The sequence below is a fragment of the Peromyscus eremicus genome, chromosome X, assembly GCF_949786415.1.
Source record: "Peromyscus eremicus chromosome X, PerEre_H2_v1, whole genome shotgun sequence".
In the NCBI taxonomy this organism is placed as follows: Eukaryota; Metazoa; Chordata; class Mammalia; order Rodentia; family Cricetidae; genus Peromyscus; species Peromyscus eremicus.
The window spans coordinates 34,389,209-34,677,566 of NC_081439.1; the positions used below are offsets into that span (position 1 = coordinate 34,389,209).

The following is a 288,358-nucleotide window of genomic DNA, read 5'->3' on the forward strand; positions in this document are numbered from 1 at the left end:
GAGAAAGTTGGGTGGTACGTATTCCAAGCATAGGACTGTCAGTTGGTAGTGCTCATCAGGCTTGTTTGCAAGTGACTACCTGATGTGTAGCTCAGGCCAGACCTAAACTGAGGGTTTTCCTGCTTCAGCTTTCTGAGTGTTTAGATTGACAGGCATGTGCCATCATGTCTAACTATCCAGAAATTCCTTATGTTTGGTAAAGAAAGAATTTTCGTGTGTATGCTGGTGGCTGGCCCCTTTCCTCCCCTCCTTTCCTCCATTTTTCTTTGCGGTGCTAAGATTCAAATCCTAGGCAAACACTCCTGTTTCTTCTTAAAAAAATAACTGAGAAAGGGGGCAGGGTTATGCCTGGGACTACAAGTGTGTACCATGGTGCTGGTTTATGTGATTTCTGGGTATGCAATGGAAGGCTTTTTGCGTGGTAGGCAAACACTACCAACTGAGACACATCCTCAAGTCCCTGTGTGTTTTTTTCTTTTTTACATAGTTCAGAATTGAACCTAAGGCCCATGAGTGTGACATAATTAAAAGCTGACGTGGATCCTGTTAGGGAAAAATCAGTTTGGACGCTAGTGTAAATAGAAATAAAGGAATATGGTTGCCTTTACCCATGAGTCTAGTTATCTTTAGTAGATAACTCTGTACCATGCTGATACATGTCACACATGGAGAGATTTGTTTTCCTTGAAAAGTTCTTCTTGAGAGTCAGTCACATTCTTTTTTTTTCTTTTTCTTTTTTCTTTTTGGCATCTTCAACATAAAAAAAAGTTTAGTTTTTTAAAAATGTAGCCTGGAATATATGTTTCTTGTGCTTTTTCTTTGGCTCCTTTTCTTCTGTTTGTTTTGGTTTGGTTTGGTTTTTGGTTTTTCGAGATAGGGTTTCTCTGCGTAGCTTTGGAGCCTGTCCTGGAACTCACTTGGTAGACCAGGCTGGCCTCGAACTCACAGAGATCCGCCTGCCTCTGCCTCCCGAGTGCTGGTATTAAAGGCGTGCGCCACCACCATCTGGCTGTTAGTTTTATTTTTACTTTATTTTATTATTATTATTTAGGTGCTACTTTATTTTCTAAAAGAGGGTGGCAGAATATGTGGGATTTTTGGATGGGAGAAGAGGGAGGAAGGCTTTGGGAGGAGTTGGGGGAGGGAAAACTATAATCAGAATTTGTATGAAAAAGTCGATTTTCAGTAATAGGAAAAAAAAGAAAGTTGATAATCTTTTTTTGAATTTTTGAAATTTAAAAATGAAATATATTTATTTATTTATTTGTGTGTGTGTGTGTGTGTGTGTGTGTCTGTTCACACATGTGCACCACTACACACATCTGGAGGTCAGAGGACAACTTACAGGAATTGATTCTCTCTTCCACCTTGGGGCTCTGGATATGGAACTTTAGGTCAGCAGGCTTGATGTCAAGTGCCTTTACCCAGTGAGCCATGTCATCGCACCATCTTTTGTGTATTTATTAAAGAACACATTGATCCCTTTTACAAGGGCTCTGTCTGTCTCCATCCTTTGAGAATGTGGGCAAGAACAGTCCTGGAGTGTTCAGCCATGTTTGACTGTTGTGATTGCCTGCATTAACAGAAGAAAGGTTCACTTTGAGTCCCTGTGGGTCCTTCTTTGCTTTTTTGGAAATATCTCCACATCTGGTCTTAGACTTGTGTAAAACAGGAAGAAGCAGTTAACAGACTGTTTCATAATTTAGATTTGCTGCTTGGCCTCAATTGTACCCTCCCCCCCAGCCAATCTACCTCTTAAACAAAAGGGGTCAAATAGCAAAGTTCCTTGGAGAGATGCTGAGTCATAGAAGTCCCAGAGGAGACCTGGCAGACCTCTGGCCTTCATTTCCTATTTTTTTTCTCTTTGGCTCTAGCTTTTTCCATTTGTAGCTGCTACTGATGGTCCTTTTACCAGATTTCACCTGAGTAAAAGACTGAGCATGTGACATAGCAAAACCATTCACATAACCTGCCTATGATGAGGGGGCAGACACACAGGGTCTGGGAGGGGAGAGTGAAAGGGTGGTTTAAGATGTCTACAGGAATAGGGAAGCACAGTTAGGTGATTTTTGGTTTCTTTTTCTTGGTGGATTGGAGGAGGATGCTGTGATTCAAGTGGATTCTGTCTAACCCTTCGTTTTTGCATTTCTCCACAGTTAATTCTGATCAAATTCTGATTAGGAAGCCAATATTAATTAACCACAGTTCCACACTCTGCTTGTGTATTTATTCATTCCTTTGTTTGTTTATTGCCAGGCTGGCCTTAAACTCACCTAGCCCAGGCTAGTCTCAAACTCTGGATCTTCTCTCTAGCCTTCAACCACAGGAGTGCTGCGATTACAACTATGAACCATCACTCTTGGCTTGGAACTGATATGTTTACTTTGTTTGTTTGTTTTGACATAGGGTCTCTGTGTAGTCCTGGCTGTCCTGGAATTTCCTATGTAGGCCAGACTAGCTTCAGACTCACAGAGATCGTTCTGCCTCTGCAGACTTGCAACACCATATCTGACTTGGAAGTAATTCTGACCAACAAAAATTAAAACAAAAACAAAAACTGTGATTGCACATAGTACACTCATTTTGTGGAGAATCTGTTTTTCTCTACCTTATTAGTGTGTTGTACCATTGATGTAGCAGAAACTCCAAGTGATAGAATTAGTATTATAATGTACTTACTAATAGATTTTCTTAGGAAACATTAAGTTATACAAGTGAAATTTAGCTGAGGAGTGCAGCCTCCAAAATACCCCAAAGGGTAAGTAGTGTGCTAACCAGGCCTGTTAGAGATAAGGGAAGTTTAGGATCTGGGATGTAAATGTTTACTTACCTGGATCGGCCAACCATTAATTAGGCTCTGATTCCCACACAAAACACATACACCTTGAATGCCCAACGTTGGTGCAGTGTAGGGTCACAGTCATTAAATCTAGGTCTGCTATTAAGTTCCCTAAGCTCTTATCAGGAAAGACTTTCTGCTAGATGTCCAAGGTGACCCTGGGTGACAACTATTTAAAAAAATAACAACATTGGTGTACTTAAAATAATTCTGGCAATATGTAATGTGTTTGTTGTGTAACTCTCTTATCTGCCTAAGTGGACAGACTTGTAGTCTCCTGTCTCTGTTAAAATCGTTTGAAGTGTTACCTAGGGCCAGAACTAGAAAGAAAGAAATTAAGGATGGCAATGTTTGTGGAATGTATGGGCCTAAAGTGTATATAAGTTAGTACCCACTGAGCTCTAGGGCAAAGGTGGCTTCTCTGCATTTGTAAGCTTTTGAATGGAGAGGAGAGTCCTTCATTCTCCTTCATTTGGAGTCTTAGACACCCCCCACACACACACAGGATTTCTCTGTGTAGCCCTAGCTGTTCTGGAACATTTCTCCCATGTAGAATGGTGAAACCTGCTGTTCTGTCATCCAAATTACCTCCTACCAACAGCCTTTTTAAGGAAGGGGCAGCAGTCAGGAATATAAATACATAGCTTTCATGGCTAGGTGCTGCTGTGTGTAATTTAATATTTGTTTTAGTCCATGAGAATGAACTGTCCAACTCAAGTCATTTTCTTCCTGTTGTTTTTATCTTTTTCTTTTTTCCCCTCACTATAGGGTTTTTCTATGTATCCCTGGCTGTCCTGGAACTTGCTCTGTAGACCAGGCTAGCCTTGAACTCACATAGATCTGTCTGCCTCTGCCTCCTGAGTGCTGGGACTAAAGGCGTGCACCATCACTGCCGGCTTTTCCTTGTGGGTTCTTCAGTGCTGAAAACTCAAGTCCTGTTTTAAAATTGCACCACTGAAAAAAATGTCAGGTATGACAGACAGCAAACAGGACAGTGCCTCTCAAAACGATGAGAATGTTGAATAGTGTTTCTGCCATGAAGTAACTTCCCAAACTTGATTGTGAAGCCATGATCATGTCCAATAAATGCAGGTCATATCATTAAAAATTGCATCTGGGACTGGGCTGTTGCTCAGCCGTTTGAGTGCTTGCCTCGCATATATAAAACTGTGGCTTCCATCCCTGGCACTGTGTATACCAGGCATGGCGGCTCATACCTGTAATGCCTGCACATGAGAGTTAGAGAGGCAGGAGGATCCAGGAGTTCAGTCATCTTCAGCTACATAACTAGTTGGAGTCCAGCTCAAAGTAAAAAGAACATCTGATAATTAATTGGTGGGTGGATATAAAAAGTGATGGGGCCCATTGTTACAAAATTGACTTGTTTGGGTGGAGTTTTGGTGTGTGTGTATATATGTACATGTGTTTCTGTGTTCACATGCAGCATGAAGATGTAGTGTGCATGTACCTGTGCAAGCCAGAGGTGGAGATCGCTTTCCACAGATCTATTCAGCTAATTGCTTGGCCAGCATGCCTCAGGGTTTTCCTGTCTCTGCCTCCACAGTCCTGGAATTAGAGGTGTAGTCCACTGTGCCCAGCTTTCTATGTGGGTTCTGTGACTTAAATTCAGGTCGACAACAAGCAGTTTGCCAATTGAACTATCTCTCTAGCTTTGTTTTTGGTGTTTTGAGACAGTGCCTTGTCATATAGTTCAGGTTGGCTTTGAGTTCTCATCTCAGTATTTCTGCTTTTGCCCTCTTGAGAGCTGGCTTGAGCCACCAATTCTAGCTCTCCTTTTCTTTTCATTTTTTATTTGTACCTGTGTGCACACACATACGCATGTGAGTGTCAAAGGAAGCAGTGAATCCTTTGGTGCTAGAGTTACCTGGTTGTGAGCCGTGAGCTGCCCGAAGTGTGTCAAGTGACCTGTGTTGACACAGTGTGGTCACTGAAGTCCACAGTTCACGTGATCGTTCTGTGTGTTTGTTGTCTGGGTTTGGATGAATGTATAATGAAGTGTGTCTACCTGTGTCTACCAAATCGTACTTTCATTGCTCTAGAAACCCTCATGTCCTTCCTGCCTTGAATCTGCACATTCCCTTTGGGAATACTACCTTTGGGGCTGAGGATGTGACTCCGTTTGCAGAGTGCTTTCCTCGCATGCATGAAGCCCTGGGTTGCATTCCCAGGACCTACTAAAACTGGACATAGGGCACACATGACATGCCTGTAATTCCAGACTTGAGATGTGGAAGATGAAGGATCAGAATAATGACATTCATCATTGGCTACATAGTGAGTTAGAGACAAACCTGGCCTACTGAGACTTCCTCTCACAAAATGGAATGCTGCCTGTATTTTGTTAATGGAAAAGAAAGAACCTTCACAGGTCATGGGGTTCATCAGATCTGATATCCCAAGGAAGTGAATTGTGTCCTCAGCAAGTAAGAATGAGGCCTGAGTCTATAAAGCCTGGCCTCTTTGGAGACAACTGAACTATAACCCCTCTCCCACACTATGATGCAGTTTTGAATTTTGCTTAAAATGATTTTTTTTTTTTTTTGGTTTTTTGTTTTTCAGGACAGCGTTTCTCTGTGTAGCTTTGGAGCCTGTCCTGGAACTCGCTCTGTAGACCAGGCTGGCCTCGAACTCACAGAGATCCACCTGCCTGTCTCCTGAGTGCTGGGATTAAAGGCGTGTGCTGCCGCCGCTGCCGCCGCCACCACCACCACCACCACCACCACCTGGCTGATTTTTTTTAACATATTTTTTTATTGGTTCTTTGGAAATTTCACATCATGTACCCCCAATTCCACTTGTTCCCCAGTCCATCCATGTCTGTCTTTCATCCTTGTAACCTCCTCCAAAGAGGAAATAAAAAAAATAAAAAAATAAAAAGCAAACCCCAAACAAAGTATCTTGCCAACCCCTCTGGACAACGACCTGCTCCTCCATTAACCTCAGCATTCTCTCACATCTGTCACAGCTGTCTCTTCAGTTGCATCGTGCGTATGACACACTCCTTCCCTCCTCTCTATCACATAGTTGTTTATCACAGTGGTGTTGGGAGCTGCGGTGCATCACACAGTATATACTCTTTTGCCCAAACAGCTTGCTTGCAGATGTTCATTGCAACGAGTCGTTGGTCTGGTTTAAGACCTCTGGGTTCTGCTACACCATCAATACTGGACCCTCACTGAGACTCCTCTCTGCTATTCTGCTGTTGCCCTGAGTCATGGAGATCCTGCAGTGACAGTTCTGCCAGCTCTCCTGCGCCCACACCACCGGGGTCAGCTCTTCTCAATCCATGCCATTGGGGCCAGCTCTCCTGCGCCCACACCATCAGGGCCAGCTCCCCGGTGCCCATGTCATATTGGCACCGCCATGTGGCAGCTGGTGTAGAGTGGGGCCACTTACAATGGCTTTGTTATTCACACAAGAATTTGTTTTATTTTCTGTGTATCATTTCAACAACACAAGCACCTACAGTTAATTTTCTGTAGGGATCGTGAGCATGTAACAAATGCTAATTGTGAGAACAAAGGGGTTTACTTTCAAGAGGACTTATGAGGATTGGGGGTGTGGCTCTGTTGTAGAATGCTTGCCTAGCTTGCACAAAACTCTGGGGTGTCTGTAATCTCTGCCCAGTATATGGGTAAAGTACACAGACTATTCAGGCTCACAGGAGTCTAAACCCACACTTTCCCCATACCAGTTGTGTATCAAGGAACAGTTTGTGAACTTTCCAAGTATCCAGTGGGCATTGTTGTGCATGTCCTGAATGGATTGTGAATTTTTCAGCATGGTGCGTGCAGGAGATGATATTGTTGGCACAAGAAGACTCTGTCAGACTTATGTCAGAAGACAGAAGACTCTGGCTTCTCTTGTTCAGGTAGCAAAGAGAATCCTTTTGACAATGGCAGTGGGACTGTAAGGTGAGGGACACACTAGCATATTCTTCCTTCTCCCTGGGCTGGACTGACCTTTGAGGAGCCTGAGGCTGATTTCTGTGTTGTTTCAGGGAGCTGTTAGTGCCTAGGTTTTAGCTGTTAAGATGGGAGGATGATACCGGCCTTCACTGTCCTGATGGTTTGCTGGGGACAGGTATCGGTATTGCTGCAATTTTAATGCTGTCTTTAGATTTCCATGCGGGTAGAGGGAAAGCCTGTATATCAAATGACTCACAGAGTGCTGGGCCAGTGTTTACAGATGAACAGGCTCTAGCCCACCTCTTGCTTGATTGGAAAGGCTTGTTTCTGTATAGGGTTCCTCCCCCTGCTCCTTCTACTGTAGGCTGCAACCTCTGGTGGGAACTTCTTGAATAATTTTGGTACTTGTAATCTTTCAAGGTCCAGTATGATTGATAGTCATGATCCTCACTGATTCTAGAACTCATGACGCAGGGCCTGAAAGGCCACAAGAAAGTATAAAATGCACCACTGATTGAAAGAACCAGAGCAAACTGGCCAAATACGTGATGTAATGGGCATGGAAATGATGACTTGGGTCATGAACCTTAGCTTCCATTTGATATAGGGTGGTCCTTGCCTCATGAGATTCAAAAGCTAAAACAATAATAGTCTTTATAAAAATTATTTTGGTTGCTTTGCTTTCTTTCTTTTTGGTTTTTCGAGACAGGGTTTCTCTGTGTAGTCCTGGCTGTCCTGGAGCTCACTCTGTAGATCAGGCTGGCCTCGAACTCAGAGACTTTCCCTCTGCCTCAGCCTCCCTAGTGCTGGAATTAAAATCATGCACCACCACACGACTTGGTTTGTTTTCTTTTTGAGACAGTGCCTTGTTACTATGTAGTTCAGGCTAGCCTAAAACTGGAGACTCTCCTGCCTCAGCCTCCCAAGTGCTGGCATCAGAGATGTGCTTTGTTAGGTTGTAAAGTCCTTTCCTAATAGATGTGCATGCCCCACCCAGCCATATGCAACATGGCAAGATGAGGTTGCCTTTGCACTTTTGGTGCAGGACACATTCCTTGAACAGTGGTACTCTGTGTGGGGACAGAGGTGACAGTACTTAATTTCAGCAACCACCTCAACAATTGATGCACCATAGCATTGGGCATCCCTCACCCAGAATGTCAGGTGTGTGCTGGCAGAGAGTTGAATAACAGACACAAGCCACTAAAGGCGGGCTCATTTACTGGCTCGTGCAAGTGAGACACAGGATAGGAGTGGGAAGTTGGGGAATGTCAAATGCGCATCTGAGGCAGCTTTGGGCTTAAATAAGCAAGAGTTTGTTCTGTATGTGGAGACAAAGAGTGGATTAATAGTGGGCTAGGTCTGGGGGAGGTCTGGAGATAAGGTTAACACATTCTTCCGTTGGGTGAGATGAGAGAGGAACAGACAGACTGGCCTCAAGCTGGCCATGTTGCCAAGCATGACCTTGATCTCTTTTGGACAGCTATTAGATGAGAATTTAGCAGGAGCAGTTTCCTGCAAAATGATACCGAGGCAGCTAGCTATCTTTTGCTGTTTAAGTCCCACGTGCTGCACTGATCAGAAGGTGGCTTTGTTATAGATTATAAGGAGTAACCAATTACAAGGGACAGAAGAAGCTTGCTAAAGGAGTATTAAGTGTCTAGATATAAAAATTAAAAGAAGTACAGTTTGCTGTGTGTATTCTTGGGGGGGATAATGATGAGGCAGGCTGGTGAGGTAGGATAGGAGCCAAGAGACCCAGGAAAGTGGAACCTTGAAGAGGAACAGCTGGTAGAGCCAGCCCCCACTTTTCATCATGGACGGCCTGGCCTGCCAGGGGAGGGCAGCAGTGTGGCCTCCTGGCAGGAGAGTGAAACTGCACCTCAGGATGACAGAAAAAGGAGAAAAATAATTAGACTTGTAGCTGGGACATTTCTTGGGCCTCTGTTGTCAGTATGAAAATGCCTTAGGTGTGGCATTGGAGCTGATCTGACAGGAGTGTATCACAGGAGGGATGCTTTCTGTTTTAAAGTTGGGGAAACTGAGGTGAGGGTAATGACGACATCAGCTCTCACACCTAACCTACGGGGATACCCGGAGTGCGATGGCCACAGGTGGGCCAGGATGATTTCCGAAGCCCCGTGGTTTGGGGATGGTGTAGTGCTTTTCCAACTGCTAGGTTTTCATGCCATAACTGATGATGTGAAGCAGTGTATGAATTCCACAGTGTCTTGGAGAGCCCAAAGGCCATCAGTGTGTGGTGGGTTGATACCCTGTCATGTGTGTAAGGGACACCTGTAGAAATGACAGTGTGTGTGCTGGGGAGATGGCCCACCGGACTGCGCAAGTGTGAGGACCTAGGTTCAGAATCCAAGCATCTACATAAAAAGTCAGATGTGACCATACATGCTTCTAACCCATTCCTGGGGATGGCTGACACAGGAGGATTTCTGGCTTGCCTGGTTGGGGTGGGGGGTTCAGGGAGAGAAGGGGAGAGAAGACCATGTCTCAAGGGGGAGTGTGGAGGAGAACACCTAGTATTCTCCTCTGGCTGCAGTTACATGTCGGTGCATACAGGCACAAGGTATGTTGTAGTTGGAGACAGGCTTCTTTTAAGGCAGAGGCCAAACTGTCACCTATTTTTGTACAGGTAGTGAACCAGGAAGGATGTTATACCTTTAAAAGATGAGGTCAGTGAGTGGAGGTGAGCTGGAAACTGTGTGACAGGTGAAAGTCATGTGGAATTCCAAAGTCAGCATTCATGGTTTCACAGGAACATGGCTGTGCTGTATATTCACGTCCTGTGCATGGCTGTCGTCTTGTTACAAAGGATTGTGTTGTGAGGATTGTGACAAATCAGCTTGCCTGCCTGGGGGAAACCTATGCTGTTTGTTGTCTGGGCTGGGGGAGATAGCTCAGTTCATAAAGTGCTTGCTGTGCTGAAGAATGAGGACTCGGGTCCCACCCTCAGGAACTTCGTAAAAAGCCAGAGCATTTCTGGGCCCTGCCTATCCTGCCTAGTGAGCTCAAATCCTAGAGAGAGAACCTGTCTTTACTTTTTTGTTTTGTTTTGTTTGTTGTTTTTTTTGGGGGGGGGTCTTTCGAGGCAGGGTTTTTCTCTGTAACAGTCCTGGCTGTCCTGGAACTCACTCTGCAGACCAGGCTGACCTTGAACTCACAGAGATCTGCCTACCTCTGCTTCCTGAGTGCTGGGATTAGAGGCAGGCGTGCGCCGCCGCCGCCGCCGCCGCCGCCGCCGCCGCCGCCGCCGCCGCCGCCGCCACCACCACCACCTGGTGTTTTTTTAGTTTTCTGAGAAGGGGTTTCTCTCCATAACCACCCTGGCTGTCCTGGAACTTGCTCTGTAGACCAGGCTGGCCTCGAACTCACAGAGATCCACTTGCCTCTGCCTCCAGAGTGCTGGGATTAAAAGCGTGCGCCACCACCGCCTGACTAGAAAGAGAGTGATCCTGTCTTACAAAGATGAAGTGGATGGTACCCTAGGAGAAATGACACCCAAGACTGTTCTTTGACCTTTGCATGCATGAGTGCACATGTACACATGTACCTATGGACTGGGAGAACACACACACACACACACACACACACACACACAGCATTCTATTCTGCATGTTGTCAGGCATGTTGCAGGTGTCCATGGAGTGTCTTAGATTGATGCTCTCCTTCTACCATGTGGGTTCTGGGAGTCAAACTCAGGTCATCAAGGCTTGGCAGTAAGTTCTGAGACATCTTACTGCTACTGCTTGGGCTCTATTTTTATAATGTGGAAATTGGTCATGTTTTTCTTTTTTGGGGAAAATCATTTGTGAGGAGAGCATGTAAAGCTAAAGTTAGGCTGTTTGGCGATGGTTCTTGTTTTAGTTTCTTTTCTCAACTCATATTCTGGCATATGTAGTAGGAAGGCAGAGTGTTTTCATCCATTAGCTGTGAATTTGGTATACAGCTTGCTTCTTTGGGTGTTATTATTATTGTTTTCTTTTCTTTTTTGGTTTTTGAGATAGGTTTTTCTCTCTATAACAGCTCTGGTTGTCCTGGAACTCTCCCGGTAGACCAGGTTGGCCTTCCCGCCTCTGCCTTCTGAGTGCTAGGATTAAAGGCGTGCACCACCACTGCCTGGCTTGTTCTTTTTTCGAAGGCGGGAGGTGGGAGGTGGGTGCAGAACTTCATGTAGTTAAGGATGACCTTGATTGAATTCACATCCTCTTTCTTTTACTTCCCAATGGCTGTGTTCTTCAAAGCATTCAAGATGGAGGGACATACATACAGACACACACCTTTTTTTGGTCTGGTGAGCAGTGGAAAAGGGGTTGGAAGATAGACAGTTATGTAGAATACAAAGTTAACAATGACTTCTAAGTAATTTTTCTTGCATTTTGCCTGGACAAATGGAGAGTAAGAAATCTTTTTGATTTTCCTGTTCTACTCTGACAAGATCTAAAAATATCTTGTTCGGAAGATGGGCTCATGGCCCTTTGGTCATCTTAACCTGGGATAGTTCTTTCTTTTTAAAATAAAAAGCAAACCAAACCTATTTATTTTGTGTGTATGCACGTGCAGGGGTCGGCACATGTGCGAAGGTCCGAGAACAACCTGTAGCAGTTGGTTCTCTCCTTGTGCTCTTTCTCCCAGGGATGGAAGTAGGGTCCTGAGTCATGCTGGCAATTGTCCTTATCCACTGAGAGATCTCGAGGGCGCTGGGTTAGTTCTTGGTTAGAGTGGAGTTTAAAGGAACTTGGCATTCTTTACTGAATCTCCTGGAGCCTGGGGCTGCGGGGGTGGGGCCCATGCCTGCAGTCCAGTCTGTCTTCACTGCAGAACTATTTGGTCTGCCTCTGGTTTCCATTACCAACTTCCCTAAATAGTCCTGGCCCCACACCTTCCTTTTATGTAGCCAGAAACCGGGACACGTGTGTAAGACCTATTTGCTGAGGGACCCCAGCTTCCAAATCGGTAGAACTAATCTTCACGTGCTCCAGGCTCTAGTCTTGCTGAACTAAGCAGAGGTGATTTCACAAATCTTAGGAGGTGATGTGCTAGGAAGCTCTGCAGACAGGAATTTGAAACCATTTTCTCACTAGAGCCCACAAGATGGCTTGGGCGAGGGGTGAAGCTGGGAGCAAGCTCTAAAAGGCAGGTGGGCTTTAGAGGCCTTGAACAGTGACCAGAGAGGAGTTGACAGAGTCCAAAGGTATCACCTGTATAGATGAGGATTGGCAAATGGGAGATACGGATAGCTTTTGAAATACCATAACTTTTTTGAGGTAATAACGTGTTGTTAGCTGAGTGGTGGTGGTGCACACCTTTTATCCCAGCACTTGGTAGGCAGAGGCAGGCAGATCTCTGCAAGTTCAAGGCCAGTCTGGTCTACAGAGTGACTTCCCGGACAGCCAAGGCTACACAGAGAAATCCTGTCTCAAAACAAAACCAAAAAAGAGTATATTGTGTCTGCATCAGGATGAAGGTGGAAGACATGGAATAGTGGATGAATGGGGAGGTGGTGGGTGCATACCTCCTTGGAGACAGGTCTGACCTTGAAGGTAGGGAGAGAAAGAGAATCCTTGGTAGGAAGAATGATGATGATGATTACTGGTGTGTGTGTGTACACGTGCTCGCCTGTGCGCGTGCACGCATATGTTTGAAAAACTTTGCCTTTGGTGTCTCTCATTTATTTACCTCCCCCCTTTTTTTGAGATATCCTTTCTCATTGGGTTGCAGCTTGCTACTCAGGCTTGATTGGCTGGCCATGAAGCCCCAGGGATCCTCCCTTTTTAGCCTCCCCAGTGCTGGGATTACATACCAGACCTCTCATACTCACATTTAAAACAAAAACCAGAAACACATTTTGAGGATAGAATACAGGTCTTCATGCTTGCAAGGCTAGCACTTTGAACTCACTGAAGTTTCTCCCAAGCCCTGTTTTAGAGCTTACCAGGTAGGTTATGCTGTCTGGCTGTCTGATTGGTTGGCCAGAGAGCTCTGGGGATCTTCTTATATCTTTCTCTCCAGCCATAGAATTATAAGAGCATGCCACCATACCTGGGTGTCTGCTTTTTTGTTTTGTTTGGTTTGGTTTGGTTTTTTTGAGACAGGGTTTCTCTGTGTAGTCCTGGCTGTCCTGGAACTCACTCTGTGTACCAGGTTGGCCTTGAACTCAGGGAGATCCATGTGCCTCAGCCTCTTGAGTGCTAGGGTTAAAGGCGTACACTGCCACCGCCTGGCTATGGGCATTAGTTTTTTTAAAAATATGAGTTTGGGAGACCAAATTCAGATCCTCTACTGAGCCACCTTCCCAGATCCTACAGGATGTTTTTAGCATGAGTAGCTGTGTGGTTGAATTGGGATGTGAAGGCATAACTGAGCTCTGGCATCCATCCCAGTCTTGGAAGAACTTCTGTGCAGATCTCCCCTGAACTTAATAGTCCTGGCCTTTTCAGTTTCTCCACCTCCCTACATCTATTTCTTGTTCACCTGTGGCAGGGATGAGGCTGGGGGTTGCCACTCTTTTTCCCTTGGGCTCTGTCCTCACACCCAGCAGCCCTCATCGTGCTGTTGTCAAAAGAATGTTTCCAAAACAGGCATGGCTGGCTCTGCAGAAGCTGCCTTGGGGACAGGAGCTTCAGCAAGTCCCTGCGCCAAGGCCATATGTGCCAGCTGCCTGCCTTGTAGGCAGGAGTCTGTGCTGCAGATTCTTAGGTTGCCTTTCCTCTCATACCAAGTTCCCTTGAACCTTTTGTTTTGAGTTCTCTTTACAGCAAAGCTCCCTTGGTCTCAGTCATTTCTAAGTACATTTAAAATAACAACTGCAAGGAAGAGCTGAGACACGATGATATTATTAAGAAATGATTTACTGAGTAGTTGCATGCTCTTTCCTTCTTCCTTTCCATTGGTACACAGGTATATCATAAGTAATTTGTCTTGCCAATCACTTTTGAAGTATATTACTTCTTCCTGGTGAAGGGCATTCACTTGTATTGTGCAGAGATTCTGCAGAATTCCTTTAATCTTTGAGATCTGAAACATTGTTCTGCTAACTATATCCCACCCACCCCCAAGCTCCCAGTAACCACCATCCTGTTTTTCTGCCTCTGGATTTGGCTTCTCTATTGACCTCATACATAAGTGAAGTTGTGCAGCTATATAGTATTGGGTAGGCATAGGGGGGCTAATTTTATTTTCCTTAGCAGAATGTCAAGCTTCATCCACATTGTGGCATGTGTCTGAGTGTCTTTCCTTTTGAGGCTGAATAGTTTTCCACTGTGTGTATATACTACATAGTGTTTAGCCATCCATCTGTTGATTTGGTTTGTTTCCAGCCTTTGGCTTCTGTGAACATGCTGTGGTGAAGCTGACTACACAGGTTACCTCTGAGATTCTGTTTTTTCAGCATGTACTTTTTATTTTTTGTTCTCTTTCTGTCTCCTCCCCACACTCCTGTGTGTATATGTATGTGTGCATGCCATTGTTGTGGAATAATCTTTTCATATTATGCCTATATGTCATGCTATGTATCAGTCAGAGGGCAGCTTTGGGTGTCAAGCCTCTCCTTCCACTCTCTTAGCTGGGAGCCATGAGCTTCTGGAAATTCTCTTATTTGCCTCCCATCTTCCCCTGTAGAAATGCTGGGATCAAAGACAGACACTACTGCACCTGGCTTTTTAGGTGGGTTCTGGGGATTTGAATTTGGGTCCTCCTGCTTACATGGCAAGCTCTATACCTACTGAGCCATCTCCTCAGATTCTGAAACAGTTCAGACAACATGATCTGGCAGGCCACATTAGCTGCTACTATTTCAAAGTGGTGTTGAGTGTTGAGGAATGCCTGTGCGTGCCATCTGTTGATGAATCTTGAGAGTTGCTAATCCCAGCAGGGTTTATCACCTGTATCATGAAATCTGCTGAAGGCTTAGTCAGTGAAAGTAAAGCAGCTTCCACCTCCCACCCCGCTGTCCATATTCCAACTAAGTCCTAAGATGGATATTTCTAGAACATCCCGGAGCTTTTTCTTTCTTTGTTATCTATAGCTTGAATTTTATCACTGAACATGGCTTGTTCTCACCCCCATTGCTCATTCATTCACTCACTCGCTTGATTAGCACTATGTGCTGAACTCATTTAATTAGCATTGTCTGATACACCGTACCACAGGTACAAGAGAAATAAAGAAGATGTAGGAGGTATAAGTGCATTGCTCTCCCATGCAAGAGAGGGAAGGGGAAGCAGACATGTAGCCAGAAACATCATTGAGTTACAAAGCCATGAAAAGCTATTGTCAATTTCAGGCAGCTATGAGGGTCTATGGGGGTACTGGATGTCTTTAGTGCCTATGGGGAAAGAATGTTTAAGATAGGATCTCAAGGGTGGGTGGAGGGACATGTGCATGCGTGCGTGCGTGCGTGCGTGTGTGTGTGTGTGTGTGTGTGTAGTGGAGGAGCAGAGCAGGAAGGAGATTGCTAGGTATCATCTTTTCAATACTCTGTGGGCTGCCTAAAGTTAACTCTGAACCCAGGAGTGCTGGGCAGTACCCATGCAAGGGGGTGCTATCCTAATGTGCTTCTATGGAGGGCTGTGATTGCTTGGAGCAGAATGTCTTGGAGATAGACAGCAGGGAAAAGGAGTTAGCTGTTGGAGACTGTTGGGATATTCTAGAAGGAAGGTTACTTGGACTAGAATGGAGAGAATATGTTACTTTTGCTCAGCATAAGCTGCAGGCTCAAGTTAAAAGTCCCTTTGTCCTGAATCTTGCCTCCTGCACTTTAGGTCAGAGAGGAACTTACCTTGATTTGAATGTTGGAAACATTTTATTTCATGTCTGAATTGAATGCATACCCCTTGCTTCTGGAATCTAGCATGTCTGGGGATTTGGGACAAATTTATCTGGAAGAGGATGGAAAGGTGAAATCTCCCTTACGGTGGCAAATGCCATGAGGAGAGCTGGGTAGTCTTGGCTCCTGTGAGAGGGAGTTATTAGCCTTCCTTGGAATGCTCACATGGTCCCAAGATGGGTTTTTGAGATGAAATTGTAGAGGTGTGCTTTCTAGAAAGGAATTATGTAGGTCTAAATGGAAGAAACTGTGCAGTCTCTTGGGACGTGCTTTGGTTCTGTGCTGTGCAAGATCAGTCTGTGAACAGAGGGAAACAGCCTCCTTTAGCTGTCATACAAATGTGCTGTGCTAGTTAAGTATAGGTGGCACATAAAACACCAGCAGCCTGGCCAGCATTTAAATTGTTTTCTAAGTGTACAGTGTGATGAACACATTGTGCCCTGTGTGTTTCCTTATGTGTTTATACAGATAAAATTATTTTTCCCAAGGAGACTTTTGTGCTGTAATTCCTGATACTGTGGGAACTGCGAGGTTTTAGTTTTCTGCGTTTTGCCTTGGAGAGAGGATGCTGTGATATGCGAGTGTTCTGGTATACTCCTGCCTTGATTGCTTCTAGTAGTTATTCCTGTTTCAGAAATAAGACTAATACATGCAGTTGTATCTGTGGTTCAAAATGAAGGATAGAGAGAGAAGATGAAGGGAGGAGAGGAGAGGGAAGACAGAGGAACGAGGGAGTGGAGGGATGGAGGGAGAAAATGAAAGTGTATATATGAGAGTTGGAGAGAGAATAGTAGACTGTGTCTCTGTATGTATGAGAGAAACAGAATGCATGTATTTATGAGAATGTGAGATCAACATCAGATAGCGTGAGAGTGTGTGTATTTATACATATGAGGAAGAGATGGACAGAGGGTGATAGAATCCGTGCTTTCTACTGTGTGGTGTTGTGTGATATTTTGTTTGTGTTCTGACAAATGAAGCCTGCCTGGAGATCAGAGGGCGGAGCTAGAGGCCAGGTGGTGGTGGCTCATACCTTTACCCCAGCACTTGGGAGGCTGAGAGAGGAAGTGATAAGGCAGGCGGAGACAGGATCTCAGCTCTTTCGGTCGGAGGATCCAGAGAGGTAAGAAGTCACTAGTGGCTGCTGTTCTGCTTCTCTGGTCTTTCAGGTTATTACCCCAATATCTGACTCTTGGTTTTTATTGATAAGGCTAATTAGGTTTACGCTTCAGTATGCTCTGTTGTGAGGGTGTGGGGAGGGTAGCAGAGAGAGAGAGCACAGCTTTGACCTCATGTTAACTCATTTAGGGGCTGGAGGTTGAGATGAGAGCAATACCAACAGGATCTTACTTGGTTGCCCTCACTGGCTTGGACTCTGTAGACCAAGCAGGTCTTGAACTTGCTATCCTCCTGACTTGGCCTTCTAAGGAGCTTGGATAACAGATGTTCATCACCAGGAAGGCCCAGAATTGCCTGTTTTCTTCAGTAAGTACTTGTTGATGGCCTAGTTCATCCAAGCACCCCTCTCCACCCATGCATGGGCCTTGTAATATAGGTTGAGTATAACTCACTCGAAATTCATGATGTTTCAAAATCTCAAAACTTTCTCTTTTTTGACTATGTAGGGGAGACAAGCAACAAGGTGTCACATTGCTAGTTGAGGGTAACCTTGAACTCAAGATCCTTCTGTTTTCACCTCCCAAGTGCTGGGATTCTGGTATGTTCTACACCAAATTTTTCTTTAAAATTTTTTTTTTTATGTGTGTATGTGTGCACACGCATGCCATAGTGCATGTGGAGGTCAGAGGACAAGTTGTAGAAGTCTGTTCTCTCCTCCCACCATGTGGGTCTCAGGGATTGAACTCTGGCTTGGTGACAGTACCTTTCCTTGCTGAGCCGTATTGCCAGCCATCACCCAATTTCATGATTTTGGAGGTTGAACCCAGGGCTTTGTATATGCTACATAAGCAAGTAAGCACTCTATCAAATGACCTACATCCTTAACCCCCAAATCTGGAGTTTTCCAAATGCTGACATGGTGTTCTAAGTAGAAACTTCCACAGCTGAGCTCATATGATTGAGAGCTGTCAAAACACATAGACACTACAAATGTATAAAATTATGTTCAGGTTGTGTATGAAACAAATGAATTTTGTGTTTAGACTTGTGTCCTTTCCTTAAGATTTCTCATTGTAAATGTACAGATACTGCAAGATTTGTAATACCATTGGTGTTGTGCATTTTGGATAAGGGAAAATCACTCTGCATGATGCAAAGTTTGCTCCCTAGAGTTGATACATGAGTAGAATTGGGAAGGTAGATACAAGAAAAGCAGTTACAAACATTACTTGGTATACCCAAAGAGAAGTCACATGTTAGGGTTTGTGATGGGAACCATTCTCTTCTCAAGGTTTAGGAAGACCCCACTGGTGGATACAGTTGGGCTAGGAGTGAGTAAACAGATGGAGGCATCGCTCTAGGAGGCAACGATAGAGGAGAAAACAGATCTAGCCATTCATCAACCTACATCTGTCTATCTTTACTCAGATTACACAAGGTATTTAATTTATTGAGGTGCTGGGGATGGAATTCAGGGCTTTGAGCTCACTAGCAGGCAAACACGCTGCTACTGAGATACACTCCAAGCTTAGACATTCATTTTGATTGTTGGAGAGGGATTATATGTGCAAAGGACAAGAGCCACATTTGTTGAACAGATTTCCTTAGACAAAAGTCACTGTTCACATTTCATCATTTTTGACTTAGTTGTAGAGTGACTTTTCACAGCATTCACTGGTCTCTAGGCCATATTTAACTACTGACCTTAAGTATGCATTTTACAAGAGTTTTAGGGCAATCTGATTTATTTTTGTCAGGGGTCAGCAAACTTCTGTGTCAAAGAGCAGATGGTAGTATTTTAGGTTTTTCAGGCCATGTGTTCTCTGGAGTGTGTGTGACAAAAGCAGCCACTAACAGGGCTTTGGCAAACAGATGCAACTGTGCTCCAAGAAAACTTTACTTATGGGTACCATGATGCTCAGATGTCATTTTGCAACCTTGTCCACCTTTCATAGTTCCAGAAGATTCTCATTATTACATATGTATTAGTAACTTTTCTTTCTTATGATAAAATACTCTGACCAATGTAACAAAGGAGGAGTTTATTTTGGCTTAAGGTTCCAGAGGGCTAGATCACTCTGGGAAGGCATCACACCTGGAAGCTGCCTGATCAGATTTCACCCAGCCATGAGAAGTAGAGTGAACAGAGTCTGCCTTCAGTGATGCAGTTCTCAAGTCTCCATGTCCTAAAGGTTCCATGCCTCCTGTCCCCCACGCACATGACAGCAACACCTCCAACTGAGGATCAAGTGTTCAAATACCTGAGGTTCTTGTGGGACGGTTCTCATTTAGACCACAACATCATGCTAAAGCTCAGGGACCATTAAACTCTTATCTACTTCCCTCTACCTCTTGTCCTTGGCAAACATCATCTCACTTTGTCTCTATGAAAAATTTTGCATGTGTTATGTGTGGAATGTGTGCCTGTTTGTGAGTGTACGTATGTGAACATGTATGCACATATGGAGGCTTGAAGTTGACTTCAGGTGTTTTCCTTGATGATCTACCTTCCACTTTCTCATGGAGGTAGGTTATCTCACTGGAGCCCACTAATTGGACCTGTCTAGCTAGCTAAGTAGCTAGCTTGCTCCAGGGATCCTGTCTCTACCTCCTTAGTGCTAGGATGACTGTAGGGTCATCACACCATCCCAGCCTTTTATGTGGATGCTGGGGATCCAAACTCTGGCTCTCACACTTGGTGTGGCAATACTTTATTGATTGAACCATCTCCCTAGCCAGTCTGCGAAATTGACTACTTTAGGGAGCACATACAAGTGATCATAGAACCCACTGTGTTAGTGAGCATCTACAATCCCAGCACTTGGGAGACTTGACACGATTGCAAATTTGAGGTCATCTAGCAAGATTCTTTCTCAAAAAACAGAACAGTAACCAAAGTCATTGTGTTGGTTCCTCCTTAGGTCCCACCATATAGGGATTTCAAAAACAATACTCTCTTAGATTTTATGCAGTGTTATTTATTTATTTGTTTGTTTGTTTATTTATTTATTTATTTATTTATTTTTAGCTTTCTGTGGCTTCCCTGGAATTGTGTTTTTTTTTTTAAAATTTTGTTTTGTTTTTTGTTTTTTCAGAGGTGGCTCTGAAATGAACATTAGGTAAAGATGGAAACTCAAGAGTTAGTGTCTCCCCATTTTCGAGGTTCCAAGTCTTGAGTCTTTGTGATAGTGACCACAAAGCTTCAGCTTGAACAGACTTGGGGATGTTGATCACTGTATAGGAGGCTCTTCGAGGAAGCTACCAGGATGAGAAAAAGGGGGAGACAGGGGTAAATAGCATTGGGAATTGGGAGATGCTAGTCTGTGATGAAATTATAGGACCCCTAGGGAGATCCATCTTTATCTAAAGCTGAGTTTTACCTGCTAATATGTTTTGACTCATCAAGAGGCCAGCTCAACTTCATAACATTGACTTTACAAACCTGAGCCCCATACTACAGTACACTATATTAACCTGGGCTGCAAGCCACAGCAACAACAGTAATGTAAGCCAGCCCCATAGTATAGCATCTACCATTCTTTTGTCAGCCTCACACTAGAGTATCTACTTTATCATCTTCAGTTGCATGTTATATATAGCATTCACTATTAACTGATTTCATATAGCCCATACTCACCTAAAACTTGCTCTGTAGCTAAGGAGTGACCTTGGAGTTCTCATCCTCCTACCTCTACCTCCCAAATGCAGAAATGAGCCAGTATGCTTGTTTTATGCCTCATTGGGAATTAAATCTAGGCCTCTGCATGCTAGGTAAGTACTCTTACCTACTGAGCTTCATCCCCAGCCCCCCTCCCCCATCCATCCTTGACTTAATTACTATGGCAGTTTCTGGGTTTCCTTGACCTTGGAGAGGGCAGAGTCCAGGAAACATTGCTTCAGTTTGACAATGTAATTCTTGGTCTTTGGCATTACAGCTCACCTGCATGCCATAAATCATCAAAAAGTGAAGAACATCCTCAAATTTTGCCTCAAAATTTGTTAAAAAGCAATTAAAGCAAACTCAGTCATTGGAATTGAAGTTATTGTCTGGGTAAATGATGGCTTAAGATTCAGTGTATCTCAATACTTATCTTTTAATTAATAGGCCACATTGTGGTCTTAAATGATCAGTGGCTTTTTTTAGAACTGTATTCTTTAAAAAAAAATTCTACATGGTTCCCTCTATCCTTTTCCTCAGAAATACTGACTTTCCTTTCAAAATTAGGTCAGAAAATCCCTTCAGCCTTTCAGTTTAAAGGTATTCTTGCTTTTCCATCAATTGTGTATATGTGTGTGTGTGTGTGTGTGTGTGTGTGTGTGTGTGTGTGTGTGTGTGTTGTCTGCACGTAGAGGTCAGAGGTCTGCGTATGGTATCACCTTCTATTGTTTCCCACTTTATATTTTCCTACAAAGAACATCTTTTACTAAACCTGGAGCTCTCCATTTTGACCAGACTGACAGGCTCCACTTCTCTGTGCTGGCATTAAAGGCTTGTAGTGATGGGGCTGGTTTTTAATGTGGGTGCAGGTATTGGAACTCAGGTCCACATGCTGTGTGACTTTACACATTGAACTATTTCTCCAGTTCCAGCCCTTGAAATCAAGACATTCAGGATACTTCTTCAAATTTTGTTCAAATTTAAATTTTATTTTTTATTAACTTTTTTTTCTAATTTCTGGTGAGCAAAGCCAGCTCCTGGCTTGCCCTATAAGAACAGCAATAGTAAGGATTCCATTTACTTAAGAGGATGATCACAGATCTGTGTAGGTGTAAAGTGGCAGAATCTCCAGAGAAGATTTGGAGGGGTTCTCTGGGGACAGTCTCTGGATCTGTGGACCTGTGGACACACTGGTAATGGGAACCAACCTGAAGAGGTAATGAGAAACTCTAAGGAATTTTGGTTTTGTGTGAATAACTGCGCCCTCTCTTAGATGAGAGAACTTGGCTTTGATTTTCTGTTGAAATGAATAGTAAAAGTGGCAGCCCTTCTATTTGCCTTCCTTGGCAGTCTTGAAAGTTCATCTTAGTCTTTAAAGTTAGACAGTAGGATTCTTTCTCTTATAACTGTGAAGAGAATGGAAATAAACAGGCGTTTATTTTTTTTTTTAAACAAAACATTTTAAAGCTAATTGTTTTTCTAGTTCTAATTGTGTCATGGATGTTTTTGTTTTTGGTGGTGGATAAGTGCATAAAATATATTTGATACTGAAAATGTAAACTTTAATGTGAAGTTTCACAGCTTCTGTTCTGAATGGTTGTTCTAACTGTTTAGTTGTATAGACTTTGGGTCTGCTTAATTTCGGTGTGGTATTTTTATTTATTTGTAAGTTTTTTTTTTATAATGAAGTTTATAAATTAAAATTTAAAGTGAGTGAGTGAATGTGTATGTGTGTGTCCATGGATTGAACAGAGATCCTTGTCTGTTTTTGTTTTATGTCAATTTGACACAAGTGAGGGTTATCAGAGAGGAGGGAACCTCAATTGAGAGAGTGCCTCTATAAGATCAGGGTGTAGGCAAGCTTATAGGACATTTTCTTAATTAGTAGTTGATATGGGTGGGCCCAGCCAATTTTGGGTAGTGCCATCTCTACCAGGGCTGGTGATCCTGGGTTGGGTTCTACAAGAAAGCAGGCTGAGCAGGCCATGAGGAGCAAGCTAGTAAGCAGCTCCCCTCCATGGCTTCTGCATCAACTCTTGCCTCCAGGTTCCTGCCCTGTTTTGAGTTCCTATCCTGACTCCTTTCAGTGATGAACAGAGATATGTAAGTATAGTATAAGTCAAACAAACGCTTTCCTTTCCAATTTACTTTTGGTCATGGTGCTTATCACAGCAGCAGAAACCAGACTACGACACTTGTGCATGCTGGACAAAACATTTATTGCCACTAAGCTACATACCTAGTACTTAGAAAAGGATACACATTTTTTCTTTGGGGTGATCTTTGTGCACGACAGTGATGAGCAAACACCCTACCCCACCGTGTGTGTGTGTGTGTGTGTGTGTGTGTGTGTGTGTGTGTGTGTGTCTGTCTGTCTGTCTGTGGCTGTTCACTAGGCTGTTTGGCCAGCTTGTTTCAGGGGTCTTTCTGTCTCTGACTGCCTGGCCCTGGGATTACAAACTGGAGCCACCATATTTTGCTTTTTAAACAAGACCCATCACCACCCATGGGTTCTGGGGATTGAGCTTTGATCCTTATATTTGCATGACAAGCATTTTGACTGAGCTATTTCCCTATTACTCAGAGTAATGCATTTCCAGTCATGTTTAAGGCATGAGTGATAGAGTATGGGTGAAAAGCATCCAGGAAGTGGAATGAGTTTGTAAGTGTTCAAAGTCATGCAATGTATTCAGAATGATTTTTTTTTTAACAGTAGAGTGATTTCAAATCCATCAGCCGGAATTAACCAACTTAGGCTTGAGCACGTGGATTCTATTTCTAAAGACACACAATTGCATTGTCTTTAATATACTGTGACTGCCTATAGTGAGCTATCACAGGCAGTCTTTACCCTGTGATAACCTGAAGCTATCGCCTTCATGCTTTTTCAAACACTTTATGAGCCACTGTATTAGTCATTACAGGTTATTACATATAGCCACTGGATGTATGTTGAGTGTTGGGTAATTCTTGTTTGGCTAAGCATCGACACAGAGCACTTTGTGTGGTATTGTTGTTTTGTTGGTGGTGCACCATGCAGTTAAATAAATTCTGTGTATTGTCATTGCGCGGGTAATGACTGCTGTGTATTCAGAATTGGCCTCTAAGCTTATCTATGAGGTCACAGCAGAGCTAATTGTGATTGGAATAGGGTCCATGCTATTATTCATAGATGCTCCTTTCTGACCACAAGAAAGGTGCCAGGCAGGGAGGAAAATGGCTGCAGCCGTGGCTTTCCTTTTCCTTTCAGTGACAGGACAAGACATTCAAGGGTTAATGTCTATTTCCCAAAGTCTATGAACCCAAATTTTGAGTAATCCTAGAAAGGTTTTGAGGTAATGTGTTACCGATCTTTTTTTTTCTCCCCAGTCTTGAAGCAATTTACTAGACGGTCACTCCACTAATTCCTTGCAGAGTTATATGAGACACCTTTTACTGAACCATTTGGAACTTTCCTCTGGGTAGCTCATGTTTGTTGAGCTCATTGTGGAATGCAGTGGGGCATGGTGGGTAGTTGAAAAAGATCTCTGTCCTTCAGCACATTATTGTCTTGAGTTGTATGTTAGTGAGGGCATCGTTTTTTGGTTTTTTTTTTGAGACAGGGTTTCTCTGTGTAGCTTTGGAGCCTATCCTGGATAGATCAGGCTGGCCTTGAACTCACAGAGATCTGCCTGCCTCTGCCTCCCAAGTGCTGGGATTAAAGGTGTGCACCACCATCACCCAGCTCTTGGGTTTCTTAATATAGAAGAATTTGCTATTATTGTTAGCCTTCAAGAACTGTGGCAAAATATACTGTAGTGTGGATGAGATGGCTCAGTGGGTAAATGTGCCTGCTCACAAGACTGATGACCTGAGTTCAATCCCAGGACCCACATGGTAGAAAGAGAGAACAGATTTTTGCAAGTTGTCACCAGGCATCTATATGCACACGACTACAAATTTTCATTCACTCTTACACAAAGAAGTGAGTAAATAAATAGAATGAATGTAATTTTAAAAAATTTAAAAAAAAGGTCAGGCCATGGTGTTGTACACCTTTAATGCCAGAGGCAGAGGCAGGCGGATCTCTGAGTTCAAGGCCAGCCTCTTCCACAGAGCTAGTTCCAGGACAGGCAGGGCTACACAGAGAAACCCTGTCCTGAAAAACAAATCAATCAATGAGGAAAAAATTTACACATAATATAGCATTTATCATCTTAGTCCTTACCACTGTCTCCTACTCTACCTCCTCTTCTCCTTTAATTCCTCCATCTCCCTCATCTACTCCTTCTCTTTCTCTACATCTTCTCTTTCCCTCCTCCCTTCCCTCCCTTCTGCCCCCTTTTCTCCTTCTCTCCCTTTCCTCCTTTTGCTTCTCCCTTCCCCTACTTTCCTTTCCCCTTCTCTCCACTTTTCTTCCCTACATCCGTCCTCCTTATCTCTTCCTTCTTGCCCCTTCCTGTGCTGATTATTGACTCAGAGCCAAAGTAAGCCCTTTCTCCCTTAAGCTTGCTTCCTGTCAGGTATTTTATCACAGCAACAAGACAGGTAGCTACTGTACCAAGGGTCATCCCCTCTGTAATATGTAACAGGATTTTCTTGCTTTGGTAAGCTGGACCATTTTCCATTCCTGAGATAGACCAGTTTTTGTTTCTCTGGTTATCCATTTGTGGGCATCTGGTTTTGTTCTACCTCTTGGCAGTTGTTAATGATACTGCTGTGAGCCTTGGTGTCTATTGATTTGAAGTTGTGTTTCTGTTGACATCTGTGCTGACTCAACTTGACACACACAGTCATCTGAGAGGAAGGAACTCCAATGGAGAAAATGCCTCCATAAAATTGGGTTATAGGCAGGCCTGTAGGGCTTTTTCTTAGTGATTGATGTGGGAGGGCCCAGCTAACTCGAGTGGTTCTACCCTTGGGCTTTTGGTCTTGGGTTCTATAAGAAAGGAGGCTGAGCAAGCCACGGAGAGCAAGCCAGGAAGCAGCAACCCTCCATGGCCTCTGCATCAGCTCCTGCCTCCAGGTTCCTGTCCTACTTGACTTCCTCCCTTGACTTCCTTCAGTGATGGACTGTGTTATGGAAGTGTAAGTGAAATAAACCCTTTCTTGGCGTTAGTTGCTTTTGGTCATGGTGTTTCACCACACTAATAGAACCCTCACAAAGACAGCATCCATGTAGCTATCTCTGGGCACTGGTTTGGATCCATCAACACTAAGAGGCCTAGATCTGTGCCTGTTTTGGGCTGTGGTTCCATAGAAGCCATATATGGTCTGTGTAGGCTCAAGGGAGATAATGGGTGTCATGGGAAGTTGGGGTTCAGAGCAATAATCTCAAGAGGTGATGGCTTTGGAAGACTGTTTTCTGTGACTGATCATACTCAAGGTGTGCCTTTGTGGGTTGTCCAGCCCTGCCTGAGGTCAGGGTCGTGATTTGGAGGCCCGGATGGGAATGGATGCAGATTCAAGGAATGTGTGAAATGTTAAGTAGGGTGGGTCTTTGTTAGCTGTCTGGAGGTCTAGTAAATAATTTGAAGGAGAGGTTATGGGGACTGAAGATTTGAACCCATTTGTCTTATGTTTTTGTCTTTTCTTTCCCTTCAGATGTCTGGGTCTTGGTAGTAAATGCACAACATTTTATTTTCATAATTCCAGCCTAGTTGTGTTCTAAATGCCCAGAGGATGCAGGTCACATTTGCTGTGGGTACAGGGGCTTGTGCAAGTATGTGTGGAGGCCAGAGGTTGATGTTGGGTGTCTACCCCTATCATTTTTCATCTTGTTCCTTAACCATTCTGACTTTGCCTCCTGCTGCTGGGCGTGCAGTGCTGTGCCTAGCTTTTACATGGATGCTAGGGCCTGGCTTTTACATGGATGCTGGGCCTAGCTTCTACATGGTTGCTAGACTTAGCTTTTACATGGATGCTAGGGCCTGAACTGAGGTCCCTGTGCTTATGTGCTAAGCTCTTCAACCACTGAGCCACTGCTCTGGTGTGATTGTTTTGATGGTGGTGCTGGTGATTGTGCTGGGGCTGTACTTTAGTGCCTTGTGCATTCTAGGCAAGTGCTTTGTCATTGAACCACACCCTCCAACCCTCCCCCCCCCTCCCTCTTGTAAAGAAGGGTGTGTGGGATGTTCCTTTGTATGGGTTTCCTGGGAGATGTTTGCTGTTTATTTTGTTTGGAAGATGCCATGTGTTTAGAGCCCCAGAGTGTCTTTCTTACTTGCTGGCAAGCCTAAAGTCTGCATGCCTGGCCTTTGGCAGGTACTGGTGGCTGGGAAAAGGTTGTGTGGCCCAGTGCCAAAGTGGATGTGCACTTGCTGTGAAGAAACTGGCCCGAGGCCCTTTCCCGGTGCTCAAGATAAGAATGGGCAGTAGAGCAGATGGATGACTTAGCTGCTTAGAACATGCTACTCAGTGAGTAGGAAGGAGAGAGAAGTGGCAGGTTAAGGTGGAGGAGACAGAAGATGCCAATCTTGGTTTCTGTCCTTTTTGTGGACCACGTGGTGGCCTGAATGAGGATAAGGGTAGATTGTGTGTGGGTGTATGTGACAAGGAATTCTCAGAGCACTGTGTATGTGTTAAAATATATAGATACCTTGTGACCTTCACTGCAGTATTATGGTTCCATGAAGGTCATAGGGCTAAATGAAACTTGGTAGATGGAATGACAGGGATCAGGGTGCATAGGTGGGGCTCCTAGGTGGATTAACCTCTTTTTACCTGTGCTTGAGTCAGAAGAATGCTTGATGAAGTAGGTTGTTAGGAGGTTTCAGTGCAGTTGCATAGGTAAGCAACTTGGTGCATGAGCAGTTGGTAAGGGTTATTTTTTTCCTTTATAAACTTGGGGTGTTCTGTGATGGCCCCTCTTTTTACAGTTGAGTTCTATTTGTTCTTGACTTTCTTAAAAAAATCCCCATCTCCCAGTGGCTTTCTGCTCATCAGAGTTATATAATATGTCAAAGGCTGTAGCACTTCTGAATTGACTTCTGTGGTTTTTAACCTTTTGTTGCTGTGACAGAATACCTGAGGTAACTACGTCAAAGGAAGACAGGTTTGTTTTAGCTCATGCTTTCTAGGTTTGGGGCCAATGGTCCCCTGACTCTGCTGCTCCTTAGGCTCATGGGTGGTAAGGCAGGAAATAATTGGGGGATATGTGGCTGGGAAACAAGGCCTACCTGGTAGATATGAGGAAGAGAGAGACAGAGACAGAGAGGACCAAGCTGAGACTTCGTGATCCAGTCACTTCCAAAATCCCCATCAACTGGCATCTACGCCTTTAGGCACAAAAATCTTCAGGGACAGTTCCTGTTCAAGAATATACTCAAATATCTTCTGATAATCTTTTGACAGTTCTGTCTCCCCACCAAACTCCTCTGAGATGTGACCAAAGCTGTGATATTTTCATTTGTGTTCTTTAGATCTGGCTACAGAGCCTTGCTCAATGTGCTTGTTGGGGCAAGGCTTTTCATCTAAAACTTGTGTCTAGTGATACACTTCATTCATCAAGGCCATACTACCTAAACCTTCCCCAAAGTGCTACCAAATGGGGACAAAGTGTTCAAGTACCTGAGATCATGGAAGACATTTCTCATTCAAACCAATACATGTGGCTCTTGATGGGGCCTTAGAAGAGATCCATATTTGCATATGGAGAATATCCATGCATATGCAGACTCTGTCCATTATAACCCAAGTATACACAGCAGCTGGTCATTGCAATACAGGAAGAATTGGGGGATGGTTTAAGATGAGGTCAGTGGGCCCATGTTCACTCTGGGCAAGCTGTTGCCTCTTTTTCCTCATCCTTGCCGTTCCATTGGTGACATGAAGACATCATAACTGTGTGGCAACCAGGATTGGAGAGGAAGTAGTGTACTAGAAAGGTCACCAAGACAAAGAAACAATGTCACAGAAACTAGGTGGCAGTTCACTCATAGGAAGGAAGATGCTACAGGAGGCTGGGTATTGGAATCTGAGAACAGGATCACAGCCAGATGGGTCAGCCCAGGAGGAGCCAAGTCAGCTTTCAGTGAGCTAGAGAGAAGCCAGAACCAGAAAGGCCAGAACATGGCCATGGTCTTTCATTGTAGATAGTCCTCCTGCTGTGTTTCTGTCCTCATAAAGCTGACCATCTTATAAGGGAAGATAAATTAAAAACAGGGAAGTGACAGACAAGGCTGGGGCAGCCAAGGGAAGCGACGCCAAAGACAATCACTCTTCCCTTCAAAAATTTAGTGGATTAGGGCTGGACAAATGGTTTGTGTTCACAGTTCATGAAAGACTTAGGCCTTTCATCACCCACAAGTCTAAATGCTGAGGTTTTGTCCTGATGCTGTTTTCCCATTAAAAAAAAATACAATACTTATGTATTCACTAACGACTTGGGTATTCTTTGGAAAGGCCTCCAAATTTGTGACAAGCCCCAGGGAATATTATTGTGAATTGTTTAGCATCTTCTATTGTTTGTGACTCCCTCTAGTATTGTCTTTTAAAGGGTGTGAAAATGCATCTTTCTGTCAGCTTAGTTAGGCAAGAATGCAGTCCCATTCTGCTGTCTAACTTTGCCTGGGCAAAAATGTAGAATCTTCTTTTTGTGAAAAGTGTGTTAAGTAATTAACAATTAGAGGGAGAATTTCTGTTTACTAGGGTAAAGAGGGAGCCTGAGAATCAAACATTATAAAAATATAGCCAAAGAAAATAAAGCAAAATGCCTGTTTAGTGGAATTTAGCTCTGATTAACTCTACTAATTCAAGATCGTGGGAACAAATGGTCCTGAGGGGATAATGGGGCAATGCTATTTGTTCCTGGGTTTTGTTTTTAATTCATTGCATGTTCAGTATCTGAGGCAGGATGCTTAGTATGTGGGACCTAAGCTGTCAGAGCTAGATTGGGCCCATTTGGTTCTGTTTCTCCAAGGACAAGAAAGGGATTTTGCCTGTTGCATATGAATTGACTGGATAGATGGATTGAATTTAAGCTGAAGATGGACATGGGCAGGGCAGGGCGTATTGTAAGAGCAGTTTAGCCGGGCGGTGGTGGCGCACGCCTTTAATCCCAGCACTCGGGAGGCAGAGCCAGGCGGATCTCTGTGAGTTCAAGGCCAGCCTGGGCTACCAAGTGAGTTCCAGGAAAGGCGCAAAGCTACACAGAGAAACCCTGTCTCGAAAAACCAAAAAAAGAAAAAAAAAAAAAAAAAAGAAGAGCAGTTTACCAGAGGAATAAGGAACTGATGGTCCAAAAGCAGACAGTGTTTCAGGGTGAATGCATTCTCTGGTTTCCTCCTTTTCAGATTTTTGTATGCATTTATGTTTCTTACAGCACATGCTGTTTATTTAGTTTAATATAAAAAAAACAAGATAGTAACAAACAGTTTAAAAACTAAAAGCTTTCTCCATCTGAATCTCACTTTCCATGGTAAGTTGTGATAATAATTTCTTGTGTATTTTCTAGGATGTTTTATGTGGAAATTTTGTGTGTGTGTGTGTGTGTGTGTGTGTGTGTGTGTGTGTGTATGTGTTCCTAGTGTATCTTGAACATATTAGCATACCAGTGGGCTCCACATCCCCAGGCCAATCATGGAAAATATCTCTCAGGGTTATTGCAGCTGAGATAACAGAAGCAGTTTGTAGCTAAGCTGACAAGGTTTTTTAACAGTGAAGGAACCATGCAAATTGATTGAGGGCAGGGATCTTTGAGGGTGGGGTGGGAGTGGGTGTGTGGGAGTCTGGGTAGTTTTGCTGGACTGAGAAACAAGAAGCAGGGAATGTAAGGTGTGACAGGAACAGCATGGCCTAGATACTATCACATTGATAAGAGAGGCTGTTCCTCTCCTGGGACTGGTACCTCAGAATTCAGTATGTGCATGAGCATACATGTGTAGTTGCTACTTGATTGAGCTGGGATTTATGTGTTCATTCACAGTCAAGACCAAGGGCAAGGGCAGGCAGAGCAAGGACTTGGCTTTCACTCTTCACTTGACACTTTACTAGGTTTTGATGGGCCATAAGCAGAGATACACAACTCTGAAAGGTTGACAGCTGATGTAGACATTGTAGTCTAGGAAAATGATGTTTATGAATTAATTGCCTGATAGATGTCTGTCCACTCTATTCCATACCCCTCTGATTTATCTTTTATCATTTTTTTGGGGGGGGGCGATGATGACGACTAAGGACCAAATCCAGGGCGTTGTACTTGCCTAGCTAAATCCCCAGCCCTGTCCTTTTTGAATGAAAAACATGAGCCCCACGATGGTTTACACCTGCAGTCCCAGCCACTCAGGAAGCTGATAGAAGAGGATCACATGAGGACCAGTTTGAATAGAGGAAATAGTCTCTGTAGGGTGATTTTGTCATTGGCGATGGTATGGTTGTAGTTCATGACTTGTCAGGAGTAAATGTCTGTGAATGTCTGACTTCTTAATTGCTTTGGGAAATTGACTGCAATTTTATTTGCTAGGGGTGTAAGGTGGTAAATACATTGTTAAGTGATCAGAATTCCCTGGAAGGTTTTTCCGTAGACCGAGTGCCTGGATTTCAGTTGCCTCCTCCTACCCTCAGGCTGTTCCCGGCAAGATTCACTGTCTGACACTACCCACTCCTAGCCTGACACTGGATGATTTGTATCCTCTAAGCCTTGTTGGAAGCCACTGTTGCACTGGGCTGCTTAGTGGTAACTTCGGGACCAGAAAGAGCATCCTACTAAGCCTGAATGGTATGGGTTTTTTTTTTTTTTTTTTTTTTTAGTCACAGTGGGAGAGACTTGGGGACCAGATAGAGGCATCCCACTAAATCCTCCTTGTACATTTTCTGTCACAGTGGGAGAGAAGGGATCTTAAACTGATGAATGGAGTTACTCTGTCTTTATCTGGTACACTGCCATCATGAATTTGGGAAGACCTTGCTTTGAGCCTTCCTAAAAATCTAGGGGGAGAACAGACTGAGGGAAGCTACAACTCCATAAATTCTGTCTTTAGCATTCTTTGTCAGGCAGGGGCAGAGTCTCATGTATCCTAGGCTGGCTGCAAACTTGCCATGTAGCTAAGGATGATCTTAAACTCCTGATCTCCCTGCTGTGTACTGGGATTACAGGCCCGCTGCACCTGTCACTCCCTGTTTATGTGGTGCTAGGAATGAAACCCAAGGCATTGTGCTTGGAGGCAAGCATTCTACCAACTGAGACACATCCCCAGCCCAACTGCTATTGGTAAGGCAGAAAGGGAAAGAAACCCCACAGAAAGAAAATGGGATGTTCTTAGACAGAAGATGGGTGTGTAGCAGTAAAAACTAAAGGAACCGGTCACTGTGTTAATTCTGTCTGACTGCCAGGGCTAGGAAAGGTTTCTTCGCCCCTTTCTCTCTCTCTTTCTCTTTCTTTCTTTCTCTCTCTCTCTCTCTCTCTCTCTCTCTCTCTCTCTCTCTCTCTCTCTCTTCCCACTCCCTCCCTCCTCTCCCTCTCCCTTCCTCCCTCTCCCTCCTCTCCCTCTCCCTCCCTCGCTCTCCCTCTCCCCCTCCCTCTCCTTCCCTCCCTCCCCCTCCCTCCCTCTCCCTTCCTATCTCCCTCTCCCTTCCTCCCTCCCTCTCCCCTCCTCTCCCCTCTCACCTCTCCCCTCTCCCCCCTCTCCCCTCTCCCCTCCCCTCTCTCCTCTCTCCTCTCCCCTCTCCCCTCCTCTCCCCTCCTCTCCCCTCCTCTCCCCTCCTCTCCCCTCCTCTTCCCTCTCCCTTCTCCCCTCCTCTCTCCTCTCCCCTCCTCTCCCCTCTCCCCTCTCCCTTTCTCTCTCTCAGGATAGCTGCAGATTGCAAGAACGTAATCAGTGGGCACTCTCAAAATCTGTGGTATATTGAGAGATAACTACTGGCCCAGAACAATGGAAGCTCAGTTACTGTGTACTTGGATGCTGCAGCTTTGGATAGGGAGGAAGAAGGCAGTGGGAGCCCCTAGCCCACATCCCCTAGACCTTTGCTTTAGGTACTGTTAGGTAGCAAGGATATCCTGGATAGGACAAAAGCAGTGGGAGTCCCTGGCTCGTGTCCCCAAGCCTCTGCTCAGGCACATCTCAGTCTTCATCTCACTTCCTTGTTCCTTATCACCATACCAACTTCTGTAGGTGCTTTTCAGTTTTCATAATTCCCTAGAGTGTCGCTGTGACATAAACAGAGCAGGTGTGACTGTCATGGTGTGTGCATCTCAGAGACATCCTGTTGTTTGTTCCATAGTTATGAACTTGCTGAATGACAGTGTGGGGAAAAAACCTGTGTCTTGGGGTTTTGGTTGACTATGTGTCCTGGTTGCCTTCAGTGCATCCATGGAATTGATTTTGTTGGTCTTTTTGGTGTGTGTCTACTTATGAGGTTAGGGAAAGGAAATCAACTAGTCAGGAGTCCGGGTACCATGCCTACCCAAGTATGAGTCGTGTTTCAGCTTTTTGTGGTTCTCATTTTTCAAGGAAGCAGGGATTCTGGGTATCATTATTTTTATGGCTCTAGGAGATATGGCTCAATTTTCATCCTCACACTCATCTTCCTTATTTTTTTCTATTAGCTTACATACTCTATGTGGGGCATCCTAGGGCACCTAGTTAATTGCAAAGTGGCATGTTGCTTATGTGCAACATAAACAATTATATAAGTATACATTACAGGGAGTAATGAATGCCTATTTCCTCATCTACTTTTGATTGTGTAGGTGGGTGGCAGTGTATGTACACATGTGTATGTGAGTGTGCACATACAGGCTAGAGGAGGGTGTGGGCTAGCTTGCTGCCCTTAAGACAGATTCTTTCACTGAACTGAGAACTAGGTTCACTGACAGCAAGCTCCTGCAATGTTTCCTCCTTTCACAGCTCTGGGATTATAGATCATAGAGCCATGCCAGACTTTTTGCATGGCAGCTGGATATTTTGAACCCTTGTTTACACAGCAAGTGATCTTTCCATTGATCATTTCCCGACCCCTTGATTTGTTTTTATTTATGTATGTGTGTGTGTGTGTGTGTGTGTGTGTGTGTGTGTGTGTTGTGTGTGATTCTATGCATATGCCTTTAGAGGGCAAAAGAGGCTATAAGATTCCCTGAGTTAGAGGTGATGATGACCTGACTTGGACACTGGGAATTGAAATCTGGTCCTCTAGAAGGGCACTAAGAGCTCTTAACTACTGAGACATTTTTTCACTATCTCCTTGATTTTTTTTTAAAGAAAAATTATTGAGTGTGTGTGTGTGTGTGTGTGTGTGTGTGTGTGTGTGTACACTTGTAGAGGTCAGAGGACAATTTGCAGGAATCAATTCTCTCCTTTCACCATGTAGGTCCTGGGGATCGAACTTAGGTTGTCAGTCAGGCTCAGGGGCAAGTGCCTTTACTCACTAAGCTATCTTGCAGGCTATCCTGAAGAAATTGCTGCCACAGAATTCCTTCAAGCAAACATAGGCAACTTACTATCACAGCGACCTTGATTTTGTTTTATTTAATCTACAATAATACTTTTCTTCAGTCATTTGCTATCTGAGTTGTCCTCATTGTGTTTTGTTTTCTGTCTCTTTAGTCTTCTCTGTGTGGGAGAATCTCCCCTACTTCCTCCCAAGGCATGGGAGTTCTGATTATCTCTCTGTTTTCTTATGGTTAGAGTGAGATTAAGAGCTGCATAGCTGACCGTTCCCTCTAGAGTCGTGGATGAAGGTACACCCACCAAGTGGCTCCCTTTGGAAGGTGGTGGCCTCTGTAGTAGGTGGGCAGTCTGAGATGTCATTACTGATTCTTTGTCACGCCTTTCTCATTCAGTAGTTAAGTGCATTTACTGTTCTTCCAGAGGACCATCAATGTATTATTATACACGGAGAGAAGGGCACATTTGGGGAACTATGGTTCTCTGTTAACAGGATTCCACCAGTCGTATTCACTTGCATGTTGACAGTGGCTAGCTTCATGATAAACACAGGCAAAGGAGAATGATTGGGAGAGAGACCTGCAGACCTACAGAGTGAAAAGCATTCTGTTTGGGCAACTCCCCAACCCATATACTGTCAGTTAAAAACAACAACAACAACAAAATTATGTGTTTCTAATTCTCCTATCCATTTTGCATCTATTAAAAGACATTCTTTTTATTTTCTTTTAGATCTGTTTTTATTGTATGTGTATGAATGTTTTGCCTGCATGTATCTGTACCACGTGCATGCCTATGGAGGCCAGAAGACAATGTCAGATCCCCTGGAAGTGTGTAGTTAAAGACAGTTATAAGCCACCATGTAGGTGCTGGGAATTAAATCCTGGTCCTTTGCAAGAGCAACAAGTAACTTAACTACAGAGCCATCTCTCCACCCCCCTAGTTAATAGTCTTTGAAAAGGACCTTTAGCTATACTTTTTTGTAAAAGAATCCCTGTGGGATTTTGATTGTCAACTTGACAGGATCAAGGTTCCCCAAACCTTTGAGGTATGTGAGTGAGGAATTTCTAGATTATGTTAACTGAGTTAGTATCCTAACTGTGGGCAGCACCACCCCATGAGCAGGGCTCCTGGACTGAATGAAAAGTAGAATGTGAGCTGAGAACCAGCATTCACCCCTCTGCTCTTCGATGTCTATGCAGTGTGTTTAGCTGTCTTGAAAGGTTGTGCTCCCATGCTTTCTCTGCCATGATAGATGGCTCAAAGTGTGAGCCAAAACAATCCCTTCTATCTTTAAATTGCCTTTGCAGGTATTTTGTTACAACAACAATAGAAGTAACCAATTCAGTCATTTATCCGTTAAAAATCTGTTATAAGCTGGGTGTGGTGGCACACACCTTTAATCCCAGCAGAGTCTGAGGGATGTCTTTGAGTTTGAGGCCAGCCTGGTCTACAAAGAGAGTTCCAGGGCTGTTACACAGAGAAACCCTGTCCCGAAAAACCAAAATAAATAAGTAAGTAAATAAATAAATAAAAAGAAAGATGTGTTATGATCCATCATTGTCATACTTGTGTTAGATGCACAGCTGCTTTCAATGTGACTAGTGGGAGTCTTTTCAAAATGAGTCCTGGGTCTTTTGGTCTTGTTCCTCTATGACCTTTTAAGCATATTCTTCCTTTCGGGAAGCAAAGCTATTCCCATTCCTAGAGCAAATTCCCAGGCCCTGGCCTAGATCATGTCTCTTTGCCATGGCAGTTAGAAGCTTAGAGCTGTTGGTTTGCTCATTGCTGTTGGTGTTGTTTCTTGGCTCTTTCAGTGATGAGGCCCTGGAGGTGGATATTGTTTACCTCTGTGGCTTCCTGCTGATGTTCACTGCCAAATGCAGCTCTGAAGAGTTTTCTTTTCTCTGTAGTGGTTTCTTTATCCATTGTTGCACAGCCCCCATCCTGTGTATTTAGGTCCCAGAGTTAGGGTATTGGTCTGTGCCAGTCTTTAGTCTACACCTGCTGGGCCCAACTCTGCAAACTTTTTTTTTTAAAGAGGCCTTCAAGCTTTGAACATTTTGGCACTTTTAAGTAGTTGACGGTAGAGGGTGGAATTAAAAGAGGTGAATTGGATTGGTAGATAGGTGACAAAATGTTTGTTCTTATAAATATGAGGAACTATGTTCAAATCCTCAGCACCTATGTGAAAACCTGGGTATGGTAGCATGTGTTACAATGCCAGAGCTCAGGGGTGGGGGCAGAGACAGGATCCCTGGAAATTGCTATCCGGCTAGTTTAGCCTATTGATGAGCTCTAGGTTCAGTTGGAAACTCTCTCAAATACCTATGGTGGAGAGCAACTGAGGAAATTATTTGATGTTAGCTATAGGCTCGCACATGTGCTTGCATGACACAAAACATGAACTTTATTTCATGACATACAGGACTGCTTTCATGATAGTCAGTCTTTAGCCCCAGAGGGAAGACTGCAGAGGGTGTGGGGGGATGGTGGCCACAGATCAAACTGTTCTGAGGATTCAGGGCCAAACGCGCACTTGTATGACAGTTCACTCACTCTGAGCCCACCCTGGAGAATTGGCTTGATTTCTAAGAGCCCCTTCACTTGTGAGCTTAGTTGTGTTAAAAGGAGCTACAGGCCTGGGATCCCAGAAATAGCCTGTGATTCTCCAGTCTGGTTCTGCTCTGTATGTGGGGGTAGGGCATGGGGATAGGAGTTGGATGAAAGTCCCCATTGAAAGCATGGTTAAAAGGATAAAAGAGCTTTGATGTAGACTGTTTCCAGCCATCTATTTAATTCTCAGTCCACAAGTGGAAAGAAAATAAACAACCATTCAAAAGTAATATTTATGTAACCTGCAGAAATCTCGGCCAGCCATGGGAAAGATGATGCGCTTTGACGTGCATGATGGTCTCCCGAGTTCCCCCTGGCTGTAGGCTTCTGAGCAAAGCTAATGAGGGGGGGCAGGGGCGCGAGGGCGTGAGCGAGAGAGCAATCTCTGTTTCTGTTGGAGTCCTCTGAATCTTCTTCATAACATAGGAACTTTTTTAAAATGGAAAAATGAGTTGTGCAGATTTTACATTTAGGTCATTTTCATGGAATGTAGGTCACTCACACAGATGCAATGGGAGAGTATATTGTTTTCACTGTTTTGGTATATATACATGTTGTATTGTGTATGTATGTATGTATGTACATGTTTGCATGTGGGCTCAGAGGCCAGATGTTGGGTGTCTTTCCTCTATTGATCTTTACCTTTATTGTATTTATTTTTATAAAAAATGGGCTTTTAAAAAAGATTTATTACATGCCTGTGAGTGTATATTGTATGTGTACATGTCTATGGAGGCCAAAAGAGGGTGTTGGTTCTCCAACAGCTAGTTAGAGATGGTTGTGAGCTGTCCATTGTGGGTGCTGGGAAGCCAGCTAGGAACCTCCAGGGGAGTAGTATAGGCTATTAACTACCAAGCAGTCTCTCCAGCCCCTATGCCTTGAATTTTCAGGATTGAAACTCATTGGCTGCTGAGCTTCAGGAGTCTACCTATTTCTGCCTTTACACATTGCTTGGGTTAAAATCCCATGCTACCGAATCTGGTGTTTTATATGGATTTGAGGCATCTGAACTGAGGTCCTCACACTCAATGCTTGCACAGTGGGCACTTTATCCACTAAGTCATTTCCCCAGCCACGTATTGTATGTTTTAGATCCCCTCAAAAGGGAATTACGGTGTGATTTAAAAGAATCTGGGAAGATAGATTGAGCTAGTATTGAGGATGGAGTGTCCTTCAGGTAAGTTCAGGCTGGTTGGGTGTGGTGGCTCACTTCTGTAATCCCAGCACCCAGGAGCCAAGGTAGAAGAATTGCTTCAGTTTGAGGCTAGACTGGGCTGCACAACAAGTTCTAGGTCAGTCAGGGCTGCATAGCAAGACTCAGCCTCAAAAAACAAAATTAGAAACAAAACAATTTGGGTTGTTTTTACACTGCAAAGTTTTGACCGGTTAGGATGCTGTTTCGTGTGTGTGTGTGTGTGTGTGTGTGTGTGTGTGTGTGTGTGTGTGTGTGTGTATGTATGTTCGTGTACATGCTCGCATACCTGGGTATATACACTGACTATCAGTGAAGCCTGGGTATGTGCCCAATGCAGCTAGAGATTGATAGTCAGGTGTCTTCCTCAGTTGTTTCTCAGTTGCAGGGTCCCTTACTGAACCTGGAGCACCCCAATTTGGCTAGCCTTGCTAATCAGGGATCCATATGTTTCTGCCTCCCCAGCACCAGAATAACTAGAACATACCATTCACTACACTCATTTTCTACAGGTATTGGGGGTCTGAACTCAGGTCTTCATGACTTGTATGGCGAGCCATTTACACAATGAGCTATCTACCTCAGGCCCAGGGCAGTTGTTTTTAACATCCTTCAAGGGCCTTTGTCGGTCCTTTTTTTCAGTTGTCACAAGTGTTGGGGGAGAGATACTTCTGGTCTCTGCTAGATGGAAGCCTAAGATGCTGTTGCAAGTCTGTAGTACCCTGTTCTAGTTTCCTGCCTGCCCCAGAATGATGTACCTCATATAATATCGCCACCAGACTGAAGTTTGCAATTCCTAAAAGATGTTCCTCTAATCTCATTCCTTAGCCTACGTGGCAAGGTTTCCCCAGCTGCTTCCTCATATGGAAATAGAGATACATAAAGATAGAGGGGCTCCCTTGCAGACACAGTGTTCCCTGGAAGCACGGAGGTAGAATTTTGTTGGCCCAGAGCCATTGTTAGACATGTTTTTCACTCCCAAGTGTTTACAAGGAGGTTTTCCCCATGTTTTTCTTCAGAAATGAAGTTTCAGAGGTGGGGAATATATGCAAGGTACGAACCTCTTCTGTGTACTTGTAACAGCAGGGGCTCGGCCATTTCCGAGATGCAGAGAGCAGAGTGTACCTTTCTTCCCCTGAAGAACCTCCAAGCAGGCTGGAGAGGCAGCTGAGGATTCTGGTGACTCCCACTACAGTTCAGGGGACAGGTGGTGCATGTTCCAGGGACACTGAGCTGAGCTCAGACAGGGCCTGTGTAGAGCAGGTACAAAGGAGGGAAACAGGTGAGGCAGGTACTGTCCAAAAACAGGGCAGGACCATGCTAGGCAGTGCTTGGGTGCTTTGAAGGAAGAGAAGATTGGGCCCCACCTGAGGTCAAGCAGGTGTTTTATGCCATTCTGATGGAAGCTGTGTGGCCTGCAGGTTTGTGTCTGATGTTGTGTGCCTGTGCAGTTGAGGCATTCCATTCTGCCTATATTATATGTGATTTGGGAGATCATAATGTGTGTGAAGAATGAGGGAGACAGGCTGAGAATCTAGAGAGCTTTTTATTACCTTCTGAGTTCAGGGTCAGATGAGCATTGCTTGAGCTTGCATCCATGTCTGTCTTTTTTGTTGTTCTTTTGTTGCTTTAACGGTAACTATTCATTTTCATACCATTTCCCACGAATTCTGAAATGGAGAACATGGACTGTCAATACAAATCCAGAAGCAAGTGGAGATGTGTGGATTTGCTGAAAGCAAAGACAACTAGTCAGAAAATGTGACAGGAGGCATGGCCCTGGCTCAGTGGGTAAAATGCTTGCTGTGCAAACACGCGGACCTGAATTGGAATCCCTAGCACCTGTGTAAAAAGTGTCCCCAGAAAGGCATGATGGTGCACACCTGTAATACTATAAATGATAACACTGAAGCTTTGACGGGAAGATCTGGGCCTCATTGGACATCCACTCGAGCCAACCACTGGGCTCCTGGTTTATTGAGGGGGGGGAGGGAGGGAGAGAGAGAGAGACAGCCAGACAGATAGACAGACAGACAGACAGTCTCAAAAAATAAGGTCAATATATGGCTTCCCCATGTATGTGTGCACACACATACATACACAGAGCAATGTTCTTCTCTACTGTTGCTATTTCTGCAGCTGTAATCTCAACTCGCATGACTTGGTAGGTAGAATCATGACCCCGAAGGGGTGTCCCTTTCCCACGCCCACAAGCAGTGAGTTTGTGCTTTTTAACATGGCTCTCAAGGGCCTTTGCAGGTAGAATTTAAGAATCTTTTTTGTTTTGTTTTGTTTGTTTTTCAAGACAGGGTTTCTCTGTGTAGCTTTGGAGTCTGTCCTCCCCACTTTGTAGCCCAGGCTGGCCTCGAACTCACAGAGATCCGCCTGCCTCTGCCTCCCAAGTGCTAGGATTCAAGGCGTGTGCACCACCATTGCCTGGCTCGAATTTAAGGATCTTAAGATGTATAGATGATCCATTTGCATGCAGAGTAATGGCAAAGGTGATTTGAGGAGAGAGGAACTCAGGAGGCTCAGAATCCAAGCCCAGAAAATTGGTTTTCTTAATATATGTGGGGTGGAAAATGTACCTCATAAATGAGGGTTTGGGGTCTTCCAGTTCTTAGCATCCAGTAAGCAGACATTGTATGGTTTCATCAGCTGGGTTGTGTTGTTAATAACAAGACACATTGTATGTATTTCAGTTTTCATCACAGCTGAAAACCAGAGTTATGTACAAATAGGACCATATTCAATAACATTTATTGTTAGGATACAGTTTGAATTAGAAAGCGAGGCAGAGGCGGATCTCTGTGAGTTCGAGGCCAGCCTGGGCTACAGAGCGAGATCCAGGAAGGGCGCAAAGCTACACAGAGAAACCCTGTCTCGAAAAACCAAAAAAAGAAAAAAAAAAAAAAGAAAGCTGTTTTCTGTGTTTCTTACTAAATTCAGTTATGCTTTTATGTATTTGACAGGAGAGGGAATGTATGTATGTTAAATCGACTTACATCCCAGAGCAAATAGAGAATTTTCATGTTTTGAGAAATTGGTAATTGTGAGGTTTTTAACTGTCCAATAACAATGTACCATGTATGTGATGTTTGACATTTGTGCATTCTGGCTTCATTCTCTCCAGCCCCCAGCAAAATTTGCCATTTATAATTCTGTGATTCAGTGACCTTTGTGTGTGTGTGTGTGTGTGTGTGTGTGTGTGTGTGTGTGTGTGTGTGTAACTGGGCAGACATTGATATCTTGGTGAAACCATTAGAAAACACATTGTGACCCACTCCTCCTTGGCAGCTACTAATCTAATTGTGTCCACAGATTTGTATATTCTCACTTCAAAAAATTTTTTATACATGTGTTTAATTAGCTTTATTTGCAGAGCGGGGATTTTTTCCCCCCAGTCTCCAATGGTGCCTAGATAACATCATTAGGCAATAATATCAGTTTAAAGAAATTTATGCAGAATCCTAAATTACACGTGTTGGTGCCCCTCACAAAGCGGTGAGCATGGCTGGCAACAGCTCCTGTATCATTCGCTCAGGAGCACTTCAGTTGCTGTTTCTGTATCCCATGATTTGGAAGACAAGGCCACTATTACTGTATTTCTATCAAAGTATATAGTACCCACGTTTTATTTTTTCTTTCTTTTTAAGTTTTATTATTTTGGGGAGGTGTATTTTGAACTAGAAACTGGTGCTCCAGCATATACATGTGCCTTCAGTTGGGCTGTCTGCTTGAACATTTCAGGATTCTGCACATTCATCTTTCAGGATATACAGAAAAGTACCCTCCTCCCCCCAATGATAGAGCCAATATTAGGATGCCATATTTTAGTGATAAACTAGACCTTAGGAGGATTAAGTGGATATATTTCTGGTATTTTTTATCTCTAGTTCATCTCTTCCTCCTTCATATGGTGTGTCTGGAGGGTCCTGCTATTTCTCCTCTTAATTCTGCAAAAGTCTCACCTACAAGATCTACTTTAATTTAGTTTTTGCTTGTCTGTCCTTATTTCTGCCCACATGTCCCCAAATTATAATTCAGAGGGAAAATGGATCTTTTTTCATGTTAGAAAAAGATCACTATTCCTGTATGATGATTTACTAAATCAGCTCAAGAAAATATCATCGCCACGATCTCCATTATATAGAAGCATTCTACATGGTCTAGAATGTTGTCTTTATCTGCAGATAAGACTGAGAGCAGGCATGACGCTGGAGCAGTAGCTGAGAGTTTATACCCAATCACTAGCTCAAGGCAGAGAGAGCTAGAGCTATTCTCATGTTTTAAATGAGTGGGTTATAGAATTCATATGTTCTTTTATATTTGGCCTCCTTTATTTGTGGTATTGTTTTTCACCCTACTGTATCCATTCTTGTTGCTCTCCCCTCCCTCCCTCCCTCCCTCCCTCCCTCCCTCCCTCTCTCCCCCTCTTCCCTCTCTTCCCTCTCTCTCCCTCTAGTACTGAGGATTGAACCCAGAACCTTGCTCATGCTACGCAAGCACTCTACCATTGAATTATATCCCCAGCATTCTTTATGTCTTACTTTGAAACAGGGTCTTGCTGAGTTGCCCAAGGTGGCCAGAAACTTACTGTAGTCCAGACATACCTGTCTCAGCTTCCTAAGTATCTGGGATGACAGGCCTGCACCACTAGGCCCAGCTGCTGTAATAGATGAAGGTTCATTCATATTATGACATGGATGAATGGTAGATGACTCACTGTACTGTGATACCTCATTATTATACTGTATTTTGTTTATTCATTGACAAAAAACCATACTGTGTTTTGTTTATCCATTCTTCAGCTGATGGTCATAGACTCTTTCTGCCTTTTGCTGTTGTGAATATAGCTGCTATGGTATGTCTTCGATTATATTCTTAGGAGCAGAACTGTTGGGTCAGAGTATGTTATGGTTTCAATGAGAACTGTCTCCCCTAGGCCAGTGAGCTTTGAATACTGATGCTGTTTGGGAAGGTTGTGGAGCCTTTAGTGGGGTAGCTCACAGAATGAACTGGGGTTAGGTCTTGATGCCCTACTTTCCTGCTTTGGTTTCTTGTCTAGGTAAGCAATGTGACCATTTGCTGCCACCTGCACCTTCCCTGCCATGATAGACTGTATCTTTTAAAACTTTGAGTGAGCCTAAATAAACTCTTCTCTGAACTAAGATGTTTGCTCATAGCAACAAGAAAGCAAATGTAAATCTTCAACTTTAAAAAAATTTTAAAATATGTTTATGTGTATTTTGCCTACACATATGTCTATGTATCATGTACATGCCTAGTGCTGATGGAGGCCAGAAGACGACATCAGATCTGCTGAAACTGGAGTTAGAGAAGGTTGTAAGCCAACCTTGTAGGTGCTAGGAATTGAACCTGGGTTCTCTGGAAGAGCAGCCAATGTTCTTAACAACTGAGCCATCTCTCCAACCTCATGTTTAACTTTTTTTTCCCGAAGATATTTTTTCTTCTCTTTTTTATGTGTGTAGTGTGGAGGCCAGAGGTCAGTGTCAGATGTCTTCTTCTATTGCCCTCTACCTTTTTTAAGACCAGGGACTCTCAACGACTCTGGAACTTGCTGATTTTGCTGGAGTGGCTGCTTACAAAGCCACAGCATTTAACTCTCCACTGTGCCTGGCTTTTTACATGGGTGTCAGGATCTGAACTCAGGCCTTGTGCTTATGTGACAAACATTTTACCAACTGAGCCCTCTCCCCAGCCCCAACCCTTTATTCTACACTTCTAAAGCACAGAGTGCAGGAGTTCCTTGATTTCAAAGGTACAGACCAAGCATGAGGCCAGCTGAGTGACACAGTTTTTCAGAATGGAAACTTTAATGCAGGAACAAGATGGCACGGCGTGAAAGTCAAAATAAGATACCATGCGTGCCCCTGATGGAGTGTGAACAGAGTTTTCAGGAAAGTAAGAACAAAATGTAAGAAGAGTAAAGTGAGTAGGGACAGCAGGGTGCTGGACTGCAGGAGGTGCTCACTCACTCTCATGTGGCCTCAGTGACAGATGCCGTTCTTTCACTTAAGCCATAGGCATGAGTTTTAGGGCTGCTTGTTTGAGGGGCAACAAAGGACTGCAGCTGCTATAATTTGCCTGAGGCGTAGAACTGGAGCTTTAGAGTCATTGTGAAGTACAGAGCCTTCTAACACAAAATGCTAAGTACTGTAAAATGGTGCGAATGTTCTATAGTGGGCACTCAGCAGCAGGAGGGAAGAGGTGCATTAGTTTTCACTGGCTGCTGTAACAGTCTTCCTTCCATAAACTTAGGTGAGTAAAATAGCACAGGTTTACTGTCTTACAGTTTGCAGGTCACAAATCTGAAGTCAGCTCATGGGGCTAAAAGCAGCATCATGTTATTTTCAGGAGACTCAAGGGAACCCTCCGTCCATATTTCCTTAGCCCACAGCTACCACATCCCTTAGGCCACAGCCCCTTCCTCTCTGAAAACCAGTAGAGATGGCTTTATTTTTCTCATGAAGCATCTCAGGCATTGGCTCTTCAGCCCCCTCCTTGTTTAAAGGACTGTTTTGAGAACACTGCTTAGGATAGAATTGATTTGTGTGATGTGACCTGCTACTAGAATAAATAGTAGTGGGAGGGAAGCTCAAGTGTTGCTATTTAGCAAATACCCCCTCATATAACTCAGGGTGATTTCTTTCTCTCTAAATGCTGTCAGCTCTTTAGCAATCTAATTTCTCTCTTCAACTTACATTCCTTCTTGTCAGTAACCAGACATAATTCCATCTTGAGGGGATTGAAGTGTGGGAAATGCTGATGGGGAGAAGGACATTATTTCACTTACTACAAATGGAATCTGAAGTATTGTATATAATTCTCGAGAATGTTACTGGTGGTTCCCATCTCCACCTCTCCTGGTAGCATAGGAAGCACACGTCCAGGCAGCTGATGGAAGGAACATGTTTTGTTTGTTTGTTTGTTTTTTTTTCAGATAGCAATGTAATTGATGACATGTTTTTGAATAATGAGCTACAGTCAGACTTCTGCTTTAGGAAGAATTGTATGTTATGTTTTTGCTGAAGAATTGATCAGGTTGACACCAATTCTTGTCACTATGCAGAGACTACAGAGTACTACCAATGGAAATGACAGTGCATGTGGATGAAATGTTAAGGGTGCTATGTGGGTACAGTGATAGGACTTAAGATTTGATGGAGAGAATAATGGGGAAGGAGAAAGGAAGAGAGTTCAAGATGGCAATGACAGTGTTTGGGGCCTGGTGAAAAAGGGCACCAGTTGGTAAGTCAGAATACTGAAGAGAACTTAAGGTTAGGGCAAGTCTACCCTTGACATAATGACTTCTGGGTACCATACAGGGACCCAAGTGGAGATATGAATGAAACCTGCCTTAGTCACTATTCTGTTGCTGTGAAGAGACACCATGACCATGGCGACTCTTATAAAAATAAAACATTAAATTGGGGCTTGCTTACAGTTTCAGAAGTTTAGTCCATTGTCATCACAGCAGGAAGCTTGGTGGCATGCAGGCAGACATGGTGCTGGAGAAGTCTTCAAGTTCTACATCCAGATATGGAGGCAGCAGGAAGAGAAGCCACTGGGCCTGGCTTGGGCTTTTGAAACTTTCAAGCCCACCTCCCAGTGACACTTTCTCAAAGAAGGCCACACCTACTCCCAAAAGGCCACACCTCCTAATCCTTCTCAAGTAGTGCTGTTTCCTGATGATTAAGCCTTCAAATATATAAACCTATAGGGGCCGTTCTTACTCATATGTCCCCATCCAGACCTGTTTCATACATGTTGACTGGGCCAAACCCCAGTGCATCCCTGGTCGGCTTGGAATGGGGAGTCCACGTGCAAGGCTCCAGGGCTCCGCCTTTGAATGTGGTGGCTATTACATAAGGCAGTGATGGAGGCGGTTCTGAAACAGCAATGCCAGATGGTTCTGGGAAGTGGGCAGGTCGAGGCTCAGTGTTGCATCTGTAGAGTTTATTGAGGTTATTGTTTTAACACAGCAGATGCAGATGGCTCCTTTGGTGATTCACACGGTTCTAATCTGGGGCCTATTTTTCTCATTTATGTTGTCATATTTAAGAAGTTCTAGTGTCTGCGTAGAGACATATGCCCAGGACTTGACTTTTCCTAGTTGGTTCAGCTATAACCTCCACCATCTTGGTTATTGACCAAGTAAAACATATGGTGGCCCTGTGATCCATCATCCAAATATAGAGAGTTTTGAAATAGAATCACTATTAATAATGATCATTTTACCATTAGTGCCAGCTTTTGAAATGGCAAGACTTTGTGACATCTTTCTAGTTCCTTCCATCTGTAATATTTTCATCAGTCTACAAGATGATAAAATATTGTTTCTCTAGTAAACTGGCTTATATTTGTGCCTCAGAGGCTAAGCTCTCAAGAATGTAAAGAAAAGGTGGTGTTCTGTTCTCAGTCACTACCCTTCCAACTTGCAGAATACTGAGTAAATGTGTTTTTAAACTAAACTTGCTTGCTAAAATTTGAAATGAATCCATACACACCAAATGACTACTCTATGTGCAAGACTTGAGATTCTAGAGGAGATATAACAGACCCTACTGGGGCTAGAGAGATATAGCTTAGTGATTGCGAACACTTCTTGCTCTTCCAGAGGACTCAGGTTCACACCATCCATAACTCCAGTTTCAAGGCATCTGGCACTCTTCTCTGACCTCTGTGGGCACCAGGCATACATGTGGTATACATATACATACATATACATATGCAGGCTCATACATGCAAAATAAAGCCTAAAAACAAAAACCCACCAAGACAGAGAAAGACAGAAGGTAGACGCTTGCTTTATTCTAGCCAGGAGAACAGTAGAGAGGACATTTGCTATTAAGATAGAAGTGGCATCGCCTTTGCTGTATTTGCTTGGTCAAAGGCACATAAGTCACTAGGTTCTTATCACAGAGGAGAGGATTCATTTAGTCATTGTCTTCACATAGATGAGGGAGGAGCAGGCACAGGGAAGAGAGCCTGTTTAGCAGTTGACTCTTGGGTAACCAGAGATACTGCAGTTCAAGTTTGATGCCTCTGATGCATCTTGCAATGATCATGTTGCTAGACTGAAATGTTGGTCATAATTTGCTCATTATAGTTTTTTTCCCTCCAAAATTCCCAACTCAAATTTATGTAAATGTTTTAACGGTAGATGTTTCAAAATTATTTCTCAAGAAATCTGGAAATTTTTTATGTACCCACCAGCTATTGTTAACAATCTTAAGTCCATTGTCTCATAAGTGTGACCATTTTATAAATAATCCTCAGACATTTGTGAAATAAATGGGAATATAGATTATTTAAACATCATCCTGGAATATATTATTATTATGTAGTGTAATCTCGTCATTAGGTATGCTTTTCTGAAGCATTATTATATTGTGAAAGCCAAGCTTTGGGTTTTACTGTATAGATGATCCACACATTTTTTTTTTTTTGGATGCTGAAAAAAACTTTATTCTTGGAGGCCAGATATGGTGGCTCATGCCTGGAACTTCAGCATTTAGAGGTAGAAACAACAAGAATGCTGGAAGTGGTAGGTCAGTGCTGGTCCACATAGCAAGTTCTAGGTCAATCAGAGCTACATAAGGAGGAGAACCTATCTCAAAGGAAAGTAGAGGAAAGGAAACAAATCTGCAGTGGGTGTATGGCTCAGTTGGTGGAATACTTGCCTAGCATGCAGCTAACTCTGGGTTTGTTCCCCAGCACTGCATAAAGACACGATAGTGCATGCATATAATGCTGGAACTCAGTCGTTGAAGGCAGGAGATAAGGAATTCCAGAGTCCCTCTGGCTGTTTAGAGAGTTCCAGGATGCCCAGAGGTATAGTTAAGTGGTAGAACATCTTCCTAGCACTTGCAGAGCCTCAGGTTCAATCTTTAGTACTGTAATAAACAATTTATTTTTATTTTTTATTTTTGGTTTTTCGAGACAGGGTTTCTCTGTGTAGCTTTGCGCCTTTCCTGGATCTCCCTCTGTAGACCAGGCTGGCCTCGAACTCACAAAGATCCACCTGCCTCTGCCTCCCAAGTGCTGGGATTAAAGGCGTGTGCCACCATCGCCGGCATAATAAACAAATTTTAAAAGTAGATAAATAAAATTTTTTAAATGGTTCTTGCTTTCATATATTATTACTTACAGCAAGTTGAAGGCTTGAAGGCAATGGTGAAAGACCCTGATCTAGCCACATGATGGGTTACTAAACAACTGTTAAAAATATTATGTATACTTACCTGGCAGGGAGGGGAGATACCATGATCATGAAGGTGGTTTTCTTAGGGCGAGGCTTATCCATTGCACCCTGGATGTGCTAACCCCTGTGATTTCCCCAAATGTGGGAAACTCATAGTGGTGGACTGTATTCTCGCTCTCCCCTTAAAAAATATGGAACTGGTACAGTTATTGGCACCAAAATGCAACTGCAAAATGCAACAAGGTGTTTCTGCAACCCCTAGGGACAGGCAGGCAGCTCATATGGGCCTGTGGGTGCTTCTGCAGTATATTCTCGAGTAAGCTAGGCTGCAGGGATCTGTGTTGTAGCCATTCAGATTTTATTTGCTTAGCTCGTTTTTGGTGTTGTCCAGTTAGCCAGGATTGAGGATTATTAAAAGAACTGTCCCCTTTGTTTACTGAGCTTAGCCTGTTCCTACTTCAGAATGTTTTCTTTCTGGGACCTGTGGAAGAAATTTTATACATGCATAAAAAATCTAGTGGGGGTTTTCTGATAGTCTGTCTTTATTGTTGAATAAGGACCTCATTGTCTTCACTTGGTAGATTCCTGAGAAACCAAGAATCGGATCTGTGGTTCCCGTCCTCCTGGTAGGAAGTTGTATTCACTGGCAACCTTTGTACAGTGCCTTCATGTTGGCTTCAGCTCCATTTCCCTGCTGTGGTTACCTTCTGTTTGCTCTGGTCCATCTTCTTATTTCATTTTTGCTATTTTGTATGGGATTGTGAGAGCCATGATCATTTCTTTTTTTCCTCTTTTCCTGGGTGGAGAAAGATAAGGATTTCACTGAGTGAGACTGTTGTGGTTTCTTAGAGGTTGTTAGCTGGCAGTAGCTTTTAAATTCTGGTGTGTTAGCGGCATGCATCCTATTTTAATCTCGCTTCCTGTGGAAGTGCCTCAGGGACACAGTGTATTTCTAAATTTAGTGTGATGAATACTGGATCACACACAGTTTCTGCCAGACCCTAGGCAAAGCTTTGGAGGTCGTTCAGGTCTGCACATGAAGGATAAAGTTCTTCAAAAATAGTTTATACAAAAAAGATTCCTAGTGACTAACAAAGCACCCAAATCATTCAATTTCACTGCAATTAAAAGGGTCTTGGGGGCTGGAGAGATGGCTCAGTGGTTAAGAGTACTTGCTGCTCTTGCAGAGGACCTGAGTTCCGTTCCCAGCACCATGTCAGATGGCTCACAAATGCCTGTAACTCTTAACTCTAGGGGATCTGATGCTCTTTTTCTGGCATCTGTGGTATATCCACACATGTATATATACAAAAATAAAAAGATAACTTAAAAAAATCTTTGGTGTTAGATTACACACACTTAAAGTTATTTTAAGTTATTTTCTATCTCCTTACCTGTTACAAGGTGATCTTTCTCTAAATTCCGTTGAAATCTGGGCCCTTAAGTAGGCTTCATGATGTTTACAGAAAAAGCGGAAAATGAAAGTGAGGTATTAGAACTAAAAAAGTTCACAGAAACTGGATGGCTTGGTGGGTCAAGTGCTTGCCACACAAACATGAGGACCATAGTTCAGATCCCCAGCACCCATGTGAAAGCTGGGTGTGTTGGTGTGCATCTGTAACTTCATAGCTGGGGGTCAGAGACACATAGATACTGATAGTCTTGCTCAATTGCTGAGCTGCAGGCTCACTGAGAGACTATCTCAAACAAAACAAAACATGGAGAGCAATAGACAAAGACACTTGATGTTCTCTCTCTCTCTCTCTCTCTCTCTCTCTCTCTCTCTCTGTCTCTCTCTCTCTCACATACACACACACACACACACCACAAAAGCAAAGAAAAAGCTACAAATTCTTTAGTGTCTCCCATGAGACAAATACAAGGAATTAGTGCAGAAAGAACTTTTTTCTTGATATAAAAAGGGAAAGTTTGGAATAATACACTTTTCATCAATTCTTCAGTATCTTTGATATTTCTTTAAAAAAACTTTTTTAATGATAGCTAGTAATGATGCCTTTCAGTTATTTGTTTATTTATTTATTTTCACACATGGCCTATTTGTTTGTTTTGGCACACGATCATGCTCTGCATTCCAGGCTGCCCTCAAACTAGCGATCCCTGTGCTACCACTTTGGCCAGTGATAATATTGATGAGCTAGGAGCAGCAGCACCATGCATTTTCCATATATCTTTATCTTTCCCAGAATATGGGTAAGATAGGTGCCCCTCATTCTGTTTTAAGGGGAAGGTAGATGATGAGAGCTCACCCCACACACACCAGCTTTTTGTCTGAGTAACCCAGTGCTGATTGGCAAGGCTGTAAATTCTTTGTACACATAATAGAGTTCAATCCCAAAAGCAATTTTAGATATATGGCATTTTCTGCATGCCACAAAGGATTCTGTAGGCTCTTTAGTGCATGTGGTAGAAGCTGTCCCCTAACATTTTGTCATCCTTCAGGAAGTCATTTACTCTGTATAGGTTGGGAACAGAAGGCCTTGAGCATGCTAGACCCTGGGATGTTAAGCCAGCTAGTTCTGTCTCGGCTTCTCTGGCCAGGGATCTGTGCTCTTAATTCCTAGAGAGAATAGAATCATGGAAACTGTCTGCTTCATATCCAGAGATGACAACTCAGAGACCATAGTGCTGCTCGAGGGTTCTTACTTTTCAGTTTTTAATAAAGGAACCAAAAGAGTATATTCTTCAGGGACTAATGCTGGCAAGACAGGCCTGGTCTCTGCATAAGAAGCAGAGGTTTTGGTCATGGGTGTGAAGGACAGAGGTGATGATTGTGCTGCAGGTCTGATCAGGGTAAGTAAGTTCTCTCCAAGGGTGTGAGACTAGACAATGGGAAACCAGTTAGAGACATGCTTAGTACCCTGGACAAAGAATGAAAGGTCGGTCTAGAAGTCTGGCATTCACAAAACTATTGAGCATAGATTGCAAAGCCAATTTGCCAGTTTACTGATCATGAGAAATTATTGCCTGTGTTTATTATCTCCCTACCTTCCTCTGATAAGAGCTGCATGTTTGTGTCTCAGCCCCTCACACTGTCCACAGTGGAATGCACCACTCCAATAGAACTAAAAATAGTTGCCCCTCACCCGTGATGGGGCACCGTAGCTTAAGGTCTCCAGTTGATTCCTGATAAAGCTTGTTTTATGTGTTCTTTTTCCTATGCCTACATATGTGTAATAAAACTGAATATATGATACCACAGTAAAAGATTAACAATAATAGTAAAATAGTTGTAAGAGATATATAAATATGAATTTCCATCACGGTATCATTATGTGGTACCCACTGTTCTTGTGATACCACTGTGATGAAATGAAATAAGGTGGATAAGTAAGTTTAGCATGAAGGTTACTATTAAGTAAAATAAGAAATATTTGAGTACATAAGCATCGACAAGCCATATAATAAACAGATGTCCTCTAATTGACCAATGTGGGAAGAGCATATATAGTGTAGATGTGCTGAATTTGTTCACAGAGCTATTTGTCACTGGAAACTAGGGACATCACATGTTCTGACCTTCCTCCTCTCTTGCCTGTACCCAGTGAGAGCCATCTCTTCCCCCTTATGCTTTCCCTACCATACACTCTTAGACCAGAAATTCTAAACAGGGATGTTTATGTCCTTTATGGATGCTTTCTGTGTCTGGGAAATAGTTGTTTCATTTGTCACAGTCAGGGCAACTATATAGACTACTATGTAGCCCAGGCTAGTCTCGAACTTAAGATCCTTCTGTTTTTGTTTCCTGAGTTCTAGGATTACAGTTGTGTACCACTGCAGTCTGCCCATTTAAAATTATCTTGTGTCTTACCTTGACTTAAAAGAAAGATCTTCACTTCACTTGGTGTTCTTTTGGATGACAGAGGAGGTTGTGTTAGCATTTAGAAGGTTGCTAGGGGGATTTCTGTAACTGAGAAATGTCATTTATGGGCTGCTCCTGAGCAGTCTGAGATCATGATAAACTCTGAGTAGGTTTATGTGAACTGTCTCTCTGTGTACTTTATGCAGAGGTACAGGCATTAAGTTCATTAGTGACGGCTGCCTGCCACCTTATGTGGTTCTTAGTAGTAAAGCTACAGAATGCTGTTATGGTATAGTTGAGGAGCTCTTCAGAGGGATATGTTCTAAGGAATATGTCCTTAGATTTTGCTGGGTGGGCATCCATAGAGTACATGCACTGTAAGTAACCTAGCTGTGATACCACAGGTGATGAAAGTGTATGGGTATGCTGTCTTATATGTGGTCTGTTGTTGGCTAAAGCATCTACATGCAGGACTGACTGACTAGACTTATAAATCACCCTCTGCCCAGTAATAAGATGTTGACAATATGTACTTCGTGTATTGGTTGACATTTTAACCTTATTTTGGCTATTATTCATTAACAGGTAATTGAAGATAGAAGAGACGTCTGGAAAAAAAGGATTTGCCTGCATTTGCTTCTGAGTAAGTAAAATGGTAAAACGGATTTCTCACTATGTAGTGAATTAACACGTCAGCCTCCCAGTGTTTCCTGAGCTTAAAAAAAATGTGACATTGTTGGCTTTCTGCACTGGAAATGGTGATTTACCAACATTTGTTGCAATTGGCTGATTTTACTAGCAAAAGGCTGAGAAAGAGAAGGAAAGAAGGATGAGAAATAGCAGTAGTAGTTCATGACAAACTCCTTTTTACATTTTTTTCCTTAGATGTGCTGGACCTGGAACCCTGGACCTTGTGCATGCTAGCAAGGTACCAAACTGCACTCCTAAACCCATAAAACCTTCTTTACTTTATCTTTAGGAAGTTGGAGATTTATCCCTTTTTTTTAAAGATTTTGCAATACTGGGGGATTGATGGTCTTGTGCATGCTGCAGGTGCTTTGTCCCCAAGCTACACCCTCAGTCTGGTATCAATTTTAGAAAACAAACATGAAGAGTGACCACAGTGTGTGTGCTTTTCAGTGGAGCATAGCTGCTGATCTCTTCTGCCACGTACTTACGAAGTTCTTATTTTACCAGCCAACCTTGCCTTCTGAAAACAAATTGAAAGCATTTGGCTTTTTTCTATATCCTGGGCTTCCTCTGTCTTATCTGCCCCTCCTGAAATTAGTGTAAAAGTAAACTAAGCCTTGAAAGTCTGTGTATGTCAGCCACATTTTTCCATAAACATCTTTTTTTTTGGCCCCATTCTGAGGTAGCATGACTGGTGAATGGTGGCTGGGGAAGTATTTTTTATCAGTGCTGATATGGGTGGTTTATCAGAATAGAAGGAGGCAGCGTCTGATAGAATGGGACCTTTGGAGCCTGATATGCTAGTTGCCCTTTGTCACTCAGTTTTGATTGAAAGCATCCATTATAGGCACTTTTTAGGAACAGTCTCATTGCTGACTGTCCTTGTGACCTGTTACTTTTATCCTGTTGTAGAGAATACAGAGATATGTGAGGTATAGTTGAGTTCATTTGTAGTAGGAGTCACAGAGGTAAGTACAGGGTGTAGTGCAGGCTGTGGTATGTCTGGGTGTGTGCCCTTTGCTAAGCACTTTCCACCCTACATTTGTTGGTTCTTGGTAGCAGCTTTACTGAGATAGACAGTTCACCTATTTAATGCACACAGTTAAGTGATTTTTACTATATTCATAGCATCATATCCCCACCATCAAGTTTATAATATTTTATCATTCCCTAAAGAAACTCTGTTAGTCACTCTCCATTCCCACCTTCCCCAGCTCATGGGTACCATTGACCTACTTTCTGTTCGTGCATTTGCCTAGCTATGGCCTTTTGTGTGTGGTGGTTTCCACTCTGAAGACTGTTTTCAACGACTACAGTGTGGGTTAGTATCGATGCTTCATTTCTTAGTAGACACAAGTACTAGTCTGTCATCTGCTCATTCATGCACCACACAGTCATTTTTGAAACCTTCCCTTCTCTTCCTGTGCTGATAGATACTACACTCAGGCCACTGCACATGCTTGTCCAGCAATCTACCAATGAACTATGTTCTCCAAGCCTCTTTATTTTTCTTATAAATAAGACACAAGGCTGTGTTGCTCCTCCTGACCTCCAGCTCACATTCCTCCTTTACTCTCTGGAGTGCAGGTATGTACCGCCAGACCTGCTCAAACCCATTTACTTTGAAACCATAGTAGACTCACAGGGAATTACAAACTATTACTGTCATTTCCTGTCCTTAACCTTTTCTAGTGATCACATTGTCCTATTGTCCTACAGGACAGTCTGTCAGTATATGCGCCTTTGAGTATGCATGTACGAGAGAGAGACAGAGACAGACAGACAAATGCGTGCACACACACACACGTAGAGGCCAGCTTCTTAGAAGTCTGACAAAAGATTGCATGTGCAGACTAAGACTTGAATGGCTGCAGTATTGGATATACAGTACTTCAGGAAGGAATGACATGCCCTTAGCTCCCCTTATGTGCATGCTCTCAGTGTAACACTACATTGGGAAAATAATCACCATACTAGGTTAGTTCACTCAAGTTTAACTAAAATCCTCCCCCCAAATCCAAACCCTTTTTCCTCTCATTAGATTACATATGGGCATCTCAAAATAATAATAAAATAAGCTAATAATAAACTGGAGTAGTACAAAACAGACTAGGAGAAGAAAAAGAGCCAAAGCAAAAGTACAAGAAACACCTAGAGACACAGACACACACACATTGGCTTGAAATCCCATAAAAATACAACACAGGAAACCATAATATATACTCAAAAGACTTGTAAGGAGGAAAAAAGATAATGCCCAGTCAAAGCATTATGATATAAGCAAGGAACCTCCAAAAATACCATTGAGTTTGTTTTGTGTTGGCCGACTACTGCTGGGCATGGGACTTGCCTTTCACTGTGGTTTATATACTCAGTGAGATGCAGTTGGACAAAACTAAGTTTCCTTTGCAAGTAGTTATCAATTGGAGATAGCTTCTATGTTAGGGATTGAGGATTTGTGTCCACTTCTCTCAGCTGTAAGAACCCTATCTGGTGCAGACCCCTGTATGCCCAGTGCATGCTCAATCTCTGTGAGTTTGTATATCTGTCTGTCCTGTTGAGTGTTTGGAAGACACTGGTTTTTTTGTTGTTGCTTTTTGTTTTGTTTGTTTGTTTGCTTGTTTGTTTGGTGTCTTTATCCCCACTGGTTCTTACAGTCTTTTTGCTTCCTCTTCCACACTATTCCCTGACCTCTGAGGGGAGAGATTTGATGGAGACATCTTATTTAGGGCTGAGTATTCAATGGTCTCTCATTCTCTGTGTTATGTTTGGCTGTGGTCTCTGTATTTGTTCCCATCTGCTGCAGGAGGAAGCTTCTCTGATAATGACTGAGCAAGACATTGATCTGTGTGTATAGCAGAATGCCATTAGGAGTCATTTTATTGTTATGTTTCTTTAGCAGAACAGTAACATTTGGTTTCCCCCTAGGTCCCTAGTCTTAGGTTCTTGGCTACCCAAGCAGTGTTGGATGTGGGTTCTATCTCATGATGTGGGCCTTAAATCCAATTAGTTATTGGTTGTTACTCCCACAAGCTTTGCATTACTAATACACCAGAATATCTTGCAAGCAGGTCACTACTGTAGATCAAAGGGTCTGTAGCTGAGTTAGTGTTTACCTTTCTCCTCTGGTAGTATGCAGAGTACCTTCCAGTAACATGGACACTAGTCAGTAGAGGTGAAGGCTCTAGGTATGCACCAGCTTGACTTTTCCATGTTCAATGAGTTATATAGGTGTTGTCTTGATCAGTAGGGCTTTTGCATCAGTCTGTAGAGAACAACCAGTAGCCTTGGGAATTGCCTGCATAGTGTGGGGTGTCCATGGAGCCCCATTGGCCAACAACTCTATTAGATGTTACCTGTTCCTGGCACTGGAGGTTTCATTTGGTGTCTAGAAATGTCTAGTTGGGACTTTGTCTCTCCCATTTGTTGATTCTATTTAGATTTCTTTCATGTACATATATATTTTAAGAAGCTTCTACTGTTTTTGGTTTCCATATGACTCCTCAAATGGCCATTAGTTTTAGCTGTCTCTCCTCATATTCCCTCCCTTGCACTCTCTTCCCTTCCCTCCCCATCTGCCACTCCCCTTCTATACCCTGCCCCCATCCATTCATAACTGTCTATTCTATTTCCCTTTCCTAGGGAACTCCAGTCCCTTACTCTTAGACCTGACTTCTGTGGGTCTATGGATTATAGCCTGCTTATTGAAGACTTAAGAGCTAGCATCCACATATAAGTGATACAGAGCATTTTTGTCTTTTGGAGTCTGTGTTACCTCACTTAGGATGACATTTTTTTTCCTAGTTCCATCCATTTACGTGTGAATTGTATGATTTCATTTTTAATGGCTGTTACTGCTTTTTTTCTTTTCTTTTCTTTTTTTTTTAACTGTTTTTATTCTTTGGGGGGCCCTGCCACACAACTCCCAAATAAATCAACACAGAGGCTTATTCTTAATTATAAATACAGGCCTTAGCTTGGCTTGTTTCTTGCCAGCTTTTCTTAATTTTAAATTATCCCATCTACCTTTTGCCTCTGGGCTTTTTCTTTTTTTTTTTTTACTCTTACTCCTTGGCTGGCCAGGTGGCTGAGTAACTAGGTGGCTGGCCCCTAACATTCTTCTCTCCTTGTTCTCTTGCTTTTTCTTCTTCGCCCAGATTTCTCCTATTTATTTTCTTTGCCTGCCAGCCCTGCCTATCCTTTCTCCTGCCTTGCTATTGGCCATTCAGCTCTTTTTTAGATAGACACAGCTTCACAGAGTTAAACAAATGCAACTTAAAAGAATGCAACACATCTTTGCATCATTAAACAAATGTACCACATGTTAAAATAATATTCTACAACTGCTGAGTAATACTACACCATGTAAATATACCACATTTTCTTTATCCATTCTTCTGTTGAGGGACATGTAGGTTGTTTCTAATTTCTGAATATTATGAATGAAACAGCAACAAGCATAGTCGAGCATGCGTCTCTGTGGTAGGGTGAAGGATTCTTTGGCTATATGCCTAAGAATGTATAGCTGGATCTTGAGGTGGATGGATTTCCATCTTCCTTGGTAACCACCACATTGACTTCCATAGTGGCTGAGTTTACACTCCCACCAGCAATGGAGGAGTGTTTCTCTTACCCCACATCCTCACTAGCATGAGCTCCTACTTCTTTTATTGATCTTAGCCATTTTAACAGGTGTAAAATGGAATTTCAAAATTGTTTTGATTTGCATTTCCCTAATGACTAAGGATGTTGAACATTTTTTAAGTGTTTCTCAGCCATTTGAGTTTCCTCTATTGAGAATTCTGTGTTTATCCATGTTCCCCATTTTTTAATTGGGTTGTTTTCTTGATACACAGTTTTTTTTAAGTTCCTTGTATATTTTGTATATTAATCCTCTATTGGATGTGTAGTTGGTAAAAACCTTTTGCCATTCTGTAGGCTGCCATTTTGTCTAAATGTTGGTGTCCTTTGTTGTGTAGAAGCTTCTCAGTTTCATGAGGTCCCATTTATTAATTGTTGATCTTGGTGCCTGTGCTAACAGTGTTCTGTCTGAAAGTATTTTCCTGTGTATGCCCATTTTTCTATCTTCTTTTGAGAATGTCTACTAAAATCTGTTGCCCATTTTAAATCAGGTTATTTGTGTAAAGACTTACTTCAAAGGTTATGGCTGTTATGACTGCACATGGTGACAGGAATTTGAGGTGTGGTACGTGTACTCTCGTGGAAAATTCTAGACTGCTTTTCTCAAAGGCTTCTTTCATAATTCACTTTTCAAAATTCTCTGCTACTGTTACGGGACAAGTGCTCTCTAGCTTCCAAAGGAAAGAACAACAGACAAACGAAAGCAGCAGAAGCATCTCTAATGGTTCTTTTTGTTATTATATTGCAAGCATGATCTCATCTGCTGCCCTCCCAGCACAAGATGTTTGCCAGGACCCTCTGTTCCACATTGAGTAGCAGTCCCCTGCCTGTCTTCCTTCACTCTGACCCTAAGCAGACTTTCCTCTTTCCACCCCATGTAAGGCTACTTCCATGCAGAGCTGTAAACTTTGGCTCTGTGTGGATAAGTTGCATGACTCCTGCAATCAGGGTGATGAGGTTTCACCTTGATGTGAAAGGGTTCTTGATTAGTCACAAATATGGTATCTACTTCTTAGTAGGTTGCATCTGACTGGAACCCCAGCTCTATGTTTTCATTTGACTGAATTCCAGTCTGTTATCAATATCTGTAATCCCAGAGGGAATATGTTTATTGGCCAAGGGTGTCACTTTATGTACATGGAATAAGTGAGACAGACTTCTTTGCTATTTTGGTATGGAGCTGTAAGGCTTCTCCTGATCTTCATTCACTGTTCCTTTGCCTAGCACAGGATGCCTCCTCTTCTGGGCCGGGGAGATGGTGCAGCCAGGAAAGTGCTTGCTGTGCAAGATTGATCCCTAGCACCCGTATTTGGAAAGCTGCATGACGCAGAGTGGAGCCTGTAATACCAATGCTGGGGAGGGGGAATCAGGATGCCTAGGGCTCATGGGCCAGCCTCTCTAGCCAGTGGTGAGATCCAGGTTCGATGAGAGATCCTGTGTTGAAAAAGTGGAGTGTGGTTGAGGAAGATACCCAACATCTGTCTACCTTTGGCCTTCATAGGCATGTTCACATGTGTACACACACACACACACACACACACACACACACACACACACACAGGAGTACGTACACAAAATACCTGCCTTGTAGACACAGGCAGGGATCTTAGCATATTAGTTTGTGGTAATCCAGGTTTCATCTGACTCTTGGTTGAGGATGGAGAATACATAGGAAGCAAGTGTGCAGCTCATTGAAATGATGAAAGTAAGCTGCAGGGGTTGAGGAGATGGCTCAGAGGATAAAGCACTTGTTGTGCAAACATGAGGTCTAGAGTTTGGATATTCATCACCCTCACGTAAAATAGCTAGTGTGTGACAGCCCACCTGTAACCCTGGGGTTTGGGAGACAGAGATGGGATTCCCAGGACAAGGTAGCTCGCTAGCATAGCCAAATTGGCAAGCTGCGGTTTCAGTGAGAGACTTTGTCTAAGTAAATAAATCAGGGAGTGATCCGGGAAGACACCTGACACCCATCCATTGCACATACACACAGAGACACTCACATACACGAACACGCACATTGGCACACGCATGGAAGTGTGCATGTATACCACATATACACTCTAAAAAAATGAGATGATCTGTAATATATTGTGGAGCTAATGCACTTTGTTATCTCCGAGTGCTCTGCTGGCATTTGAAAGCACACTCCTTCTGTTATTGTTATTAACTATAGTTAGTTATTGTGAAATAACTAAAATACAGCTCTACTGTCCTTTTCCTCCTTTGAAAAACTAAAGAGAAGCCTTTATTTGTAAGGCATATACCCTCACAGCCAGATTTTCTGGGTTATTTAGTGGGATACATAGATTTTTATTTTATTTTATATTACTAATTAACTTTAATATGGCTAAGAATTTTAATTTATATATTTTTTAAAACATCATGGGCTGCTTTCATGGTTTTGTTTAAGAGCCTCTGAATTAAAGGCAACATATTTGACAGAAGTGGAGGGCTGCTGTTTACTGATGTTTAAGCTTCTTTACATCAACTTTAAAGACATTTTCTCCGTACAAACAGTGCTTATTTTACAGTATATATGTGTCCAAAGTGCAGGTTTTAGCTGCACGTGTCACTTTTCGACTGGGTCTTTCTGCAGGTTTATTTACATGGATATTTGTTACTTTGTACTCTGTGGATATTTGTCTTTGTCAATGAGTGGGGGGAGTGTATTAATCTTGTGTGACATTCAGATAAGCAGAGAACAGATGGATTTATGGCTTTGCAGTTGAGGCTAGGTGGTGAATTATAAATAAAGAAATTCTGGAAGGGCTGGGCATATGGCTCAGTCAGTAAGGTGCTTGGTGTATGGACATGTGGACCTGAGTTCCAGCTACAGCACCCACATTAAAAAGGAAAAATAAATCCCCAAAACCCTCAGGCATTGTAGTGTGAGCTGGTCCCAGCAGTAGAGAGGTAGAAACTGGTGGACCTGTGTCTTGCTGGGCAGCCAGCCTGACCTACTTGGGTGATCTCTCCTGTCTTAATAAACAAGGTGGATAGCCATCCTTAGGAATGACACCTGAGCTTATCCTTTGGCACATACCTTTCCTTTCCCATATATAACACTCGTAGCTGTCTCTGGTGAGCCCTGGACTCAGCTAATTGGCCAGAGACTGCATCACCACATGCAGTGTATTCCTTCTCTGATATGTCTTCTCCTTTTGGTACTATGGAGTTGAATTGGTTTCTTTTTTAGTAAAGAAGGAATGGTGAGATGCCTTCATTTTGTGTAAGAATCAGAAATCTGTGTGTAAGCAGTCCCAGGTATTCTGTATCCTAAAGATGACTGTGGAATCCTCATTACCAAAAGCAATTTTTCAGTTGTGTTTACTCTAGATGTTGAAGAAAGCCTCTTTCCAATCCCCTCTCCTGTAGCTTCCAGATGAAGGTCAAGGAGGCCCAGAAGAGAAAAGAGATTGTGTTCCCCTCTGGTGCATTTTATTAAATGAAGTCTATACCGTTCTGTATAGGCCTTACAACTTCCTGGAAAGCACAGTATTGCAGGCAACAGGTAGTGGGATGCACTGCACTATGGAGTTATTTCTGTTGTGACAGCCTAGTTCATGCATTTAGGAGGGTGAGTTCAGCTAGGAAGGTTTCATGTAAGTAATAGATTCATGGAGAGAGGAACTTGGCTTGGAAAGGTTTGATATCGGAAAGGTAAAGCATGCTGTGTGTGGCATTCTTGTGACCCCCAGGAACAAACAGGAAGAGGGGACTCTTCTGGACGGAGCATGTAGAATCAGCCTTGGAAATGTTCTGTCTTCCACCTCTTGCATCATGAATCCTGGACAAACAACTGAACACTATCCTCTACTAACTAGCTAGTCTGGCTAAATTGGTGAGCTCCAGGTTTAGTGAGATACCCTGTCAAAAGACAAGATAGTGATAGAGTTTTGTTTTTGTTTGTTTGTTTTTGTTTTTTGTTTTTCCTCCCCAAAGCAGAACATTATAGATGAAGTATGCAAAGATTTTGAGATAATTACAGCTTTAAACCTATTGCAGGTCTTGCCCCCTCCCCGTTTTGTTCCTGAAGAGTAGCATATGGGAACTGTTTTCATCTCTGGAAGGTAACGGCTTGGGTTTAGAAGGTGCTTACCAAGTTAGAGGCAATAAGATGGCCTGGGTGACAGATAACTGTACAAGAGTATGGCCTGTGTCACTGATAAATCTCTGTCTGTCTATGTGCCTGGTGTTTTGGCTCAGGGCTTTTTTAAGTGCTAGGCACCCCAGGAGAGCAAACTGGGATGGCATCCTTTAGAGAAGAACAAGTTGCATGATGAGATGAAGGGATTCATTGCTGCAGGCCAAGACAGTATGCCTGAAGGAGTGGAGGCTCCAGCCCTCTTCCTTTCCCCTAAAGCCATCATTTCAGACCCAGATCAGTATTTACCAGGCTCATACTTTTAATTAATTGCATATAAATTATGTAAAGTTAGAGTGGCAAATACATTTTCTTTCGACTTCCTGCTTATTTTTAAAACTGCTTCTTAAAATCGTAAGCTTGCCCAATACTGAGTGGTTAGTTTGTAGAAAATTAGTCCATAACATTTTTGAAAAACTACATATTTATTATTGTGTAAGTATGTGATTATTGGTGCATATATTCTATGACCTTCATGTAGAAACCTCTGGAGGATAACCTTTGGAGTTGGTTTTCTCCCTCCACTGTGGGCGCTAGGGATCAAACTTGCCTCATCAGGCTTGAGTAGCAAAGATAACTCAGGATGGCCACGATGGCTAGGAAGCACAATGGGAGAAGAGGGGCCAGGGTCTCTTTATCTCTTTCATGGGCACACCCCTCAGTGACCTCAGTTCCTCCTGTACAGGTCTGTGGTTTAAAGGTTCCACTACCTCCTGGTAGTGCCACCCTAGGGAGCAAGACTTGATTAAACATGGACATTGGAGGATATTCCCAATGCTGTTGGTAATACAGTGCACATGGAAGGTGGGGATATACCATTTTACATTTCCACTTGGAGAAACTGCTTCATGCTAATCAGGCTGGGCAGGATCCCTACGATAAGATATGGATAAGCAGCCAACTCCTGCTTTATTATAAGCGAGGAGTCAGGGACTCTGAAAGAGGTCATAACTCTGGCAGCATGCACAGATAGACTGGTAATGCTAGGACTCAGACGGGAAGCTAGGCATCTGACTGCCTTGTGGCTTCCCAGGCTGTTTCCTTTGCTGTTCTGATTTATGGTAAGCGCAAACTACAGATTTGATGCTGTATAATTAATTGCCTGTTAAGGAGAGAGACAGAGACAGAGAGACAGAGAGAGACAGAGAGAGAGAGAGAGAGAGAGAGAGAGAGAGAGAGAGAGAGAGTGTGTGTGTGTGTGTGTGTGTTGTGTGTGTGTGTGTGTGTGTGGTGGGGTTTAGTTGGTAGAATGCTTGCTTAGCATTCACAAAACCCTGAGTTCAGTCCTCAGTCCCACACTAGGTGTGGTGATGCAGACTTAGAATCCTAACATGTGTTCCCATCACTTGGGAGGTGGACGCAGGAGGTCATCCTTGGCCACATGGTAAGTTATGAGACAGCATAAGCTACATGAACACCTGCCCCCAAACAAAACAAAGAAGATTGGGGACATGGCTCAGTGGATGAAGCACTTGTACAAATGTGAGGACTAGTAGTTGAGTCCACATAACCATAATAGTTATAAATACTGGGAGAGCATAAAAGCAGCCCACCTCTGATTTTAGCTCTCAGAAGGACGAAATGGCATCCTCAAAGCAAACTGGGTAGCCTATATTTTAGAGCTCTGGGTTCCACTAAGAGACACTGCTTTAATGAATGAGGAGTGCCATTGAGAAAGACACCCAGTGCCAACCTCTGGCCTCCACATTTATCAGCATACACGTGCACATTTACCCCCAACAGGTGGGCATGCATACACACATGTATGTACACCACACACACATAAAGGTTTTAAATACTACCAGTAAGCATTAGAGGCAAGGATAGAACAAGTCATTAGGCCCTGCCTCTGCAATTTGCTTTTGAATTTAGAGAGCCCAGGCCAGTGTTACAGCATCACCATAGCCAAGCTGCACCTGTGTGTCCTTGTTAATTTCTTTAACAAACTTCACCTGGAGAGCAACTAGAAAGTTAATTTGGTATACCAGTCTGGGTAACATCTGACTAGACAATTGATTGGGTCATGACAAAGAGACTTTGACTTACTTGTTAAATGCTAAAAGAGAATTTTTTAAATTCTTATTGATAATCCCCACCCCCTGTCGGTCACATACCCTGGAGGAGGCTTTGACCTCTGGAGAGACACAAGTAGTAGGTGCAGTCATTAGTAATGCATGCAGGCCTAGGTGTTGGGATTGACATTCCCAATTGTGCCAAACTGGCACAGACAGAAGGGCACATAGATCCACAGAGGGCTAAAACAGTGCTTTGTTGATGCCATGTAGAACTAGGCACTGTAGTAAAACAAGTGACTCCCTGTGCATGAGTACAACTGGGACTCCTGTGGCAGAAGACAGGGTTGGCCTTGGCAGGGAGAACGCTGCTGGCATTGTCAGACTGATTCTTCCGTTTCTTTGAGATACTGCACATTATTGTAGTGTTTCTCCCCCTGACGAAGCAAGACAGCTTGCCAAACAGACAACACTGATAATAATTATCATACTAGAAGAAACCACAGTGCTTAGAAATGAAGCCCATTCGTGTACTGTTTGGCAGAAACTGCAAAGTAGCATTTGAAAAATATGTCAGCCAGGTAGTAAGATGGTTATATGTGAGAGTTTAAATTGAAATCATTCAGAAAATAAGCTTTCTGGAAAACCACAAGTTCCCAGGAGATGTGGACATTATTGAATGTGCAGTTCCTTGAAGCAAAAGCCAGTGGCGTTATGTGTTGCTTACAGGTGTAGATACTTTCTTTCAAAATCAAGAATTCATCTTTTTTTGGTTTTTCGAGACAGGGTTTCTCTGTGTAGTCCTGGCTGTCCTGGAACTCACTCTGTAGACCAGACTGGCCTCGAACTCAGAGATCCACCTACCTCTACCTCCTAATTGCTGGGATTAAAGGAGTGCACCACCGTAACCTAGCAAATTTGACTTTTTTATTTTTTTTATTTTTTATTTATTTTTATTTATTTATTTTTTTGAGACAGGGTTTCTCTGTGTAGCTTTGCGCCTTTCCTGGGACTCACTTGGTAGCCCAGGCTGGCCTCGAACTCACAGAGATCCGCCTGGCTCTGCCTCCCGAGTGCTGGGATTAAAGGCGTGCGCCACCACCGCCCGGCCTTTGACTTTTTTAAAATAAAAAAAAATTGACTGGAAAAAAAAGTTGATTGGAATAGCAAGCCACAACATTTTAATCAAATGTCATTCTCTGAATGCTGAATGTCTTGTATCAGGGCAGAGTCCATTTGTTGGTACCACAGATTGTTTCTGCATGCAAGGAAGGATTCCAAAGCCTGCTCTGTTTTCTCCTTAAGAGTCCTAGGGAGGAAATGATTAGGAAGCAATGACTGAGATGCAGGTGACTTTTTCCTTTACAATGCACAAGGCCAGTGTGTGTGTCAGGGAGTCTCAGGTCTGCATGTTCTGTGTCAGGAGTCTTCGTGTGTTGATGCTGAGGAAACTGTTTCACTGGGTATGCTGTACAGCAGCAGCAAGCAATATTGCATGGTATGAGCTGCCTACTGTTTAATAGGTAGGTGTTTCCCCAGCACACTAGCCTGCTCATTTGAGCATGTCACAGGCACAGAAGTACCTCTTTCATACTGGATTTGGAATGTTCTTCAACCACTTCGATGGAGAAAAGGACTAGAGAGGTAACACTTGAAGGAGATAGTTACCATTAGGGAATGCTTTAAGAAGGTTCATGAGCCATATGTTCCTGTTTTGCTTCCTTTTTTAAAAAATTTGGGGTGAGTGTACATGAATGTGTGTGTGTTCATGTATGTGCAGGCACACATGTGCATGTACATTTTGAAGCCAGAGGATAAACTTGCTCAGAAATAACAGGGTCTCACTGGCCTGGGACTTTCCAAGTGGATGCTGGGGATGGGACTCAGGTCCTTATGTTTACAAGGCAAGAAGTTTACCAACTGAGCTAGAATCTCCTCAGCCATGTTTGTAGTTTTGATGTGTGCTAAGAGCCCTTAGAGTCTGTCTAGGGTCCAGAGAGATAGCTCGCTGGGTAATGGCGTCTGTTGCCAAACCTGAAGACCTGAGTTCTGGGACCCACATGGTGGAAGGAGAGAACCTACTCCTGAAAGTTGTTCTTTCATCCACACATGCATACTCCCTCCTCCCCCACAAAATAAATGAGGAAAATTAATTAATTTAATTTAAAACTGTAAAAACTCTCTTAGGATCTGGGGAGATGGGTAATTATATACACAGAGCTCCACACGTGCATTCACCACCCATGTAAAAAGATAGGTATGGCTATACATGCCTATACTCTGGAGCTGTGGAAGTTAGAGACAGGAGGATCATGGGTCTTGCTGGCTGACATCCTAGTTCTAGGTTCACTGAGATATGCTGTCTCAAGTGAATAAAGTGGAGAATGATAGAACAGGTCACCTGGTATCTTCTTCTGGTCTTCATGTACACATAGTTCCACTTGTGTGTACATTCACCACACTCACGTCCTTCTGTTCTCTCTAACCCTATCCTTAAAAACAAGTAAATGTTATATATGTTTGTTGTCTGTGTGTTTATATGTGGGTATGTGCATGTGTGTGCTGCTGCCTGTGGAGGTCAGAAGAGGGCATTGAATCCTCTGGCGCTGGAGTTACAGGTGGTTGTGAGCCACTTCATGTAGGTTCTGGGAATTGAACATTGGTCCTGTGTGGTAGTGTGCTGTAGTTAACCACTGAGCTATCTTTCCAGATCCTTACCCTATCTGCTTTAAGTCCCTGTGAGTATCCATGTTATTATATCTGTTCCCACTATTGAGAAATTAAGAACCATGAAGAACAGTTGCAACATTGAGGTGTCTAGAAATTGCCCATAGCTGAGCTAAATCTTTAAAAACCCCTTTCGTATGCTGTATTTGTTCATAAGTAATTTCATTTTACCTTCTCCAAAGTTCATCTGAGTGAATCCAATTTCCTTGTCTATCTGTACATTCTCTTCTTATGGTCTGTATGTAGATGATTTATTGTGTTTCTTGAATAAAAAGGGAACAGAAGCCTGGGCTTGGTGCCATATGTCTTAGTTCCAGCTCTTGAGGAGGTGGTGGCAGAAGAACAGTAATTCAAAGCCAGCCTCAGATATATAGCGAGCAAGGCCAGTCAGGGTTATTGGAGACACTGTTTTAAAAATGAGTGTGTGACAGAGCTCAGGGAATCCTGCAGAGATTGTAAGAACCAGAGGGGATGGAGGACACCAGGAGAACAAGGCCCTCTGAATCAACTAAGCAGGGTGCATGTGAATTCTCTAATAGAGACTGAAGCAGCAAGCAAAGACCTGCATGGGTCTGCATCAGGTTCTCTGCGTATATGTTACAGCTTACAGCTTTCAGCTTAGTATTTTTATGGGACTCCTGACTAAGAGAACGAGTGGGGCTCAGACTCTTGTGCCAGCTCTTGGTAGTCTTTTCCTCCTGTTGGGTTGTGGTGTCCAACTCCAAAAATGATAGTTTTTGCTTCATCGTATTATATTTTAGTTTTGCTTTATTATGTCTTAGAAGCCTGTTCTTTTCTAATGAGAGACAGAAAGTGAATGGATCTGGAGGGGAGGGGATGTGGAGAGGAACTGGGAGGAGCAGAGGGAGGGGAAAATATAATCAGGATATATTGTGTAAGAAAGAATCTATTTTCAATAAAAGAAGAAAAGAAATAGCTTGTCAGAGAGACATGGGATAAGAAATACTAAGTTTTGAAAAAATGAATGTTCTTTTAGTTACACAATTTATGGCCCTTCTTTCAAGTAAAAATTTACTATTCAAAAATAAGTAAGTGAATGAATGAATGGATGGATGGATAAATAAAAATAAATGGGAAGTTAGTTTGCACTTGATTTGAGATGGGGCAGAATATTAGGACTTTGGCCTGTACACTATGAGGCTTCTTAGGATTGTGACACTCGTGAAGGACATTGTGTCCTTCAATGGAATGTTGGCAAGGCCTACAAATACTTGTGGTTGTCACATCTTAGAGGTGCTACAGGCATCTGATGGGCAGAGTCTCTGGATGCTTCTAAACACCCTCCTGTACATAAGACAGACTTTAAGAACAGTAGATGCTCTGCCAAATGCCAGGAGTGCTCGTGTAAGCACCAATGTCCTGTAGTATTCTTTACTGGCTCCATGTTTCTGTAAGGTTTATCTGTTGGAATTTCATCTTGGGGAGGGCCAGGAGCAGAAGGGATGTAAACCACACAGATATGAAGAGAAATTATGTTAATTGATAAATGTAATTCACTTGAATTTTACAGTCCATCCACTTAACATCCAGCATATATTTAAAATGTGTACAGTCATACATTAGGTTATAGCAAAGGTTCATTCTCTGAAAAGAGTCCCCCCAATCAGTAGCAGTCATGCCCCACCCCATTGCCAACCTCTACTCTTCTTCTGTCCTTGTGTTTTTCTACTCGAGGGACTGTAGATAAGAATCCTACAGTTCTGCCCCTTTATATCAGACTTCTTTCACTGATGTGTTTTTTTGGGGGGGTTCATCCATGTTGCAATCCATGTTTAAACCTCATTTCTTTTTATTACACACTACTCTTCTTCTGTTATGTGTATAGGCCACATTTTGTCTATTCATGTTTGCCTGACATTTCCATCTGCTTTTTGACGTGTGTGTGTGTGTGTGTGTGTGTGTGTGTGTGTGTGTGTGTGTGTGTGTGTTTGTGTGTGTTTGTGTGTATAGGGGAATTATGGGGAGAAAAGTAATAGATAAGATTATGGCCTGGCATCTACCTGCTAGGGTGGACCCAGAACAGATTCCCTAACCAGAACTGATCGCAATTTTGACGTCAGGAATCTGTTTTGTTCACAGGGATCTTACTTTATCTTCTGTGAGGCTCCGTGCCCCAGAGCCAGCTACAATTTAAGGAAGATAGGGGACTACTGACAAGGTGAATGGTTGTTTTAAATCGTTTTTATTCTTCCTTCATCTAGATGTCAAATGTATTTCTCTTTAAATCAATTTGCAGCACTGCCCTAGTGTGTTTTCTCTCCTCCCTTCTCCTTTTACCCCTCCTCCTTTCTCTTTCCCTTTTGGTCACCCCAACCCCACTAACCCTCGGGTTTGTTACCTGTTTAGAACAGGCTTTTTCCTCTCCCCTCCCCATTCCCCCCCTTTCTTTTCTTGTTGCTGTGGATAAAACCCAGCACTTCTTACTTGATAGCCACACACCTAGACCCCATTTTATTTTTCTGTCTTGAATTATTTGTACGCTGGTTTACCCCTCCACAAACTCAGCCTTCCAAATTTAACAGTTGACATTTATCTGCTCCTGTGGTGCCTGCTGGCTGGCTTTAGGACCCACCCCATGGATACCACAGCTACAGGTATGTGAGATGCACATCAGCCTGTATGATTTAATTCCTCTCTAGATGCCTTAACGTTAAATTTCTAATACTGTCTGTACTGAAAGGTGCTATGCAGAGAGTTGTTAATGGTAGTGTTTATGGGAATATTTGAGAGTGTACATGTCTGGCAGAGACTTTTTTCCTGTAATGTTTTCTAACTGTAGTTGACTATATCAGCATGCAGGGACCCCATAGATAGAAAGGTAAGAAAGTCCTTTAAGGAGTTCTTTACTTAAAGGACCTTTAAGGAGTCCTTTAAGTCCTTTTAGGAGTTCTAAGTTGAAACTCTTTGAGGCTTGAAAACTTCCATTTCATCCTTGCGTTCTGCCATTTCCCAGTAAGGGGGCCAAGAGTCAGAAAGCTTTCTAAACGTTAGAGTCAAATAAAGACGTTGGAGGCCCAAGTCTCAGGCTTTTTGAGCCACGTCAAAGAAAGCAGGCAGATTCCTTCCTGCAGCTGACCCTGTCCCTAAGACAGTCTCCTTTCTCCTTTGTGCTCCCATACTATTCTTTCCTTTTGTAGAAAAGATGATTTAGAACTTGTCTGGCAGAGCAAGCACTACTAGCAAAATGGGGACTGAACTTCTGATCTGCCTAAGGAGGACAGGACTACAGCTGGTAGAGCCATCTCACAGTCTGTAAGGTGGTCTGTGCCAGCTGGGCCTTGGAATTCTTAGTCCTGTGTGACTGATGATGAAGGCAATGCTAAACAGGAATATGTTTCGGCTCTCCCAAAGCCACCATAGGAAGCATGGAAGAGTTTAGAAACTCAACTAGGAAAGATTTTCCCCTTGTAATCTGGTTAAATCAATGTGCTGTGTGCTGTGTTTGGAGACAGCCTACTGAATAGGAGGAGACAAATGATTGTGTTCCCTATGTGAATACATTTTTGTCCAAATGCTAATCTTCCTTAGGTTTTTCAGTATGGAGCCTTCACATGGCAAGCAGTGCTTTCCAGAGTGCCTGTTCAAAGACTAGAGATGAAAAGGAATCTTGACTTGGCCCTTAGGAGCATAGCTTTAAATCTAACTCATGTTTCTCTTTTAAGTGGACCAATATCCTGAGTTGGTTTGTTAGGAGCTACAACACTGAGAAACATAGCAGATTGGCTATTCCGGCACCCACAGCTGACATTTTGGCGACAATATTGAACAAATACAAATGGGTGGAATAAAACTGAGTTTCATACTATGATTCATTTAAAGTAATACCCCACCACGAATTAAGGTTAAGGAAGGCATTCTGGTTGTGGGTTCTTACCTTCTATCTCGTTTGAAACAGGGTCTCTTTTACTGGTCACTGTGCTGCAAGCTGCCAAAACTCAGAAAATATTGAACTAAAGATGGCTCATCTATACCTCCTTCCTTCCAGTTATTCAAGTCTACTAGGCAAAATAAGGAGTTATAATTGACATCTAGTTCAGCCCTAATTCCCTACAAAATGAGGGGTCAACTGGATTGACTATTCCACAAAGCCTGTAAGCTGGTCTGGTCTCCTCTAGGGGATGTTTGGTTCCCTGAAGGACTTTTGGTAGTATCTAGAGACATGTTGGGGGGAGGGTCATGATTCAGGGAAGGGTACTTAATGGAAAAGGACCAGGAGTGTTGTAAAATGTCCTACAACACACTGGACAGTTCCTCATGCAAAATAATACCCACCCAGAACAATTTCATAAGCACTGTGGCACTGTGCTTCCTTTCATATGACAAAAATCTTTCCAGACATTACATAATGCTCCCTCAGGGAGGGGGAGGATAATTACCTCCAGTTTGGAACCACCTCTCTGAACTCCAAGACTGTAAAATCAGCTGTTCCCTTCTCCTGAGTTCAGGGAAGTTAAACTACATTGCCAGTTGCCCTGGCTTTTTGTAGGGACAGAAGTCAAATTCCAGAGCTTTCTGCTTACTCTCTTTAAATGTTGTTCTCCTCCACTGTGGCAAAATAACCTAACACAGACAAATCTTTTACAAGGGAGAAGACTCAATGGGGGTAGGAAGATAACTCAGTCAAGTGCTTGCTGCTTAAGGGTGAGGACCCACGTTTGATCCCCAACACCCATGTAAAAGCCAGACAAGATGGTGTATACTTGCATTCCAAGTGCTATAGGAGTGCAGGCTGGAGAACTTGTGGGGCTTGCTGTCTAGGCTAGTCAAATTGGCAATATCCAGGTTCAATGAGCAATCCTGCCTCAAATAATAGGATAGAGAGTGAGGAAGACACTGATTGTCAACCTATGGCCTCCATATGCCCCTGGGCATGCACGCAGGCAAGCATACACGCACATACCCCCAAAAGGGGGGTGGGCATGGAGATTTATTTGGGCACATGGTTTCAGAGGTTTTAGTTTGTGGTTGTCTGGTCACATGTTTTGGGCTGAGGCAGGCAGAGCATTGGTGGTGGAAGGGTGTGGAGGAGCAGAGCTACTCACCTCATGGTGGCCAGGAGAGACTAGGATCCTAAGTCCTCAGGGACAAGGTATATCCTTCAGTGACAGTCTCCTAGTGACCTCCTTCCTCTAGCTAAACCATACCTCTTAAAATTTCCACCACCTCCTAACAGTACCATTAATTTAGGAATCTATGAACTGATTACCTCATTGTTGAAAGGTTAACTCATGATGTAGCTATTCCACCAAGCCTATATCTGCACACTGTTGCATATCCAAGTCTTCAACACCATCCAAACCATGACAGCCATCCACAGAGTCAATTCTTGGTGCAGTTTGTTGATCTCTGGCGATGCTCCAGTGAAGACCCAGGGTAGCCTTTCTGAGTAATGTTACATTATTCTGAGTGTGAATTTAAAGCTCTTAATAGCAACTGGTGACTGATATGAGTTCAAGGATAAGGCATTCAGAAGGAAGATAGGTTATATCGTCTTCAGGGTGCAACAATGTGTTGTATGGCAATTTCCTCAGAGATAAAACCTTCCTTCTTGGTGAGAAGCTCCTCAAGATATAAGATAGTCTTAGGGGAAGGGGAACACTCCTTCCTGCTGGGAAGCTCTTTAAGCTCATAAAGTAAACAACTCACAGGCTTTAGGAACTCCCTAAATCTGATCAGATTCAGTAGGTGTCTCCCTCCCCAAGCCTATGTAAGCAGTAAGGACTGCTGAAAGTCCCTTGCAGACAAGCTAAGCTGCCTAGAAGAGGCTCAGGTGAACTACCTGGAACAGATAGAGACCAGCCAAGCTGCCTTGAAGAGACACAGACCCACTGAGCTGCCTGCAGGTTCTGTGTGCTGTGTGCTCCAGGTTTCCAGCTTTCATGAACTGTCACCTATCCTGGGGTGGCCTTTAGTGGTGCAGCTGTGTTTAGTCATTTCTGCTCCTGTAAGTAGGCCTTCAGCCATACTCTTACAAGTAACCCCAATAAAACTCATTGGTTCACCAGGACAGAATTTGCTAATATCCTAACTTTGGTCTGTTGTTGGTTCCCTGTCTGGATTGCGTAGATGTTGTTCATGTCTCCCCAGGACTAGTGTCCCACAGCACCACAAAAGCAGGCTCAGTAATGATCAGAGTAGCTCAGATTATCTTGTGATCATACAAAACAGAATGCATATTAGAGACTGTCCCTCAGTAGTAGAGTAACTGTGTTGCATGTAAAAGGCCTTGACTGGGTTTCAGGTGGGGATGCACTATGGGGAGCAGGTCCCAATTTTGTTTGTTTAGCTTTGTTGTATTTGACATAGGCTGGCCTTAGACTGGTTCTGTGGCTAAGGCCAATCTTGAAGACCTGAAGAATTAGGGCCCCTAATTCTCTGTGATGGTAACAGGGTCTGGAGTATCTAGTTAGAAGTAATTGGGCTAAAATGATAAATTTTTGACATTGGTTCTCAAATATTCATAAAGGAATAAACATAAATGAGTATAATGAGGAAGGAAAAGAACAGAGACCTAAGTGGATAGAAGACTTGAGGTCAGATGTGTTAGAAATAAGAGTTATCAGTGGTAATAAAATGGGTGTGATGGTGCACACTGTAATCCCACACAGAAGGTTGAAGCAAGAGGACAGAGAAATCTAAGCTAGCCTGGGCTATGTAGTAAAACCCATCTTAAACAGACAAACAAACAAAATATACACATACTACTTAAAGTATATAAAGTATATACTTAAATATTCACATATAGTTTTTTAAAATATGGGAATCAGGGTTGGGCAGTTACAGGAATGAGGACCTGAATTCTGTCCTTAGAACCAGGTACAAAAGCCTGGTAAAAATCCCAGCTCTGGGGAGGTAGAGACAGGCAGATCCCTGAGGATCATTGGCCATCAATCCAGCTTAGCCTACCTGTAGAGTGTCAGGTTGGTGAAAGACTCTGTCTCAGACAAAAAAAAGTGGGTGATGCCTGAGAAAGGACACTCAAAAGTTGGTCTCTGGTCTTTGCATGCACAGGGATGGACAGGAACACACATAGACACACATGGAAGATGAGCTATGCAGAAAAGATTTTATGAGCAACTGTGGGGCTTTGGAGCACTTACTACTTAAGAGTAGGATGCTTTTGCCTGCTGTATTTTATTTTCTTTTTTGCAATGCTGAGGGTGAAGCCCAGGCATCCATGCATGTTAGGCAAGAACTCAACCGCTGGGTACTCTACCTCTACCCCTTTGGTATTTTAGAGTGTGAGGTTAGTGATGTGTTTACAAGGCTGGAATTGTGGCCCTGTGAATCTCCTGTTGCCTTCCCCTGTGCAATTCTGCAAACATTTTTCCTCCCAAAGATATTAATTTAGAGCAGTCTTGAATGCCCGTTTGAAATCCTTCAGCACCCACTACCACCACCACCACCACCCCACCACACACACATGCACACTTCCCACAAGGCAGAATGTATTCTAAATGCTGAAAGATACAGACATGGGCAGAATAGCTTCTCGGAGAAAATAGAATCTCTGAAATGTGTGGAAAGGTTGACACCCAGCAGTCTTCAAGCCAAGGATGGTCTTCAGGAGTGCTTCTATAGCTTAGCTTTTGGATACCTCTATTCCTTGGGGGTGGAGTTTCTGATAGCTTGCTAAAATGCAAGCCCTGTGTTTAATTATTCAGGGCAGGTGCTCTTCAACTTACAGTGGGACTCAGATTCAATAAACCCATTATAAGTTGAAATACTATAAAGGCACAAATGCATTTAGTTCACCAAGGCTACCCAACATTACTACAGAATGTCTTAGTGTATTTGGCCTGTTATAAAATACAGACTGGGTGGCTTACACAGGAGATTATTTCTTTGCAGGTTGCAAGTCCAACATCACAGGATAGCAGATTGTTATCTAGTGATGGCTGCTTCCTGGTTCATTGATGGCTCCTTCTTACTGTGTCTTCACAAGTGAGAGTTCAGGGGCTTTCTGGGATCTCTTTTAAAGCACACTAACCCCACCCATAAGATTCCACACTTGTGACCTTATCTCTTCCCAAAGCCCAATCCTCTTAATAGTGTATCACCTTGGGGATGAGGATTTAACATAGGAATTTGGTCAGGTTTGGAGAGATTGTGATCATGACACATGGCTTTATAGATTGGAATGAGTGCCATAGAGAATAGCATTTTTCCTTTGCAACAGAAACATGCATACCCCTCATCTTAGATCATATCAGTAAGCACCTTTGTGACCCAGCTGGTCTCTTTGGAAATACTTCTTTACAAACTGGTAAAACAAAACAGAGTCGTTACTAAGTGCTGTGTGCCTAGCCCCATGGAAACCCATGGTAATCGTTTCTGCGTTTGTGTCAATGCAGCCAACCCAGGCCGAGTACTATAGGTGCTTTGCTGGATCCAGGAGGGGAAATGATGAATGAAATTTATTTTCTTTATAGCCTGAGTGGGAGGAATCAGCCAAAGCACCAACACATCTCTCAATATAACCCTACTGAATTAATCAGTATACCAACCCAGTGTCTCAGGAGCCAGAGGACTGAGGGAGGCTCTGAAGGAAGGCAGCAGCTTTGTAGTGAAGCCTTCAAGAAAACTTGGAATCTTACCCAGGGGAAAAGACTTAGTATAGAACAAGACAGGCTAGGACATGCACTGTATTCTATTCTGCATGTGCACCATGGAGCACTGTTGTATGGAGAATGATGCATGAAATCTAAGCCTCTGGCTGAACAAATAAATTCATACAGGCAGAATTCAGGGGTTGAGGGGAAAGGGGAATGACACCAAGTCTGCCACCACCATTGTCCTTCAGAGCTAATCCTGTCCTCACAGTATGAGCCAATATGAGCATGTGGATCTCCAAAAAGGGGTTCTTGTGGCCACATGGGTACCCATAGAGGTCTTCAGAAGGTGCAGTGGGCTGAGAGCTGGAGTCGAGTTGGACTTGTCTATGTGTGTGCGCACATGTTTTTTCATGTGTGTGGGTACATAGGTATGCACTTAATATGGGAAGGCTAGAGGTCAACCTTGGGTAACATTCCTCAGGTTCTACCCAAGAGTAGACAAGAGTTCACACTGACCTGCAATTGAACTGATAAGCCATGCTGGCCTGCCAGTGAACCCAAGGGATCCACCTGTCTCTCTTTACCTAGCTCTTGGATTGTAATTCTGTGGAAACATGCCTAGCTTTTTAACTTGGTTTCTGGGGATAGAACTCTGGCTCTAATGCTTTCTCTACAAATACTCTACCAGTTGAGCTGTTTACTATCTCCCCAGTCCTAGGCTTGGGATTTTATTTCATTTCATGATTGCAAAAGGATGCTGAAGCTGTTCAGCTCTGGGCAACTTCCACATTTATTTACTGCTTAACCTTAAATGACATGGGTTAGAACAGTGTAGGGGCTGCATATACATGGAATTTTATTTTTGAGAAAACTTAACAAACTGTACAAGCTAGAAGTATCAGAAAAATTAAGTTTAAGTGTGTCATGAATATATGAAATGTATGTAGAGAATAGTCTATTTTATCATTTACAGTTGTAAAATATACAGAAATCTATAAAGTTAGAACTGGCCTGGCAGTGGTGGCTCATGCCTTTAATCCCAGCACTCAGTAGGCAGAGACAGGTGGATCTCTGTGAGTTCGAGGCCAGCCTGGTCTACGGAGTGAGATCCAAAACAGGCACCAAAACTACACAGAGAAAACCTGTCTCAAAAAAAAAAAAAAAAGATGAGGTCAGATCATGGGTATCTGCAGATTAGAACATGTCATTTTGGGGGACCAGTCCAGCTCATAACAGTTGTCACACATCACCCCTTCCAACCCCACCTTTCTTGTAGATTTTCATGCTGCCCATGAGACACTTACAGAGCAGCCAAAGGAATCCAGGCAGGTCACATTCTTTGTCTTTGTCGTGAGCATGTATAGAGCAAGTTCTTCCTCCCAAGTACAATGCCCCTAAAAAGCTATTTCTACACCCAAGAGTAGGACCCAAGCAGCAAGGTGCAAAGCCAAACACAGAAGCTGCAATTGAAGTTTGTGACCTCCTTAACCACCCCACTAGTGTTCTGGGTGGCCAATATTCTGGGTGGTATCTTACTGAATGAAGGACAGGTTTTGAGTCAGTAAGGCATGAGTTGACCTGTGTTGTTGTTTAGTTGTTACCCTTTGGGGCTTTTTCGGAAATCTTCCATGGTTGTATGCACTAGGCAGATTTTGGTCCAGGTAACTTAACAGGAGGAATGCAGTGAGCTTTGCTATAGGCATGGGCTGGGTGTCCGCTCACCTGTACCCCTGCATTAGTACTAGGGTCACATCCAGAGTTTTGTCAGGCCTTCAGCTATTTGTGTGTGTGTGTGGGGGGGGGGGTTGCTCTCTGAGGCTGATGACTCGGAACAAAGCCGTCATCCCCTTCTAGTGATAGGTACAGAGGAAAAGAAGCACTTTAGTCCTTCCACAGAGTACTATGCAGTTTTCTCCAAGAGAACTGGTCCTTTGAGTCTTGGGTGCTAAGCTCAACATCTTTCAACACTCTTAACTCTTTTCAGGGAAATGTATTATACAAACAAATGGCCTGCTGAGAAATACTCTGTGTTTGGAAGTCTCAGGCACAGCAGGGGAGGCCTTGACCTCTGAGTTTCCTCTTAGTGGTGTTGACTTCAAATGTAAACAAGAGGTTGTTACCTTGATAGTGTATCACCAGCCATCAAGCTCAACATCAAGCTCAACTGGCAAGCCCTAGAGACTCAGCTTTCAGTAGCAGTGTTATGGGTGGGGGAATGCATCTTGCATCTTGCTTTATGATTAGAAGCCCCAAGGAAGATCCTGCTTCATAGGGGGAGTCCAAGGAAGTGGACATGTGTGCAGTCATTGGTTCCATGATGCTGGAGACCATGACCAAACAGCTCAGAAGTTTGCTTTGTAGGGAAGTCTCAATTCTGCTTCATGATACAGCATGAGTCTGAGTCTTTACACCCACAAAGGCAGGTTTTCTTTCTGGGGAGCCTGTTCTTCTGTAATGTAGGGCACGGGAATAGCTTTCGTAAGTCTTCGTGTCAAGAGTTTGCTAAGAAGAAGCTGGGCGTGGTGGTGTGACCTTGTGATAAGAGGTTGAGACTGGAAGATCTGGAGTTTAAGGCTACATACATAAGGCTGTCTCAAACACTAACTACAATAATTTACTAAATGAACTAGATGATGTTAAGGTTGACTTTATAGTAAGTCAAGAGCTCTGAGCAGGGCTTTTGTTACGAACTTAACAAGGCATGCCTTTTATAACATTTGCAAGTAGAAATGCTTCCTGATTTCTAAGGCTCTGCATCTGAAAAGTAAGTAAATAGCCCAGTATACTTGGATGGCTCCATAAGCAAGTAACTAATGACCCTTCACACCGGCTTGATTTTTGTAGTTGTTGCTGTTGTTCCTTGTTTACATACTTATTTGAAGGTAAACACACAGAATGATGTAATACTGATTGGCAGAGACAGGATGTCACAAATTGGTTTTTATGTCTGGTTTCCTTGTCTACAAATGTGCACCAATTTCAACCACTGTATGAGTTATCTTTTGATGGCTGTGTAACAGATGACCTCAAACCTCAGTAGGTAACTGATGCTCTCATGTATGTCCTGAGACCCAGGAGTCCAGGTGCAGCCCACACAGGCAGATTGGACTGGCTATACTATATATACTATACTCACTCCACACATTTGGGAGGTCTCATCATCACCCTCCTAATTGTCTGGGACCGTAATATTCATTCTATTTACAAAACTCTCAGCCATAGTTTACTGTGCTTTTTGTTAGAGGTTTATTTATTTTTAAAGATTTGATTATTATTTTTATTTTATGCATGTGGGTGTTTTTCTTGCGTGAAAGAGCACCACATGCATGCAAAGCCCATGCATGGAGCTGCTCTTGGTTGTGAGCTTCCATGTAGGTTCTGGGAACTGAACCCCAGGTGGCCTGCAAGAGCAGCAAGTACTGTAAACACCTGGGCCATCTTTCTAGCCCTTATTTTGTTGTTGTCGTTGTCATTATTTTGTTACTCACACGTGCTAGACAGTTTGTCATTAACCTACATCTCAGCCTTCTTGGCCATGATTTAAGAGTTGTCATTGTGGCTGGGGAGATGGCTTTGTGGATTAAAGGCCTTGAACGCAAGTGTAGGGGTATTGGTGAAATTATTAAGGCCACTCCATGTAGTTAAAAGGGAGGTTTATTTTGTGGGGTAACTTACAAGTGAAGGAATAGGTAGCGTCCAGGGTCCAGGAACCAAGAGAGCCGGCCCATCCGGATCTAGGGTCTTCAGGGTCCTCTCTCGGCCCCGCCTTGTAGGTGTGACAGTTACCGAAGCCTCAAAGGGGGTTGGAACTTCCAGATCAAAGCTGGAATGGCTACTCACTACATAGGGGCCTGAGTTTGGATTCTCAGAACCCATATTAAAAAAAAAGCTGCATGCTATAGAGAGAGTCTGTAATCTCAGCATTTCTAGCAAGATGTCATATGCCCAGAGGTATACGGGCAGCTAGCCTGCTGTATGCAGTTTCTGTGAACATAAGAATCAGAGACTCTGTTTCAAATAGGGCGGAAGGTGAGGACTGACACCCAAGCTTGTCCTCTCACCTCTACAACTGCATTCATACTCACACACCAGAACACTGTGATGGCTAATCTTGGCTGTCAGCTTGACTGCATCTTGAATCAACTAAATGACCACCTGCTGGATCAGATTATTTGAAACAGCACAGATAAAAGGCCATAGAAGAAAGAAACATTCTTCTTTTGCCTGCTTGCCCTCTTTCTTGCTGGCAAGTCCATCTGTCTTGTTGCTGCAGCATTCCTTCACCAGTTTAGAATCAGCTTCTTTGGCTTTCCAGTGTAGACTGGAGACCAGCAACTCTTTAGGAATCCTCTAGGTCTTTAGCACCAGATCAGAACTCCTGAGACATCCAGCCCTGTGGACTGAACAACTATCAATAGATTTTCAGCCTCTCCAGTGTGAGACATTGTTAGATTATGCAGACCTCACTCACCCTGAAAGGTAATCTAATAAATCCCATATATATTCATTCTATCCGTTGTGTTCTTTTGGAGAACCCTTACTAATAAAAACATGTTCACATACATAGCACACACGCAAACATTAAGAAAATAGGAAGTGACAATGTCTTTATTACATTTGGGCCTTTCAGCACTAGAATCACTTTGTTAAAATCATTTTGTTAATTCATTAATTCATGCAGGAGAACTCACTAGATAACTTTTTATCCCAGTCATCTGGTGAGGTACTAGGAATGGGACTCTGTGGGCAGAGAAAAATGATAAGGACAGACAGACAGTGTTTTAACGCCTATTCACAACACACCAAATTCTAACAAATGATCCACATTTGTGCTAATTCCATTTTATAAATTTTGGAAAATTGCAATGATTTAATGAACATTTTGGGGTGGGACCTGTTCTAGCTTCTCTTCTGTTGCCATGATAAAAACACTCTTAACAAAAAGCCACTTGAGGAGAAAGACTTTATTTTAGTGTGCAATACAGGGTATAGTCAGTCCATTATAGGTAAGAAGCATTAGTAACAAGAACTTAAACAGTTAATTGTATCGCACCCACAATCAAGAGCAGAGATAGATGAATGTACACATTCTTTCTTGCTTGTGGTCAGCTAGCTTTCTTCCCCCCTATACAGTTCAGGATGTCTGGCCTAGGGACTGGTGCCACCCAGAGTACACCCTATCACATAACTTAAGACAGTCACCCACAGACATAATCACAGACAAACCCAATGTGGACAGTCCACCACTGAAACTGTCTTCCCTTCTAGGTTTGTGCCAAGTTGACAAAGGTAATTAGTCAACAGACCTCAGGATCTATTGTCTTTTGTCTTTTTGAGACAGAACAGGGCCTCATCTTGAGCTCAAAACCTCTATATACCTCATTCTATTCTGCAGCTAGGTTACAGATATGTATGCCACTATGCAAGGCTGAATATTTTGTAGGATCCTAAGATCTTAAAGTTGGAGGGAAGCTTTGAGATGCTTTTGTTAGCCCCCTGTATTTCATAGACATGCCATTGTGGTCCACAAAAGGAAGTGGCTCCTATCAGGGAGAGCTAGGGCTGGGATGGTGGAGTGTAGTATGCTGTGGGTCAGCTCCTTACATCCCTTATAGAAGGCATACATCACATCAGTCCAGGTCTGTGGGCGAGAAGCTACCATGTGGTTCACTTCCAAGTTCTGCTGCTGTACCTAGTAGCCCTGACATTATATTCAGTATTGTGAATTGCTTTGTTCTGTAGCTTGGTGATGTCATTGTTTTTATCTGAAGGCCAACCTTTCTTTGAGATTCATGGCTTTAATGCTATCCTCCTCCTTCTAACTTTTCCATGAAGAATTTTCAAATTCCCCAGTTTAAAATATTGGAGATGGTAGCCAAAATTTTCTGATGTGGGAAGTCATCTGGGAACAACAATATCCAAAATTATACATAGAAGAGAAGGGCATCTGAAATGATCAGGATGGGGATGTTTGTAAAGGTGGGCTGATAGCAGGGGAGAATTGTTTTGTTAGCTCCAGGGTTGCAAAGAGTGATAACATGTTGAAAGCCTCAAGCTATGAAACAAAATATTAGGTACTCGTTTGTGCCCCTGTGGCAGCTGTTAACACACTGTCTTAGTTAGAATTTTTGTTCCTGTCAAGAGACACCATGACCATGGCAACTTTTATAAAGGAAAACATTTAATTGCGGCTGGCTTATAGTTCAGAAGTTTAGTCTATTATCATCATGGCAGAAAGCATGGTGGAGTGCAGGCAGACAGATGTTAGAGAAGGAGCTGAGAGTTCTACATCCATAGGCAGCAGAAGGAGACTATGTGCCACGGTGGGTGTAGCTTGAGCATATGAGATCTGAAAGCTCACCTCCACAGTGATACACTTCCTCCAACAAGGCCACAAATACTCCAACAGGGCCACACCTATTCCAACAAGGCCACACCTCCTAATAGTGCCACTCCCTATGGGCCAAGCATTCAAACATATGAGTCTGTGGGGACCCTTTCTATTCAAAGCACCACACACACACACACACACATTGGGCTGGTTGGTTCTGTATGATGTTCTGGGGGATGAGTTACCCCATGAATCACAGGTGGTAGTGCTTCTACAGTGTCTTCTTAAGAGCTTACCTGGAGAACTGATACACAGAGATGCTCAGTTCATCAAAAGCATGAGCAAAACTGGTAGTTGCAACAGATGCTACACATAGATGTTCCCTTTATCCTTTAAATTATTAACTACACTTCAGACTTTCGCAAGTCTGTCCATTTTTCCACAAATGTTCTTTGTTAACTTAAGAATCCTATCTGGGAATCCTTGTTTCCTGAATCCTCCTGTCCTCTTGTCTGTGCGTCTGTGGCAGTTTTTCAGACTTTGCTTTGTATATGTTGACCTTGACAGTTTTGAGGGGACCTGGTCTCGTGTTTTATGTTTTCTTCAGATGGCATTGGCCTGATATTATTCAGGTGATTAGAATGGGATAGTGTATTTTGGGGGTATCCTGGAGATGAAGTACCGCACTGTTCTTTCTATCAAGGGGGTATATAGTCAACACAATATGCTGATGATGTTCACTTTTTTCTGAAGTTGTGGGAGCTAAATGTCTGCATTACGAAGTTAATGCTTTCCCCTTTCTATACATTGTTCATTCAAAGCCTACACTAGGTTTAATGTGATAAATTTCACTTTCTGGAGGTGTTTTGCTTATGTTATACATGAAAATATATCCATTCACTAATCTCTCCATGGAAAGCATTGGGCTTTCTTTGAAAGTGTTATCTTAGTGGTGTGTGTGTGTGTGTGTGTGTGTGTGTGTGTGTGTGTGTACACGTGTACATACGTGTGCTTTACAGTTGCACATGAACATGTGAGCTTGTGTCCCTAGAGGCTAGGAATCAAACTCTTGTGTATTGTTCCTTAGGCACTCACCTTGTTTTATGTGACAGGGTCTCTCCCACCAAACACACTGACCTCGAACTCTACCACAAATACCACAGATAGGCTAGACTGGTTGGCCAGTGAGCCCCAGAGATCCACCTGTCTCTGCATTTGAACTTGGACATCTGCTTTAGTTAAGTCCATAAGAAAGCATTCAGATGGGTTTCACTGAAAAAAATGTGTGTGTTCTGGTAGCTCATGAATTTATGTAATATTTCATTACTTTTCATAGATGCACCAGTAAAGTAATTCCACTTGGCAGGAACAAGTTTGGAGACAGTCCACAGTTGGGTGTTTCTATTTAGTCCCATTGAACCAATTCCGGTGGAATTCTAGGGGTTCTGTGGATGTTGTGAAGGAAGAGCCCAGTCTGGATGCTGTGGGAAGTTGGCAGACCCTCTGCAAAAGAATACCGCCATTAATTCAGCAAAAAGTTTAAGGAGAGGCCTCATTAAGTCCATATCCTTCTCCACTGAGTATTTTTAGAAGCAGCAAATATCAACCATAAATATTTAATGCTGTGTTTATAGACTTTAGAATCACAAAAGTAAAAAAAAAAAAGGTGACTGTGAGGGAGCTACTTGCACAGATATTGGAGAGAAAGTATTTGAGAACCTTCCCTTGTATAAAGAAATTATCTCCAACATCCATAGGAAAGGAAGCAAATAGTTCATTTTAAAGAAGTCACAGAGAAAATATCAGTAATGAATTTACTCTTTGGGTACTAGGCTCTTTAAGAGGCTTTGCTGGCCATAAAAATGAATGAATGAACAAACGAATGAATGGATGAATCAATCAATCAATCAGTCCTTTGTCAGCAATTTGGAAAATAAAATTAAACATGCAAAGACATGTATACACACATCCATAGAAATTCCTCCAACCTTTTTGTGTGTGTGTTTATGGGTATGCACCTGGCTGTGTGTTTAGCTTTGAAGTGTATGTCCTAGTTACTTTTTTATTGCTATAAGGAGACACTATAACAAAGGCAGCTTATAAAAGAAAGTATTAAATTTGGGTACTCATGGTTCCAGAGGGTTAGTGGTCATGACCATCACTGCAGGGAGCCTGGTGGCAGGCAGGCAAGGCACTGGAGCAGTAGCTAAGGCCTCACATCTGATCCACAAGTAGGAGTTCAAGAAAGAGCTAACTGGGAATGATGTGGGATTTTGGAACCTCAAAAGTCCACCCCTAGTGACACACCTCCAATTAGGTCACACCTCCTAATCCTTCCCAGTTATTTCCACCAACTGTGATCCGAGCATTCAAATGTATGAGTGGATGAGGGTGGGGCATTCTCATTTAGCTGACCACAATATTGTCCCATTAAACTTGGAGAAAATGCACATGGACTGAAAAATATGTGCCTACATCCTGCCTGTCAAGCACACAGTCTATGATTTATTTAGCACATGTGCTTGCATTTTAGACTGCTTCCAGTTTTTGCTTTAGGGGAGATTGCTGGAAATAGAAGTGTAGGGCTCTTGAGACAGATTATCAGATTGCTCTCTTGAAAGGTCAAGGAACTGGAACCATGGGGGTTCAGAGGGGTTGGAAGAATGGAGTGGAAAGAGGTTGCACTCAGATGAGACCGCTCACAGTTAACTAAGCCAGGCATGCCTGGTATCCTGTGTTTGCATTTCTCCCTTGCATTTCTTTGATTCTTAAAGGGGTAGAATGTTGGTCTTCCATTTGCATTTATTTCCCTCTACTTGAAAACTCAGGGGTTCTCTTGAGCTGTACAATATATGGGTTTTCTGTCAGCTGTTTTCAAGGACTGCAGTGTCAGAGTTTCACCTGAAGGCACCCTACGTGACATTTGCTGGTACATTAGTCTCTGGACTTGAGCCAAATGCTGACTCGAAGTATTAGAGCTGCATATTAAACAAAGGCTAAAGAGAACACGCTAACAACTCAGTGTCCTAAGATTGGACACGGCATCTGTGTAGTTAATTATGACACTTCTTTCCTGAAAAGTCAGAGCTATATACCACAATTTCAATTGGTTGTTCGTGGTTATTGATAGACTTGGAGCCCCCATCTCTTAGCTCTAGTATCTAGTCCTAGATTGGTAGAGTATTTTTAAGGGTGGGGGCGTGGCTTGGATGCTAAATTGCCTTCCATACAAGGACATGAGTTCAGATCCCCAAGGCCCATGTAAAAGGCAAGCACTACAGTGTGCTGCTGTAACTCTTAGCAGTGGTGCAGTAGGGAGACCAGTGGGTCTCTGGAGCTTGCTGGACAGGTAGTCTTGCCAATCATTGAGCTTCTGGTTTAGTGAGAGACCTTATCTTAAAAATAAGGTGGAGAAAGCCAGGTGTGGTGGTGCAGGCCTTTAATCCCAGCATTTGGGAGGCAGAAGCAGAGGCAGGCTTTGTGAGTTCAAGGCTAGCCTGATCTACAGAGGGAGTTCCAGGACAGCCAGGGCTACACAGGGAAGCCCTGTCTCGAAAGTCAAGAGAAAACAAAACAAAGTGGGGAGCTATGGAGGAACACGCTTAACACTGATAGTTGGCCTTCTTGCATACATGTGTGTACACAGCTACAAACAACACTTAACTATACACACATACACACACACACACACACACACACACACAATAAAGATACTGTTCACTTATAGATTGACAGTTGTGGAAATTGTGTAGACTCGTAGGATATTAGGCAATAAAATACTGTTTTAAAATTTAGATATGATTTAACAAGCTTGTGGTTTGTTTCTGCTGCTCATTAGCCACAGTTCAGTGTTTCTGAGAATGTGTATGTGTTGACATGTCTTGAGTTACATACAATTTACCCGAGTATTTGATGTGGCAAGCTGCACACTGTCTTAAAAGCACTGAGTTGGCTTGTACTCACGACATGGAGAGAACTTGTCTTCTGTATTTCTCTGAAGTCATCATTCAAACCTCTGTGTGTGTGTGTGTGTGTGTGTGTGTGTGTGTGTGTGTGTGTGTAATTGTGCACATGACAACCATTTGGAGGCCAGAGGACAACTTTGGGTATTGGTTCTCTCTACCTTATTTGAGAGAGGGTTTCTCTTATTTGCAGTTTCATACTCTAGCAGCATCCCTTGATTCTCTTGTATCTATCTACCTCCTGTCTCCTGGTAGCGGCATTCTGGCATCACAGAGGCTTGTGTTCCCTGAGTTCTAGGGATCTGAATTCAGGTCCTCATAATTGTGTGTCAGCACTCCACCGCCAGGCCATCTCACCTGCACCGATATTTAGGCTTCAGCTAACAGATCTCCTTTTATGGCTTTGTGATGTCACACTATTCAAAAGTATACCTAGTATCTATTCCAGCCTTTCCCTGAGCAGAGTTTACTTTAAGCTTGTGTTTCTTTATTTCTTCCTAAGAAAGCATGCCAAACCCTGAAATAAACAGAAGAAAGGCAAGGAAAACGATGGTTGAGGAACTACTGCTGGATTGCTCTGATAATTTTGGAGTAGATGGTCTGTGTTTTGCAGATTTAGCTTCTTGATGATGCTTGCATATTTTTGCTCAAAAGTATGCTGACTGGGTAAGCCAGGCTTTGAGTGAATCATTTCCTGCCAGGTTCAATATAGTTTGAGCTAATCCATAGAGATGTGGCTTGTGATTCCATTTTTTTATCAATAGGAATTTGCATGGTGCTACCTCATGCAGTCAACATAGACTTTGGTCAGGGAGAGGCATGCTACACTTAAACCTTTCTTTCAGAATGTGGCTCTTGGTGGGTGATGGTGACTCTGAACTTAGCTGCATAGGGTTTGTGTGACCATTGCCGGTTTCATCCAGGAACAAATAACTCAGGATCAAATGAACCCAAAAGCAAATCTCTTCTTGTGTTTTGTAATTTCCATCTCATGAAGAGAACTATGTACTTGTGACATAGATCCATTGTGTGATAGGTTAGTTCAGTTTTAAATTTCCCTTGTTGGCACAAGGGCCCCTGAGTAGTTTGACTTGTCACTATGGATTAAATGAAGCTGTTCAACACAACATACCCCAGCATTTGAAGACATTTGTTCCTTTGTGCTTTTTTTCATTGAAAATAGAATTTTTTATATAATATATTCTGATTTTGGTTTCCCCTCCCCCTCCCAGGTCCTCCCCACTTTCCCACCCACCCAAATCTACACCTTTTCTTTCTCTCTTTCATTAGAAAACAAATTAATAATAGTAATTAATAATAATAAATGATAAAATAATAAGAAACAAACCAGAATAAGACAAAGCAAACAAAAAAAAGAGTCAAATAAAAAGCACAAGAAACACATAGGTGCAGACACACATACACATATAAAAACCCATAAAAACAAAATCAGAAACCATAATATATAAGCAAAAAACCTGTAAGTTCTTTTTTAAAGAAAAATGCCCAAAGCATTATGAGCCAAAAATACCAGTCTATTTCCTTTGCTCATGCTCGCTCGATCTCTCTCTCTCTCTGTATGTATGTATGTATGTATGTATGTATGTATGTATATATACATGCTCCCCCACAAGTGCATGTGTGTCTGCGGGGAGGCCAGCAGTTAACGTCTGGAGCCTTCCTGGGTTGCTCTCCACATTATTTGTTGAGGTAGTCTCAGTTGAACCATGACTTGCCAGTATGGCTATTCTTCATCACCCTCTCTCTGCCCTTGGAACTCCAGAATTAGAAACAGGTCAGCCCACCTACCCAGTATTTATATGAGTGCTGGAAATCTGAACGCCTGTCCCCAAGCTTGCGTGACTGAGCCATCTCTCCAGGCCCTCTTGTGTTTTTAAAGAGTGAGGCTTACTAAGTTTTGAAAGAACAGCTGAGAATTGTCAGCAACAGGATGTCCTGTCTGAAAGAGGATTTAATAAGACAAGAATAACTACAGTAACCAAGAGTGATCCAAAGTGGGACGTTTTAGTGGGAGTCGCCCAACAAGATTTGAGATTTGATTAGTGCAGCTGAAGGGTAAACCTCACTAATGTCACCATTGCCTTCTCTGGCACCTGTTAGGAAGGTTGTAAATGAGTATTGTTGTCAATATTTTTATGTACAGACAAGGGAACCTCACTGTGTGTTCATAGCTCACCTTGCTGCCTGTTAGAGCAGTAGCTAAGGTATGTAAGGGTCAAAGAGCTCAAAAGTAGAAGGTGCTGTCAGCTCAGTGCAGGAACCACTTGCCCATGACGTTTTTATTCTGACGCCCACAGCTTCTACCTGCAGCTTGATCGAGTGTCTAAGAGAACTTACAATAATTTAGTATATTAAAAATAACTTCAGAGAAAACTGCCTTTTTTATTTTTCCTTAGGGATGACTTATCTTTTGCCAGAACACTGTGAGATTATTAATATGTTTCAAACTGTTCAAGGAGAGAGAAGGATGCTGAGAGCATAGAACTAAAATAGTGATTATATAGCCTTGAAAACATTCACCTCTGGAGGCTGGGGAGATGGCTCAGTGGGTAAATGCCTGTAACACCAGAACTGTGGGGGCAGAGAAGAGGATCACAGGGGATTGCTGGCTGCCAGCCTAGCTCCAGCTTCAGTGGGAGACTGCCACACGGGAATAAGGCCAAAAGTGATAGAGTAGCACACTCAGTGTCCTTCTTTGGCCTTCATGTACATTTGGGGACATGCATACACAGTTACACATAGACTGGACACACAAATTTCAAGTGCCTCTTCATCATTTCCAGCTACCATTAACATGTTTAAAGCCTGAGGTCTCCATGAACTCACCATTTTCTTTACCCAGTAGGAATTGGAAATCAGCTGCAAGTGAAAAAGTATAAAGAAACTAGTAAATTTATTTTCTACTATCTGGCCCTGTGTTAATACTGAAGCTTCTTTTCATGTACAACACCATGACTCTGAACTTTGCCTAGACGCTGGAGAGATGTCTGCAGTCAAGATCATGTGCTGTCTTTGCAGAAGACCCGAGTTTGGTTTCTAGCACCCACCATGGTGGTACACACACTGTGACTCCAGTCCATGGGATCTGACACCCTCTTTTGGCCTTAGGAGTCACTGCACAGATGGGCATGTACATGCAGGCGAGGCACCATATACAGGAAATAAAAATAAATCTTAAAAAGAATTATTTCGTGGGGCTGGAGTTAGCAGTTTAAGATCACTGGCTGCTCTTGCACAGGATCTGGGTTCTAGTTCTAAAATTTACTGACAGCTTACATACTGTAACTCCATTTTCAGGCAATCTGACAGCCTCTTCTGGCCTCTGCAGGCACTGCACATACATGGTGCACATACATACATACAAGTAAAAATACACTTATACCTAAAAATCAAATTTACCTGGTGTATATGCTCCTTGTGTTTCATATTACTCATGTGAACAGTGTGTGGATTTTGCATGTCATTTTGATTGCATGCCTACAATTATAGTGATGATCTGGTCAGGGTTTGAAGCTCTCAGGCTCCTTTTTGAAACTAGGCAAACCAGCTCATAAAATGGAAAATACTTTTTCAAGTGGAAAGTTGCTCTATTTTTAGGTAGGGGTTAGTGTTAAACTAGGACAAGTTTGTGGTTATTAATGGATTTGGAAGCGGTTCAGGAAGAAAAATGCTGTAGACATGTAATTTAAAAATTTGTGTGTGAACCAATTAGAAAAGAATTTCATGACCGAAAAGTTCCCTTTTTCAACTGTGCTTTTTATGAGCTTCTAGTCACGTATTTTCAGTGAAAATTTTACATCCAAGTTGAGATTTGGTGAATGTAAAAAATGAAGACACTTTTATTGGTCTTGGAGTTTGAGTAGTAGGAAAAAGAAATGTAAAAGGCCTTGATAATATTGTGGCTACTTTTGATGTTGAGATGAGGTCTCACAATGTAGCCCAGGCAGCCCTCAAACTCAAGAGCCTCCTGCCTCAGCCTTCTGGATTCTGGGATTACTTCTGTGCATCACCATGCCTGCCTCCTAAAAGTAAATTTGTATAGGAGGTAGAGGGAGAAAAGTTTCATTTGGGCCCTAGATCTAGTGAAACTACATCATGGTGGGGAAGGCATGGCTGTAGGAACAGGGGCATGAGGCAGCTGGCTACCTTGCATCCAAACTCAGGAAACAGAGAGATGAAGGCCAAGGCGCAGCTCCTTTTCTCCTTTTTATTCAGTCCAGTACCCCAGTCCATATAATGGTGCCACTCAGATTCAGGGTGAATCTTCCACCTGTGTTAACCTAATCTGGATAATCCTTCGCAGACATGCCCAGAGGCTAGCCTTATCTAGATAATCCCTCTCACTTAGGTCCTGAGGCTTGTCTCTAGGAGATTCTAGATCTTGTCAAGTTGATAATCACTATTAACCATCACACATACTATGGTCCTACACCTCTGTGGCTCCCCCTTTCCTTGATAGCTATGCATTTTGACTTCCTGACGGACATTATGTTCTTTGATATGTCTTCACTTCATCTCTCAGTTTAACAGATTGAACAACCCAGTGACTATTCATTGGACAGTTACTGGGTGAAGTGCAGGGAAGGTAGCAATGAACAAACCAGACAAACAGCTTGAATCCTACTAGGTAAAGCACATGCCCCGCATAGCACTTGGCATGCCATGATGCTAAGAACAGAAACCTGATACAATCAGTGCGATATTTGCATTTTATTGTGATAGTGTTCACCAAAGAAGCATACAGCTTATTAAAATACTGTTTGAACAAGGATGGAACCCAGAATGTGAGCACTGTACCATTGAGCTGTACTCCAAGTCATCACTGAACATAATTTATAGTATTATTTTGGTATGCTTGGATTGTTACAGTTTTGACCTGTGTAATTTAAGAAATGTGTAGAATGTCATTTGTCTTTGCTCGGTCGGAAAAAGGAACATTCTTCAGGGTCTGTCACTTAAAAAGACTACAAAGAGAAAATGGTTTTTTTCCTATAGCTGCTATAGTGATTAGCAATGCCATGCTTCTGTCCACATGTTACCTCATCCAAAAATATAACCTGCTCAGTCCATATATTATTACTTGTATGTATGCTTTCAGGGCTGACTATTTGGCACTGGACCAAAAAAAAAAAGAATTATGTGTTTGTGTGTATACACAACATACACACACACACACACACACACACACACACACACACACACACGTAACAGAAAAAGAGGCTATCAGGCTATCATATTGATAGTGGGGGTGTTCAAGGGACAGTAACTGGTCGAGACTAGGGGGAGGAAAGTGGGGAATTGATATAATTCTATTTCAATCAAAAACATTAAAAATAATTAAACCCTTTAATTCTTTTTTATTAATTTAAATTTATTCATTTATTTTACATCCCGACCATGACCTAGGCCCTCTACATATATGTGACAGTTGTGTAGCTTGATCTACTTGTAAGAGTCATAGTAGTGGAAGTAAGGCCTGTCCCTAAGGCATTGGCTGGTTTCCAGGAACCTATTCCTCATACTGGGTTGCCTTGCCCAGCCTTAACCCTTTAATTCTTGCTAAATCTTTCAGCATAAATTTGCCTTTAAGAGAGCTTTGTAAGTAATTTTAACTATTCCGACCCAGAATGTCTATTCTTTTTTTATGTTTCAATGTTTTATGTTGTGGTGTTCATTGCAGCATTTGAAGGAGAGGTTTTAATTCCACACAAAATGGAAGACTCTAAAATGTACCCATTAAACTGCCAAAAATGGTGAGACTATAACAGAAGTCAAATTTGGATCCCTATTGTTGTCTGTCTGTGATTACAGATCATGTAGACTCTGCCTTGCTTGGAACTATAGATCCCGGAAGCTAGTTCATAACTCTGGTGAAAAGACAAGTGGGGGCAGGGAGAAATCTGAAAAGAAAGGAAAAACCCCAACACTAGAGTAATTAAGTCCTGAATGATTAGCTTCATCATATACCCACCCTCACCACCCCAAAATGACACAAAAGACTACTTTCACTGTAAAACGGGTACTGATGGGCTAGGGCAGGAACAGGTTGTGGAGCTCTGTCTAAAAAGCACTTTGAGGGATTGGGGATTTAGTTCAGTGAGACACTGGGTTCAGTCCTCAGCTCTGGGGAAAAACAATTTTGAAATGTGTGTATACATACTACCGAACCATGAGCTTCTCAGCGGTTAGGGTTAAGATGCCAAGGTTTAATGCAAAGAGTCACAATTTCATTCATGGACTCAATACAGATTTACAAAGAGCCTACACATTACCAGCTTCACATACAACCATTCCTAGATTAAAAAGAGAAACGTGACATCTCCAGAGGCCCGTCCACAAATATCTACAGCTGAAAGAACCTTATTTGGAACTGGGCTTCTATACCTCTGAAATGGTAACACCTCGAAAGTTGCATCATCTTTAATCTAGAAGCCTAACACGATATTGACCAATTCTCATGTCCCTGACATACACATTAAAAGTGTACACTAAATTCTGAAAGTAGTACTGCTGCATAATAGTTTAAAATTAATGATTCTACAGCATTAATTCCCTTTCTTATCTCCACCCCATATGTGACAACACATGCAATATTGGTCTGAGTCTGGCTTATTTCTTAACAGAATGATCTCTTGTCCCATCTATTTTCTAGTAAACGATAGAATTCATTCTTTATCCTTGAATAGAATGCCCCCCGTCTCTCTCTCTCTCCCTCCCTCCCTCCCTTGCCATCCTATCTGTCTATCCATTCATCCCCCTCTCTCTCTCTCTCTCTCTCTCTCTCTCACACACACACACACACACACACACACACACACACACACACACACACATTTTCTTTGCCCATCCATCTGTTGATAGATACTGTCCTGATTGATTTTTGTCAACTTAGCACAAACCTAGACATATCTGGGAAGGGGGAATCCTAATTGAGAAAATTTCTCCATAAGATTGGCTTTGTAGGCAAGTCTGTAGGGGCATTTTCTTGATTAATGATTTGATATGCATTGGTCCAGTCCACTGTGGGTAGTGCAACTGCAGGGCAGGTCCTGGGTTATCTAAGAAAACACTGGGCAAACCAGCAAGCAGCACTCCACCATAGCTTCTGTTTCAGTTTGTGCCTTCAGGTTCCTGCTTTGAATTCCTGACCACTTGCCTCAGTGACAGATTGAACCTGGGAGTTGTAAGTTGAAATAAACCCTTTCATCCCCAAGTTGCTGTGGTCATGGTGCTTTATCACAGCAATACAAACTCTAAGACATATACCTGATCAATTTCATATCTTGGCTGCTATTAACACTATAGAGGTAAATATGGATGTTTTAGTGTTTCTGTTACTTGGGCTGACTTAGATTAAAGGTTCATTTTTAAATAGCACTCTAATGTAACCGTATGTCATGTTATCTAATACAGACTAACCCCACTATGACCTATATATCAGAATACATACAGTTTCTCTGAAACTCAGAGTTTTTTGTTCATGGTTGAAGTCTTACTGGAACTTGGCCCTACACATTGATTTTTATATTGAATGTGACTATTTGATTCAACAACAGAATAAAGAGGTGATAGCAGAGGCAACATAGCCTCAGGCTGTTTTTGCTCTATCCTCTAAGAATAAATTTGAACCAGATGCCTATAATCTCAGCACTCAGGAGGACAAGGCAGGCAAATCCATAGTTCCAGGATATTTCAGACTACATAACCAGTTTGAGGCCTTGTCTTAGAATAGAAATGAAAGATGTGTGGGGCAGAGAGAGTTAACTGGCTAACCCAAGTTAAAACACTCACATACATATCTGTTGACTGATGCATCCATCTGCAAGAAGTAATTGTAGTTGTTTAAGACCCCAAGAGGATAGGTATTTTTATAAAAGTAAGTAAGCCAGTCTTCAGTTTTGCTCATTTCAGATATATCCCCTTTTTTGTGCTTGGGATTCCACAACTTTGCTTCTTCACATTTCTGTTAAGCAGCTATGTATTCCTACTGAATTAGAGGTATGTCTCAAAATCATGAAGGTGCCCAACTTGGGAAGAGTCTTCAAAAGTCTGTCCCTTTGTTCATGCTCAATTTAGGAACAAGATTTGTATCCAACTAAGAGGTACTGTCTTTTTCTTTTTTAAATTAACCCATAATAATCCTATAACATGGTATAAATGTCCTTCTGAGAGCTCTAAGGTGGTTTTCACACTGGAATATTGGAAAGAGCACATATTCCCTCTGTTAATGATATCCTCAAAATACCATTTTTATTAGTTTTCCATTTTATGTGTGTAATGTCTATTATGTATGTATATTTGTGTGCAGGTATATGCCTGCCATGGTATGCATCTTGAGGTCAGAAGACAGCCTGAGTCGGTCATTTCCTTCCACGTTTGTTTGAGACAATCTCTTGTTGGCTGCTCCATAGTCCAGGCTAGTTGGCCTATGATCTGCTGTCTTCTCTTCCCATGTCTCTGTAAGTGTGCTGGGATTATAGACATACGCTGCAGCTAGCTTGCCATGGGTCTTGTGGATCCAAATTCAGATCTTTGTTACCAGGACTTTAGCCACTAGCCATCTCCCCAGCTCTCCAAATGCCACTTTAGGACCACATTTTGTGTTTGATTTCTTGTTAGAAACAACAACTCCAACCATCATACCTGTATCTATATAGCTTACATTTAGCATATTGTTTTATTTAAATCACCATCTTAGGACCTGAGATGAATTTTGACAGGCTCAAAGGAAAATAAAGTTGCAAAAATAGCCAGCACATTTGGAATTTAGTTTTTATAGGAAATGGGGCACGTGTGCTTTTTCTTTACTGACACTGCATTTGGAAATTTTATTTGTATGAAAAACTCTTTTGCTTGGGAAAGAGGAGTGGAGTAAAAAAGAGAAAGGTGGGCAGATAAAATCATCTGGGAAACCAGCCTGGAGAACTGTTCAGAGTGCCATTTATGTAGTCAGATTGGCAAGACACACAAATTCAATTTGAGAGTTAGTAAAGATTTTAATATTCTCTTCCAGAAGCAAAATCTGCTAGCATTTTTTTAATGTGGTTCTTTCTGCCTTGCTAAAACCCACTTGCTCCTTTAAAAAAACTGGTATAATTATGTTACACAGAGGACAAATTCATCCCCTTATGTGGTCAGTTTATGTACACCTTAAAAGTTGTGGTGTTGCAGCCTCTCAGTAGTTCTGTTGCTGGACCGGGGGAGGGGGGGCACACACAGGGGTTCTCAGGAGCAAGGTAGCTGGATAAACTTAACTGAATGGGGGTGGGGTCTGGGTTCAATAGAGACACCCTGGGGAGATTATCTGGGAAGGTTCTTGATGTCAGCCTCTGACCGCCACATGCATGTGTGCCTACATTCATGGTGAACATGCAAACAAATATATACCACACAGATTCACATGAAAGGAAATAACGCAACATCGTGGTGATTTATGTGCAGTTCTTCTCATTGTGTCCTTACTGCATGTGTGGCTTTACCTGCATTGCAGCATAGGACTTCATGTCGTAAAAGTTGAGAGCCCTGTGCCTATTCACCAGCACCGACTACCTCCTGTAAGATACCCAGCCTTCATGAGGAATTCTGCAGCTCATCTAATGACAGCTTCCCCTGGGAATAAACTCCTCTTGAGAGAATTTGCTAGTTTACATGGCTAGGGAGACAGTGTCCTCCTAGGGATATAGGGTGTAACTTCCAAGAAATAAGGCCACACTGGAATTCAGAGATGGAAAAAACAGACAGCTCATGCTGTGCATGAGGAGAGCATGATTTAGATGAGCAAGAGATGTAGCCAATAGTTTGATCTTAGAGTAAAGCACCAAGAAAATGAGAAGTCAGAATATTCTTTGTTTTGTCTATTTATGTGTGCATGATGGCACACGTATGTGGGTGAGAGGATAGTCTTTGGCAGCCTTCATCTTGTTTGAGGCAGAGTCTCTCTCTTTACTGTTTCTGCCATGCTTGGTATTCTGGGCTGTCTGACCTTTGAGCCAATGACTGATTTCTCCTCTTTTCTCTTTGCCTCTTGCCAGGAGCAGCTCCACATGGGTTCTGGGGATGGAACTTGGGTGGCCAGGCTCTGCAGGACTAGTACTTTGACCTACTAAACCATCTCCTTGGTCTTCCTTATCTCTTTTGAGTTATTTAAAGCATTTGACACAGGCCATGTGGTATAATGGAATGTTGATGGAATGCCATGTCAGTGACCTATGGTCAGGTTTCTCTGGATATGATTCTGGAGGGTCAGATTTTCCTGAAAGTCTTAACATGAGATGTGTCTCTCTTTCTGAGTATCTTGTAGCACATGGTACTTGGCATGTTATTGATCCTTTTCCAATGAAGTTTTTTGTATTTGTGTTGGCTTTAGTACCCCATACCCAAATTAGTAATCCTAAAAGGACCAGCAGTGATGATAGGATATGGGAACTCTGCTCCTCTCCTGAGAAGGATGTTAAATGGACAGGCATTTAAAAAATATTTTTACCCCTGTTTTGAGCTTCTTTGGGTCTTTCAAATGAAAGCAAAACTTATCTTCTAAAAGATGTTGTACTTGGCCCTGCTTCTCTTCTAGAGTTTTCTTTCTTTGTAATTAAAGCTTTTTATTATTATTGTTGGGAGAGAGGGGGGAGGGAGGGAGAGAGAGGGGGGGTGAGGGAGAGGACAGGAGAAGTGGGAGAGACAGTAAACACAAGTGCTTTATGTATGAATGTGGGCATGGATGTGCCACAGTATGGAAATGGAGGTCAGAAAACAACTCAGTTCTCTTCTTCCAAAGTAGCTCCTGGAGATTGACCTCAGGTTGTCGGGCTTGTGTGACAAATACCTTTAGCTTGGATCATTATCTCACATGATCTATATCATTAGTGTACAGTACTTACAATATAGCATCTGTAATACCTGGCACCTCATGAGATATATGTCAGTTGCTTCATGAAACATGATGAACATGGCTTTTACTTAAGTGACAGGTTTCTTGCTTTGTGTGAAGTGTTTGTTGTCCCAGTGGTCTCACACTGTAAACCGTCTCCTTTGTATCTGCCCCCTCTGAGAATAAGCTGGTACGCCTGTTCTTCATTCACAACAAAGGCAGTATGCAAAGAGACGAGCAATCATGTCACTGATATATCTGGGAGAGCCGTACTGCGTGTGTTTGTGGGGGTGGAGGAGAGGCTGCTTCTTACTGCTTTAGTGGTTTCCACACACTGAGTCCACTCCAGTTAGCAACACTACACAGTAAGATAAGGGCACTGAGGGATCAGTTCTTGCAGAAGGTCTGATTGTTTATGTTAGGAATTGAAAAGTATTTGTCTTCAGAGTAGCTTGGAAGTTTTTGCAAGGCTGGTTGTGTCCATGTCCTCGGAGCCTCATCAAAACATAGTTTGATATTCCTAAGGTGCAGATCCCAAGGGACCAGAATCCTGGACCATGGCCCCTCTCATGTTCCTCCCCTCTTCACTGATATATTCCTCAGTGACAGAAAGCAGATCTGTGTTAACCTGGAGTGATGTCCACAACCTTTTAGACACAGTGTGCAATGTCTGTGTTCACCCTGATAACAGCTGTAGATTATCTATTTTGACTTTTCCTTGTTTTTGCAGTTCAGGGATTAACCAGGCCATGGCGATACTGCTTCATGGTAGCGGTCAGCAAACTATTGGCTGTAGGATCACTTAGCCACAGTTTGTCTTTGTGGGTAAAGATGTCTTCGTATATGTCCTCATCTGTCCATTTGCTTCTTACTGGCTCTGTTCCCACTTAGAGTACAATACTTGCCCTGATAGTATAGTCATAACATCCATAATAGCCTAATGAGATGTACATTTTATCTACATTGATTATGTTACAGACTTCCTGTGTGCTTCTTTGTTCTTAGATGTCCATAATGTGAACCAATGACTATTAAAATGCCTGGCTGAGGAGCATAACTTAAAAGATATAGACCATCATTATTTTCTTTGATTAAGAGAAATGAGAACAGCACTCACAATAGAGGTACATGGTGGCAGTTATGTGATTTCTGCTACCCAGCCCTCTCATCTCCTGCCAGTATCATCACCAGCCCTGTCGATGGATACCTGAATTACCCCCTTGAAAATGAGGAAAGTGAATCTCTCAAATGCCCCAGTGTGTGAAACACTCCTTAAGGAGCCTGGTGGCCAGATCATTTTTTAGTCTTCTTACAGTAGAGTGCTGACCTTATATGATGGAGTATTCACTTAGCAACCGTACTAGATAATAGGCAGAACTCTGTAGCATCCTTAAATGGTTTGTGACAAGGTCTTACTATGTAGTCTTTGCTGTCCTGGAACTTGCTATGTAGATCAGGCTGCTCATGAACTCAGAGATGCATCTTCTGTGGCCTCCAAAGTGCTTGGATTTTAGGTGAGCCACCAAGCCAGGCCCTCGTTTTTTAAAAAAAGAGATAATCTTGCCATATAGCCAAGACTGGTCCCAAGCTCTTGATCCTTCCATCTCACCTCATAGGTCTTGGGATAACAGGCAGGCACCACCATATCCAGTTTACATTTCCTCTTTTATGTTATCTTTGGTGTGTAAGTGTGCGTGTGTGTGCGTGTGCGCGTGCACCAGGATGCATATATAGTAGCCAGAGGATAACCATAGGTGTGCATCTTCATCTTCCACCTTTTTTGAGGTAGTCTCTTGTTTTGCTTCATCCTCTAGGCTAGCTGGTCTGTAAGATTCCAGGGTTCCTCCTGTCTCACTCTAAGAGTGCTGAGATTACAAATACACACTGTTTTATCTGGCTGTACATGGGTTCTGGGGATCTGAGCTCCAGTTCTCATGCTTGTAAGGCAAGCTCTATATCTACTGAATCATCTTCCTAGTCCTTATTGTCATTATTTTTAAAGTACTTTCTCTGGACTCTGGAAGGAAATAAAAAAAGTCACAAAACACAGGATGATAAATTGAGTGTAATATGTGTATTCAGAGCTAGTATTACCATTAATCTCTTTTGCTGTTGCTGTGGTAATATACTCTGACAAAAAACAACCTGAAGGAAGTGCCAGAGAGATGGCTCTGCAGTTAAGAGCACTGCTTCTCTTCCAGAGGACCCAGGTTCAAGTCCCAGCACCCACATGATGACTCATGTCTGTAGCTCCATATTTAGGGAATCTGATGCCCTCTTCTCACCTCTGAGGGAACCAGACATGCCTGTGATACACAGACATACATGCAAGAGGCAAAACATTCACACACATATAATAAACAGTTTTTAAAAGCAACTTGAAGGTGTAAAGGCTTTTTCTCGCTCATAGTTCAAAGCTACAGTCCATCGTGATAAGGAAATCAAAGGCACAGAAACATGGGTCAGTTGATTACTTGGCACCTACAACCAGGAAGCTGAGAGATCAGTTCGCGTTCTCCTTTTTTATACAGTCCATGACCACTTTCATAACAGATCTTCCCTACTTCAGTTAACCTAGTCAACATTACTGGCATGCCCAGAGGCCAAATAATCCCTCACAAGTATGCCTGAAGGCTTGTCTCCCAGGTGACTCCAAAATCTGTCAAGCTAAGAATAAACTTTAACTACCACATAGATTAATAAGAATGTGTGTGAATTTATTGATAAAAATATATGTGAATGTGGGTAATTAACATATAAAGATTCTCAGTGATATGGTCATCACAGTAAGCATGACATATATCATTACCATATACATTTACTAGTAGAATACACATGCACGCATAGTGTGTTTGTTATAAACGACATAAGTGGGATCTGGCTTATTATCACCCAGTTGTATTATTTTAGCACACCACTTAATTCTGGCCATTCACTTTGTATTTCTACTACTTTTCTGCATTTGTTTCTCCCTATCCCTTATCATTTCGGTATACTTTTATGACTTAGAGACTTTTACAATTCTGCCCTTTGATTAGCTGTATTCTCTCTCTTTTTTTTTTTCCTGTGTGGTTCTATTGTTTATAGCCATCATCTTTGTCATCCTCTGTATATCTGTTGACATTACTGTATCATGTTAGAACTTCACAATATCTATCTCTAGTCCTGAACTGTTGTCATATATTTCATTTGTATACATGTTATAAACAGACTGTTGACTTCTGTAGTTAACTAGTTTCTTTTTCTTTGTTTATGAATACTAACTTAAATTGGGAAGATAATGGTGGGAAATATGCTTATAACTTGGTCTTGACTTCCTGCACCATGCAGACTTAGGTTACCAAGAAAGCACTTGCCTGCTTGTGGGTATCATGTATAACATTGAACACTCATGGAAAGTGGTAGTAGCAGCAGTTGTCAGTACCTGCCAACTTACTATACAAACTCAGTAAATAATCTTAAAATTTTTCAAAAATCTTTATTTTATTTTTATTTATTGCCTCTCCTTTGCGTATACTTTTGAGCACCACAGGCATGCCAGGAACTGAAGTTACTCGTGGTTCTGAGCCACCTTGTGGGTGCTGTTAATCGAACCCAGGATCTGTGGAAGAACAGCCAGTCCTCTTAACTGCTGAGCCATCCCTCCAGTCCCCATTTTCTCTATCTTAAATATATGTCAAACATTGCTCGGACACTGTCACATTCTGTAGAGTGTTCCTTCCACATGTTAAGGGAAAATTGATGTCATAAGCCAAGAATGCCACCTGCAGATTAACATCACTGAAATATTACTCCTGCCCCCTAGAGAACTCTGACTCCAATTCAGCCTATAGACATGGAACAGTAATTTTTTTTATTATTTTTCCTATACTATTTTTAAATTAAATTTTTCTCCAATGATCCTTGCTTTAAATTTATAGCTGTCTATTGTGTTTATGCTATATAGGCTCAGTTTTTAAAGGATATTAAGTTTAGGCCCTCAGAATTTGTATATGAAATTAGTTATTGTTAAGAAAGGCAGTATCATACATAGACACTATAAATCTAATTTTGAAAAGGAAGGGATTCCTTGTATATTGCATCTTCAGGAATGCATATAAACATAGGGCATTTATGTACAACAATGACAAAATTCTGTGCTGAAATCAAGGCTGCTTTTGTTTGATTTCTCCTCATGAAACTTTTGCCTAAGTATTTGTACACAATTCTGCATATATAGGAAATGTAAAACATTACTGATGATAAATCATAAAAAAATTATTCCAGAAAAGTTCTTTGGTACTTTATCATTAACATGAATGCAGATTTGCATACTAGTGAGATGGATGTGCTTATTTTTACATAAAGAATTAAGTGATGATGTGGTAGGATGTAGAGCATCCTCATTGGTTTTCAAAGTTGATCAATATTTTGAACTTACAATCTTCATTGCCAAGAATGCCACTTTGTATGAATACATAGCACAAAATATTTAAGGCCATTTCAAAAATTTTGGACATTCTGTCCTAACCCTAAGCCAAAGTCACATTATTATTTTTGTCACTATTATTTTTTTGGTTTTGGTTTTGGTTTTGGTTTTTCAAGACAGGGTTTCTCTGTGTAGCTTTGCGCCTTTCCTGGATCTCACTCTCTAGACCAGGCTGGCCTCGAACTCACAACGATCCGCCTGCCTCTGCCTCCCGAGTGCTGGGATTAAAGGCGTGCGCCACCACCGCCCGGCCATTATTATTATTTTAATGAAACTGATGTCAGATTTTGGGAGATGGCTCAGTGTTCAAAGCACTTGCCTGGCCAAGTGTGAGGACTTGAGTTTGGATCCCCACCTGTAATGATTCCACCCTGGAAAGATAAGAGACCTGGGATTTCCCAGAGCAAGCTGGTTAGCAAGACTAGCCGAATCAGTGACTTGATTGAGACCCTACCTCAATCAGTAAGGTGGAGGAGAAATCAAGGATGATTCCTAGCATCCACCTTGAGGTTACACACACACACACACACACACACACACACACACACACACACACACACACGTCAGATATGCATATACACATGTACAGCACATTAAAACGAGGAAGAGGGGAGAAACTCAATTCAGCAACTCAGGCAAATTTTAAGATCAGACATCCAAAAATATACTAACTTGATACTAGCATGTTGAGCAATGATGTAGTAAAATACATTTGCATTTTATAATTAAGCCATGCAGTTTCTATAAGAGCAGAAGTCTGTGTACCTGAGGAAAGCGCTGTAGATCATAACATATAACCAGTCTCAGTTCTCAGAGTGTGATGAGGACTTGGACATGTGAGGACAACACATGACTTGGACGGTACATGTGTTGTGTGTTCAGAACCAAGGCTGAAGTGAGGTTACACATGCAGCATGGGTAAGCCCTATTGGGAGCCCCTTGTATTCTTTAAATTGATTCTTGGTTGTGCTTTCAGAAACCTTGAACTATTGCCAATTGTTTTTTGCTAAGCCCTCCATTTGGTTACATGACATCATACCTACAGTTTAAGAAGCTGTGGTCTAAAGGCAGGGTATTCCACGGCAATTTAAAATAAAGAAATAAGCACATGCCTTTAATCCCAGCACTGGGGAGACAGAGGCAGGCGGATCTCTGTGAGTTCGAGGCCAGCCTGGTCTACAGAGAGAGTTCTAGGAGAGGCTCCAAAGCTGCACGGAGAAACCCTGTCTCTAAAAACAAAACAAACAAATAAATACATTTTAAAAAATAAAACAAAGAAATAAATTAAATGAAGGTAATCTGAGGAAACAATTCAGATATTGTCAATTTTCACCTTCCTATGCCCATTGTCATAGTTTCATGGGTAAAAAGAAAATTGAGGGTGGTGGCCTGATTTTAATTCCCAGTGGATAAAGGTTCATGGAGACCTGGCCTACTTCTTGGCACTATTATTATACTTATTTTTTAAGTCATTAGCATCTTGGCATACTTTTGTTTCAGTCAAATACTGTCATAGATTTCAGGTTTCCAGAGCCTATTGGGAATTACACATTGATTTTTATATTCTTTTGGAGACCACATGGACCATATGTGTGTGCACATGTGTGCTTTTGTTTCTGTCTGTCACTGCCCTGGAGCTCACCTCCACTTGGTTTCTCCTAACATTGCCTGATCGCCCCTGGAAGGAAAATCACTTAACACTAACAACATGGTGCATGGCTATAAAAAGGAATAAAGTTAGATCCTTGCTGTGGAAGAAAGAGCTCTGGAAATATGGTCAGTGAGAGAAGTCAGGCAAAAATGGTCACTATGTGATGTGTATTTATGTAAAATATTCAGAGTAGGCAAATCCAGCTAGCAGTTCTGATATTCCAAGCGGAGGGGTGTCATACTCTGATACGGGTATGGACATCCAACCAGCAGTTCTGATATTCCGAGAGGAGGGGTAGAATGATTGTGTAGGGGTGGAAGGTTTTCCTTTAGTGTGATAGAAGTTTTTTGTGGGTGGTGGTTTCTTAAGACGTCATTGTACTAAATGCCACCAAAGTGCACATTTTCAAATGGTTAATTTTATGTTAAGTGATTTCATTTTACTTCAACTAAAAACAACAATCTTGAGGATGCTGGAGTATATTTAATGATAGGGAACTCAAGTCAGAATGTTCTTGTCGTATTGGGGTAAATGAGTCTTGAAGACAGGATTTCCTTTTGTGAGGAAAATATTTTTAAATTTGACATCATTTTTAAAGAGGACTTTAAATTGCTAATGCTCTTCTCATAGGCTAAGAATGTAATCCCCAAAGTGACTGCCTTTGAGGAACACTCTTTTAGATATCATTTCAATACCGTTTCTTATATGCAATTTAAAAGTTCCATGTGATTAGACATGGCCAAGTGGAATAACCACTTGCTATACAAGGATGAGGACCAGGCTTTGGATCCCCAGAACCTACAGGAAAACTAAGTAAAGCCCACTGTGCAAGAGACGGAGGCATCCTTGGAGCAAGCTGTCTAGTTAGATTAACTCAACAAGTGAGCTCTCGGTTCAGTGAGGGACAGCCTCAGTAAATAAGGTGTAGAGCAATCAAATCACTGATGTCAACCTCTGGCTTACACACACATGCATGCGTAAGTGCTAAAATGTTTGCGTTGCTGGTAGGCTATGTATTCGCATGCATGCCTTTAATCTCAGAGCTCGCTGTGCATCTAGTACCTTCACCTGAAATCCTTGTGGTCCCGAAGCTAACTTGTAATCCAAGCACTGATTTGTAATCCTGAGTACTCTTTGTAGCACTCATTTGTGGTCCCAGCACTGGCCCACAATCGCTGCATTCATGTCTAGGCCCAGCACATCCACTGTCTATAACTCCAGGATTCAACATCTTCACACAGACATACATGCAGGCAAAACACCAAACAACTAGAAATGTCTTAGAGTATTTTTCAAAAGTGCAGAGCTTTTCTGAAGCACTATAAAGTTTAGAACAAAGTGGGAATGAAGAAACCTACCTGTTTAACTTCAGAATGGGCCTTAACAGAGGGCATTCCTGAGTTTGGACTAAATTTAGCTATGTCTTTGTGACTTCTCAACCCTGTGGAACAGTAACTGTATGAAGAGTTAGAGGGTAGGAAAGTAGGTGAATGATGGCTCAGGAACACTCAAATAGGACATTAGTGTGCTGAGATGTCACATCAGGGGTGTAGAAGGAGTACCTACTTAAATTCCTGTAGCCCCAGCATTGAGGAGGCTGAGGCAGAAGGATCTCATTTTCAAGGCTACTCTGCATCATTAATTCAATGAGATGTTGTCCCAAAAGAAAAATAGAACAGGGAGCCGGGCGGTGGTGGCGCACGCCTTTAATCCCAGCTCTCGGGAGGCAGAGGCAGGTGGATCTTTGTGAGTTCGAGGCCAGCCTGGTCTACAGAGCGAGATCCAGGAAAGGCGCAAAGCTACACAGAGAAACCCTGTCTCGAAAAACCAAAAAAAAAAAAAAAAAAGAAAAATAGAACACGGCAGGGATGCTGCTCTGTGGTAGAGAACTTGCTTAGCCATGTGCAAGTCCCTGAACTCCAACCTACACAGGAAGAATTCCAAAGAACTCTAATATCCTTGTGAAAATAGTGTACTTCCTTCTGGCATTTTGCAATAAAGACAGAAAGGAAGAAAACAAATGTGGCAGAGAGATTGTGTAATTACTGTGTTAATGTGTGTTATCAGCTACTGCAATGTTCTGTGACCATATATGGTCCATCCACCCTCACTCTTTCTCCCTCCCTCTCCCTCCTACTGTACATACTGTGTGTCCAACCTAGAGTACAGAAATCAACATGGGATGGCATTCTTCCTATTAGCAGGAGATATAAAAATGATGTTTTGGATAACATAACAGAAGGAAATACAGGATACAGTGGAGAGAAAAAGGAAGGTTGGGGGTACCGTATGCCCGAGGAATTCTGAGTCCAACTTAGGGAATTAGCGGAACAGTAAAAATATAGTGAGTTTCTTAGTTATTTTTCTATTGCTCTGATAAAACACAATGACCAAGGCAAACTTGTACTGAACCTGGAGCTCACTGATTGCTTAGACTGTCTGGCCAGTGACCTGCTTGTCCCTATCCAACAGCATTGAGGTTACAGATGTTCAGGGCCATGCCCAGATTTTGTATGGGTGCTAGGGATCGAACTCAGGGCCTCATGCTTGCAAAGCAAACACTTTACCCACTGAGCCATCTCCCCAGCCCTGAGAACACCAACTATTGATGATGCTTTTGTTTATGGTACTAATCACGGGGAAATCAGTCTAAACTAGCTCTTAGAAGGATTTTAATTTACTGTTTTCAGCAATCAACTAATTATTTTTGACAGGTTGTATAACCAGAAGAATGCCATTAACCAAAGTCATAATTCCCCTTTGTGTGTGTGTGTGTGTGTGTGTGTGTGTGTGTTGGTGTGTGTTGATCACACACAGATGATAAAATCAATTAGGCTTACAGAGTTTCACAACATATATAAAAGATAGTCTTCAGTTTTGAAACTCTGATGTGTGAGTTACCATCTGTTTTGGACCAAGGAAAATAGGAATTCAATTCTAAAGTTTTTTCTGAACAGCTTGTAATAAGAACTGTTAGTATATTAATTGCTTATTGAATTATGATAGGGTTTAATCTTTTAATTTACAGGCAATTTGGAGCTTTTTGTGGTGACAGCTGCTTATATTTTGATACTTTGTAGCATTTAGCTATTTCATCATAAGGCTTATCCCCCACCCCATAATTTACAGCTTACCCTGAGTAGTCATTGCTTCCCCCTCAGCTTCCTTCAAAGAGTTTTGTCCTTTTTCCACCACATTTTTCCTCTTTAAAAGGATATCCTTGTCTTTATGTGATGTATATGAGCGTTTGCCTGCATGTGTGTATAGGTATCACATGCATATGCAGTCCAGAGGAAGCCAATATTGTCAGGAAATAGAGGCACAGATAATTGAATCTGCCATGTGGGTGCTGGGAACTGACCTCAGTCTTCTGCAAGTGAGCAGAGGACTCTTTAACTGCAGGGCCATCTCTCCAGCCCCTCTTTCCCACTGCATTTTCTTCATAGCAAAATTTGTTTTTATTTTACAAGCATATTCCTTTGTGCCTGGCTCATTCTGGTTTGGTGTCTTTTAATTTCTATTCAGAGATTTTTGTAGGTGAAAGTTTTATGAGTCTTATTTTTATTTCTAAAATCCTTATGATTTCTTTCTTTTTTAATATTGGAATGAAATTTGGAAGCCTGTGAACTTGCCTGTCAAATCTCTTTCATTTCCTTCCTTTAAACAGTAGAACTATAAACATAACTCTGTAGGGCTGATTTGCTTGAATTTCCTGAAAACAGTTTATAATGGGTAATAAGCAGCACCCTCCCTCACAGCTTCACTGGTGGCTTGGAGTTACAGCAAATCTGCACCTTTTAGCTGTTGCTCAAGATGATCAAATAAGAATTTGAGGGGCCGGAATTGAATTTCCTTGGTTCTTGCGGTTTTCCGATGGTTTTGGATAGTTTGAACTCCAGGAGCAGGATTCATTCATAACTAAAGAAAGTTTACAAGGGTAAGGGTAGATCTTGTTAGGCAACTGCTGGTTAGCTGATTTGTGTTCTTAGTTGTTGAAAAATAAAAAAATAAAAAGTTTTTTAATTTTATATGTATGTGTGAATTTCTGCATGTATGTATGTGCACCACATTCACGCTTCATGCCTATAGAGGCAGCTCACCATATGGGATTTGGGAACTGAGTCGGGGTTCTCTGCAGGAGCAGCCAGTGCTCTTAACCACAAAGCCATCTTTCCAGCCCCTTAAAGAAATTTTTGGTGTGATGTAAAGGATGATGTTTTCATGAGCTCGGAGCCTAGATTCTTCAAAATCATTTCAGGGTCCTGCAAGATGGCTCAGAGGGTAAAGGTACCCAGCAGCAAGTTTGTTGACTCGACTCAGTGTGATCCCAGAGACACAAGTGGTGGAAGGAGGGAGCTGACTTTGAAAAGTTGTCTTCTGGGTGCCTCAGGTGCACACACAGATAGACACTAAATGAATCAGTAAACAAATAGGTAAAAACACAGAAATAAATTCAGGCACAACCCTTTGAAATGGCAGTTCATAAAAACACCACTAGAGGGGTTGAAATGGAGCTAGGGTATGATTGAACTCTTGCCTGGCTCCTTCAAGGCTCTAGGTTTTATACCCCTAGCACCGAGAGAAACGAAAGACATATTAGTTGGTGATGCCTTTGCTTTTAGAGGAGCCAAAGATACGATATGAGCAGATGTGCCAACACACTAATAAGCATGCTAGATTTACTCTAAATGTTATGCATGTCTTTACCTGAGGGTATGCACAGGTTATTGGTTGCATAAAACACTGTCCTAAAGACTAAGGTGCCTCCTGGGACATTATTTTTAAGTGATAGTACCAGCAGAATCTATGTTAGTAGTGATTTTATCATGTCAGAATTGCTACATGTATAATAACGCCGGGCCAGCTATTTTAATCCCTATTCCATTTTGTATTCTTTGTATCTAGAACCTCTATCTTCATACAAAAGGTGAAGACAAAAATGATGAACGAATAAAATGTGTAAAATATGACTTAGGATGAGATTCCGTCTCATCCTAAGTAGGGATGAAAAGGGATGGATTCATGGATTTTCATGACATTTGTTTGCAAGTCTCTCTGTTTCTCTGCAGGGTAGTCCTGGTCTTTGTGGGCACCTCTCAAGGTCTGTGATCGGATGCTGGGTGGCCCACTGCTCCAGAGATCTACACATGCACTCACTGTGACGGTAAGCCACCTCCTTCCATGGGGTCCCTCCATTTTGTGCCTGCCATCCATTTGAGAAGTGGGCCTTCATTCAACAAAGCTCTGCACTTGATTTCAAATATATTTTAGGAAGAAGTTGCAGATCTTTCTGCTAAAATTGAAGGAGGGAGGGAGGGAAGGATGGAAGGAAGGAACATCAGGGACTTACTGTGGCTTCCATGGTTACTTTTTACCTTTTATGACCCTCTTAAGAGTTTTGGATCTTGGTTGAACTAAAATAAGCTTCTCCAAGTGTCACTGTGAGGAAACAACACCTTCAAAAATCAGTCTTTCTTGTCAATATCATGAGCTACACGTAAGCTGTGACTTTTATTAGAATGGGGCACAGGAGTATAGCTTTTATTTGGATCCCACATGTGAATTCTCTGCTTCATTAGTTTGTGAATATGATTTATATCTGTCTGCAGATTGACTTGCTGGCTGCCTTGGAAATTTTGTAGGAAGTCATACAGATTACTCTGCATAAATCTAGTCACAGACCAGAATTTCTCAGACAGCACCCAGTGGTGTGTGCGCCAACTGATCACTTTAAATGAACATCCAAAATAAAATTGATGCTGTACAGTGAAGTTCTTACCTTGGAGTTCGGGGAGCACCTACGCTGTTGAGCATTTGCTTGTCATGCCTGAAGCCCCAGGTTTCATCCCTAGCACTGTAGCAAAATAAGCAAATAAGTAAATAGATGTTGTTTTGATATTAGTTTTATTTACATTTTTATGTGTTCAGCTTCACTTTTAATATCTTTTTAAGTAACTCTGATTCACGTCTAAAACCCCGCAAAGCTTTCCTAATTTTAAATGCAAACTGGGACGCTTAGGGGCCAACAAAATGGCCCACTTGATAAAGTACTTGCCTTGCAAGCATAAGGATCTGAATTCAGAACCCATGTAAAAGCCATGTGTGAGGCAGCTGTGTTTGTAACACCATATGATGTTGACCTCTGACCTCCATGTGCTCATGCTCAGATCCACATGTGCACCCCACACACCCATGCACTAAACAGACCTTTGAAAATTCTTGCTATGTTATTTTCAGAAGATAAAACAGAACTAGTGAGAATGGGTTTAACTTTTACTAAAATGAGATCCATATATTTCGGGCATTTTTGGATTTACTTTCCTGTTTATCAGTTGATGGGCATCTTTTGTCTCCTCTGGAAAATGAGGTCCTAAACACTTGAATGAAAGTGTTTGTGTGGACATGCTTTGTTTCTTTGGTGTATTTATTTCAGGGTAGAGTTTCTGGACCATATGGTAGTTTCCAGATCTGGAATAGTGGAGAATTATTCATCTTTTTTAAAGCAAGCGGCTACTGTGTCCATCAATATTGGGAGCTTTAAAAAAGTTGTATTTTATTATGTGTGGTAATGTTTTGCTTGCATGTATGTCTGTATAACACGTGTGTGCCTGGAGCTTACCAGAAGAGGACATCAGGTCCCCTGGAACTAGAGTTACAGATTGTGAGCTGCCATGTGGGTGCTGGGAATTGAACCTGAGTCCTGAAAGAGCAGCCAGTGCTCTTAACTGCTGAGCTATCTCTCCAGCCCCCTATTTTGGGTACATTCGAACTGTATTTTGAATAGTCAAAGAAAACATGGGAAAGGGGAACCATTCTGCCTCAGCGTTTTGATTGGGTATTGCACTGAGTATGTAGTGATCAGCATCCCTTGTTCATAGTGCTTTCTTGGACCTCTTGTTAAAATAGTTGGGTGTGTTTGTGAAGTATGTTTACTTACAGATATCACTGTAAACATCATCAGGCAGGATGGGCCGAAGCAGTTGTTTTCTATAGTAGAAATGGAAAACCCCGCCTTAGACTAGGAAAGACTAAGAGAGATTAGGGGGGTCATTGTTTTAGTCTGTATTTTAGTCTATATTAAAAGGAGATGTGTGAGGCTGGCTGCTTACTAAAATATAAAGGTTTGTTTAGCTCACAGTTTTGGAACCTGAAAGTCCAAACATCATAGGTCTGGCTCATGCAAGGGCCCCTGTAGCTGTATTAACCTCATGGTCATCACATCACACTAGTAAGAATGCCTGCAAGAGTGATTACATCACAAGACCGGGAGACAGAGGAGGGAAGGGGCCGGTCTATGACCTCAAGAGGGCTTGCCTCTTAAATGTCCACTACCACACTGCTCCCAGCATCTGAATCCTTGGGGGCATACTCAAACCATTGTATTCAGTCCATAGTGGTCAGCAAACATCTAATGGTTTATGTTTTCTGGGCCAGGGAATCTATGTTGAAGCCATTTGAACTTGCTGAATGCCAACCCGCTTGTGTATATAGACTGTGGCAATGGGCTACAGGTTGTTAACTTCAGGCTAGAAGAACACAGTGGTTTCTCACCTGTTTTAGCTGTAGCCCTTTGAGTTGGAGCTAAAATCTCCACTCTCAGGGACAGGCTCCATATGGCCCTTGATAGGAATGAATCACAACAAAGAAGACTCTGCCTTCTGGTATCAGGACTGAGATTGAGGAACCCTGCTCACTGCTGCTGTTGCCTTTTTATTTTATTTTGCATTTCAGATATATTCAGTCTTGGGGCTGGGGAGATGGCTCAGATGGTAAAGTGCCTGTCAGGTAAGCATAAGGACCTAATACCCAAGTAAAAATTGGGTGCAGTGAATACTGACTACAGCGGTTTGAGTGTGCCCCCAAGGATTCAGATGCTGGCAGCAGTGTGGTAGTGGACATTTAAGAGGTCACAGGCTGGCCCCTCCCATCCCCTCCTCTGTCTCCTGGTCTTGTGATGGTCTTGTGTGCTCACTTGTAAACCTGAGGCAGAGGAGGGACTGGTAGATCCCAGAGGCCCACTGGCCAGCCAGTCTACCCCAAATGGCAGCCTCCAGGTTCAGTGAGATACCCTGTGCCAAAAATTAAGGCAGAGAACAATAGAGGCTGACATCCATTCTCTACGTCTGGCTTCTGAATGTGCACATGTGCATGTGCACCCCTACACTCTCATATGTGCCTATATACATACAGCACACAAATACCACTCAAAGTATTATCAGTCTTGAACCAGGTATGGTGATGTATTCCTTTAACCGCAGGACTCAGGAAGCTGAGGTAGGAAAATTGTGTATATAACAGCCTGGTGTATGTAGCAAGACCATGTCTCAAAAAAAAAAAAAAACAAGCAATAAAACAAAACCACAAAAATGTTATCAGTCTTTTAACTGTGGAATTGAAACTGCTAAACAATCACAAAATGTAGTGCCTGTGCATACAGGTATAGAGAAGAGGCTCTTCAGATGTTAGGGTGTGAATGCCCCAACAGGTTCATGTGCTTGAACACTTGGTCCCCAGATAGTGTGGTACTGTTTTGAGAGGTTGGGGCCACTTTAGGAAGTGAGGGTTAGCTAGAGGAGGTAGGTCACTGGGGCGAAGCCTCAACAATTATAGCTGAGCCTGGTTCCCAGACAGGCTTATGTCTGTCTGTTGGTATCTTCCAAGCCTCCTGATTTGCCAGTCGTGGGGGACAGAAATCTGTGTTTAGAAGAGAAGATTTTAAGAAAATCTTGCTGCTTGGCTTGTGCACATCCTCCACTAGTGTGAAGTGGACTTCCTTAGCAGATGTCTGCTCTTACCAGGTAAACGTGTCCAAGAATGTTGCTTTCTGGGTCTGCCTCTGCATGCCTTTTGTGTAACATTAGCATCTGTCATGGGTGTGTACATGGGGTCTAGCGGAAAATCTTGGGAGGGCAAATTTTAATTAACCCAATAAGGCAGCCAGGCACAATACAACCCTTTTGGCATGCCTTTTGGTGAGGATAATCTTATGTGAAAAGCAGAGTTCTTTTTCTAACAAAAGACTCCCTTTCTCTCCTTTCTCAACCCTATACTTAGTCTTTGCTGGATTTTAATTATATTTTAATAAATATAAAACAGTTCGTGTTTATAATAGAAAATGGAAAATACAAAAAGCACACACAGAGTTGTAAATTCAGCATAACTATCCCTAGAGCTAGTTATGAATGAAGAGGAGGGTGTAAACAAAACAAAACGTAGTACCATGCACACACCTCCTTTTTTTTGTTGATTGACTGATTTGTGGGGGTGGGGGTGGGGATGGGGTGTATAGGTGTGCACCCATGTCTGGGGGTGTGCCTGCCCATACAAGCAGGCTCACATGGAGGCCAGAGGTTCATGTCAGGTGCTGCTTTCCCCACTGAGCCACCTCCCCAATCGACACCTACTTTTTTTTTCTACACAGCACTAGCACAGACATTTTCTCCTAAATATTGTTTTAATGACTGCATCTTATTGCACTGTTATTGCTTCACAAACTTTCCTCATTTGCATATTTTCCACATTGGGATCAAACTATAAGATGCATATTGGCCACTTTTTTGGTTTTGTTTATCTCCTTCCCTTCTCCCATTGTTAATCTGATGTACAAATAAGCATCTACAGTAGAACAGGAAAGACACATACAGATAGAGGACTCAAGGGTCATTGTATTAATCTGTTTTTGTGGCCATAAGGAAATTCTGAAGGCCAGCTACCTATAATTAAAAGAATTTTGTCTTAAAGTACTACCGATTATGAAATGCACATGAACTTAACTTAGAGACTAATGATGTTATAGAGAAAGAAGCCAGGGAGATAAGAGCTGCTGAGACTAATACAGCAGAGAGAAGTAACCTTATGAAAAGTTATTTAGCATCCATATATGCATGTAATGCATTTGGATTCCCTGCCCTTGATGGAAAGGGTACTTTGAGACCATTTTCCATCCTCTGGTTGGCCGTCTTGGTTCCTCATGGAAGCAGGACCCTAAGTCTGAGTCTCAGTAGATAATAAGTCCTTTGTACTGCAGATTCTTCCAGCATAAAGAACAGTAGGCTAATAGCAGGAACAAGACACTTTCTTACCTCCCTGAGAAATATAGGCAGTTTGTCATGGCCATGAAAGTTCTCTGCATCATGGGACAAACTGAAAGGAGAATTTTTGCCATATAATGACGCATCAGATGTATCACCCACACCATCTTCTCCACTGCAGAACAAGGTTGCCCTCTGGTGGCAAGTAATGAATTTGTTCTCTCTGTCCTTTACAGCAGCACCATCTCTCTGGGCTAGGGAAGTCTCCAAGTCTCCAGTTTCCATTTTTAAAGATACTACGTAGCAATTTAGATCTTGTTGATTTTGAGCAATCCTCTTGTTTCCCCAAGATTAATAGCTATTAAATACTGTTAATCACACCTGAAAACTGATAATAAATAAATCACTTAACGGTCTGTGGATACTGAATCTTGACCTGTTTTGTGAAGGAACAGGAACTTCTGCAACCTTAAAGTCTTGAAAAGAAGACAGACAAACAAAAACAGTAGGTATAACGTTCTCTTAATTTCTTGAAGTCTTTAACCTCAAATTACTATTTCTGTTGATACTTCTCTCTAGTGCAAGAGGTTCAGAGATGCCATCAACCTTAATGCCTTTTTCTTTTTTCTTTTGTTTTGCAGGGCAGGAAAGGGGGGAGAGGGGATTGATAGAGTTGTGGATTCAACTCCAAATGGAATTGTTTTTTATTTCATTTCCGGTACAATCCCAACTCCAAAGACCTCACATCAACTACTTGAAGGTGTCTCTATTGAAAACTAGTTCAGGCGAGAAAATTAACTCAGATGAAACACTCTTGTCTTCCTTGTTCTGTTTGGGGCTGGGAATATCTATGAACGTAGCAAATGTTCTCTTTTATTCATAAGTGGGGGGTGGGTTTCAGAAAGGTTCCTGGAGCCTCTCAGAGCTCCAGGCTGCAGTGGGTGCCATACTACTAACTAGTCAAGCCTTAAATGAGAGCTGGGTTTCCACTTGTAAGTGGCCGGATACCGGATGGCCAGCATGGGTCTCTGAACTGCTGCTTTCTTTGCTGGGCTTTGTCAGCCTCTCCTTTCCTGACAATCACTGGTGTGAACTGTTACTAGGAAACGGGGCCTGAGTCTACGTGATGGCTGTGGTATGTTTTCCTGACTCATTCACGTGACCCCCTTTGAGTAATTTGAGCAACATTTTTAGACTTGACAGATAAGAATACTGGCTAACATAAACGGAATATCTATCACATACCCCCTATCCCCAAGAGTCAGAGAATATTTCAGAAGAAGAGGTGCAAAGACTGTAAGCGCCAGTGGTTGGGAAACTACTGCAAAATAGTATCTTCTAGACACTACCATTGAACTCATAAATTCACAATAGTTGTTGCCTGTGCAAGATCAAGTTAGTCACGATTCCAGCATGAGTGGGAGAGAGACTCACAAGGCCCCACCCTTAGCTAAGGAGCTATTGACAGTTGATGGCTATACTAGGCGAGGAAGAATCAGTTCTCTTTAAGGGCAGCTTGCCCATGCTCCAGTGGATGGCCCCATACCCATGCATAGATGGGCAGCACTAACTGTACGAACGCTGTGGTATAAAAAGAGGATGTGGGGCTGGAGAGATGGCTCAGTGGCTCTAATTCCCAGCACACATGCAGCAGCCCCTAACTGCTTATAACTTGAGTCTCGGAATCAGATGCTCCCTTCTGTCCTCTGTGGACACTGACAAATATGCAGGCAGTATGCCCTATGCATATTTTTAATTGGGAAAAAAAGAGAGAGAGAGAGAGAAAATGTGGGGCCTAGAGAGATAGCCCATGAGTAAAGAGCACTCGTTCTTGCAGAGGACCCAGATTCTGTTCCCAGCATCCAAATGGTTGCTCACAAGTCTATAACTGTAGATCCAGAGGCTATGATACCCCCTTCTGGCCTCTTCAGGTATTGCATACACCTGGTACCCATACCTATATGCAGGGAAAAACACTCATACACCTAAAATAAAAATAAGTATTTTTTTTAAAATAAAAAGGGGGGTTGAGGTTGGGATCCCCTGGAGTTGGAGTCACAGGAAGTTGTGAGCTGCCTGGCATGGGTACTAGCACAAGCAGTGTATCCTCTTAACCACTGAACTGTCTCCCCAGCCCCTGTTTCCTCTTTTTAAGATGAACATTCTTCAGAATGTATTTCAGAGTCTCCCATTTACCACCTTCCACAAATGTATAGCAATCCTGGAGAGTAATACTAAAAAATATATTTCACTTGTTTTGGTAAAACCCATTTTTCAAATTGTTTTCTTTCTGTCATTCTAATAACCCAGTGTGACCTCTGCCCTTCCATTACCTTGTCGTAACAAATTGTTGATAGAAAAATCAGAGTTTTGCAGCTGTGTGGGAGGCAGAGAAACCCTGAGACTGTAAGCCTGTCACTGCAGCTGAGACTGTTATCATGACAATACTCAGCTTCACCGGGGGTCTTCTGGTCTGCTTAGGCCCCAGTGTTTTGCTATACACATTATTGTATTGTCTAATTTCCTTAAGTTATATTTTTTGTTAGGTTGCATTGTGAATTTATAGCTATTTACTAAGAATCTATTTCTTCCCCCTAAGGCATCAAGTAGAAATCTCAGGTCAAATTTTTGTGGCAATGCTTGCACAAATACATTACTATCACCCAAGGAAGATAAGCATTTTTTAAAAATACATTTTCATTAGTTCTTTGACAACTTCATACATGCATACAATGTATTTTCTTTTCATTAATTCATCATTCTTGACAGACTGATGAAGCAGAGTCTGTTTCCATGGGATTCTCTATGTCCCTCATGTTCCCTGCACTGCACCTCTTCACCTGAAGCCCTGACACAAATGATGTCAAAGTGGCATGTGTAAGCTACTCAGTCCAACAGCTGTTCACCATCCTTGGGGCTGCTCATACCCTGTGTGACCTTTAGGTGTACGGTACAGACCCCTTTAAACTTCCTCAGGGGAAGACACTTTGATGAATAATTTCCCCAAGACCACACCATCATTCTCCCAAGGAAGGCTTGATATCACTACCAGTCTGCTCAGGCACCTTCTATATGGGAACGTGCTTAGTGCCTGACACAGCCACATCTACCCATGTCGAGTCAGGGTTCCATATGTGCATGGTTCCATTACCAAGCACATTCTGAATTATAATGCACTGCAGTTTCACCAAATACAAAGTCAGCTGATTGTACACTCTCTTGACCCTGTATCTGGCTTCCTTAGTATGGTTTATATATTAGTCTATCCGGATCCTAAAATTGATGCCAGCTGTTCTCTTTTGGGAAAAACATTTTGCCTGGGGTATGTATAACACACACACACACACACACACACACACACACACACACACACACACACACCACTCCTAGTTGCATTTCTCTTTCTGTGATAAGATACCCATCACCTTAAGAGAGAAAGGGTTTGTTTGACTTACAATTTCATGATACAGTCCACCACTGAGAAGTCAAGACAGGAACTTGAAGCAGCTAGTCCACAGGAAGAGCAAAGAGAATTTGAATGTGAGCATGTGCTCAGCTTGCTTTTTCTTTATTTCTACACTCAGGACCCAGCCCCTCCTGGGTGCCACTCACAGTGGGCTGGGCTTTCTCTTGTCAATTAACACAATAAAGACACTCCTTCACAGACATGGCCATAAGCCAGCCTGATCTAGATGGTCCTTCATTGAGACTCTCCTCCCAAGCCACTCTAGATTGTGTCAAGTTGACAATTAAAATCAACTGTCATACACATATGAATACATCTGTCTTATATAATCCAATGTGATGATAATTGGTCAACCTATAATATGTATATGATATTATAATATGTAATAGTAAATGCAGTGTTTAGTATTGTTATCTATATGTAACATATATAGCCCCCCTCTCTCTCTCTCTCTCTCTCTCTCTCTCTCTCTCTCTCTCTCTCTCTCTCTCTTTCTCTCTCTCTGTCTCTGTGTGGGTGTGTGGGTGTGTGGGTGTGTGTGTGGGTACACGTGTACACGTGTTTTGGTGGCGATCAACCAGGGCCATAGGTAGACTAGCCCCCAAGCTACAATGAAATTTTATATAATCACACAATTAGAAAATACAGTGTGAATCAGTCATGAATTCCCATTATGTGTATGAAAACATGAACGTTATTTAAATATCATAGGGTATAGTTCAGTAGTAGAACACTTGCCTAATGTATACAAGGCCCTGGACCTATCTGTAGCATTCCCCCCAACACACACACACATTCAGAAGGTGAATACAGACAGTGTATTCAAAACAGTATTTTTGGTGTTTTCTAACAGAGGGTGGCTCCCACTTGATAGAGACGAAGACCTCATCGCCGCAAGGTGAGGCTAAGATGAGCATTACCAGCGACGAGGTGAACTTTCTGGTATATCGCTACCTCCAGGAATCAGGTAACCAGCTTGCTTTTCTGAAGGGAGTTCATTTTAAATATGCCTTGGGCAGAACGACAGACCACCAGTGCAAGCCAGGCTATAGGATCATCAAAAAGACCTAAGGAGCCAGGCGGTCCTGGTGCACACCTTTAATCCCAGCACTCGGGAGGTAGAGGCAGGTGGATCTCTGTGAGTTCAAGGCCAGTCTGGTCTACAGAGTGAGATCCAGGACAGGCACCAAAACTACACAGAGAAACCCTGTCCAAAAAAAAAAAAAAAAAAAAAAAAAAGACCTAAGGACCCTCTTTGTAAAAGTATTAGGGATGAAGGACTGGTTGTGTGTGGGGGGGGTACTTTATTCCTGGATTGGAATGTGGGAGAATGATCTTTCTTCTCATGACAGAGGAAATCAGACTAAAATTACTATCAAGAGCAGTTGAGCCAGGCATGGTGACAAGTGTGCCTTTACTTAGCACTTGGGAGACAGAGACAGGTAGATCTCTATGAGTTCAAGGTCAGCATTGTCAGCATAGTGAGTGAGTCTCCTGTTGACAAAATAGGCCATATGGGTGTGCTCATAGAGCCTCATGTGGGACAAAATTCTGTTTTGTCATGGTCAATGTGATTTCTGCAATGAGTGATTTTAGTTTTCAAGTAAAATATTTTTTAATTCTCACAACTTTAAGGTAGTTAAGACCTACAAAGCAATACTAATAAAAACCGGTCCTGGTACCTACCCATGCAGCTCAATCAAGAAGACACTTCAGTCCAATAGGGAACCCTCAATGTTCACTTCCTGTTAGAGAATAGAAGTCTCTGGTGAAGCTTTTGCCAAGTGTCTCCTTCTGAGGGCTAAGTGGGGGAGTCAGTTCCATGTCTCTCCTGACTTTGGTGGCTTATTAGCAACCTTTGACATCCCCTGGCTTGAAGCTGCATCACCTTGATCCTGATGTCTAAATGTGTCCACATTTCCTTTTGCAAAGAAAAAGGTCATATTGGTCTAAATCACTGGTTCTCAGCCTGTGGGTCGTGATCCCCCAGCAGCCCTTTCACCTAAGACCATCAGAAAACACATATATTTGCATTACAATTCATAACAGTAGCAAAGTTACAGTTATGAAGTACCAGTGGAATAGTTTTACGGTTGAGGGTCACCACAACATGAGGACCTGTATGAAAGGGTTGCAGCATTAGGAAGGTTGAGAGCCACTGCTCTAGGGTCTCAGCACACTTGTTTTAATAAATTATACCTACAATGAACCTATTTTCACATGGTCACACTCTTGAGATAGACTGTATCCCCACCTTCCAGAGTTGCCTGTATAGTTCTGTTAGATTTCTTTCATCGTGACCAAATACCTCAAGCAAAGCAAATTAAAGGAGGACATGGTTGCTCTGGCTTTTGGAAGCCTTGGTCTATGGTTGCTTTGGTCTCAGTGCTTTTAGGTCTGTGGTGTGGAAGAACATCGTGGTGGGAGTATGTGGCATGGCAAAGTGGCTCACCTCATGGTAGCTAGGAAGCTAAGCAAGAAAGATGGGAAGGAGTAGAGGAGTCCCCATTGTCCCCTTAAAGGTTACACCTGATGACCTGACTTCTTCCTCTTAGGTCCTACTTGTTAAAGGCTCTGTCACCACCCAATTGTGCCACTGGCTATCACTCAAACCTTTAGCTACATGACAGCTAAACCTATAGTGGAATTCTCAGTGTCAGATATAGTTGACTCCCATTAAACCCATCTTAAGTTGAAAATACCAGTCAAAATGCAGGGGTTGGAGAGATGGTCCAGTGGTTAAAGTACTGCTTGTGCAAGGATGTGGACCTGTGTTCCATTCCCCACCACCCATGTAAAAGCCAAGCTTTTCCATCAAAGCCTATTTCTAAGCACACACCAGCACCATTCCTCCTTTATTCTGTCTTTCCTAGTCTCCCTGCCTACTCTCTCCTAATTCAGAAGCTAAGCTTTCATTCTGCAGCCCCTTGGTGCACACAGTTCCGTGTTCACATCTCCAGCCCACACCTCCCTCCCTGCTTTACTCTAACCTACCTCTGCTTTCCTCTTCCTGCAGGTTTTTCCCACTCCGCCTTCACGTTTGGGATCGAAAGCCACATTAGCCAGTCCAACATCAATGGGACACTAGTGCCACCGGCTGCCCTCATCTCCATTCTTCAGAAGGGACTGCAGTATGTGGAGGCGGAGATCAGTATCAATGAGGTATGTTCATTCCTGAGAATATGGGAGAGTTCCAGCCTCCCCCTAGCAGATCTCTGGAGAATGTGTATGCTTCTTACACATGGGTCTGGTGTGCATTCTAAGGTACCTGGTAAAAAGTGGAAGCTACAGGCAGGCCACTGCACCATCAGCAAGCTTTGGGTGCCCCCTTGTGTGAGTTTGCAGAATCACAAGGTGTTGGCTGATGAAAACAATCAATTCATTCTACTTACAGACTTTCATCTACTCTGGCCCAGTATGGCTTTGCATGAGCAGACAAGCTCTCTTTCTGATTTCCCAGGGCAGATTGGTCAAAGAGGGCCCCTACTGGATGCTCATGGAGAGTCTGTATTTTGTGTGAAACTGTCAGGGGGCATAACCAGAGGGAAATTTGGACAGCAGTTTTTTTGTAACACGCTACCTATTTCTCCTGCTCTTACATTCTTTCTCTGTCCACTTCCTTTGATGTTCTCAGACTGAGCCTTGGAGCAGGTAATATAGAGGTCCAATTTAGAGCTGCATATTCAATGGTCATTTATTTTCAGCACTTTTACCAGTTACAATTCTCTGTAGTGAGTATCACTCACTACAAAGCTAATAGCAGCACTAATCTGTGGGCTTAAACATAAATATTTAGAATTTGATAAGCACATCATGTCCATTTAGCAGAACCGTAACAGTGTCTTCCCCAGCCACAGGGTTTTGGCTAGGTTTGCAGTACCAGATGTGAATTCTGACTTGTGTAGCAGGTCTCAAATCCAATCAGAAAGCAGTTATCAGGCCACTGTTGTATCAGTGGACACATCTTGCTTGGCGATTGGTGGTACAAAGCATGTGGGGTTCATAGCTGAGTAGCAATTCTTTCTCAGCAGCTTTCTTAGTACCTTCTAGCCCTATGAAAGGTATCCTATAGGAAGATACTTCCAGCTCAGTTCCTGCTTGATTTGTGTCTTGCATCTTAAAGACCAGCAACAGAGTCTTAGTAACTAGTTCTGGTGGGAAATGGACAACAGTGGCAATAACCTGGATTATTTTGGTTCTTAGGTCCTTCCAGACTAGCAACCTGTAGAGTTAGCACACCTCTGTCAGTTTTTTTAAAAAACAGTCTTTGGCTTCTGGGAGCAGCTTTAGCTATGCATGCAGGATACTTCTGTTCATACTTTGTTTTTGTTTTTTTTTTTAACTTACAAAAGAGCAAGTTTCCTTATACTTTTTCCATGCATACTTCAATTGGCCTGCTCTGACACATGCCACCTATCTCCTTCCCTGAACCTGATCCTCCCCTTAGAAATATCTTGCCCAGACTTTCTCTCTGTATTCTCTTTTACTTTAAAAATTGTCCTTCAGAACATAAAAGTAATGTCTGATTTCTATTTCTCTCATCTTCCAAGAGGCTTTTGTTTGTCTGCGGGTAGATAGTCTTTGTAATCTTTGTCATGTGTTTCCAGGCATTAAAAACAAAAACAAAAAAAGAACTCCAACACTGTGTTTTAAATGTGGCATTATTGACAGTGATCTTTTGTTTTAAATTCATTAGTTAATTTTTATTTTATGTGTATGTGTGTTTTACCTGTACCCATGTCTGTACCACTGGGTTTGTGGTACCTACAATGACCAGAAGAGGGCATGGTATTGCCTGAAATTGGCATTACAGATGCTTGCGAGCCACCATGTGGGTGCTGGGAACTGAACCCAGGTCATCTAGAAGAGCAGCTTGGGCTCTCAACCACTGAAACATCTCCCCAGCCATATGACCATGTTTTGTGACACAATCACATGTTTATTACTGTAGCTCTTTATGAAAGAAGAAAGTAATATGGAAAGAGCAAGCTGGTCAGCCAGGGCCAGGTGACTGATGGGTGATACTGTACCACGTTGTATTATTTTTCACATTGTATTGTAATTAAAAAAAAAAAAACGACCGGAACGATTTGTTGTTTAGACAGTATTCAACAGAAACTTGTGCCTCTCCGTTTCTGGGATAATTGGAAATTCAGAGCATGTGGAAACATTGTTTTTCATCCAGCAGACAGCCTGGAGGTATTTGAAGATTCATGATTCAAAAATATCTGGAGTGTTTCCTCAGGGAAGAACTTCTGTGTTTTTAAGGATATGTGGATATGTTTGTGTGATAGGTAGAAAGCAGACAAAGGATACTAAAACATATGCATTAGGATCAAGTGAACCCGTTGCCTGGTGCATCATGGTGATATTTCATCTCTACGCTAAAACCAGGGAGTCATTGTCGAGCACATCCCGTGGTGTAGTTATCTTTATATTGGGCTCATTCCTCCTCCATTGTTAATGGTGGCCATTGTAGAGGTGCCCGCTCTGGTGGTAGCATCCAGTCAGGGTTTCTATCCGTCTCATCACTACTACACCTTTGTGGCTCAGAGTTGCCCTCAATCTCAGCACTATACCTTTGTGACTCAGGGTTACTCAGCACTACGTCTCTGTGGCTGTGGTGCTCAGAGGAGGAATTTCCAGTTTACTTGAGGATGGTGAGCAGCAGCATGTCCTGCATCTACCCACTAGATGGCAATATAAACCCATACTTCCAGTGTTGATGACTGAAAATGTCTTCTCTCCTCCCCCCCCCCCCGCCCCCCTCGGATCCCCCCTCTCATATACACACATTGAGATTTATCCTTCAAGGAGGCAAAGCTACCCTACTGGTTGAGTAATCATTGATGGTAACAGGTTTTGTCATAGGATAAAAGGAAAATGTTCAGATGTCCTTAATGCCAAAATATGGTCTGACAGCTATCAAATCTCCTCTAAGGATGATCTTTACTGCTAGCTCTCCATAAACAAGTCCTCCTCATCCACTTCCCCATCCCTCTTTGCCCTCGAACCCTGTCCCACCACAAAATTCCCTTGCACCTTATTCCTAGTCTATGCTAGTTTCTCCATGGTAGCTTATGGGTAACCATTGTCTTGCTTTCCTAGGATGGCACGGTATTTGATGGGCGTCCCATTGAGTCCCTATCGTTGATTGATGCTGTGATGCCCGATGTGGTTCAGACAAGACAGCAAGCCTTTCGGGAGAAGCTCGCTCAGCAGCAAGCCAATGCAGCAGCTGCGGCGGCGGCGGCTGCCGCAGCCACAGCCACAACTACAGCAGCCACAACACCAGCAGCTGCTGCCCAGCAAAACCCACCAAAGAATGGAGAAGCCACCGTGAATGGGGAAGAGAATGGAGCCCATGCAATAAGTAAGTGGAGACTTCTCTGGTCTTCAAGAGACATGGTTGGTTTTGTTTTTGTTTGTTTTGCCTCTTGAATCTGTATATAGCTGAAAGGAACTGTAAAGTGCTGCCCGCTGCCAGTCTGTTAAATTGCTTTCTGGCCTTTGCTTCCGGTCTATCCATAAGATCGCCACCTTCAACTTCATTCACATCCCTTGGTTTTAGGAAGTTTTGCTCATCTGTGAGTGTCCACATTACAAGGGAAGCTTCTACAAATAAGTCACCCAACGTAAAAGTGTGTCATTTGTGGGAGCCTTCAATCCCAGCATTCCACCAGTGTCCCACGCTAAGGGATAAATTGTTCTATAATGAACGAGTTGAGGTGATTTCAAGGGCAGCAGGCTCAGACATGGGACATTATATTGCTTGGTCTTTGCAAGCCCCCAGTAGTTTAGCCCCTATTGGGTAACCGTCCAAGAGTATTTATTTCTAGAGTTAGAATAGGTAAGGTGATGTCCGCATCAGCCCTGCACCTGGACAGAGCAGGGGGGAACACATGTCTTAATGCACACTGGCAGCTCACACACGGAGGTTTGTTTTGTGTGCACCCATAGCTCTGGTGGCTGTTCATGGTGCTTCCTGAAGGCTTACCTCTGATGCCACCTACTGAGGTTTCTAACTTCTTCTACACTGTTCCTTGGGCCTGGTGTACCTGGAGTGATGACCGTGGGATTCACAATCTGCTCTTGTCTTACTACTGCAAGGCAGTTTCTCCTTTCTGCTGCTGCAATGGCAAGCAGGTTCTGGTCAGAGGACAACATTCAGGAGTTGCTTTTCTTTCTTCACCAAGGGTTTGGACATTGAACTCAGGCCGTCAGTCTTCCAGGACTAGTATTCTGTCTGGCTGAGCCAAATCATTGGCCTTCTTGCATGATTCTTTTGAGAGTGGCAATGTGAGTTAGCTTTGTATTCCTATAATGACATATCTGAGGCAACTAGTTTTTATATCAGCTCACAAGTGATGCATACACATGGGCATGACCATGGTGGACATTGGGGTGGAAACACAAGGTAGAAGAGCATCATGGGAGACAAAGAAATCAGAGCAGCCTGGAAATGGCTACCAGAGACTTTCCGCTACACACCACCTGCTATAGTGTCCACATGTGGCAGCACACAAACACTTTGGGAACAAATATACAGCATAGCACTGTCAAAACAGAAACTCAAAATGTGCGCCAAACTGCAGAGATGCCCACTTTTGCAGTCATCAGATGTATCGTGACTTTGATACATAAAAACAAGTATTTTTAAAATAGTAGTGCCTACAGATGCAATTTTTAATGGTTTGGTGAGCCATGTACGTTTTCATGTTTGCTTGACAGATAATCACTCGAAACCAATGGAAATAGATGGGGACGTTGAAATTCCACCAAGCAAAGCGACAGTCCTTCGAGGCCATGAGTCTGAGGTGTTCATTTGTGCCTGGAATCCTGTTAGTGACCTACTTGCTTCTGGGTAAGAACTGGGGACAGATATGTGCCTGGGTTTGGAGGGTGTGAGAGGGCTCACTCTTCCCTGGAATACTGCCTTGAGGGAAGCACACATGTTTGTCGTATCTTCCCAATGCGTGCAGACTGAGGAACAGGCTGTTGTGCATCTTGTGCTGTGGTGAAGCCAGTGGTCCCAGTCATTTCTCTGTGGGGTGGGGAGCAAGGCAGATGCATCTCAAGTCAGTAAGCAAAACAGGGGGACGAGGAAGGAAATGGAGCAGAAGGGGTGGAAAAGACAGAACCCATGCTGACTATGTGAGACCTAGCACACATCAGTCACATTTCCCCATTGAGCCAGAATCAAATACTCCATGTTGGTTCTGCAGATCTGGAGACTCCACTGCGAGGATATGGAACCTTAATGAGAACAGCAACGGGGGCTCCACACAGCTTGTGCTGAGGCACTGTATACGCGAAGGTGGACATGACGTTCCCAGTAATAAGGATGTCACCTCACTGGACTGGAACGTAAGCAGCTTCTGATAAAGCACATGCAAACACAAAGAGACAATTCCGTTTGTCTCAGTTCCTACCTTGGGGTGATGGTACCAGGGGCTCATGATCAGGTCCTAGTGGATAGACAGACCCTGGGGGTGGGAAATTGTCCCCATCATCGTGAGTATGTGTTGCCTGTGAGAGGACTGGCTCTGTCACACAGCTTTATGTGGGAAGGAGGCCCAGGAACGTACCCAGATACTAATGTGTTTTGTCTTTTTTCTGTCCCACAGAGTGATGGGACACTGTTGGCAACAGGTTCCTATGATGGTTTTGCAAGAATATGGACAGAAGATGGTAAGTTCTGTATTCCTCGTGTGTTGAGTAAGATAGACTTTATGTGTGATCCTGAGTGAACAGTTGGTGACTGAAGTCACCATGTCTGTGTTTTCCCATCTCAGGTAACCTGGCCAGTACCTTAGGTCAACATAAAGGCCCCATCTTTGCCTTGAAGTGGAACAAAAAGGGGAATTATATTTTGAGTGCTGGTGTAGATAAGGTGAGTGAGTATCAACTTTTAATACATCCCTTTTATCTATGGATGTGGATTTATCTTAGCCTGTTGGCTTCTTTGGCAAAATAACTCATTTAGTTTCAGATTGTTTCTCTTGTTTGATCTTACTGCTGACTTTGAACAAGGCACTGCCTCATAATGCATTTACCTCTGTAGATCTTCGTTCAGAATGTACTCTCAGCCCAGTGATGAAAAGAGGGGGAAAAAATCTCCCAGTGGAGTTTATTACTCCAGGAAGCAGTAGACTATTGTGGATGTTTCTGTGTTGACTTTCATCCACTGAGCAATTCTTAATCATAGACTCTTTTTTTCTTTTCCTTGGCTCCACCTTTCCTGACCTGATAAACCACCGCATCCCATTTTAGATGGCAGAATTCTCTTGAGACCTGATAAGGGGCCAACTTCATAGAAACTCATGGAGCTAGCTGACTTAGAGTTTATGATTTTTCTCAATCCATACTTGGGATTGATTTTTTGGCGGTTGCACCTGTTCTCCTAGTTCATGGAGTGATGGGGGATTGTTGGAAGTGTTCATTCCTGCAGTGCTTCCTTTGGAACAGTGTCTAAAAGACATGAGCATGTGCCTTCTTACCTGTTTTGTAATGGTTTTCTAGGTTTGAGAGCTGAGGAGACAGTCCCATCAATTTTGGTAGATTTCCCACATATTGGTGAAGTTGCTCTCATTAATGTGGCATCACATTATTGGGTGTGAAATACACAGCGTATATCATAGACTTAAGTCAGAAATACAGAAATGACAAATGTTGTATAAATATTTTACACTATTGCATGTATAAATGATAACGTTAAGCTTGGTACTATACAGGGGTAAAATAAAAATAAAATATATTGTTAATTTCTTAGAAGGAAAGGGGGCTAGTTGTCTTTTCTGGTACAAAACATTCTTCTAGGAAAATTTTTGAGAAGAATAATAACTAACTTTCCCCTCTGTTTGTGGAACGCAGACAACAATAATTTGGGACGCCCACACAGGAGAAGCCAAACAACAGTTTCCTTTTCATTCAGGTAGGTTTGTTGTTGGGTTATACAGAGGCAGTCCCAGGAGTTTCTGTTTTATCAATACATGATAGTGCATAAGAGCAGAAATGTGTCAGAAACTTTGGGACTAATGTGAAAGTATTGGCAAAAGGTAACTGCTACCTTCCTTTTACACATAACTGGGCCTGTCCATGTGGGTTTTTCTCTTTCATAGAAAGGTGGGGGTCTCTCTCCAGAGGCATCTTTTTTTGTTTGTTTGTTTGTTTTGTTTTGTTTTCTTTGGTTTTTTCCAAGGCAGGGTTTTTCTGTGTAGCTTTGGAGCCTCACCTGGAACTCACTCTGTAGACCAGGCTGGCCTCGAACTCAGAGATCCGCCTGCCTCTGCCTCCCAAGTGCTGGGATTAAAGGCGTGCTCCACTACTGCTCGGCTCCAGAGGCATCTTAATGCTTGTAAATTGGAAGGAGAGTGTCTTTAAGGTCTTTGAAGGATGGTTTTCATGGTTTTAGTAGAGCTGATTCACACTGGGACCGGTATTCCTGGTCACTAGACAAGACTCCTGGGTGATACTTTTGTCTGCATCGCTGAGCTTTGTATTCAGTTAATAAGACAATTGTCCTCTCTTTCCTCCTGCCTTGCAGCACCTGCCCTGGATGTGGACTGGCAGAACAACACTACCTTTGCTTCGTGCAGCACAGACATGTGCATTCATGTGTGCAGGCTTAGCTGTGACCGCCCGGTCAAAACCTTCCAAGGACATACTGTAAGTAGCAGTTTTGATGCTCAGAGTTGGGAGTTGTAAGAGTGTGATGTGGGAGCCATGTTTTCAGTCAGTGCCTGCTATTAAAAGTTAATTGTACAGGAGAGACCACTTGATCTGTCATGCTTTGCTGCTGTGTCTGCCCTGGTGAGGGTGCTGTGTCTGCCCTGAGTGATGGAATTAACCCAGCTGAGGTGTCAGTGGTCCTGGAAATACCTCAGAGTACAGGCTATCTGATAACGTTCTCTATTCTATCCTGAAGCTGTTTCTCTTCTAACCCCAGTCTGTTTCCCAGCTTTTCATAGGGCCACACATTTTATGTCTGATTTCTGTTGTCTCTGCTTAGACACCCTGCCTCCTGGTTCCATAAATAGTTCACACTGATGCTGAGTGCTCTGAGCAGAGGTCCACATATATGGGTCCTGAACCTGCTGCTTCCCAAGACCCGTGTGCAGGTTCTGGTTTCTTCTCTGAAAGTTTGACTTGAGATGCAAAAGGATGGCAAGAGTTCCTAGGAAGGAGGCATGGGGAATTGCAGATGGGTCAGCTAGAGACAGACGGGTCATGGAGAGGTCTGCTGTGTGTGAGTTCTCTACAGTTCACCTCTGCAGTGATGACGTGTACACTGCCTCATTTACACTTGGGTTCACAGATAGGCACACGCTAACACCAACCCTCTATGCTGCTCTCTAGTCTTCTCTTCTTTGATCTGGTCACAGAGAACCTTGCTCCTTGGATTCCCAGCTTCTTCCAATTTCACACCCTTAAAAACTTGGTGTTCTTACAAAGGGGATCAACCACAACATTTTGAAGTATAAAATTATTTAGAAAATAATCTTGTGTGTGAAGTTGTTTGTTAGGACAAGACAGCTGGCTTGGTAGAGGAGGCAGTTAATGGCAGTAGTGTTCCCAAAAGCCTCTGAAGAGACCCCTAGACAGTAAATTCCACTGTCCTCCTCTCTGCCCCTTGCTCTGCATGGCTGTCCCTGTCAGTATGGTGGAGATCGTCTTGTCTTTGTTTCTTCTAGGCAATTCAGCTGGCCTCTGGTGCTTACAGGCCCCTGTGTTTGTCTGAGAGTGACTCAGCAGTCTTTTCTGCATATACACACTGTTGTGGTGAGAGTTGAGGGGCTAGTGAATCTAGTCAGTTTCAGAGACTTCCTGGAGGTTTTTTTGAGTTGCTCATTTCTTGTCTTAATGAGCTTCCCTGTAGTATTTCACCTCACTTACAACTCTCTGAAAGCATCTTGTCTTAAGAAATTTACATTCAAAGTGGAAGTTTTAAACTGAGAAGAAACTGCTACACAACACAAATCCACAGGAGGATGGAGTTATTTCTCAGTGCCTTTTCCTGACACTAGCCCGTGGGTGTATAGTTTCCTGCACGTACGAACTGCTTGTGTGTGTCTTTGTGCCTTTGGATGATACCTGGCTCTGCCATTGTGCTATATAAACCTTTGTCTACCTTTATCTTACATCCAACAAGTTACAGGTATTTCAACAGGAGCAGTCATATTAAAAGCACATAGGAAAGTGATGATCAAAGTCCACTTTTCAAAATAACTAGTTTTGACCCGGTAGTGGTAGTGCATGCCTTTAATCCCAGCACTCAGGAGGCAGAGGCAGGCAGATCTCTGTGAGTTCAAGGACAGCCAGGCTATACAGAGAAGCCCTGTCTCAAAAAACCAAAAAATGAATGAATGAAACAAACTAGTTTTAGCTCTGTTTGATGGCACATGACAGAATAGTTCCAGCCATCCTGGGATACATAAGGAGCTCCTGTCTAGCCTGTACTGCATAGTGAGATCCTATCTCAAGCAGCAATAAATAACAACTGATTTTAATTAGCTGTGCTTGTTGTATGCAAATCCTTCATTTGGCTTCCTTAATAAGGAAGTTTTCCCTAGAGAAATATGGATGAGAGTGTGGCTGTTCTTTGTAATATATGGCAGTATTTTTTCATGAATAAAAAGCAAACTGAGGAAAGAATAATTGTGGTGGGTGGGTTCTTGTGCTGTGATCTTTGATATCCTGTGAACTCCCAAAAGGCCCTCTGCACTACAGCGCTGGCAGCATGCTACTGCTCCTGGCGGATGCCAGCCTTTCTACACAAAGGCTCTGATTTCTTTCTGAAATGCTGTGCTCTCTTGCAGAATGAGGTCAATGCTATCAAATGGGATCCTTCTGGAATGTTGCTAGCCTCCTGCTCTGATGACATGACATTAAAGGTAATGTTGGTTCCTAAAGGGATTAGGTACTTAATCCTAGACAAACCCTTGTATGGCACACATCCCTTTCCACCCTAATCACCTGGACCATTACTTTGATACTGTCTTTTCTCCTTGATTTTCATGGTTTCTAAACTAAACGTTTTGTTCTTCCATGGAATTTTGACATCTGGTGCATGGTTCCTACTGAGAGACCTAGCCTTCCTATGGCCTGTCCGCCAATGGCCTTGTAGATTTAGCTGAACTCTGTGCTTTAGCACTTCTCACAGCCACCCACCTGCTAATGTGCCTGGTGGAGTCCTTGTTGGCTTGTGAACCTCTCCCAGGAGTGCCACCTAATCTGTGATACCGTAGGTGCACCAGAATGAATAGTGCTGAGCCTTTCTCAATTAGGGGCCCAGTATTAGCTCACACTGTTGCCAATGCCTCTTCTAGATCTGGAGTATGAAGCAGGATGCATGTGTCCATGACCTCCAAGCTCACAGCAAAGAGATATATACCATCAAGTGGAGTCCCACAGGACCAGGCACCAGCAACCCAAACTCCAACATCATGTTAGCAAGGTAAGGCAGGGCAACCTCACAGCTCTGTCTCCTTTCTGGGGGCAGCTTCATTCTCTGTTGCTTAGTAACTCAGCTAGGAAGACTCATTCACACCTAGAAACAGCAGGGTTGAAGTCCTTCCAAACTGAACAAAATGGGAGTTCACTGTGAAGGGACCAAGGAGATGGAAATATAACCTCCCTCATTATCCATGGAGATGGTTCTGGGACCCCTTGTGGGTACCAAAATCTATGGATGCTTAACTCCCTTTACTTGCCTACAACCTCTGAATACATTCATTCCCCTGTACTTCAAATCATCTCTAAATGGTCTGTAATACCCATACAATGAGAATGCTGTAGGAATAGTCTTAGACTGTATTGTTAGGTAACAGTGACAAGCAAAAGGGTCTGCACATGTCCAATACAGTTTGTGTGTGTGGAGGGGAGGGTGGTTGTTGTTTTGTTTGAGATGGGGGGGTCTCATGTAGTCCTGACTACCTGGAACTTGCTATGTATACTAGGCTAGCTTAGAGGTATACCTTCCCACTTCTGAAGTGCTAGGATTACAGGCCTTCCCACGATGTATTTTTTTCCTTCCCCTTCAATGGTTTCTTATCCTCAGCTGGATACAATCATGACTGTACAGGTGTGGAGGGCTAGCTTACTAAAGTGGAAGTTTTTAAGACAAAGAGAGGAAAATAAGAGTTTAGCTTGGAGCTCATTTGTTCTTGAAGCTCCATTCAGGACTGTGATACTGGGATTTTGACTAGAGATAAATGATTCCCTGCCTCAGCCAAAGGTGATCTAGGTCACTTAATATTGGAAGTGCTGATCAGCCGAGCCCCAGAAGCGAGGGGGCAGAGGTATCTCATTCAAACCAAGTTCACTTTGGGCTTTAGCTAGCAGAACTATTGTATCCTGGTGCATGTTAGAGTCCAAGAAACAGAGCAATTCATTCTTGGGATTTTGGTGTAGGGATGAAAGGTCTGGCCTTGTGCATGCTGGGCAAGTGCTCTGCAAGAGTACACCCATCCCTCCTCTTGGTAGTTTAGTGAGAGCATTTAGGCAGATGAGCTAAGGCCATTATGAGCCAGAATCTAGGACTTTCATCTGGAAACCATGATATGGATCTTTTGGGGTTTGTTCATGCACTATAGTCTGGACAAGACCAGACCCCCAAAGTAAAGTATGGCTTCCAAGAAGCAGTGGGAAGCTTGGTCTGTGTTGTTCCAGAGGATTGAGGAGGAAGTGAAAATAGGTAGGTCTCTTACAAGGAAGGAAGCACCTAGTAGTAGGGTAGGCAGCCTTTCCTGGCAGTGAGAACAGCTTTGTTGGAAGCATTCAACCAAAGGCTGTCTCCAAGGAGAGATGATAAGTGGTTCTTAGCTATCCCTCAGTGGTAGATCACTTGGCATGGCATGCACATCACCACTAAAAACCCAACCCGAAACAAACCTAAACCATACACAAAAATAATCCAAACACTGAGTGGTTGAACTAGAAGAAGAACACCAATGTCTTAATTCTTCTATTTCAGTAATTATCCAAAAACACACTTGTGTATCAGTGATGCAGTACTATATGTATTGGTCATTTTTATTTTTTATTTTTTTAAAATTAATTAATTAATTTTTCTATTATCAGCTTGATACAGTATAAATTCTTATCTTAATAGTGAAATGTTTCATTGAGGCTTGCTCAGTAATTGAGTAAAACCAAAACTTACTATAAGGGTCATTTTTAATGACTAGGGAGATGCTTCGTTGTTGTTGTTGTTGTTGGTATTTTACCCTTTTGGGGGCCCACCACCCAGCTCCCAAATAAATCACACATGGAGGCTTAGTCTTAATTATTAATACCCGGCTTTAGCTTGGCTTAGTTTCTTACCAGCTTTTCTTAACTTTAAATCATCCCATCTATCTTTTGCCTCTAGGCTTTTCCTTTTCTATTCCTGTACACCTTTCTTTGTTTCTTACTTCGTGGCTTTCTGTGTAGCTGGGTGCCTGGTCCCTAGAGTCTTCCTCCTTCTCTGGCTACTTCCTCCTTTCACTTCTCCATCTCTTTTCTCCTTTCCTCCCAGATTTCCTCTTCTAATATTCTCTCTGCCTGTCAGCCCCACCTGTCTGTCTCTCCTGCCTTGCTATTGGCCATTCAGTTCTTTATTAGACCATCGGGTGTTTTACACAGGCACAGTAACACCGCTTCACAGAGTTAAACAAATGCAACATAAACAAAAGTAACACACCTTAAAATAATATTCTATAATACTTCCTGGTATCACATAGTATATTATAGGAGCAAACATATTATCCCCTTACAAGAACAGAAGGACACACTGAGCCTTGTGAGACCCTGTGGAGATACAGAAAGCCAGGTGGTGACAGCCCTGTGATATGCGCTATTCTTTTAAATCTGAAAATAATTAAACTCTGTAGCCCTTGTCAATGTGATTTTATATGCACATGTGGTTTTAGAATATCTCATGTGGAAGTACATCTTCACTCAGTTTTGGGTTTTTTTTTTCAGTCATAGCTGGATGAATTTATAGTTGTTCAAGTGGGTGTAATATAAACAATAATGGTGTTTTAGAAAATTAGTTGAATAAAACACAAAGGCTTTTTATGTTCAGAGATGAGGGGACTGGAGAAAGAAATGAACACAGTGGCCAAGTGGGAAAGCACCTACTTGGCTTGTGCAAGGTCCTAGGTTCTGTCTGGTGGCAGCTTTACTTTTCTCTGGAGAGAAAAGGCTCACTAGAATAGTCTCTTGAAGCAAATTCAAATATGTTTCAAATACAGCTAAAAGACAGTTTACATGAGATACATCATAGAGATCTTAAAAAGCCAACCCATTTCTGTGGTGGTTTTCCCTGCTGTCATCCTAGTGCTTCATTTGATTCTACGGTTCGACTGTGGGATGTGGAACGAGGTGTTTGCATTCACACACTGACCAAGCATCAGGAGCCTGTCTACAGTGTGGCGTTCAGCCCTGATGGGAAATATTTGGCCAGCGGGTCCTTTGACAAGTGTGTCCATATCTGGAATACTCAGGTAATGTCTTGACTTCCTGTGGCTGAATCCTTCCTGAAAGGCATGTTTTCAGTTCCTGGGCTGGCAGGAGGGCTGGGGAAATGAGTTATCTCAGGAGTGAGTAGAGCCCCCCCCCCATGGAGATCACAGATTCTATGTGGTCTGCTGTGTATACCCCAATGATGTGGGGTCTTCCCACCTACCTACAAGCCTGGAGTCCTCTGGACTCTTTCAGCTTGTCATCTTGGGAGCATTCTCTCTTGGAGGAACCACAGTCTTCAGCTGTCTTCTCCTGGCAGGGACCTACTTCGTGCTGGAGAAAAAGCATGACCTAGTTTCGTCACCTTAGAAATGCTGCTCTTTGTGGGAAGGTCCTGTGGGTGGCCTTTCATAAAACCTTCCCAGGGAGACACTGCAGGATAACTTGATCTTCCTCCTGTCCACTGTGGAGCAACTCAGAGCATAAAGGAATATAAGGCTTGGAATTTTCACAATTGAAAGTGTTATTTGTTTAATACAGGGTCTATGAATTTTCTACGATTGTCCTTTCAGCAGGAACTGAAAAGGGAAGGGGTTGGAGTCTGTATAGCCAATGGGGATATCTCTGGCCTTACTGAGATGAGAGAATTCGGACTATCAGAAGTAGAAGTGGATGAGCACTAAGGGGGTAGACTGGGAGGAAGTATTGTACTGGGAAGTTCTTTGTTTTCTTTTGGGGGCTGGGAATGCAATGTAGAGCCTTGGAGGCAGCAGGCAGTCATTCTACCCTGAGCTACATCTCAGTCCTTGGTCATCATTCCAATTGAGAAGTAGTTAGGTTAAGTTACTGAAAATAAACAGCAGCCAATTTGTTTGAACTCAGGAGGATTGATTCACTGCCTCACATCCATGTAATTCACCTTTCTCATTCCTTTTTGGTTGGTTGACATTTAGAAGGATTTGAATTCTTAAGTTCATGCCCTCTTATGTCAAGGGAGGCAGTAAATAAGCCATGTTCCAGGATTCCACAGGCATTTCAGGGGCATAACCCAAAGTTAGCAACATGTCTCCAGGTTTGTGAATAGATGCCTGTCAGCCTGGCACTGTAAAGGCAGAGGCAGGAGGATCAGGATTGAAGCCAGCCTGGGTTGTATTATCAAGAAGCAAAACAGAACAAAAGGTAGAAATGTGCAGGAATACTTACTCATATAGAGAGAACAGATTTTGCTAGTGATAGCTCACTTTGAAGGTGCCAACAAGATGAAAATGCAGGTGCTCCTTAATATCTTTGAGGGGATGACTCCAGGCCCCCCTGTGGATACCAGAATCTGTGGAGCCCAATTCACTTCTATAAGATGGCATAGTATGTATGTAGAACTGATGCACATATACATTTACTAGGTGACTCTCAACACCCGGTACAATACAATGTGGATATTACAGGAATAGTTGTTAGGGTTTTTTTGGTTTTCTTATTCTCTTTCTTCCTTTTTTCTTTCTCTTCTCCCTCCCCCCCTCTCTCTCCCTCCCCTTTCTTTCTTCTATCCTTCCTTTTCTTTCTTTTTTAATACTGGCAATTGAATCCAGGGCCCTAGAACTCACTCACTGTACAGCCCAGGTTGTCTTCAAACTTGAAATTCTTCAGCCTCTAGAGTAGCTAGGATTGCAGGCAGGCTTATTATATTGTGGGGTTTGGGTGTGTGTGTGGGGGGTAATACTGGAAAAGTCCAATGGTATTTGGTTCCATATTGAAGGGAGCAGGGAGTTAATTATTTTAAGACATCATAGAGCCTATATTAATCCGCTTATTATAAGCATATATAATACTGTTGGCTTGCTATTGTCCCTAGTCACAATGTATACTACCCTTTATTTTTCTGTGTAAACAGAAAGTATATTTCTCTAAATGCATTTTTCATTATGCTTTGCTAACACTTGCTATAGCTTGATAATGGTAAATATATATGTATGTATGTGTGTGTATGTATATATATATTTATAACAAGTAAATAAATATATGTATGGCAAGGACACTTTATTGCTATGGATAAGAACTAATGAGAAGTTGATGGCCACTGGGGTTAGTGACTGTATAAGTCATGGTTCTCTGTAGGAATATAACTGATAGAATGAAGCTGTATCAAAAGGTGATTTGTTAGAGTGGCTTATACGTCATGATCTGGCTAGTCCAACAATGACTGTCTGATCACAAATAAAGGCCAAGAATCTGGTAGGTGTTCAGTCCATAAGGCTGGATGTCTCAGCAAGTTTTCAGTCTACGTTAGAATTCTGAAGACACAGACTCTACTACCAGCTAAATAATGCCTTAGCAGCAGGATAGATGAACTTGCCAGTGAGGGCAAGCAAGCCAACAGCAAAGCTTCCATCTTCCATCTTCCATGTTTTTTTTTAAAATATGGGTCTTCCCACTTCAAATGATCCAATCAAGAAATTGCTTCCCAGCCATGTCCCAGATGCTTGTGTTTTAGTTGATTCCAGATATAGTCAAGTTGACAACCCAAGATTTGCAATTACAGTGATCTCTCATACATGTTTTATAAAGACACTTCACTGAACTGAAGGTTTATTCAAATCTTGAGAAACCTCAGCTTCCTACATCTCTTGACACACATCACGCCAATCACTAACAGATACCATAATACAAATGTGTATATTCATTTTTCCAAACTACATATCCAAATTGATGGGAGGTTTAACTTCAGAAGACATGCTAATGCATTTAGTTGTCTAATTGCTAGTGAGCTGGGGGTGTGTTCACTCAAGTGCTCTGGGGAGGAGACAAAATGAGGTGTAGTTTGATAATAATCAGAACAGGAACTAGGTAAGGGCTGGAGCAGGTAGAAAGACCTCAGCCCATTGGGGCTGAACCAAGCCCTATGAAGGAGACAAGAAAGAAAGGGTTAGTAAGACGGTGCTTGGGTAGTCACAGAGGCTAAAGAACATCTTATCAAAGCTACTGGGGGAAAAGCAGGGAAGGTGGCTTAGTGATAGAGCACCCTGATGCCCCAGATTTCATATCCAGCCCTGAAGGGTGGAAAGAAAGAAAAAGGTCAAGAGGAGGTCATGAGTTAAAGCTCCCCCTCTGGCAGGTATGTATCATCTCATGAAAACCCACTGTCTTGTGCTCCCTAGTACCATGAGGCATTGCTGGGCATAGCCATGGCTTTAGCTAAAATGTGGTGGCGGTTCTGTGGGTGACAGTAGATTGATGTTTATGGAAATTCCTTTAACTTTTGTATGCTTGAAAGCTTGATCAGATAAGAGGTTTCTGAAGGAAGAGTAGCCCCTTTTACTGCTGTCATTTTGAGGGGCTCCTCTGAGTTATCATGACAAATGCTTTGCTTTTCAGAGTGGAAGTCTCGTCCACAGCTACCGAGGCACAGGCGGCATATTTGAGGTGTGCTGGAATGCTCGAGGAGACAAAGTGGGTGCCAGTGCGTCTGATGGCTCTGTAAGTGGCGCCTCTGATCTACTGGGAATTAGGGGTGCAGGGCAAGCTGATCCCTGATCCAACCTAAGTACTTCCAAAGGCCTTCTGAGGCTTCCCTGTCCTGCTGAGCCTTGTCAACTAACAGATGCTTACCACATACCATGTGTGAGTGGCAGGCATGCCTGTATGAAGGAGGCTTCTGTTTGGGTTGAAAATAGCCTTTTCTTTGCCCCAGAATGTCCATGAACTTGTTTACTCTTAGCTGTAGTGACTCTGCACACATGTGTGTACTCCAGGATATTAAGGAATATCAGGAGTCATATTAGGTTGTCACTACTTTGGTCCAGGGTGCCATTGACATTTCACTGGTGGAGTCCAGGGATGCTGGGAAGCCTCTTATAATGCTATGGATGCCACAGTATGGCCAAAAAATATCTGGTCACAAATACCATTAGTATATAGCCTGAGAAACTTGCTCCTATTCCATTGCCATGTGAATGTTCTGGCCAAACATCATCAAGACAAGACATAGCTTTCATCAGACAGGCCTCCTTGTTTCTGTGGATCTCATTGTGGTCCAGTAGCATATGTAATGTTTAATTTGCCTCTGAACTTGAGGTTGCAATAACTCTAGGGTGAGGTGCATTCTGGCTAATGGACTGAGTCACTAGTGTGGCCTGAGATCTTTTGTTATCTGCTCCACCATGTAGACATCCAGTCTGTGACCTCTGCTGATGACCTCAGTCACTCTGTGAGTTTCTTCAATGGTCCATGGCTTTTCACTTGCCTGCTCTTTGCTAGAGTTTGGTTGTTCTGATGTTCAGAAACTAGCCTGTTTCTAGAGTTTCTATCTCTTCTTGACTCCCACTAACACTTTACAAGCATGAAGTTGGTGGCTAGGCTGTGTCTTGCCAGCATCTGTTTGAAGGCACTTGATATTATCTCTCAGAGTAACAGACACCTTATCTTTCATTCCAGGTCTGTGTTTTAGATCTCCGAAAGTAAACACAAAATGTAGAAAACAAAACCATTCTAATGGACCAGCAGTGAATGTGTGGGATTGCAGCATCCTTCCTATGATGGGCTCCAAACTGTGTGAACTTGACTTGTTCGAGTCTACTTGGAAATCACCTGTCCCTGGCCACAGGATTCTCCCCCTCCCCCGCCCCCACCCCAATCTGCATCCAGAAGTTTAAAACACAAACAAATACAAAGTCATACACATGGTTGTATCACAGGAATATGGTTTCCACCTAGAATGTTCAGCTGGGGAAGGATGAAGCCATCAGCTACATGGTGCATGGTTTGGTTTCCATCCAGAACAGGCTCTAATGACTGAACAGGGAAGGAAGAACATAAAGCTGTGCCAAAAAAAAAAAAATAAAGAAAAGGTTAAAAAAAAAAGAAAAACAAAAAAAACAAACAAAAACAAAAAAGAAAAACGCTGTGATAAACCAAAAGGGAGGAAAAACCTCCCCCTTATGGTATTTCCCTCCTAACAATTTGGATACTACAGTTGCTCTCCAAAAGACCAGTTTGTACCAATGAAATGTGTGACTTTGTAATCCCAACGCTGTATTTTCTAGAACCTTCTTTGGTGGTTTTTCTATCTGCTAAAATTCTGTGGTCTGGGGGCCTCCCACCTCAGATAGAAACTGTTTTTGGCTTATTTCTGTCCTCCCTTGTTGTCCCCCACTCCTTCCTCTGATGTCCTTGCTCTGGTGTGGTCTCACTTTTAATGAAGTCCTGCATAGATATGGCCACATGCACACAACAAATCTTTGATGGACAGCACTCTCCTTCCCTCTCGTCCCACCCCTACCCATCGCTTACTCTCTGTCCCTTTCTCATAGTTGCTTCACATTAGGTCCCAAAGGCACTTTCAGAGCATAGTAAGTGCTTTATGTAAGAAGGCAGGGAGGGGGACTTTTTACAGAAAAAAAAAAGACTTATAAGAGAAAGAACCTGGAGTATTTTTTGAAAAAAATATTTTTATGTTAAAATGACTTTAAAATCCTAAAATGGCCATCAGACATAGAGAGTTTTGTGAAATTCATATTTAAGAGACTAAGAAGACACTGGCAGAGTCTGAGGTGTCTAATTACCCCTTTCCCTTCAGCTTCACGAAAGGCAGTTAGGAGAACCGTGGATTGGGAAGCGTCCTATGGAAGAACAAGGGGATTATTTTGGCAGCTGGTGGGGAAGAGCCCACTGGTTTGGCACCAAGCAGAATGCCGAACTGTTTGATGCACATTTACTTCAGCAGCGAATAGGAACACAGTGAAGAAGCCACCCTGACCACCAGTGTGGCTCCATGGCACCTGCCAGCTACTTCTTTCTCACAGCAGTGTAGCTACAGATGGGCACTTTATCAAGAGCATGCTTGGTGAATCTTGCAAAACCAACCCAAAGGCCTCAGTGTCACTCAGTCTCGTGAAGACAATGAGTACCAAGGGAGACTTGGAATCCTAAAAATGAATTCTGACCCAGGTAGAATGCCATAAGTCATTTCTGCCCACTTTACAATTTCTCTTACAGAAGATTAGGACAAAGCTTTAAAGAAAATGAGGAAAAGAAAGAAAATTTTTTTCTTTTACAATTTTTTAAAAAACTAAATAAGGTGTTGTGTGCCTGGTAAAGTTTGCCATCATTGAATCAGGTGACCTTTGTTTGCTTCTTGTCATAACTTGACACTGACTTGGTTTTTTTAATTAGTAAAGGGAGACGGACCAGAAGGGGGCTGGGCCAGGTCAGTGGGGCTGCAAGTGGCAGTATGCAGGGTCCAGTCTACAGCTGAGATAAGTGTTACTTAGAGGAAAGTATCCATATATGGAGCCAGAAATCAACCAGCAGGGAGGTGAGGTACTTCCTACACAACAGACAAATGTTAAGACCAAGACCAGGAATTGTGTATCTGCCTCCACTTTGACATGTACATTATGTGAGCCCTCCAAATCCAAGTGTTGTGTTATTGAGTTGAGCTGTGTGTTTGGACTCTGGCATCTAAACATTTAGGAAAGAAAGCCCGAGTTCTGTGGAGAATTTGATTATAGCAGGTGTCTCTGCGTAAGTGGAATGATGTTTCCTGCCCTGAGACTGCTTTAGCTTTAGAATATAATTTTGGAAGTCCAGCTAAATCCCATCTTTGTTCCCCAAATATAATTCTGTTCATCTCTGTAGAAGATCAGCTGTTAAAAGTCAGCCTATTGTAAGGGCATGGCTTTCATTTGACAGTTCCACATTGCTATACGATGGTGATTGGGTAAATGGCACATAAGGGGTTCATCAGACAATCTCTGGGTGTCCAGGACACACACACCCCAGATGAATCTAAGACACATAAGAATTATTATTTTGGAGTCAATGGCTGTGAGACTAGGACAAAAAGGTTCAATCTACACAAGAAGAAACCTAAAGATCATTCACTTCCCTGGCCTTACAGCGAAACATGGACAGGAATTTAGTGCTGGCCACAAGGGGACCAAGCAGAAGAATGCAGCCCACACCCCTGAAGTCCATCCCCATATAGTTCAATCTACAGCTGTTTCTGAAGCGGCCAGCATTTGGATGCCATCATTTGCCCTGCTATCACAGGGCAGGTGCATCATCTTTGTGGTCAAGGGGTGGCCCGTGTGTAATGCTGTTACCTAACATTGTTTATTAACTCCTAAAACATTGTGAGGAATGTTTAAAGTCTTGTGACCAAATTCAATCTTGAAAGCAGTGTAGTGACATAGCAGCCTTTGCAGGTGTTTTCCCTGGAGTTTGAAGTAACCACACACCATTCCCAGCACATCCAGGATGTGGCCTGTAGAGGACCGAAGGGCCAGATGGACATAACAAGGTTCAACTCTCTGACCCCATTCAACACCATAGGACTTGACTTTTTGTTCTAAGAAATAGATCATGGAGCCAAGTGAAGTGCACTTTGTCACATGTAAGGATCTGCTTTGTTCCTTGTTGCTTTTCCCTTTTCAAACCTTTCGTTCTACCTTTCCATTCTGTTTCTTGTCAAATGCATAAATGTCTGTTCCGCAGCTCACTGAAGTTTTGAATTCTGGCTTGTGCAGTTTTTATTGTCTGTGTCAGACGTACAGCCAGACATGGTCCTCTTTCAGCATTTTCCGCATTCTGTTAAGCACCATCAAAACTCCCCCTCCCTTTCTGTCCTCTATCCCCCACTCCCACTCACCCCTCACGCTCTTCAAGAAGAAAAAAAGAATCACCTTGTGTGTTGTAGCTCATTTGTTTCAAGAGAGAATCAACAGATCATATTCAGTGTCTTGAATAAATTGCTCTATTTTGATATTAGAGAACATAGTGACTGTGTTTTTCTTTTCGTTTGTTTCATCTTGCTTGGTATCTCTGATACCTGACAAAAAACTTTAGAGAGGAAAGATTTATTTTGGCACTTGGTTTGAGAAGGCACAGTTCATCGTGGTAGAGAGGTTGTGGTGGTCTTGGCCCATCTGTTGTGGCAAGAGTATGAGATGGCATGCTTATGTATCCATAGATCAGTAAGTGGCACAAGCTTAAAACCACAAGCCCAACATCTCAATCAGCCACCTAGGCCCCACAACCTCCCAATGTAATGCCATCATAGAAGGGGGGAGCTCTAAGCTCCCCCGACCATGGTTAGAGGGATATCTGAAGCTCGCTTGAATAAAGGTAAAGAAAGATCTGAGACACTTGGATCAGATGAGTAGGTATGAAGCCCCCTTGAGCAGAAAGGAAAGGTCTGGTGCCCCAGTGGGAAGTGCCAGACAGTAGGGTAGAGCAGAAAGGTCCCAGATCCTGTTGGGTTAAAGGTGAATATTCCAGGATATCTCGTGCAGTGGAGGAACACTGGATAGTACCTCTTAGCTAGAGACCTCCTCCCATGTTCCAGTTCTTTATCACAGTACAGAATGGCCATATCTTTGGCCAGAATGGTCTGAAGTTGTTTTTGTCATAGATGCTGACTACCTAGGTCATGAGGGGAAGATTTAAGATCCTTTTAGTTCAAGGGTAGGTCTTGGGCACCCATGCATATGAGGGAATGGTCTAAGGCCCATGGAATAATGGGCAAGGTTTGATGCTCCCTGAGTCAGAGGGACACATATATTACCTTGGGGGCATAAGAAAAAGTTCCCCTTGGTCAAAGAAAGCAGTTTTTATACCCCTTGGGAGAGGGAGTGTCTTGAGTTCACCTTGTTAGAGAGGAAGGAATGAAGCCACCTCTGACCCAGGGGTAGTTCTGGTGGCACCTTTATCAGATGGGGAATGTGTATCTCTTGAGAAGCAGTTGGCTTGGACACAACCTTGTCAAAGACAAATTCTGAGAAAGGGAGACATTCTGAATTTCCTTGGCCAGAGGGGCAAAGTCCCCTGCTCAATCGGCAGACTAGGTGACCTTATACAGTAGAGAAAAGGGCCCAGCACTAGCACATTGGCTTCCAGCAATTCCCAGTTCCAGATACCCATAGATTTCATGGAATCTTTAGACCAGGGAGCAACAGAATGAGTGCTTGTCCCAACCTCTGTCGTTTCCAGAAGAATGTTCAGTTGTTCGGGTCTATGAATGAAAGATGGAAACATTTCATTTCTAATAACCACCATGAAGGCAGATGGCCAGGTCTGAGGTCTCAAGAGCATTTGCCTAGCTACCTTTCAAAGACAGGGATGCTCTAAGGCCATCTTTGTTAGAATGGAACGGGTGTGAGTTTTAAAGCCTCCATCATCAGAGGGGTAGGTCTGAGACCCCATTGTTCACAGGGGCCCTTTACCAGAATGACATGTTCCAGACCTCCTTGAGCAAAAATGGACTGTCTGAAGTCCTCTTAGTCAAAGTGGGTAGATCATAGCCCCCACCTCTGTTCTCTTGTGCAGAGGAAATGGTTTAAATTCCCCTTGGTCTGAGGCCCACTTGATAAGGTGTGAGGCCTCTTTACACACACACACAAAAGTTTAAGACACCCCCCCCCAGACAAATAAGTAAGATCTGAGGTGGAATTTGGTCTAGGAGCGAGGTCTGACATTCCCTTCAATTAAGTGGGAAGGAGTAAGGGCCCTTGGGAATAGAGGAAGCACCAAGATCCTCTTGTGAGAGTGGAAAATTCTGCAGCTCAATTGGTCAAAGGTAAAGGTCTGAACCCCCATGGGCAGAAGGGGAGCGTCCCATATAGCCATGGATAGAAGGGAAATGGAATGTACCCTGTACCTGTACAGTGGAAGAAGTTCCCAGCACTGATTCAGCAGGTTCTGTCTCTTCACAGTTTAGAATATCCATCTAGAGGAGACCATTTGCCAGTCTCAGCATTCTTCGAGCAGGTTATATGGCTGTCGCTGGCTAGATTGCCTCCTCTACTTTGTTTATCTGTCCAGACATGGGCAGACCATTCCATTTCTCATAACTGGCTTGAAGGCAGATAACTAGAGTTCCAGACTCTTAATTGTAAATCCCAGGCTTGTTCAGAAAGAGACTCTCACGGCTCCATTGTCTATTAGAACTAGTAGGTGGGAGATCCCCTTCGTCAGTAAGGGGAAGGTCTTAGGCTACATCTTTCAAAAGGGGAAAGTGTTAGGCAGAGTAGGACAGAGCAGGAAGGTCCAAGACCTTTAAAGAGGGTGAATGTCCCAGGGTGAATTGCACAATGTAAAAAAGGCGGGCACTCCCTCACCAGTTTCTAAATCTTGGGTTACTCCATTGAAGGACTAGCGGCAATTTGAACATTCTTATAACAAGTTCAATGGCAGTCCTTTGTTCCGTGTTCCCCTTAAGCTTATAATCAGCTGTATGGGTGTTGTCATGAAGTATGTAGCCTCTCCACTTCCCATGACCAATTTGAATGTAGATGGCATAGGTTCCATGCTAGGCTTTTTACTCTTCTGCCATGGGACCTCAATCTAGAGTTCTCTGAGGTCCCTTTGGGTACAGGTGTATTTTCCTGGCCACCCAGTTCAGAGTGGAAAATTTAAGGCCCTCTTAAATTTAAGTTTTAAATTTAAGGACATGAGATTGTCATGGACAGAAGGCTCTTAAGCCTTCTTGGTCATGTAGGGGATGTTGGAGGCACCCTTGAGCAGAGACTGAAGGTCTGAGGTCCCTTTGGTCACAGGGCCAGGTCAGTAGCCCACATCATCAGAGGGCCATGTCTCAGGCGCCCCTTGTACAGAAAGGGAATCTGAAGTCTACTTGGTTAAAGGAGAGAGTTCATAGGTTTCCCTTAGGCAAAACATGAAGGTGTTAGGTTCTCTTAGTTAGAGGGAGTAGATATAAGGCTGCTTTTGGCAGATGGGAAAGGTCTAAGGTCCCCTTAGTTAAAAGAGTAGGTCTAAAGACCTCTTGTGCATAAGTAGTGCCCCCAACACTTTCAGAGTCCCTTGGAAAGAGGAGCTAGGTCTCAAGTTCTCTTGCGCAGAAGGGTTCTGGAGTCCCCGTGCTGAGAGAAACTCTAAAGTCTTCTTGGAAAGAGTTTTGAGGTCTTACCATTCAGAGAGAGAATGTTTGAGGCTTGCTTGAGGAGAGTAGAATATTCTGAGGCCCACTTGGTTAGAGGGGGCATATTTGAAGCCATCTTGGGCTGAAGGGGAGGTTCTGAGGCCCTCTTGCATACAGGTGGAGTGTATGAGGCTCCTTTGGTTAGTTGTGTCAGGTCTGAGACCCTACTAAGTAGAAGGAGTGGGTCACAGGCTCCCTTGCTCAGACTGGTTAGATCTCTTGGCTCTTGATCCTTGGTGGCATGTTTAATGCCTTGTTGGTAGAAGTCAAAGATCTGAATTCCACCAGTTCTGAAAGGATAGGTATGAGGCCTCCTTGGTTCCTTGAGGAAGGTCTGAGGCCCCCTTGAGTAGGCATAGGTCTCAATTCTCCATTGACCGTAAGTGGAAGATCTAAAGCCCTCCTTGGTCAGATGGAGCATGTTTGAGGTCCCTTTGGTAACAATGGAAAAACATCTGAGGACTTTGGGGTAGAAGGAGAAGATCTGAAGCTCCTTTCATAAGAGAGAATAGGTCACAGACTCCCTCTTTTGAATAGGACCCTTGCAAATCCCCACTGGACAGAGTGGGAAGATCTTAGGCCCTCTTAGGCAGAAGAGGATGGTCTGAGGCCCCCTTGGGCAGAAGTTGAAGGTCTGCTCCAAGCTTCATCAGAGGAGAAATTTCTGAATGTCATCCCTTGGTCACAAAGAGCATGCCTGAGGCCTAGTTTGTTAGAACAGGCAAGTCTAAGGCCTCCTTGTCCAGAGTGGGAAAATCTGAGGCCCCTTTTATTAAGGCCTCAGATTTATTAATTAAAGTACTTATGTCTGATGCCACCTTCGTAAGAGTAGGAAAGCCCAAGGCTCTGTTGACTGGAAGGAGAAGGTCTGAAGGCTCCTTGGGGACAGAAGATAGGTTTCAATGTTCCATTTTCCAGCGGGGACCTTTGAAGGCTGCATTGGAAAATGTAGGAATATTTGTGGCCTCCTATGGGAGAAGGGGCAAGCCTGAGGCTCCCTTGTTTGTTATGGGAGGGATTGGTGCTCTCTAGGTAAGGGAGAGCAGATTTCAGCCCCCCTTTTAAGTCCTCCTTGGTTAGAAGGGGAAGATGCTAGCTTAGCTTGGTGAGGAGCATGCCCTATTGGATGGAAGGTGGATGTTTGTATCTACCTTGGTAGATCTGAGGTCTTCATGAGTATAGGGGGTTGGTGTTTGGTGCTCTAGGCCAGAGTACAATACTCTGAGGCCCTCATTTTTAATAAGAGATTGCTGGCCACTCTCTTGGGCAGAATGGGAAGTCCCAAGACCCTCTTTTGCTAAATGGAATGTTTGAAGCTCCTTGGGCAGAAAGAGAAAGTCTCAAGCCCCATTTGGTAGAAGAGGGATGAGTGACTAAGACCTCTTTGGACAGATGTGGCAGGTGTAAGGCCCCCTTGAGTAGTGGTAGATCTTAGGCCTGATCCCAACCCCCCATTTTGCAGAAGCAAACGGAAGGTTTGAAGCCCTCTTGTACAAAGGAGTCATGTTTCAATCTCCTTTGGATATTAAAATTAGAATGCCTGGGACCCACTTGGGGAGAGGGGAAATGTCTGAAGACATGTGCATGAGAAGAGATATGTCTGAAGCCCTGTTGTGCAGATGTGAATGGTCCTGGAGCCCCTTGAGCAAATGTAGTACGTTTCAGAGTTCCTTAGGCAGATATGGAATGTTTCAGGGACCCTTGGGCAGATGTGAAAAGTATATGGCTTCCTTGGGAAGTAGTGGTAGGATCTTCAGCTCTTTTTTGTAAGAAGGAAAGATATGAGCTCCCCTTTGGCAGAACAGGCAGATTTGAAGCCCTCTTGATCTCATGTGGGAAGTTCTGAAGCTACTTTTGTCATAGGGAGCAGGTTTCATGTTCTTTTTAGTAGAAATAAAATAGTTAACTCCCTCTTGAGTAGAGGGTGAATGTCTTAGCCCCCCTTCATGAGAGGTGATTGATCTGAAGCACGTTTATGCAGAGTTGGAGGATCGCAGGTGACCTATTGTGCAGATAGGGAAGGTTCCAGAGGCATTTGAGCATATGAAAAAAGTCATGGAGCCCTTTGAATATATGTGGGAGTTTCAAGAGCCCTTTAAGCAGATGGGGAAGGTGCTTGAACCCTTCTGTATATGTGGAAGTTCCTAAAGACTTTGGGCAGATGAGAAAAGTACTAAATCCCCTCGTATAGATGTGACCAGTCCCAGAGCTCCTTGGGCTATAGGGTAGGTCACAGTGCCCCCTTGTGCAGATATCCTAGAGCCCCTTTAATAACCCAATCTGCAAAATCACAACTTCTTTGGCACATGACTTTGTCATAACATTAAGCACCTTAGTGTTCTTTTCTTCTCCACACTGTACATTTTTTTGCCCTATTTATTGCTTTTTTGTTGTAGCTCTGCCAAGAATAATCAATAGTAACCATGCCATAGACTACATGTTATGTGAAATTTCCTCTGCCAAATAAGTTCACTACCTTTTAATTTAACCCAAGGCAAGTTCTTCGGATACTGGAAGAATTTGGCCATACTATTTGCCAAAATATCACGTAAATAACTTCTATCCCAGTTGCTAGTACAGTCCTTGCTCCCCTGTGAAACTTCAGAAGCTGGGCCTCCATTATCACATTACTCTCAACACTACTGTCTTTCAGGATCCTACTAGAATAGCTTGTTAAGCTCTGCTTACATTTAACTGTTTTTCAAATCCAAAGTTCTAAAGTCTTTCACATTTCTCCAAAAACAACATGGTTAGGTTCTTCACAGAAACAACCCACCTTTGGTACCATCTTTGTCATTAGTTACTTCTCTGTTGCTGTGATAAAATACCATGACCACAAACAACTTATAGAGGAATTTATTTTGGCTTATGATTCCAAGGGGAGAGTCCATAATGGTAGGGAAGGCAGGGCAGCAAGCAGGGAGAACAGGAAGCTCGCTGATCACATTTTTATACACACACACAAGAAACAGAGGGAGGGAGCAGAAATAGGACAAGGCTGTAAACCCTTGAAGCCTGCCCCCAATGATGTACTTCTTCCAGCAAGGCTCTACCTCCTAGGTGTTTCACAACCTCCCTAAACAAGGCTACATATGTTGACTCTTTGTTCAAATACATGAGCCTATAGAGGATAGTTCTCATTCAAACCACCATAGTCTTTTCTCTGGAGAATGCCAACTAATCTAGGCACAAAATATTGAAAAACTACCGTATTGAGGCACTAATATGATAAAATGAAGACTAGAGATAGAAAAAATAACCATTAAAGACTCTACAATATTGATTGACTTGTTAGAACTTATTTCCATGATTGTGGAGAGTTAGGATGTTAGATGTTTGGAGCCAGATCATTTTGGGCAATGTCCAGCTCCCTTAATAGCTATTCATCACTCACCTCTGTTTGATCTAATATTCGTCTTTGGGATGTACAAAGAGACTACTAGCTTCTACCAACCCAAAGGCAAAAATAATATAGGAGGCCTATAGTAGAGTTTTTTTTTTAACTTTGATTTAAACCAGCTACTTGATATTCTCAGTCATGTTTTGTTTTGTTTCGAAAAAGTGCCATGATCTATTACTTTCTTTTGTTGTGTAGTGATAAGAACTTCGGGATCATAGTATTTGAATCTATATTTTCAGGCTATGGTCACTCATATTTGGTTCCAGAATAAACTATCTCTTACCCCTTTCAAAGTGAGAGCTGTGTTCTTGTGTCAATAATGCACAAATACACTAAGTCGTATTATCTAGATATTATTATATATAAAAGGTTACATCTCAAAGCATTGTGCTCATTTAGGGTCAGATGACGAATACTCAGAGATACCTTAATAGAGTATGTCCGGACAGTAATTAGGCTGTGCTTACTTAGAGCTAAAATGATGTATAACCTTATGTTTATAACACTCCACTGTTATAGACCTAAATGATGTCCCTCATAAATCCACCTTACAACTTTGTTTAGTGGAAAAAAAACTTTATCTTTTGACCTTGCTGCAAATTACACTCTTTGGGCAATGTTAGAAAATGGGGGCAGTTTCTTAGCAGCCTTTAGAGGCGTAAATTGAGAGCCACCCAACTCCCTATATACCAGTGGTTCTCAACCTTCCTAATGCTGTCACACTTTAATACAATTCCTTTTGGTGTGGTGACACCCAGCCATAAAATTATTCCGTTGCTACTTCATAACTGTAATTTTGCTACTGTATGAATCGTAGTGTAAATATTTTTTGGAGGTAGAGGTTTGCCAAAGGGGTCACAACCCAGAAGTTGTGAACCACTGCTATATACTCGTTGTAAAAAAACAGAAAAAAAGTAATTGACACTCCCTTTAGAACCCCACATAATCCTATTGGGTGCACTCTCCCTTCTCTCTCATGGAGCACTTTCTTTCTGCTTTTAATAAATGCAAATTTGCTTCATATTTGATCCATCCTTCACAGGTTTAAGGCCACTCTGTGTGGCGTTGTAAGATCCAGTCTCCAAACAAACAAAATCAAAAGGAGGGTAAGGAAGGAATAAAGGAAAGGAACGATATGATAGATAATGTTGTTGTAGAGGAGGACCTTAACACTTTCAAAATGCGTATTGCAACTTCTTCTGCTACAGGCAGGGCTTGGAGCTGCCCTCTATTCATCCTCCTTGTAACAAGACCCACAAGTTGCCAAGAATGTTGAGCAAGGTAAAGTGTATTTGCAAGCAGAGGTGTTTCACCAAAAAGTTTATGTGGAGAGCATGCTCACAAAGCTATTCGACATACTACTGTGTGAATGATGCACTGTGGAGCTAGTCTAGGTCCCCACCAAGATAAAGAGCTGAGCAGCATCATGGTTACCATGAGGAAAGAAGCCACTACTGACTGAGCCCTGCACTACCTCTGCATAATAAAAGCATTGGAGAACAAAAGTGTCTTGAGTGCATAGATAGACTATACATTGTCAGGAATATGTTACCAAACAATCCAAGGTTGAAGTTTGGGGCTTGATAAGAAAGGATAATGTTAAGCCTTTAAAGACATGATATGCTTAGGCAAGGAATGCCCATTTTTAGAGAATAATACTGTAATATATGGGAATGAAAGGACGTGATACACAGAATTTAAAACACTTTGGAAAAAAGAAAAATGGCTTAAATGGGTTGAAGAAAGGAGGATATCTGTAAACTTTGATAGTTGCTGAGTCTTGTAACATATAGGTGAGATTTGGAAAACGTCACAAAGGTAGTATTATCATGACAGGTGATACTGGCCTGCTTTTGTTTTTCCCTTGGATTCAGAGGGTGATGTGAGGTAATAATGAACTCTAACATTCATTTCTATATATAGTGTGTTTACTTATTATTTACCTTTGCCAACAACAGTCAAAACTCAGATCTCACAAAATCATTGAGTGAAAATTATTTTATTTAGCAAAAGCCCATAATCCAACCAATGCATTAATGAAACAAGACAGAAAAATAGAAGGCTAACTTGGCCATTTTCTGTCATGGACTCTTTGGGTGTGGTTTTGAGTCCGTGGAAAATTTATGTAAATGTAGTAAGAATACTTGCTATAACTTGATATAACATGGCTGGTTGATATCTATCCATGGGAGGCCTGTCCTTTTCTGAAGAGAAACTGAGGAAGAGGAGTGGATGGGAGGGGGAAGACAGGAGGTTGGGTGGGAGGGACTGGGAGGAGAGGAGGGAGGGGGAAGAGGAGAGGTGCAGGGAGAGACTGGGAGGAGAAGAGGGAGGAGAAACCGTGGTTGGGATGTAAAAACAAAAAACAAACAAACATTAAAGAATCCTTGCTATAATCCCTGGAAATTGGAAGGTGATGTAAGCTGTAAAAGTATTTTCAAACCTCGGGATACACTTGGTTTTCCACAAGAGAGATGTACGAAAGAAAAATAATGCCACTGCCTAAAAACATGAGGGCAGCTAGACTTGCTACTACATTAGCAATTCCAATTCTCTGATTAGGTGGCTGTAAAGGCATATGGAAAGATGGTGGGAAGGCAATTCCTGCTTTGTGAATGACAGAGAAGTAATTGCATATGACAGCAAGGAGGACAGAGATACTGACAATGATATTGAGAATGGCTGAAATGACAAATGGATTGTAGGTGACATTCTTCTGTATGTTCCCTGTGTACACATTTCGAAGAGCAAAAATGGTGGCCACTGTCCCAATTAACCCGAGAATGTTGGCGCCCAGTAACAAGTGTTGAATGATACGAATATCCAAAGGAACAAAGTCGTCATGGTAGGTGTATTCATGACACCCTCTGGCATTGCCAGGCTTGATGTGTTGGTGGTAAATGCAGACTCTCCATATTCCTACAAAGGCTACGGTAGGCTCGGAGAACACAGTTCCATTCAAATACCAGACTCGCCACTGTGGGAGGCTTGTGGAGATGCTGCAAAGGATCCATGCTATGAAGGCCAAAGCAAATCCTCCGACTTGGCAGTTGGCACTTCTGCTGAGCAACAACATGGTGACAGCGAACACGGGACAACTACAAAGAAATACAGTACAGCTTAAGGGTGGACCTTCCTTAGACCTAGGACAGTGTTTCTTGGGGGACTGCTACTAGGAGGGAAGAATAAGTTATGTTTGAGAAAGTGAGGATGTGCTATAATGAGTTTGGGCTGAGCAAACCCAGAGAAGGGCCATATTTACTGACAGCTTGACAGTGCACACACCCTCTGACAGTTCCACTTCTTTTTTTTTTTTTCAAGGCAGGGTTTCTCTGTGTAGTTCTGGCTGTCCCAGAACTAGCTTTATAGACCAGGCTGGCCTCGAGATCACAGAGATCCATCTACCTCTGCCTGCCGAATGCTGGCATTAAAGGCATGCACCATTATGCTTGGCATTCAGAGTTCCACTTCTGTGTGTCCAGACACACAATGACATTTGACCACAAATATTTACCCATAATGATGCTCATCAAAGCACTATTTGTTACAGTGGTGCTGTTCATGGGCAGCAGGGCTACATAATGGGCTCCTGTCCCTACAGAACCAATATACCTATCAATAAATGAATAAACAAATGAATAATAAGTAAATTAATAATTTTAAACATAATAGATGATTACGTGATTCTGGAAAATATATATAGTTCTCTGCTGTACATTACCTGAAGCAAACTTCTTCACTTATCACATGTCAAACAGAGGACCATTCAGAACCAAGGTAATAATCTAAAATGGAGAGAGAATAGTAAGTACATACTATAGTATGATTATAATTATTTATTTATTTTGTCTATCATGAAACCTGTTGGGAAGATACAAAATAAGATGTATCTGAATGCTGGGATTACTGGTGAACCTGCCCTCCCCCAACACACACACACACTTTTAGGTTCAAAATCTATCACATTTTTGTTGCTGTTTGCTTGGTGCTTTTGTTTTGAGGGGGGACAGGGTCTGACTAGCATGGTGGACTGACTAGCATTATCTCAAACTTACCATGTGCCTCAGGTTGGTTTCACACTCAAGGCAGTTTGCATGCCTCAGACTCCTGTTTGTGCCACCATACCTGGCCTGTGTGAGTTTTTTTTTTAATTATTGCTTTTTGTTTGTTGTTGCTTTCTTTTTTAAAGATTTATTTATTTTATATGCATTGATTTTTTTGCTGTATGTATGTCTGTGTGAGCATATTGGATCCCCTGGAACTAGAGTTCCAGACAGTTGTGAGGTGCCATGCTGGTGATGGGAATTGAACTTGGATCCTTTGGAAGAGCAGCCAGTGCTCTTACAGCTGAGCCATCTTTCCAGCCCTCATCTTTTTTATTTAAAATATTTTTAAGACTTTCATATATGAGTACTATATTAACATAATTTATACTTCTCCTTCTTCCCTCTCCAAACCCTTCCATGTGACCTCATCCCTTTCAAATTTATGACTAAAATGCTAATAGAAGTTAATGGTTTGTGCCTGCTAGGCAAATGCTCTATCACTGATCTGTACCCCTTACCCTCAAATGTGTTTTGTGGAGTTCAAGAAAAAAATAAAAAGAAATACCATATGGGGCATGAGGGAGGGAATGTTGAAGGCTGTTACTGTAAATTTCTTGTAATGGCTAGAACAAGTCTCACAGCAACCATATCAATAAACATCATTCTCTTTAACTGGAATTCTAAATCAATTGTTAGTGGAGATTGAAGCTAGGGAATTATGCAAACTAGGCCAGCCCTCTACCACTAAATCATATTCCCAACCTATTTTAAATTTTCATTTTGAAATGGGGTCTTGAAAGGTACCCAGGCTGGGTCTAGATTATCCTAAGTGGTTCAGGAAATTGTCTTTGCTGCTGTTTGTCTGATTCAGCATATGACCTAATTATGTAAACCATTGTACTGGCTAATTTTATGTCAACTTGACACAAGCTAGAGTCATCAGAGAGGAGGGAACCTCAGTTGAGAAAATGCCTCCATAAGAGCTGGCTGTAAGGCATTTTCTTAATTAGTGGTCAATGGCGGAGGGCCCAGCCCATTGTGGGTGGTGCCATCCCTGGGCTGCTGGTCCTGGGTCCTATAAGAAGGCAGACTTTGGAAGCCATGTGAAGCAAGCCAGTAAACAACAACCCTCCATGGCCTCTGCATCAACTCCTGACTCCAGGTTTCTGCCCTGTTTGAGTTCCTGTCCTGACTTTTTTCAGTGATGAACAGCAATGCTGAAGTGTAAGCTGAATAAACCCTTTCCTCCCAACTTGCTTTTTTTTTTTTTTTTTTTTTTTTGCTTTACAACCTTGCCAGAATGTTTTTATTGGAAAATTTTTTTAAATTTTATAATTAATTTAATTTTACATATCAGCCACGGATTGCCCTGTCCTCCCTCCTCCCACCCCTCCCCATGCCCTCCCCCAATCCATCCCCCATTCCCACCTCCTCCAAGGCAAGGACTCCCCTGGGAATTCAGCTCAGCCTGGTAGATTCAGTTGAGGCAGGTCCAGTCCCCTCCTCCCTTCACCTAGGCTAAGCAAAGTGTCCCAGCATAGGCCCTAGGTTCCAAAAAGCCAGCTCATGTACTAAGGATAGGTCCTGGTCCTACTGCCTGGGGGTCTCCTAAAAAGTTCAAGCTAATTGACTGTCTCACTTATCCAGAGGCCCTGATCCAGTTCCATGGGGGCTCCTCAGCTATTGGTTCATAGTTCATGTGTTTCCACTAGATACCACCTTACACCTGTCAGAATGGCTATAATCAAAAACACTGAAGACAGCTTATGCTGAAGAGGATGTGGAGCTAGGGGAACACTCCCACACTGTTGGTGGGAATGCAAACTTGTACAGCCACTTTGGAAATCAATATGGCGCTTTCTTAGAAAATTGGGAATCAATCTCCCCCAAGACCCAGCTATACCACTCTTGGGCATATACCCAAGGAATGCTCAATCATACTGCAAGGGCACATGCTCAGCTATGCTCATAGCAGCATTGTTTGTAATAGCCAGAACCTGGAAACAACCTAGATGCCCCTCAACTGAAGAATGGATAAAGAAAATGTGGTATTTATACACAATGGAATACTACTCAGCAGAGAAAAAAATGACATCATGAGGTTTGCAGGAAAATGGATGGATCTAGAAAAAATCGTCCTGAGTGAGGTAACCCAGACTCAGAAAGACAAACATGGTATGTACTCACTCATAGCAGGATACTAGATGTGGAACAAGGATGACTGGACTGCTACTTACATCACCAGGGAGGCTACCTAGTAAAGAGGACCCCAAGAAAGACACAGGGATCGCCCAATGACAGAGAAATGGATGAGATCTACGTGAGCAAACTGGACATTGGGGGGGAGGGGTAATGAAGGGCAAGGGTAGGGGGAAAAGAGAGCTTTGGGGAGCGGGAGATCCCAGCTGGATCAAGAACAGAGAGGGAGAACAAGGAAAGAGATACCATGATAAATGAAGACTCCATGGGAATAGGAAGAGGCAAAGTGCTAGAGAGGTCCCCAGAAATTCACAAAGATACCTCCACAATAGACTACTGGCAATGGTCAAGAGAAAGCCCAAACTGACCTACTCTGGTGATCAGATGGCCGAACATCCTAATTGTCATGATAGAACTCTCATCCAGTGACTGATGGAAGCAGATGCAGAGATCCACAGCCAAGCCCCAGGTGGAGCTCCAGAAGTCCAATTGGCGAGAGAGAGGAGGGATTATATGAGCAAGAGATATTGAGACTATGATTGGAAAAAGCACAGGGACAAATAACCAACTTGCTTTTTGATCATGGTGTTTTGTCGCAGCAATAGTAACCCTAACTAAGACAACCATGCTAGTTTCAAACTTACTACATAGCTCAGAGTGGACTTGAACTGGTTTCCTTTTACCTGTTAGAAAGGTAATATTGTGCTCAACTGACATCAGCACAGATTCAACAAACAGGCTGTGCATTCTGGCACTCCTTGCCCCAAACTTCAAAGTAATCAAATGTTCTAAGGACCTTGGGTCCAATCAGATGGGAAAGAATAGTGAGAGAATGCAGGCAGATCACAGTGGAGAACTAGGAGGCCATGGATGACACTTGAGACCAGAAGAACCAGGAGGGCTGCTTAGAACAGGGTATCATAAATGATATCACAAAAATCATGAAATTCAGGGAGGTTTTAATGTATTTAACAAACCCTTTCCAGAAAGAGGCCTATCCCAAGTGATGCAGATGTCCAAGTTGCACAGGTATCCTGGTTTTAGGGCAGAGAATCTAGGAGACAGGATACTGGGGCAGAGAAACCAGCCATGAGGCTGATCTAATCACCAAGCTGGGAACATGTACCTTTCCCACCATGGTAATTTTGAAAAATAAACATTAAGTTGAAATGTCGCAGCTCAAAGTCTCTGTGTGACCAAATACCTGAGAGAACAAATTAAATGGATGAATTAGTAGGTTTGGCTTGGTTTCAGGAGTCTGTAGTCCTTGGCTGTGTTGAGTCAAGTGTATGGTTAGGCAGGAAATCACTGTGGTAAGAGACCAGGAAACAGAGGCTACTCACCTCATGATGACAGGAAATAAAAAGAAGGGGACCAGGGATGAAGTAAAGCCTTCAAAGGCACCCTCCCTGGTATCTACTTGCTTCAGCTATGACCCAACTTCTAAGTGTCCAGAACCTTCTGCAAAAACACTACTGGCTAGGGACCATGGGACACATGAGCTTTTTGCCTGGACAGATCATATCCAAATTATAATACTATCTGAGAAGGTTAAATGCTCTGTGATTCCACTAAGGGGGTCCCTGGGGCAGTCAGCTCCAGATGTAGATAGCACAGTGGTGGTGGCTAGGGGCCAGGGCAATGAGAAGGGAGAGATCACATTTAATGAGGACAACATTTCAGTTGGGGAAGATGGACAGTGGCGTCCTTTCCACAACACTGTGAACCACAGAACTCTACAACTAAAATAGTGAGTAGTGAGTTCAGATATGAATATTTAACCCTATTATGTTACTCAGAGTATACAACAAAGATGGATAGAGCCTCTTCTAACCTGCGGTACTGTCTTCAAGTGAATTGGTGATCAGCAACGTGGCAGAGGTGTGCCAGCTGGGCCAACGAGAACACAGCTCCCCTCACATGTCCTTCCAGGCTCGTGGCTGGCTTCACACTCACCCGAGAGCTCTTGGCACACTACTGGAGGCTTCGGACTTCTGAGACCTTTATTGTGTCATCAGATTCTCTTAATGACCTCATCTTCTGGTTTCCACCATTAATGTAAGAGTGCAGTACTAACCATGCAAGGTTTTCCGTTTTCTTTTGTCAAGTACTTTTTCATGCAGCCTTTGTTGGATGGGGTGTGTCTACCAGTGTGCCTCCCTGCTTGTGGTCAAGACCCACTCTGTGAATTCAGACAGTCTGATGTTCCTCACTTTGTTCCTTCTCTTTGAGGCCAACTTTCTAACCCTGTCATTGCAGATAGTGATGTTTTAGAAGAGTTACTGCCTTGTATAGATAGAGACAGATGGTAGCAGAGGTGGCATCAACACACTAACAAAGGTCCTAGTTAATTCATCAGAAGGGGCCCGGCATGGTGACTCACGCCTTTAATCCCCGTACTCAGGAGGCAGAGACAGGTGGATCTCTGTGAGTTCCAGGTCAGCCTGGTCTACAGAGTGAGTTCAAGGATAGCCAGGGCAGTTAACACAGACAAACCCTGTCTCAAAAAAAAAATCAAAACAAAACAAAATTCACCAGAGATATGCATAAAGATACAGGTGTGTGGAACAGCCAGTGAGATTATAGCTGTGATAAAAGGGAAAACCTCCTCAAACACATTGAAAAAAGTCCTTTAGTAAACCACGATAGATCCTAGTGTGACATGTACAAAGCTATGAAATTCATCTTTATGATTGAACTTGTGCTCTATTTTACCTGCTAGGGACCTGTCTAATCACAGGGATGAGACAAGAGGCACATGGCACACCGAGTGCAGCTTGTACCGGTGGCTAGACCTGCAAACTCCTGAGTCAAGTCAATAATTTGTACTTTTAGTGTTGTTACACAATAGTTTCGGTGCCTCTCACAGTTGACTAAGTTAAGAATGTATAATCAGTAGTAACATTTATTCAAATGATTTAAAAATCAGTCACATGCTTAGGTAGTTCTTCCTTTGCCTCTATTTTCCTTCTTTTTCCTCTTCCTCTTCCTCCTCCTCTCCCTTCCTCCTCTGTCCCCACTCCTCCTCCTCTTTGTACATGCTGTGTAGCTCAGGCTGGCACTGAACTCTCAGCAACGCTCTTCTCTCAGTCCCCCGAGGAAAAGGTGTGGTACAATGCCTAGTTTAAGATATTCTCTTTTTCTGCTGGAGGCTCTTGCTAGTATTTGAAGCCAGCAAGTCACATTCATATCATCTTCCCCTGAACTACCCACCTAGCACTGCTATTTTGATTATTCTTAAAAAGCTATAATATATGAAGTAAAGACATTCTCTGTTAATTCTAGTTTACACTAATTATTTTGTAAAACTCAAGCAGAAGGAACTGCTGCTAAGTAGTAAGTATCAAGCATGAAATCTGCACACATTTGCCAAGGTGGAGTGCAGGATGAAACCATAAACCAGTCTGAACCAGAGGCTTTGGAGCCAACCTTGGTTCCTCTTGTCCAAGAAATAGGGATTTTAGTCCCTTAAGACCACTGTGTGGGAGTGTGAGTCAGTGAACTTCAAAGACATTCTTTCAGTGGGTTACTACTGTCTTCATCTGGAACAAAAAAATACAAATAAGTGGCTATTTCCTGAAAAGTTTCAATCCCCTGGTAGTGAGTAATGCAGCCAATGTAATAAGTCAGATCAGGCCAATTATTAAGTCCAGGTTTAATGAGCAGAGCAAAGCAACTCCCAGGTGAGTCTCGGGAAGGCAGGGGAGAGAACATGAGAGTACATGGCAGCTTTGGCAACCAGGTCTTAAATAGCCTGTAGGCATGGTCTTAAGCAACCCTGGGGAGGGGCTAACTCTTGGTGGGCTTTCCTAGGGGCAGAGTCTGGGGAGAGAGAGGTGGAGCTTCCACCTAAACATCCCAGACTCCTTGAGTATAGGGGTGCCAGTTCAAGTCTCGCTACTTCCTGGGGACATGGGACGACATGGGGAGGGGGAATCACACTCATTGGAAGGTGTGAGTGAAGAAGCATTTGGTTAACTGTCATTCTGGAGACCTCAGTCATCTGTTTCTTGAGGAGACAGAGAAGGCAGGTTGCTAGGAGAAAAAACTGATTATTAACACCTGCCCTATGAACAAGACTAGCCATGGGAAAAAGAAGGAAATGGGCCAGGCAGTGGTGACACACACCTTTAATCCCAGCACTCGGGAGGCAGAGGCAGGGGGATCTTTGTGAGTTCGAGGCCAGCCTGATCTACAGAGCGAGATCCAGGAAAGGCGCAAAGCTACACAGAGAAACCCTGTCTCGAAAACCAAAAAAAAAAAAAAAAAAAGAAAAAAAAGAAAAAGAAAAAAAGAAAAGAATGAAATGGAGAGTGCCCTGGTTGTGCAGAAGAGGCAGGGGTGAATGAGCCAGATGAAAGAGCAGATATGCCCTTGAATCTGGAGGGGTGGTACCAACACTGATGTTCCAGGAGCTTGTATGTGGGTGAAATCAACCTGTCAGTACTCTCCCGGTTGGTGTCCTCTGAGCCGGTACAGGGGCTGGCATATCTGGAGGGCCCCGTGCAGGTTGGCCTTGGCATGAGTCTGGCAGAAGGAGTAGACCTGTATAGGAACCTGTAAGTGTCTATAAAACAACTGGAACAGATTCACATCTTGGTGTCACAGCAAAAAGCCTCTATGCATTCCTAAAAGCTGGGATCAGTAAAGTCCACAGAAATTTAAGGATTCTTGAAAACTGTTTGTAGTCAGTGCTACCATGAAGCCTATGAGTGAGGCACACCTGTCTGTACTTTTAACAGGAAACTTAACTAATGAACTAATGAGCTACCAAGCAGGTTATAGCCTTGGGGGGTTGTATGACCTAACCACTATCTTTACTAAGGGCAGCAAAAAGTCACTTCCTGTCCTTGGCTCAAGCATGGGCAGGGTACTTGGCATTCAGGCCCATAGGGTAGCGGCTTAGCATTCCTCTGCTGCCACTCTCATGCTTGTGTGGGTGGGGCCTGGAGACCTATCTTCTCCCCTTCAGGGCTCTAGGGCATCAGTGGCGCCACATGCTGGTGATATGGCCCACTTGCCAGCTCATTTTATAGATTAAAAAAAATCAAGCCTTACTTTTCCTAAAGCTACTAGGTCTCTCGACATAAATAAATGATTTAAATGCTCCAGATTACTTTCTCTTTCTATATATTAAGATTTTAAATTTTCATATTTTAACATTGATAGAATTCTGATGCAGTTTGGGTCACAAACTCAGGATTTTGGATTTTCTTTGGTTGTCTTCCAAATATAAACAGCAGAGTCTACTGCTGTTTTTCAGATGTCCCATATCTGTTCCAGATAAATGACTTTTCCTTGCCTGTCTATTCCTAGGGATGGTATTTTTTCTCTCTCCTGGTCTTCCTTTCCCAATTACTAAGACCATGGGCCTAAATGTTCCAAACAAGTTCATAATTTTTAACTTTTGTCTCTAGTCTATCTGCTTCAGCAGGTTTCTACTTGGCTGGCAGACACATCCAAGCATCAGTTGCTGCAATCTTCTCCAAAGAACCACGAGCTCTAGACTTGCTGAAGGCTGATAGGATGTGGACAAGTCCAACCAAACATAATTGTTCCCTGTCTCTACAGCCAGATCAGATGACCACATGCTTCTGATAAATACCCCATTCCCTGGGTTCCCTCCTTAACTTTGACTAGCCTCTCGGCCTCCTTGGCCTCTGACCATCTGCACACTGTTTTAGCCTGAAGCAGTTATGGAAGAAAATACATCGTCCTGTGCTCCCCTGTCCCAAAACAGGCTAAAGCCTAAGTTAAATGTAGACCCCTGGCATAGGGGACAAACTGGCTATCCCATTGATATATAGGAAACTGGACCCAACATTGCCAATTAATAGATTTATTACCTAAAATGGTTCTGCAATAGGAAAAGACACTTGACCTTCTTTATGCAGAACCAAAGAGGTATTATATGACCTTAAGAAATCATTCAGGATTATAATCTGTCTGTACTCAAAAATCAGAACTACTGGGCCTTAAAAATGGTAATAGAGCCAGGTAGTGGTGGCGCATGCCTTTAATCTCAGCACTCAGGAGGCAGAGCCAGGCAGATCTCTGTGAGTTCGAGGCCAGCCCAGTCTACAGAACAAGATCAAGGACAGGCACCAAAACTACACAGAGAAACCCTGTCAAAAAAAACAAACAAACAAACAAAAAAGGTAATAAAGATATCACTGCCAATGACTTAAAAATGTCTCTCTTTACTCAAGGTCTATTCAGGTCTAAGAATGTAAGCCTCCTTGTCCTTGCTAAATTTATCTGTACAGATGATCAAAAGCTAACTTGAAATTTACACCTCTAGAAAATTTAAATAAACAATGTCATATATTTGATTAATGGAATATCTAATAAATAAGATATATATTCCATGATTGAGTTTCTGGTCCCACAAACAGGTCCTTTTCTCAGAGGGTCCTTTTCTCAGAGTTGGGCCACACCCTGACTCACAAGCCCCTTTTCTTCTATTCCCATTCAGCCCTGGGATCTTTCCCGTCACTCTTGTTTGCCTTCTCAGGAGATAGTAAGTCTTAGCATATGGAAGCTGCTAACATGTCAGAGACTGTAAGTCATTCATACTTAATAGACAGACCTCAAATGCTCAGAGATCTTCAGAATATGGCATTTAAAATGTTTAATTAAAAAAACTTTTCATGATAGAGAGACATGCTGGCTCCTGGCAGCACCTTTATTTCCTCCAAAGAAGATGGATGGGCACAGAAGAACCTCCACCCAGAACTTGCTCCAGAGTGGCAGTACCAGCCACTGAGATGGGCATAGAAGAACCTCAACTGCTGCCAGGGCCTTCTTCAGACCATGGACAACAGGACTCTGGGAACCCATTGCCTCACTTCTGCCTAGACAAGTTAGGCTGGTCCTTTCCACAACTTCCTACCCCACAACTGTCAGATCTTCTGAGGCCTGGCAGCTGAAGACTGATGTTGTTGCCCTGAGACCTCTGCCCTCAATGACCATGGAGGACCCTGGGGTGGCTGTCTAGGTAGCCAGCAGGTAAGTCTCTGACACTTTCAATCGCTAACTCAGGTAAAATGTATCCCTCTGAGATCTCTGATGCCATTTGATGACCAGGCTTTGCTTCAGCTGCCTTCTCAGTTCTCTATATAAAATTCGCAGCCTCATTCTCCTAGGACTAATACAGTTCTCTGTATCTCCTGGGGAATTAGATTAAAAGAAACTGCTTTAAGGTTTGTTTATATGAAGATAGGAAAGCTGTCTCACTTCTGTTCACTTACATATCCTTCTCAGATCTGATGATGTTTAGGGAAGCCTCCCTCCTCCTTAACTCAACCACTCCATTTAGTAAATTTTCTCTGGTTATAGATTTAAATATATGTTTCCTTGGGCTGAAGCCAGGTAATGTTCATACCTTTAACCCAAAGCTATAGCTTTTGCTATGACACCAAGATATAAATCTGTTCCAGTTGCTTTACAGATACTTACAGGTTCCTGCACAGTCTACCCCTTCTGCCAGACTTGTGCCAAGACCAACCCTCAGAGGCTCTTCAGATACACCACCAGCCCCTGCACCAGCTCTGAGGATCCCAACCACTAACCGAGAATGCCAATCAGGTGAATACTGACAAGTTAACTTCACCCAAATGCCCACTCATAAAAACTCTATCTCCTAATTCATTGACACTTTTTACAGGATGAATACAGGCATTTCCACCTCCAGAGGAACAGCAGATGTGATGGCTCCTATACTCCTGATTTGGCATGCCATTCCCCCAAGCTCCTGGAACATCACTGCTGCAACCTGTCTTCTCGGCTCCCTCGAGGAACAGATGCCTTAGGACTCCACAATGATGCTTCTTCACTCACATCTCCTGCCATGAATGACCCCGACTCCCAACTTCTCGGTCCCACTTTGCCCCCAAATCATCAGGAAGCAATCTCGAGAATTCAGTGCCTTTGTAACCCCCACTTGCTATCCATAACTTACCTTTTTTATAATAATCAAAACTGAAGAATGTTAGTATTCTGACCCACCCCTTGGAGACCCACCCAGCATCCTGATCTCATCTTACATTAAAGCCTCCTTAAGAGGAAAAAACTCCTCTCCCTTCTCTCCCTCCTTGCCAGAGGTAGCGTGTCCCCCTTTCTGTTTCTATTTCTCTCTCTTCTTTCTCCTTCCCTCCATTCTCTCTCTCCTCCCTGTAGTGAGTAGCCATTCCAGCTTTGGTCTGGAAGTTCCAACCCCCATTGAGGCTTTGGTAACTATCACGCCTACAAGGCGGGGCCAAGGGAGGGCCCTAGAGACCCTAGATCTAGACGGGCCGCGCTCTCTTGTTCCTGGACCCTGGACAGTGGAGGCTGACTGAGCAGAGCTCCAGAGAACACCGCTGGACTACGATACACCTTCCCCAGACCCTGCGACCTACCTATCTCTTCATTTGTAAGTTGTGCCACTAATAAACTTTCCTTTTAACTACGTGGAGTGGCCTTAATAATTTCATCAATACCTCGCCCAAACCCCAAAATAAATATGCCATGTGGATGCCAAGTCTGCTGTGTGAGTAACTTGCCCACATGGGGTGTGTCACTCCAGATGGGCACCTTGGCCCAACCTGCCATGGCCTCTTGTGCTCTGTGTATCATAATGATGGCATCACAAACCACACAAGCCAGAGGAGGAGATGGGATCAAGAAGGGCAGGGGAGAGAACATGAGAGCACATGGCAGATATGGCGACCAGGTTTTAAGTAGCCTGTGGGGAGAGGCTGACTCTTGATGGGCTTTCCTAGGGGAAGGGTCTGGGGAGAGGGAGAGAGAGGGAGAGAGAGAGAGGGAGAGAGAGAGAGAGAGAGAGAGAGAGAGAGAGAGAGAGAGAGAGAGAGAGAGAGAGAGAGAGAGATGCGGCTTCCAGCTAATCATCCCAGACTCCTTGGGTATATGGAACTGGCAGGGCTTCCACCTAAACATTTTCCATTACACAAAAATGTACATAGCATAAATCTAAGCCCTCTCACATGCTAGGCATATGCTTTATTACTGAGTTACATTACATCGTCAAGCCCAAAGTACTAAATTTATAAAAAGTAATAAATGAATTAAAAATTGGTTTTTAAATGGCTTATGTCATGAGTGGAGTATAGAGTTAGTGTTTACTAGTCCATCTGAAGAAGATGAAGGCATTCTGGAGATGATACCTAGTGGTAATTCCACAGTAGTGGGAATGTGTATAATTTCACACTACTACACACATAAAAATGTGAATGGAGATTAGTGGTACAGTGTTTGTGGAGCCTGAACAAGGCCTAAAGTTCCATCCCCAGCACTGCAAAAGAAAAAGTAAAAGTTGAGATGGTAAATTTTATGCTTTATGTACATATTTCTGTAATTGTTCAATTAAAAAAAAACAAATCTAGCCATCTCCTCTTACCTTCTCCCCCTCCCACACCTCACCCCACACTCCCAAATTACTCAAGATTTACTCAGGAAATCTTATCTATTTCTCCTTCTTAGGGGGATCCATGCATGTCTCTCTTGGGGTCCTCCTTGTTACCTAGCCTCTCTGAGGTTGTGGATTATAGCCTAGTTACCCTTTGCTTTATGTATAATACCCACTTAGGAGTGAGTACATACCATGTTTGTCTTTCTGGTTGATATGCCAGACTTTGTTGACTCTCCATGGGAGGCCTTATCCTCTCAGAGGAGTGGATGGGGATGGGGGGTGAAGGAAAGGTAGGGGATGAGCAGGAGGAGGGGAGGGAGGGGGAATTGTGGTTGGTATGTAAAATGGAAAAAAAAACTTTTAAATTAAAAAAAAATCTAAGGCTTTATGGTAGTTTGCAAAAGAATGGCCTCCATAGGCTCGTGTATTTGAATGAGTAGTCACCAGGGAGTGATGCTACTTGAGAGAGTTAGGAGGTGTGGCTTTGTTGGAGAAAGTGTGTCACTGAGGGTAGGCTTTGAGGTTTCAAGGGCCCAAGCCAGGACCAGTGGCTCTCTCTTCCTGCTTCCTTCAGATCCTGATATAGAACTCTTAGCTGCCTGTCTGACTCCATGCTACCATGCTCATTTGCCTTCAAGATAATGGACTAAACCTCTAGAACTCTAAGCCAGCTCCAATTAAATGTTTTCCTTTATAAGATTTTCTGTGATCATAGTGTCTCTTCATAGTAATGGAACACTGACCAAGACAGACCTCTCACATACCAGGCATATGCTTAATTACTGAGCCACATCCCCAGGCCAAAAGTACTAAATTTATTATGCTATTTTTTTTTGAGGGGGGATTTTTGTGATCCTTTTTTTGTGTGTGTGATCAACTTAAATGCTAGGATTATAGGTGTGTACCATTATGTCTTATGCGGGGCATTTACCCACCAACCCCACAGTTCCCCAGAGTTTTCTTGAGTGGGAGCAGCAGGAAATATTAGATAGAAGGATTTAGATTGTGGAGATAAACAGAAAGAAAATAAAGGATAGCCTCGAGAGGGGCTGGAACCTCTTCCAACGGGCTCTGACTGTCTCTGCCCCAGGGTATTTATAGAGACGCCAAGGGGTGGAGCAAAAGACACCCCCCCCAGCACAGCCAAGTGCAGACCATCCCAGACACCTGCACTTAGGCCCGTGGTCCTAATCATCCTCCCTATGTAGACCTGCTGGGTAAAGCCACTAGGAACCTGAAAATGGGCTCCCACAGGTCCCCCTTTCTTAATATATAAAAATAACTTGTTATTAAGAGCTCACAGCAATCTCCATAGCTGTTACACCTCCCAGTATGGAGTAGAGGATGATAAAGATGGCATTTCCTTTTTGGATTAGGTCCAAGGTGACTACAGCAGTCTTAGCTGCCTCAAGCCCTTTCTAAACCAAAAACTTAATGAAATTGCAAACTTAAAGAATCCCTTAGCTTCATCATTACCATTAACAGGTTAACATAAATATTGATATACATAGTCACAATTCTCCCAATCTTACAACTGAAAGCAAACTCTTAACAGAACCATTTTAATTAACATATATGGTGCTATATATAGTTAACAATTTTCTCAGTCTTACAACTTTAACTCTTAATCATTTGAATTTTCTTGCTAACAGAACATAGGAAAAACTTCTGATGTATTCACATCAAACTTAAATATTTCCTTAACTCCACAAAACCAGGGTGCATTAATATCAATAGGTTAAACATAATTTCTGCAAACATACATTCAATCTTAATTCACTCATAACTCCTCCTTTTCTTTATAATTTTTTAAAAACAATCTCAAACCTAGTTAGAGGAACCCAAACTTACACAATTCCTATAAACCCATATTGAAAAGCAATATTCTCAATCTAACCATTAACATTTTTTGAAAACTTTTAGCAAAAGATCCAAAAGCAGTTTCTTTTCTTTCTTTTTTTTTTTTTAAAGATTTATTTATTATGTATACAGCATGTATGACTGCAGGCCAGAAGAGGGCACCAGATCTCATTACAGACGGTTGTGAGCCACCATGTAGTTGCTGGGAATTGAACTCAGGACCTCTGGAAGAGCAGTCTGTGCTCTTAACCTCTGAGCCATCTCTCCAGCCACAAAAGCAGTTTGTTAATAAAACTCTTTACACTTTAAAAGTAGTCTCTTAGTATACCCCATTTGCATTTCTCTTTTCTTTTCTTTTTTTTTTTTTTTTTTTTTTGATTTTTCAAGACAGAGTTTCTCTGTGTAGCTTTGCACCTTTCCTGGAACTCACTCTGTAGACCAGGCTGGCCTCCAACTCACAGAGATCTGCCTGGCTCTGCCTCCCAAGTGCTGGGATTAAAGGCGTGCACCACTACCGCCCGGCTTTTTTGTTTGTTTGTTTGTTTTGTTTTGTTTTAAAGATTTCCTTATTTACTATGTATACAATGTTCTGCCTGCATGTGTGTCTGCAGGCCAGAAGAGGGCACCAGATCTCATTACAGATGGTTGTGAGCCACCATGTAGTTGCTGGGAATTGAACTCAGGACCTCTGGAAGAGCAGTCAGTGCTCTTAACCTCTGAGCCATCTCTCCAGCCCCAAAAGTTTAATTTTTTAAGATTTTTTTTTCTTTTTTGTTTTTCAAGACAGGGTTTCTCTGTGTAGCTTTGTGCCTTTCCTGGAACTCACTTTGTAGACCAGGCTGGCCTCGAACTCACAGAGATCCGCCTGTTTCTGCCTCCTGAGTGCTGGGATTAAAGGCGTGTGCCACCACTGCCTGGCTCCATTTGCATTTCTTACTAACAAAACATGACATTAATCCACTCAAACAAGAAAATATTTTTTAAATTAAGTACACTAAGGAATATTACTTCTCCCCTTTCTTTATAATTTTTTAAACAAAATCTCAAACCTAATTAGAAAACACAAACTTTTCCATTTAAACAGTTCCATTTGTAACACAAAACCAGTTCCATAAGTAATTCCATTTTTACGTAAACAGTTCCATAAAACAATTCATGAATCACCAGTTAATAAAGCATATATGCATACACAAAACTGCATCTTGATTCTAGGTAGAAACAATAAATTTCTTCATTTAAGCAGTTCCTAGGTCATTACCATAAGTAAATTCAAAATTGTCCCATTGCAATGAAATCACTGTTGTTCATTTCATTTCATAAGTCCCAAAATTCAAATAATAAATTCTGGTACGCACCTTCCAAATATGAAGAAATCCATAACAAAAATCTTTTGTAGTTTTATCTCATTATTTTAGGTTCAAAAAGTTCAAAAATTGCTGGGCGGTGGTGGCGCAGCATTGCTGACAGGTCCGAAACGGCAGAGATGCACTGTCAGCAGTGCTGCACCACCACCGCCCAGCCTTTAATCCCAGCACTCGGGAGGCAGAGCCAGGCGGATCTCTGTGAGTTCAAGGCCAGCCTGTGCTGTGAGTTCCAGGAAAGGCGCAAAGCTACACAGAGAAACCCTGTCTCGAAAAACCAAAAAAAAAAAAAAAATTAAATTCTGGTATCAGGCTTTCACTTCCAAATATGAAGAGCTGTTTTACAACCAAAACTTTTTGCAGTTAACAATTTTAGTTCAAACAAGTGTCTCTGCAACTTTTATTCTCAAGCCAGAGACCTTTTTAGGTACAGTAGTATTCTAAACCACACAGTTTTTGATGTTAGCTCAGGTTTTTCTGTGTTGCGTTGATTTTCCACAGATCTCAGCTGCGGATGCCTTGTTGTGGTTCTGGCGTCCGCCATTCTTAGCTTCTTAGCGGCTTCTGGAACTTTTGAAACCATTCAGACTGCCTGCTTTGCAGTCTGCTAGGACACTTCCTTCTATGTTTCAGGTTCTTTCACCATATACATTAAGCATAGACTCACACTTAACATTTACATTTTGTTACAAACTCACATATAACATATCTTGCAAAGCATTTAGACTCACATTCAACATTTACACTTTTTTTTACAAACTCACATATAACATATTAACATCTACTTATTTATCCTCCTTAAGGAAACTATAGAACTACTTTAGCAAATATATTTCTTATTACTTCTTATATACTTCTTATATTCATTCCATCTTCTTATTTCTTATTTAAACTTACATTTACAACTAGCATCTTTACTTCTTACAAGCTTATTACATGTCTTAAGACTACCTTAGATGCTTCTTGCAAGCTTATATTTTTTTTAAAAGGTTATGTATACAGTGTTCTGTCTGCTTGTATGATTGCAGGCCAGAAGAGGGCACCAAATCTCTTTATAGATGGTTGTGAGCCACCATGTGGTGCTGGGAATTGAACTCAGGACCTCTGGAAGAACAGTCAATGCTCTTAACCTCTGAGCCATCTCTCCAGCCCCAGCAAGCTTATATTTTTAAAGGAACTCTATAAATCTATTTTTCAAACTTATATAGGGCTACCATTAGCATATATTTAACTTAGCAAACACCTAAAGATTTCTTAACTCAGATCTAACAAGACAGAATAATTTCTACAAACTCACATATCTTATTTTCATCTTTTTCTACTTCTTACTCTTAATTATTATCACTATCTCTATTAGAAATATTCTCTTAACTAGACAGGAAGTACGTACATCATTTCTAAAGTTTATAGTCAGCTTTGCTATACAACACTGGGATTTAGTGAGTGTTGTTGTTATAGAGTTGTGATACTTGTTGCTAGGGGACTGTAACCTTCCCAGAACGAAACCACACCCCAAAGTTGCCGAGTTCTCTCAGCCGTTCCTGACCAGCAGAGATGCACTGTCAGCAGTAAATGGTTTTTAACTAGATGCTGTCCCTTCACCCAAATTCATAATAGTTCCCCTAAGTGCTTCAGGACAAACGTTTCTATTACAGCAGTACTTTTGGCTTGTTCTACTGAAAAACTACACTTCACGCTGAGTGTGAAATTACCATATTTAGCTGCTGTAAAGCTCTTCGCCAATACTGCACAGCTATTAGGTGATATAAAGTATTTTTCTAAAGGAGCTAGTAAAGCCAAAAGCGGCACAGCTCTGAACTCTATTTCCTCACTGTTTGCATTAACCAGTGACAAAACCTCAGAAACACTAATTGAGCCACTTTCATTCTGGTTCCTTTATAGGAACGTCATTGGAGCTGACCTTTCTTAGTTCCACTTTCCTTACCAGATGCTCAGGTAACCACCGAGCTTCATTCTCCTCTTGTGAAAAAGCACAAACATGTCCTCCACCCCATATTAACACAGGATCGGGACCCTTCTACAATCTGGAGCAGGGATCTTTCCATTTCACTTGAGCAAAAGTCACTTGAGTGCCACTGTGCCAAAATCTATCTGTGGCAGACTGCTCACGGACATCCATATTCAAAAAGTTCAGTACAAAAAGAGCATGATTTAATGTACTATGTGGCGATTGAGGGTAAATTTCTTCCTTTATTATTTTTATTTTTTGAAGTTGTATTTTAAGACTGCTGTGAGCCCTTTCTACAATACCTTGTCCCTGAGGATTATAAGGAATAACTGTTTTATGTACGATTTCCCATTGGGTACAAAATTGTTGAAATGCCTTACTACTGTATCCAGAACCATTATCAGTTTTAATAATTTTTGGTATACCCATATATGAAAGACACTTCAAGCAGTGCATAATTACATGTTTTGTAGCTTCCCCAGGTTGTGCACTAGCCATTAAAAATCCTGAATAAGTGTCAATGGTCACGTGTACATATTTTAATTTGCCAAATTCTGCAATATGAGTAACATCCATTTGCCATAGATGATTAGGAAGAAGACCTTGAGGGTTTACCCCTAAGTGAGGGACAAGAAAATATTTTGGACATACCCCACATTGTTTAACTATTTGATGAGCTGCTTCTTTGGTAAGATTGAATTGCTTTCTTAAGCTTTTGCTGTTTTGATGAAGAGCATGTGACTGTTGAGCCATTTCCACTTGGAATAATGCTACTATCTTTGTTAACTTATCAGCCATTGCATAACCCTCAGCTAAAGGACCAGGAAGGTTGGAGTGAGCTCTAATATGGCCCACAAAGCATGGCAGCTTTCTTTTGTGAATAGCATCTTGAATTTGTAGTTCCAATATTTTTACCAAAACTGTTACTATTCAAAGGAGTCAAGAACATAGATGTTCTTTCATGAAACATATTCTTCATTAGCTTACTCTGAGAAAAAGCATTTTCAGGATTTAGTATTTTCACTTCATTAGCTTTAACTCCTGGTGTTATTATTAGCAGCTGTGATATTTAGCATTGATTTCTTCTAAGGAACTTTCAAGTGAAGCAACTCTTTTGTAAGACAGATTTTTCTGAAGTTTGTTTTCCATCTATAAAGCAGTCATTTCTTTTTTGAATGCCTGTTTCCTTGTCTCATTAGATTTGCAAAGGAATTACTCATTGCAGGCAGTTTGTTCAAAAGGCAAAGAACTTTTTTAATTTCAACATTAAGTTTCTTCATATCTAAAACAACGTTCAGTGTATAAACTGTTTTCCCATGTTTTAAAGATTTTAAAGTGGCTTATTTGCTCTTATAGGTAGATTTGTCTGATCTGAGCTCAAGAGGTAAGATTAAGCTTTCTAGCATTGCTTTGAGAAGAAACTTCATTCTTAGCTGAAAAGTTTTTGGACAGTATCGCCATCTTTAGATGAAAAACTACATTTCCCAAAATGCATTTCTCTTCATCAGCTCACTGTTAAGAGCTAGCTTATGGACTCCATTTCCCATAGTTCTTTTTGGGTCTGAGAGTCAACTTCTAAGTTCTTTTGAAAAGACCAAGCAGATGCCATAACAGGCTGCTCAGTCTTCTCTCAGAGATCAGGCCTCAATTTCAGTTTCCTGAGACTGAGCAAGCTGTCTCTGGGAGGGCCATGAACAAAAGACATAGTCCTTGCAGTAGCTCCCTTTCTGCATGTACTCTGACTGCTCAAAGTTCAGCCAGATGTTTACTGTCTGGGAACCCTCACCAATTTAGAGTTATGTGTATGAGTCAAGGACAGAGCCTAGACCACTGAGCCAGCCCCCACACTCAGTACATGCTAGGCCAGCCAGTCCCCATGGCAGTTCAAGGACAGAGCCTGGACCACTGAGCCAGCCCCCACAGTCAGTACATACTAGGCCAGCCAGCCCCCATCGCAGCTCAAGGACAAAGCCTGGGACTTGTGCTGGACTGCCCCCCCAAATGATATTGTAAACCCCAACCAGTAAATTCAAAGGTTACATACCCTCACCCAATTAAAAGAGAACAGAGATAAAAATAAGCCAATCCGAGTTGCACCGGTGCAAAACCCCCAACCTCCCCAACCCCCCTGAAGGGCTTGTGGTTTTTGCCTTTAAAAAGCTAGCCTCACAAAGAAAGAGCAACTCCTCCCTGCCTCACTGTATTGGGTGTAGGAATGAGTTCCCTGTCTAGACTTGTATCTACAGAATAAACTTTGCTGTTGCATTCTGGACATCCAAAGTCTTCGGTGGTCTCTTTGGGGTCATGATCTGGGCATAACACTTTTACTGGGCTTGCTTTGAAATTCTTGCCTGGGAGGCTTGAACTAAGCTTGAGTTTTCAATTATGGGACATTGGGAGATTTCTATTCTCTCTTCAGCTGGCTTTAACAGGTGTTTCTCCTTCATCAGACACTGGCCCCAGATCAGAAGTGCACCTGCCTCGTTAGTGCGAATTGAGGTGGGCAATTTCTGATAGCAACTTTCCTCGGGGCTTGTGTTTGCCTTAGCCAGTCAGTGAAAAACAAAAACATTTACAACAGCTTATCCATAGCTCCTTCAGAGAGATTTTCTCCCACTGATTTTATTCTCATTTTGCTTGTTCCTTTCCCCCCAGATGCAGAGCTTCAGATATCTCAGGCTGCTCTGTTCCTCTGCTAGCTGCCTTTGGAGGTAGGGGGTCCTCCCCCCGCCCCGCTCCCCTTCCCCCCCTGCAAATCTGCCTCATACTCTAGCAGCTTTGTCAGGTTATGGACTTTCTGGGGGGGGGAAACCTGTCCCTTCTCCATTTCTTCAGAGAGTCAGTTCCCAGTTTGGTCTCAGTTTATCCCCTCTGCTCCAAAAAGTTTTTGACACTACAGTGGCAGCTTTCCCTGCTACTGAAGGTAGGGGCTTTTTGTCTGTTTCTGTTTTCAGGGTCTGTGTGGTTTGCTTACAGACTGAAAATCTAAAAAGGGAAGTTTTTGCCATTTCTAAACTCCCATTAGGACAGGTGTTTTGCCTCATCAGGCCTTCACCTGGCCCAGTCCCCCAGTGGGTTGCATTTGCTTGTCTGGGTGCCCAAGGACAGAGCTTATGCCAGAGGCAATCACCCCTTAGGGCTACACTCCCTTATATCACCAGGAGTCAGTGGAAACAAAGCTTTTCTCAAAAAGATGCTTTCTCTGACAGAAAAGAAAGCTTTACTCCTGGATAGTTCTGTTCTGCCCTGGCTGGGCTTTTTCCGCAGACAGCATTCTGACTTAGCAGCACAACTGCTTCAGACATAGTTCAGCTTTACTGTTTTCCCAGAAAGGTCCTTACTCTGATAGGAAAGTTTTTCTCAGATTTCTTTTTGCAGCTGTGGACCTATAAACCCAGGACTTGTAGGAAGGCAGACAACTGTGCTTTAGCTTATTTTGTTCATTAGCAATCTTCCCCTGGGTCCTGCACCTTCCTGCCTCAGCTGTGTGCTCCAGGAAGTGCTGCAGGAACCCTAGTATCCCAGAAATGCACTCCAACTCAGAGACACTGGCCTAAAGAGGCCAAGTTGGATGCCAAAATTCTGGTGCAATTATGGTCATGTCTGAATCTGTGTCTACTAAGCCGGATAACAAAACATCATTTATTTGTATTGTTAATTTTTGGTGTTTGTTCATTTACAGAAGTTTGCCAAAAATTTGCTTTATAGATTTTCCTGAATATTTTTATTTTCTCTGTCTCAGCTGTTCTATCACCCCAGCAGCCTGGTTTATTCCAATAGGCATTTGGTTATTTAATTGCTCTGAGTAGATGTTTCTTCTATGACGACAGGAAAGGTCTGAACTGAATTTGATGTGGGGGCCTGCCTGCGGCCCTTCTGGGAGTTTCCCAAGGACAGAGGCAAAGGATTACCTTTTCTGTCCCTTGTTGATCTACATTTATTGGTCCAGTGTTTACCCTTACCACACCTTCTGCATACTCCAGAAGGAAGGGGCATTCTGTTGCCATTACTTCTTGAAGAAACATTGTTTCTAGGAATGCCCTGTTTACAGTCCCTTTTCAAATGTCCTTGCTATCCACATCCAAAACATCTGGCATTCCTCATACCTTTTGAAATTGCTTCTATCCACATATCATCATGGTCATGAGACTCAACATTGTGTCCCTGATCCAGTCCTCCAAGGGTGCAGATCTTGCCTTTAACAGCCTGATTATTCTCTTGCATGCTGTATTCGTGTTCTCAGAGGCCAAAGATTTGATTATTTTCTGGTTGGCTTCTGAATTTGGGACCGTTCTATTTACTGCTGAAGACAGTCTTTGTGAGAAATTCATGAAGGATTCTTTCTGGCCCTGTATAACTTTTGTGAATGACTCAATTTTCTTTCCTGTTTCCTCAATTCTGCCCCACACATTCATGGCTGGCATTCAACATAGAATTAAAGTTTGGTTATCATATAAACATTGTCTTTGTATTTCGGCATATTGGCCTTATCCAAGAAGCTGATCCTGGGAGATTTCCACACCTCTAGCCCTCCATTGACTTTCTATGGTCTTAGCCTCATCTCTGAAACACATGCGGCCAGTGCAACTGTGCTCTGGGTTCCAGGAGAGCGGTTACTAATTCTTTCCAGTCTTGAGGGATAATCCTATTACAAGTTGACCAGGAGTTTAACATTTGCTTTACAAATGGGGAATGCATGCCATAAGATACTATTGCTTCTTTAAACCTTCTTAAATCTAATGTTTCAACTGGAGTCCAATTAGTTTGTACACACCTTGATCAGGTAGCTGCTGTATGGTTACTGGATAAATTAAGTTTGATTGTTTGAAAACAGGCTTTCTTTCTGTAACCTTATAATCCAATCAAGAAATAATTTCACTCTTAAATTCTTCTGAGTCTGAATTTCTCTATAATTCTTTTTTTTTTTATTCTACCCCTTTACTCTGCCTGTTTAGACATGACTCTGTGCAAGCCTCTCAGTGGGATCTCCACTGCCCAGGAGAGAAGCTGGACTACATGACAGTTTCTAGCCGAGTGTCGACTGTTTACCATTTGAGGAGTACAACAAATGATTCTATTTGAAGTTTCTAACCCTCCCCTCACCTCCCCCCCCAAAAAACTGTACATGAGTTTACAAACATATTAACATATAAATAATGAGAAAGGTCCTAGGGAGCCTCCCCGTTGTCTCTGCTGGGGGTGAACACTGGAGGGGCACTGTTCCCACAGGCTTCATATTGCTGTGAGGTCTTATGGCAGCTGCTCTGGATCCATTGCTGGCTTCTTTGGCACCTCCAGTCTGTCTTCCACTGTGCTCATGACGAGCTAGAAACCTTGAACCTGCAACAGTGGCAGCTCTTCAGCCCGTCATCGCTCTGGCTCAAGCTCATGCTGGAAGGGACGCTTCCTCTCCCGACAGTGCTTCTTGTGGGCAGGCCAGTCCTTTTGCTGGCACTGAGAGCCACAGTATCGTGCCACCTGGCAATGCCCACAGATGTTGAACTCCCAAAGCTGCTTCTGAATCACTGTACAAGGAAGGTAATGACACTCATAGTAGGTACAGGAATTCTCTTCCTCTTCCACCACATCTCCATTGGCATTATAGTACAGGGTCACATTCAGGACAGGGAACTGTTCTTCTATAGGGTTCATGGGAAGCTGCTGGATAGCAAGCCAGTATAAGCTTTGTTCCCTTTGTTTGCTGGAGGTCTCTTCAGCTTTGGGTCGCCAGCCCCATGGTACCAACTGCAGGTTGTCCAGGCCATTGTCCACAGTCACAGCATTGAGATGTACCACCTGAAACCCGGGAGCCACACCTCCCCTGTGTGGTTCCCATAGCAGCTCATGCAGAAGCCTGCCCGAGCCCCTTCCTCGGTTTTTGTTGAAGGCCTATGCAAATATCTTAGCACCATTTCCATCAGCATCTACTTCCATTCGAGCCTCAGAGGAGTAGCTCTCCACCAGTGGTATGTCTTGCTCAGTGTGTATTTGGTCTTCCTGGCCACCTGGCCGAGCCGCATGATGCCCAATTTAAAGTCTGTCATGGCCCGGCCTGCGCCACTCCCTCCGGAGGCTCCCAACCAGGCCGGGCCGGAGCGAGGCCGGGGTCAGGCCGGGCTGGGCTCGGGCCACCGCTGCTGCCTCACACCTGCTGGACCTGCCATGCCCCCGAGCCGCCGCCGCCACCACCACCGTGCGGACTCCAGCGAGCAGCTATAATTCATTTTAATAGGTTTTTCTAAAGCTTTATTCTTGGCACTTAAATTGACTATCTTTTTAAATTATAAAATAAGGATAAGTAGGCTCCCATCCAGCCCAGAGGTGAGTGACTGGGTTCATACCCAGGGAGGCCTGCACCTAGGCCCCATCTCTGGGCACCAGCCATTCCGGAGGAAGATCCACCCAACTTGGCCCCAGTTGCCAGCCAGCAGGCAGGGCTCCTGCAGGAAGGTTCCTGTAGCTAGAGTTTTCCTGGTCCTGCCTAGCGCACAGTCAGGACAAATCTCTCTCACCTACCAGTCCCACAGCTGCTCAGACCCAACAAAGTAAACACACAGAAACTTGTATTACTTATAAACTATATGGCCATGGCAGGCTTCTTGCTATCTGTTCTTATATCTTAAATTAACCCATTTCTATTAATCTATAAGTTGCCATGTGGCTCGTGGCTTACCAGTATCTTAACATGTTGCTTCTCATCACGGTGGCTGGCAGCGTCTCTCTGCCTCAGCCTTCCACTTCCCAGAATTCTCTTCTCTGCTTGTCCTACCTATACTTCCTGACTGGCTACTGGCCAATCAGCATTTTATTTATAAAGAGCGATATCCACAGGTTCCCCTTCTCCAAGACCCCCTAGCAGACCCTGCAATCTACACGTCCTGCCCCCACACCCATCTGGCCCAGAGAGCTCCCATCTGGCCCAGAGAGCTCCCTTCCAGCCCAGAGAGCTCCCTTCCAGCCCAGAGAGCTCCCATCCTGCCCAGAGAAAGAAAGAGCTCTCATTGGACAAAGAGCCAACATTGGACCAAGAGTAAACTCAGGAGACAGGGAATCTGCCAGCCCTGATTAGACCAAGAGTGGCTTTCTGAGAAGTAGAATCTGCCACCTCTCATTGGACCAAGAGAGGCTTCCTGAAATGCTGAATCTGTCAGCTCTGACTGGACCAAGACCCCTGATAAGAAAGACCAAGAACAGATCCGTGAGTCACAGAATCAACTAGCTTGGGTTGACCCAAGAGCAGCTCTCTGAGATACAGAAGCTGCCAGCTCCAATCAGACCAAGAGCTAAGATTAGACCCAGAAGGGCCCCCTGAGACACAGACACAACAAACACAGAGTGGACCAACAGCAACTCGCTCAGACACAGGCACCTCTTATACCTATTAGATGAGGAGATGGGCAGACATCAAGGCAGAAGTACATACAATAGCATAAAGAGCAATACAGCATCACCAGAACATAGCCCTCCTCCAACAGCAAGACCTGAACATCACAAGGTGGAAGAAGCAGAAGAAAGCAACGTTAAGAATAGCATCATGAAGATGCTAGAGGCCTTTCAAGAAAAAAATGAAAAATGAAATTGAGGAAAAGATAAACAAAAAAATAGATGAAATCAATAAAGAGAATAAGAAAAAGTCAAACAAAAAAATGGGAAGAAATCTATAAAGAATTAGAGGAAAAGACAAATAAAAAAGTGGAAGAAAACAATAAATCCCTTAATGAAAACCATGAAAAAACAATGAAACAGGTGAGGGAAACAGTTCAAGACCTGAAAAGGGAAATAGAAACAATGAAGAAGACACAAACAGAGGGAATGCTGGAAACAGAAAATCTGAGTAAACAAACAGGAAACACAGATGCAAGCATAACCAACAGAATACAAGATATGGAAGAGAGGATCTCTGGTGTAGAGGATACAATAGAGGAAATGGATTCGTCAGTCAAAGAAAATACTAAAGCCAACCAAGTCATAACACAAAATGTCCAAGAAATCTGGGACACCATGAAAAGACCAAACGTAAGAATAATAGGGATAGAGGAAGGAGAAGAATACCAACTCAAAGGTACAGAAAATATATTCAACAAGAAAACTTTCCCAATTTAAAGAAGGAAATGCCTATGAAGATACAAGAAGCCTATAGAACACCAAACAGACTAGACCCCCCCAAAAAAGTCCCCTCACCACATAATAATTAAACAACTAAATGTACAGAATAAAGAAAGAATATTAAGAGCAGCAAAGGAAAAAGGCCAAGTGATTTATAAAGGCAAACCCATCAGAATATCACCCGACATGTCAATGGAGACTTTGAAAGCCAGAAGGACCCAGACAGATGTAATGCAGACTGTAAGAGACCATGGATGCCAGACTAGACTAATATACCCAGCAAAACTTTCAATCACCATAGATGGAGTGAATAAGACATTCCAAGACAAAACCAGATTTAAACAATCCTTATCCACAAACCGAGCCCTACAGAAAGCATTAGAAGGAAAATTCCAACCTAAGGAAGTCAGATACACCCTCAAAAACACAGGCAATAGATAATGCCACAGCAATAAACCCCAAAGAAGAGAAGTGCACACACACTACTCTTGGGGAAAGGTTTTTGTTTTTGTCTTTTAGGAGAATGAAGGTTAAGGAATCTGAAGAACACTGGACAAATGAGACAACTGAAGAAAAGGGACATATCACCTATCCCAGGAAACAGAGTGAAATGGCATATGGGTATATATTATCTAAAAAAAATTATGTCTTCCTAAATGTTTGTTTCTGCTTTTCTCTAAAGATTTAACACTATTGGTCTTCTAATAGTCCCAGTTCAATTAAAATTTAAAGCTGACTTTGGAGTTGGAGAATGGCTCTCTCCTTCTTTAAACTCAAGCATGTTGTTAAAAGGAAAATGCAAATTCCCTGTATCATGCCAGAATAAAAGAGCCATCTTCTGCTATGGGACAGGAAAAAAGCCAAATTAATTAAGGACTATTCTATTACTAATCTCAACTCTTTGATTCTCTTCTGATTCTTTAAACTTTTCTTAAAGTATAAATTTTATATCAAAATTTACAAGATTAATATATATATAGATATATATACATTTTAAACTTTGTTAAGATATGAATGGTCATATAGAGTACTAACTAATTCTAGAAAAAAGGCTTCAATTAGCTGCATATATATGTCTTTGTGTTCGAGTCTCTTATCAGTTTTCTGCAGGAAATCACGGCCAGGCCTAACATCAACAGAAGTCTCCAGGAAGAAGATGCGGCCCCACAACAACAATTCCACGTGGACAATAATAATGTCACTAAGCTGACAAACATCATCTACAGATCAGCTTTGAACTACAAGGTGCTCAGAGCAATTTTGAGATGACTAGCCGAGATGATCCAGTCTCAAAGACTACTTGAATAAGGATTTGAGATAAACCCTGAACTTTGGCATTATACACAGACTGGATAATGAAGGATATAGTTACCTTTCCTAGAATTTGACAATTAACCTAAAATTTTTCTTTCAGGATAAAGATACCTTCGCCCATACCCAGCAGGAAGCAATTTTAAGAATATGATGCCCACATTCCCAAAGAGGTGGTGTGGGGCGAGTGTTTTTTGGTTTTTTTTTTTTGTCTTTTTAATGGGTTTTGGGTCTGGGATAATTTTCATTGTTTAGGGGGGTTGGTTACAAGTTGTTGTCAAGGGTTAGGAAAAAGGCTAAGCAAAGGAGATTAGATTTAAGGCTCTTGTTAAAAAAAAAGAGAAAGAAAGAAAAGAGAAGAAAAAGACAATTACTAGTTTTATTTTTTTTTATTATTTTTTTTTAATTTTTTTTTATTTCTTTGGCTGAAGGACAATTACTAGTTTTAAATACTTTACATTGGATTGGATTGTTTTACATTGTATACAAATTATATATATTGAAATTGATATTGTTAGAAAATGTTATATGTATATTTCTAATTGTACTTATACTGTTCATTTAACAATGCGATTTTCTGATCCTTGAATGTTATTATTACCAACTATTAGGATATAAAGAAATGCAAGTTAGTAGTTAGACACTACAATAGAACTTGTAGTCATATTAGATATGTTTTAAAAATTGAGCAGATATATTTTAGACAGGTCATCTTCAAACCCTTCAGAGATCTACAGAATATGGCATTTAAAATGTTTTAATAACTTAGAAAATTTTTCTTTTTGTTATGACTATGAGACATGTCGGCTCCTGGCAGTACCAATCTACTTCAGAGAAAATATGGGCATTGAAGAAACTGCATATGGAGTTAACTTTTATTGTGGCAAAAGTTAGCCACTGGGGGCTGGAAAGATGGCTCAGAGGTTAAGAGCACTGACTGCTCTTCCAGAGGTCCTGAGTTCAACTCCCAGCAACCACATGGTGGCTCACAACCACCTGTAATGAGATCTGGTGCCCTCTTCTGGTCATACATGCAGTATAAAAAAAAAAGTTAGCCACTGGACAACAAAGTATCCTCGAATCAACAGGACAAAATGGACAGACAGGACATGAAACAAAGGACTACTGATTCTTGCCAAGACAAGTGTGGTTGTGTCTTTATCAAAAGGCATCTTCTGAGGCCAGGACAATATGACACCATCCCTGAAGTGGCCTTCGCAATTCGGAAAAGGTACAGTGCCCTTTTCTTCGAAGGTAGCTGAACAGGCAGTGGGCCGATGGCTTCTGATGTGCAATGGAACAGCAGCTGAAACAGTTATTCTTGAAGAATAACTAAGCTCACGCCTCTCAATATTAGAATGGCATTTGATAGAGGGATGTGGAGAAGAACAAGATGCTGAGATGAAGCCATATATACACAGCCAAGAAGAATGGACAGCTGAATTAAAAAACCATCAACAATTTCCAGAATTTAAAATCCTGAATTTGACACTAGTGGAATTCAGGTGTTTCTGGTACATGGACTACTCTCACCCAATGTGAGGTTGAACTGTTGACCTTGTGTACATCCTACTTCACAAATGAGTCTGTCAGATACGCTAAGCTTATAGGCTGAAGATGATGCCCCAACACTGTGGAGAAACCTCAGGTGACTGTCCAGGCAGCTGGCTGTTTCTGTCAACTCACAAATTTTTTGGAAGTTTCTTGCATGCACTTCCTGTTTTTATTTTTGTTAGCTAATATTATTTCCTTCTTGGGTCTCTGAGGGAGTTAAAGATTAGTTAATTATAGTTGAAGGTTAGTTAGTTATAGTTGAAGATTAATTAGGATAGAAAGTGAATTAGATACATTTTGGACTTACCAAAATAGGATAGATAATGAAATTATTTTCTCTGAATTTGTCAAGTACAAATGGACTAGACATTGTTTAGGTATTTATTACTTGTATATATTGTATATAGTTATTGTACTTTTGTATATAGTTTTTCTTTTGTTGGTTATAAAGTTTTTCTTTTTTTCTTTTTATTAAAATAGAAAAGGGGAAATATGGTGGTATTTTATTTGTACTGAAATATGATTTTAATTGTATGTTAATAAATAAAGTTGCCCCGGGGGTCAGAGCTATTAGAGCCATAGCAAGAGCGTGGCGGTGGTGGCGCACGCCTTTAATCCCAGCACTTGGTAGACAGAGCTAGGTAGATCTCTGTGTGTAAAAGGATACAGCCAACATTGGAGACACACACCTTTAATCTCAATACCATAGAGGACCTGGAGAGCTGTACATACAGGCAGTGACGAGGTAGTCATGTGTTTGGGTTTACAACCAATGAGAAGGCAGAACAGAAAGACTATAAAGACAAACACACAGGAAGTAGCTCCCTCTTGGAGAGCTCTCTTGGCTGAAGAGGATCGCTGAAGCAGGAAGGGTGAGGCTCTTAGCTCTGACCTCTTGGCTTTCTTCTCTGAATCGGCTCTGTGTTTCTTATTTAATAAGACGGTTGGTTACATCTACACACTACCACCAAAAAACAACAGGAATGAACAATCACTGGTCATTAATATTCCTTAATATTAATTCACTTTATAGTGAATATAATTCACTTTTTAATATATTCATTTTATAGGACTTAATTCACCTATAAAAAAAACACAGGCTAACAGAATGGATATGAAAACAGGACCCATCTTTCTGCTGCATACAAGAAACACAACTCAAATTCAAAGATAGACGCTACCTCAGAATAAAAGGCTGGGAAAAAACTTTCCAATCACATGGTCTTAAGAAGCAAGCGGGTGTAGCCATCCTAATATCCAGCAAAATAGACTTCAAACTAAAATCAATCAAAAGAGATCAAGAAGGACATTACATACTAATCACAGGAAAGATCCACCAAGATGAAGTTTCAATTCTAAACATTTATGCCCAAACACAAGGGCACCCACATATGTAAAAGAAACATTAGTAAAGCTTAAACCACATATAAAACCCCATACATTAATAGTAGGAGACTTAAACATCCCACTTTCACCACTGGACAGATCTCCCAAATTGAAACTTTATATAGAAGTAAAGGACTTAACTGATGTTATGACTCAAATGGACTTAATCAATATCTACAGAACATTCCATCCTAACAAAAAAGAATATACCTTCTTCTCAGCACCCCATGGAACCTTCTCTAAAATTGACCACATACTTGGCCACAAAGCAAATCTCAACAGATACAAAAAAATTGGAATAACCTCTTGTGTTCTATCAGACCACCATGGTTTAAAGTTAGATTTCAACAACAACAAAAACTACAGAAAGCCTACAATCTCATGAAAACTGAATAATGCTCAACTGAATCACCAATGGGTCAAGGAAGAAATAAAGAAAGAAATTAAAGACTTCCTAGAGATCAATGAAAATGAATATACCACATACCCAAACTTACGGGACACTATGAAAGCAGTGCTAAAAGGGAAATTCATAGTACTAAATGCCCACATAAAAAAGTTGGAGAAATCTCACACTAGTGACTTAACAGCACATCTGAAAGCTCTGGAACAAGAAGAAGCAAAGTCACCCAGGAGGAATAGATGCCAGGAAATCATCAAATTGAGAGCTGAAATCAATAAAATAGAAACAAAGAGAACAATACAAAAATTAATGAAACAAAGAGTTGGTTCTTTGAGAAAATCAAGATAGACAAGCCCTTATCCAAACTAACCAAAAAGGCAGAGAGAGAGAGCACCCATTAGCAAAATTGGAAATGAAAAGGGGGACATAACAACAGACAATGAGGAAATCCAGAGAATCATCAGGTCATACTTCAAAAACCTCTACTCCACAAAATTGGAAAATCTGAAAGAAATGGACAATTTTCTGGATAGGTTCCACATACAAAAGTTAAATCAAACTAGATAAACTATTTAAATAGTCCAATAACCCTAAGGAAATAGAAACAGGCATTAAAACTCTCCCAACCAAAAAAAAAAAAAGCCCAGGATTACATTGTTTCAGTGCAGAATCTACCAAATTTTCAAAGAAGAGCTAATGTTGATACTCTTCAAATTGTTCCACACAATAGAAACATAAGGAACATTACCAAACTCTTTTTATAAGGCCAGTTAACCTGGTACCCAAACCATATTAAGATGCAACAAAGAGAATTACAGACTAATCTCCCTCATGAACATTGATGCAAAAATACTCATTAAAATATTGGCAAACCAAATCTAATAACACATCAAAATATTATCCACCATGACCAAGTAGGCTTCATCCCAGGGATGCAAGGGTGGTTCAACATATGAACATCTGTCAATGTAATATACCATATAAACAAACTGAAGGAAAAAAAAAACACATGATCATCTCATTAGATGCTGAAAAAGTCTTTGACAAAATCCAATACCCCTTCATGATAAAGGTCCTAGAGAGATCAGGAATATAAGGAACATACCTAAACATAATAAAGGCAATTTATAGCAAGCCAAGAGCCAACATTAAAGTAAATGGAGAGAAACTCAAAGTGATTCCACTAAAACTATGAACAAGGCAAGGCTGTCCACTCTCCCCATACTTATTCAATATAGTACTTGAAGTTCTAGCTAGAGTGATAAGACAACAAAAAGAGATCAAGGGGATACAAATTGGAAGGAAGAAATCAAGCTTTCGCTATTTGCAGATGACATGATAGTATATATAAGTAACCCAAAAAATTCGACCAAGGAACTTATACAGCTTATAAACACCTTCATCAATGTGGAAGGATACAAGATTAACTCAAAAAATCAGTAGCCCTCCTATATACAATTGACAGATTGAGAAGGAAATCAGAGAAACATCACCCTTTACAATAGACACAAATGAGCTGGGCGGCGGTGGCGCACGCCTTTAATCCCAGCACTCGGGAGGCAGAGGCAGGCCGATCTCTGTGAGTTTGAGGCCAGCCTGGGCTAGAGAGTGAGTTCCAGGAAAGGCGCAAAGCTACACAGAGAAACCCTGTCTTGAAAAAAAAAAAACAATAGACACAAATGATATAAAATACCTTGGAGTAACTCTAACTAAGCAAGCAAAGGACCTGTATGACAAGAACTTTAAGTCCCTGAAAAAAGAAATCAAAGAAGAAATGGAAAGATCTCCCATGCTCATGGATAGGTAGGATTAACATAGTAAAAATGGCAATCTTACCAAAAGCAATCTACAGATTCAATGCAATCCCCCATCAAAATACCAACACAATTCTTCACAGACTTGGAAAGAACAATACTCAACTTCATATGGAAAAACAAAAAACCCAGGATAGCCAAAAGAATCCTGTACAATAAAACAACCTTTGGAAGCATCACAATCCCTGACTTCAAGCTCTACTATAGAGATACAGTAATAAAACCAGCTTGGTATGGGCATAAAAACCAACATGTGGACCAATGGAATCAAATTGAAGACCCTGACATTAATCCACACATGTATGAACACCTGATTTTTGACAAAGAAGTCAAAACTGTACAATGGAAGAAAAAGTATCTTCAACAAATGGTGATGGCATAACTGGATGTCAACATGTAGAAGACTGCAAATAGATCCACATCTGTCGCCATGCCAAAATTCAAGTCCAAGTGGATCAAAGACCTCAATATAAATCCAGTTACTCTGAACCTGATAGAAGAGAAAGTAGGAAGTAGTCTTGAATGTATTGGCACCCGAGATCACTTCCTAAATATAACACCAGTTGCACAGACACTGAGAGAAACAATTAATAAATGAGATCTCTTGAAACTGAGAAGCTTTTGTAGGACAAAGGAAACAGTCAACAAGACAAAACTGCAGCCTACAGAATGGAAAAGATCTTCACCAACCCCACATCTGACAGAAGGCTGATCTCCAAAATATATAAAGAATTCAAGAAACTAGACATCAAAATACCAATATAATTAAAAAATGGGCTACAGAGCTAAACAGAGAATTCTCAACAGAAGAATCTCAAATGGCTGAAAGTCATTTAAGGAATTGCTCAAAATCCTTAGTCATCAGGGAAATGCAAATCAAAATGACTCTGAGATACCATCTTACACCTGTCAGAATGGCTATAATCAAAAACACTGAAGACAGCTTATGTTGGAGAGGATGAGGAGCAAGGGGAACACTCCTCCACTGTTGGTAGGAGTACAAACTTGTACAGCCACTTTGGAAATCAGTATGGTGGTTTCTCAGAAAATTAGGAATCAATCTACATCAAGACTCAGTTATACCACTCTTGGGCATATACCCAAGGAATGCTCAATCATACCACAAGGACACATGCTCAACTATGTTCATATCAGCATTATTTGTAATAGCCAGAACCTGGAAACAACCTAGATGCCCCTCAACCAAAGAATGGAGTAAGAAAATGTGGTACATAATATACAATGGAATATTACTCAGCAGTAAGAACAATGATATCATGAAATTTGCAGGAAAATGGATGGAACTAGAAAATATCATCCTGAGTGAGGTAACCCAGACTCAGAAGGATAAACATGGCATGTATGAACTCATAAGTGGATACTAGATATAAAGCAAATGATAATCAGCTGCAACCAACAACTCCAGGGAGGTTAGCTAGTAAGGAGGACCTAAAGAGGGACGCATAGATTGCCCAGGAAAGGAGAAATAGATGAGATCTACATGAGCAAACTGGAGGGTGAGGGGGGTAATGGAGGGCAAGAGATGGGGGATGAACACATAAGGGAATGTGAGCTTCAAGCTGGAACAGTGACAGAGTGAGAGAGCAAGGAAAGAGATACCATGATAAATGAAGACATTGTGGGAATAGGGAGAAACAGGGTGCTAGGGAAGTTTCCAGGAATCCACAAGGATGATCCAACCTTAGACTACTAGCAATAGTCAAGAGGGTACCTGAACTGGCCTACTCTGGTAATCAGATTAGTGAATACCCTAACTGTCATCATAGAGCCTTCATCTAGTGACTGATGGAAGCAGATGCAGAGATCCAGGGCCAGGCGCTAGGCTGAGCTCCAGGAGTCCAATTGATGAGAGAGAGAGGAGGGATCCTATGAGCAAGGGGCATAGAGATTATGATGGGAAAATGTACAGAGACAGCCAGCCAAACTAGTGGAGACTCATGAACTGTGGACCAATAGCTGTGGAGCCCCCATGGGACTAGACTAGGCCCTCTTAGATAGGCAAGACAGTTGTTTAAGTTGAACTGTTTAGGGAGTCCCCAGGCAGTGGAATCAGGATCCATCCCTGATGCATGAGCGGGCTTTTTGGAGCCCAGTGTCTATGGTGGGATACCTTGCACAACCTTGATGCGGGGTGGGGAGGGGCTTGGACCTGCCTCAACTGAATGTACCAGGCTTTGCTGACTCCCCACGGGAGACCTTGCCTTGGAGAAGGTAGAAATGGGGGTGGTTTGTGTGTGGGGGGGCCAGGAGATGGGAGGAGGGAGGAGGTGGCATCTGTGATTGGTATATAAAATGAATAGAAAGTTTCTTAATAACAGTTTTTTTTTTAAAAAAAGTCCAAAGCTATTTCTTTGGTTCAAGGCAATCTCTTAATTGTAACCACCTATAAAATCAAAAAGCAGATCACGTACTTCCAGCTCAAATAATGTTTCAGAGTATACATTGCCATTCCAAAAAGGATGAATTATGGTATACTGACCAAATACTGAACCAAGGAAGACCCACACCCAACAGGGCAAACTCCAAATCCTGTAGCTTCATGTCCAATGTCAGAGTGTTTAGATGGCTCTCCTCTTGCAACTTTGCTGACTGCAACACACTTCTTTCATTTAAGCTGGTTCCACTCCCTGTCTGCAGATGTCCTTGGTGGGGATCCAATGGCTCTGGCATCTCCAACATTTAGGGTCTCCAAGGTAATCCAAGCTTCACCTCCACAGTTTCATGCAATGGCCTCTCTGGACCTCCATGCAAGGACTCCTCTGCCACATGCCTGGCCTCAGTGGCTGTGATGGCTATTCCTGGTTGTCAAATTGACTACATCTGAAATGAACTACAGTCCAGAAATAGAGGGTACACCTGTGAGAGATTCTTTTTGCTTGATTTGAAGTGAGTGAATCCACTTTTAGTCTAGCTCTTGATGCAGAAAGACACACCTTTAATCTGGGCCACATCTTCTGCTGGAAGCCTATATAAGAACATGGAAGAAGGAATCTTTTATTTTTTAACTGCTTGCTCTCACGTTGCTACCACATCCATTCCTTCACTGGCATTGGAGCCTACTTTTTTGGGATTCCAGCATATACTGAAGACCAGCTAAGACATCCAGCCTTGTGGACTGAGCAACTACTAGATTTTTTAACTTTCCATTCACAGCCAGCCATTGTTGGATTAGCTGGACTGCAGACTGTAAGTCATTCTAATAAAGTGTGTGTGTGTGTGTGTGTGTGTGTGTGTGTGTGTGTGTGTGTGTGTGTAAAGCACAGAGAAGCTATGGGTATAGGGGTCAGGGAATCTCCTGGGTTATATGCAAATGGGTACTTGGGAGGAAGGGAACCTGTGAGCTAGTATAGGGGCTCTTGAGTAGGGACTGAGAGAGCCTAAAGGCTAGGATCAACCTTGACACACTACTAGTCACCTCAGTCATGTGTTAATGGAAGAGCTACATGTCCCCTTTGCTAGAGATAAGGAGAGTGAAATCTTTTCGCAAGTAGGAACTTTCTTCAAGGCCCTGAGGGAATGCTGCCTTTTGTCTAAATGCCTGACCTTAGGTAAAGAAATTTCTTGGGGGATCTGACATTCCAGCCTTTGATTGGTAGTAAAAAGGGGCAATGTAGTCTCTTCTGTAACCACTTCCTGCGGAAATTGGGGCATCATTGTCAGATCGAGGAAGGTTGGAAGGCCAATCAAGAGGCTAGGAAGGGAGGGAGTCAGGCAATGTCCAGAAACATCTTGTTTTTTAATCATTGCCCAGGTTCTGTGTGGCTATCTAGTGCTAGCAAAGTACAGACTGCTTTGAAGTACTTTGGATTACCATTCCAGAGTAAGGCTCAGGCTGATAGGCAATGGTAGGAGGCCTGGGAAAATTCTGTCAGAAGCATCTGCTTTACTGACTGCTGGGTAATTTTGACAATTCTTTCCTGAAAGAACCTGAAGAGACAGAGAATGATTACTATTAAAAGAAACATGGAAATCAATGAGCCAATATGTATAGGAGCCAAGGGACCAAGGGAGACCAAAATGAGATTTCTGCAAAAGAATTGGCTCCTGGGGCCATAGAATCTTTTCTAGCTCTTTAAGTTTTTAATCCTTTTTTTCCACCTGGCCAGACTGATTTACATAGTAGCAGCATTCTTCTTTGAGGAAGTGGCAGGTGCCTCCCCTTTCATCAGTTTGTAGGACCATTGAGGCCAGAGAAGTGAGCTGATTTTGGAGTAGTTGTAGAACCAGGTTTGATTCCTGTATGGTATCTGCTAGCTGGGTAGATATCTGCTGAGATAGATACAGACTGTGAGCCAAGAAGCCTGTGGCAAAACCCATAGCAGCCACTGAGGCTGCCAGACTAATTCCAACCACTACTGGGAGGACTATGACCTGTGAGAGAGGGTAAATAGTCACAGAGTGGGGCTGATTCCAGAGGAGGTGTAAATTTCCTAGAAGAATGGGATGATGGTACATTAATTTAAAAGGGCTGAGGAAGGGGAGGGCTTGGAATGTGACCCTGATTCAAGGGAGGGAAAGAGATAGAAGTTGAGTCCAAGGAAGGTGACGTTTATAAGAGTTTTGATAAATGAGTCTTAATAAGTTCATTAGCCCTTTCTAGCTTTCCAGAGGACTGGGGTCAATGGGGAATGTGGAGGTGCCACTGTACCCCTAGGGTTCTCTAGACTGAGTGACTTTAGAAATGAATGCAGGGCCATTATATGATTGTATGGATTTAGGAAACTCAAATATGGGTAAGATACCATTCATGAAGTGGGAACAGACCACTTCTGCATCTCAGTTGTATCAGGAAAAGCTTCTACCCATACTGAGAAAGTGTCTACCACAGTAAGAAGATATTTATGTTTTTGATTTATTTATTTATTTTTAATTTTATGTGTTAGTGTTTTGCCATGGGTTTTGCATCTCCTGGAACTGGAGTTACAGATAGTTGTGAGCTGCCATGTGGCCACTGGGAATTTGACTCAGGTATTCTGCAAGAGCAGTCAATGCTCTTAACTGCTGAGCTATCTTTCCAGACTCCAATATATTTATGTTTTTTGTTAGGAGGCATATGTGTGAAACATATCTGACAGTCCTCCCCTGAAGGCTATCCTGAAATTGGTGTGGGTGAAGGGAAGGAGGAGGTCACAAAGCCCCCTGTGGGGAGGTTTGAGTACAGATGGAGCATTCTTGGGTGAGAACCTTAAGGAGGGCAGAAAGACTGGGGTGGAGGAAGAGGGCTTAGAAGAATTGGTAGGGAGGTGAAAAGTTTTGTGAATAGCCACCAGGAAGGACTTTGATTGCAGGTTGGGGAGACAGTACCTGTCCTACAGAAGGAGCCAGCCCTAAGGACCCATGACAGCTCCCATAGTGTGGAGTGCTGTGGAATAATGCTCTTGTATACTGTAAATATTTGTCACTCTAATTGGTTTACTAAAATGCTGATTGGCCAGTAGCCAGACAGGAAGTATAGGCAGGGTAACCAAACTAAGAATGCTGGGAAGAGGAAGGGCATCGTCAGGAGTCACTAGCCAGATGCAAAGGAAGCAAGATGAGAATGTCATACTGAGAAAAGCTACCAAGGCATGTGGCTAAACATAGATAAGAATTACGGTTAATTTAAGTGTAAGAGCTAGTTAGTAATAAGCCTGAGCTACTCGCTGAGTATTTGTAAGTAATATTAAGCCTCCAAAGTCAATTATTTGGGAAATGGCTGCTGGGTATTTGGGAGTTACTGGCAGGACAGAAACTTTAGCCTACTTTGGAGGGCCCAGTCTTGGGTACGGATTAGGCTCTGAGGGGCTAGGAGGACAATAGAGGGAAGAAGTTAGGGATGTTGGCTTGCTTCTTTAGCAGTCTTGTCAGTGAAAGCATTTACCAATGCTATATCTTTATTAGGGCCTGATGACCTTAATGGTGAATAACTGCTGCCTGCTTGGGAAGATAAGAGGCTTCTAGGAGCCTTAGGATCAGAAGCCCATTAGTAATAGATGTGTCTCTGGGGGTAAGAAAAACCTCTCTCTTGCCAAATAGAAGTATTGGGGTATAGAATGTGAAAAGCATACCTAGAATCCGTGTGTATATTGACAATATTGTCTCATGCTAAGGTGAGGACTCTAGTGAGGGCTCTGAATTCTGCCTTCTGAGAAGTAGAGCCTGGTGGTAGAGGGCCAGATTTTACAACCTGGTCTATGGCATAGCCTGTTTGGTGGAGCCATTGGAGCTTAGAGACGAGTTTCCATCTATAAACCAAATGTAGTCAGGATGTTGCAGAGGGGAAATAGAAACTTGTGGATTTCTGTAGGTAAGGGTTTCAAGTGACTGTAGGCAGGAATGGGTGAGGGTAGTAGCCTTGGGAAGGGGTGTGGCGGAGTTAAGCAGAGGGCAGGAACCAAATGAGATAGGATTTTCTAGGAAGGTGATATGAAAAAGCTGACACTTAGAAGGGGGCAGAGTGGAGAGACTCTTGTATGATAGGAGATCATTGAGCCAGTGTGGTGAGAGGACAGAGAGAAGCACCAAAAGTGAGCTTAGAAGCCCCCTGGGCCAGTAGGGAGGCTGCTGCTAGTGCCCATAAGCAAAACTGCTATCCCCTAACTGTTGTATCTGTTTGGAAAGGTAGGCAACAGGGGCAAAGGTGGGTTTTCTCATTTGTCCAAAAGCTCCTAAATCCATCTCTGACAGTGGCTGAGAGAGACCAGCTCTCACTTCTTCCCTCAGGGTACTTTTGAGGAGGGAAAAGTGAGAAATATTTAGATAGAAATATAGAGGGAGAGAGACAGACAGAAACACAGGATAGCCTCGTGAGGACCTGGGTCAAAACCCACTGACCCCTTCTGTCTCTTCTAAAGGGCTTTTAAAAGAATGCCAAGGGGTGGGGCAAAAGACCTCCCCCCAGCACAACCAAGTGCAGACAATCCCAAACACCTGGTGACCATGCACGTGGTCAAGCCATCCCCTAATACATCCCTGCTGGGTAAAGCAAGCTCAGATCTCACTAGGAATCTTTTATGGGCTCCCACAAGTGGCCGTGTCAGAGGGGCAGCAGGTGTTAACTGACTTCAGGAAATTGGCCCACCAGCATGCAAGGCACTGATGGATGAATCTCAGATAGGCAAGGCCCTGAGGGCTTTGTCCCTAGAGTGTCTCTTGCTGCTGCTGTGTCTTTACATGTTTGCTACTGCCATTTTTCTTTGGTATCTGGCATAGTATAAATGAGTGTGGGGAGATCCCCATTGCCTTTAATATAGTGTAGTTATCTCATGGAAATATTCCATTCTACTGGGCATTTTTGTCTATGGATTATTATGGAGATGATTTCCTCTTAAGCTGTATCATTAAAACAGGGGCTACAGAAGACACAAAAAATAGAACAAGGAAATGTCACACAGCCAGTTTCTCTTGAGGAGCCATATAGACTGTGGTTTAGGTTAAGGGTTAAGAAAAACAATTGAGTCCCAGAAGCTCAGCTAGCTCATGTTTTTTTAGTCTTAATGTTGAGAGATGTGTTCATAGGTTTCAGTGTGCATCATAGCTAAAACAAAGCCTTACAAATAACTTAAGGTTAGATTAAGATGTTTTTGTTAATAGCTTTCTTGTGAAAAACCCAAGGAAACAATTTAAAATTTAGAAAGGCACATAATTTTGTGAGGGACTCATTGAGGGCAAGGAACAAGAACAAAGCAGCTCAATTATTATTAGCTGACATGCTTTTCTTACTGGAATTGGTTGGTGATCAAAGATGATGATTTATTCCTTATACCCATTTCTGCCCTCAGCTTCCTGATATTTAAAAAAAAAAAACTATTGATGAGTGAGTATGCACCCTGAAGATTTTAAGTAGAGATGACTAATTGTTTTTCATATATAAAAGTTTAGGTTTGTGATTCTTTTAGGATTCCTTATAAGATTACCTTTTAAGATAAGTAATAAGGTGATTGATCCTTTCTTTGCAACCACAAAAATGCATTTTACACTCCGTTAATCTATAACAAGTTGCTTGGGTACGAATGTATGTAGTTTCTTGGGACAACTTGTCTTTCATTAGTAATATGTAAAATGTTTAATCATGTAAGGGATATGGAAAACATGCTGTTTTTTACTTGTATTCATTATAATTATTCACTTGTAAAAGAGAATGTAACCACATTGTAATTTTTATATTGCTTGAAAGATTCTACTGGAGTATATAAGCTGTAAGGGAAAAAAATAAAGTTACTGAGAAGGAAAACACCAGGAAAGATGTAGAAGGAAAGCTAGAAGGAAGACATCAAGAGAGACAGAAGGGTAAAATCAGGGTAGAAAAACAGAACAGAAAAGAAATGGAGTAAAGCAAGCAACAGAAAGAATAATAAAATAAAGAACTAAGTTTGGGCTCTCAGAAAAGTCCTCATGTGTCTGTTTATCCAGTAGTTTGCCTCCTCTGCCTCAGCACCCTAGGTAAGATCCTGACATGTTGAAGATGTGTGTGTGTGTGTGTGTGTGTGTGTGTGTGTGTGTGTTCCTTTTTCACCAGCCCCAAAGAGTTAAGTTTTGTCCCCTCACTGGCCCCAGAGAATTAAGTTTTACTCTCTCAGATAGAAAAGTCAAGTCCAGTGATTAAGTCCGCCGAACCCATTGGATTCCCCTCAATCCCTGAGCTGTTGGAGGCTGGTTGTCATAGCAGCAGTACATCCCCAATTTTCAGTAGTACACAAGATAAAAGATTTGGTCAAGGTCAGGGAGAGCCAGAGCAGGGGCCTGTAGGAGTACCTCTGGGAGGTGTGAGAAAGCAGGCATGACAGGCTTAGTAGTGGGATCTACAGCAGTGGTTCTCAACCTTCCTAATGCTGTGACCTTTTAATACAGTTCCTCATGCTCACCCCCAACCATAAAATTATTTTGCTGCTACTTCATAACTGTAATTCTGTTACTGTTATGAATTATAATGTAAATATCCGATATGCAGGATATCTGATATGTGACCCCTGTGAAGGGGTCATTCTACTCCCACAGGAATTATGGCCCTAAACCCTTTCTTAAGATACTGGCTCCCAGAAAATCCTGAATAAAGTGATGCTTTTCAGTGTTGCTGTATGAGGATAATCAATCCTCTGACAGTCCAGGGATATTTATGAAACCTCTCAATTTTCCCTTCATAAATTACTCACTGGGCTGGAAATATGTCAGCATAATCATCCTATGCAAGTTGGCTTGTTGCCTGGCAGCTGGAAGTTGGATTACTTCCCACTTTGATCAGCAGATGAGGGTGGAGATATTAACTAAGTAAAAAATTATTTAACAGCAATATTCCTTTACCTCTTCTAATATAGAGAAGTTATTTCATGTCTCATCTATTGCATACTACATGGATCATTCAGACACCAGGGTTGATGGAGACAAGTCATATCTCTATTTACATATAAAAGTAAGTGTCCACTTCATCTCTCTGTTATTTCTGTTCATGTAATCCACATTAACAGCATATGACTCTGAAAAACAAAATGCTCTTTTAAATTTATCAGTAATCTGACAAATATGAAAGTAATTATATCAGTCAAGGTTCTTTAGAGAACTTATGTAATGAACATACACACACACACATACACACACACACACACACACACACACACACACACACACACACAGGATTTATTAGAAGGACTTGCTAATCCAACAATGGCTGCTTATGAATGGAAAGTCCAAGAATCCAGTAGTTGCTCAGTCAACGAGGCTGGATGTCTCAGCTGGACTTCAGTATATGCCAGAAACTTGAAGAAGTATATGCTAATGCCAGTGAAGGTATGGACTTGCCAGGAAGCATGACAGCAAACAGGGAGGGAGGGAGGGAGGGGGAGAGGGAGGGAGGGGGAGAGGGAGGGAGAGGGAGAGGGAGAGGGAGAGGGAGAGGGAGAGGGAGAGAGAGAGAGAAGCACTTCCTTCTTTCTTGTCCTTTATATAGGCTGCCAGCAGAAAATGTGGCCCAGATTAAAGGGGAATCTTCCCACCTCAAATATCTGGATTAGAGATGTGTCTTCCCACCTCAGAGATCCAGATAAGAAGTGATTTAATTAAGAAAAAATCCCAGCCAGGCAGTGGTGGTGCAAGCCTCTAATCCCAGAACTAGGGAGGTAGAGGAAGGCAGATATCTTAGTTCAAGATCAGCCTGGTCTGTAGAGAGAGTTCCAGGACAGCCAGGGCTACACAGAGAAACCATGTCTCAAAAAACAAAGAAGAAGAGGAGCAGGAAGAGGTAACAAAAAAAGAAAGAAAGAAAGAAAGAAAGAAAGAAAGAAAGAAAGAAAGAAAGAAAGAAAGAAAGAAAAGAAAGGAAAAGAGAAGAGAAGAAAAGAAAAGAAAAGAAAAGAAAAGAAAAGAAAAGAAAAGAAAAGAAAAGAAAAGAAAAGAAAAGAAAAGAAAAAAAAAAAAGAAATCCCTCACAGGTATTCCCAGACACTTAGGTTTTAGTTAATTCCAGATGTAGTCAAGTTGACAACCAAGAACAGTGATCAAAGTACTATACTTTAAAAATCAAAATTACAACAGGTAGCAAGAGGAGTGTTATACATTTGGCATTCATCATTATTAAAGCTCCTCATACATTTGTGCTAGATAAACAGGAAGCACATGGGACAGTCGTAGAGACTAACTGAGATGTATTTCCACCCTGGCCACTACAGTGAAGAGTCACTTGGCTCCAGGTTTTAGTACATAGGTGGTGAGTGCAAGAGTCCATGGGACAAAGGGAATTCTTTAATTTAATAACTTTTGCCTAGAGGGTGGGTACTCTAAGATAATATACAGCATTGCTACTGGGAATGCTGACTGGAGGCACTTAGGTAGACAGGGAACTTGGCCACAACTCAAAGCCAGTTTGGGTAGCAGAGATGCTTACTGGGAAGGGGGTGGCAGAAATAAGAAAGAACATTGTTTTATATGTTTTTCCTGTAGGACATAGAGACCAAGCCATGGGGAAGGCATGGAGAGATCTCCTTTGTGGAGAGGGAGCTGGACTTGCCTTCCCACCATGAAGTGGATTGTTAGTTCTTTGTCTCAAGGGACATAAGTTGCTACACCTGGTCTTAAAGTATAGGCCCATGATCTAACAATATGGATAATAAAATGTATACTTTATCACCACTAAATTAATTTATATGTTTTCTTAATATCATTATATCACATACTAAAACTAATTCATTTAAAACATCAAAAATATGCCAGGTAGGAGTGGCACACACCTTTAATCCCAGCACTCAGGAGGCAGGGACAGTCAGTTCTTTGTGAGTTCGAGGCCAACCTGGTCTACAAAGCAAGTTCCAAGACAGCCAGGGCTACAAAGAGAAACCCTGTCTCAAAAAAACAAAAAAATAAAATAAAAAAATAAAAAGACCTGTGGCCCCTAGAAAGTTGAAAGATGCATAAATAATTATATTTAAACAGATCAAATTAAAATAATGTGCTTATTAATAATAAAGCAATAACTAAAATATGTATAGTATAGTTGACAAAGTTAAGAAAACTGCAACTTTAATTCTCTAACAGTAGAGCTGTAATCCAGAATAAAATACTTGAAGGACAATTCTACATTTACGAAAAATTAAAATTTCAAATGTTTTTAGCCTGGAAATTCCAATTCAGGAAATGTGAAAAATTAGTAAGAAAATAAAACCACGGCAAAATAAATATAATTATTATTTAATTAAATTTTTGAGACAGTTTCTCCATGTAGCCCTGGCTGTCCTGGAACTCACTCAGTAGACCAGGCTTGCCTCAAACTCAGAGAACTGCCTGCCTCCACTTCCCAAGTACTGGGATTAAAGGTGTGGGCCATCCAGCCTGGTCTACAGAGTGAGTTTCAGGACAGGCTCCAAAGCTACCCGCCTCACCCCCCTTGCCCCCCGCCCAAAAAAGCCAAAACAATACAAAACAAGAAAAGGTGTGGGCCACCACCACCTGGCTAAAAATTAAATATTCTTAAAAGGAAAAATGTTAAGACACTAAGCATACTGTGGGAGCTCACAGAAGTTTCCTTGTGAGATCTGAGTTTGCCTGACACAGCAGAGCTGCATAAGGGAATGATTTGACCATGGGCAAGGTCACCAGGTGGTTGGTAGGATCTGCACTTGGCTGTGCCTGGGGAGGGGGAGTATTTTGCTCCTCCCCTTGGCACTCCTTTAAAAGCCCTTTGGCAGAGACAGTCAGGGCCCGATGGATAAAAATCCAGGTCCTTCTGAGGCTATTCTGTGTTTCTGCTGTCTCTCTCTAGCTACATTTCTATCTAATATTTCCTGCTGCTCCTGCTCAAGAGTACCCTGGGGAAAAGTGGGGGTGGGATGGCCCTCCACAGCATACATTAGCAAAAAGTGATACATTAAATTATGACATACATTATGGAATACTATACAGACATGAAAACATTAAACCATGTTTCTATTTTTCATGCACTGTCTCAGCACTTTGCATTGTATGCACGTATTTGAGGAGGACATCACTGTGTTGTATGTGTGTGTGACCAAAGTCATTACCAACAGTCATTTCAAGCAAGGTTAAAAGATTTAACAAAGGGCACTTGGGTGAGGAAGTGGCTGCATAGATGTCATCAGCAATGTGCTGTGCTGTGGAAAGAGCTAACTTGGTTGTCTGTCTCTCCAAATAGCTATCTGTGGGCTCTAGGAGCAGAGACAATGAGGACAACAGTAAGGGGAAATCTGCAGCAAGGAGGAGCACAGCACCAAGAGGCAGTGGTCACTAAAGTTCAAGTATTAATAGTATCGTTGAATTGGACACTAACTATAGCTAAAAATGACCAATTACATAGTATGTGTATTTTCCAACAAGAAAATCAGCAGTCAAAAAACTAAAGTAGCTCCTGACACTAGGATATTACATACAATACTCCTACTTAAATAATATTATAAAAATACAAACATACTACTAAAATAAATTCATTTTGTTCTCTTTCCTAACCAAGGAAATGTGTGATAACCATTTTTCTTGTTCACAATGAGATCCCCTCAATATGTAATAATCATTGCATTGAAATATCACATTCCTCCATTCTGACTGCACCTCTGTGCTATGTATAAAGATGGTTCCTATGTTGCCAGGAGTGGTGCCCCACTCAACAGGGGGATATCTTATGGCAAAAGGTCTTCATGTGCTTATCCTAAGGAAATAAGGACATGCATACCAGGCATGGGGAGCCATCTTATGGAAGTAAGAATTTGTGCACCTGAGCAGTGTCTGCCATAGTTGCCTTGCTCAGCTCCAAAGCCACGGTGTTGGGAAATATTATTTTAAGGTGTGTTACTTTTGTTTATGTTGCATTTGTTTAACTCTGTGACAATATGTTATTTTGCCTATCTAAAACACCTGATGGTCTAATAAAGAACTGAACATCCAATAGCAAGGCAGGAGAAAGGATAGGCAGGGCTGGCAGGCAGAGAGAATATATAGAAGGAGAAATCTGGGAGGAAAGAAGGGCAAGAGAGAAGGAGAGGAGGACTCCAGGGGCCAGCCACCCAGCTACACAGTAAGCCACAGAGTAAGAAATAATGAAAGGTATACAGAAATAAAGAAAGGTAAAAGCCCAGAGGCAAAAGCTAGATGGGATAATTTAAATAAAGCTGACTAGCAACAAGCCAAGCTAAGGCTGGACATTTATAAGTAAGAATAAGCCTCCATGTGTGATTTATTTGGGAGCTGGAGGACCCTCCCCACAACCACACTACCCCTCTCAAACAAAAACCCCACCCTAGTCAGGAAGGAAAGACACACTTGCTCTCCAGTGAGACCCATGCTCACCCCTCAGTATGTCCAAAGTCCAAAGGTCTTTCAGACCTATGGTATGGCTAAGAAAACAAATGTCATTGAACAACTCAGGCCAGTCAGTGTTTTCTGCCTAGTCCAATGAGACATTCATTGACCTCCAAATACCCAACTAAAAGTTCTCACTCTATAAGCCATGTCAGCTGTCATGATAAAATTCAGTCTTCATCCTGAATCCCATACATGAATGGCATATTTTATAATGAGCTAATAGGAATTTAAGCATTTGTGGGTTGTGGGACACCAAGAAGCTGCCTAACAAGATGATGCAAGCTATTAGTTCCAGAACTAGATGTTTGAGGGCAGGGCCAGCCAGGTCTCTAGGAGTGGGAGAGCAGCCTAGTTTACATAAATAGCTCCAGCCTAAACACAAACAGAAACTCCTACTGTTCCAGGAGATGATACTATAAAGACATGTCCCTTCTGGGTGCAGAGTGGAAGAGCAAACTTCATCAAGCCAAGAGAACATTCATGGCAAATTCAGAAACCTAGTGACCAGGGTGGTGCACATTGATAAGTTTTAGATCCCCTGTTATTGGGTATCCTCTGCCACCACCAATATAACAAGCCAATCAAGCTGAATTGATAAATCCAAGTGTAATAAACATAGCAAAGCAACTCCTGAGTGACTCTCAGGAAGACAGGGGAGGAATCACATGGCAAATATGGTGACCAGCTCTTAAATAGCCTGTAGATATGGTCTTGAGCACCCCCAGGGTAGGAGCTGACCCTTGGTGGACTTTCTGAGGGGTCAGGGTCTGGAATGGGAGGAGTGAGACCAGAGTATGGAATGGGGATCCCAAGCTGGAGATCCTCAACACACGTAAGAACAGAAATAAGTGAAACTTTAGTCCAAAAATGTAGCATGAGTCTTAACAGGTCTTATTAATAAAAACAAATCCGGAGCCAGGTATTGGGGTGACCGCTGGAAGATCACAGAAGCAGAACAAGCCACAGCTACCTCACCTTGCCAGTTCCTCAGCTGATCCTGTTTCCTCAGACTGGAAGCCTCTGAGTCCTCATCCAGTATGGGTCAGCTGAACTGTTGCTAGAAGCCTAAAAGCTTAACCAGCCAAGTGCTTCTAGTTTCTGGTCTTCACGCCTTATATATCTTTCTGCTTTCTGCCATCACTCCCTGGGATTAAAGGCGTGAGTCACCATGCCTGGCTGTTTCCAATGTGGCCTTGAACTCACAGAGATCCAGAGAGATTTCTGCCTCTGGAATGCTAGGGTTAAAGGCAGTGTGCTACCACTGCCTAACCTCTATGTTTAATATTGTGGCTGTTCCTGTTCTCTGACCCCAGATAAGTTTATTAGTGTGCACAATATTTCGGGGAACATAATACCACCACACAAAAATGTAAAGCCAACAACAAAAACTGTTTTACTTGCAAGCCACACTAACTGAATTTGTAATATTTAGGAAAAAATAACTGCTTGAATACATTCCAGTACATACCTACACTGCCCATTCATACTAAAGACCCTATGACATTCTCTTTTGTTAATCTGTTTTTCTTTTCTACTTCTTTTTTTGTTTGTTTGGTTTTTGTTTGTTTGTTTGTTTGTTTGTTTTTGCTTTGTTTTGTTTTGAGACAGAGTTTCTCTGTGTAGCTTTGCCACCTTTCCTGGAACTCACTTTGTAGCCCAGGCTGTCCTCGAACTCACAGAGATCCACCTGGCTCTGCCTCCCGAGTGCTGGGATTAAAGGCATGCGCCACCACCACCCGGCTCTACTTCTGTTTTTTTTTTTTTTTTTTTTAATTTATCTGTTTATTTCACATCTTGGCCACAGCCTTCTCCCCCATCCTCCCCTTCCAGTCCCTTGCACCTAATCCTGTTATTTATTAAGCAGCGCAGTGTTATCCATTCAGTGGCGCTGTTTACCATGAGAGAAAAGCCATGAGGTATAACAAAACCCACTATAAGAATTTATTAAGGGAAGAGAACAGAATGGGGTGCTTAGGCCTACGGAAAGATTGTGCAGGAAGAGAAAGGGCAGAGGAATGAGTGGGACCTATTTCTATAGATTCCCCCACACATGTGCATACGGGTTTGCATAGCCATGCCATGCATGTGCATAGATTATGTGATCACGCAGCACACAGATTACGTAGGACGTAAGGCCCTGGGATGACTAAGCATCTTGCCAGTTTATATGCGGTCATGGGCGAGTGGCTAGGTATTCTAACATTCTAGATTCTTTGTTCTTATAAAAAATGGCAGGTGAACGGGAATGGGGACACCATGTCTCCCAAAACTGCTTCCAGCTGACTTGGTGGGTGTCAGTTAATTTTGGGGGGTAAGGAAGGGGGCTTTTGAAGTAGCCGGACATCCTGAGGTAGTAGGTTGTCCTCTGCTGTTTTGGGAATTGTCCATCATCTTCTGCTGCTTCAGGCTCTGTGACTGTTTGGGTCTGACAAGGTGTTGGTGAGGCAGAAGAGGAAGTTTAGAAAAAATTTTACCGTGGGGGTTCCCCAAGAGGCCCCAGGGTGAGGGAGGGGGGGTCCCTGGACCAGGTAATTTTGAATTATACTTATCTGAAGTGGATCTGACCTGTCCAGGTGGATTCAAGCTGTGTCTGGAGCTTGGAAGAATTTTTAAACATATTAAGAAGCAGTGACAGGGAATTTAAAATCTTGAGCTGGTAGCCATACTATAACGTTTAGTACTCTGCTATCAGAATTTTATTGGTTAGTGTTAGCAAGAGAGAGAGAGAGAGAGAGAGAGAGAGAGAGAGAGAGAGAGAGAGAGAGAGAAAGAGAGAGAGAAACCTGGAACATGCCTTTTTCTGAGAAGGTCAGAAATGATAGGTTTAAGTCCTCTAAAGCTCTGGAGTGAGAGAGGGGACTGAGCTTGGGTAATGTACCTGGTAGGGTCCTGCAACTAGATAATAATAGGGGGATGGTCCCTAGCAATAGAAGGGTTCTGGGTGTTCCAGGCTTTCGGGTCCACCTGAGAAGCTGGCAAGGGAAATGAAATGTTAGAGCTAGTAGGTTGGACGGCTAGGAGGAGGAGAGGAGCTGCTTATGAGTCTGGAGTAAGGCACATGGGGGAAGTAAATGAAATGAAAGTTCCTACCCTAGCTAGAAAACCTCTTCCCATTAGGGGTACAGGACAGGTTGGCACAACTAAAAATGTGTGAGTGAGAGGGATACCCCTGAAAATACAATTAAGTGGTGGGGTCTGTTGAGGTAGGTAAGGCTGTCCCCCATCCCAACAATAGGGAAACAAAGAGAGGTGGGACCCCAAAACTCCCTCAGGATTGAGTGTCTCCAGTGTCCAAAAGGAAGGAAATGGATCGCCCTGATACTGTAATGAGTACCATGGGTTCCCTGTGAGATGGCTGTGGTTGGGCCAAGAACAGGGCACCTTCAATCATCCTTACCCATGGCCAAGCCTAGTAGATCAGCTGGAGGGTGGTCTTTGTTTGATGTCCTCATGACATGAGGTGCACGGGGGCAGTCAGCTGACCAGTTTCCCTCTTGGTGGCACTTTGGACAAGGCCCAGATGGTGGCCCATGGGGCAGGGCACACACGAGCCCAGTGGCCTTCTCTGTCGGAGCCTGCTGACAGTTGGCGGGGTAGCTGGGTAGAGGCATGCAGATTGAAGAGACAATGAAGAAGACAGAAAAGAGTCCAGAGGTCTGCCGGTCAATACCGGACAGCCCTGAGTTTATTTCACAGCCAGCTTATACACAGTTTTGAAGGACAGAGGTAGAACAATGCACAGCACAGGCATTCAACCACTATCTATCCTGCCTTGCATCAAGGAGCAGGCAGTTTCATTTTCTATCTCAATGTACCTCTGGTTGGCATCAGCAGCCTGTCTCTAGCTAGATAGTGTGTTCCTTCCCATGGGCTAATTGGGACTTTCTCACAGCCCTGGAGCAAGCAAGCCTGAACTCTATTGACTCAGAATAGACTTCAGATTCAAACTGTGAAACTGAGTCAGTTGTGGGCTCCCATACTTCTCTACCACCCTTAAAACAGGGACCTGGAGGCCTTCCGGCAGCCAGTCAGACAGCGTGTGCCAGCATTTGGCAGTTCTGTTTACAGGCTTTCTCATCTCTCCCATGGCACACCTTAAATGCCACCGCTAAGACTTCTGCTTGTGGAGTCAAAGGCCCTCTGTCCAGACTCTTAAGTTTAGTCCTGATGTTGGGGAATCTCTGTGAGACAAAGTGGGTCATAAGGAGCTGTCTGCCCTCTGGGCTCTCAGGATCTAGGCTAGTATATTGTAAGAGAGCCTTTATAAGCCATTCTAACAAATGAGATAGATTTTCTTCCTTATCTTGAATTCCGTTTTTTAGCTTTTCATAGTTTACTGGTTTGAGGGCAGCCTTAGGAAGACCTGCCAAGAGGCAGGTTATAATCCAATCTCTAGCTAGAGAGCCACCTGGGGCATTGTAATCCCAATATGGGTCCCGATCAGGAACCGCCTCGGCCCCGGGTGGATGGGCAGCATTAGTTTGATGAACCTCATCTGTATGTATCCTAGCCTGCTCTCACACTCATCTGTGCTCCTAGGGCAGCTAAAGAATGAGGGACAGGAGGAGTGAAAGTGGGAGGCAGAGTCAGGCGGTTGGAGTGGCCCAATATCTGAGAGGAGAAGGGGACTAAAGGAGGAGCTGAAGAGGCAGACGCCCAAGGAGTGGCAGTGGCAGTTCGTTGAAGTCAGAGATTCCTCAGGTTCAGGTTAAATTGCTAGAAGCATGATGGGGGGGTCGTTGGGGGGCCGGGGGCAGGCAGGAGAGAAGGAATTAAGAAGGGAGGGTTTGGAGCTTAGGTAAAAGAAGCTTGGATATATGGCAACTCTTTCCATTTGCCCATTCACTGGCAGAAGTTAGGCAATTCCTGTAAAATATTGGGGTCCAAAGAGCCATTAGGTAGCCATTTTTTTATTGTTATCTAAGGGATATTTGGGCCATTTCTCAGAGGAGGAGTGGGGCTAAGAGGAGGAAGCCTTATTTCTCATGACCACGGCAGAGAGGGAAAAAAAAAATCAAAAAACGTGATCCAAGACCACAATCTCAGGCATCCCCAAGATCAGGTGAGGATCGATGATTGGCACAAGTCATTCAATGCTCCGTCAAGCCAGAGAATGAGGGCTAGGGAGTATGTAGCACGAGAACCCCCTGGAGGTCCAACAGCATTTAATGCTTCCTCAAAGAGAGAATGAGGGCGGGGCATACCCAGTCTGAGGACACAGCCTGAGGACTGGGGTCCAACAGTGAGAATGATATCTCAGATTGCAGTTGTGGCAAATGACTAGAGATTGAAGCCTGCGATGGGGGCTCACTGAAGCTGATGAAGGCCATGGATGGGTGTTCCCCCAATCCCGGGGACAATCTATGATCATTCCCATGGGTCCAAGGGACTGTTTATGCTGGCTGGAAAGGGAAAACTCACCAATCGAAGCAGCTGGTGTGGTGCGAAGCAGTCCAGTAGCCGGGAAAATGGAAAAGTGGGCAGTCGTAGATAGAGCAAACCTCAGTACAGGGTCCCAGGCACAGAGCACCAGGAGGGCCTGCTTTGTCTCGGCACCAATGTTATTTATTAAGCAATGTTCTTCATTAAGTGGCACTGTTTACCATGCAAGAAAATTCATGAGGCACAACAAAACCCACTATAAGAGTTAAGGGAAGGGAACAGATCATGAAGAAAGAGAAAGGGCAGAGGGATGAATGGGAGCTGCTTTTACAGATTGCCCCGCACATGTGCATATGGGCTTGCATAGCTGTGCCATGCATGCGCATAGATTATGTGATCACAGTGCATGCAAATTACATGATCACAAAGCACACAGATTATGCAGGACGTAAGGTCCTGGGATGACTAAGCATCTTGCCAGTTTATGTGTAGTCATGAGGGAGTAGCTAGGAATTCTAACAATTCCCCTCTTCCCACACCCCAATCCCTTCATCTACATCCAGGAAAGGGCAGGTGATATGCCATGTTTTATCTTTTCTACTTCTTAAGTAAATACCTTTTGTAGGAAAAAAAAGGGGGGGCTTCAGAAAGATTCACATATGCCACTGCCATTCACTAAGACTGTAAACTGATCTTAGCACACAGGCAGAAAAAAATATGTGGGCCCATGGTTATCCATACAAGGAAGAGTCCTCTGTAGGTTAGGGTGAATAACTTTGTGGTAGCATTTCCCAGCAAACAATTCTTGCTATGTAAATGAAGGCATTTCTGTGGTATCAGGTTGCAGGTAATTCTGATTGGCTGCATAAATCTAACATTTTATGGCTCTAATTGGGTAAAGAGAAACCCTGGGCTTTCTGCCTAGGGAATTCTTTTTGTAACTTGGTTGAAACTAAGACTTGTACCTCATCTGTGCAGTAGGTCTCCCTCTCTCAATTTGATTTTATTATTTTATGTTTATGGGTGTCTTTCCTGCTTGTATGGGTGGGCACACCTTGTATGGGTGGGTGCACCATATCAAAAGAGTCCATTGTACATCATGAAACTTGAATGAAAAAATGAAATGAAAAGGGAAAGGACATGACAGCTCCTGGATATAGTGGAGGAGTTTACTGTAGATAAAAGGGAGAGCATAGCCAGAGGCAGAAACATCTGAGAAAGAGTCCAGAGTGAATATGACCAGACTGAGCTATGCCATGTGAGGTGGGGAGCAGCTGCCAACCAAGAGGGCAGCCTGGACCAAGAGACTGGCTAGGAGAGTACACAAAAGACCAGGTAACCAAAATGTCTGGATTAAATAGGGAAGGACAGCTGGGGGAAGAGCAGCCCAGCCCCTGGCTAGAGAGTTCAGGGTAGGAGGCGGGGTATGCCCGCCAAACCCTGTGACAGGTAGGGACTGAGGGATGCTGGGAGAATCTGGAGCCAGGTCCACTTGGATATGTTAAATAGGCACCTCAGCCTTTGCTCACAGATTGAGACCCAACAGAACTAGAGTGACAAGTGGCTGCTATCCTCTCTTCGGGTGCTAGGAACCAAACCCAGATTCTCTGGAAGAAAATCCAGGACTCTTAACTGCTGATCTATCTTTCCAGCCTCCACCGCCACCCTGCTCTCTTACAATCACTCTCATTCTCCTACACTGTGACTACCATTTACTGTTGATGTTCCCTGTGCAGAATATATGTAATGTGCATGAAAGTTAGGAAGCCTAACACAATGATTCTCAGGGTTACAGCATCCATTTAAAAAATGGAACATTCCTGAAACTCCACTCCCACAACACACCATGGCTGTGAATACACCATATCATTTTGTTTTGTTTTATCATGATCTCTCACTCCAAATGACAGGAGGGAGATGAGTAGAAGCAATGGGGCTATCTTGAAGGTTGGTGGACACCTAGGTTGATCTTTTCTTGTTTTGTTTTGTTTTTTGAGACAGGGTTTCTCTGTGTAGGCCTAGCTGTCCTGGAATTCTCTCTGTAAACCAGGCTGGCCTCGACCTTAGAGACCACCTGGCTCTGCATCCAGAGGGCTGGGATCAAAGTTGTGCATCATCACAGCCTGGCTAGTTTTTTGTTTTAAGGGATCAATGACATTTAACAAGAATAGAAGGTGGATGGCCTGCCTGGCCTGTTATGCACTTCCTCTTCTCTTCAGGGAAAATGCACAAAGATCATTTGCTAGAAGAAGCTCCCAACCACCAACTTCAGTTTTTCACCCATTGAATTGGAACCTTTTGTACACACAGCACAGGGCTGTGATCAACACATTTCTGTCCTGGAGCCCTTTGATAAATTCATTAATTAATTGATTTTATGTGTGAGGGGTGGGGAGGGTGGTCCATGGTGTGTATGTGAAGGTCAGAGGATAAATGCAGGAGTTCTTTCTCTCCTTCTAACATATGGGGCCCAGGGATGCAACTTAGGTGGTCAGGTTCACTGGCAAGTGCCTTTACCCTCTGAGCCATCTTATCTCACCTAGGTGATTCATTTGTTGTTTTGTTTGTTTAAGACATGGTTTGGCCAGATGCTGGTAGCACATGCCTTTAATCTCAGCACTTGGGAGGCAGAGGCACGAGGAGCTCTGTGATTTCAAGGCCAACCTGGACTACAGAGTGAGTTCCAGGAAGGGCACAAAACTACACAGAGAAACCCTGTCTGGAAAATCCAAAAAAAAAAAAAAAAAACCAACCAACCAAACAAACAAAAAGACATGGTATGGCTATGCATCCCATTCCAGCGGGCCTGGAACTTACTATGTAGAACAGTCTGGTCTCGAACTCATAAACTTTTGTGTGCCTCTGCCTCTCTAGTGCTGAGGTCAAAAGCATAAATCACCATCCCCAAGCCCAGGTGACTTTTTTGTTTTGTTTTGTGACAGGGTCTCTCTATGCATCCCTGGCAGACCTGGAACTTACTATGTAGAATAATCTGGTCTTGAACTCAGACATCTGCCTGCCTCTGCCTCCCAGTCACTGGCATTAAAGGTGTGTACCACCGTACCTGGCCTGGGTGACATTTTAAGTGTCAGTATACACTTAAACTCAGGGAAAACAACCATAGACCATCCCTTCCCACCTCCCATGAGGGAACAGGACTAAGCAAGCACAGTAGGACCTGCTTTGTGTCAGGTCAATGTCATCAACAGAGGTCATAAAGGATGTCATGGGCCACTTGTGTGTGGGAGAAGTGTTCAGCACATGCTGGGTGCAGCTTCTGGTGCTATCATCAGCTGGATGATAAACTGAAGACTCGTGGAAGGAGTGTTCGTAGCTCTTAGGGAGCAGACTGTCACCACAGAGTGGCCATTAGCCCTACAATGTCTCCTGTTTACTTCTCTAGAGAAACATATCTCTCAGAGGTATTGTCATTTAAAGTGGGGCTCCTCTAACAGTGCCTAGCACTAATGTATTTCAAATGATGTTTGTAGTGCTAAATTATTTACATTGGCTGAAATTCTGTAGATGCTTCAGTATACTCAGAAAATCACACAGTAGAACCAGCAGCAACAATGTGTCTGTCTTTCAAGCAGTGGTGTCTGAGTATGAATAGGCAGATAGATTAAACAGAAGGGAATATAGCATACATACTAACACTCAGGGATAGCATCCATTGGCCAACATTACAAGTCATCACATTTGATCCCCAGAGATTGTGTCTTAGTTAGGGTTTCTATTGCTGCAACAGAACACTATGACCAAAAAAACAAGTTGGGGAGAAAAGGGTTTATTTGCCTTACACTTCAGCATTGCTGTTCATCACTGAAGGAAGTCAGGACAGGAACTCAAACAGGGAAGGAACCTGGAGGCAGGAGCTGATGCAGAGGCCATGGAGGAGAGCTGCTTACTCCCATAGCTTGCTCATCCTGTTTTCTTATAGAACCCAGGACTAACAGCCCAGGGATGGCACCACCCACCATGGGTTGAGCCTTTCCCATTGATCACAAAATGAGAAAATGGCCTACAGTTGGATCTCATGGAGGCATTTCCTCAGCTGAGGCTCCTTCCTCTCTGATGACTCTAATTTGTGTCAAGTTGACATACAAAACCAGCCAGTATAGATGGTTACCGGTTTCACACCTATACTCCATTTTACCCCTACTGTAGTAAATTTCAGAGTTGGGGTTTGCTGCACCATTTTAAGGGGAGTGTGGTTGCTTGCAGGCTACCATCGCCATTTCTTCTGTGAAGGTACAATTTACAGAAAGAGACCATTGAGCTGCATAAGCATTTTAGGAAACATTTACTCAAAATATTACCAAGTACAGAGTAGTGTGGGTCAGGACATGAATTAAGAGCAAAGCACAGTGACGTATGTGTGTGTGAAAATGTCACAATTAAATACATTATTAAATGTACAAATTAAAATACTAATAAAAGGTAACTTTGAAAAGGTGGTACCAACCAATGCATTTTGAAGTGTCTGTCCACTTCCCATTTTTACAACGTATTGCTTCTGATCCCCAAAACATCAAATTAAGTCCACATTCAATATGAACTATTTCTCCATGATGATGAGTTCTTGAATATGGTTGAATTTTGGGGTTTAAAATCACAGTGCAGGAGGACATCAGTTTATTTTTTCCTTGTATAAAAATATCAGTCAAATTGCAAAAAATTATGAAGATTTATTGGGAATATTTATGGTGCCAAGCAACACATAAAACATTGCAGACAGCCTCTGAGAATGCCTGCTCCTGGCTGCTCTCTGACACAGCACCCCTCTCTATTAGGGGAACCTATCTCTTGTTTCTAGACAACAAGATAGATGCTGAATTGGTACATGATTAAATTACATGATGGTGCAACATAAATTTGCAACACAGTTCTTGCTGAAAGACCCACTCCTTACTGCTGTTTGAAGAAGAAATTTGTCAGACTGTGAACTTCCCAAATGAAGGAGGCCAGAAAGCAAGGATTAGAAGGCTTCCTACAGCCAACAGCCAGCAAGACAGCTCAAGTTTAGCAGCCTGCAGAGCACTGACTGCTACTAACACCCATAATGAACTTGGAATATTACTGCTAAAGCCTTCAATGAGACCACAGTCTCCACCCACAGGCACTATTTGGCTTAACAGCCACTGAAACCATACCCACATAGCTGGCCTACAGAACTGGTACAGTAATGCTCTTGTGTCATCTTAAGTATTTTACAGCTACCATCTCCTTTAGTCCTAAACATATTTTTTAAGGACTGTTACTTCTCTCATATTATAGATCAATAAGCTAAAATTGTTTCCTTCCATTGTCACATCTCCAACTTCCTGTTCTGTGGTCAAGTCCCACTTCAATCGTTTTTACAAGGTCACTTGTAATTATATTTAGGGTCCAAATACATAATCTCAGATAATAGTCACAGCTCAAGAACTTTGATCATCCATTGTAGTTCTTCTGCCACATAAGGTTCCTATCCCAGCTCTAGGATTAGGTTGGATATACAGGCAGCAGCGAGACAGTTCTTGAACATGACAACCAGAATCATCAGTTGAAGAAAGGCTTTAATTAAGGGTGAGGAAACACACACATACAGCAAGCGCACACAAAGACCTTTTCTGCAAAAGAGAGGGCACTCAGCCAGCCAAGGCCCAGCCTCTCCTTGAAGGCTGGGATTTTTAAGGGTTTTATGGGTCTTCCCTCTGCAATTTCCAGTTGGTTAGTTGAACAAAGATAGGGAGGCTGATAGGTCCAAAGCTTTGAGGTAAATATATCCTGGGTGAAATTTTATAGTCGCAAACATGACTGTCCCACAGCAAAGCAGAACTCAGGTATAGAAATATTACTGTATTATATATCTGTAGACAAATTTTTAAACAGTCTTATTAAATAAGAAACACAGAGCCAAATACAGAGTTAATAGCCAGAGATCAGAGCAAGAGCAACGACTAGCTTTAGCTTAGCACCAGCAGTAGCTTCCCCCGAGAAAGCTTCTTCCTGTCTGACTTGTCTTTTTATTGCCTTTCTGTTTTGCCTTCTCATTGGCTCTAAACCCAACCACATGACTTCCTCGTCACTACCTGCCTATACAGACCTCCAGGTCTCTATGGTTGGTACTGGAGTTAAAGGTTCACATCACCACACTTGGCTGTGTCCTTGACCACACAGAGACTCTGCCTGCCATATGATCAGATTAAGGGTGTGTGTCACCACCACCTGACTCTGCTTATGGCTCACTTTGACCTCTGATCTTTAGGCAACTTTATTTATTAACATACAAATAAAATCACATTTCAGCACAAATAAAATATCACCATATATATTCTCTCTATCTATCTATCTATCTATCTATCTATCTATCTATCTATCTATCTATCTATAAAATCTCTATATAGTATACTATACATAGTATTCTACTATAGTAATTCACATGGATTTACTCATACAGCAGATCACAGGGATTCAGTAGTCGAACTATGCTCCCTGACAGACGAGTATAGGAGTGCACAAGATTTAGCTAGTATAGCAACTAATTTGAATGAATTAGGATAGTAATCCACATGGATGTACTAGTAAACAAATCCACATGGATTTACTAGTATAACAGTGATTATGGATGTACTAGTACAGATTCAGACATGGATATATATTACATCCACCCTATTACAGAAGCACGTTGGGATATATAACTAGAGCAGGATATATTGTCTTACTTAGGGTTTCTATTGCTGTGATGAAACTCCATGACTAAAAGCTAGTTGGGGAAGAAAATGATTTTTTGTTTTTTTGTTTTTTTTTTTGTTGTTGTTGTTCTTTTGTTTGTTTTTTTTTGGCTTACACTTTTTCTTTCTTTCTTTCTTTCTTTCTTTCTTTCTTTCTTTCTTTTTCTTTCTTTCTTTCTTTCTTTCTTTCTTTCTTTCTTTCTTTCTTTCTTTCTTTCTTTCTTTCTTTTTTTTTGATGCAGTGTTTCTCTGTGTAGCTCTGGTTGTCCTGGAACTCTCTCTGTAGACCAGGCTGGCCTCAAACTAAGAGATCCATCTGCCTCTGCCTCCTGAGTGCTGGGATTAAACTTTCACATCACAGTTCATTGTCAAAGGAAGTCAGGACAGGAACTTAAGTAGGGCAGGAACCTGGAGTCAAAAGCTAATGCAGAAACCATGGAGGAATGCTTCTTACTGGCTTGCTTCCCCTGAATTGCTAAGCCTGATTTCTTATAGAACACAGGACTACTAGCCCAGGGATGGACCACCCACAATGGGCTAGGTCCTTCTCTCATCAATCACTAATTAAAGAAATGCCTTACAGCTGGATCTTCTGGAAGTATTTTTCTCAATTAAGGCTCCCTTCTTTCAGATAAATGTAGTTTGTGTGACAAGTTGACATAAGACTAGCCATGAAAGATGGAACTACCCACAATGGGCTGGGCCCTCCTCATCAACCACTAACTAAGAAAATGCTTGCCAGGCAGTGGTGGTGCATGCCTTTAATCCCAGCACTTGGGAGGCAGAAACAGGGGGGAATCTCTGTGAGTTCGAGGCCAGCCTTGTCTACAGAGAGTGTTCCAGGACAGCTGGGGCTACATAGAGAAACTTTGTCTTGATCCCCCCCCCCGCCAGAACTAAGGAAGAAAGAAAAAAAGAGAGGAAATGTTTTACAGGCTTGCTTATAGTCCAATCTTTTTATTTTATTTTATTTTTTATTTTATTTTTCAAGACTGGGTTTCTCTGTGTTACAGCTCTGGCTGTCCTGGAACTCACTTTGTAGATCAGACTGACCTTAAACTCACAGAGATCTGCCTGACTCTGCCTCCCCAGTGCTGGGACTAAAGGTATGCACTTCCACTGCCCGGCTACAGCCCAATCTTATGGAGGATTTTTCTCAATTCAAGTTTCCTCCTCTCTGATGACTTTAGCTTGCATCAACTTGACATAAAACTAGCCAGAACACATATGGATATACTAGTAAACCAACACCCATGGAAGTACTAGACAGGAACACACAAGGATATGCAAGTGCAGCACTTTTCATGGATGCAATAGTACAGATGCACACACGTGTATCTTACTAAAGCACTGTACAGCAGTGTGCCAGCCAAACTGGATTACTACTAATGCAGCATAAAGAGATATGCATGAACTAATACAACAGAGCACACAGGTATACTCCCACATCAGTCCACAAGCCTGTACTAGAACAGCAGTGCACAGGTTTGTAGTAATTGATCCATGTTCTACTACAGTAGTGCACATGGATGTATATGTACTGCACCAAACATGGATGTATGACTAGTGCTCTGTTCATAGACCTGCTGGAACAGCAGTGCACATAGATTTAGTAGTAAAGGAGCTCACATGAACTTACTCTTATTGCACTACACATGGACAGAGATGAGATGTACTCGTGCCAAAGTTGAGAGTTGCAAAATGATGTCCTAGTCAGTATGTTCACATACTTACTAGTACATAAGAAGATATGATGTCCATGAACAGGAATGTACACAGGTGTCCTAGTGTGGCAGTACACATGGACAGTCATCCATAGATGTTCTTTTACACAAACACACTCAAATGTAATACTACAACAGGACACATGGACATACTAGACACTAGCACACCAAGATATACTACAATGTCTTAAGACATAGATGCACTAGGAGAACAGAGCACACAGATCTATTATTAAAGCACTACTTTGGAAAAACAAAAGTATACTACTGCCGCATAAACTGATGCACATTAAAAACAAAGTAGACAGCTGTACTTGTTCGGCACTGCATGTGCTTGAAATAGAACAGCAGTGAATAAATACCTTTGTAGAAATAGAGCAGTGCAACTCAATGGACAAGTACATTGTGCAGGTGGATGTAAATGTGCAGCAGGAAGAATGGTTGTACTCCATGTATACCCCATACAGATGTCCTGGAACAGCAGTGATCAGAAAATTACTAGAAAGTAGCACACATGAGTATATTATTGTAGCACTGAAACTGGACATGGAATTACTAGTGAAGGACACAAACAATGATGATCTAGTATATGTTTGTTCATGTGTGAGTACAGCAGCATATGTGTGAACAGCAGTGTTCACAAATGTACTCTGACTGAAGCCCAGTGGATGTAGTATTTTACCCATACACATGGATGGACCATTATAGAAGCACACACGGCTATACTACTACAGAAAAACAGAGGATGTTCTAGCCAATTAAGGCACAAGTAACTACTAGGATAGACTAGGACATCAGTTGCAGTGCTCTGTTTCTGCACTAGTCCACTCATGTTTAAAACAGTACAAAGACATCTGTGTGCAGTGATGTAGGTATATTTGGGTATGCTGCTTTGTAAGTGCAGACATGGGCACTGCTTCTCTGATACTTCAGTGTGTACTGCCATTGATGCTTGCAGCTGTAACAGCACATCCAAGAGGACAGTTATAGTAGTATATCCATGTGTGATCTTGCCTAGTAATACTTGCATCCTGTTTTATTAGAACATCTTTCTGTAGCATTATAACCAAAATGCAATCAAGCTTTGGACCCACGTGATCCACATGTGCATCCTGTATTTTCTTTTCCACCAAGGCCAATTCTCTCTCAGCTTCAGCTGATAATTCTCTTGGGCTATTTAAGGCCTTGTCACCCACTCAGTTCATAATTTTTTAACCCAATAATGGTCCATAGATTGGAAACATCTCCTAGAAATCTTTGAAAGTCATTAAGAGTCCATAATCGATCTCTCCTAATTTGTACCTTTTGGGGTCTAATTTTTTGTAGACATCTTTTATGTACTAAATAATTAATAGAATCTCCTCTTTGTATCTTTTAAGGAACAATTTGTAATGCCCAACAAGGTAAAATTTTCTTTACTTCTTCAAACATTCTTTCTAAAGCATCTACATTTGAATCAGCTAGTAAAACGTCATCCAGGTAATGGTAAACTATGCATTGAGGAAATTGCTTATGTATTATTTCCAATGGCTGTTGTACAAAATATTGGCACAGGGTTGAGCTATTTAACATTCCCCGTGGAGAGAAACTTCCATTGATATCTCTTAATAGGCTGAGAATTATTATAAGTAGGCACCGTGAAGGCAAATCTTCCTCATCTTTTTCCTGTAAGGGTATTGAGAAGAAACAGTCTTTTAAATTGATAACTATAAGTGGCCATCCTTTAGGTAATAAAGTAGGCAAAGGAATTCCAGATTGTAGAGAGGCCATTGGCTGAGTTACCTTGTTAATTGCTCTTAGGTCTGTTACCATTCTCCATTTACCAGATTTCTTTTTAATAACAAATACAGGAGAATTCCAAGGGCTGGTTGATTCTTCAATATGTTGAGCATTTAGTTGCTCTTATACCAGCTGTTCTAAGGCCTATAGTTTCTCTGTTGTTAAAAGCCATTGGTGAATCCATACAGGCTTGTCTGTTAATCATTTTAAAGGTAGGGCTGTTGGTTTCTTTGAATGATCAGCAGCTGTTGTGCCCTGTTCTCGTATAACTTGAATGGTTGGTGACTGTTCTTTATAATACCTTCTAATATTTTCCCCAGAAACATATATTAGTTTATGGTTTGTTTCTGAGATTGGAGGAATGTTAATCTGGGTATTCTATCACTGTAACAAATCACATTCCCACAAATTCATGGCTATATTAGCCACATATGGCTTTAATTTTCCTCTCTGTCCTTCTGGTTCTATATATTTGACCCATCTCCCACTCTGTTTCACTTGAGATAATGTTCCAATCCCTAAAAGCTGAACATTTACCTCTTGAAGAGGCCAATTTGGATATCAAGATTCTGGTGCAATTATTGTTATAGCCACACCTGTGTCTACAAGACCTTCAATGACAACATCATTTATTTGTATTTTTAATTTTGGTCTTGGTTCATTTATAGAAGTTTGCCAAAAAATTTGCTTTTTGGTTTCTCCCAATTTTTTTTCTTTCTTCTATATCTGTTATATCATTCAGAGCAGTATTTTTTTTTACAATAGGCATTAGGTTCTTTAATTGCTCTGTGAAGGAGTTTCCTCCATAATGACAGAAAAGGACTGAATGGAATTTGACATGTGGGCCTTCAAGAGGTTCCCAAGGGAGTTTCCTGACAGCAAAGGCAAGGGATTACCTTATCTGTCCCTTGTTGATCTACATTCATTAGTCCAGTGTCTGTCTGCCTTTGCCACACCTTCTTCATAATCCAGAAAGGAGGGGAGTTCTGCTGGAATTATTCTTTGAAAAACATTGTTTCTAGGAATGTCCTATTTACAGTACCTTTTTAGGTGGCTTGTTTACTGCAATTGAAACATTTGACATTACTATTTTTCTTTAAACCTCTGGAAACCACCTCTCCTATGCAAGCATCATCATGGTCATGAGATTCAATATTTATTGTATCTCAGATCCATTCCTCCAAGGGTGCTGATCTTGCTTTTAATGGCCTAATTACTCCTTTGCATTGTGCATTAGCATTTTCAAAAGCCAGAGATTCAATTATTGTTTGTCTAGCTTCTGAATGTGGTATCATTCTATTTATGGCTGAAGTCAGTCTTTGTAAGAAATCAGTGAAGGTTACTTTTGGGCCCTGTATAACTTTAGTCAATGTCTCAATTTTCTTTCCTACTTCTTCCATTTTGTCCCAAGCATTCAAGGCTGCTGTGTGGCATAAAGCCAGGGTGTGGTCATCATATAAAGATTGTCTTTGTATATCAGCATAATAGCCCTCCCCAAGAAGTTGTTCTCGGCAAATCTCAATACCTATATCCCTACTCTGTTGTTCAATGGTCTTAGCCTCATTCTTCTACAAGGTCCTCCATTGTAATTGGGGATCACCCTCTAAGACTGCTATAACCAAATCTCTCCAGTCTTGAGGGATAATTCTATTACAAGTTGACCATGAGTTTAACAACTGCTTTAAAAATGGTGAGTGCATGCCATATGAGACAATTGCTTCTTTGAATTTCCTCAAATCTAACATTTACACAGGAGTCCATTCAGCTCTTACATGGTCTTGGGGATATCTATCATTTGGCAGTTCCTGTAAGGTTACTGGATAAATTAAGGTTGGCTGTTTGAAATCCTTAGGATGTTTCTCTGTAACCTTATAATACAATGCTGAAATTGGTTCTCCTTTAAATTACTCTGTCTGGATCTGAATATCTCTATTATCTGTTTTAATAAGTTTTTCTAAGACTTGTATCTTGGCACTCATATAAAACAACCTTTTTAGGGATAAAATAAGAATGATAAAACCAATAATGTTTATAATTGACATTATGTCAATCCTATCTCAGTTAATTATCCTCTCATTTAATTGTTCCATTTTCATACCATCCAGAGTATTACCAGAGACCAAACTCCTTCCATTGTAATAGTGTTTCCCACTTTTTAATGTGGGGAAAAAAGCTCTCTCTCTTTAACTAATTCCCTCTTTAAGAAATCCCAATTGCTGGGGTGGGTGGTTCAGGGCAGGCTTCTTACTCCTTGGAGGTCATGTAGGCCATGAGGTCCACCACCCTGTTGCTGTAGCCAAATTCATTGTTGTACCAGGAAATGGCCACTGAGCAGTTCCTGTCCCATCTCAGCCACCGATACTGAGCATCTCCCTCACAGTTTCCATCCCAGACCCCCAGAACAACAGGAGGGGTTTAGGGAGCCCTACTCTCTTGAACACCATCAATAAAGTTCACTGCACCCATCAAAAAAAAGAAAAGAAATCCCAATTGACTCACCAAATCTCGCCAACTCTTCAGCCAATCTTGTCTCCACGAATCCTCAGACTGAATGCCTCTGAGTCCTCACCTGAAAGTGCCTAATTCCTGACTCCTCCTGCCTTATATTTCCTTTCTCTGCCCAGCCATATCATTTCTTGTCTCAATCTTCCTAGTGCTGGGATTAAAGGCATGTGACTCCCAAGTACTAGGATTAAGGGTGTGTGATCCTAAGTGCTGGAATTAAAGGTGTGTGCCACCACTGCCTGGCTGTTTCTCTTTTAATTTGGATTAATCTCATGTAGTCCAGGGTAGCTTTGAACTCACAGAGATTCAGATGGATTTCTGCCTCCAGAATGGTAGGATTAAAGGTGTGTGCATGCCATCATTTTCTGGCCTCTATGTCTATCTAGTGGCAGTCCTGTTCTCTGACCCCAGGTAAGTTTATTAAGGTGCACAATATATTGGGGAACACACCAACACTACAGGAGAGGGTCAACATTACATTTTTAAATCATAACATAAAGGATAACCATTTATTTTCACATGATCTTATTAGTTATATCTATGCATCAATGTTTTCTATCTTTTCTAATTTAAGAAAACTACAAACTGTTTACTATTCATTGAGATTTATTATGTTCAACATATAATATATAGATGTATGAAGCCTTAATAAAAAACTAAAAACCTACCAAGCTCTAAAATAGGACATGGTCTAGATCAAGGGAATGAGATTGTATTCTTGAGCTATAGAGATTCACAGACCTTTTAAATATTCTACTTCAACTGAAGTATGGAGTTTTGGTCAAATTATTAACCTCTCTGAGCCTCAGTTTCTTTGTTTAATTGAGTTATCTGAATTCAGGGTTAAAGTATATGAAATACATATCCCACTACTGACACATGTAGTTGCAGTGTTTGTCTAATAAATACACAAGTTGATATATGAACATGAGACATATATACTAACAGGCATAGATTGGGTCTAGAATTTATGTGATAATAGGTTAAAATGCAGGCCTATTTCATTCACAAAATGCTTTGTAGCCTTATGTGATAGCTAGTTTTATGTCAACTCTACACAAGCTAAAGTCATCAGAGAATAGGGAGCCTCAATTAAGAAAATTCCACCATAAGATGGGGTTATAGGCAGGACTGTAGGGCATTTTCTTAATTAGTGATTTATGGGGGAGGGCACAGCCCATTGTGGGTGGTACCATCCTGAGGATGGCGGTCCTGAGTTCTATAAGAAAGCAGGCTGAGCAAGCCATGGGGAACAAGCTACTAAGCAGCACTCCTCCATGGTCTCTACATCAGTTCCTGCCTCCAGGTTACTGCCTTGCATGAGTTCCTGTCCTGATTTCCTTCAGTGATGAACAGTAACATGGTATCATAAACTAAAATAAACCCTTTCTTCCCCAAGTTGTTTTGGTCATGGTGTTTCATCACAGCAACAGAAACCCTAACTAAGACACCTTAGGAAATTTTTTTATGTGAAGTTAATTTTAACTCTGGAGGTCATTCACATTGATAACAAGAAAATATGTCCACTGTCTACGAGTCATTCCTCTGGTTGATAACTTAAGAATGAGGCTCCTTGATCTTCATGTCCTTGAGGCCATGCTACTAGCTTGTGAATCTGGTATAGAAGATGACCAAAGGCTCAAGTTTGTATCTTTTAAATTGCTGGGAGATATTTTTCAGAAATTATGTTTTTTTTTCTTGAAGAAAATATCCCTCCCTTACCCCCACCCTTACTTTGTAACCTGGCTGCAACAGGCAACCCATTTTTGTAGCTCACTTTTCAAAAACTATTATAACCTGGTCCCGTCTTTCTAAGGCGTAGATCTACTTATATGGCAGGACAGACGAAGTCACCGCCTTGATGTAGCCCGGCTTATCATGGAAGTATGTCCAGGTTTCAAGTAACTTGAGTTTAAAACCTTTTTTTCTTGGCAGAGTAATGTAAAATTAAAATGGGGAAAATATTTAATATTTAATACTAAGCTTTAAAAAGAAACCTGCTATCATTGCTATGTACCTTGATGCAAAGACTATTATGATAATAAAAGAAAGTACAGACAATGCTTAGCAAAAAAAAAAAAAAAGACTGTAAGTTGAAAGAAAAAGCAACAAAGGAGGTAGAACTGGGGTTGCAACCCCTTTAGGGGTCATATATCAGATTCCTGCATATCAGATATTTACACTATGATTCATAACAGTAGCAAAATTACAATTATGAAGTAACAATGAAAATAATGTTATGGTTGGGGGTCACCACAACATGAGGAACTGTATTAAAGGGTCACAGCATTAGAAAGGTTGAGAACCACTGAGCTCAAAGAATGGTATACAAAACCAGTTAAGCAACTACAGAAAACAAAACCAAACAGCAGGGCAGCAGAAAAAAACCTTTGTAAACAACATTGATGAGTCTTGTCCAGGCACTGAGTGGGAGTGGGTAGCTAGCTGGGTGACTTTAACCCAAGTCCAGCAAACAGGTCAAAGATGCTTCCTGCATGTGTTTAGTCCTCATGTCCCTGAAGCAGGCTTCCCTAGTACACTCAAGAGCCACCCCAGGAAACACTACATCTGTAATGTCTTAATCCTACTCAATGCAGCTGTTCATGGAATTGGATTAATTATGTTGAGTTCTTTTGGACCAACCTTTTTGTCTTTAAAGTAGGTCATTCCTTGTAATTCCATGTTTCCTTCAACTGTGTTCTCCCTGGCATCCAGAAAGGAGCAAGGAGGAGGAAGAAGAAGGGAGACAGCTCCCACAGTAGTCTCAACCTGTGTTTTTGTGCATTCTTCTGAGAATAAATTTCTGTTCCAAACATTTAAAAAAGATTGCTTTCTTTATCCTCCATTCTTAAGGAAGTGGGAGAGAAATAAGTTGTGGGTATAAGAAGTAGAGGAATGGAGAATACAAATAAAATAGTACATGTATAAGACTGTCTGGAATTTCTTAGTAGACTGGGCCTCTACAGAGAGAAATTGGTGAGACAGGAAAGCTGAAATAGAGTTCCATATCTAGAAAGGCAACATAAAAACAATGGAAACCATTTTGTACTGAGTTGATGTTCTTTTAAAACTTAAAGCATTCCAGGTAGAGCCACCAGAAATAGCTGTTAGATTTTATTATAAACAATCTTCATGTGCTACTGAATATTACAGTATGTTATATCTCATAAAAATACATATTTCTCATTATCCTTTGTTGTCTTTTTAAAAAACTGTTGTTGCCTTTTAAGCCATGGCTGTTCTAATCAGCAACTGCAACTCTGCTGCTACCAGCAGTGGTTGGGCTGCAAGGGCTGCAGCCTGAGGGGATTCTATTCCCTCAGGCACCGACTCTTTCAAAGCTACTGAGGGAACTTATCTAAATCTCTGTTCCTCTAAAGAATTCAAGATTCAAAGGTTGAGGTAGAATTTTGCTCCTCAGAGAGGCTGAATAGCAAGTAGCTCACCTCCTCTCCTTGCTCATGTCTCCCAAAAAGACTTCATCTTTCTCCTTGCCCCCACTTAAAACCCCATCTGGCTCCTCCCTATCACTTCCTGTCAGCTAGTTGCTGACTCAGCCTCCTGACCATAGGTGAATTTTATTTAATTAAACATATCTTTCTATCATTAAACAATATTCCAGAGCATAAACAAAAGTAACACACCTTAAAATAATTTTCTATATCGTTTTCCCCTTTTTGCCTAAACAAAAAATGAAAGGTTTTAACTTTAACATAAGACTGTATACAATAAGAACAATTATCATACATTCACAATATAATGAATTCCAGTTCATTTGTGTCTGGCAAATTAAAAGAAAATACTCCATTATCTATCTTATCCTAGTGAATCTAAAGTTTTATACCTAACTTGCTCTCTATCATAACTAAAGAAAATTGCAACTATAACTATGTAGTTTTCAACTCCATCAAAAGCCCCAGAAGGATATAATATTATTTGAGTAAACAAAAAGTGCATTGCAAACAACTTCCAAAACTCTAGCAATGACAGAGACATCTGGCTGCCTGGACAGTCACCCAAAGTTCCTCTGCAATGTTGGAGCATCCATCTTCAGCCTACAGGCCCACAGCATCTGGCAGACTTTTTAATGAAACAGGAAATTTGAAAGACTGTCCTGCCTATGTTGGCAAAGTTTGTCAGTCACTTTCCTCTGTGTCCTACAGAATATCTGGTAGTTTCTTCTGTGAAGTAGGAACCCTGAAGGACCACCCCACCTTGTTTTGGCAAAGTTCAGTGGTCATTTTCCTGTGTGTCCTGCTTGTCCAGCTTATACAACATACAATCAGTCCAGGCAAGAGCAGCTTCTTGCCCAAATGGCTAGCCTTGCCATATTGAAAGCAAACTCCATAAGAAGTTTCTTCAATGCTCATAATCTCTGAAGTAAATTGGTGCTGCCAGGAGCAGATGTGCCTCATTGTTATGAAAAGTCCTAAGTGGATAAAACATTTTAAATGCCATATTCTATAGGTCTTTGAAGTGTTTGAAGACCATTTAATCTAAACTATACCTATTTAACCTTGAAAACATACCTAATGTGACTACAAGTTTGATTATTATAGATTAACCACTAACCTCGTTTCTTATTTATACATTGCATCTTTAAATGAACTGCATAAGCACAATACCCCAAACAAAAGCAGAAATATACATACAACATCTTGTAACAAAAATGACCTTAAATTTTTATCAATATGCAAAAAATCCTTTAAACAAGAGTAGAAACATATATACAGTGTGTTGTAATAAAAACTACCTTAAATTTGTATCAATATATAAAAGTCATTACAAATGCAAAATATTTGAGATTAATAGTTGTTTTTTTCTATATTATTTATTCCTATATCCCCCTAAATTATAACAAACATTCATGACCCACCACATAACCAAAGACCACCCATATGCCCCAACTCTTGGGAATGTGGATGTAGTTTTCTCCATACTGCTTCCTGCTATCTGTGGACGAAGTATCTCTCAGGTCCCTGAGAAAATTTGAGATAATGGCCAAGTCCTGGTAAGGTCAGCTATAATCTTTGTTGATAGATATCACTTGTCAAGATTCAGGAGGTCTTCCCTGATCAAACCTGATCCATATCAACCTTGAAGGAATAAAACTCCAAAGCATTTTTGATTTCCATTTCACAAATATATTTTTGACTTCTTTTTTAAAGTTCAGATAGCCCTAAAGTATCTAGGTAAGGTCAATTTAGCAGTCCCATTCACAATCCCATGTCTGCCAGCAGCTGTTGTTTGCTCATTAGCATTCAAAAAACTTAAAATCCATACAATACTATATAGCATCCAGACCCCTGTGTATTTCCCATCTTACATGGCTTTTTTTATATTACTTTTACTTTCTTTATAGACTTTATTATTTCTAAACTATTATTTCTTTCTATGACTGTCCATACCCCTTTTTTTTTTTCTTAAGCCTATGCATATTATAAAACACACTGGAACCTGTTTCAAGGTTTTTTTTTTTTTTCCAATCTGGACCTCTTTTACTGCATATCTTTTAGCTTTTTCTTTTTTTGACTGTGTGAGCAAACCTTTAAACTGCTAATCTACATCTGGATCTTCTGTATGACTCTCTTGGTTGGTTTCATCCACTTCTTGGGCTGTGAAAGCCAAGCCTAAAGCTCATGGTCTGGTTGAAGGTTTGTGACTAAAACTTCATTAAACCTTCCTAACTAAGGAAGCCAGTACCTGTGTTGCCACAAGTGGTTTTTACTTATCTTGCTGTTTTTAGTTTCTATATTGTGCTGCCAGCTGAACATCAGTGCCTCTTAAAGGAGCTGTGTCTTTTTTCTTTTCTTCATTTTTTCAAGCTTTCTCAGGCTCTGTGAAAACTTGAGCCCCATGTGGGTGCCAAAATGTTGTTGTTTTTGCTCTTTGTTCTTTGGGGGCCTGCCACCCAGCTCCCAAATAAATCACACATGGAGACTTATTTTTACTTATAAATGTTTGGCCTTAGCTTGGCTTGTTGCTAACCAGCTTTTCTTAACTTTAAGTTAACCCATCTGTCTTTTGCCTCAGGGCTTTTCCCATTCTCTTTCTTCTGTAAACCTTAACTCTTACTCCATGGCTTGCTGTGTACCTGGGTGATTGGCCCCTGTAGTCCTCTCTTTCTCTGGCTACTTCTTTTTTTCTCCCAGATTTCTCCTTCTATATGTTCTCTTTGCCTGCCAGCCCCGCCTATCCTTTCTGCTGCCTTGCTATTGGCCATTTAGTTCTTTACTAGACCATCAGGTGTTTTACACAGGCACAGTAACACAGCTTTACAGAGTTAAACAAATGCAACATAAACAAAAGTAACACATCTTAAAATAATATTCTACAACAATTCTTTCCCTCAGTAAACCAAGTTGCTGAAAACTTATCTTCTCTTCTGTTGGATTATGTGTGGGGGACTTCCATTGGTCAGGACAAACATGCTATTCAAATAAAGGAAAACCAACAAGAAATAAAACTACAGGTAATTGATTCTTCCCCCAAAAGTTGTTTTAGACCTCATAGCTAGATATCCTAGTATCCATCTCTGTCTCTGGGTTCAAGGTACCATGAGGGGCCCTTGCTGGATCATTTGCTCCACTTCCTCTTTATGTATTGTGTTTCCTTCCACTCACTTCTTTGCATCTCATAACCTTACTATCATTCTTGTCTCCCATCCTCACCATATCAGGACATCGGTAGTCAGGTAGTGGGCTACTGCCATCCCAGTGTGGTCTTCCATTATGGAGCCTTCCACCCTGTTCTCTTTTCCTATTTCATTCTGAACAGTTTAGTTGAATTGTAGACAGAAGTTTCTGTCCCATCAGCAACTCCCCAATACCCAGCAGCCACTTCCCAAAAAGTTGACTTGGAGGCTTAATATTACTTATAAATGCTCAGTGAGTAGCTCAGGCTTAATACTAACCAGTTGTTATACTTAAATCAACCCATAATTCTTATCTATGTTTAGCCATGTGGCTTGGTACCTTTTCTCAGTACAGCATTCTCATCTTGCTTCCTCTGCATCTGGCTGGAAACTCCTGACTCCTCTACCCTTCCTCTTCCCAGCATTCTTAGTTTGGTTGCCCCGCCTCTACTTTCTGCCTGGCTACTGGCCAATCAGCATTTTATTAAACCAATTCAAGTGACAAATCTTTATGGTGTACAAGAGGATTATTTTACAGCATTGAGTCCCTGGTTTCAGAGAACTGTCTTAAGCAGTTAGTTTTAAGGAATTTGGTTGGAGAAAGGTGTTTTGTGGGAAAGTTAGAGTAGGAGCCCAGGACTAGAAAGCTAGCTCATTGGTTAAGAGCCCTGGCTGCTCTTCCTGATGACCCAGATTCAATTCCTAGCACCCACATGGCAGCTCACAACTGTCTGTAACTCCAATTTCCAAGGAATCTGTCACCCTTACACAGACATGCAGGCACAGCATCAATGCACACTGAAATAGGAGCCTCCCCCTGTTATCTTATTGTCTGTCTTATTAATTGGAAAGAGGCTCAGCAATCCTTTTAAGTTTCAAATGATCACAGCAAGTTTAAGGGCAATGTGATGTTCCTCTATAGTTAAGAATAGTTTTAATGTTTCATGCCTGCTTCATTCCTCCATATCTCCCTAGGCCGTGGCCTTCTGTTTTCTCTGTTATAATAAATTTGGTGTGCCCATATAGTAATTATAGCTTGAAGTCTTTCAATCGTGGATGTTTTGTTTTTTAAATTTTCATGTTGCCTTTTTGTGCAGAAGATTTGAATACAAGTAGGGTAAAAAAATTCGCACAAATACATTTTCATAAAAAAATTCAACAGAAAGGTTAGGGGTTGATCAAGACAAAAAAATCTCATTTTCCTCTTCAAAATAAAATTTATTTTATTTTATTTTTTGGAGGTATGGCCTCTCTACATAGCTCTGGTTGTCCTAAACTCACTATGCAGGCCAAGCGGGCTTTGAACTTGCAGAGATCCACCTGGGATTAAAAGCATGTTAAAGGCATGCACCACCAGGCCCCACTGCAAAATAAGATTTTAGAACATACTTGTTGGACTGGAGACATTGCTCAGTGCTTAAGAGCGCTGGCTGTTCTTTCAGAGGATCCAGTTTCAATTTTTGGCACCAACATGGCAGCTGTCTCTGATGTGTATGCATATATCCCTTTTATTCTGATTATATATCCAGTGAACAGCCTAAAGACTACCAGTCTCTTCCTGCGGCCAACTTCAGTGCATAAACTGCCCTACTGAGATGTTTTGTGTGTCACAAGAAAGTCAGGGGTTGTAGAGTCAAACTAATCAAACCTAAACCAGGAAGCTGGATGAACATAGTAAGTCAAAAGCAGCGGGGCATCTCCAGAGGAGGACTGGGTCAGTCACTTAAACATGGAGGTAGGATGTCAACCCCCATAGTTTCCCATCCTTTCTGAACAAACAGAAGAGAGTAGTTGGAAAATCTGTGTGTAAGAAATTGAAGAAAGCCAGGTGGTGGTGGCACACGCCTTTAATCCCAGATTCAGGAGGCAGAGACAGGCAGAGCTCTAGGAGTTCGAGGCCAGCCTGGTCTACAGAGCTAGTTCCAGGACAGACAAGGCTACACAAAGAAACCCTGTCTTGAAAAAAAATGGAAATTGAATCTTTCCACGAATAACTTTCTGAACATACTCTGTCAGCATCATAATCAAATTCTAAGCTAAAATTCTTTACATTAAATGTTACAGGTACCAAAGGTTATTGTGTATATTTAAGAAGGTGAATAAATTTTCCATATAAAATATTTATAAACTGTTGAAATTATTTCATTTTTATGTTATCTTTACTTAAGCTGAAAGCTAATCTGGTTCCATAAATGTATAAATATAGTTCCAAATTTCAATTAATGTAGTAATAGAAAAGTATTTTTTTCAGTATTAATGAACATTATGAGTTGTTTTTTCTTTTTCTTTCCTTAAATTTTATTTTGTGAAGGGAAACAGAGGTAATGACGGTACATGTTTTGGGGTGTCCCCATGGCCGAGTACATGATTGGAACCACAGCACTACTATTTTTTTACCTTTGATTGGCCAAGATTGGTGAAGCAGCGAAGACAGTGTCCTAGCTGAACAAGTACAGACAGCACTTCCTGTCAGGCTGTCAGCAGTGACAGCACTTCCCGCTCCCTTGACACCACAACTGCCCCCACTCCTGTCACTCATGCAGAAACAGAGCCTGCGTCTGAGTCCCCAGGAGTGATGCCACTTAGTCTTCTCCAGTAGACAAGTTGACCTCTAAAGTCAGTCATGCTGATGCCTAGCTTTTCCAAAATGCATCGCTTCTCTTAGGCAGAGTGTGCCAAGTTAAATCCAGGCATTCCACAGTGGGAAAGAACCTGGGATCATACAGAAAACATGTTTTAGTGAAGGGGGAACCATCTCTCTGAAGTTTGATAACTTGTCCTGAAGTTTTGAAGCCCATGAGTGCTAGGCCCAGGGCTAATGGTTTTTTTTTTTTGGCAGAGGGGCAGAGTAGGTGTAGGGTCAGGCTGTCTTCCCAGGCTCAAGTGATGCTCTTGCTTCTGAGCAGCTGGGGGGTATAGGTGTAGCTCAGCCTGGCTAAGCTTCTGAAGATTTGTTTTCTTCAGAAAGGAAATTAATGGATTCTTTCTTCTTTTCTGTGTCTCTTGGGGGGGGGAGGTTTACAGGGGAGTGCTGCTACTGAGATTCCAACTCAGGACCCATACATGCTAGACGAACACTCTATCACTATGATCACAGCTCCAGGCCAATTTTTGAATTCTGAGTAGTAAAGTATAAAGAAAAAGAACTCATCTGAGTGAAATGAGTTTTCTCTGAGTTTAATCCCTAGCACTACCTAAAAGACACCGATTTAAATAATGAATTTGATAGAGATGGACTTTTCTTTCTCATTTTAATGAAATTTGTATTTCCATTTCTTGCAGAGCTTCCTTCAGTGCTGGGGATCAAATATAAAGCCATATGCATGCTAAGAAAGTGCTCTAACACTGAGATATATTCCCCAAAACGATCATTTTTACTATCTATATATGTTCCTTTTCTTAAGATGTAAAGATTTCTGAGTACGCACCTTATAATGAGATGAAATAAAACATCCTAAAATTCCTCCTACAATCATTTTCCTTTTATACTTATGACTCTAGGTCTTCTTTTCATTTATTTTAATTTTATTAATTTTTTTTTTATGTGTATGCATGTTTTGTACCATGAGTACTGTGGGCAAGCCTGGTGCCCAAGAAGGCCAGGAGAGGGCAGCAGACGCCCTCCAATTTGGCGTTCTAGACAGTTGAGCGCCACCATGTGGCTACTGAGAATAGGACCCACATCCTCTGGAAGAGCAATTTGTGCATGTTCTTAACCACAGAGTCATCTCTCCCTTTATCATTTTTTATTTTTTAATTGTTTTAATCGTTTGAACCATGGAGTTCTGTAGCATGCAGATTTTTTTCTAACAAGTTCCATGAATAGTTTCATAATTTATTTTGAAGTATCTGTTTCCCCTAGGCACAGGTTCTCAATCAGTTCAAACGTTAATTACGTAATCACTTAGGATTTAGTATGAAGTCATTTTCTCATTTGCTGTGGGGCTTGAGATGATACTCCAGGCTTCACACTCTGGGCAAGAGCTTTCCTACTAGCCACATATTCATCCCTGATTCTATTTTATTTTGGACACGAATTAAGCATCATTTTGCTATCGGCTGAATTCGAAATCAGATAAAATTAATGCCCAGGTAACAGCATATGACATATCTAAAATTTAGGGGTTTTACAAGGAATGAAAAATGTTTCGAAGTTTTTTCATAGGCTGAGATGATAGTTTGCACAAGACCCTGGTTTAATATGCAGCAACTCCCCTCCATGTAAAACGTTTTACCAAAAGCGTATTTTATACAAATATCATTTCTATCTCCCAATTTGATACCTGCTATAACCAAAGACATTGAGAATGACAAAGCAAGCAAACAACAAACACAATTCTAAATTTATTGATGGTATTCTATAAAACGTCTTAATTTTAATAAAAGAAACTTTTTAAGCCATAAGAACCTATTTAAGAGCTCACTTGGTAAAGTACTTGCAACTTGAGTTTGATCCCAAGGCACCCTTCCCCCTACTTTTTAATTTTATTTTTCTGAGACAGGGTTTCTCTGTGTAGTCCTGACTGTCCTGGAACTCGCTCTGTAGACCAGGCTGGCCTCAAACTCAGAGATCCACCTGCCTCTGCCTTCTGAGTGCTGGGATTCAAGGTTTGTGCCACCACCATCCGGCTTCCAAAAGCCTTAAAAAAAAAAAAACTACAGGCATAGCCAGGCATAGTGGTGCACACCTTTAATCCCGGCACTCCAGGCAGAGACAGATGGCTCTCTGTAAGTTCAAGGCCAGCCTGGTCTACATAGTGAGTTCCAGGAGAGAGAGAGAGAGAGAGAGAGAGAGAGAGAGAGAGAGAGAGAGAGAGAGAGAGAGAGAGAGAGAGAGAGAGAGAAAGAGAGAAAGAGAAACAAGTGGCTCCCTGGGACTCACTAGCCAGCCAGCTAGTCTCACCTACTTGGTAAGTTCCAGGCCAGTAAGAGACTAAAGTAGTAGGATGCAGATTGCATATGATTACCCAAAATCTGTACACAAGAGCTTCCTAACTTGTGTGGTACAGGCAAAGCTTCAAAGGCCCACAAAGCCTCAGTAGTATCAAAGATTTGAATGTGGTATCAACCTTGTGTATCGCAACTCTGAGTTTCAGATGGGTTAAGAGCAGTAATGGACCTATAAGTTATCGGTCCAATACCAGTTCACAAGAGGTTAATGATCTCCTCTGTGGCTGCCATTAACAAGTGGTCAAACTGTTGTTCAAGCCACATAGTAGTCTGTCTAATTTGTCTATTCTCTGAAAGATCTCCATCTAATTGTTCATTTTGCATATCATCTAAGTGCATAGTTAAACTGGATTGAAAACTCTTAGAAAGTAAAAACTGAGCATTTAGTCATGCTGAAATTGTTGTACCTTAACAAACTGTCTTTCATGCTCTGCTAATGTGTCTGCTTGCTGTGCTTGGGAGAGAGTTAAAGCTGTAATTGCCAGAGTAGCACAATATCAAACTGAAGGAACCTTCATTTCCATTTTTGTTGAACAGGGAAATTAGGAATTCTGTAAGAGTGAGAAAATTTAGCACATTTAGGGTAATTATTCTGTATATCAAAATCTATTTCAGAGAACTGGAAGTTATATTTATACATATTGGATCTTTGGAGTACACCAATATTTCTGTATTAAGGACATCATTATAGAGATTCTGTCTTCTAAGATTTCAAGGGTATGTTTTCTGTAGCCATACCCTGGACTCCAGTGTTTGGTGTATAATATATTTTTCTGATTATATCCTCCATTAATCATCCAAGAGGGTCCAGGAAGCACTGGGAATGTCAGATATGACAATCCATGAATAACATATGCTTAAAAGAAATAGGTGTCTCACAGCTCCAGAGAAGCTAGGAAACAAGGAGGACCCTAAGAGGGATGCATAGATCTCCTTGAGAAGGGGAGACAGATGAGATCTCCATGAGTAAACTGGGGATGGGTGGAGGGGCAATAAAGGGGAGGGGATAGGGGATGAGAACATGAGGGAACAGGATGGTTGAGCCGTGGGAGGGACAGAGTGAGGGAGCAATGAAAGAACTATCGTGATAGAGGAAGACATTATAGGGTAAGGGAGAAACCTGGTGCTGGGGAAGTCCCCAGGAATCCACAAAGATGACTCCAGCTTAGACTACTAGCAATAGTGGAGAGGGTGCCTGAACTGGCCTGCCCTGGTAGTAATCAGATTGGTGAATACCCTAACTGTCATCATAGAGCCTCCATCCAGTAACTGATGGAAACAGATGCAGAGATCCACAGCCAAGCACCAGGTTGAGCTCCAGGAGTCCAGTTGAAGAGATGGAAGAGGGATTCTATGAGCAAGGGGAGACAAGATCACGATGGGGAAATCTACAGAGACAACTGAACCAAGCTCACAGGAACTCACGAACCTTAGGCCAACAACTGTGGAACCTGCATGGGACCAAATTAAATCCTCTGCATATGGGAGACAGTTGTGTAGCTGGGTCTGTTTGAGGGGCCCTGGCAGTGTGATCAGGATCTATCCCTGGTGCATGAGCTGACTTTCTGGATCCCATTACCTATGGTCGGACACCTTACTCACTCTTGATGCAGGGGGAGGGGCTTGGTCCTGCCCCAACTGAATGTATCGGGATTTGCTGGGAGGACTTACCCTTTTGGAGGAGGGGATGGGAGGTGGGTCGGTGGCAGAAAGTGGGGGAGAGTGGAAGGAGGGAAGAGGGGGAATATGAGGTTGGTATATAAAATGAACTAAAAAAAGTTTTTAAAAAAGAGTCCCAGGTGGAGCTCCAGGAGTCCAGTTGATGAGAGAGAGGAGGGATTCTATGAGCAAGAGATAGTGAGACTATGATCGGAGAAAGTACAAAGACAACTAGCCAAACTAGTGGAAATGCATGAACTGTGGACCAATAGCTGAGGACCTCCCATGGTACTGGACTAGGCCCTCTGGATAAGTGAGATAGTTGTTTAGCTTGAACTGTTTAGGGGGCCCCCAGGCAGTGGAATCGGGGCCTGTCCCTAGTGCATAAGCTGGCTTTTTGGAGCCTAGTGTCCATGGTGAGACACTCTGCGCAGCCTTGGTGCAGGGAGGAAAGGATTGGACCTGCCTCAACTGAATGTACCAGGCTCTGCTGACTCCCCATGGGAGACCTTGCCTTGGAGGAGGTAGGAATGGGGGGTGGGTTGGGAGGTAGGGTGGGGGGAGCTGGAGGAGGGAGGACAGGAAAATCTGTGGTTGGTATGTAAAATGAATAGAAAATCTCTTAGTAAAAAATTTATTAAAAAAAGAAATAGGTGTCTCAAGGTTGTGAGTTAAAACTTATTATTGGTACATGTGTTATTCAGGATATCTTAGCCCAATTACCACTAAAAGGTTAAATAGTATTAAATTTATAACATGATGCAGTTATTGTTTTAGTAATTAAATTATCACAGTTAAATCCTGTCCAAAGGATTTCCACCAGTACATGTCTCTTCTTATGAAGTGCATTAGTTCCTTTCTCGTAAACTATTATAGGGTCATCTGTAGAATGGTGGTAAGACAAATCTGGTCCTGTGGAGGTGACTTGGGATAGTTCCTAGGAGGTTTCTCTATGATAATTAGTGTAGTTAAAGATATTTGATGTTAGCTTGTTCACTTTCACCATGTCTTTGACTCCTAAATGTACCGAATCTAAGAATCGCAGGTTTATATTGGGAACTCCACAGAGCTACATGCCTGGTGTGTAAACCATTGGTCAAGGCTCTCTACCTCTATCAGTAGGTATGTAATCTTTATTTTTCATGATGAGAGAGTCATCACAAGTCTATTTCATAAGGAATCTTACAATGAGTTTGGGTTGTTATAACAGGTATATAACCCATTCTGATTGGTATGTTCTTGGGATTACAAACCCCCAGAATTCCAGAATGGAAGTCTAAATGCAGTTTATCAATTAAGTTGTTGGTGTAAAGTCCTATTCTGTGAGTTCTTGATTGACTGTTTGTAATGCCGGAGTAACTGTATATTTTTGATGCCCAATTCATCACACTAGATGTGTGTTTTTTTTTTAATTGTCCTATTATGATTGTCATTGGGTTACATTGAGCCAAAGCTTAGTATGGGGAGGGGGGTGCTCATCTCATTGTAGTACCACGCCATACCATTGGGAGGTACTCCTTCTCCAGATATGTTCCATCTATGATGGACAATGATTTTAGAGTTGGAGTTTTCTACATAAACTAACCAGTTTCCTACAGGTTAATTGCCCCAGATATTGTCAAATTGTGCCCCTAAGTGTGGGAGTTCTTTTTTTATTTTACATCTAAACATACACAAATAAATTCCAAGTTAGGCGATACAGCATTGTGTTTTGGGGCTGTGAAAGAATTAAACTTACATGTACCTAATAGACTGGTTTGCAATAATGTGAAATCATGGGATAGGACTTTAGAAGGGTAAGTACCTGGTTTTGTTTTAAGCTTTTTTATTGTGAGCTTATTAGAGAGTATCCTAAGGGATGACTTTTGGGTTCAGTAGGCACAAGTGGGTTTTGGTGTGTGTCACAATACATCCCCAAAGCATAATAATTCCATAATGACAAGGTGTCTGGTTGAGAGATATTATAGATCACCTTATGAGTAAGCAGAGTTGTCCAAAGTACGGAAGGTTAATGAAGCCTAAAACATTCTATTACACTACGTTATACTGTCCCTCCCCCACCCCGCTTTGTTCCTTCCTCTATTCCAAATGAGATGAGTATACTGGCATTGGGTGGATTAAAATATGGCCAGAAAGAGTAGTTTGGTTTTTATCATTGATGTGTCATGTGCATTGTTGGGTCCCTCAGTTTCAACATATTCATAGTCTTCATGTGTTTCCACCCTGGCTGGTACCAGAATTGGTGTAAAGCTGACTTCTACAGCTGTGCTACTTGTAAAACTTCCATCAAGAGCATTAGCTTTGAATCATTAAAGGCTTGTCTTGTAGGGAGAGCATCCCAGCAGATGAAATATGATGATCAACATCAATTTTATGTTTGTTCTAAGTATACCCAATGGTCTACATAAATTGCTTTGTGTGTTTTTCTATAATCCTCCAGATATTTACAACAATTAGGATTGGTGGAGGCTTTAGCAGGATTATTGCACTTGTCTAGGTTGGTAAAGCTCTTAACTCATGGGTTATAATGCTTAATATTCTGCATAGCCTGTTTGCATTTTTTCTCATGTGTAGTTCAACAGGTTTATGTGCTCATTCTGTAGCATTCCAATAGATGCCTACTGCATTCTAAGTATGATGGTTGCACTAAGTCCATTCCATCCTTCTACAATATTGGGGAGTTCTGGGGGAAAGGGTAGAGTGGGCTAAGTCCAGGTGGCTGCAGTGAGAGCAGTGGGAATAGCCTCAGAGAGAGCCCTGTACCTGTCTGTCATCAGCACAAAGAGAGTGTCGATGCGCTTCATTCTCAGTATTAGTGATCCATGCATGATATCCCAGTAGGTGCATGGTGCTTGGATAGAGGTGTTCATAGTATATGATACAGAGCCAATTCCAAACTGAGATCAGTAGGACTACAATTAAGGCGATATAAAGTGTGAGCAGAGTGCTGGGGTGTGTATCTGCCATTAGGTCTTAGGACCTAGTTTCAGTTTTGGCTTCTAGGAACAAAGCTAAATCTACTCTCAATATGAGCTTGTGTGCTCAACCAATCTGTTTGGAGGCTTTAGAAAGGTTATGTCTCCTAACAATGGTATATCTGGTTATTTCTTTTCCTAACTGAAATAAATCTGGAACAAGGTAAGTTGTATCTGGGAGGCCAAATATCAAATTAAAATCACTTTGCATATAAAATGAGTGGAACTGGTAAAACTCAATAAAGGTACTAAAGTAGCAAATAGTGATGAGCTGCTATAGACCATTTAGAGACTGTGCAATTAGTTTAATACTATGTTCTGATAGAGTCGTGAGATGGAATGCCAGCATTTCTTCTTCCAACCAACGTGCCATTGAAGCAAACAGTGTAGTCAATACCTAATGTCTCCAGGTAGTATTGGAGGTACTGTTGAAGTTCAGATGTTCGAAAGGAATAAATTATCGTAGATAGGCTCAGTCCCAATATGATCTGGTTCTTGAGTTCAGGGTGTAAGCTGCTTTGCTAATAAAAGCCAATTGCAGGTTGAGTTAATCAAGCAACGTTGTTATTTGATTACGGCACTACACCTCTCAATGTTTCCTGATGCTCTAGGGCAGTGGTTCTCAACCTGCAGGTCACAACCCCTTTGGGGGTCGAACAAGCCTTTCACAGGAGTTGTCTAAGACCATTGGAAAGCACAGATATTTACATTATGATTCATAACAGTAGCAAAATTACAGTTATGAAGTAGCAACGAAAATAGTTTTATGGTTGGGAGTCACCAGAGCATGAGGAACTGTATTAAAGGGTTGCGACATTAAGGAGGTTGCGAACTACTGCTCTAGGGGTATATGATGCATAGAAATGCCATTAATTATCTAATTCTTTTTTTTTTTCCAGAGCTGAGGACCGAACCCAGGGCCTTGCGCTTGCTAGGCAAACGCTCTACCACTGAGCTAAGTCCCCAACCCCTAATTATCTAATTCTTTAGCCAGTCCTTGTGTCATTCTGTCTGGGAAGTGTATGCCTTTGTCATAGTCTATTATTACAGACTTAGAACAGCCAAAGGCCTTGCACCAGAACCAAAGATTGGTCATGGAGGCTTGCTGTTTAGGGTATGTGCTACTGCTATGCCTAATCCTATAAAGGAGTCTGCCACTATACATATTTATTCCTATATTTGGTCTATGGTCCTATGAAGTGTATTTGTATTATATAGTTAAATATATCTTACATCATGTAGCCTTGCCAATGGAGTTATAATCTAGTTGGCTTCTGTGAGCATTTTTTCACAACTCTTAATAGTATTCTTGTAACATGCCAGGGTGCCTTAATAGTACATTATTCTAACCAGTGTTTTAGTTCTTGTGTTCCTAGATGTCCTAGTTTCTGATGTAGTGGCAATAGCCATTCATAAGTGATCTTCTCTAGACTAATGGTAGGTAGTATTTGTTCCCATGTGTCATTTTCCCATTTGATTCTAGTTCTAGGTCTTTGTTCCTGGTTAATCTTATATCTGGTTGCATTGATCTTGGATAGTTGATCATAGTATTATATGTCAGATATAATACTATTATGTCTGATCTTCTCTGCGCTCCAGGCCTGCCTGGTCTACAGAGCAAGTTCAGGGCAGCTAAGTCTATACCAAGAAACCTTGTCTTGGAAAAAAAAAAAAAAAACAGAAAAAAAAAATTAAGGTCTCGTTAGAGCTTCTTTTCTATTGATTGTAAAATTTGTCCTTTTCCACTTTTTATATCAGATTTTAAAACCATTTGGTAAGGCCCAGGAGTCAGTAAATATGCATATAATCTTGTGGCCTTCCTTTAGGGATTGTTGGAGAGCCAACCTTGCTCCTTGGCCTTCTGCATATCATGCAGACCTGGATGTTCTATCCTCTGTGACGGTTTGACCACTGGAGGGTCTGACTGCGGCTGACTTCCAGACAAACACATTGTCACCAAGGCAGGGTACTTTGTAGCAACAAATTATCATACTTAGGGGCCCCCCAAGACCCTATAGATGTTGAGTGCTATTCCTTAGCCTTCACCTCTATGGCTGTAAGTCTTCAGTCACCTCCCTGCCTGGGTTCCCTTGCCTGGGGGTACCATTTCTAGGTTAACGGCTCTGCAGAGTACTTTTCCAGTTATTCTGACTCAAGGTAACAGTGGTATACAGCATCCTAGAGTTATCCATTGGTCCAGAGGCAGCAGGTTTAAACTTTTTAATGCCTCAAACAAGGTCCAAATGTGTTTCTCAAAAATCAAGTATCTAATCTCAAAGTTTGGGAATTTTTTACAGCAAAATCTGATAGGTTTTATATTGTGTCCCATTTTTTTTACATAATCTCCAATTATATTATGTCTATGATGCAAGGTAAGTCTAGATCTGGGTGTATGAGTGTTTTATGGTCTGTTAGGTTAGGTTAAGGTTAGAGTTAGAGTTAGGGTTAAAGGATTACGGTCAGGGTCTTAGGGCTAGTGTTAGCATTAGAAACTTTTTTACATCAAAACATGGTAGATTTCATATTTCATACATTTTTCTTTGCTGTAGAATCCAATTATCCAAATATCCAAATATCCCTTACTATAAATTAGCTCTATAATGCAAGGTAGGGTTGGGTCTAGGTGTATGCATGTTTTAGAAACTGTCATGTTACGTAAGGTTAGGGTTAGGGGATGGAGGTCAGGGTTTTAGGGCTAGTGTTAGTGTTAGCATTAGAGAGCTGGCTCTCCCGTCCCCTAACTCATTTAGCTTGTTTGTTCATTTGTTTTGGGTTTTTTTGAGGCAGAGTTTCTCTGTGTAACAGCACTGGCTGTGTGGAACTCACTCTGTAGACCAGGCTGGTCTCGAACTCACAGAGATATGCCTGCCTCTGAGTGCTGGAATTGAAGGCATGCACCACTACCATCTGGCTTAGTTTGTTTTTTGAGACATGGTCTCATTATGTATGTCTGGCTGCCCTAGATCTCATTCTGTAGACCAGGTTGGCCTAACCCAATGTTGGATCCAGTCCCCAACCTGGGTTTATAGATTCTGCTAAATCGACTGAGAGATGTCGAAATTCCAGAGCATTTGTGGACCTAATCCAAGCTCAAATCCAGTACACTACCTGTGTCCACAGCTACGGATGAAGCCTCTGGCATTGTAAATTTATCCTGGGTTTGTGAGCCTAATCCATATTCAGACCCTGCCCTGGGTCCCTGCCTTCTGCTGAAGGCTCTACAAATTTTCTCATCTCCACCATTTTATTTATTGGTTGTATTTATTTTAGATTTGCACTAAGCACCATAAAAGCCCATTAAGTTCAGTTAGAGTAAGACTCAACTATACTCCCAGCCCATCGGAAGCTGAGACTTCAAGACCAGTGTAGGCTTACAGATGCTGCCTCAGATAGAAAAGGGGAGAGTGAGTCCTGGATTGATGGATCACCTAATAAAGTGCATTTGCTGCTCTTCTGTAGGACCACGTCTTGATTCCCAACTTCCACACGGCATCTTACAACCATCTGCAACTTCAGTTCCAATGGATCCTTATGTACTATGCGGGCACTAAGTATACATACATGCAAGGAAAACATTGATGCACAGAATATTTCACCTCAAAGAACAGCCAGTCTCCTGTACCACATCTAGAATAATCTTGCTCATCTCATCCCTCTCACGGTCTCCAGATGCCTATTCATTCGTCTGATTCAATCTTCATTCATCCGATTCAATCTTAGCCGTACATCTAGAGTCAGATGGGGGTGGGGGCTGCGGAAAAATCTGAGGACTTACAGCATTGAAGATCAATGGTAGGGCCCTGGGCTTGCATGACAGAGCCATCTACCTCATTCTGAGTCATATTTATGCAGGGCATATCTTAACATTTGTTTCTACTTTCTGGCAGGGGAGCTCCAAATTAGAATCCCAGCATTTAGGGGCTGGAGAGATGGCTCAGTAGTTAAGAGCACTGGTTTCTTTAGCAGAGGCCTCAGGTTTGATTTCCAGCACCCACACAGTAGTTCACAACCATCCCATCATCCCTAACTCCAGTTCCAGGGGGATCTGATGCATCTTCTGACATTGGTGGACACCAAACATGCTTAGACATACATGTAGAGAAAACACTCAGACATAAAATAAAATGAGTAAATCTAATCAAAAGTTAAAAAAAAAAAAAAAGAAATCCCAGTATTTGGAAGGTTTGTTAAGAGGAAGACTGCAGTGTGCCTGATGCCAACCTGAGCTCCAGGCCACTCTAAGCTATGAAATAAGACAGTACTAAAAAATGAAACGAAACAAAACAAGGATCTATTTTAATAAAAGTTTTTTTTGTTGTTGTTGTTTTTCGAGACAGGGTTTCTCTGTGTAGCTTTGCGCCTTTCCTGGAACTCACTTGGTAGCCCAGGCTGGCCTCGAACTCACAGAGATCCGCCTGGCTCTGCCTCCCGAGTGCTGGGATTAAGGCGTGCGCCACCACCGCCCGGCTAATAAAAGTTTTTATAAGACACATGAGCCTACCAGGACCGTTTGTTTTTCAGGACATTTCCTCTCCAGCCAGGGCCCGTCTCTCACCTTCGTGAGTGAGTCTTCTCCTAGGAATCTCTTGAGAACAAGGATCAGGGAGGGCGTGAACCTCCACCCGGGGGGTTGGGAGGGTGGGGGCTCCTGGCCTGATCCCTGCCCTCCAAGGTCTGGAGAAGCCTGAGTTCCCTACCCTCCCTTCAAGTCCCATTCCTTTCCTTTCCTACCCCCATCTGGGGTTGCTGCCCTGAGTGATCAAACCGTATGTGGGGCTGGCACATTCTAGCCGGCAGCCATTGGCACCTGCTGCCTCTGGGATCCTCCAAACACCCCCCTCACTAAACCCCACATGGGACTCCAGGTCCGACGCATCAGCACTTGGCACCCTGCCTCCCAACCCAGCCTGCCAGGGGGCCCATCGACCTGGTCCCACTCCACAAGAACCCAAAGTCTTACTGTGTATAACTCCATGTGATGTTTCTGTATTTATAGCAGCGTTGAAGATCCACGTGTTTTCACAGAGAACCACCTTCTCCGACTCCCATCCCTTCCTCACCCCAACAAAAGGTTTTCAAACTCTTGTGGGTCCTGGGCAGTGGAATTGGCTCCTGGATTGTGCCGGCTGCAGTGACAATTCCTACTAGCAGCTACTGGGTAGAACACACTTTAAAAAAAATCATTTAAATAGATTTATGAAACAATTACAGGATGTTTGTGATTTGCCAGCCTTGTTGCAGATTCCATGTTTTGGCATTGTTTACTATTTACCAACTTCTGGCCTAGGCACGACAGTGGGCACCTTCCCTTAGCACCTATGTTCTGTGTTAGATAGATTTTTACACACACACACACACACACACACACACACACACACACACACACGTGATTTGGGGACCCTATTCCATGTACCTTATCATTACCTCATTTTTCTCATGTATGTATTTGAGAAAATGCTAATATATAGAGAAAATGGTTCTTAAAGCTTAAATGTGTTTTCCCACCCCACTGGACTCACATTGGTTTCTAGGATTTAACAAAACTAGTATGTTGTATTATATATGTGTATAGAGATTGAAACTTTTAACAGTTATAGTTTTTTTTTAAAAAAATGAAAGTTGCTAATTCTGCTTGACATAGTGCAATCATTATTTTTTAAACACTGTTGCTAATTTAGAGCCACTCTGGGTGTGCAGTTTCAGAGGCCTTCAACTGAGGTATGGCTTGTTTGTTGTTCTTTAAAACTGTGTCTTGCTGTGTGGCTCTGTCTAGCTGCCAACACTGTCCTGTCTCGGTGTTTTAGGTGCTGATTACTGCGCACGTCCATGGAGCCAACTGAGGTTGGTTAGGAAGGGAGGTTTCCAAGCGGATAGGAAAACTTCCTCTTTAACTGCTGAAGAATGAAGCATTGTCACCTCTGAGGGCCGAATACAATACAACCCTCTCACCCCCGCCCCCACGTCCCCACCACCCCAGCACGTGTGTTTAGCCTACTCCAGGGGGCTTCGACCCTCCCTAGGGGAAATCTTCCTGTAACCGCAGGTGTTTGGGGTAATGCAGCCCTACCCTCCCTGACTAGCTTCCTACTCCCTCCCTTCATTCTGTCTGCAGTTTGTAACACTTGAACAATCCTGGGGCGCTAATATTTCTGCAAACAACCATCAGCCCCTATTACAGGGGTGCATACTCATTTCCTTGATAAACCTAACATTGAGCCTCTTCAGTTCCGCCTCGAGAAGTGGGCACCAACTGCTGTTGGTGACTGGATCACTGTGGTCATTAACGACGGGCAGTGACTTTTGTTTTATGGTGTTACCCTGGATTATAGGAAAAGCCAAGGAAGGACCTGAAACAGATTTCTTAACATACAAACTTTTATTAAACAAACCTGGACTCAGTAGTATTATTTTATAAATTAGACAGCAGAAAAATTTTCCTGGGGCAAATATATATAGAAAGATATAGATATATACACAAATCACAGTGATTTTTTAATTGTGCAGCAGGATTAGAAAGTTAGAAAAAAAAAAAAACAGGCTTTTTCATTCCGAGTGATAATTTCAGGCAAGTCGGCAGGTGCTCAGCAGTGGGACACACCTGCACAGTGCACATGATACCTGTTCCATCAGGAGGTCAAGTGGTGAGTCCCCACACTGTGAGTTTGAGTCTGACCTGTGAGGACCAGGAGGGCCAGGGAGGCTCCTGCTCCTGCTCACTTTCCCTAAGTCACACAAGTGATGATGTCTATTCCATAACCAACTGAAGCAACCCCTCCCCTCCAGAAATGACAGTGTGTGGTTGGATGCAAGGCTGTGAGGTTCACAAGGCAGATCTGATAGGAACAAATAAGGGTAGAGGACACAGACACACACAAAGAGATTGGGGGAAAACCAACCCATACAAAAACCTTGACTTTGCATTATAATTTTCAGGTTGTTTGCAGTGTGTGTGAGAAACAAGAGTGACAGGTGTCAGGCATTCGTTAATGCTCCCTATGGAGTTTCATTCAAAACAACAATAACAACAACAACAAAACACACACACACACACACACACACACACAAAAAAAAAAAAACCCAGGAAATTGACACGCCTCTAAATCTACAGCCAGGAGTGATAGACACTTTCCCTGGTTATTTACCCCAACATCGAGACCCACACAAGGCTGAATCTTGCCTAGGGTTCACCGAACAGCACAGTGGTGATTGATTGATATGTTTTGGTCCAATGTTGAGATATTTGCACAGCCTGAGGTCCTGTGAACAGTATTTAGCCATTGAATCACATTTTACAGTGTAACATGTAACAGCTAGTTAGGTGAGACAAGCAACATTCCATAGCACTTAGTACTTTATCTCTACTAAATACCAAAAAAAAAAAAAAAAAAATTTAAAGTCAGTCTTGGTTGAAGAGCATGAGGATTTGTTTTTAAATTAGTATTGGTTACTGATTATTTTATCTTTTACTTAGTCAAATCAAACCACCACCTGAGGAATTTGTAATTTATTAACTGGCCCATTGCTTTATGAGAAGGTGCTGGGTGCACAGTCCTCCTTGGACTCATAGGTGGGAATAGGACATATTTCCCTCATCCTCTTTCCTGGTTGTTTTTGCCTGACCACTCCTTCCTAATTTTATTTCTTTTACATGTTAACTATGTGGACTGCAGAGGTTCCCAGCATGCACAGGGCAGCACACAATCGCCTGTATGTCCAGCTACAGGGTCTCTGGAGTGCTCTGCTGACCCCCATGTGTACTGAAGCCACACGCACACACGTTAAAAATATTAAAATAAAAAAAAATTGATTCCTATGCACTACCTGATGTCACTACAATGACATCACATGGTATAATTTACAGCCCAATTAAGGGTGTTTAATTTGATTTAATCTGATCAGGGTCAGATTGCTAAGTACTTTAGGAGCACACAATGGGTGCATGTGGGCATGTGTGATCTCCCCGTATGTGTTTAGAATTAAGGCAATATTTCCTAGGCTAATTTTACGTTATTTCCTACTTCATATCAAATGCTGACAGCACCTACGTGGGTCAGCGTGTCTATTCACAGGGCTTGATTATAACCCTGAATTCTACTTCCTGTGTGTGTTTGTTCATGGTACATAACCCAGTTATTTTGCATATTGAAAGGGCTGAGAAAGCTCACTGAAAATACAGCTCTGTACAAACTTTCATAAAAGTTCCCAGCCTGGAACCTGAGTTTTTACGGATGGACAAGGTTGGAAGAACAGGATTGAGTTTGGTAGGAAGAAAATGTCACTTACAACAGAGGAGGGAATTGAGGGGTGGATCCTTAAAGTTCCCTTTGGGGAATGTGGATAAATCTGTATTATCATAAAAAGGCAATCTTTGCACCCAGGTTGCCATGTGGCTAATGGAGTATGCAGAGTTCTGGCTTAACTTTAGGAAGGGATATTTTACTGGAAACGTCTAAACTGGAAGATTGGGGAAAGCCACCTGTTTGTGCCATATTTGAAGGAGGGTCTGCAGGGCATGTGGCTTCCTGACTTCCGAGTTTATAGTGACCAGAGAGGAACAAAATACACAGTGACTAAATAAACAACGTACACAAACGCCTGCCACATGCATAGAAACGCATTTTAAAAATGCATATATCACACCCCTTTTTACCTGCAGAGTGACAGATTTTCAGAAAGCTTTGGAAAAATAACCATGTCACAGGCACATCAAAGTACCAAATGTCCAGTAATGCACAATTTCTGTGCACATACACAGTGACAGCTATCACCAAATGGGTCAAATTCAAACTTACAAAATTCAGTAGAGAAACCACCACAACAAAATCTAAATCCGCAGCATGAAACACAAGACTCAGAGAGAAGGGACAAAGCTACCGTTTAACAGCTATTAAGAACTTCCCACTAGGCAGGTTTTGAGTTGTCAAAAGAGGCCAAGTCCTGCGGACAATGATCCTCAGGATCGAAGGAATGGTGGTTACATATGCTGGATCCTTCTAGTTTTTCATCAAGAAGGCAAAAGACAAGCAACGGAATTGGTTCTGGTCCTCGGCACAGTACGGAATTTCTCATGCTCCTAGTGAAGCAAAAAGAGAAAGGGGGCACGGTTAAGTGATTGGCAACATTTACTACCAACTGACCTGCAAATCATTTTAAGAAACCCTGAAGCCTGGCTAACTCACAATCCTTGGTTGCACAGAGTGTATTTTCCTCAACCACATGGTAAGTTCAAGGCTATCCTCGGTTACATGGAAACCTACCTTAAAATTCAGAAAAAACAAGTTTCACCTTGCAGATGTGCGTTCCTGTCCTCAGAAATTTTTGAATATTTCCAGTTCTTTATCGGATACGGGAAGGATCTTGTCCCACTCACTTTCTGGATATGTCTCAAAGTTGGAGGTGTCACCATCACCCGTTATCTTGGGCACAATGGGTGGCTAAGGGTCACACAAAATACATAAATGAAGCACCATTAGACAGAAATGTGAGGAAGTTGGACACTTTTGTTGATTGACAGAAATGTTTGCATGGCTCACGGGGAAAGGTGACACTGGGCAGCTGAGTGGGGACATGCAGTGTCTGTCACTCAGAATGTAAATTTTACAAGGAGGGCTGAAGGCACCCTGGTATTGCAGTCACACGGTGTACATAAACACAGACACACATACATGTAGACAATCACGAAAGAAATCTCTGGTGAATTAATTTGCAAGACTGAGACACAGCAGTGGGAGCTCGCTGGGCGGTTAGGATAGGCTATGGAGGGGTTCCTTTAGTTTAAAGGTGTATGATATCCCCACCTTTAGCTTCTTCTGTGGCACAGATTCCCAGTCCACACCCCGGAACCATCGGTGTCGCTTGATGTCTTCAACCCCATTCTTGAGAATGAACAGACACAGTTAGTAAAAAGCATTTGAGAAACAGTGTGCGTGCGTGCGTGCGTGCGTGCGTGCGTGCGTGCGTGTGTGTGTGTGTGTGTGTAGCATGTGTAAAATCTCTCTCCAATAAAGCAGTTAAAAAAAAAAAACACAAGTGGCCAGGTGTGGTGGCACATGCCTTTACTTCCAGTACTCTGGTGATGGAGGCAGGTGGATGCCTGTAAGTTTGAGGCCAGCTTTGTCTACATAAGAGTGTTCCAGGACAGCCAGACTACATGGTGAGACCCTGTCTCAAAAGTAAATAAATAAGAGCAAATGAACAAAAACTCTCAAAAATAAAGAGTAACAAGTCAACCATGAGTAGTGGTGCATGCCTGTCATCCCTGCTCTGGGAGGCCGAGGTGGGTGGGTCACAAGTTCAAGGTTATTCTCAGCTACATACTGACTTTGATTCCAGCCTGGGCTACACTAAAACAGCAAAACAGGGGCTGGAGAGATGGCTGCTCTTGCAGAGGACCCAGGTTCAGTTTGCAGCACCCACATGGTGGTGGACAATCTCTAACTGCAGCTCCAGGGAACCCACTGCGCTCTGCCCACTATGGCAGGTAATGTACCCGTGTAGTATGTACACAGAATTAATGAAAAGAAATGAACAAGCCACAAAAATAGCTAACATTGAGCATAGTCTGGGACCCTCTGAGTGGATGATGTTACCATCAGTGTGCAAACTGGAATGCTCTGACATGACTTACCTTCATGCTGCCGAGGCGCCGGGTCCTGTCTACCACCAGCAGCCTTTTGATGAGGTCCCTGCATGAGTGGAGCAGATTTTACTTAGATTCGGAAAATGCCAGAATCAATGCAGGCACCAACCCCACCTGCACCCACACACGGTGTGTCCATGGGAAAAGCATTTTGGGGGTTGGAGTGGGTAGGCAGCTTGCAACCTGGGCTCCCACCCCTAACAATGACCTTCAACCTCTAAGCTATAGCTTCTGTCTTCTACATGCCAGGACTACAGACATGTGTACCATACATGGTGAGGGATGGAGCCCAGGCCTTGGTGCATGCCAACAGAGCCACCAGCACTCTATTCACTGAGCTACGAGCACTCTACCCACTGAGCCACAAGCACTCTGAACACTGAGCTACACGTACTCTATGCAACACTCAATTACCAAGTACTCAACTGGTAGAGTTACAAAATCTCTATTGAACAACAAGGACCCAGCCACCTCTGCCAGCAAGCACTCGGCTTGCTGCTATGCTACAAGCACAGCCTTCATCCTGTGAACTTTGCCTGCAACCCTTTAGCACTTATCTATCCCAGCAGGGTTTCCTCCTGTGTAACTGCCAGGGCTGCTTTGCAGGCCCACACCTGCATTCCTTTACACAGTTCTGTATGGGGAAACTGAGTTTTCAGGCTGAGCACACCTGCTGAATGAAGTCCCAGACACTCGTCTGTGTCTTTATCGTGGATCAAAGATGAGAGAATGAAAAGGACGGTGAGGTGCAGTAAATCAAAGACTCAAAGACTCAGAGAAATTAAGGCAGGGTGGAGATGAGATGCTGTGTGTGTGTGTGTGTGTGTGTGTGTGTGTGTGTGTGTGTGTGTGTGTGTATGTGCGCGTGCACGCGCGCATGCATGCACACACACTCAAACATCCTGCAATCCATAGCACCTATGATAATAGCCAACAGGAACTGTAGTTCAGTAGAAAGGGTGCTTGTAACTCAGTGGGCAGAGTGCTTGCTGTTAAGTTGGATGAGTGTTTGTTGCTCAGTGGGCAGAACTCTTGTTGCTCAGTTGGTGGAATGCTTATAACTCAGTGAGTACAGTGCTCACCTAGGCCTGGGGTCCATCTGCTGCATTACATACCCTGGATACGAGTGGCACAAGTCTGTTTGTCACCCTGCCTTTGGGAGGCTGAAAGAGGAGGATCAGAAGTTCTGGGCTATGTGGAACCCTTCTTCCTAACTAACTAACTAACTAAATAAAATGAACAACTGGAAATCAAGGCTCATTCTGGTTAGAAAATACTCAAATCTGACCACATTCAAATCAAGGAAAGTTAAATGTATTTATATATATATATATATATTTTTTTTTTTTTTGGTTTTTCGAGACAGGGTTTCTCTGTGTAGCTTTGTGCCTTTCCTGGAACTCACTTGGTAGCCCAGGCTGGCCTCGAACTCACAGAGATCCGCCTGGCTCTGCCTCCCGAGTGCTGGGATTAAAGGCGTGCGCCACCACCGCCCGGCGTATTTATATATTTTTAATCCTTCTTTTTTATTTCCACTAATTTTACCATAATCTTCATGAAATGTATGGTCAGCATAAATATTGAGCAAATGTTTTTTAAGCAACGTGTTGACCTCTAAACATCTTGTGTGCAAGAATTCTTTATGAGGAGTGCAATTTCAGTAAGAGAAAAAAAAGGAAGAAAAATTAACACTTGTGGAGCTACAGAGCTTCAACCTTCTAGCTCAATAAAGAAACCAATCTCAGCAAAATATACCGTACATGTGTATAGAACTGTCAAAAATTAATAAAAATCCTGTATTTACACATTGAAGTGATCATGAAGAAAAGCCTAGGACTCAGCATCTCGTTCAAGGGCCTATCTCCAGTAACCTAACTTCCTCCCACTAAGCCCCTCTATTCTTAGTGGTTCAAAAAAAAAGTTTAAAAATTTAAAGTTAAGCCAGGCAGTGGTGGCACACACCCTTAATCCCAGTACTTGGGAGGCAGAGGCAGGTGGATCTCTGTGAGTTCAGGGACAGCCTGGTCTACAGAGTGAGTTCCAGGACAGCCAGGGCTATTACACAGAGAAACCTTGTCTCGAAAAATCCAAAAAAAAATTAAGTTAAAAAATTAATAAACAGGCCTGGCACAGTGGTGCACACTTTTCATCTCAGAACTCAGGGGGCCATATCTATGAGTTCAAGGCTTGTCTTAGCTACACAGAAAGTTCCAGGACAGCTAGGCTTACAAAGAAAGACCCTCTCTCAATTTGTAAACTAATAACTAATAAATTAATTAACAGATGGATGGATGTATGGATAGATGGATGAATGGATGGACAGTGATCGCTTACACAGTTGGTTCCAAATCTGCATTAGTTTCAATACCTTCTATCTCAAAAGGAATGATATACATAACAAGCCTTTCAAATATTACATTTCAATAAAGTAAGAATAACTGAAAGGTTTTCCCTTCCTGGTGGAAAAAGTGACCGACACATGTAATGAATCAGAGTTTACCAGGAGTGTGTGCTTACAGCGTTATTTCACAAACTGTTGAAAATAAACACAGGAACAGAGCAGGAAACCGAGAGTGCACTTACTTAGAGGTGAAATCCAAGTGTCTGGGGAAGTCTATCTTACAGGCAAGAATCTTCTGATAAATTCCAAACGGGTTGTCATCAAAAAACGGAGGAAACCTGTTGCAGAGAGAAGCGTCTATTTTTAGCAGAATTAAATATAGAGTTATGCCTACTTTGTGCCAATTATTATTTTTGCTTAATGGAGGCAAAAAATAATTTGTGTCAGATGGATCCACTGCTTGACAATTGGCAACATGGCTGTGTGAAAACAGATAGGAGACAGATGGTCTCAGGAGGTAGTGTAGCCACAGGAGGACAAGGAGAGCAAGGAGGGTCCTGATGGCCCCCAAAGAGCCTCTGTTGATGGCTTCCTCCCCCGAGGGGGTTGGAACTGACAGTTACAAACTTTCAAGAGGAGGGGCTTAGTGGAAGGAAGTTAGGTTATTGGAGATGTGCCCTTCAAAAAGACACTGAGACCCCAGGCTCTTCTTCACAATCACTTTGGAATGAAAAAAATAATTTCCTATTGATTCTAAAGCATTTCTTTGAGTGTGTGTGTGTGTATCATAAATTATGTTATATATTATACATTTTGTACATATAAATGTGGTTTCATATGTATAAATATATTTCATGAATTGTTCACACTCACATACAATATGTATAAATTTTCCAGAACACATGATTGGGACATCATTTGCATATAGGGTCTTTGCCTAGAGAATGAGTAACAGATCTTGATATGAGTCCATTCTGGATAAGGATGACCCTAAATGTAGTAACAGTAATCTCAAGACAGACAGAAGAGATACAGACCCACAGGAGAAGCCATGTAGAGATGGGATTGATGGGGCCTCAAAAGCCAAGGACATCTGGAGCCTCTAGGAGCTGGAAGAGTAGATGGATGAGTGGGTAGATGAACAGGTGGGTGGGTGCATGGATGAGTTGGGGGATGGATGGGTCGTGGGTGGATGGATAGATGGATGGATAGATGGGTATGTGGATGGGTGGAGGGATGGATGGGTGGGTGTGTGGATGGGTGAGTGGGTGTATGGATGGATGGATAGACGGATGGATAGGTGGGTGTATGGATGGGCTGATGGATGGATAGGTGTGTGTATGGATGGGTGGATAGATGGGTGGATTAGTGGGTGGATGTGTGAATAGATGAACGGATAGGTGGGTAGGTGAATGGATGAGTGGGTGGATGGATGGATGGGTGGGTAGGCAGATGCTCGCTTTTGACAAATCTCATACTATTTTTGTAAAATCCTCCTGCAAGCTGTTTTTTCTACCTGGCTTGATCCACAAAGAATGAACTTTCCTTCATTTAGGCACCAGAAAAAAGCTCATGGGGCTGGGATGATTGTTACTTCCCCAGCAGGAGCCAGTGACTCTTTAGGTCTATACAGGTGAACATTGCCATGGTGTTGGCCTCCAATTCCCCCAGCTACACCTAGATCTGTGGGGATCTCATTTTCTGTGTTTACACAGTTTTCTCAGATATATACTAGACTTGACAGACACCAGTAACCCTCAGGAATGACCAACCTTCCTGTTAATCAGGAGACAGAAAGAGAGCCCATTACTCCCACGACCTATGCATTGCTAAGAAAAGGAATTTAGGGTGAAAAAAATGTAACACGACCCTGCCTTCTTCATCTGCTCCTCCATCACTACTAACTAAGCTATTTGGCTGGTGTCATTTGTTCACCATGGGTACTGCTCAGCCTCATATATCATCCCACAAATAAGATGGGTGTTACACATAAGGAACTGTGATTGTCTATGAAAATTTAAATTCTTGCTTAAGAAAACTAAACACTCAGTCACCCTCTAAATCTTGACAGTGGGGTATGTGAGTGTGTCCATGGGCAGTGTCAGAAAGGAGATTCCAAGGAAGTGTGTGGGGTGTGAAAGAGACACCGTATGCATACAGTCACATTTGTCAGGAGAGTAACTCACCCAGACAGCATCTCGAATATAAGGATGCCTAGTGCCCACCAGTCCACGGCCCTCCCATGGCCTTTGCTTTGTATGACTTCTGGGGCGAGATATTCCGGTGTCCCACAGAGAGTCCATGTTCTGTGGAGGCAACAGAAGCATGAATTCATGAAATCTGGAAGGTGTTATAACACAGAGTTGATGAAGACCACGTCACAAGTATGGTCACAGTGCAGAAAACTGACGTATGGCCACATAGGTTGAACATTCCTAACTGAAAGAAACCAAAATGCTCCCAAAATCTAAAATTTTCTGAGCACCAACTGATGTGACAAGTTTAAGATTTCATGAGGTGAAAGTATTTGAGGCACAAGCCATATTCACTGTGGGCAGACCCATTTTTTAGGCACGGAGAAGCTGTGCTGTGAGCTTTAACTGTCAACTGACAAAACCCAGAATCCCCTGGGAAGGGTCTCAGTAAAGGATTGCCCACAGCAGACTAGGTACATGAACCTGTTACATAATGCTGAAGGAATCCAAAGTTCAGGTGTTCACTATGGCTCAGCTGGTAAAGCTGCACGAACATAAGATCGATGCACATAAGAGGCAAAAGGAGAGAACGGATTGCAAAAGCCTGTCCTGTGATTCCCACGTATGTACCGTGACAAATATGTGCTCAAACATTCAGCACACACACACTAATGACAACTATATAAACACTCCGGAGCCTAAGCTCTTTTCCTTGTTTGTAGCTCTGGATGGCCTCAAACTTGCTGGGGTTGGCATGGACCGCCATACCCAGCTGCTCCATCTATGTTGATAACATAAACTGACCCTATAGTGACATGTTCTTCATTGAATGTCTTCCTTACAAGCATTAGCTTACATATAATTTAGTTAATGGTCTCATGGTCATTTTCTGGCCTCTGCTAAGTACTGTGCTCATATGAACATACACATAGATACACATCATTAGAAAAATAAACAAAACTGAAAGTAGTAGACAGAATACTAGGGAAGAGAGAGTGAGAGGTGGGCAAATTGATATGCAGTATGAACTATCTTTAACATTAGCCACAGGGGCTGGGAATGTGGCTCAGTTGGTAGAGCACATGCTTGGCATGCAGTAGGCCCTGGGTTCAATTTCCAGCATGGCATAAAAAAGATGTGGAGGTAGAAGCAGGAGGATCAGGACTTCAGAGTTTTTGTTTATTTCAAGACAGCATTTCTCTGTGTGACAGCTCTGGCTATCCTATAACTCACCTGTGTAGTCCAGGCTGGCCTCAAACTCACAGAGATCCACCTGCCTCTGCCTCTTAAGTGCTGGGATCAAAGGTGTGCGCTACCATGCCTGGCTTTCATTTATAGTTAAAAACAGCCAATTGGTGTGGCAAATAGCTGCTGACATCTGCAAATTGCAGAGCATATGAAATAAGAAAAATTGATTGTTTCTTTCTTTAAAAGAAAGATTCAACTAAAAAATAAGTTAAGCTATACAAGTTTTGATAAACACCATGTGGTCAAACTCTAAAATGAAATAGTATTTAGCCATGAAAAGGACAGTAAATCTGAGAGGTGGCACCACATACATAGACAAAGAGGCCACTGCATAAGTTGGACATAAAAAGGGAAAAAAAATATCGCACTGATGTTGTGTGTGTAGAGTGCACGGGCCAGGAAGACCCAGAGAGGCAAAACGCACACCAGGGGGTTATGAGGGGGGAATGAAGGGAGCAGGGAGGGACTGCTTCATGGCCACACATAATGAAAATGTCCTGGAGCTGGAACCATGGTAAAGCTGACAGAGCGCTGGCCTAGTGTGCTTGAAACCCTGGGGGGATGCTCAGTGGGTCAAAGCACTTGTGTCAAGCCTGCCAACCTGAGTTCAATTCTGGGGACCCTCCTGGAGGCAGGTGGGCACTGACTCTCACAAGCTGACCTCTACACCATGGCACATTCCTCCATCCAAAAGAAATAAATGTAATAAATCATGTTTTAAAAAGCGGGCTCGAAGCCAGGTGGTGGTGGCACACACCTTTAATCCCAGCACTCGGGAGGCAGAGACAGGCGGATCTCTGTGAGTTCAAGGCCAGCCTGGTCTCCAGAGCGAGTTCCAGGAAAGGCGCAAAGCTACACAGAGAAACCCTGTCTCGAAAAACCAAAAAAAAAAAAAAGCGGGCTCAAGAGATGGCTCAGTGAATAAGAGTATTTTGCAGGGGACTTGTGCAAGTCACAGCACAAGGATTTTCTAAAAGGGATTCTAGTGGTTCAATAAGTTTGACAGAAGGGAGGGCACACCAGAAGCTTCTGTGCACCAAAGCAGACAGAGCAGGGAACAGATGGGGAGAAAAGTTCTGCAAGTGTAACGTACGAAAGGGGACTCAGGCCCAGAATCTGTAAAGAACTGATCCAGACCTGGTACAAGGGATGGTATGGTTCAACTCCGATACTTCTGCAGGGATGGAACTATAGGTCAGTGAGTAGAGTGCCTATAGTTTTGTAGGTGGAATGCTTGTAGCTGAATGGGTAGAGCGCTTGCCAAGCAGACACAGAGCCCAGATTCGATCCCCAGCATAAACAGGAGGCGGAGATGTTCACCTGCCATCTCAGCACTCAGGAGGTCAAGGCAGGAGGATCAGGAGTTCAGGGTCATCCTTGGCTGCCTGGTGAGTGCCAGGCCAGTCTGGGCTGCACACACACCCTCTGCCTCCTATCCCTCCCCGATGGAATCAACTAGAAGTCAATCAGTCACAGGCTCCTGTGTGCTTCTGGGCCCATTAACTCAGATTTTGATCCTTGTAGCCTGACTCAGTTAGAATAAGATCAGGGTAGATAGAGCACGGTAGCCGAGGATGAGGCCACAGGTAACTGTATCTGAGACAGCTCCACTTACCCTACTGAAAGCTGAGTCCATGTCTGCCTCAGGCTGGACGGAGGCTTGCATGCCTTAGGTGGAACTTTCTATAGCCTTGAACTTGACTTGTTTCTACAGCCCTGAACTTCTCTGCACACAATCACTTTTGTAAAATGCCCCAATGGTTGTATGGTTGGTCACGGGTATTTAGCACACTCTGCTAGTACTGGGACCACAGAGAATCTGTCCTCAGCACAGAGATAACCTGATGAGGCTGGAAAATACCTGATTCCCTCAAGGTGAAGCCTTCTTTTCCTCCCACCCCCAGGCTATGGGTTAACAGGAATGTGACACCATCTTCTTCCTTATCTACAAAGGAGCTCTCTTAGCTGTGAGCAAAGGCCCCCAAGGAAAGAGCTCTATAAATAGAAAACACTAAGGTACAGGCTGGAGAGGTGGCTCAGCCTTAAGAGGGATGGCTGCTCTTGCAGAGAACCTGGGTTCAGTACCCAACACCCACATGACTGCATGCTGCCACCTGTAACTCCAGTTCGAGGAGATCCAATGTCCTCTTCTAGCCTCTTGGGTAACACACACACACACACACACACACACACACACACACACACACACACATACACACACAATACATCTTGAGGCAAAAAATACATTAAAAATTAAACTGCTACCTGGCAGTTGTGGTACATGCCTTTAATCCCAGCACTTGGGAGGCAGAGGCAAGCGGATCTCTGTGAGTTTGAGGCCAGCCTGGTCGACAAAGGACAGCCAGAGCTGTTACACAGAGAAACACTGTCTTGAAAAAAAAAACGCCGGGAGGTGGTGGCGCACGCCTTTAATCCCAGCACTCGGGAGGCAGAGCCAGGCGGATCTCTGTGAGTTCGAGGCCAGCCTGGGCTACCAAGTGAGTCCCAGGAAAGGCGCAAAGCTACACAGAGAAACCCTGTCTCGAAAAAAACCAAAAAAAGAAAATGGAACTACTGTGTGATGTAGCTATAGTATCCCTGGATGCATGTCTGTGTGTGTAAAATATATATATGTGTGTGTGTGTGTACATATCCACATACAATTATATATTATATAAATACTATATATAATTATATATAAATGTATGTAGACATATAAATTATATTATTGTACATGTAATATAGAGGTGTAGCTAAATATATATATTTGCATATATATACATATTTCTACATGCATATATATTCAAGTATGAAGTCATTCACACATGGACAGTATTACAATTTCCAGAACAAAATTCACCTACTTTGATGACAGAATGATTTTCTCCTTTGCTCACAACCTGGAGGGTCACCCCCACTCCCAAAATTGTACACTGGGTGTGGACTATTTCCCTCAGCCTCAGGTATTTTAACACTTGGTGTCCATCAGGTAGTGCTGTTTGAGAAGACTCTGGACAGGTTTTAAAGAAGGCGGCAACTCACTGGAGGAGCTGGGTGACTGGGGTTGGGCTCAAGGTCTGATAACCCTGCCCTACTTCCTGTTGTCTCCTCCTGTATGTGGCTGCGATGTGAGCAGCTGCCCTCTACACATGGTCCTATTGGCACATGGTCCCATGATGGAACCAGGAACCAACTAACATAAACCTGTTCTTCCTTTCTCCTTTTTTTAGGAGTGTTTTACGACATTAATAGGAAAAGACGTGGGATACCCATCTTGAAAGATGGAGGGAGGGGTACATCACACCAGAACCCACCATGCATCTTCTGCCATGTCTGTCCACCCATCTAAATCAAACCTTCAACGTTTGATTAACCTCTAATGACCCTGTGATTGTTCACACTCACCTATCCACCAGTTTTTTGGAGAAGCCGAAATCAGTGAGTTTGATATGCCCTTCACGATCTAGAAGAATGTTTTCAGGCTTCAGATCCCTATACACAATCTCCTTGGCATGTAAGTATTCGATGGCACATACAATCTCGGTGGCATAGAAGATTCCAGCAACTGAGGAGAAGCGGCCACGGTTCCTCAGGTAGGTGAACAGCTCACCTCCAGGCACGAACTCCATCAGCATGTACAGAAAGCGGTTGTCATGGCCAGTCCAGAATCTGGGAGACACAAGAGAGTACATGATGGGTGCTGAGGTGGGTGCTCAGATGTGAATGCAGATGGATGTAGGCAATTGACAGACACTGATGGTAAGATGTGTGTACAGACTCCAGATGTGCAGAGGTGGATGTTCCCATTAATATACTGGTATACACAGACACTAACAGGTGCGTATGTGCAAATATCAAAATATAAATACAGATATTAAGATAAATACATAAACAGGTACAAACATATGCATGTGCCCTGGTTAGCTTTAACTGTCAATTTGATGGCCCAGAGTCATTTGGGAAGGGACTCGGTGAAGAATTTCCCACATCAGACTGGCCTGTGGGTGTCTATAGGGAGTGTCCTGTTTGATCATTGACAGAGGAGGACTTGCCCACTGTGGATAAGTATCCTTGGGCTGGATGAAAGCTTTCTGCTTCTGGTTCCTGTTCTGCCTTACCTCCGAGATGGGGGGTGACAGAGAAGTGAAAGCCAAGTTAGCCCTTAGCTACTCTCAGTCCCTTTGGGTCACTGTTTTATCACAGCAACAGAGTCAAAGTTGGCCAGGAAGTAAAGAGGATGTTTGATTAAGATGTCCGATGCCAGCTCACCCAAACAGTAAGGTTGTGCTTAGATGGACTGTAGTTGTAGGTTGATGTTAGGATGTCATAGGATGCTATGTGAGGACAACCTGAGGGTGACGTTCACAGGGAGAATATGTGCTAAGCTGCTGCTGCCCTAGGTGGGACCTTCACCATCACCTTGATCTTAACCAAAACTATGTATGAATGTATGCACATATGTATGCATGTATGCATGTACATATGTATGCGTGTATGCGTGTATGTATGTATGTGTGTATATATGTATGTATGTGTGTGTATGTGTGCATGTGTGTATGTGTGTGTATGTATGTATGTGTCTATGTATCTTACTATCATCTTCTATTCATCCATCATCTATTATCTAGCTATTTAACCTATCCATCCAACCATCCATCACCTTTCTACCATCATCTATCTATCTATCCATCTATCATCTTTATCATCTATATCATCTATCTACCAACATCTATATCTATTATCTATCTATCCATCCATCCATCTGTCAATCATCTATCACCCAAGTAATTCCCACTCAACTACCACAAGGTTTTCATCCACAATCATCATTGCTTTCCAGGTGCATACAGCAATGTCTACAGAGCACTCTCTGACTATAACCCCCTAGGATGGGAGGCTCCTCCAAACACCTGCTGTATTGTATCCAAAGACACTCGACCTTTCAGAGTGCACAGCTCAGACCTCTCCAGAGATTCACTTACCACAGACTTCATTACTGGTTAGACCTCTGTGTGCATATCCCTCTGACATAGGAGGAATGGGTGCACAAAGTGAGGGATCATGGTCTCCATCCAGAGCACAAAGTTTCTGTGTCAAGTTGACAGCACACCCTTGTCCTGCCTAGGGAATGGTGTTGTCCACAGTGGGCAGATCCCTATGTCAATCATCAATGAGAACACTCCCACAGACATGCCCAAAGGCTGATCTGATGTGGAAAATTCCTCAGTGAGACCCTTCTGGGTTGTGTCAGTTGACAGCTGAAACAGGACATTTTCCCCCTACTTTGGGAATGGTAACACCCACAGTGGTGGGCTAAGCCTAACACTGACTCTTAATAAAGCCATTTGCAGAGAAGTCCACATCCCTGAAGCAACACAAACTGAGAGAGGCCTATCAGCTGTTTGGAGCCATTCCACTGCGCATCCCATGTCTGTTCCAGACAAGCAGGCTACTCCATGTTCACAGACAACATTCACAAGCCAGATGGATGACCCTGATAAGCTCCAGTAGCATGCACATCATCCTTTGAAGTTCAAAGACCCACTAAGTTGTGTTCAGACAGCTGGACAGACACACAGCATGCTCTGCCATGCTGTGACTACAGCATGTAGGTCAACTCAGAGTCCCTGTAGCATGAAGTCAACTTTTACCTAGTTCTTAACCCACCTGTTGAGTCCTGTGAATGCAAGATATGTAAAGAAAGCAAGAAAAGATTCCTATAAGGAATGTGTAGTTACACAGTAGTAGGTGGAGGTGTCAAGTCTGAGTTAAGCACTCAGGATTCATTCCTCCAGAATTCCTGTGTTAAAAGTCTGCATATTCAGGACCCCAGGACAGGACTATGTGTGGAGCTGGGTCTTTAAATGGGGAAACTGAGGGAGAATGATGTCCCTGAGATAGATCTGACCTAACGGGACTGAGTCCTCATAAGGAGATGTGACCGGGACACAGACACTCACAGAGGGATGAGCCTTAGTTGGTGCTGTTGCTAAGAGGAACCCATTTTGGCTAATATTTAAGTCCATGTGGAATTTAAGGTGCCTGTGCTTTAAATTTTTAAAAAATACTTATCTGTATTTTATTTATATCTGTGTGTGTATGTGTATATACATATACAAAAGTACACCAGACACAGAGGCCAGCAGAGGGCATTGGATCTCCTGGAACTAAAATTACAGATGACTATGTGCTGCAAGGTAAGTAAGTGCTGGGACCTGAACTGGGGTCCTCTGCAAGAAGAGCAGGTGCTCTTGACCTCTGAGCCTCTCTCCAACCTCTGACACTCAAGTTCTATGCTATTCTAATGAATTTTGACTATAGTGTACCTCTAAATGTTCTGACAGGATGGAACACTCTAGAATAGCATGGATATTGTATGGTGGTGTTTCAATGACGCCATGCTGGGCAATTTACCCTCTCACTGGACAGACAATCATACTTGCTGAGCCCCAGGCCAGCAGGAGACCTTGTCTCAAACTCTTAGTGTGAACTAAGTAACAACGTAATGACAACAGACGTTACCCTCTGATCTCCGCATGCATGTGCACATATGGACCTTCACAGACTATGTATAGAGATACCTTTTATATAAATGTGTGTATATTTCTAAAATGCAAAAAAGGGATTTAACATTGATAAAAATCACCAGTTGAGTTTTATATGAAAATTATGAATGAATAATTAGGTTACTCTGTCACCTTGATTAGATGCTATAACAAAAGACCTGCCAGGTCTTTGACTTTTACAGGGGTATCAACATTGAGGAGACTAATGTCAGCATCATGGGGCCTAGTCAGGTCACACAAAAAGGTGTTGTTATAAAAACTCATGGGTTGGGGCTAGAGGGGGATCAGAGGGTAAGAGCACTTGCTGCTCCTGTGGAGGATGCAAGTTCGAATCCCAGCTCCCAGTTGGGCAGTACACAACCACCTGAAACTACAGTTCCAAGGGGATATAGCACCCTCTTCTGGCCTCTGTGGGTACTATTTTGGTGTGCACAGTCACACACAAAAATAAATCAAGACAAAACCTGGTTACCATCTCCTACCTCATACCACTGAGCTACAAGCACTCTACTAGGTGAGGGCAAACACTCTTCCCACTGAGCTATAAGCACTGTATTAGCTGAGCTGCATGCACTCTATCCCCTGAGCTACAGCCAGCACCTCCCCTACAATGAACTCTTGAGCGAATAACCTTGGGGAAGTGGGGAGCTGAGAAGGAAGGAGCCAGGAACTCACAGTTTAACGAGGAAGGGATGGTTGATTTCCTTTAGGACGGCTTTCTCATTTTGAACATGTTGTTCTTGTTTCAGGCGGATGACATCTGGGATGTTCATAATCTTCAAGGCATAGTATCGTCTGCTTGATCTCTCCTTCACCAGGTTCACTCGGCCAAATGTTCCAGTGCCTGAGGAAGACAATGCAGCCAGTCAAGTCTCCCCTGGATCAGGAAAAGTATACATATCTGAGGAATGGACACCATGCTTACCTGGGGCCTTGAAGCTGGACACAGGGAGAGAAATGTACTTCAGCCTTCGGACTTTATGGATAGGTTTTTATACACAACTGTCAGTCAAGCGGCCAGGGAAATGGCTCCGAGGGTAAAGGGCTTGTTTTGCAAACTGACGACCTGAGATCAAATCTAGGAATCCATGTACGGCGGGGTGGGGCACGGTTTAAACTCACTCAACAACTTCTCTGTGACGTGCACAAGGATGCTATAGCATGCCACCATACATACATGCAGTAAAAATACTGAGTAAAACTTTAAAAAAAAATTAATTGCCAGCTATGTGCATTGGAAATTGGATTTCAAGTCGGCCATGATTTAAACACTGCCATGGGAAGAGCCCAGATATTAGACTCAGTGAATTCTATTGGAATACTTTATTTATTTATTTATTTATTTATTTACTTACTTACTTACTTATTTACTTATTTATTTATGGTTTTCCGAGACAGGGTTTCTCTGTGTAGTTTTGGAGCCTGTCCTGGATCTCACTCTGTAGACCAGGCTGGCCTCGAACTCACAGAGATCCACCTGGCTCTGCCTTCCCAGTGCTGGGATTAAAGGCGTGCGCCACCATTTGCCTGGCCTGGTGGGGTACTTTTAACCCTAACTTGTTTACCACCTCTTCCTCGTCTTCCACCTCGATTACCTCCCGGTCTCCTCCTCTTCTTAAACCTCTCCGCTCCTCCTGCACTTTCTTCCGCTATCCAGCCCTCAGCTGTCTCTGCTCTTTTACCTCCTCACTTTCTCCTCTCCAACACCACTAGCTCCCTCCTAATTCTTCATCTTTCTCTATCCTCATCTCTCCCTGTGCCCCTTTTGTTCCATTTCTCCAGCTCCACAGCCATCTCTTCTCTCTCCTCTCACTACTTCTTTTCCATTTCACTCTATTCTATACTAACCCATTCACCAGCCACTCCCAATCTATCCATCCACCCATCTACCCACCCACCCACACTCCCACACTCCCACACTCCCACATCTTGGCTTTTTTTTTATAGACAGGGTTTCTCTGTGTAACAGCCCTGGCTGTCCTGGAACTCACTCTGTAGACCAGGCTGGCCTTGAACTCACAGAGATCCGCCTGCCTCTACCTCCCAAGTGCTGGGATTAAAGGTGTGCGCCACTAATGCCCAACTCCCACCTCAACTTTTAAACATAGTTGCTTTCTGCCTTATAATACTTCAATGCACAGTGCTTGCTCTTACGATGTAGTAAAGCCATTTACTCAGAAAAAACCTCACTGGATGGTGGTGGCGCACGCCTTTAATCCCAGCACTTGGGAGGTAGAGGCAGGTGGATCTCAGTGAGTTCAAGGCCAGCCTGGTCTACAGAGAGTTCCAGAACAGCCAGGATAGTTACAGAGACAAATCCTGTCTCAATTCCCTGCCCCAAAAGAAGAAAGAAGAAAGAAAAAGCAAACCTCATAAAATCCCAGTCTTCTCCCACCAATGCAACCATGCAGGACGTTCCCCACAGCAAGCTAGAGCTAGGCAAAGATCAAGAAGGACACATCCACAGCTAGACATCGGCCTGAACAGCCCAACGACCACGAAAACCATATTCAGCACTAAAGTCGTGTTAAAGGGGCAAAAGGCATGCTTTGCAATGCCCCCCAAAAAGCATTATTTTTTACTTCTGCTATCTTAGCTTACAATCAATTAATTGTGATATAAAATAGGTCTCTGTAGCTTAGTTATTTAGAAAAGAATGACAATCAACCAGGAGATACCTATCACAGAACACACAGGATTGGAGGAGGCACACAGAGTCACAAGTGACCCTGAGTGGAAGCCAGAACTGGCCCAGAGTAGGTCAGATGGGTAAAAAGTGGGTGAGAGTGTTTATAGACATTTCAAAGAGGATTTGGGTAGCCACACTGAAAATGTTCTTAGAATAATCTCAGCAGGGTCTGTTCCAGGCCACACCTGAATATGTGGTTCACTTTGTGTCACCACAGTCCAAATCAATGGAGCTAATACAAATCTTTATAACTGTATTATGTCAGAGATTTTTGTCATAGCAATAGAAAGGTAGAAAATCCCACCCTTAATGTGGGCATCACCATTTCTTTGCTGGCTCCTGGATTAAATAAAAAGAAGAGAGCTGGGCCCCAGCGGTCACCTCTCTCTGCTCCTTACTCTCATACTCCTGTCTCCATGATGGACTGGCACCAGTCTGAGCCAGAATAATCCCCTCCTCCCTTAAATTCCGATTATCAAGCATTTTGTCACAGCAATGAGAAAAGCAAGTGCTGTGACACCAGAACTTTTGCCTGTGTTTCTGATTGGTGGATGGCACATCACTTTTGTGTCTAAAATACACCGTGTGAGCAGAGCCTGACAGATGCACTGTGCTGTGCAGTCCACAGGATGGCTTCTGCGTCAGATGGCTGCCGACCTGTTTCCTTCACACTTGTGTCTGCGGCTTGTGGGTGCAGAGGCAGCTGGTGGTGTTGATTACACAGAGCAGGGGAGCTGCAGAGCCAAAGCACAGGCTGAGAAACCTAACACCATGGAAAAGCACAGTGCAGCAGAGCGCCAACTCCCAGAAGCTGCCAGAACAAAGACAACCAGAAAGTACCAGAAACTCCCAGGGCAAGGTGCTATTTACTGCCTAGTGGGAGAAACTTAGCTCATCAGGGGCGTGTCATTGAAGGGGACACTGGGACCGCAGTCTCCTCTTCTGTATGTTTCCTGGCCACTATGTAGTGAGCACCTCTGCTCTACCACATGCTCCCATGATGCTCTGCGTCACCACAGTCCAAATCAATGGAGCTAATACAAATCTTTATAATTGTATTATGCCAGAGATTTTGTCATAGCAATAGAAAGCTAGCTAATACACATTCCACACCAATTTTCAAAGTTTGTAGAATGAATTGTGTTGTCATTGTGCTCAAGCATAAGTTGTCTGTCCCTATACAACCTCCAGCCCCCAATCCCTTGGTTGTAAGATACCAACATACCCACAATCACTCAAATGCATGTTGTATTTGCCTATCTCCAGTGAATGTCCCGGCATCCCTATGTGGTGCAAAATCACTCCATCTTCGACACTTTATCCCCATCCACTCACGCCAGTCACCCTAGCACAGTTCCATGACCTGTAAAGTGACTCCCAGGTCAGGGGGCAGCAAGGTAACAAACATCACCACCCAAATTAATTGTACACGATTTTATAGCCCTTACAGACTCTGAGGTTGCCCTCTACACCACATGGATGAGTGGACTCCCCAATTAAAAAGAATGACTACCTCAGAGTAGGAAGATGCTGCCTTCGCACTGTGCACACTCTACAAATGGTAGTCAAGTGCCCCATCCATGGATACCTGGGACCGTACAAAAGTAACTTTCTGTATGTCTGCCATGGGGGTGGTATGATTTTTTTTAATGTAACAAGGCTCCTGGGGTAGTAGACACAGATATTACGTGGAAGTGGTCCAGATGCCCAGAACTGGGTCTCAGTAAACAATGGGGTGCAAGTAGGGACAATCCCAGTGGGCTGTGTGGAGACATGCAGGTTCTTTCCTTTTCTCCATCATATTGGAAATTGGTGATTTTTGTCTCAGGTCAATATAGCACCTAATGTGTTTAAAGAGGTGGGTGGGAGGGGATGGGGGTACATGCCTGGCACAAATGAGTCCCTCGGTTGCATCCCCAGCACCTAGCACAACAACAAGAGTAATAATAGTAACAATAATGATGGTAATACTAATAAAGTTTTCTCTTGGACTGGGTGTGTAGCTCAGTGGAGTGCTTGCCTGACATGCACAAGGTCCTAGGTTCCATCCCCCAAAAATAATATTAAAGAAATGTCCCCACATTCCATTTCCAGCCTCACAAAGGAAAACATAAACCGAAGAGTGGACTGGAAGCACAATGCAGCGTATTCCTGTAGGAGCCAAGTGTCAGGGATGCCAATGTGTCATTAGCACCGATGGCCTGCCACAGGAAGAGCCAATCTACTAAGCCACAAGCACTCTACCCACAGAGTTACAAGCACTGTATCAACTGAGCTACATCCTCAACCTCAAGGGGAAATCTTTTTAAAATAAAGGAAGTGTGATGGCCTGATGGCTATTACAGATAGGAAATAAAACTGAAAGTAAGATATTTAGTGTAGCACACATAAAGCCCTGGGCTCAATCCCCAGCTTTTCAAAAACTCTGCCTGGTGAGGAAGGCTTTAATCCTAGAGCTTCCGAGGTAGAAACAGAAGGATTACCAGGGGTTTGAGGGCAGCCTAAACTACACAGTGAGTTCCAGGAAAGCCTGAGCTACAAGGGGAGACTCAGGAAGAAAAAGAGGAGGGAGGAGACTTAAGAGGGAGGAAGGGATTTCCTTAGTGTAACTGAGGCTCTATATTCAATGCCCAGCACTTCAGAAATAAAATAAAATGAAAATTTGAGTGAATACAGAGAAAGTCTCAGGATGCACAAGTCCTCAAGAGAATGAAGGTGCTGTCCTTAGAGTGTGCTTAGACTCAACCTAGAGCACCCAGGCTCTAGGGGACATAGAAGCAAGAAGCACTGGCCTGTGTGACTAACGCTGTGACAAGTTCCTGTTTTCCTCCTTCTGGGTGGTGTCCCCAATCTGGCCCCACCCCTAGGGCAAAATCACACTGAAACTCACTCTAGAACCAGCATCACAGTGATTCAGGGCAAGTGCCTCTGAGAGAGGGACCACAGTATGTCAACCCTGGTGATTTAGAGATGAGGGTGCCAGGGGCTGAGGAGACGGACAGACACACAGCCATGGGTTGAGGAGGCCAGGACAAACACCTTATGTCCTAGGAGAATGTTCAGGAGAAAACAGTCAGAAAAAGAAACCTGAAATAATTCAAGATGGCTGCCAATGGGTGGGATTCTAGATGGTGATGGTAGGTTCAGTTAAGATAGTGCAGGGCGGGTGGCTTTCAAGATGGCACATATAGGGTTAACCCAAAATGGCGCAGGGTGGGTGAGATTTAAGATGGCACAGAGTGGGTAGGTTCACCTGTTGTCCTCCTGCCAAGGACAGGACAATGAGGTGTATGTGCATCAGCCCCGCCATCTGTAGGCCCTAGGGAGGACCCTCCCTATCCAGTCCAGCTTCTGGGTGCTGCAGACATCCTGTGGCCATATCCCTCCATCCCATGATCCTTCACTCCATCAGGGCGGATGCTTGGCTTGAATGACAATGAGCCCCACCCCCATAAACCACAAGGAATGAGAAGGTGGCGCTCGGGGAGGTGGTGATGTGGTGAGGGGTCTTATACACAGCATTCCCATCTTTAGGGACTTTGCAAAGAGAACAGCCCGATGGGTGAACAGTCTCCCTTTCCCATGTACCATGGGACTGCTCTAGGAGTCAGAGGCCTTCGAGGTACAATGTGGATAAGGATATATATTTGCATATCCATGAATGTTATGCAAATCTTACACTTTACTCCAAATGCCGACCAGGCATGTGGCAGTGAGGGTGGGGCTTGTGGAGGGGATGACATGGACACAGGAGTATGACGCAGCTGCTCTTACTGCATCCACAGGCATGAACGCTGGTGACTGGCCATATTAATTGACTGATTGGTGATTGACTGAATGATTCTTTTCCTTTTCAAGAACTCCAGGTCCCCACTCATGCACCGGCACCTCCTGCCTCAAAGAAACAGCCAAAGTGTCCCCTAGATGGTTCTAGATTCGGATTATCATCACTGTGGACTACCAGGTGGTGCCCCTCCCTCTCCCTCCCCCGAGGGACCCTCAGCAACTCCTCTCGTTTATAAGGTGCTAGCCTGTGGTGATCTAACAGATGGCTAGTCATGTGACCCTACCTCTAAGGATGAGGCTCCCACTCAGACAGACCAAAGAGCTCCTGCCCTTGCAGTACCAAGGATTTAGCACTGGCTTAACACTGGCTTTCGTAAAGCTGGCCACCAAGTCACTGAACGGTAAACTGAGGCACAGGTGATAGCTCAGAACACAAGGGATCACGACTGAGTCCAGAGAAACAAGAGTGCAGGAGAGGTCCAGCCAAGCAGAGGGAGGGGTCCTGTTCAGTAAATTTAGATCGGAGATCCCCCGAGTTGCAAGAATTCTACCCACTTAGCTATGGTTACAAACATCCTGCCCACTGAGCTAAAGGCAGTCTACCCACTGAGTCATAAGCACCCAGCCACTTAGCTATAATACTCTACCCACTGAATGGAGGCACTGAACCAACTAAGCTACAAGTACTCTACCCACTGAGCTATAAATACTCTGTCCACTGAGCCACATGAACTGTATCTGTAGAAATACAAGCAGTCCACCCACCAGACTGTAAGCACTATTCCAACTAAGCTATAAGCACTGTACCCACTGAGTCACTCACATCCTCAGCCTGGAATGTTCTTTACTTGAGTTTCCAAACGAATAGAGAAATGAGTTTCAGGTAGGAGGCAATACCATCAATATTTATTTCCTGGAGAATGCAGAGTGGGGTGTGTGCTGGGGAATGACTGGAGATGCAGGGGTCCCCTGGTGAGCTCTAGAGTATTCCTATGAGCATGCCTGTATGTGTGTGTGTGTGTGGGGGGGGGTCCCTGCGGTTTGGGGTGGTATGTACTTGTAGGCACCAGCAGCTCCAGGCCAGCCTGGTCTACACAGCAGGTACTAGGACAGGCAGGGCTACACTTGGAAGCCCTGTCTCAAACACCCCCAAAACTCCATGTTTGTCATAGAGTCGGTCTAAATTTATGTGCGGGCTCAATGAGGAGTGTGCTTGTAGCTCAGTTAAGTGTGTGTATATAAAATGAAAGAATGAATGGGGGAGAGGGGTGGATGACGCGTGCACCCAGGTCCTTCTGGAAGGTTCGGAGGGAACAGGCTCACAGTAAAGAAAGGTTGTAGGATTCAGGATTTGACACGGCCCAGGGAGGTGCCCAATGGGGTCCATGCTCCAGACACAGTGGGGTGGAAAGAGGGCTCAGTAGGCAAAGGGGCTTGCTGACAAACCCAAGGATTTGAGTTCAATACCCTGAACCCACTTGGTGGAAGGCAGAATAACAGACACCTCAAAGTTGATCCCTGATCCTCACACTTGTGCTGTCCATTCCACACACCCACGCCCATATGCACACCGAAAATAAGTGAATTTAAAACAAAGGAGCCAGGTGTGGTGGTGCACGAATTTAATCCTAACACTTGGGAGGCAGAGGCAGGAGGATCTCTAGGAGTTCAAAGCCAGTCTGGTCTACACAGTAAGTTCCAAGACAGCCAGGGCTATGTAGAGAGTCCTTGTCTCCAAAAACAAAAGAAAGAAAAGGGTAGTGAACCAGCAGAGGTGCTGAGTGCCCGTGAGTCCCTATGGTCCCAGCACGGGGAAAGCTAAGACAGGAGGACTGCCTGGAGTCTCCAGTGGGCTTGAGCTATGAAGTGACTTTCAGGTCACTCATTGTCTCATAAACAAGGGCGGGGCTCAGTTCCCAGCACCTTATAAGCAATCTGTGGTGGAGTAGGACTGCAATGTCAGCACTTAGGAAGGGTTGGTAGGGAAATGTACACTTTAAGGCCATTCTGGACTACACAGTGACAGGAAGACCAGCCAGGGCTACATTATCATAAGTAAACGACATTCAAGCGGCTCCATTTCCCTCAAAAGTCAATCAATCAAAAGCCGGGACACAACGAGCGTCAGCCTCCACGCGGGAGGGAACCTGGCTAGAACTCAGGTCGCAAGCTCCTTACCCACCGAGTCATCTCTCCAGCCTGGCTGAGAAGGTGTTAATCCTCCCTCAGCCCTGGCGCTGAACCCCGACTTTACTTCCTCCCTTCCAACACCGGGGTTCAGGGAGAAGTCTCTAGAATTTCTGCCTGCAGCCAAGCGGAGGGCACCAGTCCCTCCCTCCCTCCCTCTGTCCCTCCTCCAGGAACACTTTCCTAAAAATCAACACACTAGGCGCAATTGTCCTAGAGACCGAGGTCTCTGAGACGCCCCGGACTCCCAGGAGTCAAACTTGAGAAGCAGCCGCCCACGATGCCTCGCGCGATCCCAGCCCCCTCGGAGCATCCTGGCCCGTGTAGGAATCCACCGGCTTCCTCAACAACCTGCAGGGTCACGGGGAGATCAAGTTCCGAGCCACTAAAGAAAAACCGAGACCCGGGCCCACAGGGGATGCGGGGAAAACATCGACATATCTGTCCCTGAAGGGTCCCCCCGGGGTCACGCATCCCTCTGAGCCACCATGGGTCCACACTGGGGAGGCTGGATTCGACCCCGAGGCATCCTGGGCCCGAGCGGGTGCGCAAGCGCCAGGGAAGCCGGGCGTGGTGTCCCCGGGGTAACTGGCACCCCAACAGGGAGCCACCGAGTCCCCAAGGTGAAGTCACCCTCCTTAAAGCTCTGTGACGTAGGGCCGCCCCGTTTCCAGAGGCCATGTACTGAATATGTGGGAGATAAAGTCCCCAGGGTCGCAGGGGACCCTTGCGTGACCGCCTACTCTCTCACTCACCTACAGTAGCTAAGGTGTCCCAGTCATGCAGCGCGTGTCCACTTTTGTGCGGGGATGATGTTTTGGCCGGGAGATCTCCACCTGGCGCCAAGACCTTAGCATCTTTGGGGTGGTCTTTGGCCGCATGATCCTTTCCGGTTGCCGCGGCCCCCGCTGGTACCTCCATGGGGCGGGGGGGGGGGGGACTCTATGTGCGAAGGTGGCAAAAGGGCAGTCTCAGCATCAGCAGAGGCCTCGCACACGCTTCCCAGCTCCCACCGCCTTAAAGACAATGGGAGCGCACGCGGCCGGGCTCAGAACGGCGGGGGGATCTGTTGGAAGCGGCTGGGGCGCTCCGCGGTAACGCGTGGGGTCCGCGGGACCAGCGCCAACCCCACCGCTCTTCATTCCCGGCGGAAGCCGGCTGGGCGGGGACCGGTCTAAGCCGTCGGGTTGGGGTGGGGGCCGACGACGTAACAGAGGAGGTGCCTTTGTTGCGCTCCGCCCTCTCTCTTACCTCGACCTGGGCGGGGCCTGGTCGCGGCCACGCCCTGCCTGTTTCTCAACCCCGGGCCCCGGGACGGACCTGTACCAAAGTAAAAAGGGGGGGGGGGCTGCTAGGGGGACACAGGGATCCCGGATCACGTCCCTCCCCCTGGGCAGAAAGCTAAATGGAAGAGGCGCAGGAACTTCCGGCTGCCAGCCGGGGATGTTCCTGGCACAGCTGGAGAGGTGGAGAGGTGGAGGCACTAGGGGGAGGAGTCCAGGTGGGGCACGGCTTCCAGGAGAGGGGCATCGAACTTACAAAGTTGTCGGGCGAGCGCTGCAAGAGCCTCGCAGTCCCCCGGTCCTACCCCTCCGGAAGCTGGTGCTCACCATGGACCTGTGGCACCTGCTATTCCTGAGCCCGAGGACTCCTAGGTAGACAGGATTTCCAGAGACCTCTTATGGGGCATCATACACGCTTGGACTCGCAGAGAGTGCTGAGAATGAGGTGCTTTTCAGGCCACAGCCGCCACCTGCAAGGCGTGGGTAGTGTTTCCCTGAGCCTGGCATGCAAAGAATGCAGTTCCCCCGGCTGCTGCTTAGAGCATGCGCGTGGCACAACCCTGTTGTTAGCTAGGAGGCATAGGGTCCTGAGAGACACAGGGCCGAAAGGGGCCCTGAGACAGGGATAAAGAAGGGATCTTCCACTCAGGAGCAGCTGCCCTGATGGTGCCCGTGGGTGGCAGGTACATCTGACCTTGAAAACAAGGAAGTCTGCTGGCTTATTATTATTTTTTATTGTTTCATATTGAGAACAACATTTATTCAGTAAACACTGAGTGCCTGCTAGGACCTGATACTTCACTAGTCAGAATGCACAGAGCTATTATTTTGGTTTTGGTTTCATGATGACAAAAGCATTTATTCAACTCAACAAACATTTACCATCTGATACAGCCAGATAATCTGTGAGGTTGGCTGCTTGAGCAATTAGGATCTGAGCTCGAATTTCCAGCGCCCACGTGAATAATATACACATACTCCCGAGGCAGGAGGATGGCCAGACTTGCTCTCGTGTGCTCCTCTACCCACCCTCCTCTGTGTGTGCACATCCCACTCAGCCTAGAGTAGGCGGTCGCCGTAACAGGTGTCATTCTCCTGAAACCAGGGGTGATGTGAGGCCTAGTACCCAGGGAGGGGTGCAGGCTCAGTACCCAGGGCTGTCCCCTCCTCCTTGTCACACAGTGGGTCTCTTCCTGCTTTGCTCTCTACAGCCTTGTTTGGTTCCCATGCATCCCTTAGTACCGACAACGACTTTGTGGACCCAGCCCTCTCCGTGTTGGCTGCTTTTGTGGCGCTTGGGCATGCTCTGCTAACATATACCCCATGGGTATATGGCTTCAGGGTCTCAGAGGTTCAGCACCAGTGAAGATGGGATCACCCGGGGTCATAGAGCGCTTGAACATGCACCTGAAAGCAGCTCCTGCTTTGGCCTGAACAAACGTCGTGATCCCATGTATTATTTACTGGCAGCTCGACCTCTGCCAGGCAAAGCAAGTTTGATAAAAAACCAAACGCCAGCCACTGGTAACTGAAGCAAAACTGCCTCAGATGCAGAGCATGTGCTGCTGTTCAGACCCCAAAGGGCTCATGGTGGTAATGAATCCGCCCCTACCAGGAATATGGTAGAAATATAGAAAAATAAATCGAAGGAAACATGGGCAATCAAGGGTTGGCTATGGGGCTAGAGGAGAGGCTCATGGGTACCGTGCTTCTGGCTCTGTGGGAAAAGTGCTCATAGCTTGTTTGATAGAGTGCTGGATCCAAGATGGCAGAGGGGGAATGAGATCCAAGATGTCGCAGGGTGGGTGACATCAAAGAGTGCAGGTTGGGTTGGTTCCAGGATGTCACAGGGGCCCCCAGATGGTGCGGGGTGGGTGGAGTTCATGTCGTGGCTTCCTTGTCAGGTCCCAGGGAGGATCTTTTCAGCTACTTCCAGCTTCTGAGTGCCCTTTTTCTCCTCATGGGTGGCCCTGGTTTCTCTTCCTTATCCTTGATTTTCGGGAAAATGATGCTGCTTTCCACCCTTTGTTCAGTTCCTGTATTTGGCAATGAAGTTGCAAGTAAGCTCCGGAGGGTTCTTGTTTTTAAATAAAAGTCATTTTCTTTGCTGCTGGTAAAGGGGTTTGTCACAGCAACAGGACATAAATCAAAACACACGCTACCTCGCTCAGGCTGATGTCAAGCGCAGCAATTCTTCTGCCTCAGCTTCGTAAGTGCGCTAGCACATCCACCTGGGTACTGTCTTAAAATATTAACAAACAAAAAACTGGGTTGGATGGCTCGGTGTGTAGAGGCTCTTACATCATGCCTGACATCCTGAGTTCATTCCTTGGACCCACAACGCTAAGAGAACTGAACTGCTAACCTCCTTCCTGAATGCTAGGTAAGTACTCTACCAACTGAGCTACATGCACCCTTCTTACTAATCTGCAAGCACCCTACACACTGAGCTATGAGCGCCTTACCCAGTTAGCTATAATAGCCTCAGAAAGGACAAGAACTGTGTGTTCCGTAGACTAAAACTCTATGTTTAAGAAAGGTTTGTGGGTTTGGTGTGGTGTTAGTCAATGCATCTTGTCAACCAAGCCTTAGGGTTTCCCTGCTGTCAGTTACACGTGATTGACAAGCAGGTGGGTGGAGCTCAAGTGCTTGGGAGAAACTAAGTACTTGCTTTATGTGGGGTGTCAAATTACCTGTTGGGGGCGTGTTTGTGGTGGGGCTTCAATCACAGGTGTCAGTGGGAACCGAAACAGCCGGGAGGTCAAAGCTTCAGAGTTCCTAACAACAGAAGTTGCATCTGTTTTACAACAGAAGTTGAATTTGTTTTCTAAAACAATCAGAGGTCCTTGAGCACAGAGATGGGGATTCTGGAGTTGTCTCCGTGTGGGCTCTGGGAACCAAACCTGGGTCCTCTGCCTGTACTCGGAACTGCTGAGCTGTCTCACCAGCCCCATAAATAATTTATTATTTTTAATCATTCATTCATTCATTCATTCATTCATGTATTTAGTTTCTAAGAGCTTCCTGCCTTTACAAGGCTGCATACATACTATTTCATGGCTGGATTTGACCCGTTTGTGTTTTTTTTTTTCCTGTTAGATTTGTGGATTATCCAGGCTTTACTGTGGATCCACCCTGGACAAGCCTTGTGGACACTTGCACACATCCCCTAGTCTCAGATCCTCCTTGAAGCCCTGGATGTTCAGGGTCACAGCTTGGACCTCAGTAGAATCAGGTTCCCTTGGGCATCTGCCTCCTCTGTGGTGACTTTATCTCCCCTCCCTGCCCTGACTCAGCATCCATCCCTGCAGATGCCACCTTGGTTACTTGTGAAAATAACTGCAAATTCCTTTTTCTTTTCTTTCTGGTAATTCCTTGGTGGCTGCAGCCTAGGGTCAAGGAATATAAACTAAGAAAAGCCAGGAAACATTGCAGACCCTAGACTCTCACCTAAAAACTTACTAAAAGGCTGGGTTGTGTGGTGCATACCTGCGAGCCTGGCACTCAGGAAGCTGAGGCAGGGGGATGTCTGTGAGTTCCAGGTCAGCCAGGGCTGCATGGTGAGAACTTGTCTCAAAAGAAACAGAAAAACAAAACAAAAAAACCCAAATCTCCAAAGAACATTGCATGAAATTTTATTCAGGGTGTACATGTGGATTGTGAGGAAAATGAAACGCACAGCAGCCCAGGCAGACCACCCACCTTCTATACTGTTTGTCAAATGTCATTAGTCACTTTAAAAAAAAAAAAAAAAAAAGGTCGGGCTGGAGAGAACGCTCAGAGGTTAAGAGCACTGACTGCTCTTCCAGAGTTCAATTCCCAGCAACTACATGGTGGCTCACACACAACCATCTATAATGAGATCTGGTGCCCTCTTCTGGTGTGCAGACATACATACAAACAGAACACTGTATATATAATAAATAAATAAATCTTTTAAAAAAAGTCAGCTTTTTAAAGGTGGTGCTGCACACCTTTAATCCCAGCACTCAGGTGGCAGAGGTAGGTGGATCTCTGCCTCTGGTTGAGGCCAGTCTGGTCTACAGAGCGAGTTCCAGCAACAGCTAGGACTGTTACACAGAGAAACCCTGTCTTGAAAAAAAAAATTTTAAGTAAATGAACAAAGACTTGATAGTAATAAATAAGTAAAACCAACCCTTCAAAGCTGGAATGCTGGTCAAATATGGGAAGAGCAGGCTGCTTTACTGGCTGTCCAGGCTCGGCAGGACCATCCAGGGCTAGCAACTTTGAGGCTGTCTGGAATGCAGATTTTGAAGGAACACCTAGCTTGTTGCTGGAGAAGTCTGCAGTTGACTTGAAATCTGCAGGAAAAGATTGACTAGGAAGAGAAGGTAAAGGTTAAGGAGTTTAGGGGATTTTTTTTTATATCTTGGGTGTACATTTGAAACTTCTAGGCCCACAGTCTTGGCAATTGGGGGAGGGGAATCCCAAGACCAGGGAAAGGGGGAGAGATTCCACCCCCAGAAATAGGCAGCAGGCTGGAAAACTTAGGCTGTTGCTTCACAGGAGAGTCTGGAGTCCGTTTGACCTCTGAGCGGCTGATTCAAGTCCATTCCCTGAGGCTTACAGGAACTTTTAAAGTTTACAAAAAGAGATAAAGGTTTTAGATAGGTTAGCATCACAACTGTTTGTAATCTATCTGTACTGAAATCCACATTGTACAAAGAGCAGTTTGACTCATGCCTTCTGAATAAAAAAAAAGAAAGGAAAAGGGAAAGGAAAGGGTATGACTGCCCCTAGATGGTGGAGGAGAAAGTTTATTGTAGATAGTGGGAGAGCATCGCCAGAGGCAGGGACATCTGGGAGAGTCCAGATCAGAGAGGAGATGGGGCTGCGAGGCCGGAAAAACCACATGTCTGTTTTCTGGGATGCAGCTTATGTACCCTGTGGGAGTGGTTTTGAGCCTCTCTGGGGGAGAGTTGTGTTTGGTGGGCTTTGAAGGGGCAGGTTTGGGGAAAGAGATGGCAAGGGGAGTTTAGAAGGGAGACTCCTTCTAAACATTCTAGACTCTTTGAGTACAGGGACACAGGTTCAAGTTTGACTACTTCCTGCGGGCATGAGGTGACATGGGAAAGAGGAGTTGGGAGTTGGTGGGCTCACATTCAGCAGGAGGTGAGTGGAGAAACATCCAATTAATTGTCATCCTGGAGACCTCAGGCATCTGTTTCTGAGTTCAATGGAGAGCTTGGTGAGCTGTTGTTTGATGAGTCCATTGGCCTTCTCAACCTTTCCTGAGGATAAAGGTATCAACCATACTAAGGATGTAATGGAGTTCTTTAGGTGTGGGCATGTGAGTGAAGTCCACGTGCCAATCCTTGCCTGGTTGGTGTCCTTGAAGCTGGTGCAGAGGCTGACATATCTGGAGGGCCCCTGTGAATGGACCTGTGAAATACTCAGGAGAGTGTGAGGGCCAAGGTGAGTGTGGCCCCAAAAATGCTGAGAACATTACAACCAAGCAGAGGTGCAGGGCAAGCAGGTATGACCAGAAAAAGAGTGTGAGAAGAATCGCCCTGCAGGTGTCAGGGTCTTAAGTGGGAAGGAAGGGATCCCATCCACCCCATGACCAAAATTAGTGAGGGAACTGTAGGACCTGAGTGAGAAGTCAAAACAGAATAGGTAGCTCCCGTGTCCAAAAGAAAGTCAATGGACTTACCCGTTACCTGCAGCGTCACCCTAGTCTCGGAGAGGGCAATGGGAGTCAGCAGGTCTAGGCCATGTCAGTTCTCCATCAGGCTTAGGATTTCTCAGTTGCCAGTGTTGGTGAGGCTGGACCTCCATGGCATGGCATAGAGGCCAAGCCTGCACAGGGGCATTCCGTTTTCCAGTGCCCAGGCTGTCAGCAGACATGGCATGGCCTCCTGTGCAGCTGGGGGTCAGGGCAATACCGTGACCAGTGGCCCTGATTTGCTGTGGGATGTATGGCAAATGTGTTGCTAATTAATCAATAAAACACTGATTGGCCGTTGGCTAGGCAGGAAGTATAGGCGGGGCAAGGAGAATAAAGCTGGGGAGTGGAAGGCTGAGTCAGAGAGACACTGCCAGCCACCAAGATGACAAACAGCTTGTGAAGATGCCGGTAAGCCATGAGCCATGTGGCAAGGTATAGATTAAAGGAAATGGATTAATTTAAGCTATAAGAACAGTTAGCAAGAAGCCTGCCACGGCCATACAGTTTGAAAGCAACATAAGTCTCTGTGTTTACTTGGTAGGGTCTGAGAGGCTGTGGGACTGGCAGGTGAAAGAGATATATCCTGACTGTGGGCCAGGCAGGAAAACTCTAGCAACAAATGGCGTCCAACGTGGTGGCAAGAGTTCCCACCTAAAAACTGAGAAAAAGGTTCTAAAATGGAGCTAAAAACAGTTCCTAATTGTCTCTCTCAAATGAGCGGCAGCTGTCGGTTTGAGCTACTGGTGGTTTTCTGGCGTGTGCGCTCAACCTGCAGTATGGCGGGAATCAGGCCTCTGCAAGTGGCACATTAAGCTGCGTGGTGGATTTAGCCTTTGCAGGTACAAAACAAAAAAAGAGGTTTTTGGGCTACACGCTGCTTGGATAAAAGCATAGACCCACGATAGCTCCCAGAGCTAGTGGTAAACGTAGCCATGTTGGGAAGCTGAGGTGGGCGGAGCCAGCAGCCACAGCTGCTGCAGTTTAAGGCAATAGATTCACAATAAGACAGATTCAGATGTAATAGTTTACAATGTGTGTAAAAATGTACGTAGGCTTGAAAGAGAGAGAAAAAGGAATATATACAGTTATATAAAGAAATAAACAATTTTTAAAAATAAAGTCTTTAAAGAGACAGTAAAGGTAGTATAAAAAAAAGCCACGTAAAAATGGATATTACGCAGAGAATCTGGATTGTGTTGTCTTTGGGATTTTTAACTGCAGAAAAACATTTGATTGTAAAAGCTGTTGAGTTATGCCAAAATGTATATTTTAAAGATACCTTGACTTCAAAATTTGGATGTAAGGATGTGTTGCTTTGGAAAGGAGACTCTGCTTTTCTTCCCACAGAAAGCCAGAGGCTATGGATTTGTTCAAGATTAAGATACATCAGGTTTGACCAGCCAAGACCCCCTGAAGGTCTCCAATGACACCATGGCCCAGATGATCCAACATCCAGAATGGTTTGAAGGCATCTGGCTCAGACGATACAGCCTCATGGACTATTCCATAATTCTAAAATTTTCTTTGTTTCCCCATAAGATACAGCGCCCCCTTCCAGCAGGAAGTAGTAAGAGAAGCTACGCCCAAATTCCCAAATTATATGTAATTTTACTTTGTTAAGGTTAAAACCTTCCTTTTTGAAAAAAAAAAAGGGGGAAGTGCTGTGGGATGTATGGCAAATGTGTTGCTAATTAATCAATAAAACACTGATTGGCCGTTGGCTAGGCAGGAAGTATAGGCGGGGCAAGGAGAATAAAGCTGGGAAGTGGAAGGCTGAGTCAGAGAGACACTGCCAGCCACCAAGATGACAAACAGCTTGTGAAGATGCCGGTAAGCCATGAGCCATGTGGCAAGGTATAGATTAAAGGAAATGGATTAATTTAAGCTATAAGAACAGTTAGCAAGAAGCCTGCCACGGCCATACAGTTTGAAAGCAACATAAGTCTCTGTGTTTACTTGGTAGGGTCTGAGAGGCTGTGGGACTGGCAGGTGAAAGAGATATATCCTGACTGTGGGCCAGGCAGGAAAACTCTAGCAATACTGATTGCTGCATTTGAAGCAAGTTTTTGGTAGAGTTGACTTGGGCTGAGCTCTGGCAGGATGGAGCCTCATGGCTGACTTCCCTTGTCCCCCTTGTGGGGCCCCTGGTGGCCTCAGAGCAGCTGCTAAGGCTTGGCCTTGGAGCGTATTCTGCTGCAGCCGTGTCTGTAGGGTGACTCGGCTGTCATTCTCGAGCCTTAAAAACTTTAAAAGCCATTTTCACCAATTCCTGTAGGGGAGTTTGGGGATCCTCCTCAGCCTTTTAAAATCTTTTTTCTAGTATCTGGTGCTGACTGAGAAATGAAATGGGTGGGAAAGCAGGAGTCTGGCGAGATCAGGTATGAGAAGAAACCGGAGAAGATTTGGGGATGTTAGGCCAGTGTGTAGGTTGAGGGATTGGGAGATAGGGGAGAACAGTGGGGGGAGGGGAGGACAGGAAGGAGGGTAAGGAAGAGGAATTTGGTCTTATATTTGTGGCCCTGGAGGAGGGGGTTGGTGGTGGTTTTTTTGCGGCACTCTTGCCCCCAAGGAAAAGTCACAACACATGACAGAATCCACGAACAAGAGTTTTATCATGACAAGGACATAGGGATAGATGTGATCAGGCCTGTGGAAGGACACGTGTGAGAAAGAGGGCGAGGTAACATGGGGCCTGCCTTATAAAGGCCAGGACGCACCTGTGCACACAGGCCCATGTGGCTATTCCACGCATGCGCATAGATCACGAGGTCATGTCCGTGCGGCTGCATGACCTTGTAACCATGGGGCATGGGTCATACAGGACGTATTACCCAGAAATAGGCAGAGATGACTAAGTGTCCCGCCGGGCATGCACAACCATGGGGGTGTGGTTGGAATTCCTGTCTTCTCGGACTCGTTGCTTTTATAAAAATGGCAGATGAGTGGGTATGGGGCATCGTTTCTCCCAACAACTGCTTCCAGCTGACTTGGTGGGCATCGGTTGGCTAATGGGGGAAACAGGGAGGGGAGCTTCTGAAGGCCTGGGATGATGGGCTGTCTGTCGTCCGTTGCTCTGGAGTTGTCCATCCTTGTGGCCTGGAACCTTTTGTCTGACAAGATACTGGTGACACAGAAAAAGCTTAGAGAGAAAAGAATCATTATTATTTTATTTTCTTTGGAGTGTTCCCAGATCAGGGGAGTTGGCACTTATCTGAAGTAGATCCAGCCTCTCTAGGTGGATTTAAGCTAGTTTCTGGAGCTTGGGAAAAATTTTGAACATGTTAAGTAGCCATGAGAAAATTAGTGACCATTGTAGTGTTTAGTACTCTGCTTAATTTTTACCTGAGACAAGCTTTAGAGGTAGTTTGTTTAGGGCATCATTTCCTGTGTTAGTTTAGCATTTAGGAAACACAGGTGATCAATTGCTGAGAGCATTCAACAGTGATAGACTGTTACATTAAATTCTGTTTTTGTAGAGCCCAGACACTTTTGGGTCTGGGAATGTAAATACCTTTTGATTATTACTGTTTTTTGTTTGTTTTTTTCCTTACTGCCTGGATATTTTTGATGGTCTTTTTGCCTCTGGCTCTGTGTGGCCCTAATTAGGAAAGGAAGAGCTAATGGGGTGATACCTCATTCATCTGGAATTGGTGACAAGGCAGTGGATTCTGGTGTCCTCTGGAGCTTGAGAGAACAGGGCCCTGTCTGTGTCACTGTATACGAAGAGAGATTTTTCTCGATGGAGGTGAGATAAAAGGTTTTAGATGAGACAGGTGGACCCAGTGAGGAAAGCCCTCGAGTTTAGCAGCTGTAGGAGTCACAAGAATTACCTTGAAGGGTTCCTGTCACTTAGGGGAAAAGGGTGAAGGGCGCTGGCCTGGAGAGGAAAGAAGAACCTGGTCCCCGATGTGGATTGGAGGTGGACAAGGACTGTCACATGGCTGAGGTAAGGAATGGTCTGCGAAGCTCCACAGGATAGACCTCAGGTGGCATAGCAGGGGAGTTAACAGCCTGTCTGGAACAGCTGGAGGGTTGGATAGAAGACCTGGTGTTAGAACTGGCCTTCCACACATTAGTTTAAATGGAGAAATTGAAAGAGGTTTTTAGGAAGAGCCCTGAGCCTGAAAAGAGCTAGAGGCAATGATCTCATCCAGTCAAGGTAAAGTTCCTGTGACATGTTAGTAAGAATAGTTTTTAAAGACTGGTTGGTACGCTCCACCTTTCCTGAGGATTGAGGACGGTATGGGATATGAAAATGCCAAGGAATGTTAAGAGCCTTAGCTAGTGTCTGGGAAATCTGAGAGGTGAACTCCGGACCATTGTCAGACTGAAGGGAAGCAGGAATCCCAAACCAAGGAATAATTTCTTGGAGAAGGAGATCTGCAACTGCCTGAGCCCGCTTATTAGAAACCAGGTATGCCTCTACCCAATTTAAAAACGAGTCCACCATCACGAGGAGATATTTAACTTTCCTGATGGTGGCCATATGGGTAAAATCAAGCTGCCAGTCAGTCCCTGGAAGGGAACCTCTAGCCTGGTGGGTGGGAAAAGGCTGACTCCTGTACTTGGTATTGGGATCTGGTTTTTGGCCGATCTCACAAGAGGCAGTAATAGTTCTTAAGAACTGTAAGTCCTCAGAGGTGGGCTACAGGTGGGCTTTTATGAATTGAGACAGAGCAAGATTATTAGGATGAAAGAGCTGGTATAGATAGGACAGAATTTGTCTAGTGTCAGGAGTTGCCTGTGAGGGTGTGAGCTGCACTGTATGGATTCCCTGAGGTGGGTGGGGTGAGACTTGGCCCTGGAGGGCCGCTGCCCTAGCTGCCTGGTCAGTCTGGTTGTTTCCCTTAGAGATGATAGAGCTATTGGTCTGATGAGACCAGCAGTGGACAATTCCTATAGCCTTGGAGATGTGGGAAGCCTTTAGCATGGCCATTATTTGGCCTGAGTTAGATATGGATCCCCCCTTTTGCTGTGAGGAGGCCACACTCCCTCCAAATAGCAGCATGGGACAGGAGGATATGAAAAGCACATTTGGAGTCTGTGTAAACTTTTAGAGATTGTCTCTCTGTGCCAATTGGAAGGCACGGGTGAGAGCTATCAGCTCAGCCTATTGGTTAGTGGTGTGTGCAGGTAATGCCTGTGCTTCTATTACCTCAGTATCTGACACTATGGCATAGCCCGCTTTACGGGTCCTTTCATGTAAAAAGGAGATGCCATCTGTGTACCAGGTATAAGTAGCCTGAGGCAATGTGCCCTCTTGTATGTGTGAAGGGTGAGGTAACAGTTCCTCTAAGGTTTCAGTGCAGGAATGAGGAGGAGAATAGTTAGCACTAGGTTGAGGGAGGAGGCTTGAAATGTTAAGAGGTGAACATGTTTGGAAAGTAAGTGTGGCATCTTCTAGTAATGCCACCTGGAGAGAAAGAACTCGGGAAGGAGGTGAAGTTTGTAAGCCTTTAGTAAGTTAAGAGATGGGACAGGTTATGGTGAGAGAAGACAGTAATAGGTGAAGCAAAGGTTAGCTTCTTTGATTCCTGAATAAGGAGCTCTGCAGCTGCTAAGGCACGGAGGCAAGGTGCCCATCCCTGACTGGTAAGGTCTAACTTCTTTGACAGATAGGCTACAGGTGCAAAGGAGGGTCCCAGCTGGTGCCCTAGAGTTCCCAGGGCAAATCCCTCCTTTTCTGCTACATAGAGGGAGAAGGGACGGGTTAGGTCTGGGAGGTGAAGCACTGGGGCCTGGAGAAGAGCCTGTTGGAGCTTCTGGAAAGGTTTATTAACGGGTGAAGGAGGGGCTTGTGCGGTGAGCCCTGAGCTGCCTCGTATAAGGGGCGAGCAAGGAGAGAAAAAGATGGAACCCAAGACCGTAGGAAGTCAGTTATTCCTAGGAAAGACAGAATCTCATGTTTAGTAGAAGGGACTGTAAGAGACTGGATTAGGTGCTTTCTATCTACAGTAATAGTCTTGTGGGTTGGAGTAACCCACAAATAGGTGACCTGGAGAGTGGACAGCTGAACTTTAGAAGGGGATACCCTGTAACCTGGGCTGGACAGGAAATTTAGGAGAGCAGTGGTGTTAGTTTGGCTAATGTGTAAGGACGAGCTGCAGAGTAAAATGTCATCTACATACTATATTAGTTTAGAGCCAGGGAGAGACAGAGCCTGACCAAATAGGTGTGGACTGTCCCTGAATCCTTGTGGCAGAGCAGTCCAGGTCAGCTGTGTGGACAGGTGAGTGTCAGGGTCATTTCAGGTGAAAGCAAATATATTTTGAGACTGAGATCTGAGAGGAATAGAAAAGAAGGTATCCTTGAGGTCTAGAACTGAGAACTGAGAGGTTCCTAAAGGGACAGTGGACAGGAGAGTATAAGGGTTAGGCACTACAGGATGGAGGGGGACCACTGCAGAGTTAATGAGCCGGAGGTCTTGAACCAGGCGGTAGGTTCCATTAGACTTTTTAACTGCAAGTATGGGGGTGTTGAAAGGCGAAGAGGTTGGGCAGAGCAGCTTTTTCCTGAGAAAGTTAGAAATGATAGGCTTAAGTCCTCTTAGGCTCTGGAGTGAGAGAGGGTGCTGAGCTTGGGTGATATATCTGGTAGGGTCTTGTAACTGGATAATAATAGGCTGATGGTGCCTAGCGATAGAAGGGTTCTGAGTGTCCCAGACTTTTGGGTCCACCTGAGAGACTGGCAAGGGAAAGGAATTGTTAGAGTCAGTAGAGTGGGTGGCTAGGAGAAGAAGAAGAGGAGCTGCTGGCGCATCTGGGGTGAGGTGAATGTGAGCAAAAGAAATGGATGCTCCTACCTTAGCTAGAAGATCCCTTCCCATTAGAGGCACAGGGCAGGTTGGCACCACTAAGAATGGGTCTAGTGAGGTAGATAAGGCTTTCCCCTAACCCCGACAATAGGGAGATGAGAAGGAGAAGCAGGCCCCCAAAACTCTCTCAGGACAGAATAGGTAGCTCTGGTGTCCAGAAGGAAGGAGATGGAGCGCCCAGATGTTATTATCGCTACCCTGGGTTCCCTGTGTGAGATGGAAATGGCTGGGGCAAGACCCAGGCAGTGTCAGTTGTCACTGAAAGCCAAGCATACAAAGTCAGCCGGAGGGTGGTTTTCATCTGGCATTCCTATGCCGGTTGGTGCATTGGGACAGTCAGCTGACCAGTAACCCTTTGGGCAACATTTTGAGCAAGGCCCTATCAGTGCTCCCTATGGGGTGGTGGTGCAAGCCCGGGGCCCAATGACTGTCTTTCCCACACTTGAAACAGGGACCCAGTGGCTTTCGGGGAGCCGGTCTGACAGTATGTGCCAGCATCTGGCAGTTCCTTTTTTGGGTTTTTTCATCTCTTCCATGGTATACTTTGAATGCCGCCACTAGCACTTCTTTCTGCCTGTGGGGTCAGAGGGCCTTTTTCTAAGTGTTTATGTCGGAAAAGCTCTGTGAGACAAAGTGGGTCATTAGGAGCTGCCTGCCCTCAAGGCTTTCAGGATCTAACCTAGTGAACTGAAGGAGGGCCTTAGTGAGCTGTTCTAAGTGAGACTGATTTTTGTCCATATCTTGAATTATCACTTTCAGTTTTTCATAGTTTACTGGTTTTAGGGCAGCCTTACGGAGGCCTGCCAAGAGGCAGATAATAAACCCATCTCTGGCTAGAGACCCACCCTGGGTGTTATAATCCCAATGTGGGTCCTGATCAGGAACCGCCTCAGCCCCTGGAGGGTGTGTGGGGTTAGTTTGGTGAACCTCATCTGCATGTGTCCTAGCCTGCTCCCAAACCCACCTCCACTCCTCAGGAAGTAGGTAATTAGCAAGTATCGTATATACGTCATGAAAGGTGAGACTATAAGATTGAGTGATATATTGGAATTGCTTAATAAAGGTAGCAGAATTAGAGGTATAAGAACTCAGTTTCTTTTCTATCTGAGAGTTCTGTGAGAGAGAATTGGACATGGACCTTAATCAGTCTATGGACTCCAGCCATGTCTCGCAAAGGGAAAATGGTTGGTGGGTTTGAACGGCTGGGGTCAGACCCTTTGGCAGTTTGAGAGTGGGTGGCAGGAGGCATAAAGTTTGGAGCTAGAGCTAGGCCTTTGAAAGAGGAGGAGGAAGCCAGAGGAGCCACCGAAGGTACCGGCGCCCTGGGGGCAGATTTGGGAGCCGAAAGTCGGATAGGCAGAGGTTCGTTTGCAGGATCTAGGGCCAGAGATTCCGGCGTCAGGGAATCGTCCAGTCAGGCATAGCTAAGAGCATATGGGCAGGAGAGAAGGAATCCAGAAGAGACGGTTTAGAACTTAAATAGAAGAAAGCTGTGATATAGGGCAACTCTTTCCATTTGCCTGTTCGCTGGCAGAAGTTAGATAATTCCCGTAAAATATCGGGATCTTGGGAACCACTCCACGGCCATTTTTGTTATTGTCTAAGGCATATTTGGGCCATCTCTTAGTACAGAGATGGACAAACTTAGGAGTCTTTAAGCAAGGCATTAAGGTGAGAGGTTTTAAAGTTTCAAGAAGGCATCCTAGGGGAAAGGTGGGACTGATAGCGTTGGAAGCCTTATTTCCCATGTCTGCAGCAGAGAGGCAAACAAATTAAAAAATTAAAAAACAAATGTGATCCCAAGCCAAGGCCCCAGGCATCCCTAAGGCCAAGGATGGATCTGTACCAGGCGCAAGCCGCCAGACGTCTTGTCAGATGTAAGGCGGGGGGCCTAAGGCATGTGAAGGGAAGGACTCCCAGGGAGTCCAACAGCACTTACTGCTTCGTCAAGCCAGAAAAATGTGTCGGCCTTACACAGTCTGAGGATGCACCCGAAGATGGGGGTCTGACCACAAGAAATATATCTCAAACTGTAGACGTGAGAGATGGCTAGAAATTTTAGCCTGCGATAGGGACCGACTGTGGCCGTGAAGACCGTGGTCGGGGTTACCCCCAGTTTCAAGGATACCAGAGGGATGCCAGATGCTCAACAGTCATTCCCATGGATCCAGAAGACTGTTTATGCTGGTTGAAAAGTGGGGGACTCACCAATCAAAGTAGCCGGTGGTGTGTGCAGGATCCTGTGGCCAGGCAAATAGACAGTGGGCTGTCATGGATGAAGCAGACTCCCCAGGTACAGGTTTACAGGTTTACAGGTGCAAAGTGCCTGGGAGGGCCTGTTGAATCATGGCACCATATGATGGTTTTTTGCAGTGTTCTTGCCCCTAAGGAAAAGTCACGACACATGACAGAATCACAAACAAGAGTTTTATCAAGACAAAGAAAAAGGGACAGGTGTGATCAGGCCTGTGGAAGGGCACATGCGAGAAAGAGGGCCGGGGAACATGGGGCCTGCCTTACAAAGGCCAGGACGCACCTGTGCACACAGGCCCATGTGGCTATTCCACGCATGCGCATAGATCATGAGGTCATGTCCGTGCTGCTACATGACCTCGTAACCATGGGGCATGGGTCATACAGGACGTATTACCCAGAAATGGCTAGGCAGAGATGACTAAGTGTCCCGCCGGGCATGCACAACCATGGGGGTGTGGTTGGAATTCCTATCAGTTAGGTAGGTAGAGTTTGGGGGAATTGGGGGATGAGTCTGTCTCCAGCAGTGAATGGACCAGTGCTGTGAGACATTGGCCCCTGTAGGGAGGGTGGGAATGCAGAACCCAAAAACCGTGGATGTAGGGCAGTTCTGTAGCCCCAATTTGAATAGATTTTGTAAAAGACCCCACAGGGGTTTTGGGGGATCAGGCTTTGAATGCCAAGTGCCTTTTCTCAAGTCTATGCCAGGGACCCGAAGCCTAGCACAATGTGTCCACTGTGGTAAGTCTTGGGTCAAAAACGGTGTAGGGGGGATTCCCTTCAACAGAAAGTCTTCTGGAGAAGGAGTCCCACAGAACAAAGGCAGTCCTCTGCTCTGGAACGGGTTGGACAGAGCAAAGGCAGCCCTCTGCACCAGAACAGGTCAGGTGGAGCAGAGGCAGCCCTCTGCACTGGAATGGGTAGGGGGCCTGCTGCAGCCGTGTCTTTGGCAGGACACGCTGAAAAATGAAGAGGCCTTGGGCCTCCTAGACAAGGACTTGGAAAGGGCACCTTACCCAGCTGAGAGCAGGTGTGGGGAAGAGGAGTGTTTTCCCACCACGTGGCCCTGGGCCAGTGGGGAAAAATCAGCCTTCCTCGGTAGAACCTCCAGATGATAAATCTTTTGCATCCTGAAGGCGTTTCCTCCAATGAAGCAAACTGAATCAGACCAAATTGGAAAAGCCCAGGTTTAATGGGTGAAGCATTCCTGGTTGATTCCCCAGCCCCTCGGAGAGGAGACCCCAGAAGAACTACTTGTCTGTTTTCTGGGGTGCATCTTATATACTCCATGGGAGTGGTCATGAGCCTCTCTGGGGGAGGAGCTGTGTTTGGCGGGCTTTGAAGGGGTAGGTTTGGGGAAAGAGATGAGGAGGGGTGTTGAGGTGGATCTTCCATCAGACTCCTTCCAAACATTTCAGACTCTTTGGGAATAGGGATGCCAGGGTGCCAGTGGTTGAGGTAGAGCTCCCACCCAAACAGGAAAAGCTGTGACTGCTCCTAGATGGTGGAGGAGAAAGTTCATTATAGATATATGTGAGAGCATAGCCAGAGGCAGGGACATCTGAGAGAATCCAGAGTGAACACGACCAGACTGAGCTGGGCATGTGGGGAGAGGGGGGAGGAAAAGGAGAGGAAAATGAGGGGAACTAGGTGCAGCAACCAGGAGGCCCAAGGGACAAAGAGAGCGGGTAACCAAAATGACTGGATTATACAGGGAAGAGCAGCCTAACCCCTGGCCTGGAGAGTTCAGGATGGGGGTGGGGCATGCCAGCCTAGAAGACTCTGTAACTGGTAGGGGCTGAGGAATGCAGGGAGAACCTGGCGGCCAGTGTCTACTTTGATATGTTAAATAGAAACCCCAGCCATTTGTCTGGTTTTGAAACCTGACACCTTTGAGTCATAGTAGAAGATTGGGGACCCAAAATGATTAAAAGCATGAGCACTCTTTTCTCTATCTAGAAGACTGGGTGGATATAGATTAGACATGTTTTTAGCACAATGAGAAGCAATTTTTAAGTCTATACTTAGAAGACAACCAAAGGAAATTTAAAAGCTTGAGCTTGTGACTATGATAATAATAATCAGTGCTTACCGGGGCTAGATTAATAGCTTATGAGAACTCCATTGATTAATGTTAAAACTCTGAACGTTTGAAGTCTTAGTATAACAATAGCATAAAGAGAGAAAGTAATCCAAGGCATTTTTATGTACTGTAAATCATTTCCTTAGACCTTTATAACTTGTATTTATATATCTTAGAACACTTGTTTTGACCCTCAGAACTACCATAAACTTTAAAAAATCCATTTAGTTACTGTGAGACACAGGTGGCTGATTACTGACAGAAGTCCTTGTAAATGGACAGTGAGAAAGTTCCTTTGAAACCTGTTTTGTGAGTTTTTCTCTTTCCAAGGTAAACTGTTTGTCTTTCTCAGCTGGAGGCTTAGTAGCTCTCCAGGGAGGCCTGAGGCCTGATTTTTACATATGAAAAGAACTGAGAAGGCCTCTGACACCTTGGGAAAGTAGCTGGGTGCTTGCTGCTGTTTAAGCTACAGATAGCAGAGATCTGAGAAGGATAAACTATAGCTGGAAGTATGATCTAAATGGTCTGCATATCAATTAAAATGACAGAGACCCATTAACTAGATGGTTTACCCTGGGCACCAGTGGTCTCCATAGTTTCATTGGGGGCAGTGGTCGGTCTTTGGCTGACATACAGGATGATAAGTCTTTTTGCGCCCTGATAGTCCTCTCCGCTGATGTAGCAATACAAATCAGACCAAATTAGGAAAAGTCCCAGTTTAATGGGTAAAGCGTTCCCAGGTGATTCCCTGGCCCCGAAGAAGAGAGGAGACAGGGACAAGAGACTGGAAGAACCACGTGTCTGTTTTCTGGGATGCAGCTTATATACCCTGTGGGAGTCATCTTGAACCTCTCTGGGGGAGAACCTGTGTTTGGAGGGCTTTGAAGGGGCAGGTTTGGGGAAAGAGATGGGGAGGGGAGTTGAGGTGGATCTTCCACCAGAACACAGGACACCATTTAATCTTCACCTGTCATAGAGAGTGGCAAAGGCTTTTGGCTGTCAGACCCAGGTCTGATTTTTTTCTGTAGAGGAACTTGGGAAAACTGATCTTACTTTGGCTAGGCACAGTAGTGCAATCAACCCCAAAGTGTCCACAGTTTGTGTAAAGCCCTAGCAGCAGGTGATTCGGTGATGCATGGGGCAGTTTTGCCCAGTGGTTAGTGGTTTCTTTTTTTTTTTTTTTTAAATCAAACACATGTTGTTGTTAGTGTTTTTTTCCAAACACATTTTGTTACTTATTTGGATTTTCTAGAACCCTGGTGTTGAACAGTTAGCAATGGCATAAGTAGGTATAAATCTCTATACCAGGTTTTGTTGATCTCTGTAGAGCTTCATAACCTTACAACTTTATCATAATGCAAAATCCATACCAATCCAAAATATTTGGGACCTATTGTTTTCTTGGTCTAAAAGGAGACAGTGATAAGCAATGGGTTCAGTGGGGCTGAGAAGTTTTATAATCGTTGCTTTATACCAGGTGGTCATATGAAGATGGGGGTGAAGTCACATGGCATGTAAAAATGGTAGCCACCCATGTGGTTGTTTACATCTTGATGAGGTCAAGATGGAGGAGAGCCATATGGTTGCTATTTAAAAATATCTATTTTCCTAAACAAAAGGTAAATCCAAGTTACATATACAGTATATTCTAAACAAGAGCTGAACCACATATATAGTAAGCCTTTAGTTACGTCTTAAGCCAAATTTTGTTACAGATTTTATAGAATTTAAACCATACACAATGAATTTACAAATCCTGAGATAGAGTTTACAGCACAATCTTAAAAGATTTTTTTTGAGGTCAGAGTGGGAAATTGTAGAACCTTAGAGATAAGAGAAGTTGGGATCTTTTTTTTTTTTTTTGTGGTAGAAGTTGTTACAATATGCGAGAATTTGGAAATCAAGTGTGTCAGTTTTTGGCTACTGGTCTGTACTGAGGCCAAGCTGTAGTAATAAAATCTGAGTTTATGAAGGAAGAGAGAGTGAGTCGAAAACATGGACCACCACTCATGAGTGGCAGGGGTTTGGGGTTGGGGATGGAGGGGTTCCTGAGGGAGCTGAGAGTGGAAGCCGTGGACTGCAGGCTGGAGCAAGATACAGCGTGGGGACCGCAGGCAGGCTGTCGGTCCTAGGGAAAGGTGAGAGAAGCTAGGAGAGAGTCGAGAGAGGTGAGGAGCCGAAGTGGATAAAGTGTCATAGTGACAAGAATTTCCATCCAGGGCATCCCCAAGAGAAGTGGTAAACTTATCAGAGAGAAAAATGTTTCAAATCACAAAGGAAAGGTGTCCTTTGTTCTTATGATTGGAGCCCAGTGGGCACGAGAGGAGCTTCCTGGCACACCGCTGTGGCTTTTGTGCTAATAGTAAATAAAAGCAGGCAGCTTGGTGCTTATCCAGTAGAGGAGGAGATGGGAGGGGGCAGGAGAAAAGGGAGATGTAGCAGGCCAAAGATGTAGTAGGCTGTAGAAGACAGAGAGATGCCCATGTGGAAAGCCGAGTTCCTTGTGAAAGGAACTCATTTATGCCATTTCCCGATTTTAGCACCAGATGAGTGAAAATAAATAAGCAAATAAATAAATAAATAAATAAATAAATAAATAAATAAATAAATAAAGGAAAAGAAAGGACATGCATGACTGGGTGTTGGCACCACCTGGTGGCCAGCGTCTGATTTGATGTGTTAAATAGGCACCTCAGTTTTTTGTCCCAGGTTTGAAAACTAACAGCAACCGTGCATGAAATAGAATCTTCCAGAAGTGGCTTGCTTCTAGAAGTACCCAGTGACCAGGCGAAGCTTAGGGCACTTGGTTGGGACCTTGTCGTTTCTCAGAGTCTGTAGCAGGTTCTTCACTTTCAGCAGCATCTTTACCATGGTTCCTGGTTAACATGGTCATGGGTGTCATGCCAGCTCCTTGCTTCCTTTAGGGAAATGAGAAAGAGGAACAAGTTTGCAAGCAATTCTGTCTTTGAAGCTGAGATGCTTGTGCTGTGCTTCTGTAGTTGAACCACCTCTGGAGATCGTTTCCCTCCCCTTCTCCTCTCCTCCCGTCCTCATGTCCATCCTTCTCCACTCTCCTCTTTCCCTCCCTTTTCTTCTTCTTATGGGCTGTATAGAGATTGTCTTTCTCCTCCACAAACGCACCATCCTCTGTCCCCTCTCATACAGTCTTGATTGTGGCTGAGCTGATGTCACTCACATCTGCACTGGGTTGTTTAAGGTCCAAGGCACAAGGAACGTAGAGTCTGGCGACTTAAGATGCTTGATGCTAAAGGACCCCTTGGCATCCCTCCTAACCCTCACATTTGGACCAATGTGTGTGCTGGGAAGAGTCATGGGTCCCTTGAATTTGCTGTTGCTTGGCTGGCTCATGATGTAGTGTCCTTGCTCAAAATGAGCACGACAAGTCAAGACCTGGCTGAGGCCTTGTGTGGACATCACACATAATGTCTGACCTTGGAAACAATGACAAGAGTACATTGTTGAATAGAACCTTATAATATCAGAGCTATTACCCAGCAACATTGAAGAATGTGCTCTCCATTGGTAAACCCATCCATCTACCCATCTATCCACCCACACATCTATTAATCCATCTACTCACACATCCACACATCCACACATCTATCCATCCATTCACTCACCCATCCATCTACCTACCCACCCATCCATATACCCGTCACCCACCCATCCATCCATACATACACCCAATCATCATCTACCAATCCACCTATGCATCCACCCATCACTCACTCACCCATACACTCATCCATCCATCCATCCATCCATCCATCATCCATCAACCCACCCACCCATGCATCTACCCATCATCCACTCACCCATTCACACACCCATCCATTCATCCATCCATCCATCCATTCATCCATCCATCCACCCACCTGTTGTTGTTGTTTTGGTCTTTTTTTAGGGGGGGGGCTGCCACCCAGCTCCCAAATAAATCACTCATGGAGATTTATTATTAATTATGAATGGCTGGCCCTAGCTTGGCTTAGTTTCTAGCCAGCTTTTCTTAACTTAAATTATCCCATTTACCTTTTGTCTCTGGGCTTTTCCTGTTCTCTTACTTCTGTAAATCTTACTCTTACTCCATGGCTTGCTGTGTAGCTGGGTGGCTGGCTCCTGGAATCCTCCTCCTTCTCTGGCTCCTCTTTTTCTCCTCCCAGTTTTCTCCTTCTATATATTCTCTCTGCCTGCCAGCCCTGCCTATCCTTTCTTCTGCCTTGCTATTGGCCAGTTCTTTATTAGACCATCGGGTGTTTTACACAGGCACAGTAATACAGCTTCACAGAGTTAAACAAATGCAACATAAACAAAAGAACACACCTTAAAATAATATTCTACTACTCACACACTCATCCATTCACCCATCCATTTATCCATCCATCCATTCGTCCAACTACCCATCTATTCATCCATCCATCCATCCATCCATCCATCCATCCATCCATCCATTCACTCATTCACCCCATCCATCCATCCACTCATCCATCCCCCAGTCATACATGCCCCCACCCATCCATCCACCTATCTATCTATCCATCCATCCATCCATCCAACTACCCAACCACCCAACTTCTGTGGGCTGCAGGAATATATCATAAGAACTCAGCTGGTTATGGCAAAGTCACTACCTGGAGGGATCAAGGATTTCTTCCAGAGGAAGCCAAATTCCAAGGAGCTTTTGGTGTTACTTGGCTTGTTATTTATCAGCTGTCTTCTGTTATGAAAATCATGTGTGCTTTCATAGTTTTCCCAATTGACTTTTCCCCAAGAAGGGCTAACAGTGTGAACTGATCACTCTCTGGACATACATTCCAGGTATTTGGAGAACAGCCTCAGGAAATGCTTTCTCTAGAATCAGATATCTATCTCCCTTGGCCACTTTCAAGCACTAGCAGTAATAACAGTCCACATGCAAGTCTCCTGATGTAAGATAAATTCCACAAGGAGACACTGCCTAGGTCAGGTGGATGTTAAGTAATAGCTTTACACAATTTAGCTTGGACCCTCCTTTCTTACAGCCTTACTAACTTTAAAGACCTCTAACTCCTTACCTAACCACTTCTAGGAATATTTAGATAACTTTCTGTGCTGACAGCTATACTCAGCCAGAATCCCAGTTCAAGCCTCCCTGTAATTATCATCATTGGCAGCATCCGGCCAGGTCCATCCCCAGATGGAGGAAAGTACCTTATCAGAGATACCTCTGTACTCTCTAAGAACAGACTTAAGTATCCAGGCTACCTATTTGAGAAGGCCTGGCCTATGTGCTTTACTTCCTCCTTTCCCAAACCTTACCTCGAGTTCCAGATCTCCCTTTAACTATCACCAGAGGCATCTAGCTGTACACAGGTTGCCTAGCGACTGAGCACACTTTCCCCCACCCTGCAGAAAAACGGCAGATAGCTTGGACAGGTAGGAGCCACAGGAAAAAAGAAGACAGTTTTATTTTCTCCCATTGACCTAGCAACTTATAGATTCTTAACATTTTCTACTGATCACGTTTGAGGTTATAGTTGAGCACATAAGATCCCTCTTCTTAGATATTACCCGAATTTAGCTTTTTGTTAATTCATTTCCCCATTGGTCACTTCCTTTGGGGGTTGCAAATGATAATTAATGGTTCTTGCCCCTCTATGTGATTCTTATCACCCCTCCGTTTGACCCTGGAAGCCTGGCTTTGCACTGCCAAGGGATTACTGCTTGTAAGTGTATATATACCGGGACTAGCAGGGCACGTGGAGGACAGAGAGATGGAGAATGGGGAGGAAGAAGGAGGCTTTTGACCACAGAGTACGTGTGGACGAGATGGAAGATGAGGAAGAGTCAGATGGGGAAGTACTAGCTGGGTAAGAACAAGGTGAAAAGGACCTAGATGAGGCAGAATTAAGATGAGAGAATTAAGATAGAACATAGAGGGAACAATTAAGATAGAACTTAGAGGGGACAGTAGATAAATATAGAGAGAAATCAGGCAAGAAAGGAGCTAGGCACCAGAACAGAACTGAAGCTGTGTAAATAGGATGTTATGCCAGAAGAATTAAAGCAAGTGGACTATAGAGCTTGGTGTGCTGAGATTCTATTTCCCAAAAATAGTCCTCGCCGTTAGTAGTTCTCTCTCCTGAGCCCCTGGGATGTATAATATTAAGGCTGGTCCCCTCTAATATTATACAATACCCAACCAGTCACCAGTCATCCACACATCCATTCACCAATCCCTCCATCTATTCACCCATTCATGCATTTATCCATATATCCATCTCTGGCTGTCCACACAGCCATCCATCTTTCCATTAACACAGATATACACACACATCATCCATCCATCCATCCATCCATCCATCCATCCATCCATCCATCCATCCAGCTTGCTAGCTATTAACTATCCTATCACAGGTATGTGTTTCTCTCTCTCTCTCTCTCTCTCTCTCTCTCTCTCTCTCTCTCTGTATGTGTGTGAAATCCCTGTCACTGGTGTGTGTGTGGGGAAGAAAGCTGGGCTTGGAACCTGGACCTGAGCAAGCTGAGGAGCCACTGTTTTGTTTTGGTTTATTTTCTCCCAATAAAGCATAAATTCATATATATATATATATGTTTTATATCTGTGTGTGGCACTCCATGCCTGTAAACAGCAGCACCAAGGAAGTGGAGGCAAGAAGGTTGGACATTCTGCAGCTGCCTTGAGCTGCAGTGTGTCCATGCTTCAAAAAACCAATCAAAACACCAAAGTGAATGTATAACTGGAACTGCTCTATCTCAGTGAATATTTTTCTAAGAAAGACTGGCTGAGATTTTCACCTGGAGTTTTATGAGCAGCTTCTAAATATTTGTAAGCCACAAGTTTGGTTTTTAGTGAATAAATACACAGAATTTCCATGGGCAGAAGAACTTACACAGAAAAAGTACTCACAGATTTGTCTTTTGCCGTTAATTCTAATGCCATTCTGACAGAAGTAAACCAAGAAATGGGAAGGTACAGTATGATTCATTTAGACAAAGGTTGATGGCCTCTAGCCACAGATCTTTCTGTTTGCAGATCGGAGCTTCCAAGCGAGGGGTCATCTGATATTCTGTAGTTGATTTCGGGAATCTCTGTCAGTGTCTAAACATAGCAGAAGGCACTAGCAGGAAAAGCCATTATCAGAAAGATGAGCAACACGGGCCGCACTGGGGCAATTCAGCAGAGTAGTGCAGAGGGGAAGGAGGGCTCAGGGGAGGGAGGGTGAGTGGGTGGGTCCTTCTTCCACAGTGGACAGCCACAGGGCTGAAGTATGCAAGCGACGACAGAGGCCCACTCACACTCAGGTGAGAACTAAATTCTTCCTCTCCTCATAGGTATGTGTTGTATGCACATGGGTGTGCATGCATGGAAAGGCAGAGGAGGGAATGAGTACCCTCCCCCCATCACTGTCCACCTGAACCTGAACCTTAACATTTTTTCTGCCTAGGCTGGCAGCCAGCTGTCCAACACCACCCCCTCAACTCCCCCTAACCTCCTCACTCCTCCTGCCCCCCCATCTCCTGGTTCCTGGGAACCAAATTCTCTCCTGTCAGTGCTGCTGAGAGAGTGAGACAGGGACTGAAATCCATTATGTAGATCAGGCCGGCCAGGAACTCACAGAAATTTCCCGGCCTCTGCTTCCTAAGTGCTGGGTGAGATGAAAGGTGTGCACCACTGAGCCCTGTTGAAAGCATGTTTTCATCAAGTGGGTGGGAGAGTGTATTTCCATTGGTTTAAGCTGTCCAAGGGTATTAGTTACTTTACACATTGCTGGGACAAAATACCCGTGTAAAGCAGTTTAAAGGAGGGAAGAGTTTGTTCCTAACTCAGTTTCAGGGTTTGGTGCATCAGGTCGAGGAAGGCGTGGTGACTGGGGCATGAAGTGGATGGAGAAACTTCAACCAAGATTCCATATTGAAACACAGACATGGTTTCATGAAGCTTTTATGCAAATAAAGTCATTGATCAAGGTTCTTTTCAAAATGCATGGGTGGGAATATTAAATAAGGAGGAAGAAGCAGAGCACTAAGTGCTTGCTCTTATTGAGTCTCAGATGACCGGGCCTCTTGCTGTGATGAAAAGACAATTTGGTCAAATTAGATAGATTTTAAAAAAAGAGGTTTTTAATCTGTTAAGTCACAGGATGTCAGCGAGGTGGCTTAGGAACGGCTATTTAGAGGGCTGAAGATGGTCCAAGAGAAATAGTAATTAGGCTCTGGACCTGCCACATTCCTACTCTGCACAGCTACAGACACTGTAATCAGTTAATCAGCCTTCCAGAAAGGTTCACTTTCCGCTAATTTGGGGGAACTCTGCTTCTGGCTACAGCCACAGCACCACCTGCTGGGGACAAATAGTTCACACCTCAGAGCACATGGAACACCACGGGAAGTGTTTTCAGGCTTTCTGAAACAGCTGCGAAGTCCCAGTGCAGTACCACGTGGGGGAGAGACAGGAGGGCTGGGTCAGAAGAACAGCAGAAAGAAGGGAGTAGAAGGAGGGGAGAGAAGAGTAGAGAGTTTCCCCACTGTTCTCTGCGCACACAACACTGCTTTTGCTTCTGTCACTGTGTGGGTTCCTGACACTGAAATTCATTCCTGTCCTCATCCCCATTACACTGTGGAGCAATGGGTCCTCAGTCTAAAATAAATACAACCCCAGAATTCAGATTTGAATCTTGCTTTGTGGATTTTATCTGTCCATCAGCTCCCACCACTGCCTCCCCTTTCTTTCCCAGGAGTGTAAGGAAAGCGATAAGAAGAAGCCCGAGGCTGCTCTTATTTTCCCTGGAGCCTTTTATGAAAGGCCTGGGGCTTTTTTATGCTTCTGGGGAGTAGAAAGTAAAGGTTCATTTGGGGCTGGAGACATGGCTCAGAGGGTAAGAGGGCCTGGATTCATTCGCCCAGCAAGCACTCAAACCACTGATGATTGCCTTTTATTTTTGTTGTTTAGTTTTTATTTCAGTTCTTAGCTTTCTTTTTTTTAGCCTTTCATTTATTTATTTTTTTAATACGTGTGTACTTTTGCACTAACTGTCCTTATATCCCTGAG

At 43.1% G+C, this 288,358-nt stretch overlaps 3 protein-coding genes and 3 pseudogenes across 15 annotated transcripts; 2 read left to right on the plus strand and 4 right to left on the minus strand.

The window, feature by feature from the left end:
• Positions 1-41,088: 41,088 nt before the first annotated feature.
• LOC131899761 (ubiquitin-conjugating enzyme E2 K-like) lies at positions 41,089-47,886 on the minus strand (annotated as a pseudogene).
• Positions 47,817-47,968, plus strand: LOC131900333 (U1 spliceosomal RNA; annotated as a pseudogene).
• A 4,217-nt stretch (positions 47,969-52,185) lies between these two features.
• LOC131898816 (F-box-like/WD repeat-containing protein TBL1X) lies at positions 52,186-139,406 on the plus strand. 12 transcript variants are annotated; one of them, XM_059250025.1, is made up of 21 exons: positions 52,188-52,247; positions 52,490-52,532; positions 67,922-68,000; positions 106,767-106,861; positions 109,429-109,482; positions 110,359-110,495; positions 112,178-112,237; positions 116,048-116,161; positions 118,211-118,356; positions 121,303-121,567; positions 122,926-123,058; positions 123,420-123,561; positions 123,822-123,885; positions 123,990-124,087; positions 125,068-125,128; positions 125,741-125,862; positions 128,013-128,087; positions 128,523-128,650; positions 131,516-131,681; positions 135,010-135,111; positions 136,069-139,406. In XM_059250025.1, exons 8-21 carry the CDS (start codon positions 116,104-116,106, stop codon positions 136,093-136,095), a joined length of 1,587 nt encoding a protein of 528 aa, XP_059106008.1. In that variant the 5' UTR covers positions 52,188-52,247; positions 52,490-52,532; positions 67,922-68,000; positions 106,767-106,861; positions 109,429-109,482; positions 110,359-110,495; positions 112,178-112,237; positions 116,048-116,103; the 3' UTR covers positions 136,096-139,406. The 12 variants fall into 12 exon arrangements, with proteins under 12 accessions (XP_059106001.1, XP_059106008.1, XP_059105999.1 ...); XM_059250016.1 differs by having other exon boundaries at positions 112,178-112,233; XM_059250018.1 differs by lacking the exon at positions 52,490-52,532 and having other exon boundaries at positions 52,186-52,247; positions 112,178-112,233.
• Positions 139,407-147,953: 8,547 nt separating this feature from the next.
• On the minus strand, positions 147,954-154,192 carry LOC131899227 (claudin-34-like). Its single transcript, XM_059250644.1, has 3 exons — positions 154,050-154,192; positions 149,692-149,755; positions 147,954-149,068 (listed from the first exon to the last, which is right to left on the minus strand). The coding sequence occupies exon 3, from the start codon at positions 149,044-149,046 to the stop codon at positions 148,408-148,410; it is 639 nt and encodes a 212-aa protein (XP_059106627.1). The 5' UTR covers positions 149,047-149,068; positions 149,692-149,755; positions 154,050-154,192; the 3' UTR covers positions 147,954-148,407.
• A 17,798-nt stretch (positions 154,193-171,990) lies between these two features.
• On the minus strand, positions 171,991-172,861 carry LOC131899832 (zinc finger MYND domain-containing protein 19-like; annotated as a pseudogene).
• Positions 172,862-238,373: 65,512 nt separating this feature from the next.
• Prkx (protein kinase cAMP-dependent X-linked catalytic subunit) lies at positions 238,374-262,349 on the minus strand. Of its 2 annotated transcripts, none has more exons than XR_009376103.1 (9): positions 261,922-262,349; positions 253,180-253,348; positions 249,344-249,607; positions 244,682-244,801; positions 242,738-242,833; positions 240,143-240,200; positions 239,313-239,390; positions 238,773-238,949; positions 238,374-238,588 (listed from the first exon to the last, which is right to left on the minus strand). XR_009376103.1 is itself a non-coding variant. In XM_059251081.1 (9 exons), the coding sequence occupies exons 1-8, from the start codon at positions 262,085-262,087 to the stop codon at positions 238,824-238,826; spliced, it is 1,077 nt and encodes a 358-aa protein (XP_059107064.1). In that variant the 5' UTR covers positions 262,088-262,348; the 3' UTR covers positions 238,374-238,588; positions 238,801-238,823. The 2 variants fall into 2 exon arrangements, 1 of the variants encoding a protein (XP_059107064.1); XM_059251081.1 differs by having other exon boundaries at positions 238,801-238,949; positions 261,922-262,348.
• Between the last annotated feature and the right edge of the window lie 26,009 nt (positions 262,350-288,358).

Excerpts from the sequence above, each read along its gene's own strand:
- LOC131898816 (XM_059250018.1), top strand. Across the intron at positions 116,162-118,210 it reads TCGCTACCTCCAGGAATCAG|GTTTTTCCCACTCCGCCTTC; the intron begins GTAACCAGCTTG and ends CTCTTCCTGCAG. Across the intron at positions 123,886-123,989 it reads AAGAATATGGACAGAAGATG|GTAACCTGGCCAGTACCTTA; the intron begins GTAAGTTCTGTA and ends TTCCCATCTCAG.
- LOC131899227 (XM_059250644.1), bottom strand. The coding sequence starts at position 149,046 with ATGTTGTTGCTCAGCAGAAGTGCCAACTGCCAAGTCGGAGGATTTGCT.
- Prkx (XM_059251081.1), bottom strand. The coding sequence starts at position 262,087 with ATGGAGGTACCAGCGGGGGCCGCGGCAACCGGAAAGGATCATGCGGCC. Across the intron at positions 242,834-244,681 it reads ATATTCGAGATGCTGTCTGG|GTTTCCTCCGTTTTTTGATG; the intron begins GTGAGTTACTCT and ends TCTCTGCAACAG. Across the intron at positions 239,391-240,142 it reads GGCGCCTCGGCAGCATGAAG|AATGGGGTTGAAGACATCAA; the intron begins GTAAGTCATGTC and ends TTCATTCTCAAG.